Source organism: Microtus oregoni, unplaced genomic scaffold, assembly GCF_018167655.1.
Source record: "Microtus oregoni isolate MIOR12 unplaced genomic scaffold, Mior012 000048F_ref0000485, whole genome shotgun sequence".
Lineage (NCBI taxonomy): Eukaryota > Metazoa > Chordata > Mammalia > Rodentia > Cricetidae > Microtus > Microtus oregoni.
Window position 1 is genome coordinate 3,663,012 of NW_024543222.1, and position 226,859 is coordinate 3,889,870.

The following is a 226,859-nucleotide window of genomic DNA, read 5'->3' on the forward strand; positions in this document are numbered from 1 at the left end:
GTGTGTCTGGTGCCCTACAAGAGCCATCAGGATCTATCTGGCTTTCTCTGTTGAGAGCCTGGAGTCTGGTGGACCCACAGAAAGACAGTGCAGCCTCTCCTTCCAAACAGACTTGATGCTCTTGGCCCAGGCCCATTACCCCTTCATTGGGAGCATTACTGAAAAACTGGAGGCACCTTGGGGTGTGGTCTAAGCCTCCACCGTAGTTTTTGAGTCTGGTCGCAGTGAGGGCTGGCCCCAGCGCACGTTCTTAGTTAGAATCTCTGCAGTCCCGCGCCTCAGCAACGCGGGGGGGCTGCAAACCGTGCGCCCTCGTTCCAAACGTCCACTGGCCGGAACGGAGGAGAGGAGCCTAGGGCTCCAGTTTGGAGGCCACAAAGCCACAAGTAGGGTCACCTGCTGAGAGCCCTGGTGGCCCCTTAGTTCTGCAAGGAGCGAGCCGAGCCGTGCTCGCCCTTCTTCCCTGGGGCTCCCCGCGGATCCCAACAGCACACAATGTCGCCATTAGCGGCCAACAGGGTCACCCTCCAGGAGCTGGCCGACCTGGCGATCGGCACTCCAGAGGTGGGAGCGGTGAACTTCACGGCCCTGCATACCCTGATAGTGGCCATACTCAAGAGCCTCAACCTCCAACAGGTAGTGATTGACTTCCACAACCCGTCGGCAACTGAGCCTGGCCACTCAGCTGAGTTGATCCGAGATGCCATCAGCACCACACAAGTGTCAAGCAGCAAAGAGAAGCGCCGGAGTGTGACCAAACAGTCATCTCAGCAGACCCTGGAGATCCAGGTGAAGGACCTGGGCAGCCAGGTCCTGGACCTCAGCAAGCAGCTTAAGAATATGGACAACAAAGTACAGGGCATTGCCACGCACGTGGAACACATCTCCACAGGCACTGACCTCTTCCAGGAGTTCCCCAAGACGGAAGAGGAGATGGCTCTGCTGGCCCCACATTATATATCCCCACATATATCCCCAAAGACATCTCTGACAAAGCCCACAAATACCTTCGAATCCACGGAGATGGTGGACAAGTCTGAGTCCACAGTGGGGATGCCCCCTGGGACAGAACCAAAGGAAGATACCAGCCCAGCTAAGGTAGGTAGACTGACCCTGCGGAGCCTCTGTGCCTTCTGGCTACTCTAAGCTGATAGAGGTGCTAGTCCCGGCTTCACATGGCTCCTACTCTCTCGCAGTTCTCGAGTGTGCTCCAAGACCTCATAGAAGACATGAAGGTTCTGAAAGAAGCCCACCAGACGATGCAGGAGTCACCTGAGCTGACCGTCCAGGTGAGGACATCCCAGGGGCCACACCCCACAAGCAGAGTGATTCTTTGACACAACTCTCCTTCCTTTTTTTTCTTTCTTTTTTTCTTTCATTCTCTCTTTCTTTTTTTGTTGTTGTATGTTTGTGATTTTTTTTTTTCTTTTCGAGACAGGATTTCATGGTGTTGCCCTGGCTTTCCTGGAACTAGCTCTTGCAGACCAGGCTGGCCAGGAACTCACAGAGATCCGCCTGCCTCTGCCTCCCGAGTGCTGGGATTAAAGGCATGTGCCACCACCGCCCGGCTTTAATTTTATTTTTTGTGTATGAGTGTTTCGCTTGCAGGTGCGTGCACCCACAATGCATGCGGTGCCTGGGGAGTCCAGAAGAGGGCGTCAAATCCCTGGAACTGGAATTACAGATCTTGACCTTGGTCCTCTACAAGAGCAGCCAGTGCTCTTACTTGCACCATCTCTGCAGCCCATCCCCTGTTTCCTAGAGTCATTAAAAACATATCAAGAGGGAGACAGTGGTGCTGCACGCCTTTAATTCCAGCACTCTGGAAGCAGACTGAACTCCAGGACAGGCTCCAAAGCTACACAGGCCACACAGAGAAACCGTGCCTCCAAAAAAACAAAATAATAAATAAATAAATAAATAAATAACCTACCAAGAGGAGCTAGAGACTTGGTTCAGAGGTTAAAGCATAGGCAGCAAAGGAACGAGGAACGCACACACACACACACATACACACACACACAAGGGGGTGGGAGTTGGGGGTTGGATTGGAGGGAGAAAGTTGAGATTGAGTAGTACAGGCTCTCAGAAAAAGAAACCATCATCCCGAAGTGTCTTTATCTTGTACAGCGGAACAAAGCAGCAGAGTTGTTACATACAGATAAATACAGACGCGGTTGTAGCCAGTTTTAGTTGGACCAGTCTGTAGGGCAGCAGCCTTCATCAATATGGAATTTTTTTGGTTGACCTGAACTCAGAGACCCACCTGCTAGGATTAAAGGCATATACCACCACTGCCTGACTATTTGTTTTGTTTTGATTTTTTTGAGTCAGGGTTTCTCTGTATAGCTTTGGTGCCTGTCCTGGTAACTCACTCTGTAGACCATGTTGGCCTCGAACTCACAGAGATCTGCCTGCCTCTGCTTCCTGAGTGCTAGGATTAAAGACATGCACCACCACCCAGTTCCCACTATTTTTCTGAAACAAGGTCTCCTTGTAGTCCAACTGGCCTTGAATTTAACTGTGTAGCCAAGGCTGGCTTTGATCTCCGGATCCTTTTAGCCACCTCCCAAGGACTGGGATAATAGGCACGCAGCACCATGCCTGGCCTTTTCTAGACTTTTGAGTTTGGAAGGTCTGTTCAAAATCTAGTCTTAGATCCTGGCGGTCAGCACAAGTCGTACAACTGAAGTGTTGGTCACTTGCTGGGACCCTTGAGAGCTTTTCTCCTGCCCCGGCTCAGACTGGCAGGATGCTGAGGGACCTGGTATTTGATTCTGGAGAGTCAAGGTAGGCCCTGTGCTGTAGGGCTAGAAGCTTTGGCAGTGGGCAGTGTGAGGTAAAGCAAGGGCTAGCAGTCTCAGCCCCACATGAACATGGACTGGGCACACTGGGCACTATTGCTACTGCTGCCTCTGTAACCCACTTCCCTCCTTCCCACTGACAAGGAAAAGAACTGGGAACCTGGCTTTACCTCCCAGATAAAACTAGGTAGAAACTCGGCCCTTCACTGAGAGCCACACACACCTCATTTCCTTCTCTGCTTTGCTCCAAGGCACTGTGCATGTGTGAGTGTGTGCATGTGTGAGTGTGTGCATGTGTGTGTGCATGTGTGTGTGCATGTGTGAGTGTGCATGTGTGAGTGTGCATGTGTGAGTGTGTGCATGTGTGAGTGTGCATGTGTGTGTGCATGTGAGTGTGCATGTGTGAGTGTGCATGTGTGAGTGTGTGCATGTGTATGTGCATGTGTGAGTGTGTGCATGTGTGAGTGTGCGCATGTGTGAGTGTGCATGTGTGAGTGTGTGCATGTGTGAGTGTGTGCATGTGTGAGTGTGTGCATGTGTGAGTGTGTGCATGTGTGAGTGTGTGCATGTGTGAGTGTGTGCATGTGTGTGTGCATGTGTGAGTGTGCATGTGTGAGTGTGTGCATGTGTGAGTGTGCATGTGTGAGTGTGTGCATGTGTGAGTGTGCATGTGTCTGTGCATGTGTGAGTGTGTGCATGTGTATGTATGTGTGAGTGTGTGCATGTGTGAGTGTGTGCAAGTATGTGTGCATGTGTGTGTGCATGTGTGAGTGTGTGCATGTGTGAGTGTGTGCATGTGTGAGTGTGTGCATGTGTGAGTGTGTGCATGTGAGTGTGTGCATGTGAGTGTGTGCATGTGTGTGTGCATGTGTGAGTGTGTGCATGTGTGTACATGTGTGTATGTGCATGTGTGAGTGTGTGCATGTGTGTGTGCATGTGTGTATGTGCATGTGTGAGTGTGTGCATGTGTTTGTGTGCATGTGTGAGTGTGTGCATGTGAGTGTGTGCATGTGAGTGTGTGCATGTGTATGTGCATGTGTGAGTGTGTGCATGTGTGTATGCATGTGTGTATGTGCATGTGTGAGTGTGTGCATATGTGTGTGCATGTGTGTGTGCATGTGTGAGTGTGTGCATGTGTGTACATGTGCATGTGGTGCAGACAGGCAGGCTGAGTGATGGCCCATTCCCAAACTCTGCTTCCAGGAACTCCTTCAGCGTGTCAGTGAACTCGAGAAGATAGTCAAAGACCGAGAAGAATACCTGGTAATATGGACAAGCCCTGGGGAAAGGGCCCTACTCAGAGGGTTTTTCTTCAGTCTGGTTTCTCTCTAGAGATGGTCCCAACTCCCCTCCCCCACGCCAGTATCTATTTCCTTTCAGGATGAGGTTCAGGCACTCTGCCCCTAAGAGACACCACGTCCAGATAGTGGGGAGAAGAGAGTCCTTGCTATCTCTGCTCAGGGCTCTATTCAGAGTCCATGGGAGACAAACCAACTGGCCAGTTCTGCCCTTCTGGCTGGTGGCTGAAAGCCAGTGAATCTTTCTGAGGCTGGGACTGGTGGTAGCACCCACTCAAGCCTGTGGGTCAGATCTGCAGGATGAATGTGTTATGTGTACTCATGTTTGTGTCCGTGTCTCGATCTGTTCCTGACAGGATCAATTGAATCGGAGGCTGAATCTTGCTCCGGGTACTGAAGAACTCACCATGGTCACCTGGGAGGAGCTGGAACAAGCAATCGCTGATGGCTGGAAGGCTTCAAGAGGGGTAAACCCACAGGGGTCCTGGGCAGTGGCCTTGGGCGGGGTTCCAGAGAACACGTCTTATAGTTACCACCGCTCCATATTCTGGTATTTGCATCTTCATGATTTATTCTGTACATTCTATGTTGCAGAGATCTAAAATAATTTTCCCAGGATGACATTGACCTGAGTGAACTGGATAAATTCCTGGGTTTGGGAAGCACACCTTCATGCTCTGTCTCCCTATTGCGATTGTATGTTGCCCCAGCTTAGAGTCCAAACAGCAGCGTGGAGAAAGATTAAGCCTCCTCGCACCTAGACTGTATGCCAGTGCCCACATTGTCGAGCTCGGCCAATGCACTGTGTAGAGGATGCTGCCCCTTCTCCTTTGCTTCTCTAGCTTTTCAGACTTCTTTTATAGCCCATCCTAAAAAACATTCATTCCTTGACCCTTAGGACCAGGCTGATCAGAACCGGAGCTAGTGACCTAGCAAGAGGCCCCCGATAATGTATGTGTCTGTCCATCCTGAGCTGGTACACGTGATCGCCACACGCTTGGCAAGCCTAGTTATTTTCACATGACCTTTGTAGACAGGATTCGCTAGGCCACATGAAGAGTTCCAGGTCAGCCACGACTACATAATGAGACCCTGTCTTAAAATAACTAAATCATAAAAATCTTAATAAAAAATAAAGGCTAAGAGCCAGGCAGTAGTGGTGCTTGCCTTTAATCCCAGCACCTGGGAGACAGAGCCAGCTTGATCTCTGTGAGTTCGAGGCCAGCCTGGACTACAGAGCGAGTTCCAGGACAGGCTCCAAAGCTACACAGATAAACGCTCTCTCAAAAAACAAAAATCATAGAGGCAGGCAGATCTCTGTGAGTTCAAGACCAGCCTGGTCTACAGAGCTAGTTCCAGGACAGGCTCCAAAGCCACAGAGAAACCCTGTCTCGAAAAACTAAAAAAAAAAAAAAAAAAAAAAAAATCATCAACAACAAAAGCCAAATTGGGTGGTAGTGGCATATGCCTTTAATCCCAGCACTCGAGAAATAGAAACAGGAGGATCTCTGTGAGTTCGAGGCCAGCCTGGCCTACAGAGTGAGTTCCAGAACAGCCAGGAATACAGAGAGAAACCCTGTCTAACAAAAACAAAACAAACAAAGCCTATGAAACACCGAGCTTTGGTGCCTCGCAGGCTAAAGGTCTAAAGGTAAAGCAAAAGACAAATGTCTTAAAGCTACAGAGAAACCCTGTCTCGAAAAACCAAAAAAAAAAAAAAAATCTTCAAAAAAGACAAAAGTCTTACTTTTCAGGTCCCTGTTGAGAGCCAGGAAGAAGAGAAAAATCCAGGGTAGGATGGGAAGAGTCAGTCAGTGAGCAAATGCAGTATGAAGACTGAGCTTAGTCCCCAACCCTGTAAAGCCAGGCACAGAGGTGTGTGCCTGTAATCCAAGTTCTGAGGAGGGAGATACAAGAGAAGAGAATCCTTGGGGCACGCTAGGCAGTGAGCCATGCTGAATTTGGTGAGCTGTTTCATGAGAGACCCTGCCTCAAAAAGAGTAAGAAAAGGTATTGAGGAAGACATACAGTGACCATCTCTGGCTTCCACAAATGTACACACACACATTCACACAGAAGAAATTTGCGCACACACGCATCACACACAAGAAAGGTGCACACACACATTCACACAGAAAAAGTGCATACACACATAAGAAATGCGTGCACACATTCACACACAAGAAATGTGCACGCACATACATTCACACACAAGAAAGGTGAGCACAAAATCATACACAAAAATATGCACACACACATTCACACACAAGAAATGTGGACACACACATTCACACACAGGAAATGTGCACACACACATTCACACACAGGAAATGTGCACACACATTCACACACAAGAAATGTGGGCACACACATTCACACACAGGAAGTGTGCACACACACATTCACACACAGGAAGTGTGCACACACATTCACACACAAGAAATGTGGGCACACACATTCACACACAGGAAATGTGCACACACACATTCACACACAGGAAATGTGCACACACACATTCACACACAGGAAGTGTGCACACACACATTCACACACAAGAAATTTGCATACATTCATACACAAGAAATGTGTGCACACATTCACACACAAGAAAGGTGCACACATTCACACACAAAAAGATGCACACATTCACACACAAAAAGATGCACACACACATTCACACATAAGATATGTGCACACACATTCACACACAAGAAATCTTGTTTCTACTCATATTTTGGTATTCTTTGTTTGTTTGGTTTTGAGGTTTTTTTTTTGTTTTGTTTTGTTTTTTTTTGGTTTTTCGAGTCAGGGTTTCTCTGTGGTTTTGGAGCCTGTCCTGGAACTAGCTCTTGTAGACCAGGCTGGTCTCGAACTCACAGAGATCTGCCTGCCTCTGCCTCCCGAGTGCTGGGATTAAAGGCGTGCGCCACCACCGCCCGGCTGGTTTTGAGTTTTTAAGATGGATTTCTCTGTATATCTCTGGCTGTCCTAGAACTCACTCTGTGGATCAGGCTGGCCTTGAGCTCAGAGACCTGCTTACCTCTGCCTCTCGAGTGCTGAGATTAATGCACCACCACTCCTGGCCCTCCTCATAATCTTGAGGCATCCAAATTCCAAATCTCCCCAAAACTTTGAAGTTAAAACTGGAGGAAGACGAAGGCAAGCCTGTGAGCAGGTGTCGGTCTGCCCAGATTGGAGGCTGTCTCTACTAATCAGGAGCTATTCTCAATTAACTGTTTCAAAATCTTGCAATATATATTATATACTTTCATTACACTTCAATTTATTCTGTGTGTACGGCTGTGTGCATTCCACGATGCCTGAATGGAGATCAGAGAACAACCTGAAAGAGGCGGGTTCCTCCTTTCACAGCATGGGTCCCAGGGGTTGGTGGCCGATGTCTTTATCCACTGGCCCATCTCCCAGCCCACTTCCCCCAGGTATATATTCTGAAGCAAGTAACCAAGTTTTTCTTTTTCTTTTTTCTTTTCTTTTCATTTGTTTGTTTGTGGTTTTTGGAATATATTCTGAAGCAAGTAACCAAGTAACCAATTTTTTTTTCTCTTTTCGTTTGTTTGTTTGTTGTTTTTCAAGACAGGGTTTCTCTGTAGCTTTGGAGCCTGTCCTGGAACTAGCTCCTGTAGTCCAGGCTAGCCTCGAACTCACAGAGATCCGCCTGCCTCTGCCTTCCGAGTGCTGGGATTAAAGGCGTGCGCCACCACTGTCCCAGCTCAAGTTTCATTTTCCTTAGGCTGCTGCTCTGCCCATACATGAAGCATCCTCAGACAGGTGTGGGCTTCATCTGACACCCTTGACAAAAACAGCATCACCTTGTCTAGGACTCTGTTTCCCACAACTTCTGTCATTGCTGTGGTCACTTTTCTAGGATTTCGTAGTCTCTGTGCTAAGCTAAATAGCCCCCAAGAACGTCGTTCCTAAAAACCACCATTATTCCCTCTCAATGACAAGAGACTTCGTAGGTCTGATGAGGTTAAGGATCTTAAGGAGAATCCCCTGGATCCTGCAGATAAGACGTTTTTTACCACAAAGGTCTTTGTAAGAGGCAGGGAGATTGAGGAAGGAAAGTTGTAAATTCAAGGCCAACCTGGGGGTTGTCTTAAAAAGCCAAGCCAGGGGCTGGGGCTGTAGCTTGGTTGGTGTTACTTGCTGAGCATACACAGAACGCTGGGGTCAGTCCTCGCACCACTGACAAACTGCGCATGGCGGAGCACGGCTGTAATTTCAGCACTCCAGAGGTGGAGGCAGGAGGATGAGAAATTCAAGGCCAGCCTAGATAATTTATGGAGCCCCTGCCTCAAAATAAAGAGTAAAAAACGAAGGACTCAGAATACGGCTCAGTGGTGGAGGACCCGCCTAATACTTCCACGGCCCAGGTTTAATGCCCGGCATCACACACTCGTACTCTCTCACACACAGACTCACACACACACACACACACACACACACACTCACACACACACTCACACACACACTCACACACAGACTCACACACTCACACACTCACACTCACACACACACTCACACTCACACACACACACTCACACACACACTTACACACACTCACATACACACACACACACTCACACACACTCGCACAGGGCTGCGTTTCTGCAAGGGCCTTAAGTCATCCTAGCCAATACCCATGATGGCCTTGCTTTCAGCTTTTCCAATTTCTTAGCGATTGTAACCACTCTCCCTCCTCCTCTTTCCCCAGAGCTCAGATTCATCGTCGGCAACGCTTGGCAAGCGTAAAATGACATTGCCAATATCAAGCGACCTTCCAAGTGGACTGTTTCCCAAGATCCCCGCTGATGGCCAGGCTCTGGGTTCCGCCGGTGGCCCAGAACAGATGTTAGCCAGCGGTGTGGAGCGCCCCCCTGAGAGGATCATTGGCAGAGACCAGAGCGGAGCCAGAGATCTGCCCTCACGGGCCCGGGAGCCATCCCAGGTCACATCAGAAGCAGATCGGCAGAGGATGAGAGAGTCTGCGGCTCCCACAGGCAAAAGAAGAGACAAACAACAGCCTGGCCCAACCCCAAAAGTCGTACCTCCAGTCACAGACCAGCATGTTGGGGCACCCGCTAGTCAGGACCAAGTCTTACCAAGTCCAGAGGAGCGTAGGATCGCACCATTTGGCATGGATCAACCTCCAGGGCTCTATCCTGGCCCTTATCCTTCAGCTGTGATACCCCTCACTCTACCTCAGCTGGGTGTATTACCACCAGAGATGGATGACCAGGGATTGATGCCTCTCGCTATGGATGAGAGTGGTGTACTGCCACGGTCGGTACCTGACAGGGGTCAACAAAGACTGGAAAAAGCTAGTACAACTCAGCTTGCTGCAGTTCCACTCAGCATGTATCAACAAGCCGTGATCCTTCCTAGAACAGACCAACATGGCATGGAACAGGCTGTCACGTATGACAGTGGTGTGGGACCATGGGACACGAGTAGACAAGGGTTGATACCAGTTGGCATAAATCAGCATGGATTTGTAATGTTAAGCACAAATCAGCAAGGACTAATCACCCCTGGTGTGGATCAGCAGGGATTGGTAATACCTGGCATAGATCAGCGTGCATTCCCTCCATCTCTTCCAGATCAATATGGCTTGATGTCACCTAGTTTGATGCAAGTTAGTACAGATCGACAAGGCTTTGGACAGCCCAGCTTAGCAGCACCAGGCTTCGCACAACCTGGAGCAGATCAGCGTGGCTTGGTGCAGCCCGGTGTAGACCAGCGAGGCTTGGTGCAGCCCGGTGTAGACCAGCGAGGCTTGGTGCAGCCCGGTGTAGACCAGCGTGGCTTGGTGCAGCCCGGTGTAGACCAGCGTGGCTTGGTGCAGCCCGGTGTAGACCAGCGAGGCTTGGTGCAGCCCGGTGTAGATCAGCGTGGCTTGGTGCAGCCCGGTGTAGACCAGCGAGGCTTGGTGCAGCCCGGTGTAGACCAGCGAGGCTTGGTGCAACCTGGAGCAGATCAGCGTGGCTTGGTGCAGCCCGGTGTCGACCAGCGAGGCTTGGTGCAGCCCGGTGTCGATCAGCATGGCTTGGTGCAGCCCGGTGTAGACCAGCGAGGCTTGGTGCAGCCCGGTGTAGACCAGCGAGGCTTGGTGCAGCCCGGTGTAGATCAGCGAGGCTTGGTGCAGCCCGGTGTAGACCAGCGAGGCTTGGTGCAGCCCGGTGTAGATCAGCATGGCTTGGTGCAGCCCGGTGTTGACCAGCGTGGCTTGGTGCAGCCCGGAGTAGATCAGCGTGGCGTTGTGCAGCCCGGTGTAGATCAGCGTGGCTTGGTGCAGCCCGGTGTAGATCAGCGTGGCTTGGTGCAGCCCGGTGTAGATCAGCGAGGCTTGGTGCAGCCCGGTGTAGACCAGCGAGGCTTGGTGCAGCCCGGTGTCGACCAGCGTGGCTTGGTGCAGCCCGGTGTAGATCAGCGTGGCTTGGTGCAGCCCGGTGTAGATCAGCGAGGCTTGGTGCAGCCCGGTGTCGACCAGCGTGGCTTGGTGCAGCCCGGTGTAGATCAGCGTGGCTTGGTGCAGCCCGGTGTAGATCAGCGAGGCTTGGTGCAGCCCGGTGTCGACCAGCGTGGCTTGGTGCAGCCCGGTGTAGATCAGCGTGGCTTGGTGCAGCCCGGTGTAGATCAGCGTGGCTTGGTGCAGCCCGGTGTAGACCCGCGTGTTTTGATGAAGACTGGAACAGATAGACGTAGTTCAGCACCTGTTGGGTCGGATCAGCGGAGTTCTGTGCGGGCTGAGGCAGAGAGGCGAAGTTCAGCGCCTGTTGGGGCAGAACATCGGAGCCCAGTGCAGCCTGAGGCAAGTTGGCAAGGTTCAGCACATCCTGGACAGGCTAGGCCGAGTTCAGTGCAGCCAGGGGCAGAGCAACGTGATTTGGTACAACCTAGTGCTGATTGGGATGGTTTGGTACAGCCCAGCACAGACCAACAGCTGGTACCTCCTGATACAGGCCAGCCTAGCTTGATTCAGCCTGGTGTATATCCACCTGATTTGACACAACTTGGCGTAGGACAAGGTTTAGTGCAACCTGGCACAGGTCAGCCTGTTTGGGTTCAACCGAGCACAGATCAGCCTAGGTGGGTACAGGCTGGTTCATTTCCGCTTGGTTTGGTACAACCTAGTGTAGAACAGCATGGTTTGGCACAACTTGGAATGGGTCAGCAGGGATTGGTACAACCAGGTGCTTATGCCCCTGGGTTGATGCAACCTGGTATAATTCAGGATAGTTTGGTACAACCTTTTGTGCAGCCTGGTGCAGACTGGAGTTATGCGCAGCCTGGTGTAGATCGACTCGGGATGGCACAACCAGGCGCAGTTCGGCGTGGCCTGGTGCAACCTGGGACATTCCCTGGTGGTTGGATGCAGCCTGATACATATTCACCTGGCTTGGTCCAACCTGGTATAGGTCAATATGGTTTGGTTCAGCCAAGTGTAGCACAACGTGGTGAAGATCAGCGTGGTTTGATGCGACCTGTCATAGATCAACTCGATTGGATGCGACCTGGAATAGATCGCAGTGGTTCAGTACCACCTGGTGCAGAGGAGAGCAGCTTATCCCAACCTAGAATGGGTCAACAGGGTTTGGCACAACCTGGTATGAATCAGTATGGTTTTGTGCAACCTGGTGCAATTCGGCAGCCTGGAGCAGTTCAGCATGGCCTGGTGCAGCCTGGCTCACAACAGCCCAGGGTAGATCAGCCTGGTTTGTTGCAGCCCAGGGCAGCTGGGCTTGGTATGATGCAACCAGGAATAGTTCAGCCTGGTGCAGGCCCTCTTGGTTTTGTTCAGCCTGGTGTGGGCCCTCTTGGTTTTGTTCAGCCTGGTGTGGGCCCTCTTGGTTTGGTTCAGTCTGGTGTGGGCCCTCGTGGCTTGGTTCAGCCTGGTGCGGGCCCTCTTGGTTTGGTTCAGTCTGGTGTGGGCCCTCGTGGCTTGGTTCAACCTGGTGCAGGCCCTCTTGGTTTTGTTCAGCCTGGTGTGGGCCCTCGTGTCTTGGTTCAACCTGGGGCAGGCCCTCTTGGTTTGGTTCAGCCTGGTGCTCACATGCCTAGCTTGGCTCCACTTGGTGCATACCCCCCTGGTGCTCCTCATCCACGTGGTTTGAGACAACCCGTTTCAAGTCAACCAGGCTTCGTAGTACCAAGCATAGAGCTCCGTGGCTTTCAACCAGATCTATATCTAACTCCTGAACAAGCCAGGCAAAATATATTTCCTATCACGGACCGTCAGGGCCCAGATCATCAAGGCCCGAGAATCCAGTATGACCAAACACAGGCTGTCCTGGGTTACCCTGGCCGAGGACACACGGTTGATGCGTCTGGCCAGGCCTCTTGGGATCTGAGCAGGAAACATGCCTTTGTTCAATTTGAATTGGCGACCACAGACCAAGACACCACTGGCTCCAGCACTCGCGTGTCCTTGAACTACCCCCAGCAACTCTCCTCAGGCAGTGAGGTCCACAGCGAGCGGAAGGAGTCACTGGAGAAATTGGCCCCAAGTTTCCCCATGGCAGTGGAAACATTCCGCCTGATGGGCGAGATTGTTAGCCTTTATACAGAACTGAAAGAGCACATGAAGGATTTGGATGAGGACCTCTCTGGCCAGTCAGACTTTGAGAAAGTCCAGTACCTCCTCTCCAGGATGGGTGAGTGTCACCTCCTGTGGAGGGAAAGCAGCCTTGGCCTTCCTCCTGGGTGTCACCCCATCCCCACCCCCACAAGCAGAGCCTGCTCCTGCCCAGATGTGACTCCTCTCACACCCACAGCCTGTGGGGAGGCCTGAGGAACAGATAGGGAGGTGTGAAACGAAGGCCAGGTGGGGGAGGGGAGGGGCTGGACATGTGCCTCACTGGAGGCCAGAGCCTGGAGGTGAGTGGCAAGCGAGAGAGTTCTAGAACGAAGCTTAATGTTTGCTCACTCACACAGTGGTAGATGAGAATGTCGGGGGCAGCGGGTGAGACTCTGGGCACATACTGGTCCTCCCCGCTTCCCCTGCCTCCTTGCTCAGTCACCAGAGAAGCAGGACCAAGTCATTTTCCCGCTTGACCTCTGGGGTCAGTTCCTCACCAAGGGAAGGGACTGGAAACAGGCAGGGAGACCAATGGGAACCACACCCTGATGGCAGTCTCCATATCCCACCGTATCCCACAGTCAAAAAGATCATACCTCAGGACCTGCAGGAGCAGATGAAGAGCCTGAAGACCTTGACCAAGGAAGTGCGGAAGGACAAGGACAGAGTGCGTAAGGGAGGGTCAGCCTCCTTAGAGTCCTGAGGTGAATCAGAGACTGGGTGGTTTCTGCTAGGCTGGATGCCCACAGTCCCTCCCCCTACGCTGGGGTCTCAGCGGATCCTTATCGCCCAGTCATATAGAAAACACAACCCCATCTCAGCCGTAAAGATGGGTACGCAGAGCCTTTAAAATACAGGGGGCCCTGGACACGCATTTGCTCCTCATGTCACATCTAGAGAGAGAGGCCACTGTCAGAGCTTCAGCCGTGAGATGGCAAAGGGCTGGATCTCTCGAGGGCCGCCTTTGGCAGCAGACACTTGGGTCCGCCTGACAGCTCGTCTCCTTGCTTTCTGTTTGTAGCTGGAGAAGATACAGAGGCTGATAGATGGCGACAGCTCTTCAGAGAAGGAAATGAAGCCCAATCAGCTGACTTTGCAGCTGGGCATCCTCAGGTGACACCCTCTCTCCGCTGGCACCCTGGCTGTCGTCATGGTTAAAGCTCAGGCGGTGGAGGTGGCCTTCTGCCTCCCCATGTGCTGACCCGTGTTTCTCGCCTGGATTGTACCAACTCTTCAGGTTACCGTAGTCTTTTCGATGCCTGGCAGACATCAGCACCAGGACCGGGAGGAGCCCAGAGATGCTATGTCCCCACCGCAGGACCCCATTTGGGACCCTTAAACAGGGGTTCCAGATGTTCTCATCCTGCTGTGTCCCCAACAGCCAGGCCTCTGCACGACTGAGCAAAGGGTTCCGGGCCAGTGGCAGGAGCCGCTGTTCTTTGACATTGCAGGGTCACAGTCTCCGATATCGAGAAGGAGCTGTCTGAGCTGAGGGAGAGCCAAGAGCGAGGCAAGGCCGCCATGGAGAATTCAGTCTCTGAAGCCTCCCTCTACCTGCAGGATCAGGTGAGCGGTCTGTGGTCAAGGCCCCAGGGCCCAGCACCCGCCCCCCAGAGTCTGAGACAGAGAGCAGTCCTCCCCCAGTGGAGATCAGTTTGGAGTTATTTTTCTGTTGCTGTGGTAAAATACCATGACCAAAAGCAGCTTAGAGAAGGGTAGAGTTCGCCATGACGAGGAAAGTATGGCGGCCAGAACAGGCAGCTAGCAGATTCTGTTTGCGTCTGCACGTCTGCACGAAGGGAGCAGCAGCTGTGGAAACAAGGGTTCGGTTCAGACGCACGCACGCACGCACTCACCTCTGGGGGATGCTTCCCAGCCAAAACATTGCAGGATGGGAGGGGTTATGGGCTGGGGACAAGGGCATCAGTGTAGGAGCTGAGACAGTTTCCTTCATTGCCTCTTTCCTTTTGTGTATTTCTTGTAATTCACCTGTCATAAAATACATCTTTTAAGGGTATTTTATTATTTTTGATCATTTTCTTCCTGCTTTTTGAGATAATATAATTACATCACCTCCTCCTTTCCATTCCTTCCTTCAAGTCCTCCCATAAGCCCTCCCTTATTCTCTTTCAAATTGATGGCCTCTTTTTCTTCCATTGCTTTTGGTGGTCGGGTGTGTGCATGCGTGTGCGGTATGTGTGTGTGTGTATGTGTGTGTGTGTGTATGTGTGTGTTCATAAATATAAAAGTACAGGGGTCTTGGGCTGGAGAAATGGCTCAGTGGTTAAGAGCACTGGCTGCTCTTCCGAAGGTCCTGAGTTCAATTCCCAGCAACCACATGGTGGCTCACAACCATCTGTAATGAGATCTGGCGCCCTCTTCATGCAGGCAGAATGTTGTATACATAATAAATAAATAAAATCTTAAAAAAAAAAAAGTACAGGGGTCTGAAGAGATGGTTCAGAGGTTAAGAGCACTGCCTGCTCTTCCAGAGGATCTGGGTTCAATTCCCAGAATCCACATGGCAGCCCACAACTGTCTGTACCTCCAGTTCCAGGGGATCTGACACCCTCACACAGCCATACATGCAGGCAAAACACCAATACACATAAAATAAGAATAAATAAATCATTAAAAACAAAAAGTACAACCATCTCGGGCTGGAGAGATTGCACAAGGGTTAAGAGCGCTGGCTGCTCTTCCAGAGGACCGAGTTTCAATTCCCAGCATCTACATGGCAGCTCACAGCTGTAACTCCAGTTCCTGGGTAGCCAGCATCTTCCTAGAGGCAAAACACCAGGGCACATAAATAAAAAGTACAGCCTGCTTAGTTTATATGTCACTTATATGTATGTTTTCAGGGCTATGTTACCATTTGGTATTGGTGTCCTTTCCCTGGAGGAGACGCTGTCTTCTGCTCAGTTTTTTTTGTTGTTGTTGTTGTTGTTGTTTTGTCTAAGACTGAGGCCCCAAGAGCTCCTCTTTCCCGCACAAGCTTGTCTATTGGTGACGCTTGTGCCATGGGTGTGTGGAGGGAGTGCTGCTCAGGGGGCAGAGGCGTCGGGTTCCTGGAGCTGGAGCGCAGGGGACTCATACCCCTGCTGCAGGTGCCGGGTGTAAACTCAGGCTCTCCGGTCGAGGCACACAGTCACACGTGCTCTGTCACTGAGCCATCTCTCCTGCCCTTTATTCTAGTTTTCATCTTTATAAATTGATTTTTATTTATATTCTGGTTCTTGCGTGTGTAAGTGTGCCACACGCATACCGTTCCCTCAGAGTACAGAAACAGATCCCCTGGAACTGAAGTTACAGATGATTTGAGCCATTATGAGGGTGCAGAACCCAGGGCCTCTTGCAAGAGCAGTAAGGGCTCTTAACCACCGAGCCATCGTTGCAGCCCCCCCTTTTCCCTCAGTTTCTTTCTTTCTTTCTTTCTTTCTTTTTTTTGGGGGGGAGGATTTTCGAGACAGGGTTTCTCCGTAGCTTTTTTTGGTTCCTGTCCTGGAACTAGCTCTTGTAGACCAGGCTGGCCTCGAACTCACAGAGATCCGCCTGCCTCTGCCTCCCGAGTGCTGGGATTAAAGGCGTGCGCCACCACCACCCGGCCCCAGTTTTCTTTCTCTTTCCTTTCTTTTTTCTTTCTTTCCTTTTTTTTTTTTTTTTTGGTTTTTCGAGACAGGATTTCCCTATGTAACAATCCTAGCTGTAGACCGGGCTGGCCTCGAACTCATGGGGATTCACCTTTTCCCCAGTTTTCTAAAACTGGGTTTCTCTATGTAACTCTGGCTGTCCTGGAACTCCCTCTGTAGACCAGGCTGGTCTCGAACTCACAGAGATCCGCCTGCCACTGCCTCCTGAATGCTGAGATTAAAGGCGCAGGCCATCACAGCCTGCCTCCCAGCACCCACTTTTATTGTGACTCAAAAATATTTCATTCTGAGCTGGGCGGTGGTGGCGCACGCCTTTAATCCCAGCACTCGGGAGGCAGAGGCAGGCAGATCTCTGTGAGTTTGAGACCAGCCTGGTCTAAAAGAGCTAGTTCCAGGACAGGCTCCAAAACCATAGAGAAACCCTGTCTTGAAAAAACCAAAAAAAAAAAATTTCATTCTGGCCATGTGGTGATAGCGCGTGTCTTTAATCCCAGCACTTGGGAGGCAGAGGCAGGCAAATCTTGAGTGAGTTCCAGGACGCCCAGGGCTATGTAGAGAAACTTTGAAAAGACAACAACAAAACCCATACACGTGTATTCCCTTCTACAGCAAGGGCAGCTTCCACCTCCATTCAGGTGAACGGCCGGACTGCTATTGATTAGCTATTAGGGCTCACGCCAGTGTGAGCATCCATTTGCACACACACTTTGCTCTCAGGCATGGAGCCCAGAGTGGTGGCAGGTGGTGAGACGCCGGGATGTCCGAGGAACTGACAGACTATTTTCCCACGTAGCTGCACCACGTGAAAGCCCACTAGCAGAGGATGCCAGTTGCAGTTCCTCCCCATCGTCACAACACGCATCTCTTTCTCCTCTCGCATTTATTCTATTCATCTTCAATTATGCACATGTGTGTATGTGTTGTGGGTATGCGCACACGTGAGTACAGCTGCCGTGGAGTTCAGAAGGAGGTGTAGTCAGATCTCCTGGAGCTGGAGTTAAAGGTCACTGCAAGCCCTCAAGTGGGTGCTGGGATCCCTGAATCCTCTACAAGAGCAGCCAGTGCTCTTAGGTACTGAGCCATCTCCCCAGCCCCTCTTTCCTCCTTTAGGAGAGTTACACGCATTCTGGCGGGTGTGCAGTGTTACTGTGGCTTGCATTTGCGTTTCCCCAGTAACTCGTGATACTGAGACCTTCTCCTGTGCCCGTTAGCCATCCTGTGTGCCATCCTGTGTACTTGAGCAGACATGGCGCTGGAGAGATCAAACCTAGCGCCTTACACGCCAGACTGTGTTTTCATTGCGCTACACCCACAACCTCCCCCTTTCCCAAGTTCCTTCTCCCAGGCTGATTGCCCTGTAAGGGCAGGAGGAGGCTCAGAGATTCAAGGGACCCTGCCAGCCCCAAGTTCACATCGACTACATACAGAGCTACCCCACGCAACCCCCACCTCCTCTGCAGTGTTTTTGTTTGCTTTGTTTTTGTTTTCTCTCTGCAGTGCTGGGATGGAACCCAGGGTCCCGGACAAGCCCTCCATACCTGGGCTCCTGGTAGCCTAGCACCCTTTCCAGAAAGTTTCACCTTCCATGCCTCCTGCACTGCCAGGCTCTGGCTACCTGGCCTTCCTGCCTTTCTCCTAACACACTTATGCTGTTCTTTCTGGAATGTTCCTGGTCCTCATTTCCCAGGAATTCGCTTTTTGTTCTCGAAGGCTCCACTGAGACAGCCAACTTTCCTGAGGACTGACCCAGAGAACCGGATGCCTTTTTTTCTCCTAGCAGTCGTCTGCCAGGCTGGCCTTCAGTCAGGACCCTTTCTTAGGAAGCTGATGACTGTGTGACCCCAGAACAAAAGGACAATGCGTTGCATGTGGGCTTGCAGGAGCAAACCCCAGTCTCGGTTAGCCTGAGGCAGGCAGCTCCCCCTGACCTCCCGGGCCTGGCTCGTATTGTGTACCTTTCTTCTCGTCCATCCTGGCTGTGCATACCTCCCTCCATTCTGTTGCCTAGCAACACGTGTGTCTCTCACACCCTCTCAAATATCTTCCCTAAGCTCCAGCTGCATCTGTTTGGTGTCACTGCCCAACAGGAGGGGATGGTGTCCCTTCGTGGAGCCGGGCAGCATCCTTAGCAGGCCTAGGTTGGTTGCTCTTGAATCGAGCTGGCCACCCAGGACCAACCATTGGTGGTAACACACTAAGACCCTGGGAAGAAAGGCAAGGCGAAGGGCCAGGCTGAGCAGCTCTCCCTGGAAGGAGCTTGTGCCTTCAGACCCCCAAGAGATCCCTAGCTGTATTTGCGCTTCTCACATTGGCTTATCCTTAAGAGTTTCCACCCTGGGTGAGAGAGAGTGCGTGTGTAAAAAGCCCGCTGTCCGCACCCCCGGTGCTGAAAGAGCATTGCGTCACGGGAGACTATCCTTTTAGAATTTAGCTACAGAAGCTGCGTCCTCACGCTGGACCTCCAGACTGGCTAGAGGGATCTCCCCACACAAGTGCTTCCTTTGTCATTAATGCTGCCTACTGGCAAAAAAAAAAAAGTGTTTGAAAACTGTTTGATGGGGGAGAGTTCAACTGTCTGCTGTGTGTGTGCGGTATCCTCTGTGAGGTGCTGAGGAGGCAGTGACTGTCCTGTGTCAAAGCGGGTCAGAGGCTGAATGTGCCGCGGCAGTGGTTAGATGTGACTTTGGCCGACCTTTCCTCCCCCTTCATGTCTGCCTTGCGTCCAGCTGGACAAGCTCAGGACCATCATTGAGAGCATGCTGAGCTCCTCCTCCACGCTGCTGTCCCTGAGCATAACCCCGCACAAGTCCACCAACACCCTGGTGCCCGGCCAGATCGACCCTGAGGCCACCTGCCCAGCCTGCAGTCTGGATGTGGGCCACCAAGTCAGCCTGCTGGTCCAGCGCTATGAGCAGCTGCAGGACATGGTCAGCGGCCTGGCTGCCTCGAGGCCCTCCAAGAAGGCCAAGCTGCAGAGCCAGGTGAGTCTCTGCTGGGCTCCTTCCCAGGCTGGCTGCAGGTGGCCCCCTGGAGAGAGCCCACAGAGGGCCCGAGGGTGAGGCTCCCCTCACTTGCCAGTGTTTCCAGCACTTTCTAGACGTTCCCAGGAGGGAAAGCTTGCGGCTGGGGTGGGGGGTCACCACCAGATCCTGGTTTCTGCTCTTGGACTCAGGCTTTCAGATGGAGCCCAGATTGTTGCCCACACCTCACCTCTCAGGGACTGTTTGACAACATAGCACATCCAAGCCTCAGTCACCTCTCTGAGGACTCCAAAGGCCACCGATGCCAGTCCATCAACATGTGGGGGACGGGTGACGACATCCAGTTGAGGGACAGAACTGTCAGTGAATGACACTTGGGGAAGCCAGAATGACTTTGAAGTGAGCATATGTGTTGGATGATGGTTTTGTTTTTTAGCATTTGTGAGTTTATTATACACACACACACACACATGCACGCACGCATGCATACACGCATGCATATCACGGCATACTTGCAGAAGTCAGAGGACGACTTGCATGAGTCAGTTCTTTCTGTTCACCATGTAGTTCCTCGGGGGAGAAGTCAGGTCACCAGGCTTAGCAACAATGATTTTACGTGTGGGGCCACCTCCCGAGCTTTGTCCTTCTCTGTTAAGCCTCACTGCGCAGCCCAGACTGTACTAGAACTTCCAATCACTCCGCTTCCTGAGTGTTGGGACAACAAGCCGGCATGACCACACCCGACTTTTGCTTGTAGTTCTAAAAGGCAGCCTCCTGCTTATGGGGGCTAAAAGGGGACTGCTTACGAGGCGGCCCAGCAGCCTCCCAAGAGCCTCCCTGTCGCTGCTGCAGGATGAGGAGCTGCTGGGTCACGTGCAGAGCGCCATCCTGCAAGTCCAGGGCGACTGCGAGAAGCTCAACATCACTACCAGCAACCTCATTGAGGACCATCGGCAGAAGCAGAAAGACATTGAAGTGAGCAGGCCCAGGGCACCTGGGGTGGAGCCGAGGCTTATCCCACCCTGCCCACCCCCGCCACTCAGCATCGCTGACTCTGCCTTTCCTCTGTCCTGTGGGTCCCCAGGTGCTGTACCAGGGCCTAGAGAGGCTGGAGAAGGAAAAGGCTGACCGAGATCACCTGGAGTTGGAGATCGATGTAGTGAGCATCTCACCCCGGGAGCCTTCCTGTCTCCTCCCCCGCCAGCGCAGGAGGTGGGGTTACGGAGGGATGGGGCAGACTCCGGGAGGAACACTCACGCCCCCGCGCTGTTCTCTGGCAGAAAGCAGACAAGAGCGCTCTGGCGTCCAAAGTGAGCCGGATCCAATTTGACGCCACCACCGAGCAGCTGAACCACATGATGCAGGAACTGGTGGCCAAGATGAGCGGACAGGAGCAGGACTGGCAGAAACTTCTGGACAAGCTCCTGGCGGAGATGGACAGCAAGGTGAGGGCAGGAGGAGGCGCAGGGCGGGCTGGGCTGCTCCCCACGCAAGGTCCTGCCGTCAGACACGCCCACTTTCTCCAAGGCTAGATCCCTTCCCCCATCTACCTGCTGCCTTAAACTCACACGGTGCCCATCTCCCAGCTGGACCGCCTGGAGCTGGACCCACTGAAGCAGATGCTGGAGGACCGCTGGAAATCGCTGCGGCAGCAGCTCAAAGAGCGCTCTCCACTCTACCAGGCAGACGAGGCAGCTGCCATGCGCAGGTGAGGTCAGGAAGACTGGGAAACCTACAGGTGACACGCTGGGCAGCCCCAGAGGGCCTTTTCTTCCCAGGACTGTCAATCAGGCGGAGGGACTGCATTTTAGAGTTGAATAACTAAGCAGGGCGTGGCGGCCTTTAATCTCGGCACTGACAGGCACAGGCAGGGGGATCTCTGCGAGTTTGAGGCCAGCCTGGTCTACATGCAACCTGAGTTCCAGGACAGCCAGGGCTACTACACAGAGAAACCCTGTCTTGAAACCCCATCCCCTCAAAAAGTTGGTCGTATCCTTCAGATCATGGTGGAGAGAGGCAGTAGGAGGTGCAAGGTTCTTGGTATTGAGTTGTGCTTGCTACCCTGAGGCGTGAAGAGGGCTAAGATGACCTTTGGGAACCAGAGCCTGAAAATCCCACTTGTGATCACCAGGGGGCACCAGAGGCATACAGAATGCTACAGAAGGCACTGAGTTGGATAGCTGATTCAGGATGTGTACCTGGGAGGGATGGTTAGGGCCAGGTGAATGCCCAGGAAGTAGAGCAGGATCTGCCACCTCGTGGACTGAGCTGCCAGCAGGCCCATCCTACGGGAGAGCCAAACTCTCTGGATCTCACCTGCTGTGCTGTATCCCATTCCTGACAGGCAGCTCTTGGCTCATTTCCACTGCCTGTCCTGCGACCGTCCCCTGGAGACATCGGTGACTGGACAGTGAGTGTCCACACCTCACCCACAGCATCTGGTGGTAGGGAGAAGACAGCACAACCGGGGGTGTGTCTCCCTGTCCCCATTCATCTCACCTCCTGTCCTGGATCCCCTTCTGTCCCTGGTCCTTCCTAGGGGCCCACACTGAGCCATTAGGAATGTTCTTTAGAACATGGCAGTGGGTGGCTGGTGCTACCAAGTGGTGGGATTTCTCATGCCCTCCCCTTCTTCTGTCCCGCCCAGAGTCCTCTCTATGACCCCTGTAGTTCCCAGCATGCCAGGGCACCGTTCTATCCGGCCTTATACTGTATTTGAGCTAGAGCAGGTCCGACAGCAGAGCCGCAAGTATGGACAGTGGGATCCTGGGTAGGGCAGGGGTGGGGTGGGAGGGGGACTGACTGAGATGGCTCCAGAGGGCACCCTGGGAGGGCTGCTAAGAGTCTCTGCTCAGGATTGGGATGGGGGCGGGCACTAGATTAACTTTGTTGGTTTTGTATTTAAATTTTTTGTTACATTTTAAGTATTTGTTTTGTGGGGGAAGAGGGCTTTTGAACCTAGGGAAAAACCTTCCCTGCCAGTCTGATCCCTCCAATGACACCTCAGCCCTCAGACAAGGGCCCATGGTGTGGGTCCCTAGCCCAGTTGACACAGGGTCCTGCCGAACAGGGTCCTGGAGCCAAAGGAAGCGTGAAGACAAGGCTCAGGAGAAAAGCCTCCAGAGCTCTGTCCAGCCCTGTGACCTGTTTCCCTCTGCCCCGTCTCACAGCCTGAAATTGGGCGGCAGCTTCTCTCGGGGCGATCTGTCCCAGATGGAGCGGAGTGTGGGGCGCTTGCGCAGCATGCACTCCAAGATGCTGATGGACATCGAGAAGGTGCAGATCCACTTCGGAGGCTCCGTGAAGGCCAGCAGCCAGATGATCCGAGAGCTGATGCACGCTCAATGCCTCAGCCACCCATGCTACAAACGGTAGGAGCACCAGAGTCCCGGGGACACCCAGGTCCCTGAGGACCAAGCTTGGCCCCGGGGTTAAGAGCAAAGGCCTCACCCCATCGCTAGGAATGGGGGGTGGGGTGAGTGTGTGTGTGAGAGAGTGCGCGTGTGAGAGTGTGTGTGCATCAGAGTGGCGCGTATGCGTGGTGTGTGGTGTGTACAGTCTCAGGCTTATACACCAGCCTGTCGCCGGTAACACTCCTGGTGACTCAAAGCGACTCCCGTGTCTGCATCCTAGGGGGGTAGATACGGCAGACTATACCTACTCCACGGTGCCCCGGCGCTGTGGGGGCAGCCACACCCTCACCTACCCTTACCGCCGAAACCGCCTGCAGCACCTGTCTCCGCTGGAGGAGATCCAGATTGCCATGAAGGTCTGATGGGAGCCGTGGGTAGGATAACCCTGTTAGGCCCCTTCTGGAAAGCCATCCAAAGCCCCATCACTTGGCCCTCTGCCCTGAGCCCCCTCTACCTTCCTTCTCTTCCTCCCTGTCCTAGGGGTTGCTAGGCAAGCATCTCCCCAGTTTCTGTTTACTTTTAAAAAAGATTTATTCATTTTTATTTTATGTGTATGTATGTTGGTGTGAGAATGCCCTGGAATGGGAGTTACAGACAGTGGGTGCTGGGAATTAAACCCAGGTCCTCTGGAAGAGCAGCTAGTGCTCTTAACCGCTGAGCAATCTCTCCAGCCCCCCCCCCCCCCCGGCCTCTTATTTTTGAGACGTGGTCTTCTCACAAAGGTGCTCAGGCAGGCCTTGAACTCAGGATCCTTCTGCCTCAGCCTCCCAAAGTAACTGGGATGTACAGTCCTTACCCAGTTCAAGCCCCGGGCTCTCTGCTGAGTAGAATCCGTCCTTCCTCCCACCCGACTCCCAGACACCACACTACTGCCTTCTGCCACAGGCCTTGGAACGCCACTCTCCCTCCCTCCAGCTCGCACTCAGCCCAGACTCCACACAGGGGTCTTGTTTTTTGTGGTCCTGGCTGAGCTGGGCTGGTACTAGCTTTATCTCTGAGACTAGCCTTCAAGTTGGTGGGATGCCTGCTGCCTAGTCTCCCCAAAGCCAGGGCTACAGGCAGGTGCCCCTCTCCTCCATTCCCGGGGGGGGGGGGCTGAGCACTGCTTGCTGGCGGTGCCTATATGCTAAGCCTTCGTGGAGACTCAGAATGTTACAATGATAACGGGCACACATATCTCTCCGTAGCATGATGAGGTTGATATCTTGGGCCTTGATGGACACATCTACAAGGGACGAATGGATACCAGGTTGCCAGGCATCCTGGGGAAAGATGGTGAGCTTCCAGATAGCCTTGACTTCCTTCTGGGTTCTTGCTTGGGTTCCAAAGGACATTTGTCTCTCTTGGTACAAGCATGTCTGGACCATTGGGCCCCAGGCATTTTCTTTCTCCTCCCTAGAGCCAGGTGGCTGTTTCCCGGTGGAAGGCAGCAGCCAGACCCAGCCAATCGCCCAGCAGAGGCTCTATCCTTTCTCACTGGCCTTCATCCTCACTCACACCCCACCTCGAAGCTTTCCTACCTCCGTCTCAGTTCCCTTGTCAATGCGGTCCAGCCCTGACTTTCCAAAACTCAACAAAGGGCCGTTATCTGATTCCAACACCAAGCCTCCTGAAAGCCCACTTCCAGTTCATAACAGCCCATTTCCCATCATGCCTTGAGCCCTCCCTGTTGTCTGCTTCCTGAACCCGGAGCCTGGGCCAGAACTCTAAGTCCTAACAAAAGGCTGATGTGTACAAGTCCTCTGAGAATCTGCGATGGGTGCATGGAGGGACAGACAGACGGGCAGGTAGATAGGCAGATGAACCGAGTGTTTCTAAGGGGCATAGCCACAAATTTAGTCTGTAAAAGATCCCACCCTGGCTGGCTCCTCATCACCATGGGTCCCCACAGCTCTCAGTGCTGACCTGCCTCCTGTCCTTTCCTGCCCCAGGAATGACAAAGCACAAGTCCAAGCAGCTGCAGCAGCTCCAGCAGTTACAACAGCTGCAGCAGATGCAGCAGATGCAGCAGCTTCAGCAGGCTCAGCAGGCCCAGCATGCCCGGCCCCACGTGCACAGACAGCCTTCCCAGGGCAACAGCGGCCTGCCACCCTCTCGGCCTCAGAGTGCACATATGCCGGCTGACAGCAATTCAGGTAGCTTCCTTCTGGAAGCCTGAACGCTACCCCCAGGCCTTTCCTTCCCTCCGGACAGCCTTCTCTTCCAGCCCAGGCTGGGCACGGGAGGGAGAATGGAGAAAACTCAGGTGCTGAATGTTTGGTGTGTGCCAGGTCTGTAAGGTGAACACCGCTTCTGTCCTTCTCCACACAAGAGGACATAGGGACAGATGCATGCTGCTCTCTGGCTCCAGGCACACAAATGTTCTAAGAGCCAGGCTGTGGGCCCAGGACACAAGCACCCCCTCCAACCTCCGCCACTCTGACCCTATCCTGTAGGTGTCCTCTAGTCTGGAAAGGCCCTAGAGTCCCTGGTCTGCTCTGAGAAGCTAGACCAGAGAGAAGGCCAAGGGGCTAGGGGCCTCAGGGTCCTACCACACAAGGCCTGTGGTCCTTGCTGGAAGGTGAGGCTAGGGCTACACCACTAGGTGACTAAGCCAGCCTCTCTCCTCATCTGTCATGGGTGTGTATGTGTGCAGGACCAGCACCCCTAAGAGGCAGGGTGGCTTGCTAGCAGTCTGCACACACAGTGTCTTGTGAGGGCTTACAGGAGACCCAAGGATCTCGACACTCATTCACCGTCCCCGCACCCCAGTTAAGACCTTCGAGCTCTCTGTACCATACCTCCATCCCTGCGCCCATGAGAGCCTGTAGCAGAGATGGGGGGGGGACTATAAAGGTGGGCACGGCGGCCATGGTACCCCACCGTCACTAAGGGCTTCTCACTGGCCAGGCTAGTCAGGTGGTTTTGTTTATGAGCCGGTTTTAATTCACACACCTAGGCTAAAAGGTAGAAGCCAACATTAGCCCAGGAACAACTAGGAAAACAGTGTGGCGGGGGGGCACTGAGAGGGGGAACAGGAAGTGGCCAAGCTGGGATTCAAGGGCTGGCACTGGTAACCAATGAGAATGGGCCACTACAGCGTGTTTCTGTGACTTTCTCCTGGGTCCCTGGCTTTCTTATCTCAGGCGCTTTCTACTTAGAAATACTTAGCATTTAGAAGTGGGATACTCTGAGTGATGTAGAAAAATTTCTAGTCCTGTCTGAGTGTTGCCTCTCAAAGAACAGGAGGTGTCATCAAAGAGACCGTTTCTTCCTGGGAAAAAAGGCCGTCCTCCTGCAGAGGAACGTTATTACTAAGGGCTCCCCTCCAAGGATCGTGGAAGGGCCTTAAGTATTTACTCAGAAACACCCATGAATGCTTGCACTGTGAGGCCCAGCCCAGCAGCCTGGCTAACGTGGTTCACAATTTGCTTAGGCCTTGGGCAAGCTAGAGGGGACCCTGGTGGGCATGGGGGATCAGGCAGAGCAAGCTGAGCCCTTCCTGTCTTTCAGTTCCTTCAGGGCAAAAGAAAGACAGACCCGTCTCCTCTGAGGGGCGTCTCTCCCAGCCGAATGTGGCCCACGCATCCATCCCCACAGAGATGGCAGGTCTGCAGGGTGGCCCATCTGGTCTGAATGTCCACATGGATGTACCTCCTAGGGAGGGGATGGAGGAGCCCACCCGGGGCCCGAGGTCCACCACTGCTCACTAAACAGAGACAGAAATAAAAGTTTTGAAAAAAAGAATCTGAGTGCCAGGAGACTTCTCTGCTGTCTTGCTTCAAGAAGGACAGAGTGAGCAGGAGGCAGGTACCCGCTGCTGGCCAAGCAACTGGGCTTCGGGGCCTTCCCCCATCTGAAGAGCAGACTGTTCCCTGGACAGCAAGTCCAGTTTATGGTCAGAGAGAGCTAGAACTCAAGCTCCAGTGAGTTGTTCTAAGGATACAGGAGCTCAGAAAGGGCAGAATATTGCACCCAGGGCAGGGAGGATAGCTGGAGCAAGACGCCCGACCTGGTTCTGGGAACCAGGGGACAGGCTGGGAGTCTGAAGGACCAGCCCGGGCCGTTCTGAGTAGGCTGGGACCCATGGTGTTTGCACACTAGCTCTACTTGGAGGTGAGGTGTATCTGCTGCCTGCTCCCTAGCTGCTGCCTCAGGGCAGCTCCTGGCTCCACAGCTTGCAGCCAGAACAAACCCACACTGCTGGGCAGATTTCCATCAGCCATGTTCCGCAGCCCTTCTAGATGAGTTGCTGCAGATGGTAGCTTGAAAGGCAACCCTGTGGAGGGGCTCAGTGCCCGGCTGTCTGGGGAGCAGGGGGTGAGCAGCAGGACTCTTAACTGTATGAGGCCGAGGGTTCTGTTGCCCATGGCCACTCAGCCCAGTGTGCTCATCTGCGGTCACCACTGTCCAGGGTTCCTGAGGCTCAGGGTCTGGACAGATCAGAGCTCCCGGCACCACTGCCAGCCAGCTCAATCTTGAGCTGGGGCCTCCAGACAGTTCCTAGGTGTCCACAAAAAAAAAAACAAAAAAAAAAAAACAAAAAAAAAAAACCAGGACTGGTCCATCTTGAGTTCAAGAAACCCCGAATCGTCAAGGCAGTTTCTGGGGGAGTGTGGCGGGACACCCCTGTAACCCTAGCCCTCTAAGCAACTCAAGGCAGGAGGGGCCAGAGCTCAAGGCTACATGGCAAAACCCGGTCTCAAAACGAAGTGGTTTCTATTCACACCTCAGAATGAGGTGTGCGGAGTGGAAGATGGGGCACCCCCACGGCAGTTTGCATCACTCCCTCTCACATGGGAAAGCATCTGGGGCAAGATGTTCACTTTGAGGTGTGAGAAGAGGGGGCGACGACACAGGAAAAAGTGTGGTAGGAAACAGCCAAGAAACGGGTTTCTCACTGCTGGTACCGACGGGCTTGGCCAGAGGCGTCATGAGACAGAGGCTGCCCCGGGAGTGCCCTCCCTTCTCTGCATCTTTCTGGGATCCTGCTTGCAAACGGGTGGAAAGAGCGGCTTGGCCAACGAATCCCGTGGGCACCCCTGAAGCAAGGGGCAGAGCCAGCCCCACCCCCTCGGCTCCTGTTTCTCTCACATTGGTCCCTCTCTGGCAGTGAAATGTCAGAAGGTCGGCTCAGTTTCCCTGGTCTAGAAGCCAAATTCACAAGCCTCACAGACACACTGCACAAGCATTCCCATGACTTGTCTACAGCCATGAAGGGACAGGAGCCACATTCCCTAAACTAGAAGGGTCAGCCCCCACCATTCCATACCTGGGTATGGCTTGCCCCACTCTTTCTCCAAGTTGGCCCTGCATCTGAATGGACCCTGGCCCAAGTCCCAGCAGCCCCCGTCAGTCAGGGATTTCCCCTTACTGCCTGGGAAAGCACAGGTGGGCAGGGGCAGCTCTGGGAGGAGGCCCAAGGGGTTACAACCAGGAAACAAAACCGAAAGGCCAAACCCAAGCTTGTAAGTCCAACCACGTGTCACAAGCAATGGAGGGTAGCAGGCCCATCACTCTACCCCACCAAGGGGTGTGGGGTGGCTCTGGCTGGGCCCTAAAGTTTCACTTCACTTGGGGCACTACCCTCCCTCCCGACTCAGCTCTGCATCCTACTCCCTAACCGCTCAGGAGTGGCGGGAAGGATTTAGACCCATGGGAACAGTGTATGGAAGGGCTCCAGGAGTAACCTCACTCCTACAGCCAGGCAAGCATGCTCTGCCTTACCTAACATCCTGCTTGAGGCTGAGAAGTATGGAGCCACCACCCAGCCCCTTCAGGAATCCAGTCTTTGTGGCACTGAGACAGCCTTGGTTGACACATTCGGGTCATGGCTGTATTTGTTCAACAGGCCCCAAGAAATCTGCCCAGTAGAGCGGTTAACAGAGGTAGAGAGGCCTGAAGGCCACAGCCATTGAGAAACCACACAGCCCATGGTAGCAATGGCTTCTAGGCTGAGGGAGAGGGAGGGTACAGCAACTAGGGAAGGACTTGCCCCCTGCCTCTACTCTCCAAAAACTAACTCAACTGGGATCACATATCCTTGCCAAGGAAATAGAACAGCCGCATGACAATACCACTGCCGTCCCAGCCAGAGCCCCAACTGACCTTGCCCACCAAAGCAAATAAAAGCACCACAAACCAGGGAAGTTAGAAAAGTCTTTAAGTTTTTAAATTAAAATTGCACCCTGGTGAGATGTGATTTTCTAGTCTAGGAACTCAATCCAAAGGGCTCTCCTGAGTTGTCCTCCTCTGCGGCTAGCCAGAGGCTGGAGACCTGTGGGACAGCCAGGACAGTAAGGGATGGGACAGCCAAGTGTCCACTGAGGTCAGCCAACTCTTCAGTCCTAGGAGCTCAGCACACTCAGCTGGGGACAGGGTGATGAGTTTCAGGGCCACTGAGGCCACCACCAGCTGAGATGAAAACGCCATCTACCAATGATGGGGCAGGAAAGTCGATGATTCCAACAGGACCCTTTTGGGACCTCCCTTTGGGGGGGGCTCCTAATGGCAGACATGACTTTAAAGGCAGCATATCCACCCAGCTGCAAACTCACTCCATCTGACTATGAGCATCCTTGTTACCCCAAATTAGGCAGAGGAAGGTGTTGACAAGGAGAGATTCCCTCACGTGCAGGCCCCTCTCACATACATTTATATTCATATATATTATAGTTATATATTAAAAAGAGGAAAAAACTTTCCCAAGAGAAACTCCTGAAGAACCCAAGTGGCTCAGGACGTTTACTGTACCCCCACCCACAAAAATTCTCCTATAAAATCTTCCAGTGCGATCTTCAAGAAACCCCGCCCTCATGTCCCCCCTCCCCAGCCCTGCTCTGTGTCCCCACAACCCTGGACTGCCCCTGCTCCAGCCCAGTGCCATCCAGTCTCATCTCTGGCCGTCCATGGCTGCCATGGCTTTCTGCTGGGTGGGCCCCTGTGCTGCTCCAGGGGGCCACGTGGGCTGTGGGCAGTGCAGATGATGGAAGGAGTTGGGGGAAGAGGGTGGGATCCAGGGCGTCTGGTGGTTGGGTGGGGATGCGGCCCAGAAGGGGCTGAAGTTTGCAGGGGGCGAGCAGGCCACTGCTGTCATGGGGGTGTTGCTGCTCTGCAGGCTCTCAGAGGCTCGAAGCTTGGAGAACATGGCTAGTGCATCAGGGAAGTTAGGTGGTGTGGCAGGGGTGTTGCTGGGAGTACACATCTGTGGAGAGAAAACAAAGTGTGGGTGAGGGCTACCTGCAAGGTCTTGGTGCCTCTAGTACACAGACAGCATCAATAGAACACCCATCTCCCTCAGTCAAGAGCAAAATCCAAGGGTGTTACCCAGTGTTTGGAAACACCAAGGGGCATGGGAAGCAATGGTTAATTCCAACTCAAAGCTAAGGTGTCAACATGAAAGGACAAGGAGCAGCCCAGGACATCACAGCCCAGCTCCTTTCCTGACTAGGGGAGCCAGCTGGCTTCCTCCACAATCCACCCTCAGATGGCCCCAGGGTGTTAGGCACCACGGAGCAGGCCAGATGCAGGGTCTTTTCCAGTACCAGCCAGGAAGCTGGTTTCTTGGGGTTTCCATTCATTCCGCACGTTCAGCCAACAGGTCTTGGACTCTGGCCCCCTCCACTCAGATTTCCTACAAGTAGATCTTGTTAGCTCAATTCTTCTTTCCGTATTGCAAATGAGGAAACTGAGACCCAAGGGTTAAGTCACGACAGCACGCACCCACAGTAGGTGCAAACTGTGGAGTAAGACTGTGCAGGGTCCCAGGCGTGCAGGTGCTGAAGCCTCTGCCCAACAGCACTCTGCATTCAGGGTTAAGTGCCACTCAGGTCTGGGCTCCTGCACAAACATGCACTCTGCCATGCCAGCCCCAGATGCTAGCAGCACACTCCTTGGGGGTAACAAGTGCCACTGCCTAACCCATGGACTGGGAACAGGTGGATCAGAGCCCAAGACCTACAGGAACCGATTCTGACCTCAAAGCCTTGTCTCCCTTCCTCGGGAGGCCGGGAGTCCTTTCAGCTTCTAATTTTAGCAACACTGGCTCCTCCCCAAGGCACAGGGCACTGGGGGTAGGGGTGGCAGACACAGGACAGGATGCTAGAACTCTGTCACGCCAGTTAAAGCAAAGTCAGAAAGTGAGGCAAGGACCCCACCTCAGCCTGTCCATTGACGCTGTGCCACATCAGCTCCCAGGGAACTTGGACCACTGTCTGCTCCAAGGCCCCCACAAGGAAGGCCAAAGGCCACAGCCAGGTCTAACCCCACCCAGACACTTCCCTCCTCCCATCATTGCGCTGCCCACCCCCATGACTTGTCTGCTGCAGGAAACAATGAATGGGGGGTTGTGAGCGGGCAGGGCCAGTTGCATCATAGCCCCGTGACTGACTTCCCTAGTCTTCTCAGCAGTCGGCCTGCTCTGGAGAACAGCCTGGAAGGTTAATGGGGCCTGTGCCCACCTGCCCAAGTCACCTCAGGCAGATCCCTGGGCCTCTCTGCTTTGGTGAAAGCAGGGGCTTTTAAGTACACTAAAGGCCCTCCTGTGATCTCAATGTGTCCCTAGCTGGGCCAGGGTCCTCAGGCTTCCCCTCTGTAACTGCCCGCCTTGCCCCTCCCCACACAACTGGGGACCCTTATCATTTACAATGCTTCCGCAAACCATGGTTGGCAGCATGCAGGACAGTCCTTTAGCAGTTATGGCCACTTGGTGGTGACTGGTCTGTAGAGACTGTGTTCATCTCAGAAAGGATCTTGCTAGACAGAGGCCAGACTGACCTGGAGTTCACAGCAGTCCTCCTGCCTCAACCTCCCAAGTGTTGGATTTTCACATTTTTATTAAAGTTTTCTAATTACTTTGTCTCAAAAACAGGACTCCCAGATCAGGGCCAGTGTTCCCTACTGTGCTGGGGAAGCACCCAGCACGTGTCCCTGATGGATGCACTGATTATAACGTCTGTGTTACAAAACCAGCCATCTCCCTCCCCAAGGGAAGCTTCCAAAGGGTATCTCTCACACACACCCGGATATGCAGAGGTGGGGGAGGGGAGAAGGAACCAAACAGGACTCCAGTTCAAGCTGGGGCCTGCCAGCTTCCTTGTTCCAAGCCCCTAAGCATGGCTGTGCTTCTCTGAGTGGCCTTGTGGGCAGGAAGGAATCTGGAGTAGGAATGGAGGCAGAGTGTTCTCAGGTCCAGGAAGCTAAGTCTGTGCGCGGCTGGATGCAGGAGAGGGGTCTTGAAGACAATGAATCCTAAGAGCTTAGCTTCAGCACTTCTCATTTTCCAAACTTGCTCCAAATGCTAAAAGCTAGTTTCAATCAAGGCAGAGGACTCTTGTCGTCCGGCCTTGCTGATTGAAAGAAAACAGTGCCAAGAACAAGACACGGTAGAGAAGCCATATGCAGCTTGTCCCTTGAGAGAGCCAGGGACAAGGACGCTCCAGGAAAAAAATGCCAAAAATGTCCAACAGCAAATCTCGGGAATAATGTTTTACCACCCCTCCCCTGGGCTCAGGCCCTCCTACATGTTCAGAGCTAATAGATAACTAGGGATTGGAGTGGAGAAGGGATGGCCTGGGCCTCAAGGAAGCAGAGTACCCACTGACCAGGAGGGCAAAGGCTTTAGCCTGGAGCCAAGCTGGAATGAGAAGACAAATGCAGGTTTGAGGCACTTCTGTTTCCTGGACTGTTTGCTTTTTAACGTACTGAGATTAAAAGAAGTCTTGACCAAAACCAAACCAAACCAAACCACTAGCCCAGCGGTGGTGGCACACACCTTCAGTCCCAGCACTCAGGAGGCAGAGGCAGGCAGATTTGAGTTCGAGGCCAGCCTGGCCTACAAGAGCTAGTTCTAGGACAGGATCCAAAGCTACAGAGAAAAACTCAGTCTCGAAAAACAAAACAAGAAAAAAAAAAAACCCACAAAAGAAAGTCTTGACCCTATCTCGGGTCTATAAATCTGTATATCCTCCTCCATTCAGGGCATGTTCCCCTGAAGCTTTGGAAGGGCCATCCAACCTTCGGGGGCAGAGCTGGGCTTCCGGAGCCAGGGTGGATCTATGCCTTCCCCGCTTCCTGAAGCACTGGTGTGTGTGTGTGTGTGTGTGTGTGTGTACGTGTGTCTGCGCGTTGCAGAAACCCACAAGTCCCTACTTCGGTCTCCCTCCCCTAGGCTCCCCAGAGGTCTGATTATCAACGAGTTCCTTCCCCGTCTTCTGCCACCAGCCTCCCCACTCCCTACCCGTACGGGGGACCGTTTCTCTTCCCTCCCCTTCATCTTCCCTCCACCCGGGCCCCTAGGCCCAAGGCACAGCGCCCGGCGCAGGGCCTCAGGCCGCGATCCAGGAGGCTGGAGGCGGGTCCCAAAGTTGGGCGAGCCAGCCCCGGCCTGGGAGCGCTCTTTCCTGGAAGACATTTTGGCTCTTTGTTTACATTCGCGGCGCGCCGCTCCCCGGCAACATGGCTGTCACCGGCGCCCTGACAGCGACCTGCCGCACCGGGCGGCCCCGTCCGCGGACCCGAGGGGCACTTACCATCTGCGGGTGGTGATGGCTGTTGGGAATGTTGCTCTCTTGGAAGAACGTGCTCAGGGCGGTCTGTGGACAAACACGGGTCGCGGCGGCGTGAGCGAGGCCTGGCCGCCCCGGCCTCGCCGCCACCGCCGCCGCCGCGGCCCACGCGCGCCCCGCGCTCCCCCGTTCTCTCCCCCGCCGCGGCCCCGGCCCCCACGCGCACCTCGAACTGCCAGTGCGCCGCCTGCAGCAGCTGCTGCGCCTGGTCGGCCGCGCAGCCCGCGGCCAGCACGAACTGGTTGATCATGACCTGGTGCCGCAGCTCGTCCGTGTTCACCGACATGGCGCTGGGCGGCCGCCCCGGGCTCGCGCTCGCAGCTCCTCCGCCGCCGCCGCCACCGCCGCCGCCCGGCGAATGTTGTGGTCCGGCTCGCGCGGCCGCGCCGACGCCGCAAACAACAGCGCGGGCGGGGCCGCCGGGCCCAACGTTCGGGGGCCGCGAGCCGCCGCCGCTGATTGGCTCGCGCGCCGCCCGGCCGGCCGCCGGCTCCCACACGGACGTTCGATTCGAATCCTGCGGCGGGCCCGGCCGCACTGTTGCTCTTCGGGCCCGGCCGCGCCCATTGGCGGAGCCGACGCCGCGGGGGCGCCCTGGCATTGGCCGACCTCCGTGTTTTGGCTCCTCCTGGTCGGTGGTTGGCTGGGGCCGCCGTCGGGGGGCGGGGCCTGGAGCGCTGATTGGCCTACCGCAGGCCGGTTTGAACGCAACTCGAAAGCCTTGAGTGCGCGCTGATTGGTGGAGGCCCCCAGTGTTTGCTGTTGTAGGCGTCGGGGGTGGTGCTGGCCAAGTTCATTCATTACTTCATTGAAACCGAACATGCTCAGCTGGAAAAGCAAGACCGAGTGGCTTTGACTCATTTCCTCTGAAAGATGTGGTCATCTCGAGAAACAGAACGATCAAAATAGAAAACACAGAACCTTTGCAAGCTAATCGACTCTCAAGAGTATTTAAGTTTTAAATAGCTTCTAAACAGTCTCACTTAAAAAAAAAAGGGAGAGAGAGAAAGAAAACTTCTGAAACAGCGCACAGCGTGAGGTCCTGGGTTCAGTTCCAAAAAAGGAAAAAAACAAAACAAAAACAAAAACACCACCAGCAACGAAAGAGCCGGGTGTAGTAACGCGAGCTTTTAATTCCAGCACTCAGGCGGGGTGGGGGAAGGGGGAAGGAGGGTGGAGTAGGCAGGCATTTCTTTGAGTTGGAGACCAACCTTGTCTGTGTAGTGAGTTCAAGAACAGCCAGGGCTAAATCAAGACACCGTCTCAAGAAAAGCCAAACACAGGCACACCAAAGAAAGAAAGGCCCTGGTCAGTGGCCGGGCATGCCTTGTATGAACCAATCTCAGTGCTTAAATTTTTTTTTTTTTTTTTGCAGGGCAGTGGTGGCGCACACCTTTAATCCCAGCAGGGGCAGGTGGGTCTCTGTGAGTTAGAGGCCAGCCTGCTCTACAAAGTGAATTCCAGGACAGCCTGATCTACAAGAGCTAGTTCCAGAACAAGCTCCAAAACTACTGAAAAACCCTGTCTCCAAAAACGAAAACGAAAGCAAACAAACAAAAAATGTATATGGTTTCAGCATGAAGGTTTTTTTTTTCCTTGTCATCCACTATTCCCTGAGCAACAATGTATGGCACATATATCCATATAAAATTTCCATTGTATTGGGTATTAAACTGACTTAAAGATGACTTAAGATACATGGGATGATGAACTTGGCTTATAGGTAAATACTACATGTTGTAGAGTAAAAGCCTCACATATCTGTGGCTCTGTGCCATGGGGAAGGGGGCCTGGGACGATTCCCTCCCTGATCTAGAGGACAGGATCAGGGACTTACTCTAGGAGCCTCTGGTTCCAGACGACTTACACTGTTTTTCATCAGAACTAATTGCAGAGTGTATTTTAACTCATTAGGGATGTGTAGAACAGAAGGACAACAAGAAGAAAGCAAGCCCTATTCCTATCCACTCAGCTGCGGGAGGCAGGTGTGTGGGAGTCCTGTCTCCCTGCATCACCTCCACAGCCCTGTTTTTATTTTACTTAAAGGGACTCGATTTTCCACCTAAAGACACTTGACCGATTTTGAGAAGAATATACAGAAGGATAAGGTTACAGCCAATGTTTGCATACCAGTTAAAGCACTGCTAGGAGTGAACCCAGCGGTGGACAGTTTGCCTAGCGTGCAGGAAACCCTAGCTATCTCCCCAGGGCCCTGAGACAACAAAACTGCTTTGGGCGCTAGAACGAGTTAATCTCCTGTAATTTGTCTTTCAGTTTGTTTGTTTGTTTGTTTGTTTTGAGGAAGTAGGAGTGCTAAAATTATTCTTGGATACCACAAAATTCCCATGGGCTGAGGTCATGAATGTTGTCGGACAGCCTTAATATCCATGTTTCAAGGGCCCCTAGAGTGACCAAAATCTGTGGACACTCAACTCCTTTTATTTTTTTATTTTTTATTTATTTATTTTTTTGTTTTTGTTTTTCGAGACAGGGTTTCTCTATGGCTTTGGAGCCTATCCTGGAACTAGCTCTGTAGACCAGGCTGGTCTCGAACTCACAGAGATCCACCTGCCTCTGCCTCCCGAGTGCTGGGATTAAAGGCGTGCGCCACCACCGCCCGGCTTCAACTCCTTTTATATAGCACAGCATAATATAGCATAGCATTTGTACATAACCCCTACACAACCTCCCATATATTTTAAATAATTTCTAAAACACCCCATGATGATTAACAGGATGTAAACACTATTAAAATAGTTGTACTGTGTTGCTCAAAAAATAAGAAGAAAAGTATGTGCATGTTTTAGAAAAGTCCGACAGACACCGTTTTCTGTCTGAATGTTGTTGTTGTTGTTTTAATTACAGTTTGGTTGGATGCAGAAATGTGGATGCACAGAGTGGGCGGCACCTGAACAACTTCCAGCTCTTCTCTCCCGGGTAATTGCAAGGTGAAAACAAGGGACCAGCCAGCAGTCTGCACTGCCAGGCTCTTGGGCCAAGAGCTCCCCAGAACAAGGAAGCACTGTCATTGTGGGCTCCGGACTTTCACAAGTGCATCCAGGTGTCAAACATGCCAGGGTGGTGAGTAGCAAGGTCTAGCTTGGGTCCAGCCATTTTAAGAGAACGTGCCTATAGCCTCCAGGTCTCAATTGAAAAGCTCTCATGCGCACCAAGGTGTACGAAGGCCTGTCATCCCAGCCTTTGGGAGGCTGAGGCAAGAGGCTCACGCGTTGGAGGCTAGCCTGGGCTATGTAGAGAATTCAAATACAAACCCTCAAGGGAGGTAATAGTTGAAAGCTGACAAACCTGTTATTTCCTGGACATCAAGGCAATTTATCTCTTCCCTAAGGATTATCTAATGTTTTCCCTGTGTGGACACAGCTGTGGACACCTGGGATGGGTGTAGCAGCCGAGCTCCTAAGCCAGAAGGGCTGGGGCTCAGGAGATCTGTGGTCTAAGGTCATTCCAGGAGAAGGCAGGAAAGCTCCAGAGCTGTGCCTGTGATCCACACTCCTGCCAGGTGGAAGGGCTTAATCCATACTTAGGCTTCTGAGAATCTGGTCGAAGATGAATGGCTGGGAGCCGAAGGAGTGCCCGGCTCCCTGGACCAGCGAAGAATGAATGAGGTCATGTTTGCGGAGGACTTTGAGCTCTTGAGATGAAAGCAAATCAAGAGGAAGGTATTATTAACTGAAGGTGTTATTATCTTAATCTGAGAGGACAATGCAAGGCCAGTGAAACACTGCCATAAAAACATGCCCATTAATAACAAATGAAACACAGCGATAGCCTCAGAACAAAATCCTGTCTGCATCAACGGCAGGGCAACAGAGCTGGCGATGATGCAGCAACAATCTGAGTCTGTCTTTCCCTGTGTGGTGCACGTGGAACGAGATTTTTGTGAGCCAGCCCCAAAGCAGGCTCACAGCTGCTGGATCCTAATTCTAAGCAGCCCCATGCTTAGCACTTCCGGGGAGCTAGGCACCTCTCCTTTTCATGTGGGAACCACCAGGGATCCCATTTTCCGGGCGAGGCACTGAGGGACACGGGAGGAAAGGATTCTTCACATATCACATAGTGACACGTGGTGCCGCACCCCGCTACCTCCTGTACGACCAGTGATCACTTCAGTGGGGCTCAAGTGGTTTCAGAGGCGCTGAGGTATCCGCCGGGGAGGTCCTGAGGGGCAGAAGGATACCTACCCGCTCGTTTCAGTAATGATAGAGAAGGATAGAGAGCTGGCGGTCCCACCCTCGCTTTTACAGCACCCTCGATTGATTTCCTGGCTATTCCTTTTTCCTTCCTTTCCACATCTTTGTCCGTTTTTGTTTTTACTTTGTTCTTTGAGATGGAGTCTTCACATAACCCAGGCTGGCTTTGAACTCACTAGGCAGCCAAAACTGACCTTGAACATCTGATCCCAGGGTTGGGATCAGAAGCCCACATCAGCTTCCAGGCTCTTCCTCCTTTCTACCTCTTATGCCCTGGACCCAAACAGCTCCAACAAAACAGAGAGAAAGAATTTAAGGGTGAAAAAAAAAAAAGAATTTAAGGGTGCCGAATTCAAGCCAGGCGGGGGTGGCACACACATTTAATCCCAGCACTTGGGAGGCAGAGACAGGCCTATCTCTGTGAGTTCGAGGCCAACCTGTTCTACAAGAACTAGTTCCAGGACAGGCTCCAAAAGCTACAGAGAAACCCTGTCTCGAGAAGAGAGAGAGAGAGAGGAGGGTGCGGAATTCCTAAGAAGCCTAAAGCTTGGGGAACACACAGAATCCTCCTCCAAGGCAAGGTCAGGTAGTTACCTTCACAACGAACAAGATCAAGGTTGGGTGTGTCAGGAAGTTTATTTCATCCCCACCCTCCTTTCTTCCCTTCCCTCCCTCGTTTCCTGCCTGTCTTCCTCTAATACTTCCACTTTTTTTTTTTTTAAATAAAAGACAGGGTCTTCCTAAGTAGCTCTGCTTGGCCTGAAACTTGCTGACTTCAGGGCAAAACTGAGATTTGAGTCCACACCCCAGTGTATACAATCAAAGGCTATGCTGTCTACCTACCCCTCGCTGTCCTGAAACTCAGTATGTAGACTCACTATGCGCATGCCCCTAAACATTACGTTCTACTTTCCAGTCCAGTCAGCCTGCTGGAATCTCCCTAGGTGGTACTGACAAGATAGGAAACACCTTTCCTCTGTGTTGTTGCTGACAGAAAACCACTGCTAATCCCTCAGGGATGAGTCCCTGCTGGTTTATACCAGATTATGTTTTCCACAAACCGTCAGGAGCCTCACAAAGGACAAAGGCCAGACCACTCCCAGCCTAGTTAAGGCCATTCCCCCAAAGCAGCTCTGTGGTCTGAACACCCTGTGCAGTACCTGGCGGGCAGGTGATAAGACAGCCCCACCTTGGGTTGCTAGGTGTGTCTTAGTCCTCAGAGGAAGGGAGACAAAGGGAGGGAGGGTTTGAGGGACTGCCTCTCGCACAGTCTCCTCCTCCTCAAACTGGACTATTGCTTCCTGTTCAGTCGTCAGAATCTCCTTGGGGAAAGTAATGCGGAGGCCTTGGAGCTGGGCATTCCAGCTCTCCGTTGAGAACAGCTGTCTACTGAAGGGGCTGCGAGCCAGCCCTGCCCTAGCTCTGTTCTTCACTCTCCTCACTTAATAGAGCAATATATACGAGAAACAAAGACCCAAAGCCTGTACACACACACACACACACACACACACACACTCTAAGGAGCCATGCGGGCCTCCGTGTACTTCCCTACTGAGCACAATTCAAGAGGTCTAAAGCCGGCACCTTTGCAGTCCCCAGGAAGACCCTTCCCAAATTCCTGCTCTGCTTTCTTAACCTGTCTTGATGGCAAAATTCCCATCAGTCATTCTCCAGTTCTCCAGTTCTCAATTCCTGACCTTCCAGGAACTACAGTGGCTTTGGTCTGCCTATCGGTGAGACTCAGTTCATCCCTCGTATCTCCCTCATATTAGTGGGAGCCCCTAACCAATTGGATACCTCTCTGAACAAGCTGGCTTTTCATCCTTTTCGTGACTCAGTGAGGCAATTCTTATCAAGCTAGCGATTATAGATCATAAGGAAATAGTCCGAGGAGGCTCATTAGAGCAGAAGCAGGGATGGATTTGGGTAAATAAAGGAAATGGAAGTGGGTCATAAGCACTTGGGAGCTGAGTGTGGTGGGATATATCTGTAATCCCAGCACTCAAGAGCTCCAGAGGCTAGCCAAGGATACATAGCAAGACCCCCATCTCAAATATCCAAGGAGACCCAGCTCTACCACTCCTGGGTGTGGTAGACTCCGAGACCAAATACTCCTGGGTATTTACCAGAAGGCCTCCAGGACAATATGTCACAGACACTTGCACATCCATGTTGACTGCAGCAGTGTGCACAACAGCTGAGTCATGGAACCAACCTTGTCCAAGAAAAGGAAAGGTGAAGGAAGATGCACTGGACATACACAGTGGAATAAAATATTCTTATACTTATTATCCCATGTGTATGAATGTTTCCCTGTGGGCCTGTGTACCAAGTGCTTGCCGGGTGACCACGGAGGTCAGAAGAAAGCACTGGATCCCATGAAACTGGAGATACAGATGGCTGTGAGCCACCATGTGGGTGCTGAGAATCGAGAAACGAGAGCTCTCAACTGAGCCATCACCACTCCAGCTCCTGCACAGCAGAGTTTCTGTCAGCCATAAAGAAGAACAAAGTTGCAGGACAGGGGTGACATAGGCCTTTAATCCCAGTACTCAGAAGGCAGAGGCAGGCGAATCTCTGTGAGTTCAAGGCCAGCCTGGCCTACAGAGCGAGTTCCAGGACAGGCTCCACATATCACTTGCAGAAAACCAGAGACAATCATAGTAAGTGAAGGAAGTTAGTTTCAGCAGGACAAGTACTGTGTACTGCCTCTTATCTGTGTTCCTAGATTTTTATATAGTACACAAAATTGTACACGGATAAATGAAGGTGGAAGTGCTATTGTCCAGGGGAAGCGAGGGGAGAGAAATTGGGGGAGTGTGGGAGGGGACAGGGCACACCTTAAAAAATTGAAAACAAAAGCCAATGTGGCGACTTGGGAAGTTGACTCAGTTGGTGAAGCATTTGAGATGCAAGCACCAGTCCTCACACCAAAATAACACCAAAAAAAAAAAAAAAAGCCTGGATGGGGCTGGTGCTCAAAAAGTCCCACTTGAAACACATGTTGGGAAGGTGGTGAGCCTGGAGGAGGACTGAGCTGGGGGAGCCCAGGGTTGGTCGGCACCTGCTCTGAGTGTGGAGGGGTGGTCCTTCCTCTCTCTGGGGAAAAAGTGCCAGTGCTGACAAATTGGCCCCAAGATTTTTCAGGCTCACCAGGTTAGACTAAGTTAAGTTGCTGTAACTCACCCTTGCTAAGGTCAGTGGGTCAAGAAAAACTACCCTCAGGGCAGTGACATCATTTTCCAGACGGTTGACTCTTCCAGCTGGCTAGCTGAAGCCTTGGGGCCTGTTTTTGTAAATAAAGTTTTATTGACACACAGCTGTCCCTATTGTTTGTCATCCTGGTGCTAAGGTTGAGTCAAAGCAAAGTTGCTCCTCCACAGACCACAAAAGCCTATGAAGCTTTCAATCAGCTCAGAAGAAGCACACTCTGTTACTTCCAGAAGGGTCATGTGATTTCTCTGAAGTGGAGGAGGAAAGGGTGTCACTGGTTTCAGACAACTAGGCTCTTGGGCAATGGTGTAAGCTCAAGATTGTTCGCTTATCTCTGCATCTGGGAGTTGATTATTAGCTAGTTACCTAGTTGACTTATTTTCATTTTCTTTTTTGGTTTCTCTGTGCAGCCTTGGCTATCCTGGAACTCACTCTGCAGACCAGGCTGGCCTCGAACTCACAGAGACCCACTGACCTTTGCCTCCTGAGTGCTGGGAATAGAGCCGTGCACCCAACTTCCTGCAGTAGCCTCCTGAGTGCTGGGATGGCGGGTGTGTCTGCTATGAGTGGCTACAGGTTCATTTATTTTTATTTAGTTAGTTATTTTTCGAAATAGGGTTTCTCTATGTACCTTGATTGTCCTGGAATTTGCTCTGTAGTTCAGGCTAGTCTTGAACTCAGAGATCTGCTTTCCTCTGCCTCCTAAGTGCTGGGATTAAAGGTGTGTACCACCACTACTGGGCCTGAGTCTTGGTCTTTAGACCAGTCTGGCCTGGAACTCATTATGTAAAGCAGACTGGTCTTGAACTTCGGGTAATCCTTCTGCCCCAGTCTCATGAGTTCTGGGATTAAAGTCATCAGGTTTAGTTTTATTGTTTTATTTGATTATTGTTTTGCAATACTAGGAGTCTTAGTCATTGTTCTACTGCTGTGAAAAGACACCATGACCAAGGCAGCTTATAAAAGAAAACATTTAATTGGGAATTTGCTTTCTTACAGTTTCTGAGGGGAGTCCACGGTGATCACAGCTGGGAGCATGGCAGCAGGCAAACGTGGTGCTGAAGCAATGGCTGAGAGTTTACATCATTCCCACAAGATGGAGGCAAAAAGAAAGTGTGCCTGGGCCCGGTGTGAGGTTTTTGAAACCTCACAACTCCTCAAACAAGGCCACACCTCCTAATTCTTCCTAAACAGTCTACCAACTAGGAACCAAACATCCAAATGCAAGAGCCTATAGAGGCCATTCTCTCTCAGATGCAGGAGCCTAAGGAGGCCATTTTCTCTCAGACCACCTCCGTCAGATTAGAACTCATGGTAAACAGTCATTCTATCATTGAGCTGTACTCCAGCCCCATGCAGGGATTTTTTTAAATTATTACTTGTTTTATTATTTTATTTGCCTGTATGTACATATTTACGTGAGGGCTGTGTGTGCATGTGCATATGGAGACCACAGGTTTTGGGTTTTTGGTTTTGTTTTGTTTTTTTTTTTTTTTGGATTATTTTGTTTTTCTCGGGCTGGAGAGATGGCTCAGAGGTTAAGAGCATTGCCTGCTCTTCCAAAGGTCCTGAGTTCAATTCCCAGCAACCATATGGTGGCTCACAACCATCTGTAATGGGGTCTGGTGCCCTCTTCTGGCCTGCAGGCATATACATAGACAGAATATTGTATACATAATAAATAAATTAATTAATAAAAAAAAAAGACAGGGTTTCTCTGTATAACAGTCCTGGCTGCCCTGGAACTCACTTTGTAGACCAGGCTGGCTTTGAACTCAGAGATCCTGCCTTTGCTTTCCAAGTGCAGGGATTAATGGCGTGTGCCCAGCCATATATATATATATATATATATTTTTTTTTTTTTTTTTTTTTTTTTTTTTTAAATCTCCCTATGCAGCCCTGGCTGGCCTCAAACTTACAGTGATTTCCCTGCCTCTGTCTCTTGAGTACCCTTGAGGATGATGTCACCCCCCTAGATGAGGTGGGGTTGGAGGCCTTGGAGTGTGGGCTACCCAAGTCCAGGATAGGAATTCAAACTAACCAGGACCCAGCAGAGAAGAGAGCAATGTTAAAAGAGATACAAAGTTTCTCATAAGACAATAAGGTTCCAATAACTTCCAAGGCCCTAAGAAGTAATTGGGTGGTGAAGAAGAGAGCATGGGGATGGGGGAGAAGGGGAGACGGGCCTTGTGAAGTGGGGGCGGGGACAGGGAATTGAGAGAGATTGATCTTGGAAAAGTCAGGCATAAGCTCACATCTGTGATCCTAGCAGTCAGGAGAATGAAGCAGGAGGATTGCCAAGAGTTCAAGGTTAGCCTGGAGTATATAGCATGTTTCAGGCCAGCCTAGATTACAGAGTAAACTATGTCTCAAAAAAAGGAAAGAAAAGAAAAAGAAAATCCTGGACCAGAGCTTATTTAAGATAAAGCTCCGATTGTTTTACAGTTCGGTAGTGAAGCTTCCCTGTCCACAGTGAACAAACCGCAGAGTGCTGTTTCCTGACCCCCAGACGCAGAGCACACTGATTAATCTCTGGACCCAGCATGCGGCTGTTCATAAACACAGTGCAGGGTTTGGCCAGAAGAGGAAGGAAGTGCTTAGTGTGCACAGGAGCACTGGTTCGTGCACACAGAAGTGGGAAACCCCCAGGATGTGCCTTGCCAGGTCAACATGCTTACCCGTCTTGGCCGGGTCGGCTGCGCTCTGAGGCTCAGCTAGAGCAGCCTTGTGTCCTGCCTTCCGGCGGCTTCTAGATCAGAACAGAGCTACTGTCAGAGTTGTGTTTGGAGACCGAGTGTCAGGACGCACAGAGTAAAAATAACCCCCAAACCCCAGACTGAACCTAAAGGGAAAGAACTGAGCAATGAGATAGGGTGCCTGCCTGCCAGGCCTGGCCGGGAAACAGTTTCAAAAGCACAGAGTTCGCAATCCCATTTCAAGGCGGTTCCATTACTTCTCTGCCAGAGTTCTTGGAGAAAGGTTGAAGACCAGGAGTCTGTGTGGGGGTGGTGTATACCTGGAATCCCACCACTCGGTAGACTGAGGCCAGAGGATTTTAAGTTCCAGGCAGAAAGAGATTCTGTCACAAACAAAACAACCAAAAATAGACTTCCACGAAGGCAGGCAAGACGATGCGTGACTGAGATCACCATGTACCCGCAACTGGTCTCAAATTTACATTCTTTATCCTACCTCATCTTCTGCAGGGCTAGGATTTTAGGTGTGACCCACTAGGTTTGATCCAGGACTTGGTTTTTAAAAAGGAAGAGAGGTGGTGTCTAAATTCAAATACAGGAACAATAGACAGCAGCAGCAAGGAGGTGAGTTGGGGGAAAGAGAAGAGCAGGGTGTGCTGTCCAGCCAACAATCCCAGCACTTGGGGGGCTGTGCCAGGAGGACTGTGAGTCTTCCATCACCCTGCCTGCCATGGAGACTCTGCCTCTGAAAACTAAAGAAAAAGACAAAAGACAAATCCACCGGGGCTGGCCTGGTGTGCTGGTTGGCTCTGTCATCCTACCTCCCGAGGAAACTGAGGCAAAAGGATCATTTGAGCCAGGAGCTTGAAACCTGCCTAAATTACCTAGAAAGAGCCGGTCTCATGTGCTGGAAAGATGGCTCACTGGTTAAGAAAGCTTGCTGCTCTCCTAGAAGGGCTGAACTCAGTTCCTAGCTCCTACGTTGGGCAGCTCACAACAACCTGTAACTCTTAATTCCAGGGAATCCTTTGTGGGCAATGCACTGGTAGCACATACACACATATATAAATAAAAAAATAAAAGCTTTTTTTTTTTTTTTTTTTTTTTGGTTTTTCAAGACAGGGTTTCTCTGTGGCTTTGGAGCCTGTCCTGGAACTAGCTCTTGAAGACCAGGCCGGCCTCGAACTCACAGAGATCTGTCTGCCTCTGCCTCCTGAGTGCTGGGATTAAAGGGATTAAAGGCGTGCTCCACCACTGCCAGGCAAAAAGCAACATCTTAAAACCAAAACCAGACCCTGTCTCCAAGAGGAGGAGGAGAGTGAGCGTGGAGACAGGCAAGGTAGCGGTCATAAGGACAGTGAGTAGGCCTGAGTCACTGTTGGGTAGCTGCAATAGGCTTTCCCTGTGAGGCTGGTAGACTGGCCATGTTTGAGGGAGACCTGGCTGTGGACTCCTATGAACCTCAGGTGAGTTCCTGCTTCCTGTACCTGGGTGAGCTGCAGCATCTTCCTATTGGAAATGGGAACAATATGGGCACACGGTACCTATTCCTTTTGACTTTGGAGGCTTGGGAGCACCTACGTGTAGCAGGTGAGTTCCTACACTCGGCCTTCTGAGGGAGAAAAGCAGCCACGAGCATGGGCTCACAGGTTGATGTCAGGGAGCAGGTGGGATTTGAGCTGAGATGGGGTTCGCCTTGACAGACAGGCATGGAAAGGGCATGTGTGGAAGGCGGGTTTTCCAAGCAACACTGTGATCAGGAACAGCAGGCTGTATTTGGGATTCAGGGGAAATAGAGGGAGGAACTTGCTTGTGGGTGAGTGTCTTCCATAAAGTAAGAGCCACAAAAGCTGGCTCTTTTCCAAACTTTTTTTTTTTCTTGGTATGGGAGAGCATATACTCAGGGATTAAAGCATGTATCACCATGCCTAGCCTTTGAGGATTCTGTTTTGAGACAGGGTCTCAGGCCTGAGGAGGATGACCTTGAATTCTCCTACTTTCTTCAGCTGCAGCCTGCTGTATGCTGGAATAACAGGTGTGGGCCGCGTCTTGCTCAAACTCCTTTTCATACATAGATTTCATCTTGAACTATAGAAGATAACCACAGATGACTAAGCAAATAGTAAATACACACCTCAAGGTGCGTAGGAGGGGCCTAATCCTCCCAACAGCACCTAGATGGTAAACGCTAGCTTTGTTTATTGTCTGGTGGGGCTCTCCCCAGTCTTTGAAGGGCCCTAAGCAGACAGTTATCACTTATATAAACAAGCAATTAGCTGGGGAGTAAATGTGTTATTGTAAGGAACTGCCGGTCAGTCAGCAGTGGACGAGGACAGACTGCCAGTTCCTCCATGCTCACGAGGTACTTGGGAGCTGCTGTCCTCACCCTCAGTGCTGCCTCACCTGGCTTTTTTCTTTTGCTCTTTGGTCTCTTTGCCTGGGAGGGGTTAGATGGCCATGGGGGTTGGGCTGATGGGTTAATGAGTTCATGGACTGCAGCCCTGGCCCCTACTCCAGTTTCAGAGGAGGAAGGCTATGGGATCTCTCTCTCGATGTCTCCTGAGTTCACGTGTGAGAGTGCATGCTTGTATGTGAAAGAGCATGCAGGCACGTCTATAAATCTAATGGCGCACACTTTTTATCACAGAAGCAGGCGGATCTCTGAGTTCACAGGATAGCTAGGGCTGTTTCACAGAAAAACCCTGTCTCGAAAAACCAAAAAAAGAAAAAAAAAAGAGTTACATCATTTCTCATGTGCTACCCACCCTGTTTTTTGAGGCTTGATCTCAGTGGGACCTGGTATTTGTTGAGTAGGCCAGGCTGGCTGACTGGCTGCTTAGCCAGCCCCAGGATTTGCCTCTTCCAGCTCCCTAACACTGAAATTGCGATCGATCCTATGCCACAACAATGTTTGGCTTTTTAAATGTGGGTTCTGGGGATCAAAGTCAGAACCTCGTGCTTAAAGACAAGCATGTTACCAACTGGGCTACCTCCCAGCTTCAGCTTCCCTTCCCCTCCACTTTTTTTTTTTTTAAAGACTGAGTCACTTGATACAGCCTAGGTTGGTTAGAAACTTAGAAACCGTGTGGCCGAGGATGACCTTGAACTCCTGATCCTTCTGCCTCTGCTTCTGAATTAACCTTTCCTTCTCTCCTTCCTCCTTTTTTTTTTTTTTGAGACAGGCTCTTGCTACTTAGCCTAGGTTGGTCTTGAACTCACAACCCTCCAGATTTAGCCTCCTAAGTGCTGGGGATCACTCATGTGAACCACACCTCAAAGTAACATGGTTTTCTTTAAAATTTTTTTGAACTTATTTTTATGTGTCTGTGTTCCTGTATGAGCTTAGGTACACACAAATGTAGGGGTTCATTGAGGCCCAATGGTGTCAGATCTCCCGGAGCAGGAACGGGAGTTACAGGTGGCTGTGAGCTGCCTTGTGTGGGTGCTGGGGACCAAGCCCAGCTCCTCTGTTAGAACAGCAAGTGCTCTTAACTGCTGAGCCATCTCTCCAGCCCCAACAGTGGTTTTCTTCTTTCGATTTGAGCACAGGCATGGCGAAGTTCGTGGGAGTGGAGTACATCGCTTGCTGGCGCTGTGATGGGGACAGCTGGGCACGGACACACGCTTGGATTGGGTTTCTTTTTTTTTTTTTTAAAGATTTATTTATTGCCGGGTGGTGGTGGCGCACGCCTTTAATCCCAGCACTCGGGAGGCAGAGGCAGGCGGATCTCTGTGAGTTCGAGGCCAGCCTGGTGTACAAGAGCTAGTTCCAGGACAGGAACCAAAAGCTACGGAGAAACCCTGTCTCGAAAAATCAAAAAAAAAAAAAAAGATTTATCTATTTATTAATTATGCATACAGAGGGCACCAGATCTTATTACAGGTGGCTGTGAGCCACCATGTGGTTGCTGGGAATTGAACCCAGGACCTCTAGAAGAATAGCCAGTGCTCTTAACCTCTGAGCCATCCCTCCAGCCCTTGGATTGGGTTTCCGAACTCCTCCCTGAGCTGACTCGTCCTCACAGTTCAGCCTGATAAAACAGAGCTAGAGAGAGGGAAGCAGGCAGGCCAGCAAGTGCAGCACACAGGGAGACTCCTGGGTCCTGAGGTACTGCTGTCGGCTGGCTGCAGCTCTCATCGGTCAGGATTGCCTAAAATTCCTTCCAAGTTAAATGATCCAGCCAGTACAGGCATTTTGAGGAAACTCTGGGAGAGGCTGAGGGGGTAGGGACTCTGTGGCTCTGCTGTTGGAGGAAGTGGGGGGGACAACAATGAAAGGTGTGTGTGGTGGTGGAGGGGTGGGGAGAATAGAAACACAGAAACACCCTGGGAGAAGGAAGAGAATTTGTTCTCACTTTCCCCCTTTGATCTTCTAAGCAACCGCAGTTGAGTATTTATTTTGTTAGAGGTCTGGGCTGTCACTACACTGCCTCCCCTAGACTCCAGCTTCTCTTGGTAAAGAGAGACAGATGCTGGGCTCTGCGCCTGCCTGGTCCGTTTCCGTTTGTTGGAAGGGTGTGGAGGCAGATGAGTGGATACTGAGCTGAAACATTAATAGTGCATTCTTTGCTCATTGGCTTTGCTGAGCAGAATGTGCAGCCCCAGGTGAAGTTAGCCCCAAACCAAAGGAAGTCAGGCCAACAATGAGGGAAGTGAAGACAGAAATGGACTGGAGTACAGAAACAAGCTTGCAAGGTCTGGTATTTGATGGAAACCATCTGTCATGCCAATAAAGCAAACCAGAACCGACCTCCTAACTCCCGACTTCTCTTTGCTTCTCCTTTTATTCCCCACTCTCTGTCTGTGTGTTTCCCAGCGCATACATAAGGAGGTCAGAGAATAATCTCCAGGAGTTGATTATCTCCTTCCACTATAATGGTTCCGATGAGAGAGGGTTTCAGTTGGTAGACCAGATTGGACTGAAATTTACCAAGTAGCTTAGGCTTTCCTTGAATTCCACAGAAATCTTGCCTCAGACTCCCAAATGTTGGATTATAGACAGGAACTACCGTGTCTGGCTTCATCGAGATCTTCTCATAGATGTATTTGATTATATTCACCCCTAATTTTTTCAAAGTAATCTCTGAGTGGTGTGGGAGGTCCTTCTGTCTATGTGTTGCTTGTATTGGTTAATTAATAAAGAACTGGCTTGGCCTATAGCATGGGAGGAGGAAGGTGGAGTCAGAGAGAAGCCATGAGCCGCTGGAGACAGACGTGTTGAAACTTTGCTGGTATGCCACAACCCTGTGAGCACAGATTACTAGAAATGGGTTAAATTAAGATGTAAGAGTTAGCCAATAAGAATTTAGAGCTAATGGGCCAAGCAGTGTTTTAATTAATACAGTTTCTGTGTGATTATTTTGGGGCTGAGCAGTCAGGAATGAAAAAGCGGCCTCCTCCAACACCTGAGCAGAAATAATATCAGAGGACTCTCACTTTTCCAGTACCAGATCCCGGAGCAACAGGTCAGAAACACAGCAAGGCAAGATGGGGACCATGATGCTAAGGGCAAGGTCTACCCTGGACGTCCACCTTGGAGGAGTCCCTGCTATTCAGCGCTGTATAAACACCATTATTCACTTTGTTCTTGACTGGAAAAGTGAGTTAAGTTATAGACCCACCTGAGGTTTGCAGCTACTGGAGCAGAGAGTTCTGTGCTGGAGGATCAACCTGACAATGATACTTGTAAAAAGGGTGAATTCATATCTGACAAGAGACAAAATGGGATCCGGGTGTAGGGTGCATATTTGCAACCCCAGTACTTGGGAGGTTGAGGCAGGATGATTTCTGCAAGTTCAAGGCCAGCCTGAGCTACATGGGCCTTAGTCAGAAGTTCCAAAGCCTTTAGGATAGCTACTGCCTGTGTTAGTATAGGCTGCTCACCTGAGCAAGATGCACAACTATCTGCAGATGACACTACAAATGGGTGTTTGTGTGTGTGCATGTGTAGACCAGAGAACAACCCCAGTGTAGCCTCAGGAACACTGTCTACCAATGAGAGCTACTGTTTCAAGGGAGGTGAACAGCAACAGCGTCTCTCATTGGTCTGGAGTGCATCACGTAGGTTAGGCTGGCTGTGATCTAGGAATCACTTGTCTCCCCTGGACTCAGACAAGCACTTGCCACCATGTCCGGTTTTTTTGTTTGTTTGTTTGTTTGTTTGTTTTTTCCAAGACAGGGCTCTTCTGTAGCTTTGGAGTCTGTCCTGGAACTAGCTCTTGTAGACCAGGCCTGCCTCTGCCTCCCAAATGCTGGGATTAAAGGTGTGTGCTACCACTACCTGGCTGTGCTGAGTATTTTTATGTGGCTTCTGGGAATCAAATTCATGCTCCATCCAGCTTTTGAGACAAGCACTCTACCAACCGTATTGTCTTCCCAGCCTGATGTGGGCTTTAGCCAACTGAAGCCAATCACCAAGGAAGGGATCAGAGCATGTGTGTTGCTGGACAGATCTGGCTTTGGGAGACATCTGTGTTTCTTCAGAGGGACCCACCCCCAATCTTCCGGCCCAGTATGAACTCTGACAGATCTCCTGAGGCATTGCGTTACCTCCCTGGCCCCGCTGCCTGCAGAATGCTGTGCTCCAGGGCAGTATCTGACAGCTCCTGCCTGCAGGCCCCAGTTCTTCCTGTTGGGGGAACTGTCGAAATGAGCACACGTATTGTGTGTGGAAAATGTACATGTGGGTTGAAAGCAGGGCAGCCAAAAGGAACAGAATGGAAACTCTAAGGGACTAGTTGTCCTAGGGTTCTTTTGTCCTGCGTGTCCACCATGCCCGGGACCCTGGAAGGCTGGTTCTCTGAGGGCGTTCTCTCAAGGGACGCTGAAAAATACAGGGATTTACACAAATGAGGAGACAAACTTGGTATTCACACATAATCTCCCTGCGCAGAGTTGGACCCTCCCTGGACCAGGTTTTCAAGTGAAAAGCGTTTTTATAGCTCACCTGATAGCTGTCGCTTCTGGATTTTTCCTCTCCTCTGAGTCTTCTCTCTTAGGCATTCTCCCTGGCCCAGATCTCCAGGGAAAGAATGGAAGGAAGCTAAGGAAGGTCCAGGGAGGAATGCAGGCCTCTGCAGCTCCAGGCCAGGCTCCTTGGAGAGATTAGCCGATTACCTCACCTTTGTCCTAGGCGCGGACTGAGGCTCTTTCCAAAACTTTATCAGTGTGTTTAGTGTGTTTAGACCGTCAACGAAAATTCAAGCTCAATTCACAGAAACTTTTGTTGATCCAGAACTTTCCCCAAAGTAGCTATCCCTTTCTCTTTCTCCCATCATCACTTTCTATAAACAAGTCTTTGGGGGCTGCCATACAGCTCAGTTGGTAGCTTGCTTGCCTGTATCCACAAAGCCCTGGGTTCAATCTCCAACATCCCGAGCACTGAATAGATTGGACATGCTAGTAAACCTAGCACTTGGGAGATGGAGGCAGGACTAGAATAGAAAAAGGATATATTTTAAAGATTTATTTATATGTATGAGTGTTAATTTTTGTTTGTTGGTTGTTTTTTTCCAAACAGAGTGCCAATACATAGCTCTGATTGTTCTGGAACTTACTCTGTAGACCAGGCTGGCCTCAAACTCAGAGATCCACCTGCCTCTGCCACCTATGTGCTGACATTGAAGTTGTGCACCCTTGTGCCTGGCCCTGTATAAGTGTTTGCTTGAGTGTATGTCTGTGTACCACGTGCAGTTCCTTGTGCCTCAGGTCAGAAGAGGCCACCAGAACCCCTGGAACTAGAGTTACAGATGGTTATGAAGCACTGTGTGCTGGGAATCAAGCCTAGGCCCTTTGTAAGAAAAGAAGATGAGCCATCTCTCCAGAGTCACCGACAGGGGATCTTGTCATTGTCAGTACTTAGATGGGAGACCCACATCTTGAAAATAAAAATTGATGTGTTGCTTTTGTTTGTCTATCTGTAGTTTCTGTTGTTTTGTATGAGGCAAGGTTTTATGTAGCCCTAAGCTAGCCCTGAACTCTATGCATCTGAAGTTCCTAAGCCTCCTTTTCTACCTCCCAAAGGCTGGAATCACACAGTTCTAGAGTCTTGGTCCCTAGTAGTTTACTGTCACCTAACACGTGCAAGGAAGGACCTGTGTGTAGAGAAAGGAATATGGCTCTAGTTCCTTCCCTAAGATACATCTGGAAGCCTATGGTTAGGCCAGGGGCTGCAGGGAGAGTTCCAAACTTTGCCAGGGAGTTCTGGGCCCTGGATGAGTGTGTTTGGAGCAGAGACTTGGCCTCCCTCGGTATCAGCCAATATGAATGACAGGGAAGGGAGAAAACCAAGGCGGTGGTTCATAACTTTAGCAAAGACAGTTGGTTACTACTAAGAGGATGAATGAAAATGCAGAATACACTTGGGAGGGGGAGGGAGGAGAATCCAAAGTTCAAGGTCAGCCTTGGTAACTGGAAGTACTAGGTTGAGCCAGAAGGTGATGGCATGGGCCTTTAACCCCAGCACTTGGGAGGCAGCAGCAGGCGAATCCCTGTGAGTTCGAGGCTAGCCTGGTCTACCGAGCGAGTTTCAGGACAGCCAGGCTGTAACACAGAGAATCCCTGTGTGTGTCAAGAGGAGTTCTGGGTCAGCATGAACTACACGAGATCTGGTCTCAAAAAGTGGGAGAGGGTAGCAGGGTAAAGGTGCCTGCCAAGCCTGAAGAACTGAGTTCTATCCCCCAAACCCACACAACTAAAAAAAAGACTTCTGTAAGTTAATCCTTTGACTACTGGAATCATCTGGTGGCACAGGACACCCCCCACAGGACACAAATAAAATGTAATAAAACCCCCAAAACTTAAACTACAGTCCCCTTGCAAACTACACACACACACACACACACACACACACACACACACACAACCAGGAGACAGCTAGAGCTATAAAACAGTTTTACAAACCTAAACAAGGCAAGCAAGCCGTCACCCCAAACTACTCTGTGTGTTGCTGAATATTGAAGTCATGCTGAAACAGTTCAAATTCTTGCTGATCAGTCTCCCCTCCAGGGAAACAAAAACAAACAAATAAACAAAAATATTCCAAGACCTCATCAAACCCACAAATACCGAAATGTCTGTAATTAACTGAGCAATGACGTCTTCTGCATGCCCGAGCTTCTGTTTCGTGGTGTGTCTGTGTCTGTGTGCGCTCAGGTGCGTACACGGAATTCCTAGGTCGGCTCTACCTAGGTCTAACCCCCTTTTTGTTCGGGAACTCTTCACCCATAGGCCACACATAGGCCTTTCCAAAGTCTCCAAAGAACAATTCAAAAGGGACAGGCTTGAAAGTGACAATCTTGAGTTGATGCTCGACCAAGTCAAACCCAAAGGCTATCTGAGCTGCCCAGAAAAGGGGATACAAACAGCATACACAGAGGGGACGGCCACATTTTAGCGGGTCACACAGCCACCCCCATGTAGTCTTGCTGACCATTTGGGACGCTGGGTTGTCAGAACATTTGGGGTTTGGCGGGAGGGGCACGAGGGAGGTGGATGCTCCCCTTGGGACCTCGACAGATGCGGAGGAGGTGGGGCCCTGGCTGCCAGGGCGGGGCGGCTCGCTTTGGGATTCAGGGACAAAGGCGTGCGAGCTCGAGGCAGGCCTCCTCGGGGCCGCGGTGATCTAACCGGGACCCTGCTCGAGCCGGGAGGGGACCACGCTCCTTCCGCCTGACGCAGCCGGGGCCTCTCGGCCAAGGCGGGGCAGCTCCGGGAGATCCAGATGCTTGCCCATCGTTGCCGCTGAGCCCTGGGTCGCGTCCGCGCCGCAGCCTCCACGCGAAGCACGCGCCGCCGGCTCCCACCGGAGCTCGCTTCCCATTGGCTGGCCGGCCCACGGGCGCTCCCGCCCCGCCGCCCCATTGGCTGAGGCCGTCGCGGTCCCCCTCCCTCCCCTCCCTCGCTCGCCAGCCGCCGCTGACATCACGCGGCCTGAGGCGGCGGCGCCCCCCGGCTCAGCCCGGCAGCCCCCTCAAGCCAGAGGCGCCGCCGCGGTGCCCGGCGGAGAATGGTGCGCGCCCTGCAGGCCGCTCCGCGCCGCCTCCGCCGCAGCGCCTCAGCCGAGCGGGCCGCGGCTGGACGCCGACCCCCGCATTGGGCGTGCGGCCGGCCGGCGCGCTGAGGCGCGGAGAAGGTAGCCCGGCGACGCCGCGGTCGCAGCCGTCATGGGGGCCCTGACGAGCCGGCAGCACGCGGGCGTGGAGGAGGTGGACATCCCGTCCAATTCCGTGTACCGCTACCCGCCCAAGTCCGGTGAGGGCCGGGCGCGCGCCGGGGGGCCGGGCGGAGGGGAGGGCGAGCGACGCGGCGGTGGCCCGGGCGGTCCCCGAGTCGGCCTCGGAGCGGGGCAGGTCGCGGGGAGAGAGGGGGTGCAGGGCGGGGAGGTGTCCTCCATCCCGGACCCCGGCGACGCCGCGCCAGGGACTGCAGGTGCCTGCGGGGTCACCGAGGTCACCGTCCAGCGAGGACGGCCTCGGTGGTCCTCTGCTCTGCGCCAGGGACGCGCGCCGCATGCCCGGGATGCGGCGTTGCAGCGACTGCGGGTTTGGAGAGGCATCCCTGACAGGCACCTGCGCCAGGTGTCGTCCCCGGTTTGGCTCATCCTGGCCGCTGGGACGGTTAGGAGTGGGTTTCTGCCGGCGTGGGGCGGTGGGGGGACGGACACGAACTTGCTCCTGCAGTCCTTAGCTTTTTCCTGAGGTTTCGGGGGAGGGGGGACGAAGTGAGCAGAAATGTATGGGAATTGGACAGAGTCACTTGGATTGCCCCTTGCCCCTTTTCTAGTTGCTGGCAACGGGATGGCTGGGGACAGGGCAAAAGTGTTTTTCAGGCGCATGCCGTCCCTCGAAAAGGTGAATGAATGCCTTCCTCCATCCCCAGCGTCAGCATTCGCATTGCGGGACAGTTTTGACAGCAGAAGAGAGAGAATGACAGAGTAGTCGAATTGAGCGAAGGACAGCCGCTGAGCTGCTGGCGAATGACCCCGCTATCTGTCCTTTTTGAATTAATTAATTTTTTACTTGCTGTTCTCAAGACCCCTGGGGACCCAAGTCTACCGCTTTCCCTCTGTCTTGAGGACCTGCTGGGGAGCTCGATGATGGCAGAGTGTGAGGTGCAGAATTGGAGAGGATTCCGCTTTCCCTTTGATAGGATAAAGACACGCTAATGAGTCGAGCTGGTTTCTCAGCAGTCCATCGGGTTTCTGCCAGGTGGAAGCTGGAACTAGACAATGAACCTGCCTCCCTGCTGAGTGTGTACCAGCCGCTCTGGTGCTCGCTGCTTTTGTGCCAGAGAATGAGCGAGCCCTTGCAGTAAGAGCTGCTGTAGACAGGCCTGAGATGAAGCTGCGGATCCTTAGTGTTTTAATAAAGCTCTTGCTAATTATGACTGTACTTTTATCTCTTAAAAATGCATCCTCAAACCCTGGAGGCTGAGGCAGGAGGATTATTAAGTTTGGGGTCAGCCTGGGCTACACAGTGAGACTGACTCGAACAAAATAAAGCCAACACAACAACAAAAAGGAAAGTATAATTAGCCCCCCCATGATGGTGGTAGGATCACAAATGTCAGCCACTATACCTGACTTGCATTTTGTGTCTTAAAAACGAAAATATGCGGTAGTGGTTTGGTATATTTTTCCCTAAGTCGCTCAGCTTTTATTGATCAGAATATGGATCATGTTTTGCTGAGCTTGGAGCTTTTAGTAGGGCTTATTGCCTCAGGAGAACATTTGCCCTCCTCCTCCACAGATGGATGGAAATTAAAGACGGTAGATGTTTGAAAGGCTGTTCCCAAAGGATGGTAAGAGAAATGGAAACGGTGTGCAATAGAGTAATGGACCTACCTAAAACCTTTTTGGGGAGATGGGGACTTGTTTTTGAGCCAGGCTCTCTCACTGTTGGCTGGCTACTTGATGTGTAGCCTTGGTGAGCCACAAACCTGGGGCAATCCTCTTGCCATAGCTGCGCTGCCCAAATCCTAGGATTACAGGCTTGAGTCACAACATGTGGCTCCAAAGCTTTCTTCACTAACACAGTCAGTGTTTAACAGTCCAAAATAATGCTCCCAATGTCATGAAAATTCTGATTGATCTCAATAAAAACCCGGAGTTAGATATTGGGATAAATCCTGAAAGATCAGAGAAGAAAAGGAGCCAGTTACTGGGGAGACCTTTTACCTCTACTGAATCCTCAGACCAAAATGGGCAAGATCCTGTCTCCATGAATCCCCGACTGAATGCCCTGAGCTCCTGTCTTCTTCCCACCCAGTCAAGTCCCTTCTTGTCTCCACCTTCCTAGTGCTGGGATTAAGGGTGTATGCCACCACTGCCTGGCCTCTATGGCTAACTAGTGTGGCTAGCTCAGCCCTCTCATCTTCAGGCAAGCTTTATTTGTTACAGCGACTTATTTAGCTGAGACTGACTTTTTCTTTTTCTTTCTTTCTTTCTTTTTCTTTTTTTGGTTTTTCAAGACAGGGTTTCTCTGTGTAGCTTTGGAGCCTGTCGTGGAACTCACACTGTAGAGCAGGCTGGCCTCAGACTCACAGAGTCTGCCTGCCTCTGCCTCCCAAGTGCCACCACCGCCTGGCTCAGACTGACTTTTGCAGCCAAGGATGGCCTTGAACTTCTGATTTTCTCAAGTTCTGGGACCAGATGAATTCACCACCAAGCTGAGTTTATTATGTTTGGACCCAAGATTTCTTATATTCTAGGTGAACACTCTTACCCGAGTAGGCACATCAAAATGTTTTGTTTGTTCCTTTTTTGAAAACAATCTTTCTGTGTATTCCAGGTTGGCTTTAATTTTTCTGTTTTCTTCTTTCTTCCTTTTGTTTACATAGGGATTCAGTAGGTATCCCTGGCTGACCTGAAACTCACTATGTAGGTCAGGATAGCCTTGAATTCAGAGATCTGTGTGTCTCTTCCTCAAGTTCTGGGGTTAAAGACATCCACTATGGCATCTAGTTTTTCTTTCCTTTTCTTTTTTCTTTTCTTTTTTTGAGACAGGGTCTTGTTCTGCGGTATAGGCTGACTTCAAACTGTCAGTCCTGCCTCAACCTCTTGAGTACCATGACTTGCTCTGTCTTAAACTTTAAAAAAAAAAAGTCTATCTTTTTTTGAGATGGGTCTCTGTAATCGGAGGTTTCTCTGTTCTGTCCCATCCTGCTTTCCTGCCCAGCTTTATTCTGCCTTGCTATAGGCCAAAGCAGTCTATATCAACCAGTGGGAGTAAAACATATTCATAGCAAATAGAAGGGATATTCCACAGCCATCTCATATAGCCTAGGCTGGCCTGAAACACATTGTGTAGCCAAGTAACCTTGAACTTGTGCTTTTGTTATCTCGACCTCTCCAGTACTTGAATTGCTGGCCTGTACTACCTACCACTCCTACTTCCTGAGTCTCCTCAGTGCTGAGACTACAGGTGTGAGCCAACAGACCTGTGATTTGGGACTCATATTTTGTTGTTGTCTAGGTAGTGCTGGAGAGCAAACCAGGCCCTGGAGAATGCTGGCTGAGGGTTCTGCTAGTGAGTTATATTCTCTGACAGCTTTAGTCCGTGTGATTTTGATACTGTTATGTCCCTGTGTTTTCCTTCACAGCAATATTTAGACTAGTGTCTGAACAGATCATTGAATATTATCACCTGGGCAAGTTGACATATACAGTGTAAACATGATGTCCTCTTTAAAATTTTTATGTTATTTTTGTTGGTTTTTTAAAAATTTTTATTTATTTATTTATTTTTGGATGCGGTTTCACTGCGTAGTCCTGGATGTCCTGGAAGAACAGACTGGCCTTAAACTCAGAGATCTGCCTGACTCTGCCTACCAAGTGCTGGAATTAAAGGTGTGCGCCACCACCTCCCAGTTTATTTCATTTTTTGTTATGTGTTTGTGTTGGGATATGGTTGTTTGGGTTGGTGTGGCTGCAGAGGCACTGTATTTGAAGCTGGAGTTAGAGGCATGTTGGCTGTTGTGAGCTACCCAGTATGGATACTGAGGACTGAACCTGGGTCCTCTGCAAGAGTAGTACGGGCTCGTAACCCCAGTGAGTCATCTCTCTTCAGTTCCTGGCATCCTTGTCTTTCCTTCCTTCCTTTCCTTTTTTTTTTTTAGACAAGATTTTACTATATTGACCAAAACTGTTAATCCCCATGCCTCATGCTCTAAATTAATGAGGATTACAGGTGTAATCTTATACTTGGCTGTTTTAATATTTTTGCTAAGCTGGAATTTTTAGTTGTTGCAAGAGTGCTGGAACACATAAAAAATTTAACAGCTCAGCACGTCTTCAAAAATCACTATTTAAGACAGGCTGTGGTGGCGCACACCTTTAATTCCAGTACTCAGGGGCAGAAGCAGGCAGATCTCTGTGAGTTCGAGGCCAGCCTGGCCTGCAGAGCGAGTTCCAGGACAGGTTCCAAAGTTACCGAGAAACTCTGTCTCGAAAAAACAAAAACAAAAACAAAAAAAAAAAACAAAAAAAAAACAAAAGAACACAGACTAGCAGACTATAAGGTGACCAAGCTTAATTAATGGGTTCTGACCTATTAATATGAATGCTTTTTCATACATGATGTTAGCCAGAGTTAATATACCATACCAATAGAATAAACTAGAAAAGCTTCCTGATTGTATTAGTAGATTCAGACAAAACATTTGCGAGACCTTCCATTCATCTGTGATTTAAAAACAACACAGCTGGGCAGTGGTGGCGCACATCCTTAATTCCAGCACTCAGGAGGCAGAGGCAGGCGAATCTCTGAGTTCCAAGACAGCCTGGTCTACAGAGCAAGTTCTAGGATGGCTAGGGCCACACAGAGAAACCCTGTCACCAAACCAAACAAAACCAAACAAAACAAAAACAACAAAAAAAACCCAACAACAAAAACAAAACAAAATAATAAAACAACACTTGCCAAATTAGGACTAGAAAGGAACTTCCTCAAGCTGATGAAGGACATTCACAGCAAATACGCATTGTGGTGATACTGATTACTTCCCTGCTAATATCAGGAGCAAGGTGTGTAAACGGAAGCTGCTCGTTGCTTCCCAGCAGCCCAGACCCAAATAATCACACAGAAACTATATTAATTACAACACTGGCCAATGTCTCAGGTGTATTCTTAGCTAGCTCTTATATCTTAAATTAACTCATTTCTATTATTTTATATTTTATTACGAGGCTCATGGTTTGTTATCTCTTGCTTCTTGGGACGTCTCTTTGACTCTGCCTACTCTCTTTGTATAGCTCTTCCAGCCTGGCTATATTCTGCTAAGCCATTAGCCAAAACAGCTTTATTGTTAACCAATGGTAATAAAATGTATTCACAGCATACAGAGGGGAATCCCACATCAGCAAGGGGGAAGAAATCTGCTTTTGACATTCATTTTCCTTCTTTTCCACGATAGAGTTTCATGTCTTCTAGACAAATGAGAAGGAAATCCAGAGACAGTAGCTTCACCTGACGCTGAGGAGTGGACAAGAGGAATGACTGCTAGTGGGTTTCTTTTAGTGTAGTGAAAACATTCTAAAATTAGATAAAGGTAAATGTGCTCAGCCCTGAATATGCTTCAAACCACACACTATGTATTTGATTATATTTAATATGTATACATATATATTCAGATCATGTATGTATGCCTTTTTTTTTAAGATGAGTTCCCATATAGTTCAGACTGACCTCGAACTTGCTATGTAAGTGAGGGTAGATCTTGCTTCCACCTCCCACGTGCTGGGATTATAAACGAGTATCATTGTACCTGGATTACACCACTTAAATTAGGTGAATTATATGGTAGGAAGATGCATTTCAAACCTAAAGGTAAGAGTTAAATGTAAAATCTTAGAAGACATAGAAACTATTTGATCTGGATTATTCAGAAAGTTAGAAATGATACCAAAAGGACAAACCAACAACATCTTTTTGTTGTCTCAATGCTGGGGATCAAACCCAGGGCTTTACAAAGTGCTCTGCCACCCAGCTATCTCCCCAGGTCTCAAAAGCACAAGTAAAAAAATAAAACTGATAACTTGGATTCCCTCAAGATTAAAAACACATTTGTAGTAGAGGTTGAAGAAATGGTACCGTGGATAAAAGGACTCTGCTTTTCCCCAAGGACCCAGGTTCGATACCCAGCACCCACAGCAGGAGGCTCACAGTCATATGTAATCAGCTCCAGGGGCTCCAACACTGGCCTTTGTGAACTCCAATGTTAGACATTTCTCTTAGACAAGCCTCTCCGCCAACACAAATAATTCCAATCAAACTGATTAAAAGATGCCCGTGTTTAATGAAATGCTCCCGGTGGCTCTGGGGAAAGCATGGAGAGGGGAAGAGAGGAAAGGGGAAACCACAGAAACTGGGGACCATGTGTTCATTTTCTGGGGGCTGTTTAAATAGCCTGTGGGAGTGGTCTTGACCTTCCCTGGGGAGGGGTTACCATTTGGCAGGCTTTCTTGACGCTCCCTGGGGAGGGGTCACCATTTCGTGGGCTTTGGACTGAGGCAACTCCCAGGGGAGGGAGCTTATTCCAGGAACTGGGGTGAAGCTCCCAGCCAAACAATTCGGACTTTTTGTATAAAGGGGTGTTAGGGAATTGAGGTGCTGCGTTCAACCAAACACAATACTCACGTGCACAAAGTGATACACAGACACTCCCACATAGTGCTCTTCCAGGGGACCTGAGTTCAGTTCCCAGCACCCACAGCAGAGGGCTCACAACCATCTGGAACTAGCTCCAGGGGATCCAGTACTCTGGCCTTTGCTCACATGCGCATACCCGCACACAAACATAATTAAAAATATCAAAAATATTTTTTAGAAAGACATTGAAGAGATGAGAAGACAAGATATTACTATGGAAATGCAACTGACAGCCTTGGAGCAGTGATCCCTGGAAAGTGTAGTGACAGAAATTCCACGGAATTGTCACTGAGGAAGAAGGCATGGTGGTGCTGCCTGTAGTCCCCAGCGTGCAGGAGGTGGAGGCATGAGGATCAGGAGGAGTTCAAGGCTGTCTGTGTCTGTGTAGCAAGTTGGAGACCAGCCTGGACTACATAAGATCCTTTCTCAAAAGACACCAACGTCTGTGAGTTCAAGGCCAACCTGGTCTATAGAACAAGTTCCAGGACAGTCAAGGTTACACAGAAACCCTATCTCAAAAAAAAAAACAAAAAAAAAAACAAACCCAAAACAAAAGCAACAAAATCAGCTTCAATGAGATGCCACTTTATACCCTCTAGGATATGCCTAAAATGAAAAAGGCTGACACTATCAAATGTTAAGAATGCAGAGAAATTAGAACCCTCATGAATTGCTGAGGGAAATGGGAAATGGTACAGCTCCTTTGGGAATTTGGCAGTCTTTTAAATGTCAACTATGGGCTAATAAGATGGCTCAGTGGAAGAAGATACCTGACGTCTTGAGTTCAAGCCTAGGTACCCACAGAGTAGAAGAGAAGAACTAACTCCCCTAATTGCCTTTTGAAGTCTATCATAAGCTATGGCACAACTCTGAGCATGCATATGAAAAAATAAAACTGTAAAATGTAATTCTTTGTTAAACATGAGTTTAGCTTTCGAGCTATCAATTCTGCTCCTGCAATCAGTTCAAAAGGAATGAAAATAGGGACTGGGGAGATGGTTCAGTTGGTAAGTGCTCACCAAGCAAGCCCGAGGACCAGGTTCAATCCCTAGCACCGGTGTAAAAAGCCAGGCAGGAGATATGTGTAATCCCAGCACTGAGGAGACAAGAGGTAGGTCGATCCCTGGGACTCAGTGACCAACCCACCTAGCATACTTGGAGAGTTCCAGGCCAGTGAGAGGCCCAGTCTCAAAAGACAAAGCCATATTCTGATTTCCGTTCAGAATAAATACATTTTTAACTTTTTTTCTCTGAAGATTTTTGTCGACTGCAACACACACAAAATAAATAAGTAAACAAACAAATACTTTGGAAACCTATGAATTATTCATGAAGATTTCCATCAGCAAAAGGTATATAACTCAGTGTCATCCTCAAGCCTTAAGGCACCTCTGCCTATGTCCCAGTGGCCAAAGTGGACCCTGTGGACCAAAGAGCTCAGTGACAGAAGACAGACCATGGCTGAGATTCAGTAGGAGCAGAGAGAGATGAGGAGCAGTGTAGATGGATGCAAACCTCCCTGCTCTGCATAAATGCACACACACTGTCTTCGCTGTGTTGGTTTGTGTGTACCCAGTGCTTATAGCCTTAAGGCATGAACCTGTTTGGCTCTTCCTTTCCTGTACTGCACTGTGGAAAAGAGGGACAATGCCTGAGATGATAAATGCTCACATTGATAAAGCCCAGGGAACATTTCCTTTCAGGCAGAGACAAACAAAAATTGTAAATCAGACCCTTTAGTCTCAAAAACATTTTGTTTTCTACACCAAACCACAATCTTTTGTTTTACTTATCTAGTGGAAGGACCAGTACGATCAACAAACACTCCTCCTCCAGAGTAAAATGGGAAATGAAACAGACTGAAGACTGCACTGCATCTGAAACTAGATAGAAAGTTTAGACCAAGAGATATTTCAACACATAATTACTATGTAACATGCCAGAAAGCAAAACACGTCCCAGTATGTTTAGACTCCAAGTAATGGTGCTCTACTTATTGTGGTGAAATTCTAAACCCAAACCTTCAAACTTTCTTGAGTCATGAAAATTTTATATTGTATAGGACAGACATATGTAAACAGAGGTGGAGTTTTTCTTTTGTCCCGACCGCCTGATCCCAAATAAGCACACAGAAGATTCTATTAATTACAGAATGCTCGGCCTGTAGCTCAGGCTTACTACTAACTTGCTCTTACAACTTAAATTAACCCATTTCTATTAATCTATATTTTGCCATATTGTTTGTGGCTTTACCTGTCCTCTAGCATCTTGCTTCATTGGCAGCTGGCTCTCATCCCCAGACTCTGCCCTCTTTCTCCCTGTATTTTCAGTTTGACTTTACCTCCTAGTATTATTCTGCCTTCCTGTAGGCCAAATCAGCTTTATTGTCAGCCAACAAGAGTAATACATATTACAGTGTGTGGAAGGGTTCTCTCACAGCAGACATAAATAATTTTAGATTTTAGCCACTGTCTCATGCTAATAGTTCTTGCTGAGAAACGTTTTCTTTGTATATTTTTTCTCATTAAGGTTGCATCATAAACACATACCCTCCCTGCCTGTAAGTGGAAAATATTAATCTTGCTATTAACTTTTGGACTAATCGAGTTATGTACCTGATTATTCCAATAAATGGGACTGTATTTAAAAATAACTTTTTACTTAATGTAGCTCAACAACAAAGCTCAATAAATTTAATATGGTCACAGCTGGTAAATGCCAGCATTGGGATAAAATCTAGCTCTCTTTTAAGCTGAAGCCTGTGTTTTGTTGACTTTATTGCAAAACAAATAAATAAAACCAAATAAAAAAAATGGAAGAGGGTAGTTGTTAGCTGCCACAGCACTTGGTCCAATTGACTAATCACATAACAAATGTTTTAATAAATAACAAAGCAGAATGGTTGATGATGAGGTTTCAGAAGCGATGGCTTGAGAATGGAAGGGATTAATCAGTTGAACCGGGGGCTGCAGCAGCTTAACAACTGCCCTCTTCCGTTTTTTGTTTTTGCTTTGGTTTTATTTATTTATTTTGTGATAAAGCCAGCAAAATACAACTTTCACTTAAAACAGAGCTAGATTTTATCCCAACGTTGGCATCTCCCAGCTGTGTGACTACATTAAATTTGTTGAGCTACATTAAGAACAGAAGGACTAGCTGGATGTGGTGGTGCACACCTTTAATCCCAGCACTCAGGAGGCAGAAGCAGGCTAATCTCTGTGAATTTCAGACCAGCCTGGGCTACAGAGTGAAACTGTGCTTCAAACAAAACAAACAAACCCCGGTGTACCATGGACCACTGCCAAATATAGCACACAGCTCTAATCCTAGCACTTGATAGGCAGTTTTTGGTTTTGTTTTTTTTTTTTTTTTGATTTTTTGTTTTTTTGAGACAGGGTTTCTCTGTGGTTTTGGAGCCTGTCCTGGAACTAGCTCTTGTAGACCAGGTTGGTCTTGAACTCACAGAGATCCGCCTGCCTCTGCCTCCCAAGTGCTGGGATTAAAGGCGTGCGCAACCACCGCCCGGAGGCAGTTTTTGTTAATTGAAACAAGGCCTTGCTAGACAGTTCTGAATGACCTGGTATTTAACTGTGTGCCCAAAGCTAGCCTTGAAATTAGAGCAGAGCTCCTCCCTCAGCCTCTCAGAGCTGGGATTGCAGTTGTGGTACAGGAATGAGAATGGACCCCACAGGCTCATATATTTGAAAGCTTATGTCAGTCAGTTGTTGGAGTGTTTGAGAAGGATTTGAAAGTGTGGCTTTGCTGGAAGGGGTGTGGCTGTCACCGGGGAATGTGAAGTTTAAGAAGCCTTTGCCAGGCCCAGTATCTCACTCTGCTTGCTGCCTTGATTCCTATCAGCAAGTAAAGCTCTCAGCTCCTGCCCCAGCCCCATACCTGCTGTTTCCCACCATGATGATAATGGACTAGCCCACTGAAACTGAGCAAGCCCAATTAAAGGCTTTCTTTTGTAAGAGTTGCCATGGTATCTCTGCACAGCAGTAGAACAGCGAGTAAGACAAAGGTGTTGGCCACCATGCCTGGTGAGGCAGTGGGATAGTGCCAGGCACACTGGAATGCTTTGGAGGGCTGAAAAGGTTCTCAACTGGACTTGTGGTGATAGTTACCAAAACGACCGAGTTGTGCAAGGCATGAATTCCGTACTGGGTGTGTTACTTCTCAGTAAAGCCATTAGTCTTTCTGAATAAAATAAAGATCTCGATCTCTAAAAGGATGGAATTAGAGGGCGCAAATGGCATTGGGGGTAGACTTTAAAAGCCAGTTACAGAGTCCTGGCCTACTTGAGCCCAGGGTAGATAATAGCATTCACCATGGCCTGGAGACTGGAAATGTCTTTTTTTTTTTTTTTTTTTTTTTTTTTGGTTTTTCGAGACAGGGTTTCTCTGTGGTTTTAGAGCCTGTCCTGGAACTAGCTCTTGTAGACCAGGCTGATCTCGAACTCACAGAGTGCTGGGATTAAAGGCGTGCGCCACCACCGCCCGGCTGGAAATGTCTTTGAGAGATTAAGAGACTGACAGATAGCTTAGTCAGTCGGCAAGCCGTCTTCCTAGACTGGAAGTGAAATTTGGCAGGTAGTCCAGGTGTGGGGTGTGGATGAATGCATACACCTGTCCCCCCAGCACTTAAAAGTGGTGATGGCAGGATGGAGAGCTTGAGGCCTGCCTGGGCTACTTCAGACCCATCATGGGTACACAATGACATCCTGTTTGAGAAACAAACAAAACAAAACCAAAAGAAACGTCACACAGGAAGGAGCCAAAAGAAGAGCAAAACTAAGTTAGAAAGATTTTTCTTATTGGCTTGTTTTTTGAGACAGGGTTTCTCTGTGTAGCCCTGATTGTCCCGGAACTCACTTTGTAGATCAGGCAGAGATCTGCCTGCCTCCACCTCTATCAGACAATCAATCCCCATTGACCTCCTGCCCCACATTTCTGCCTGACTGCTGCCAGGGCCTACACTGAACGCATGCTGTACAACTCTAGATACCAAGCTGGCTTCTTCTTGCTTTTGTTGTTGGGCTATTTTTTCGTTTTTCTCTTTCTTTCTTTCTTTCTTTCTTTCTTTCTTTCTTCAGAGTATCTCTGTGTAGCCCTGGCTGTCCTGGGACTCACTATGTAGACCAGGCTAGCCAGGAACTCACAGAGATCCGCCTGTCTCTGCCTCCTAAATGCTGGGATTAAAAATGTGCACATCACCACTTAACGTTTTCTGTTCCTCTTGGGGCAAGGCACTCTCCATGTTAAATGAACGAATGAACAAATGAATAGCTTGTCTTGTTTTCCCAGGGCTAAGGGTAGAACCCAAGGCCTTGCAAAGATGTTAGGCAGCTGAGCTACATCTCAGCTTTTAGGTTTTTTGTTTTGCTTTGTTTTTTCAGACTGGATCTCAATATGTAGCTCAGGCTATATAGCTATAGGCACATACCACCACACCCAACCAGAATCTTCTTTTCTAATTTCATCTGATGTGTAAGAAATATTCAGTCCCTGATGTATAGGAAATACCTCTCACTCAGAGGCAACAGCAATGGCTCAGTTTATTTGAGAAGACTGCCTTCTACTGAAGGCCACTAGGCACCTCCCCTCTATCAATTATGCGCTTGAAAAATAGGGCCAGCAAGTACGTGTCAGAAATAATGGGTAGTGATGCTGTTCTGGGACGCACTGTGTCGTGCTGTCCTGGGGCACAGTGTGTGCCGCATCGCATTGCATGCTGGGTCACTGCAGCCAGACTGTGTTTCTAGGTTCAGCTGGCTCCTTCAAGCTGCAGCTCAGGGTTGCTTTGATTTGGGTGCTGCCACTCTGTGCACGTGTTTTCCTGAGCGTTTGAGAACTACTACCTCACACTTTGGTGAGTGATCTTAGCCACATGGTTGAGTTTAATAGGCCTTTCTGGACTAAAGCTCCATGTTTAGAAAGTAAAATCTGAATGTCCAGTTCCGGTTTTCTGTTACAGATGTCTTCTCCCTCTTCCTGTGGCTTCTCTGTAGCCAAAAATGCTAAAACACAGTTTTTCATCTTGCTGAAAAATCTCAAAAATCACAGTTGACTGGGAGTTTAGAGTTATCCTAGCTGTATTACACATAAGGCTTTGTGGCTTCCTAATTTCTTTGTGTTAATTTGAGAGTGGGGGTGTATGTGAGAATTGGCAAATATTTCCAAGGTTTGAATCCTCTCTGGGGATAGTTTGCTTCGAGTCAGATTAGAGGAATTTGAGGGTGCAGTGTGTGGCGCCACGTGCCTGTTATCTTAGCACTTGGGAAGCAGAGGCAAGAGTTCAAGGCCAGCGTCAGCTACTTTAGCAAGTTTGAAGCCGTCCTAGGCTGTGTGAGACCCTATCTCAAAAACAACTCAAAACAAACAAACAAACAAAAAGCCCAAGAAGTTTTGAGTAAGAAGAATTTGTGTCCCTGTCAAAGTTAAAACACACAACTAGATCAGAGGTTCTCAACCCTGATAATGCTGTGACCTAAAACAATTCCTCGTGTTGTGGTGACCCCCAACCATAAAATTATTTTCCTTGCTACTTCAAAGCGTAATTTTGCTACTGTTACGTTTTGCAATGCAAATATCTGTGTTTTCTGATGCTCTCAGGGGACCCATGACCCATGTGAGAGGGTCATGACCTACAGGTTGAGAACCATTGCATTGGCTGCTTGCGAGCGTCCCTAAGCTTCTTGTATTTACTGTTGAGGTGGTCTTACTTTGTAGCTCAGACTGGCCTTGAACTTCTGGTCCTCATTCCTTCTTCTCTCAAGTTCTAGGATCACAGGTACACGCCCTCACGCCTAGCTGCTTCCCTTGTGTGGTGTGAGTGTGAAGAGCCTTCGCTGGCAGGATTATGGAGGTATGCAAGTGTGGACAGGCAGGTGCTGAGACTTCCGTGTGTGGATTAAAAGATCAGGCAAAGATGAATTGTGTGTGTAAATATGATTGATACCGGTAGTTAAGATTCTCAGATGCTCAGGAACCACCTCAGGTTGATGTGGGAAATTCAGGATCAGCTGAGCCTGGTGGTATACGCCTGTAATCCTAGCAACTGGGAGGCTGATCAGGAAGATCGTTGAGTGCTAGGCCTGCATGGGCTACACGGAGTGGAACTCTGTTTCAAAAAACAAACAGGCTGTGGTAGTGGTGCATGCTTCTAGGAGGCAGGTACAGGCAGATCTCTGTGTTCCAGAGCAGCCTGGTCTACATAGTGAGTTATAGGCCTGCGTGGGTTACACAGAGTGACACCCTATCAAACAAAAATAAAACCAAGTAGCAGCTAGGGAGCTAGCTCAGTAGGTAAAGTGCTTGCTATATGTAAGCATGAGTCCCTTTAGTTCAGTCTCTTGAACCCGTGTGAAAAACTGAGTGTGATCTGCTTGTAGATTAAGCCGTGGGAAGATGGAAACAGTGAATCTCTGGACTCACTGGCCAGCCAGCGAGTCTAGTTGGTGAGCTGCAGGTCCCAGTGATATTGATCTTTGGCACTTGACACACACACTGTGTACCCCACACACATTGTGTACACCCCACAGACAACATTGTATATACCATACACACACAGTATATACACCCCACCCCCACACACAGTGTATGTATACCCCCAACACATAGCATACCCCCTCACACACACAGTCCACACCCATCCAGACTCTCGGTAGCAGAATACACATGGGTTCATTTGTGGGCAGTCATGGTGTTTTTAGATCAGGATGAGGATTTAAGCTGGTGACAAGAGCAGTAGCGACTTCTTTTGTCTGCTGTTTGGGGCCGTCTGACATGCTTTTGCTGCTCTTGTGCGGGGCTCTGAAGTTAGGAGGAGAAACTGATCTGATCCTCGTTTGAAGTCTTGGCCTTTTTTTTTTTTTTTTTTTTTGCTCCGTCCAGTCTGACATCATCTGCTCGGCTGATTCTCTTTGTTGTCGCTCTCCAGGCAGCTATTTCGCCAGCCACTTTATCATGGGAGGAGAGAAGTTTGACTCCACACATCCAGAAGGTTACCTGTTTGGAGAGAACAGCGACCTGAACTTCCTGGGAAACAGGCCAGTGGCGGTAGGGGTATAATCTTTTTACTGACTGTGACGCTTGGGCTCAGTGACCAGTTCCATCAGCCCTGGGACAATCAAGTTTGTTGGTGCAACAGGGGGCTTGAGGAACCAGGTGTGCCCATAGGCTGGGGGAAGCCCAAGATAAGTTGTTGCAGTCTGGGGCAGGGTGGGGAAGTGGGGGCCGAGTCTCGGAGCTTGGAGCTTGGAGCTTTCCCGAGGATCCATACTTTGCTATAAAGAGCCCTGGCCGGTGCCCTTGCTTGCCCACCCCATGGCACTTAGCGCCCAGCCCCTGTTTGTTTGTCGCCTCCTCTGTTTATTATCTGCCTTGGCTGTGTTTACTGTTGTGCACTAGACTAACAGAAAGCCGGGTACAAAACGATAAACCTTGGTCAGTGTTTGCTGAGTGATGGAATGAATCTCCCCTGGTTTCAGACTTGCACGCAAGTGTGCACTTGGGAGGCCCAGGTGAGAGGGCTACTGCACGCTACAGGCCGTCTTAGGCTACATCAGTGGTTCTCAACCTGGGGCTCAAAGGACCCTTTTACAGGACCACACTGTATCAGATATTTACTCTATTGTAATTAGCAAAATTACATGAGGAACTATCTTAAACGGTCACAGCATTAGGAAGGTTGAGAACCAGTGGACTACATAGTGAGATCCTATCTCAAAACAGAAAACGAAAACAAAATAGAATACACTTTTCTTCTTCTTCTTCTCCTTCTCCTCCTCTTCCTTCTTTTCTTGTTTTTTTTTTTTTTAAAAAAAAACATTCTATTCCAAAGAGTCTAACTCTTTTTTTTTTAAGATTTATTTCTTGGTTATATATACAACATGTTTTCCTGCACACCAGAAGAGGGCATCAGATCTCATTACAGATGGTTGTGAACCACCATGTGGTTGCCGGGAATTGAACTCAGGACCTATTGAAAAGCAGTCAGTGCTCTTAACCTCGGAGCCATCTCTCCAGCCCTTTTTTTTTTTTTTTTTTTTTTTTTTTTTTTTGGTATTTTGAGACAGGGCTTCTCTGTGTATCTTTGGCTGTCCTGGAACTCACAGAGATCCACCTGCCTCTTGCCTCTGCCTCCCTGAGTGCTGGGACACACCTGGCTGAATACACCTTTCTTAGCCACTTGCTCATCTCATTCCTCAAACCTTCTGCTGTCCTCTCTCGGAGTCCTGAGCGATAAGGGCTATAGGTACGGCCACTGCAACTGGCTCAGTAGCAGGAGCCACAAAAGAGCTGCCAGTGGGGGCTGGAAAGATGGCTGATCTTCCAGAGGACCCAGGTTCAGTTCCCAGCAGTCACAGGGCAGCTCACAACGGTCCGTAATTTCAGTTCCAGGGGAACCTGACACACTTCCACAGATATATGCAGGCAAAACACCAATGCACATAAAATAGATAAACAAATAGATAAATCTTGAGAAAACAAAGCAAACAAAAACATAGCAGTCAAGTTGCTCTTGAGTGGTCTCTGTGCTGAAGAAGCCCAGACTCTGTTCTCCACATGAATACCTCGCCAAAAGAGGACTCGGTGTTTCTGAACGCTGGAGAGTCAGTCTGCCATGATGGATAGGTGCTCCATCTCCAGGCCTCAGAGGGTTGTTTTATTTTATTGGTTTTTGAGACAGCTATGTAGCTGACTGTCTTGGAATTCATTATGTAGACCAGGCTGGTCTCAAACTCACTGTGGTCCACATGCCTCTGCCTCCAGAGTGCTGGGATTAAAAGTGGACTACCAAACCCAGTCTTTTGTTGTTTTTTTTTTAATTGTTTCACTTGGTATAGTGAACTTATTTATGTGGAATAGGGCACTCATGGCAATCTTTCTGCCTTGACCTCCTGAATGCAGGTTTGGAAGCCTAAGCCTCCACATCTACCTGTCCTGGGACTTCCTGTCACTCTCCTTTCATCTGCGAGAGACCTGAGGTTCTGAAAGTTGAGCAATGGTAGCAGCTAGCGTGTAGGAACTGTGTCCTTGGTCCTGAGCCCTCTGCAGGTGTTTGACATATACTTTTCTCACCATCTCATAAGTAGGTCTTCCTCTTGCTGCCTCTGAAATTCTCTTGTCACAAACCTGCCATGCGAGTGGGACAGATATAACACACTTATGGGAAATGTTAGGAAGAGTGGAGCTCCAGAGACACTGAGTTCTGTAGGAACTGAGAGTGAAGGGAGTGCTATGATGGATTGCTGGGTTGCTGTGCAGAGGGACTGGGGTGGGGCTTTGAGAACTGACTGTCGACTGGGGTGGGTGGGAAAAGGGTTCTCACCTGGAGTGAGGCACCAAGTGTGTGTCTAAAGGCATTCCTGGATCTGTAGACTTGACAAACATTTACTGCGTGGCCACCATGTGCCAGGTACCCTGTGGTATGTGCTGTAGACACACAGGCTGATGTGACCGCCCTTGTTCTTCCTGAAACAAATAAGGGAGGCAGCTGGCCTATGGCAAAGGCAGTGGAAGGGCCAGTGGGCTACATTACCTGGGAGGTTTGCATTCCTCAGGCTGTGGGGAAGATTTTAAAGAATTTGAGCTGGTGAGTGGCTTGGAGAAATTATGTTTTTAGAAGAGTGCCCTGGTAATGGACTTCTGTCTGAGCTTTACTTTTAGTTTTTTTGAGACAGGGTTTCTCTGTGAAACAGTCTTGGCTGTCCTGAAACTCACTCTATAGACCACACTGGCCTTGAACTCACAGAGATCCACCTGCCTCTGCCTGCAGTGCTGGGTTTAAAGTTGTGCTCCACCATTGCCTGGCTTAAGCTTTAATTTGAAAAGGTTGTGTTGTTGGCAGTGGTAGTTTTCATCTTCTCTGTCTTGGGTGACCCCTCTTCTACTCTGTGGAACTGTTTCCATAAGTACTAAAATAAAGGTGCAGCCACGCATGCTGCTGCTCAACTGACATTACAGTCTTTAGAAGATTGTCACGAATTCAAGGTCAGTGTGGGCTGAATGGCAAGTTCTAGGCCTGTCTGTGCTACCTAAGAAACAACACGCACACACACACACACACACACACACACACACGCACGCACCCCTTCTGCTCCAAATCAGGTTATGACAGATGAGGACACGACCTAACTCACCAAGTCAGTTTAGAAAATGGACTTGATGTCTGAATTAGCTTCCTTTTCTCTGTTTTCTTTCCTCAAATGTGAGGGGTGTGTGCGTGTGTGTGCGTGTGTGTGTGTGCTTTTCAGTGACCTCTTCTGGCTATAAAGGTGACTTACAGAGCTGGAGAGATGGCTCAGTGATTAAGGGCAATGACTGCTCTTGCAGAGGACCAGGGTTCAATTGGCAGCACCCACATGACAGCTTACAACTGTTTGTAACTCCATTTCAGAAGATCCGATACCCTCACACCAATGTACATAAAAATAAATACATCTTTAAAAAAAAAGATGACTTACAGATAAGCAAAAGCTCCTTTCATATAGGCTAATGCATGATGGCATACTTTCCCAAAGGTGAGTCACCTTGTTTACACCTCCATGCAGGCCCCTGAATGACTGAGCTTCTTCTGAATTACTAGGTAGCAGCCTTGACCTTTACGTATGAGGTCCTCCCTGCCATGGAGTATTGACATTGTTGTTGGTATGTTTTTGTAGCTGTCATTATTAAGTATGTTTGATACTGAACAGAAGTTTTGTTTTTAATCATATTAAGTTGGGTGTGCGGCCCATGTCTGTAAGCTGGCACTTAAGAGGCTGAGGTGGGAGGATATCAAGTTTGTGGCCAGTCTGGGCTACATATAGAGACAATTTCAAAAAAACTAACAGGCCAGCTGTGATGTCTCACACCTGTAACTCCAGCACTTGGGATGCAGAGGCAGGAGAATTGTTGTGAGGCCAGACTTCGCTACAATATGAGACATTGTCTGAGAAATAAAATAAAATAAAAATACTATACATCATGTGTTTTCTTTCTCTCCCTACGTGACATTTGCTAATAATAATGACCCACATGTATTGAACCCTTCCTACCTTGTCAGGCTGGTGGTTCTGAGTACTACATGTGTGTTACCTCATTTCGTCCTCAACCTAATGAGAACGGTACTCATGAGGATTGCCAAGCCTGTTCGGGAGCCATCACAATTTGATCCCACTGTCTGCTTCAGAGCCCTAGCTCTCTTCTGTTTTTGTCATAGGGTCAGGTGTACCCAGTCCTTTCTGAGTCCTGGCCATGATCCGTTTGTGTGGGTTGGATCACCAAGAGCATCTGTGGGTTTGGTGGATCTCTAAAAGGATAAAGAATTGCCATGCCCTCCTGGAGTGCCTCCTGAAGCATTCCCTCCCAGAGCATGTGGTATGTAATTCCATCTGCTGAGCTGACCTCTGGGCTTTGCCATGGATGCTCTTTATGTTTGATTAGGGGACATCCTGAAACTGAGAGTAGACACGGAGCTTTAGTTCTGAAGAAATGACTTCTACTCTCAAGTGACAGGACTGGGTGTCAGCTAGTGAGCATCAGGTTACAGAGCAGAGGACAGCCTTTTAAAGCCCTCCAGCAGCAGGGGCAAGAACCACTCCTCTTTCCCGGGGAGCGGGGGCAGAGAAATGTGTTGAAATGAATCGTCACGTTGAAATAGAGATGCCACAGACCTCCTGGCTCCTGGGGTTTGTAGGATTTAACAGGTGTTTCCTGTCGTTTCCGAATGGGCAGCTGAAAAGCCTTCTCTCTGCCCAAGCTCACTGTGGCTCCTACTGGAGTGCTAGGAATGGAACACTTAGAATACTTCATCAGGGCAAAATGTTAATCAATTCTTCAGGGTCGGATCTGAATGAATGAGCGGATGTATCTACAAAAGAATGGCTGAAGAGAGTGGGAATCAAGATTTAAAGTCTTATTTAATCTAGCCATGAAACCCTCTGACTTTGTTAGGTCCCAGATTGCTCTCATGAAGTGGGGCTGGTTCTGACTCTAGAGGACTGTAATGCTTGGCAGATGCCTTCAGGCTGCTGGAGGAAAAGCAGCCTGGAACAGTCATGGCTATCTTTGCAGCATTTCAGCCACTTACCTCTCCAGCTGCTGCTCCTTGTGGGTGGATGGACCATTCACTGTATTTTTACTTTGTTACAGGCTTATCTTTACAGTGCTCCATATTAAACACATGGCCTCGTGCACATGAAGCACTGAGCTGCACCCTTAGCGCGTATATAATTGGTTGAGGTACTGGTTGGATTTTTTGTTGTTGTTGTTGTTGTTGTTTGGTTTTAGCAGGGTTTTCCTGTGTAGCCCAGGCCGACCTCAAACTCAAGGTACTTCTGCTTTATCTTTAAAGAGATGGGGTTACTAGTGTACACCCGTATTCCCAGCCTCTTCAGTGCCATGTTAAGTGATACCCAGGCTTCTGAAGGTCTCTGGGAACCACAGTGGAGAACCAATAAAGACTGTCCCTGCCTTGGAAAGTGAAGGCTGAGCAGGAGCTGCACCTTTGTTCCCTTATTTAGATTTGGTTTGCTGAGGGAAACTGTTAAAGCTCTAAGTAGTCAGTCGGGGTTGTTGCTCTCTGCAGCGCCTTCCTTCTCTGTGCTGTTTGTAGCCGGGAGTCCACACGATATTCCTCCTGGTTGTGGCAGAGCTGCTGCATTTAGTCCAGCCCTGATAGTGCACATCGTGTTGTGTGCTCTGAAGAGGAGTCCGTTTTGTAACTCCCTCCTCATGCGCTCGGCAGCAAGGGCAGTAAGAGCTAAGAAATGTATGTGTGTTTTGCTTCCCTTTCTTCTAGAGAAGTGCCCAAAAGCTGTGCCAAATGCACCATCCACAAATTGTATGTTTTTATTAGCATGTGTGCAGGTGAATGCATCATTTTTCCTAGCTTTATAGTGCTGGGGCTGAAATCCAGAGGGTCAAGCCATTGCCAAGCAAATATTCTACCACTGAGCTACACCTCCTGAACAAGAACAAGGTTATTATTATTTAAAGATAGTCTCTTATAACCCAGGCTGTCTTCAAACTTGCTGTGTAGCAGATTCTTGCCCCCACCTTTCAAGTGCTGGTTTTACGAGTGTGCCAGTGTGCTCAGCTGTGCCAACGTGCCCAGCGAGAGACAAGGTTTCCTAGTGTGCCAACGTGCCCAGCTAGAGACAAGGTTTCCTAGTGTGCCAATGTGCCCAGCTAGAGACAAGGTTTACAAGTGTGCCAACGTGCCCAGCTAGACACAAGGGTCCCCCCGCCCCTGTCTTTAAATCTTTTCTGCCTGCATGTCATGCACACATATGACAGTCAGAGGATAATTTTCAGGAGTTGGTTCTGTCCTTGCACTGTGGGTCCCAGGGATCAGATTCAGGTCATCAGACATGTACATGTGGTTGCCTTGCTGTGTTGCCTGGGCTGGCCTTTTACTTCTGAACTCAGGTGATTCCTGCCTCAGTTTACTAGGGAGCTAAAACTATTGGATTTACTGCAGTGCCCATCTCAGACCAAGGTGTTTAATGGAACTTAATTAGGTATATTAATTTGTGAAATAGGATTTTTCACAAACAACCTTGTGGGAGTGAGGTTGGGAGACAGGGAGAGAGGACTTTTCTGTCAGGCATTTGCTATTCCTGTAGAAAGCAGGGCTGAGTAAGCAGACTGTCCTCTGACCAGGATGTGCTGAGTAAGTGCTATGGAGAGGAGACGAGCACCCTGGCACAGAGAGTGGACCCAGTGTTCTAGAGCAAGGGCATCTGAGAAAGGCACCACCTAGGGGCTCGAGCACTATGTCCAGGGAGGAGGACCTGGGGAAGGCGTTGGAGGAAGAAGCAGAGCAGTCGTAATGCACTCGGGCTTCCAGAGCAGAGTAGTCTGTAAGGACTGGATTGTGGGATGCGGCTTAGAGCTGAAAAGACAATGGGCCCGTGTTTGAAGGGCTGTGACTACTGTACCAAGTGTGCTTTGCACTGACCGGCTTTGTGAGTGGATTAAGGTGATGGTCAGTCACCAAGCCTCAGAGTCATTTATTTTAGGGCTTGTGCTGTTGTTTTCTTGATATGGTGACACACTAACCCTAGACTCGGGTGGAGATGTCTGGGTCTGTTTACTGGGGAACCCTGATCCAGAGACCCCCCCCCCCACCCCAGATTCACTGGGCCTTTGAAGGTAGCTCACTCCTGTAATCCTAGCACATGCAGAAGTCCAGAACAGGAAGATTCTGTGAGTTAGAGGCCAGCTTGGGCTACAGAATGAGACTTTGTTTCAACAAAACAAAACACACACTGGCACAGGCACAGGCCCTTCGGCTGACTAAGGTCAGAGACATAGGATGTTGCATGCTTTGAAACATCAGGGAGTGAGTGTAGTTTTATCTGTCTAGCACGTAAACTTCAGGGTTTAGTTTTGTGAATTAAAATAATAGAAAGAGGTCACAGTGGAACCTGGATTTATGAGGAGAGGGAAGAAGCTAGGAATGAATTATGGGGTGAATGAGGAACATGGCGTGTGCATGCTTGCTGTAAACCTAGTGCATCCTTGACGGCAGGAATCTCAAGACCACTTTAAATTCCAAACATTTTACTCACTAGAAGAAGAAAGAAGAGTAGAAATTGTTTCTGACTTTTCGTTTTATATTTTCATTGCTGGGCATTAAACCAGTCCTATTGGATGCTAAGCAAGCTCTCTACATCTGAGCTACACCTCCTGCCTTCTCTGTTCTTTTCTTTTTTTTAAAACTTTTTTTTTTTTTTGGCTTTTTGATTCAAGTTTTCTCTGTGTAGCTCTGACTGTTATGGAACTCACTCTGTAGTCCAGGCTGGCCTCGAAGTCAAAGATCCACCTATCTCTGCCCCCTGAGTACTGGAATTAAAAGTGTGTGCTACCACCACCTGGCAACTTTTAAGATATTTTTATTTTACATGCATGAGTGTTTTGCCTGCATGTGTGTGTATGTGCTGCGTTCATATGTGCCCTCAGAGGGCGGAAGGCAGTGGTGGATGACCTGGTACTGAAGCCACAGACTTCTAATGTAATGAATTCTTACATTACTTACTAATGTAAGCCATTGTGTGAGTGCTGGGAACTGAACTCAGGTCCTCTGCAAAAATAAGTGCTCATAGCAGGTGAGCTGTCTCATCCGCTCCTCACAGTAGGTCTTTAGTTGGAGAGAACTCTGATGACATGCAGTGATGTGTGAAACTGAGTGCACATGACCAGTTACCCAAATAAGACCCCAGGTCTCAGCAGGAGTGAAGAGCACTCTGATACATGGGAGCTGACACTGATGATGACCCATAGGAGAGGCAGAACCAAGATTATAGCAACAAGAATATCTTCTAGGCCCTCCCAGGAGATACAGCCAGCTGGGGAGTCTTCCTGACTTATGGCCTGTTCTGTGTAGAGACTTTTGAAGGCTTCCTCCAAAGACTTATCATATTTCCCATTTCTTCAAGGCCTGACAGAGGATATATTATTATTCAGGTCCTTCAACACCTCTGGCATAAAAGAAAAAAATCCCTCCTCTCTTACTGATATATGAGCCTCTGGTGGGGTGGCCAGGAGGGCAAATGGGGGCAGGTCTGTAGGGCAAGCATTGTCTTATCAAATGTTACACTTACTGTGTAGTCATTAAGCAAAGAGGAGAAGGGTAAGGACGGGTACTTCCATTTTCAGGGGGAGGGGGAGTAGCCCCCTTCACAAGCCCAGTGAATCTGGATATCTGGGATTTTCCAGTAAATATACCCAGACACCTCCATCTCCTTCACACAGCAGACTTGTCTTCACTGAGACCATAGTGCTTAACGCCGCAGCCTTTCCTCTTTCATCTGTACTCCTCATCTGTCTGTCTGTCTCTTGTAACTCAGGCTAGCCTACAACTCGTTTGAACTCCTGATCCACCTCCCAAGAGCAGAGGTCATGGGTATGAACCACCATATCTGTGACTTTATGCTGTGTCTTGCATGCAAGGTGGGCATTCTACTGATTAACTCCTCAGCCTCTTGTTGCTTTGGTTTTGAGCCAGGATTTTCTTATATAGCTTAAGGTGGCCTTAGGTTCCTTAGGCTCCTGCCTTAGGCTCCTGCCTTAGGCTCCTGCCTTAGGCTCCCAGGTTCTGGGATTACAGGTGAGCAGCCTAAATTCTGCTGCTCTGAAACACTGTTTTGTGCCTGCAGAAGATGATTGTGTTTCAGTGTAGCTAGAGAAGGCTTTCTGGGTGTTAGAGTTGGATTTACATTGTTGATTGCGTGTCTGAGGTGTCGTTTTCTCTTTTTGATACATGATGTCTTCTGGGTTTTTTGTTTGTCTTGTTTTTTTGAGACAGGGTTTCTCTGTGTAGTCCTGGCTGTCCAGGAACTCGCTTTGTAGACCAGGCTGGCGTTGAACTCATAGAGATCCATCTGTCTCTGTCTTCCAAGTACTGGCTTTAAAGGTGTGCACCACCACAGATGGCTTGCATGGATAGCTTCTAATAACCACTGTCAATTCTATGGTCTTGCTCTAACCATCTCTCCTATACCTGCTGTCCCAGAGACATCAAACCAGCCATTGTAGTAAAGGGTCACATGGCTCTTGTCTTCCTTCACCTTGCAGAAAAATTTACAGAATTCCAGGGACCATCTATCACACCTATGCCCCCACAGTGGCTCCTCTTCGCTGTCAGGTGGGTAATTCACCTCCAAAATCCCATCTGTAGGAACCACTGCTGTTACGTTTTGTTCCGAGACAGTCTTGGTATACGGACCTGGCTGGTTTTGAGCTTGATGCTCCTCCTGCCTCAGCCTCCTCAGTGCTAGGATTCCAGTCTCACACACCATGTCCAGGCAGGGTCTACCTGAGACTACAACTAGTTCCTGTTACCTTCCCTTAGTCTTTTCTCTTCGTATAGGTCTGTGACCATTTCCTCTCCCAGTCTCCTGTAAGTTGATTTTTTTTAGACATCCTTAATCCCTGTACGGCCCTTTCAGCACCTCCAGGCACACACGTGCGTGCGGTGTGAGCTGCTGGCGGTGACTCCAAGGCCTCCTTTTAACGCTCAGATCTTCAGGTTTCAGATCCGTGTGGTCAAGGCTGAGCAGCACTGCGTAACTCCACATTTTCCACCAGTTCTCCAAGCTACTCTTCAAGAATGAGAGTTAACCCCACACATCTGCTCTAGAATGTGAACTATGTGTCAGTAGTGTATTGTTCAGACTGGGGAATGGATAAGCAGTATAGTTAAGGCTTCCAAAGCCCAGGACAAGAATTTTCCTTATAAAAGATTTTGCTTAAAATTTGTAATAGCTGTAGTGTCGCTTCCTGTACTAATAGAAGGTAATATGCAGCTCACTCTGGGTCTTCTGTCTGTCTTCTCTGTCCTCTTCCACATTCCCATGCTTCTGAGCCTCAGTTTGTGTCAGCCCAGAGTTGTGCAGAACACTCAGGTGGTTTTTGCAGAGTTTGGTGAGACAACATTCACTGGCCACAAAATAAGGCAGTGTAAGCATCACACCAAGTCTCACAGGCAAGAGTGCACCACAGAAACTCGGCTCCTTGGTGTAGCAGAAATTTAATCTGAGACTGGGTGTGATGGCACACACCTTTAACCCTAGGACGAGGGAGGCAGAGGCAGGTGAATCTTTGTGAGTTTGAGGCCAGCCTGGTCATAGTTTATTCTAGGACAGCCAAGGCTATGTAGAGAGACCTGTTCCAAAAAAAGGGGTGGGGGTGTTAATCTGTATTAGCATCTAGCTTTCTACAGTAATGGATGTTTGATGTTTTCTTCAAGTTATTTAGTTTATTTGGAGAAAGAATCTCTTGTAGCTCCGGCTTACCTTCATCTGCTGCTCTGCCTTAACCTCCCTACAGCTAGGATTACAAGTGCACACCACGTTTGTGTGTGTGGATTAGTGCCAAAGTTCATCTAAAAGGGCAGTAAATGTAACCATGTCAAGTGTGTGCCACCATGGAAGACAGCAGGCTCTCTGTGTAGGAGCCTGTGAAGATGCTTTTGTCTTTTTAAGCTGCTTCATCTCTCACTGAAAGTCTGCTGCTTTCAGTGGAGCCTGCAGAGCCATCCCAGGCTGTAGGGAATTCTCTGCCCTCTCACCCATTAGACACTGGCCCTCCTGCTTCTCCTAATGTACCCCTCACAGATTAATGTGCAGCTCTGTGCCTAGCAAATGCGGCCTTTGGCTGTTTGATTTAAACATTGGAAAGAATGCGTTTTGTCATCTGCAGAGAGCCAAACTATGAGGATGGGAAACAGGTCCCTGGCTGCCAGTGCCTGGGGCACAGGCGAGGAGGGTGACTCAAGGTTGTTGGGGGTTTGGAAATCTTGGTTTTATTATTTTTTGTTTGCCTGTCAACTTGACACAAGCTGGAGTTATCTGGGGAGCAGAACTTCTATTGAAAAAAAAAATGTCCTCATCACATGACTTCCCTTGGTCTGACAGTTGTAAGATGAAATAAACCTTTTCCTCCACGAGCTGCTTTTGGTCATAGTTTTATCGCAGTAATAGGAACCCTAACTAAGACACTGTCTTTCTTTCTCTCTCTTCTGAAATAGAGTCTCTTACCATGTAGTCCTGCCTAGCCTGGACTCATAGAGCATTGCCTGCCTCAGACTCCCATCTCAAGTGCTGGGATTCAAGGCTTGGCACCCACTAGTGTTGGAATTTATATCTCTGTTGGACATTTGCTTCTCAACCCCAGAGGCTAAATCCCAACATTATGGGGAAACCTACAATCTCTCCAGAGTCATAGCAAGTGTTATCCAACTGCATTTATACCAGGTGCTCTGGAATGTATAGATAAGAGCTGTCTCATTGCCTATATTTCATTTGCATATTCTTTTAAGATGTATTTTTTGTTATTTTTAATTGTGTGTCTGTGTATGAGTATTTGCACATGTGTAGCAGCAGGTCACTTGTTCATCCCGGCCACCCAGAACCAAATTAATCACACAGAAACTATATTAATTAAATCACTGCTTGGCCCATTAGCTCTAGCTTCTCTTTGGCTCTTACATCTTAATTTAACCCATCTCCATTAATTTGTGTATCACCACGTGGCTGTGGCTTACAGGGTAAAATTCCCAGCGTTTGTCTCTAGCGGGCTACATGGCTTCTCTCTGACTCCACCTTCTTTCTCCCAGCATTCAGCTTAGTTCCCCTCCCCCCAGCTCTGTTCCTCTGTAGGTTTGCTGTAGGCCCAAAGTAGTTCCCTTATTTATCAATGGTCATTACAGCATACAGAGGGAAATCCCATATCACACGTGTGCAGGCACCTTCAGAATGGCATTATAAAAGAGAAAAAAACATTAAAAAACAAAGCAGGTTTCTGTGTTATCACTGTATCACTAATGATAGCCTGTGTTTTTTGTTTGTTTTGGTTTTTTCAAGACAGGATTTACCTGTGTAGCCCTAGTTGTCTCTGTAGACCAGACTGGCCTTAAACTCAGAGAGTCCCTCCTACCTCTGCCTCCCGAGTGCTGGAACTAAAGGCCTAAAGGCATGCACCACCACTGCCTGTGTTTTTGTGGTGCCTTTCAAATCGTTTTACTTTGATCTCGGTTTGCCTGTAGAACAGACAGGGACTGTAACTTTTGTTCTGTAGATGGGGACGCTGGTGTCCAGGGACATTTATAATGGCTTGTCTGGAGTGTCCTCTATGAAGTCAGTGAGAGAACAGAGATGAGGTCCTGGTCTTCTGGCTTCTAGTATCACACTTAGGTTATTAAATCATTTAGCTAAAGAAATATTAAATACCAAATAAAGTAAATAAATATTGTTCCACAGGTCCAGTACTGTGGCACACCCAGAACTGAAGAGGCAGAGGTGGGAGGATTGCTACAAGCTCAAGACCAACTTGGTCTATGGAGTGAGTTCGAGGCCAGCCAGGCTGCATAGCAAGACCTTGTCACAAAAACAAACAAAGCTACCTGGTAACCTTTTTTTTTTTAACTTCAGTTATTTCGTGAGTGTTCATTGTGCACATGTGCCCTTTAGTCTGAGAGGCAAATATTCAGTTTAGTGAGTCACATGGACACATACTGTGCTCTTCTGAGGAACTTGTCTGTAGTTGTTCTCCCAGCATCCACTCCTGCGTGTGCTGATCTCATCTCACAGGTGGGACAAAAGTCAGGTCAAAGTGGGCTTCCCCTAAAGCTGACAAGGTCGAGCAGCAGCTCACACACGCACACACATGTGCACACACACAGTGGTGAACACGGGAAGGTGGAAGTCGAGTGTGGGGAAGGCACTGTGTGGTGTCAGCCTCTGACTGGAAGTGCTGCTGAGACAGCAAGCTGCTGTGGTGTCCTGCAGACAAGGTCTAAGCATCTGGGGTGCAGGAATTTCCTCGAAATGTCTTTGAAACATTCTGAAACCCAGTACACTCTCACCCATTTCCTGTTGCCGTGTGGTCCCTTACGGGAAACAGTGCTTATTGGTGTCACATTTCAAAGAAAATTTTGGTTAATTTTTCTGCCTTTTTTTTTTCTTTTTCTTTTTTGGGTGCCACTCAGGCCTTGAACTTGTAATCCCTCTGCCTCTCCCTTCTGAATGCTGGGATTACATGTACCACCATACCTAGCAATTTTTCTATTTTGATGAAATAGTTCTGCTAAAGGCTATAAAAGCTAAGGCTTCTAGGCCAAAAAGTCTAACAGGTAACATGTAAGCAGCATCCCCAAGGGGCTTACTTATTTCATTCTCTAGCTCAGGCCTGCCTGTCCATGAGTTAGTGAAACAGGATCTCTGGTTATACAGAAATTAGTTCTATACTCTTCTCCTTAGGAGCAGACCTGTTATATGAATTAACTGTGTTAAGCCATGTGTTCTACTTACTATAATTTTTAAAAATTAATTAATTTTAATTTGTTCTTGTGTACATGTGTTCGCGTGTGTGAGTTTAAGGCACCACCTGTGTACAAGAGCCCATTGAATCCTGAAGAGGGTGCAGATTCCCTGGGACTGGAGTTAACAGGCAGATATGAGCCACCATGATGGTGATGAGAGCTGAACCCTGGTTCTCTGCAAGAGCAGCAAGGACTCTTAACTGTTGACCCAACTCTCCAGCCCCTAAAAATATTTTTGTGAGCCAGGCATCAGTGGCACACGCCTTTAACCCCAGCACTTGGGAGGCAGAGGCAGGAGGATTTCTATGAGTTCCAGGGCAGCCTTATCTACAGAGCAAGCTCCAGGACAGCCAAGGATACCCAGAGAAACCCTGTCTCGGGAAAGACAGACAGGCAGACAGAAAGAGAAGGAAGGAAGGAAGGAAAGAAAGAAACACACACACATATATATACATTTGTGAATTGCTTTTTACTTTGTAGCACAATTGCTCCCTGTGTGAAACCAGCAGAGGGAATGGCTGTGCTGCAAGCTGATGCTGTTGGCCCTCATCTTACATTAACTAGCAGACACTTCCCTTCACTCCCAGTTACTTCCAATTGGGGAAACATAAGTGGTTGTTTATAATTTTTTTTTTTCGAGACAGGGTTTCTCTGTGTAATAGTCCTGGCTGTCCTGGAACTTAGTTTGTAGACTAGGCTGGCCTCGGACTCAGAGACTCACCTGCCTCTGCCTTCCAAGTGCTGGGATTAAAGGTGTGTGCCACCACCTCCTGGCAGTTTTTATACTTTTTAAATAAAATGTATTAATTTGTTTTGTGTGTACATACATGCATTACACATGCAAGAAGATGTGAGAGGGCTACCTTTAGGAGTTTTCTCCTTCTGTGCAGGTCCTGGGGATTGAACTCAGGTCATCAGGTTTGGCATCTGATGACTTTGCCCACTGAGCCTTCTCACTGGCCCCTTCTTATGGATCTTGATTAATACAAACTTTAATCCCATAAATAATCAGGTAACTTCTTACTATATGTCTTATTCATAAGGAAATGGAGGCTTGGTAGGGTAAAACAACTTGTCTAAGCCCACATAAGCCTTCCTCTGGTAGATCCTGTTTCAAAGTCTGAGTTAACAGATTTTTAACTTTAATTTTTTTTAGATGTGATTTCACTATGTAGACCAGGCTGGCCTTGAACTCACAGAGATCCGCCTGCCTCAGCCTCCCGAGTGCTGGTGACTCCTGAGGGTGTGCGCTTTTGAAGAATGCTGCGGTGCCCTTCTTATTACATCACTTCAAAGGTTCACAGTATACCTGACCCATACTGATCAGTCTTGATCACTTGGTCCAGGCAGTACAGGTTTATCTACTATAAATCACCTCCTTTCCAAATTTCATTAGAGGCCAGTTACTAAATCCTCTTCCTGAACTTTTGATCTCTGCTTAATTATGGAGCTGTGTGGTTTTGTTTTGATTTGTTCTGTTTGTTTCAAGACAGGGTTTCTCTGTTTAACAACCCTAGCTGTCCTGAAGCTAGCTTTTTTTTTTTAAAAAAAAAAAAAGAAGGTTTATTTATTTATGCATATGAGTGCTCTATCTGCATGTATGCCTGCAGGCCAGAAGAGGGCATCAGATCCCACTATAGAAGATTGTGAGCCACCATGTCGTTGCTGGGAATTAAACTCAGGTCCTCTGGAAGAGCAGCCAGCGCTCTTAACCGCTAAACCATCTCTCCAGCCAAGGAACTAGCTCTTGTTGACCAGGCTGACTTGAACTCACAGAGATCTGCCTGCCTCTGCCTCCCGAGTGCTGTGATTAAAGGTGTGCTCCACCACCGCCTGCCTCGGAGCTGTGTGTTTTTACAGATTCTTACCTAACATAAAAGAACATTTGTACAGATGGCCAGGCTGAAAATTATAAACTTAAGTTATATGACTGATGTTGGAAAATAAGTGGTATGAATTGCTTATTTTTATTACATTTACTCATTGGGGATTTTTTTTAATATTTATTTATTTATTATGTATACAATATTCTGTCTGTATGCCCAAAGGCCAGAAGAGGGCACAAGACCTCATTACAGATGGTTGTGAGCCACCATGTGGTTGCTGGGAATTGAACTCAGGACCTTTGAAAGAGCAGGCAATGCTCTTAACCTCTGAGCCATCTCTCTAGCCCCCTGGGGATTTTTTTTAAACATGTGTTTGTGGTGTATGTGGTGAGATTGGGGGATGCACATGTTACAGCACTCACATGAAGGGCAGAGGGCAGCTTACAGAAGTTGGTTCTCCCTCTCCATTCTTTGGGTACTTGGGATGGAACTTTAACAGGTGCTTTCGCCCAGAGCCATCTTGCTGGCCCATGAATCGCTTCTTAAAGAATTACCTGTTGTTCTGTCTTTGCTTTACACCTTGTTTAAATTTAGAATATGGCCCTGTCTGTCTGTCCAATTGTCTTTCTATTTTGTGCCGTTTGTTTTCCTTAATAGAAGATCTGCATTTCAGGGTCAGCTAGAGAAAGTACAGTCTCATAGTTACTGTTTTAGCAATGGCTTCTTTCCAATGGCCACATCTCCAGGTATACAGGCCAGCCACAGTAGCTGGGATTCTGCACATATGGCTTACAGAACTGTTTCCAGTTTTCATGGTACTTCTCTTTTCTGCGGCCAGAGATGAGATTTGTGTGTGTGTGTGCGCGCATGTGTGGTTTTTCGAGACAGGGTTTCTTTGTGTAACAACCATGGTTGTCCCGAAACTCATTTTTTTTTATTGAGAAAAGGAAAAAAAAATTTTAGCCTCCTCCCAGGCTCCCATTTCCCTCCCCCTCCCCCTCCTCCCACCCTTCTTCCCCTCCCCTCACTCCTCTCCCCCTCCCTCTCCAGTCCAAAGAGCAGTCAGGGTTCCCTGCCCTGTGGAAAGTCCAAGGTCCTGCCCCCTCCGTCCATGTCTAGGAAGGTGAGCATCCAAACTGGCTAGGCTCCCACAAAGCCAGAACATGAAGTAGGATCAAAACCCCGTGCCTTTGTCCTTGGCTTCTCATTAGCCCTCCTTGCTCGCCATGTTCAGAGAGTCCAGTTTTATCCCATGCTTTTTCAGTCATAGTCCAGCTGGCCTTGGTGAGCTCCCAATAGATCAGCCCCACTGTCTCAGTGGGTGGGTGCACCCCTCGTGGTCCTGACTTCCTTGCTCATCTTCTCCCTCCTTCCGCTCCTCATTGGGACCTTGGGAGCTCAGTCCAGTGCTCCAGTGTGGGTCTCTGTCTCTATCTCCATCTATCACCAGATGAAGGTTCTATGGTGATATGCAAGATATTCGTCAGTATTGCTATAGGATAGGGTCATTTCAGGTTCCCTATCCTCAGCTGCCCAAGGAACTAACTGGGGACATCGCCTTGGGCTCCTGGGAGCCACTCTAGGTTCAAGTCTCTTGCCAACCCTAAGGTGGCTCCCTTAACTAAGAATTGTGCTTCCGTGCTCCCCTATCCAACCTTCCTATATCCCAATCATTCTGTTTCCCCAAGTTCCCCCCATCCTCCCTTTCTCACTTTTCTCTCCCCATCTCCCCTTACCCCCATCCCACCCCACCCCCAAGATCCCAATTTTCTCCCCGGCAATTTTGTCTACTTCCCATAGCCAAGAGGATAACTATATGTTTTTTCTTGGGTTCACCTTCTTATTTAGCTTCTTTAGGTTCACCAATTGTAGACTCCGTGACCCTTATGTATGGCTAGAAACCAATTATGAGTGAGTACATCCTATGTTCATCTTTTTGGGTCTGGGTTACCTCACTCAGGATAGTGTTTTCTATTTCCATCCATTTGCATGCAAAATTCGAGAAGTCATTGTTTTTTACCGCAGCGTAGTACTCTAATGTGTATATATTCCACACTTTCTTCATCCATTCTTCCATTGAAGGACATCTAGGTTGTTTCCAGGTTCTGGCTATTACAAATAATACTGCTATCATTTTGTAGACCAAGCTGGCCTCCAACTCACAGAGATCTCTGCTTCTGCCTCCTGAGTGCTGGAATTAAAGACAAGCATCATCATGCCCAGCCAGAATATCTTGTCTCCCAGGATATTGGTAGACTCAATAACTCTTATGTTTCTGGGCTCTCAAGTCAGTAGCTTTAAAGTTGACTATTTCAGTGGGACACAGAAGGACAACTTGGAGTTTCTCAATTGGAAGACTGTTTTAGGGGTTTGATTGTTTGTGATTTTGAAATGGAGATGAAGAATATTTTGCTTTCATTGCCTTTGTTAGTAATTGGGCAAAACCAAATGTCTCTGTTTTTAAAAATCTGGAAAACTAACACTTTCAAATGTTTCTTTAGGGAAAAGTGTGTGTGTGTGTGTGTGCGCACGTGCTTATATGTAGTATTTTAAAATCCTATCTCAGATGGCCCTGGCGTTTGCCTCTCGGAGTATATGCTTCATGTTGTGTCAGGCATTTCAGAACTGCCTCTTTGAAAGTAGTTCTTTGTTTGTGAGCTGTGTTACTAGGAGAGTCAGGAAGTGTGTTTGGAGGAAGGGTAGCCCGTCTGAAAGAGGTGGTTCTGACCATTAGCCATCATCTACCAGTCACTGTGTCTGTTGTCAGCATTTTGTCTCCACCTAAAATTAGTTGGCCTTAGTCAAGAAACCTTTGTAAGTAAAAGCAGCCCATCTTCTATAGGGCAGGCTTTCAGAGTGGTAGTGCGACCGGGTGGTGCTGTAGTCTTCTGAGAAGAGTCAGTGCTCTGTTTGTCATGAGTTCACAGAGCTGTATAGAGTCAGACTGGTGCTGAGTCAAAACCCAGACCCTAAGAAGAAAGAGAAATCTCGCCTGGATGTCATCATACAACATGAGTGTGATTTTGTTTGCCTTGCTCTGAGATCGGCTGTTTCCACATTCTTGTTACCTGTTAATGTTAACAGAGAATTGCTTAACTGGATAATTGTCTAATTAAACATTTTGGAAAAAGTCAACATTAGGTGCTATGTCATATAGCTGTGACATTGATCCTGTGTGCTTATTGCCGGGAAACCCTATGGAGTAGTAAGTGGGTGAACAGGGGGTGCTTTCTGGGGTGAGTTTCTTTGGTAGCTAAATCCAAACACAGCATTTTTGTGTACAGAGTAGTCCTGTGACGGACTCTGGTAGTTTTGAGTGGAAAGAAAGTGTTTGCATTTTCTTGGTTTTGTGACTACATCTTCCTGAACTGCTGTAAGGACTAGCAGAAAGTACGGGAGAAATGAGTTTATTGCAGTTGAAACAGAACACGTTATTCTGATCTACAGCAGGCATGATGGTCTGTCTCAGGGATATGTCTGGTTAAATAGGCAAATCCATGTGCACATCACAGTTTTCAAGTGTAGCCTAAACTGTTCTCCGCTGAAACCAATGGAGGAAAAGTCTAAAGCATCACCTGCCTAAAGTAGTCACTGGGAAGCTTTAGGGGCATCTGTAGCTGAGAGATTAGAAGTAGAGAAAGCAGAGGAAAATCAGGCTTCAAATTAAAATGGGCCATTATTTTAAATATTTATTTAATTAATTTATCAAATGATAGTATACTATAAGGGGCAGAGCACAGTAACAAACATACTGCTGCCCTTTTTTCCCCAGATAGATTTGATATAGCCCAGGTTGGTCTTCTTCTTCTTCTTTTTTTTTTTTTTTTTTCGAGACAAGGTTTCTCTGTAGCTTTGGAGCCTGTTCTTGAACTAGCTCTTGTAGACCAGGCTGGTCTTGAACTCACAGTGCTGAGATTAAAGGCAAGCGCCACCACTGCCCACGCCCAGGTTGGTTTTAAGTTTACTGTGTAGCCTTGAAGTCCTGATCCTCCTTCCTCCACCTCCCAATGCTGGGATTTCAGGGGTATACTACCAACCTGGGCTGTAGCATATTGGTTTTGTTTATTTTCTTGCTTGTTTCTAAGACAGGGTATGTAGCTTTGACTATCCTGGAACTCACTGTGTAGACCAGGCTAGCCTGAACTCAAAGAAATCCGCCTGGGCTTCTGCCTCCCAGGTTCTGGGACTAAAGGAATGCGCGTACGCTTGTGTGTTTTAATGTCGATTCCAGGTAATGCGCTGTTTACCACTACAGAATCCCTTAAACTTTTCTGTATGTTTGGAAATGTTATTATACCAAGTTTGGAGGAGGAATATAATATTGACACTTGATTAAGAAGGATGTTAGTGAGGAAAGTGGGGAAATTTGAAGATTTGTAGATGATTTAATAGCTTTCTGACTTTAATAACTTCTATCCCATAAGATGTTAACATTATGGGACTGGAGAGACAGCTCAGTGGTTAAGAGCGCCTCTTCTAGAGGGTCAGGGTTCAAGTCCCAGCACCCACCTGGCAGCTCACAAGTGTCTGTAACTCCAGTTCTGGGGATCTAACATCCTCACACAGACGTGCATGCAGGCAAAAATACCAGTACACCTTAAAAAACAAAGTTTTAAAAAATAATGAAAAAGCAGGTGTATGGTGGGTACACACATTTAATCCCAGCACTTGGGAGGCAGAGGCAGCCAGATCTCGGTGAGTTGGAAGCCAGCCTGATCTACAGAGGGAGTTCCAGGACAACTGGGGCTACACAGAGAAACCCTGTCTCAAAACACCCACCCCCCAAAAAACAAACAGACAATGAAGTTGAGGCTATATCGTAGGTGGACCTCTGAATTCCAGGCCAGCCTCGTCTACACAGTGAGTTCCAGACTAGTCAGAGCTACATAAGGAAAAAATAATAATAAAATACGTTGACCTAGTAGGAAATATGCATCATTAAGTGAAAAAAGGCAAAGTGTAAATGGTATGATCGTATTTTTGCAAGCATTTTGAAGAATAAACTCAGGGCTGGAGAGATGGCTTAGTGATTCTTACAAGAGGACACAGGTTCTATTGCCAACATCTACGGGCAGCTTACAACTGTCTGTAACTCCAGTTTTTTAGGGGGTTCAAAGCCTTCTTCTGGGGGCTGGAGAGATGGCTCAGTGGTCAAGAGCATTGACTGCTCTTCCAGAGGATTTGGGTTTGACTCTCAGCACCCACATGGTGGCTGAAACCAGCTGTAACTCCAGCTCCAGGGGATCTGATGCCCTTTAGGGTCTTTGTGGGCACCAGGCACACATGTTATGCACAGACATACATACAGTCAAAACACCAAAAAACACTTTTTTGTTTGTTTGTTTGTTTTTTTGTTTTTCGAGACAGGGTTTCTCTGTGGCTTTGCAGCCTGTCCTGGAACTAGCTCTGTAGACCAGGCTGGTCTCGAACTCACAGAGATCCGCCTGCCTCTGCCTCCCGAGTGCTGGGATTAAAGGCATGCGGCACCATCGCCCGGCAAAAAACACATTTTAAAAAAGCCCTATTCTGGTGCCTGGTGGTGGTGGTGCACACTTTTAATCCCAGCACTCAGGAGGCAGAGGCAGGTGGGTCTCTGTGAGTTCAAGGCCAGCCTGATCTACAGAGCAAGTGCCAGGATAGGTTCCAAAGCTACAAAGAAACCCTGTCTCGAAAAACAAAAAACAAAAAGCAAAAGCCTCTTGTGGCCTCTGCAGGCCCCAGGCATGCATATGGTGCACATACACATCAGAAATAATGGAATAATTTTAAACTAAGAAAAGAAGCCCAAAAGCACAGATGTGAACCAGCCGTGGCTGTGCACTCCTGACCTCACAGCACTCAGGAAGATGAAGCAGGAGGTTTGGGCCTAAACTAGGTGTGTGTTGTGATACGCTTAGGACAGGGTGTGGACAGCTTCTCTGTGTATTGTCTCTTTCCACAGCAGCTATATCTTTTTCTATAAACATTCTTTGCTTTTTTACGTAAGGAAACATTTACTCTAAAAAAAAGACCCACACAAATGTATCTTAGTCTACAACAAACACAACACGACCCAGAATGTCAGTGTTTGTTCCTCCAGTGTGGCCTCTGACCTGTGTGCTGTGAAATCAGCTTGTGTGTTTATCAGCGTGTAGACCCCCTGTCCCCACCTCAGAGCAGCTGCATGAGAACGACCCTCGAGAGCTTCAGACAGTGCGTGGGGAAGCACTGCACAGTCGGGTCACTCTGTGCTGCAGCTGCCTGCTCGTAAGCGAGCTCCACATACTTTCTGGCTGGTTCTTCTGTTTGTTTGAGACAGGGTTTCTTTTTTTTTTTTTCTTTTTTTTTTTAATATTTATTTATTTATTTATTATGTATACAATATTCTGTCTGTGTGTATGCCTGCAGGCCAGAAGAGGGCACCAGACCCCATTACAGATGGTTGTGAGCCACCATGTGGTTGCTGGGAATTGAACTCAGGACCTTTGGAAGAGCTGGCAATGCTCTTAACCTCTGAGCCATCTCTCCAGCCCCGAGACAGGCTTTCTTTGTGTAGTCTTGGTTGTCTTGGCACTCGCTCTGTAGATCAGGCTGGCCTCAAACTCACTGAGATCCACCTGTCTCTGCCCCCCTGATATGCTGAGTTTAAAGGCGTGCAGCACCACTACCCAACTCTTACTGCCTAATCTTGACCCCTTCCTTTATTTCTAGGGTTGTTCAAAGTGTTGATTCTCCTTTTTTCTTTCTTTTTCTGTTAAATGATTTTGTTTTTCTGGACAAGGTTTCTTTGTGTATCCCTAGCTGCCCTGGAATTCACTCTGTAGACCAGACTGGACTAATGGAGATCCACCTGCCTCTCCTCCCAAGTGCAGGGATTGAAGGTGTGTGCCACCACTGCCTTGCCTTTCTTCTTTTAGACACTAGAAATTTAACTGAATTTTTTTTTTCAAGACGGGGTTTCTCTGTGTAGCCCTGACTGTCCTGGAACTCACTCTGTAGATACCAGGCTGGCCTGGAACTCACAGAGATCTCCCTGCCCCTGCCTCCCAAGTGTGCCACCACCACCCAGCGCTGAACTAAAATTCTTTAAGTTTTAACTGGAATACAAACTTATTCAACCATTTATGCTTTTATTATGTTTTTAGATTTATTTTTTTTTGTTATCTTATGTGTGTAAGTGTTTTGTCTGCATGTGTGCATGTGCACCATGGGTGTCAGAAGAACGTGTTGGATTTCCTGAGACTAGACCCAATGTGGGTGCTGGGAACTGAACCCACATTGCATTCGAGAGGAACAAGTACGCTTAACTGCTGAGCCAATTCTCCAGTGCCCTCCTTCTAATGATGTTGGCCCCGTCACAGGTGGGCCAACACTATGAATTATCATGGAGAAGGGCAGAACCCTCTGGTCAGTGAGGTCGTCAGAAAGAGACAAACACACCTGCACACTGAGTTTTCTGAGGACCTGCAGGGACAGTGCACAGCTCACACTGTTCATACTGGTGTGTGTGTGAGCAGACCAGCCTCCAAGCGCACAGAAAGTCATGAGCTGCTTGCAAAAACTTTCTACTAGGCCTGTAGAAAAGGCCCAGCTCTGAGAGTTACTTCCACTGGACCAGAGTTCGATTCCTAGCACTGATGTTGGCCGGCTCATGCTGCCTCCTACTCCAGCTCCTGGGTATATTAAACCTTATTCTGGCTGCTCCATATACACACAAATCAAACTTAAAGAAAACTTTATTGGAGTGAATTATCTATTTTTATGAATGGATTATAGCCTTTCTTTATGAACAACTGGGGTTGCTCAGTACTTTCAAATGGAGTAAAATATTGGTTTCTGGTTTTGTATTTTATTTTGTTTTTGAGCCCACCTTGACCTCAGAATTTTTGTGTAGCTGCGGTTGACCTTGAATTCTGATCCTCCTGCCTCTACCTCAAAATGCTGCAATTAGAAGCATGTGCCACTGTACACAGCCAGTTCTGTTCTTATCTAACATGTAGTGTGACCATATTTTCTATGACAAAATGATTTTTTTATTCAGATTTAAGTAAGGTTAACAAGATATTTGAAATCAACATGATGAAAACAAGATTTGCAGTGTGTGATTATTTACATTTGTACGAAAGCAGACACACTACACATCTGTTCATGTGTAAAATAGGGGCCTAAAATAGCAGTTCCATCTTTGGACACCAGGTGGCACTTTGATGCAAGAAGCATGTACAAGGAAATAACAGCAGAGGGAAAGGCCAAAGAGAAACTTGCTCTGCAGACACAGGCAAGTGGTGCCTTGATTGGCAGGCCCCTGGGTCCGCGAAATGAGGTTTCTGGGTGAACCTGAATTATGCTCCGGTGCTGGGTTCACAGTGTTTGGGATTTCAGTCATTCTTAGATTCAGTTTGCTTGACTCATCCCTCTGTTGTCTGTCAAGTTCAGTGCTCAAATGTAGTGAGAACGCTGAACAAACAGGCAAATGCTTTGTTCTTTGAAAACAGTTTAGGGGTTGCCAGGTGGTGGCGCACACCTTTAATCCCAGGACTCAGGAGGCAGAGGCAGGTGGATCTCTGAGTTCGAGGCCAGCAAATAAAAACCTTAGGGGAGAATCACCATGACTTAGAAATGTCCATCAGTAGCACACCTTTGTGCATTTGGGGCAAGCTGCTGGTGATGTCTTCCTGCATCTCCGTGGCCAAAATGTCCTTTGCGATCTTGTGCAGTCTCCATTAGATCTCACAGACAGAGGTTTGACATGCTGTGCTCTAAGAAAACTGTTCTCAGTGGAGACCTCACATGTTCTCGTTAACATGTAGAGGAAAAGCCATTCATGTGTACCTGATGCAGTCTAAGCACAGGGTTTGTTCTAGAGCGTTTGACTTCCTCCAGAACTGGCATGGAGCAGTTTGAAGTGGTTTCCCACACACTCGTCGGTTCCAATCATGTTTCTCCTTACTGCTCCTTAGCTCTGGAGCCTTCTGAGTCTCCGCTGCTTTTTTTTTTCTTATGAATCCAAGCCTTGTACACTGAGTTACACACCTAGCCCGGTCTGTTTCTTTGTCTGCCAAACGGGGTGTTAACATTGACATTCTAAAAAAAAAAAACAAAAAAAACATTGACATTCTTCATTTGTTCAGTCGGCAGCGGAGTTTGAGCTTCTCTTCTGTTCTGGTCTCTTCTCCAGGAGCTCACAGACTGGTGAGAGAAGAGACGTGACTCATTTTAGAAGTAGGAAATAAGAGTATATTGACCTAGGACTAGATGGTGGCTATGGCTGAACAACATACATGTGAATATGATTAATGCCCCTGGACTGCGTGCATGGAAGTAGTTAAAATGTAAAGGTCATGTTATGTAGTAATAAAGGCGGCGGGGCTGCATCCCCAACACCCCCAGCCGCCTGCTCAGCTAGCTTATGCCCCGAAATAACAACACACAAACTGTATTCATTTAAACACTGCTTGGCCCATTCTCTTCTAGGCTAATTCTCACATATTAATTTAGCCCATTTCTAATCATCTGTGTATGGCACCCTAAGGTGTACTTACCAGGAAGATTCTAGCCTATGTCCATCCTGGGTCGGAGCTTCATAGCGTGCGTCTGCCCAGGAGCCAGGAGCATGGCATCTCTCTCAGGCGTCTGCTCCTGAGAGCAGAGCTGTAGAGACTCTGAGCTCACTTCCTCTTCCTCCCAGCATTTTGTTCTGTTTACTCCTCCCACCTATCCTCTAACCAATAAAATGGGCCAGGGCAGTTCCTTTATTAGCCAATGACCTTCCTCCATCATTTCCCCTTTTTTGGTTTAAACAAAAAAAAAAAAGGCTTTAACATAGCAAAATTACATATAACAAAACAGTTATCAAGTAAAAGTTACAATAATCTTTATCATAACTAAGGAAAACTATAACTATAACTAACTATTCTTAACTCCATCAAAGACTCCAGAAAGATATAATATTACCTAAGTAAACAAGAACTAAGAAACTTCAAACTCTAGAAATGACAAAGACATCTCGCTGCCTGGACAGTCACCCAAAGTTCTTTTGTACCGTTGGGGCATCCATCTTCAGCCTTCAGGCCCATGGTATCCAGCAGACATTTCCATAAAGCAGGAAAATTCAAAGTCAGTTCAGTCACTATCTGTTGTGTCCTGCAGAATGTCTCGCAGACTCTTTCATGAATCAGGAACCCCGAAAGATCATCTCACCTTAGGCAAGTTCAGTAGTCCTCTCTCTGTGGGTTCTCTGTGTCCAGTTTATGCAATAGTCCAGGCAAGAGCAGTTTCTTGCCCAAATGGCTATCAAACTCCATAAGGTGCCTCTTCGATGCCCATCTTCCTCTTGAAGTAGATTGGTGCTGCCAGGAGCAGAGTGTCTCATTGTCATGAAAAGTCCTAAATTATTAAAACATTTAAAATGCCATATTCTATAATCTTTGAAAAATATGAAGAATACCTATCTAAAATATATCTATGTACATCTAGAAAATCTTAACTAACATGACTACAAACTTGACTATTATGATTATCTATTAACAATCTATATTTCTAATTATACATTACATTTTTAAATGAACTACACAATCACAGTTCCTTAATCAAGATCAGAAACACATATACATATAAGAAAATTGACCTTAAATCACTAAAACAAAATCCATATCAATGTAAATGATTCATATCTCTATCATATCCCCCTTTAAATGTAAAAGAACATTTATAAACAATATTTGGGAATATGGGCGCAGTTATTTCTCTCCAAACTGCTTCCTGCTGAATGGGGGCGTCGTTAATTAGGTCTTTCATGGTATAACCTGTGTGTTAGTTTCATCTCAGTTGGCAGTTGAGCGAAGCAATTTTCTGAAGATGTTCACAACAATCCTTCAGGAGGGCGTGGTCCATCATACCAAATCGGAATAGAAGAAATGAACAGCGTCTCATCCTCTGTGAAAACAAAATAAGAAACTCCTTTCCAAAGTATCATATCCTTAGATCTTAATTCAAAATATCTATGTTGGATTAGTTCAGCAGTATTTATAAATAAATATCTTTTAGCAGCTGTTGCTCCTTCCTCAGCATTCAAATAATTCAAAGAGAGCATAATAGCATACAGTATCAAGATTCTCTGTGTATTTTCCATCTTTGTGCAGCTTTGTTTTAACCTCTATTTTGTTTATTTTTACTTTTAACTCTATGCTTTTTGAGACAGGTTCTCTGTATCTTTGACCTGAAGTAACTCTGTAGACCAGGCTGTCTTTGAACTCTCAGAGATCCGCCTGTCTCTGCCTCCCAGGCATTTGGGATTAAAGGTGTACACTACTACACCTTGAACTCACAGAGATCTGTTTGTCTCTGCCTTCTAGGCACTGGGATTAAAGGCGTGTGCTACCACACACAACTCTCTTCCTTTTTTTTTTTTTTCTTACTTTAAGAACTTTAAATTTTAGTCTGCATATATTTTTAACACACTTCAAACCATTTAGAAATTTTCTTTGTCTTTGAATCTCTCTTTACTGTATATCTCTCTTTTTCTGACCACATGAGTCTTTAATTTACCAAGCAATATCAGTAGGATTAAAGGCGTGGCTTTGCCGGCTGGATCCAGCCCATTCCTTAGCTTCCCAGCCTCATGGCTGAGGTACTGACTGTAGCCAGCAAGCGAGCTTCAGCAGCCTGTGCTTGCAAACCGCACAAACCGCCTGCGTAAAAGAGTCAGAGTTTGTCCTGGCAGGACAGCCCAGAAAGCTGGCATTTTTAAACGGCGCAGCTTTTTTCCTGCTACGGCTGAAAACCGAAAAGCATGCGTTCAGCTTTTCGTCAACACCGTTTAAGTGTTTCGTGGCAGGACCTCTTAATGAGCTGCAGGCTTTGCAGCTAAAGCTGAGTCAGGAAGCCTCTCTTAGATGAAAGCGCATGCTTGCCTCTAACAAGCAGAGCAGACCCGAGAACACAGCGAGTCTAGTTGCCATCAAACAAATTGTAGCACTTTACTCCAAATGCTCTATTCAAAAGCTCTGTCTCATGCAGGAGCCAGACAGAGATCGCAATGGCGGCACACCCCAGGAAGTCGCGCTTTAAAATGACACAGCATTTTTTCTGCTACTGTTGCCGAATCAGGAAATCTCTCTACAGCACGCCACCAACAAACAGCAAAAATCTGTGTTAAACTCTCTCTCCCTTATTTTTAAGCCTTCTCAGGTTTTTTAAGTGGGTTTCGGCTGTCCACACGTCTGGGCGCCAACTGTAGTAATTAGGGCAGGCGGCTGGGTTGTTGGGGACGCAGCCCCGCTGCCCTAATTACTACAATGTTATGTAGGTATGTATATTTTACCATAAGTTTTTTTAAAAATTGTTTTTTTTTTTTGAGACAGGGTTTCTTTGTGTATCCCTGGCTATGCTGGAATTTGATTTGTAGATCAGGTTGACTTCGAACTCACAGAACTATGTCTCCCTCTGCCTCCCAAGTGCTGAGATTAAAGGCATGCATCATCACTGCCTGGCATAATTTAAAAAAAAAAAAAAAGTAAAACAGGGATGGTAAAATTCTGAGTACCTGAGTTCAGTTCCAAGATTATACATAAAAAGGCTGGGCATGGTGGCACATGATCATGCTCTCAGTGATGGGAGGTAAAAACATGAGGTTCCCCAAGGCTCACTGACCAACTGACCGCCAAATCAGTGAGCTTCGGGCCAGTGAGAGACCCTGCCTCAAAAAAATGTGGATGACTCCTGAGGAGTAGTAGACGAAGTCGTCCCTTAGCTTCTTCCACATGCACAAACACCATACACATCTGCACCTGCACACACGTGAACATATACATACACACAGAAGTGGGGAGTAGTAGACGAAGTCGTCCCTTAGCTTCTTCCACATGCACAAACACCCATACACATCTGCACAGTGGGGAGGAGAATATGGCACATAGTAGGTACTCAGTTTAATGTTTACTTATATTTTCTTTTTTGTTATGTTGAAAATTATCCACATTTGATCCCACTAGGAGGATTTGGAGTTTTTTGTGTGTTTGTTTGTTTGTTTGTTTATTTATTTATTATGTATAGTGTTCTGCCTGCATATATGCCCACAGGCCAGATGAGGGCACCAGATCTCATTGGTTGTGAGCCACTATGTGGTTGTTGGGAATTGAACTCAGGACCTCTGGATGGAAGACCAACCTGTTCTCTTAACCAATGAGCCATCTCTCCAACCCCAAGGATTTGTTTTTACCAAGTTTTCTGGTTAAAAAGCTAGATGGTGGTGGTGCACTCCTTTAATCCCAACACTTGGGAGGCAGAGGCAGACAGATCTCTGTGAGTTAGAGGCCAGCCTGATCTACAGAGTTAGTTCCAAGACAGCTAGGGCTGTTACACAGATAAACCCTGGCTTCAAAAACCAAAAAATAAATAAATAAATAAATAAATAAATAAAGTTACTACATAAAACTGGGCAGTGGTAGTGCATGCTTTAAATCCCAGCACTCAGAAGGCAGAGGCAAGTAGATCTCTTTAAGTTCAAGTCCAGCCTGGACTACATAGCCCATTCTAGGACAGACAGGACTATCTAGAGAGACACTGTCTCAAAAAAAAAAGCAAATAAATAAATAAGGGCCCGTAATGCTCTTTATATCAGGGCTTTGGGTTTCTCCAAAAGAGTTTTTAAAAAGGACCCAGTACCTGCACAAATGAAATGATTAACTTTGCTACTCTAGGAAAAAATGTTAATCCCAAAGTCATTTATTTTGGCTTTAGAATGGACTTAGTGCTTTTGTCAGATTCTCCTGCCTAATGACTTTTTACTTAAGCTTATTTAAAATTGTTTTAAATTCCTTTAAATGGCAGCCTAGGAAGTAGGGGGTAAAGAAATGGGCCACAGATGGGAGCTGGACTAGAATTTCCGTCTCCCTGTATTAAAGCCTCCTGTTACGCTCTTCACAGAGCAGTCTGGCAAAATGACTTTTAAAGTCTTAAAAATATGCTTACTCTTTGATCCAGTAATTCCACTCCTAGGAATTTGTCCCAAGGAAATAATCAAACAAGCATGCAGAATGCAGGGACAAGGGCATCTACAACACACATCAGCAAAGAAGTAAAACCAACTGTTTAAATAAAGTATGCAGCTGTCTGTATGTGGTGCCAATGTTTGCCATGTGCTTATAAAAGAGAAGGAGACCTCTAATCATAAACACTGGGAAACAGTGAAGAAGGGGCAGAAATACATTCTGCAAAAACATTGTTAACTTCAGTATTGTGATAAAATCATGAGTGATCTTGTGCATTTTGTTTTTAAAGCTCTCTGCTTGATCATATAATGCTTTGTCATTAAAAAGCAACTTTCATTAGTAATACACACATAAATACATACATACACACGCATACACATATACATATACGCATTCATACACACATACACACATATTCATATACATACATACACAAATAAACACACACATATTTGCTTGTGTATCAACAAAGTCTTTTGTAGCTGCTTGTGGCACGTGCCTATAATCCCAGCACTTTGAGAGACTGAGAGACAGGAGAATCAGAAGTTTAAGGTTATTCTGGCCTATATGAGACACTGTCTCAAGAAACAGAACAAAACAAATGCTAAAGGCCAGAGAGATTACTCAGCAGGAAAAGGTACCTGCTTCTAACGTTGAATTAGGTCTCTGGGATCTACATGGCCTTGTCAGTTGTCTTCTGACCTCCACATGCTTGTGCTGTGGCAGTGTGCCCCCAACCCTATATAAGTTACAATAAAAAGCTGGAGAGATGGCTCAGAGGGTAAGAGCACTGGCTGCTCTTCCAGAGGTCCCAAGTTCGATTCCCAGCAACCACATTGTGGCTCACAACCATCTGTAATGAGACCTTGGTGCCTTCCTTGCCAGCAGTACATTGTATGCTTAATTAATAAATAAATCTTTTAAAAAATAAAATAAATTACAATAAAAATTTAAGCAGTAATAAAAATAAGCACCAATCTTCACTTCTTATTCTTCTGCCTCTACCTCCCTATGTAGGAATTATAGGCATGCTCTATCACATCTAATTGACTGTTTTAAAACTGTGCTACTCTGTGATCTAGTAGTTCCACTTTCAGACATTTGAGAATGTTTCTTTTCTTTTTCTTTCTTTTTTTGGGGGGGACAGCGTCTCACTATGTTGCCTTGGTTGTCCTGAAACTCACTGTGTGGACCACGCTGGCCTCAAACTCACAGAAATAGGCTTGCCTCTGTGGGCGCTGGGATTAAAGGCATGCACCACCACTGCCCTGTTTCCTTTCTTCCTTCTTTCTTTCTTTCTTTCTTTCTTTCTTTCTTTCTTTCTTGTATTTCAAGACAGGATTTCTCTGTGTAGCCCTAATATCCTGGAAGTAACTTTGTAGACCATGCTGACCTTGAACTCACAGAGATCCATCTGCCTCCCAAGTGCTGGGATTAAAGGTGTGCGAATGTGTTTTCTTAAGTGTCATAGTCAAATATGTGAATTATCAGAAATCCCATTGACAGCATTGAAAGTCAGTTGTACTTTATTTTGATTTAAGTTGTTTTCCCAGTAAAAATAGCCACATTTAGTCAATGTCTGAAGGCATGATTAGAGAGCATAACGTGGCGTCCTGTTTCCTGACGCCAGCACTGTGGAGGGACAGTTGTGGGTCCCCACAATGTACTGCGGAGCTACTGAGACCAGTAGGCATCGGGGACAGTCAGCATCTATGATGGTAGGTAGATAACACCGCCTAGCCTTCTCATAGCTGTCTTTGTGTGTCCCAGCAGAGACAGTCTCTCAGAATACATTACGTCATAGAGCGTGTTGAGAGACCCTTGAACTGTATTGCCTGAAGAACAAGAGTACTGAGAACATTTTGCCATCCCCAGTGAAAGTCTTCTGTTCCCCTTTATCACTGTCTCAGAACTCTGCATCGGAAGGTTCAGATGGGGAAAGAAAATGTGTACAAATGATGAAGACAGCCCAGCCTCCACCAACCCGCATGCCTCTAGGCTCCTATCTACACTGCCTTGTGTGATCATCTGAGGGATTTCTCCTTTGGTGTTTGCAAGCCTCTGCCCTGCATACTTGATGGGCTTCTCTTTTATTCTCATTCCCTAAATTCTTAGGATCCTGTGTGTCCTCCCTGAAGGAAAAGAACTTGTAGGTTCTTCTGTCATCTGAGGTTAAATGGAAAGCTTTTTGTGGTAAACATGGCCACAGTAAGCCCTTTGTTATTTAGAATTTCAGTAGGGAGTTGGCTTTTTTTTTCTATTTAGTTCTCCAATAGTTGAACACTAACCCAAATGAGCTTTATGTGTATGGGAGGGTGGGAGGTGGAAGCAGATAAATCTTGCTTTTTTGGATATTATATTAAATGCTGGTTTTCCTATTAGCACTGACCTTGGACAAGCTGACTTACTCTGTTAGAGACGCCGCCTCCTCAGTTAGAGTTCGGCTCCTCCTTCTTGCCTCTCTTCACAGTGTTGTTTTTCATTTACCCCAGAGCCCCTTTCCAGTTGGGGACAGTTATGGTCTCTATAAATACACTGCTTCTCCCACTCTGTGTCTGACAGTTTCCTTACGCTGCTCCACCTCCCCAAGAACCTGTGAAGACTCTTAGAAGCCTGATCAACATCCGAAAGGACACGCTGAGGCTTGTCAAGTAAGTTCTTGAGGGCTCAGACCAGGTCCCAAGTGCCCTTCTGCTCGTGGGGCAACAGACGCTCTATGGGAGTCAAAGAGCAGCTTCTGCCAGGGCCCACAGCCTTCTGCCTGTGTCTGAAGGATGCCAGCTGCCAGGCGCTGCTGAGGCATGGGCCCTAAGATAAGGCCTTGTCGTGTTTGTGTAATTTGAAACGTGGGCACTGTTCTGTACAGAAAGAACGTTCACCTGCCCAGGCATTTTAAATATTATCTGTATTCTGTGGATCTAAAACAAAGGGAAAAGAACTGTTATTAAAGGAAGGGCTGAAGTTTGCAGATACTCTAACAAGCTATGGAGTAGTGAGGTGTTCAAGTTAGGATATAAAATCCTACTTTAAGTTGGTCATGGTGACATGTACCCAGGAGGTAGAGGCAGAATAGTGTTGAGGCCAGCCTGGGCTCTGCTGCAGGACACTATTGGGGGGTGACAAGCTAAGTGGACCCCTATGCATCTGGATGTCTGTAGGCGCACTGTAGGTTGTCAGGGAGTTTTGTGTTGAAATTCAGGATAAGTATGTGAAAAACCAAAGGACTAAAAAGGCCAATGAGTCCTCCCTTCGGGGAGTTAGGCAGGAAAAGAAGGCCAACCAACCGTAGCTTCCTCTGTGTCAAGCTGTAAATAGCCTTTGTGAAATCACAGCAACACAGCTAGGTGCTGTGCTAATAGGGTTGTGACTTCCCTGCAGTGTGGAGATGTCAGAGCTCTGCAGGGGTCAGAGGGAGGAAGGAGACAAACTATGTCAGCAGTAGAAAGTCAGTAGGTGGTGCCTAAAGACTGACAAGACTCAACAACAGGGACAGTGGTGACATACACCTTTAACCCCAGCACTTGGGAAGCAGAGGCAGGTGGATCTTTGTAAGTTAGTGCCAACCTGGTCTACAGAGTGAGTTTCAGGACAGGCTCTAAAGCTGCAGAGAAATCCTTCTTGAAAAAAAAAAAAAAAGAACCTTAAGAAAAAGATCTAGAAAAAAATCGTATTGAGTGAGGTAACCCAAACCCAGAAAGACAAATATAATATGTACTCACTCATAAATGACTTCCTACAGTCCACAACCCCAGAGAACCTAGACAGCGAAGAGGACCCTAAGAGAGACATACATGGATCTACATAGGACGGAGGAAAAGACAAGGTCTCCTGAGTAAATTCAGAGTATGATGGTCACTGGAGAGGGTGGGAGGGGAGAGGGGAGAAAGGGAGGGAGCAGATAAAGACAATAAAAACAAGACTCAGCAACAGGGCATGCTGTTCAGACATGGGGCTAAGTGCATGCCGCACTTGCAGTGTAGAGGAGGAGAGGAAGGGAAGGGCCTGCTGGTCTCCAACAGCCTGTGGGAACTCAGGCGTGATTAGTGATTGGCACTAAAGTGAAAAGTGATAAAATGAGAGGCACACGCACTCACACAGGCCGTTTATTCCCCACAGATGGCAGGACCTAGTGAATAGTCTAAATGTCCAACAGACAACACAGTAATAGCTACAGCAAAAATACAAATATGTCATTCCAAACAGCCAGGTATGCAGTGTTGTTTTAGGGGGTTAAAGAAAAGTAAGGATGGTTTGTTTGTTTGTTTTCTAGGTAGGGTTTCTCTGTGTAGCCTTTGCTGTCCTGGAACTTGCTCTGTAGTCCAGGCAGGCATCGAAATCACAGAGATCTGCCTACCTCAGCTTCCTGAGTGCTAGGATTAAAGATATGCACCACCACCTTCCTGCCACCCCGAATATTCTTTTTTATTTATTTTGGCGTTTTGCCTGAATGTATGCCTGTGTGAGGGTGCCAGATCCCCTGGAGTTGGATTACAGACAAGTGTAAACTGCCATGTGGGGTGCTGGGAATCGAACCTGGGCCTTCTGAAAGAGCAGCCAGTGCTTTTAACTGCTGAGCCATCTCTCCAGCCCGAAGAGTAAGTCTTAAAATTCTGATCCCTGATGGGCAATGGTAGCGTAAAACTTTAGTCCCAGCACTCAGGACACAGAGGCAGGCAGATCTCAGGCCAGTCAGAGCTACACAGAGAAACCCTGCCTTGAAAAATAGACAGAACAACAACAAAAATCCTGATCCACTTCCTCCAAAGGGAGGATTGTGATTATGGGGGGGATTGTGTTTGTGGGGGGATTGTGTTTGGGGTGATTGTGATTGTGTGGAGATTGTGTTTGTGGGGGGATTGTGTTTGGGGTGATTGTTTTTGGGGTGATTGTGTGGAGATTGTGTTTATGGGGTGATTGTGTTTGTGGGGGGATTGTGATTATGGGGAGATTATATTTGGAGGGATTGTAATTGGGGGGGATTGTGTTTATGGGGTGATTGTGTTTGTGGGGAGATTGTATTTATGGGGGGATTGTGATTTCTCAGATGTGCTGAGGAAGTAAAGAGCCATGGGGAAGAGGCGGGCAAAGCTAAAGTCCACTACAATGTCGAGTTCACCTTTGACACAGATGCCCGGGTAGCCATCACCATCTACTATCAGGCCACTGAAGAATTCCAAAATGGCATTGCCAGGTAAGCTAGCACAGCAGGTAAGCTGCTTGCTTCCTGGCCTTCGTGCCCACCTCGGAAGGAAAACCTTCTTTACAGCAGGCAGAGTCTGGACCTTGAGTTTAATTTTCTTTTCCAATCTTTACTCTTTATTTTAGCGCTCTTCCTGTGGATGTATGGGTTAAATATATGAGCCCAGTAATAGTCCAGGTTAGAGCAAAAAGAAGAAGGTCTTTCTGAGTTAGTGTTGTTGGAAATTGAGAACAGGCGTGAGACCGTGGGAATTGTTAGACTTCTGGACTGAGTTCTAACTTTAGCTCTGCTCCCACTTCACCCATAGCTACATTCCAAAAGACAACAGCCTGCAGTCGGAGACCGTGCACTACAAGCGGGGGGTGTGCCAGCAGTTCTGCCTGCCCTCCCACACTGTGGACCCCTCAGAGTGGGCAGAAGAAGAGGTAAGTTACCTTGCTCAGGGTCCGCCAGCACTTCAGAAGGGCCCAGGCACTGACCTAGGGCCCATGCCAGCCACGGGAACTCTGTCCAGATGCTGGAATGCCATGCTTCACTGGTAAGTCTGGTGGCCCCTCATGCCTTTCAAAGGTCTGCTTAGTTCACATTAAGAATATACCTGTCCAGTGGTGGTGCACGCCTTTAATCCCAGCACTTGGGAGGCAGAAGCAGGCGGGTCTCTGTGAGTTCAAGCCCAGCCTGGTCTACAAGAGCTAGTTCCAGGACAGGCTCCAAAGCTACCCTGTCTCGAAAAACCAAACCAAACTAAACCAAAACAAAACAAAAGCAAAAAATAGAAAATAAAAATATATACCTGTTCTTGTTCATTTTTCTACCCCTAAGTAACCTGTTAGCTGAGGGTACTGTGAGAAAGCTTAAAAGAAAGAAAAGGGGTGGGGGGAGAGCTGCAAAAAGGTTAGGGACCTTTATTCTAGGAACTAGATGGTTATCAGTTAGGCAGATGTGGGCAGCTGCAGGTTTGATGGACGGGTTGCAGAGCTGAGGGCAGTGCTTCTGAGCAGTACCCCCTTCTGATGGACCCATGAGCATCCAACCATGTGGCGTCTTCTGTGTCTTTCCTGCAGCTCGGCTTTGATCTGGACCGGGAGGTTTACCCTCTGGTGGTGCATGCTGTGGTGGATGAAGGAGATGGTAGGGGACTTCTCTGCGGTGACCGCTCCCTCTTGTGATACCATCCCAGCAGAAGCTGTGGGTCTCAGTCAGACTGTATACATTCTTTATGTATTCAGTGTTCTGTCTGCATGGGTTCCTACAGGCCATAAGAGGGCACCAGATCTCATTATAGATGGTTGTAAGCCTCATGTGGTTGTTGGGAATTAGACTCAGGGCCTTTGGAAGAACAACCAGTGCTCTTAACTGCTGAGCAGTCTCCCCAGCCTGAGAAGTGGGGTTTATAATGGTATCTATAATGTGCCTGTTCTGGTAACCCAGCACCGTTGGTCTACCAAACTGTGGGTTCTAGAGAAACAAGAATTTGGGAGAGGGCTAGCAGTGTGTTGTTTGGCCTTTTTCAAACACATGCCTGTTTCTTTCAGAGTATTTTGGCCACTGCCATGTGCTTCTGGGCACCTTTGAGAAGGTAGGTAACTTTATGATATTTTTTGTTCTTCTTTCTCATGAGACCCCTCTGCTGAAAGGGTGCCCCATTGGGACTGCACTCAGGAATTTTTAGCTCTGCCACCCCCACTGCCATGATCTTCAGTGTCCTCTTCATCAAATGATTGATCTAGCTGATCACTACTCCACTCTTGCTATATTCCAAGTCTGTTTCTTCTCTCTGTGAATGCCCAATGATTTAGTTAGGATTTTTATTGCTGTGAAGAGACACGATGACTACAGGCCACCCTTATGAGGAAAAACATTTAATTGGGGTGGCTTACTTACAGTTCAGACGTTCAGTCCATTATCATCATGGTGGGACATGGCAGTGTGCAGGCAGATGTGGTGCTGGAGGAGTAGCTGAGAGTCCCACATCTTGCAGGCAGCAGGAAGTCAACTAAGACACTGGGCAGTATCCTGAGCATGGGAAACCTCAAAGCCCACACCCACAGTGACTTCCTCCAACAAGACCACACCTCCTCATAGTACCACTCCCTAAGAGATTATGGGTGCCAATTACATTCAGACTCCCACACCCCAGCGGGTAATAAGAAAGTAGTCCTCTCTGCTGGTTGTAACATTGTGATTTTATTCCAGCACACTGATGGGACCTTCTGTGTTAAGCCCCTCAAGCAGAAGCAAGTGGTGAGTATTTAAAGGCCAGAAGCTCTTAGAAACGTGTCCTCTCGTTTTCTTTTTTCATGTTTTTTTTTTACTTTTAAAACTACATACTCTTGTTTCCTTCCCCTCTTCTTTCTTTCTTTCTTTCCTTCCTTCCTTCCTTCCTTCTTTCTTTCCTCCTTTCTCTCACTCAGAGAAGACGATTTCGGGACAGGAGCACTTTTGTCTGTTAGGAACTACGTGGGTGGCCTGAAAGGAACACTGACTTTTAGTGCCTTTATTGTTTTGAAATTGTTGGTGCCTCCCAGGGTACAGTTATCTTGAGAAGTGAAAGAATAAGATTTGTCTCCTGACATTAGGGTGAAGGAGAATTCTTTTTACTTAAAATGTCATGATGAGAAACATTTCAAACAAAAGGATGAAGTATTGGGTCTAATTCAGAGCCAATTAGAGCCCTCAGCATAAATTATCCTAGCGTTTCTTTTCTGAAATGCAGCTTACTGGACATCTGCCCTCTTCAGGAACCACCAGCAGGATTGCACATGCCTGCTGGGAGGCCGAGCCCCACCGTGTGCCAACAGTTTGTACTTTTGCAACAGTAGGAGCAGATGCCATAGAAGATAGGGGACAAGTGTAGCCGGTGGCATTGGCAAAGAGGGTTAGAGACACAGGTGGTGGCTTATGCCTTTAATTTCAGCATTGGGGGACAGAGGCTAGAGAATTGCCTGGAGTTCTAGGCCAACCTCAGCTGCAGTAAGTTCTAAGCCAACCTGAGCTACAGAGTAAGATCCTGTCTCAACAAAAGAAAAAAAGAATGGTTTGAAAAAAGTGGGTGATCAAGCTGGGTGTGCTGGCCCGTGCCTTTAATTCCAGCACTTGAAAGGCAGAGGCAGGAGGATCTTGTGAGTCTGAGGCCAGCCTGGTCTACATAGAGAGCTCCAGAATAGCTAAGACCACAGAGAGACCTTCAGAAAACAAGTGAGGACACACCTTTAATCCCAGCACTTGGGAGGCAGAGGCAGGCGGATCTCTGTGAGTTCGAGACCAGCCTGGTCTACAAGAGCTAGTTCCAGGACAGGCTCCAAAACCACAGAGAAACCCTGTCTCGAAAAACCAAAAAAAAAAAAAAAAAAAGAGAGAGAGAGAGAGAGAGAGAGAGAGAAAAGAAAACAAGTGGGGAATAGCATGGTGGAGGGAGGGTAGCAGAGAAAGGTGGGAGGCAAGCTTGCCTTTGTTATCGACAGACAAAGGAAGGCCCCTACAGAAGGATGGTAGATATCCAAAATCCCAAAGTACTCACTTTTTTTAGGTTAAGTACTTGCCCCTCTTAATGGAATTGATAATAATTAATAATTCCTTAGTATGAATTAGTTGATATGTGCCCTTTAAACGCAATTGCTATGTTAAAACGAGTTTTAAGAGAAGCAGAAAAAGCCACAGGTCCCAAGTACAGGTTCTACCTGCATAGACCCAGCCCTGGTGAGTTGCCTCAGCCCTGGCAATTTAAAAGGCTACGGTTTCTATAGAAAAATGTTTTATATATTTTTCTGTTTGATGTAGGAGGTCCTTCTATATATGTGTTGCTTTTATTGGTTAATGAATAAAGAAGCTGCATTGGCCAGTGATAGGGTAGAATAGAGTTAGTTAGGCTGGGAAAACTAATACTGGGAGAAAGAAGGTGGAGCCAGGAGAAGCCATGTAGCCCCACCAGAGACACACGCTGGAACTTTACCTGGTAAGCCACAGCCACGTGGCCATACAGAGATTAATGGAGATGGGTTCATTTAACATAAGGGTTAGCCAGAAATACGCTTAAGCTATTGGCCAAACAGTATTCAAGTAATATGGTTTCTGTGCGATTATTTTGGGGCTGAGCAGCTGGGAACAAACAAGCAGCCTCTTACAACAAATTGGTGCCCAAATGAACAAGCGGCCTCCTACTACACCTGTTTCTAGGTTTGTCTTAGCAACAGACTGTCAACATCGAGAGTTGGGTAGGAGATCAGAACTAGGCTAAGTCTGTAGGAGCAGAGGTGAGGTAGAATATAGGAGTGGAATTCTAAAGAGAAGGGCAAAGCCACCTTTGGCACTAGTAAGGCCTAGTCTCATAGAGTAGGATTGGGCACAGATAATTAAGGTTTTAAAATGGCTCAGTAGGTAAGGTTCTTGCCATAGAAGTCTAGTGACCGGAGTTTGATTTCTGAATCTATGGTGGAAAGGAGAGAGCCAATTCCTAAAAGCTTTCCACTGAACCTCTACATTATTCTCTATGGCATGCCCGGACCCATACTCACATACATAAAATAATAAATAAATGAAGATCGGAAGAGAAGTGGGAGGGCTGGGCTGGAGAGCTAGCCCAGTTAAAATCACTGGCTGCTCTCCAAGGGCCTGCTTCAGTTCCCAGCACCCACATCAGGTGACTCGCAACTGCCTGTAACTGCAGCTCCAGGGAATCACATCCTGTCTTTGGGCCTCCATTAATACCTGCACATAGATGGTGCACATGTGTGCACTCAAGTACACATACAAACACACAAAAATAATCTTTTATTATAAAATAGTAAAAGAGATGAGTGTGGTTTTATGGGTATGCACTATTAGTGTCTCTTCCCAGGTCAGAAGTCCTGCATCTCCCTGTCAAGACAGGGTTTCTCTGTGTAGCAGTCCTGGTTGTCCTGGAACTCACTCTGTACACCAGGCTGGCATCGAACTCACAGAGATCCACCTGCCTCTACCTCCCAAGTGCTGGGATTAAAGGCATGTGCCACCACCACCACCTGGCTCTTTATCTTTTCTTATTGAGGTGGAGTCTGACTTGATACTGCTGTGTAGTCCGGGCTGGCCTCAAATTCATGACAGGTCCTTCTGTTTTAGCTTCCCAAGTGTAAGGACTACAGGCATGTACCACCTCATCTGTCTGTGTCTTCCCTTTCTCCCCTTCCTCATTTTCCTTGCCCATTATTTTCCCTTCCTTTTTGTTTAGTTTGATGTACCCCTGACTGGCCTCAAACTAGACATGGAGCTGAGGGTGACACTGAGCTTCTGATCCTCTGACCACTGTCTCTCCATTGCTGGATTACAGGCACACACTACCACACCCAGTTTCTGATCCTCTGACCACTGTCTCTCCATTGCTGGATTACAGGCACACACTACCACACCCAGTTTCTGATCCTCTGACCACTGTCTCTCCATTGCTGGGTTACAGGCACACACTACCACACCCAGTTTCTGATCCTCTGACCACTGTCTCTCCATTGCTGGGTTACAGGCACACACTACCACACCCAGTTTCTGATCCTCTGACCACTGTCTCTCCATTGCTGGATTACAGGCACACACTACCACACCGAGTTTCTGTGTTGTTAGGACGCTGTGCATTCTAGGCAAATGCTCCACCAGCTGAGCCACATTTCGGCCGTCTATACAACTATTAGAGCTGGAATTTTCTTACACGACAACCACTTACACTCTGACATACACCCTTCCATCCCCTTTTGAGTCTATGCCGTTTGTAACTCTCTGGAGTAGTGAGCTACACTACACACTATGTCAGTTTGTAAAATGTTACATTCCTTGTTGAATATAATGGTGGGTGAACTAAGCATCTGATTTTCTTTCTCCTCCCAAATGCAAACATAAGTAAATAAAAATGTCCCTTGTCTATGTAGGCCCTTGAGTTTTTCCATGGTGGCTCATGGGGAAAGGCGGGGCTTCTACTCTTGTCTCGCGGTAGTGAGCTGTTCTTGGACTTCACTGTTTGCTATTCAGGTAGATGGGGTCAGCTACCTCCTCCAGGAGATCTACGGGATTGAAAACAAGTATAACACACAAGATTCTAAGGTGAGTTTTGTTAAAAATTCGGGATTTGGTCTTCCTTGGAGGCAAAGTGAAAATCTGTGCTCTGCTGAGGTCTAGTGTGCCGGCCGGGTCCTAGGAGATTCTCATTTTAGATTATCAGTTATGCCACTTTAGAAATGAGCAAAATAGGCTGCTTTGGACCTGCCTTTCTGCTCTGGAGCTCATCTGAGCTCTGCTTCCCAGGAGGGTCTCGCATTTTCCCTTCACCTTCATCTCTGTGTCCTCCTAGGTCCCTTCTCTAGGTCTCTCAGGGAGTTAGTCCAGTCTCTCAACTTCAGGCAAGCAGTTCCTAGAGGCAGGGGGAGCCAAGTATCAAAAGCCCTGCCTGGGGCTGGAGAGAGCGCTCAGCAGTTGAGAGAACTGGCTCCTCTTCAGTTGACCAGGTTCAGTTCCCAGCACCCTGTGGCAGGTCACAACTGTCTGTAGCTCTAGCCCCAGGGGGTCTGGTGCCCTTTTCTGGCATCTGCAAGCGCAAGGCATGCAAAAGGCAAAGCACATATGTACACCTAACATAAAATAAAACTAATATAAAAAAATCACTACATAAACTAAAGTTCAGTGTCATTGTAGATCCTGTTCTGAGTATGTGTCTGCTCTTCAGTCGAGCTTCCTTGTAAGTCAGCTGGGGGTGGAAGGCTCTGTGTCACTGGCCGGGTCTCTCTTTCTGGCCAGGTGGCCGAGGACGAAGTGAGCGATAACAGTGCGGAGTGCGTGGTGTGTCTCTCAGATGTCCGAGACACTTTGATCCTGCCCTGCCGTCACCTCTGCCTCTGTAACACCTGCGCAGACACCCTGCGCTACCAGGCCAACAACTGCCCCATCTGCCGGCTGCGTGAGTCCTGGAGGAGATTGACAGTGAGGGCTGGAAGGGGGACACGAAACATCAGAGCACTTGCTGGGCGTAGCAGATGGACGGACACTGAAGGGAGCATAGTTTCTGTCTGGGCTCTGCTCATCCTTAATCCTGAAACAGGATGTCCTGATGTTTTCTTTCCTCTTCACAGCCTTCCGGGCACTGCTTCAGATCCGAGCTATGAGGAAAAAATTGGGCCCTTTGTCTCCAACCAGCTTTAACCCTATCATCTCATCCCAGGCATCAGACTCTGAAGAGCATTCGGTAAGCTGGGCTTGGTCTCATGGCCTCTCAGAAACAGATACTCTCTCTTGTGTCCCTGATATTTTTCCTGTGGGTTTTGTTTTTGAGACAGGGTTTGGCCCTGTGACTGTGGCTGGCGTGGAACTTGCTATGTAGGGCTTCAGAAGGTTTCAGGCTCCCAGTGCTCTTCCTGCTTCTTCCTCCCAAGCATGGGGGTTACAGGTGGAGCTAGCAGACATAGCTTTGTTCTGGCGTTACATCCGAAAGTTAAACCTGAGCATGCTGGAGGAATGTTTTTTAGACTGGCTGGGATCATGTTGTAGGAAAACACACTAATATTCTAACTCTGGGTCTGGAGAGATGACTCTACAGTTCAGAGCACTGGCTGCTCTTGCAGAGGACCTGGGTTCAATTCCCAGCACCCACATGATAGCTCACGACCATCTGTAATTTCATTTCTAGGGGACCTGACACCCTTCTCTGATCCCCAAAGATATCAAGCATACACATGGTGCACAGACATGCAGGCAAACACTCATACACATAAAATAAAAATAAATAAATCTTAGACAACTTTCTACTGCTGCAGCTGACGCTGAATTCTGGTTCCCGAAAGTTCCTTTTCTCCCTCAGGAGCTTGGAGTCCTAGAGCCATCTGTGGAGTTCACTACAGCGGGAACCAACTCTGGGACTCCCCCAAGCAGAAACAGGAACGAGTGTTTTGGATTTGAATCAAATTTACTATCCTTACTTGAATGCTTGAAGAAAGTGGCTGCCTTTCTTCATCCCTTTTTCTGGCATCAGAGCTTGCAAGCCAAGCGGATAATTGGCCTTAGTGTCGTGGTGTAAAGAGACTGTCAGAGTAAACCCGGAAGCTGTGAGGGTTTAAAACAGTCGAGAATGGGTGGGAGTGTGGCTCAGGGATAGAGTCTAGCATATGCAAGGGCTTGGGAGGTCACTAGCACTATACAAGCCCCACCCTAGAAACAACTACTTGTATTGCCTTGCCTTGACTAACCCAGTGGTAGAAGAAATTATAGGGAAAATTGGTTAGTTAATTATAAGGGAAGAAATAATTTTAGCATTTCAAGTTACATTTATTTATATATTTATTTAATGTGTGTGTGAGATGGAGAGAGAGAGAGAGGAAGAGGGAGAGAGAGGAATAAGTATATGGTGGGGAAAAACTTGTGGGAATTGATTCTCTTCTTCTATCCTGTGGGTCTCTGAGATCAAATTCAAGTCATCAGGGTTAGTGACAATCACCTTTACTTGCTGAAACATTTCTGTAGCCCCATTTTATCAATTTAATCCTTATGAAATAGATTCTAGATGGAATAATTAGTTAACTATTAAAACTAAATCAGCAGGCACACCAGTACCTGATTTTAATCTTAGCACTCAGGAGGCGGAGGCAAGTAGAACTCTGTGAGTTCAAGGCCAGCCTGGTCTACATTATCAGTTCCTGGACAGCCAGAGCTACACAAAGAGACCTTGTCTCAAAAAACCAAAAACCCAACAAACAAGCCGAGTAAAGCATTGCAAACCCAGAATAAAGCGTACATGGTTATTCAGTTGAATATGGATTACACAATACTCAAGCAATAAACATCACAAAAGAGTGGAGTGTTAGGGGGAAGGGGGAAGGAGGTCCAGTTGGGAAAGTATTTGCTGCACAAGCTTAAGGACCTGAGTTTGGATTTTCTCATCCACATAAAGTCAGCTGCAGCAGTGAATGCCTGTAATCCAGAGAAGAGGCAGACAGGTGGGGCCGCTGGAACTGGGTAGCTAGTCATCCTGGACACCTGACATCAGCCTCTGGCCTCCATGTGTCCTCGTGCACATAGGAGTGCACACACACACACACACACACACACACCAGACCACAGTGGGGACATGTAGATTTAGCCACAAAAAGTTTAGCCGAGAGGCTGAGAAGGAGAATGGGAAGTTCAAGGCCACCCTAGACTACATAGTTTGTAAGTGCTGGGGCAACCAGGGCCACACAGCTAGGTCCCATCTCACAAACAACACACAGAACTGCCACCAACAAAACTTAAACCTGGGATGGCAGCACACGCCACCAACCCCAGCACTCAGGACTGAAATCCAAGGATTAAGAACCAAAGACAAACAGGTTGATTACATTGCGAATCCCAGGCAACCCTGGGCTACATGGCTACTCAACTACTGCTACCCAAATTCTTTTAAATAAATGAAATTTTAAGATTAAAAGCTAAGTTAATTTTATTACACTTGCCTAGAATATGTAAAGCCCTGGGTTCATCTCTACCACTGCAGGAAAATAAAAATTCCGAGGCTAAAGAGATGGATCAACTGTTAAGAGCAGGTACTCTCTTGCAGAGGATTCACTCCAGGTAATCACAACACATAGAACACAACAAGCTCCAGGGGGATCCAGTGCCATCTTCTGGCCTCTTCAGTCACCTGCCATCACAGGCACATATCCAGACCCAGCACACCGAAACAGAAGTACTGGAGAGATGGCTCAGCTGTTAAGAGCACTTCCTGTGGTTCCTTTAGTCCCAGCACTCGGGAGGCAGAGGCAGGTGGATGTCTTGAGTTCAAGGTCAGCCTGGTCTACAGAGCAAGCTCCAGGACAGCCAGGGCTACACAGAGAAGCCCTGTTTCACAAAACCAAGCAACCAACCAAAACAACAACAAAGAGCACTTGCTGTTCTCACAGAGGACCTGGGGTTGGTTCCCAGTAACCTCATGGCAGCCTACAGCTGTCTATAACTCCAGATCCAGGGAATCCAATACCCTCTTCTGGCCTCTGTGGGCACTATACCTATGTAGTGGACAGACATATATTCAGGGAAATACTCATACACATCAACAATATTTTTTTATTTCAAGAAAGAAAATAAAAGTTCAAAACTTGAGATTCTAAAAAGTAACCAAAGTTTAAAAGCAAACAAAATTTTTAAAGAAAAAGGAACTTTAACAGCACATGTATCAGAAGAACGTTGATGTCTTTGCTGTAGCCTAGAACAACAAAGCAGCAGGTAACTGAAGGCAGTACGTCCATACATAAGACACAAAGTTCTCATGCCAGGAGGTGTGGCCAGTTAAGGGGTGATCACTTTTAGAGTGCTCACCGAGGGCCACAGTGAGGAGAACAAGGGCTGAGGATGCAGTTCAGTCTAGCTCTAGTACTGCATGCAGCCTCGACTTTAGTCCTCAGTGCCACAGGAGAGCAAAAAGGGGCCAGGCGGTCTTGGCGCACACCTTTAATCCCATTCCTCAAGAGGCAGAGGCAGAGGCAGGTGGATCTCTGTGAGTTCGAGGCCAGCCTGATCTACAGAGTGAGTTCCAGAACAGCCAGGGCTGTTATGCAAAGAAACTCTGTCTCAAAAAACCACACACACACTCACAAAGACCAAAGAGGTTCCACCACATTAAAAAATCAGTATCATGCGAATTAAAATGAGATACCATTTTTCATCTTCCAAATTACAAAAAAATTGAAAGACTCTATTTCAGGATCCCCCTCCCAAAAAGTCCACCCCAAAACAAATTGAATATTCTATATTGCTTGTAAAGAGGGTAACTAGGAAAACCCTTGAGAAAACAAACTGGCTTTTTATATAAAGAGCCGAGAAACATTTGTGGGGCTAAGAGATGACTCAGTGGACGATAATGCTTGCTCTGAAGGCAGGAGGACTCAAATGCAAACCTCCAGTGCCCATGTAAAAGCTGCACATGGTTTCCTGTCCGTAGCTGTAACTCCAGTATAGGGCAGAGACAGCTGGATCCTGTCCAAACCGTGAGCTGCAGGGTTAGTGAGACTGCCTCAAAATATAAGTTGGAAAGAGAGAAAGGAAGATATCTGGCACCCTCCAGCCTCTGCATGTGGATTCAGGGCACACACCCACACATGTGTGTGCACACACTGTACATAGAGAAAAAAATTGATTGGGCTCTTCAAAAAATGAGAAATATTTATACATGGTGGTCTAAAGTTGTAACTTAATACTGAGAAAGTGGCCTGAGAGAAGGGGTTTGTTGACTGGGGACACTGAGGATGGAACCCAAGGCCTCCTGTGCTAGGCGAGCATCCTACCATGAGCCACCCCTCAGCCTGGAAAGGAGCTATAGACAAGGATGTCCACTGGAGCACTGTTAGAGCACGTCGTACTGCACCCAGCACTGGGAGATGGAGGTAGGACATAGTGAGTTTGGGGTTACACTGGACTTCGTGAAAGCGGCGGAGCTGCATTCCCAGCACCCCGGCCGCCTGCTCGGCTAGCTTATGCTCCAAAATAAAAACACACAAACTGTATTCATTTAAACACTGCTTGGCCCTTTAGCTCTAGCCCTTACTGGCTAATTCTGATATCCTGATCAACCCATCTCTAATAATCTGTGAGAACCGGTTTTACAGGGAAGATTCTAGCCTAGTCCATCCTGGGTCAGAGCTTCATGGCATGTCTGCCTGGGAGCGGGGCATGGCGTCTCTCTCAGGCGTCTGCTCCCAAGAGGAGAGCTGTGGAGTCTGAGCTCACTTCCTCTTCCTCCCAGCGTTCTGTTCTGTTTACTCCTCCCACCTATCTTCTAACCAATAAAATGGGCCAAGGCAGTTCCTTTATTAGCCAATGACCTTCCTCCATCAGGAACTGGAGCCGGGAGGTGGTGGTGCACGCCTTTAATCCCAGCATTTGGGAGGCAGAGGCAGGTGGATCTCTGGGAGTTCGAGGCCAGCTTGGTCTACAAGAGCTAGTTCCGGGACAGGCACCAAAGCTACAGAGAAACCCTGTCTCTAAAAAAGCAAAACAAAAAAAAAAAAAAAAAAAAGGAACTGGGCTGTGGTGGTGCACACTTTTAATCCCAGCAGAGGCATGCAAATCAATGAGCTTCAAGCTAGCCTGGACTACAGAGCAAGTTCTGGGACAGGCAGGGCTACACACAGAAACCCTATCTTGAAAAGCCAAAACAGAAAGAAAAAGGAAATATTTATGTTAAATTAAATAAACAAGATTCAAAATTGTTATTTTTAAATTTTATGTATGTATGTGTGTCTGCCTGTGTGAGAATATGCAAATGTTGGGCACGTACCCTGGAGGTCAGAAGGCAGCATTAGGCCCCTGGAGCTGGAGTTGCAGGTGATTGTGAGCTACTGATGTGGATGCTGGGATCTGAGCTCAGGTCCTCTGCGAGAGCTGCAAATGCCCCTTACTACTGAGCCATCTCTCCAGCCCCTAGGATTGTCATTTATAGAGTAGTCATAAATCATAAACAATAGAAATAAAATAATTAGAAAATTACTAGATTGCCACCAAAAGTTACTTTGGATGATTACTTATTGGTAATTTTTTTCATCTATGATGTATTTTGCAGATTTCCTATAGTGAGCATTTATTTCTATTTTCCGAAAAACAGACTTCATGAAGGGTCATTTAGGACCTGTGGCTGGCTCTTCAACAGTTGGCCTTCCTCGTGTTTAACCGAAGCCTTTCTTACCAGAGCTGAAGCCTAAAAACAAAACCCATCTTTAATGTCCAGTAGGAAGCATGATCATGGCTAATATAAAAAAAAATACCTAATTTTTGGCCTGTCTCGATTCTTGTAGTCCTCAGAGAATATTCCACCAGGCTACGAAGTGGTTTCTCTCCTGGAGGCCCTCAATGGACCCCTCACCCCATCCCCAGCAGTTCCTCCTCTGCATGTTCTTGGAGATGGCCACCTCTCAGGAATGCTGCCATCTTATGGCAGTGATGGCCACCTGCCCCCCGTCAGGACGCTGTCCCCCCTTGACCGCCTGTCTGACTGCAGCAACCAAGGACTCAAACTCAAAAAGAATCTATCGAAGTAAGTAGTTAGTGCCCAGCAGTGTTCCGTCTTCCTTCCTTAGTGTTACCGTAGTCACACCTAGGTCACACTCTCCCGGTCCCCAGGGCTGCTTACTCACAGAAGACCTGAGAGGCATGCTTACAGTGGTGAGGGAGATAGAAATAATATGTCTATGGGTACTCAGGGCCATGTGTTCTTTGGCAGGGTATGGTTGGGGTGAGGAAAGTCATGTATAGGAAGGACACTGAGTAGTATAGACAGAATTCCTTGGGGCCCTGGCTTAATCTGAAGTCAAAGGAACCAAATGGCCAATATCCTGAACATTTAAATCCATAGGACACACCATAACACAGCTTTATGGCAAAGGAGGCTGTCTCACAGATAAAGGTATTGAGACGGGGGAGGGGCCTGCTAGTGTTTCCTCAACTTCGAGGAGCTAGAGGCAGAGGAGTCTCTGTCCTGCCCCTGAGAGCGGGCCTGGTTCCTCCAGTCCTCCCCTATGTGCCCTGAGCAAGGAGAGGTCGAGGCAGCACTGATCTACTGTGTGGACAGTGCATTCAACTGCTCTTCCTCTGGACTTTACAGATCCATTTCCCAGAATTCTTCTGTGCTACATGAAGAGGAAGATGAGCGCTCTTGCAGTGAGTCGGAGACTCAGCTGTCTCAGAGACTGTCAGCCCAGCATCCTGCAGAGGTAGCTGGCTTTCTCCCTCCCTGTGTACTTGCACCAGGCATCTGTCTGCATGACTCCTTGGTCCCCCTGCTTTTATCTGCTCACTAGGCCTTTTGGCAATGTACAAGGTGGTAGTTGCAGAGGTTTCCTGAGATTCATGAGTTCCCCAGTGTCTGCAGCCTGGCTCCCCCTGGCCCTTATGGCACTGACATGCTTGAAAGTGGGGTGATGGTGGGCTAGATGGCTGTGTGGGTCAGCATGCCAGACAGGGAAGGGAACCGTGAAGTTAGGACTGGGGTGGTCAGTTTCAGCATTGGTCCAGGAGCAGGGACCCACAGCGAGAGGGCTGCTGGGAGATGTGCAGGGCCAGCAGGGGACAGATGCCTGGAGCTCTCCTCCATGCACGTCCCTTACACAGGCCTTAGCAGTGTCCAGGGCAGCATACTGGGTACCAAAGGCTCTCCAGATGGGAGGTGTTCCATCCTCGGGAGTTCATGTCTAGTTGGGACGGCTTCTGTACACAACTACCAGCACTGTGTGTGGTTCATTGCTGCTGTCCCGTAAGTCCTTCCTGAGTGACTACGCGGCAGGGTGGTTGAGATAGGGCCTTGCATAGTTCACTCTGTTGCTGGAGATGACCTTGAATTCCCGATCCTCCTGCCTCACCTCCCAGGCTGCCTGGAGTTCTAGCACTGGAGGCTAAAGCAAGGGGTAACAAGTGTGAGACCAGCCTGGGCTATCTATCAGGTTCAGTGCCAACTGGCTACTGAAGCTATCTCGAGAGAGAGGGGGCAGACAGAGTACTATCATGCAGCGTGATGTGCAGTTTCCTTTAGTGGAGGACATCAGGAAAACTGTCATGGAAGGAGAGCATTTGCCTGGATCTTGGAAGTCTGTAGGCATAGGGAGAGAAACATTCAGAGGGAGCTTGGAGCAGGCCCAGGGATAGTGAGAGCTCTGCCTTGCAAAGCCCCCTGATAGTCACATGTGGGAGGCCAGGAGAAGCCTCAGCAGTGTACGCCTGACCTACCATGACAGAAGCCTGCCTGGGACAGAGAGCCCCCCTTGTGCCTGCTCGTCCACCCAGAATGGCAAGGCTGTGTTCAGGGGTTGGCGGGTGGAAAGCAGAGGTACAGTTTGTTTCAGATCCACTGAGCAGGGGCTCCCAACATATGTGTGGAGGGTCCTGAAGGCAGTGAGGACCTTGTTGGTTTCATGTTCATTTCTTTCTAAAGGAAAGCTGTTCGTAATCCCGGGATGTCCCCCAGGGACAGCTGCCGGGTAACCTGTGTCACTGGAGCTGCCGCCTTTGTGTGCCCCACCAGATGCTGGGCCTCAGGCAGGACCTGGGACAAAGTCACTCCAGGCCCTGGCTGACAGAGTGCTGACAGAGCAGCACCGTCTTTTCTGTCACTCATGCCCACAAGAGAGCGCCTTGTCCTTCCTGGTGTCTGTTTCCTGTGTCCCTACCCAGCTCTGCTCTTACCCTTCTGCCCATATGCTGGGCTTCTGCTGGTTTCATGTCCCATTGTGTCCTTCACCCCCAGGGAAGTGATGTGACTCCGGAGAGTGAGAACCTTACCCTGTCATCATCAGGGGCTATCGACCAGTCGTCTTGCACAGGGACTCCGCTCTCCTCTACCATCTCCTCCCCAGAAGGTACCTGAGGGATCAGAGAGAGGCTGAATGTACCTCGCTCCCCTGGTCCCCAGCTCCCCTGTGACTTCCTTTGGGGATGGGAACAGCAGAGCTGGTGACTAAATAGGTCCCACACCGGGGAGGGGGCTCTCATTCACCTTCCTGCATGAGGTTCCCTCTACACTGTAGCAGCTGCAACACCGCCTTGGTCCCTGGGTTTCAAAGCAGAATTTTGGAAACCTTCAGCCTAAACCTTTTTCTGGAGAGGGCAGCATGGGGCCTTTGTCCGCCTCTCTTTGTGGCCCTAGTAAAGGACGTGCACATGCTCCTTAATAGTCCTGGTCCTGTCCCTCCCCAACCTCTTTCTCCACAGACCCTGCTAGCAGCAGCCTGGCCCAGTCAGTCATGTCCATGGCCTCCTCCCAGATCAGCACTGACACTGTGTCCTCCATGTCTGGCTCCTACGTCGCCCCTGGCACAGAAGAAGAGGGAGAGGCTCTGCCCTCCCCCCTGGCTGCCAGCAGGGCTCCCTCAGAAGGAGAGGTAAGGGAAGTGCGCTTGATCTGCCTCGCTCTCTGCTTCACACATGGGTTCTAGGCAGCTTCATTGATGTCCAGGTACTTGCAGGGGTGCTGCAGGGAGCAAGGCACTCCCTTAGACTGGCTTCTATATGCTACAGACCTTGTGCTCAGGAAAGCTTCAGCTTGGGTTTGTTGTCATAAGAGCTTAACTGGAGAGCCTATGATGACCATACCCTTGGGGTTTGTTGCTCTTTTACAGGGGACACCAGCAGAGTCCCCAGACAGCAATTTTGCTGACCTTCCAGCTGGAGAACAGGATGCAGAGGTAACCTAGCTGACAGATGTCATGCAGTTAGTCTGTGTGCTGGGACCACTGGGTCTCAGGTGCTCCCCACAGAACACACTCCACACCCCACTCAGGAGCCCTATGCAGAGCTGTGGGTGCAGATTCCCTGAGTGTGCTGTGTAGCCCAGGGCCCACTGTTGTTGACAGGGATCCTTTCAGGGCATCTGGGCAGTAACTGGCCCCTAACGAGTTTCTGAAAGCGTTATGTCCTCATGATTTGCTCTTATATTTTGTCTCATTTGCTGGTTTGAGACAGGGCTTAACTATGTACACTCATTAGGAATTTAGGCTGGCCTGGAATTTGCTATGGTAGGCCCAGCTGGCCTTACAGGTCATACTTCAGGTGACCTTCCTGCTTCTGTCTTCCAAGTTCTGGGATTACAGGCATGTGCCCATACCTCACTTTGATTTGCTTTTTCATTCGACTCTTGTTTCTACTTTAGTGTCAGGTAAGCTGTAATAAGGATATTCCTGACAGCCCTTTCTAAGACTGACCAAGCACCCCCTGGCTATGGTGGGAAGTATGTGCGTGGATGCAGACCGTGGAAATTACTACCGCAGGGATGGCTTGTCTTCACTTGGCTCCTCTGACTTCCTGGTAGACTCATGGGGCTTTCCTTCTGTCCTAGGGAAATGATATCATAGAGGAAGAGGATAGATCGCCCGTGCAAGAAGATGGTAAAGACCCGGTGCTTGCTCTTCCATGTTGCTTTCTTGGGTATCTGCTAAGGGTAACGAAAGGGGAACTACCATGACTTAGTGGCAGTGCTCAGCTAGGTGGCTGTGGGGACTGGTTATCTTGATGGCATGCCAGGCAAACAGGGTATCAGTGACCTTAGTGACATTTTCAGCTCTTCCTGGGACTCAGAATCCACGGGATTAGAGGGAATGCTGCAGAAGACACTGTGTACTTTCTATTCCCACGCCTCCTCCTGTGGCAGCTCTCTCGCTGAGCTCCTGGGATGCCCTGGCACCCCAAGTGGAGCAGAGTCTCTTCCCCAGGAGAGGCAGGACTCTGGTAGCTGGTCTGGTTTTGCTTTAGTGAAGAACATCTAAGACGGTGTGGCTGAGGAAGCACGGGCTTCTCTGCTGGGCTCACATAGGCAGCATTGTAGCCTTTGGTCTTCAGTAGGAACAGTTTTGTGGCCAGTGAGGCTGGACAAGACCTGTCCTGCAGGGCAGGGGAGGAAGAAGAAGGGGCAGTCAGAGAAGTCACCATGCCTGTCCCAGAAGCCAGACTCCTTCCCTCTGCTCTCGGGCATGTGCGCCATGGCCTGGACGCGGCTGCTCCAGCAGGTGTCATCCTAGTTGCTTCTGCTTTAGCGCTGGCCCTGGCTTCAGGGTGTCAGGGGTGCTGTGGTCTCGACAGCTTCCACTGACAAGGGGCTCAAAGATAATAGTCCCAAGGATGGCCTCTCTCATTCCTGAACATCTGCCCAGGGCTTGCAGCTGTACTGCCTCTGAAGATCATTTCAGAGCCCAGGCCAAAGTCACCCTGAGGGATGGTTTCCCCAAAAAATGATTCTCCTAAGACACACAGGGTGTTCAGGCTGTTGCCACCCGGCTCTTCATAGTTTACATGGAGGGTTTTCCTCTCCTTCCTTCACTGAGAAAAAGGGGGAACACCAAAGAAAAACATCACTTCAACTTTCCCTCGTGTTCTCACTGACTGTGGCCTTCTGTGGCCTTATGTCGCTGGAAACATAGAGTAACAACTTCAGTCTCCAGAGAGAGTAAAACATAATTTTGTCAACAGTCATTCTCATGCAACGTGCAAAATTATGGAACTGAGGCCGTGAGTTGTCGTTTTTTTGCATATGATTCTGCAGAACCTTTGGTCATAAGCATACTCTGCTCATGCCTGAGAGTCACAGGCCTGGACAGTCTCATGGCTGTCTCCAGCTTCTGCCAGCCGTAGTGTCATCGGGCTGGCCTGGGTGCAGCTGTCCTCCAGAGTGGTCTGTCCGACCTGTCTGGCAGCACTCTGCAGGGATCAGACTCACTAGGGAACAGCAACTAGAAAGGGGCCGGAGGGAATCGGCCAGGACGATGCGAGTACCCGGACATGCCCACACAACTCGGTTCCTTTGTCCACTCTTTATTCACTCGGTTTATTGTCTTTTTTTTGACACATGATTTGATTTTTTTCTTTTTGTCTCCATCCTTAAGACTTTTATTTTGAGGACAGCAAAGTAGAGAAAACATAGCCAGCCCTTGTCTAACTGCCTTAACTCCGTTACAGGCCAGAGGACATGCGCATTTCTAGGCACGGAGTGTGACAATAACAATGACTTTGACATCGCAAGCGTGAAAGCACTGGACAATAAGCTGTGCTCTGAGGTCTGCTTACCCGGTGAGTGGCAGCCTGCTGAACATGAACTTGACGGGAGACACCCTCTGCTCTTCCCTTGCTCTCCCCACAGTCACCTATGCCTGTGCTGCAGTTCTGACTAGGAAGGCCAGGGTGTGCGTAGGTGCTGAGGACCAGCTGCTGAGAGGAGGCGAAGAGCAGCTCCTGCTCTGACAGCTCCCGATAAGAAAACAGGCAAAAGTTCCCAACCCCACCTTACTATTTGGTCAGCCCCTTCCAGCAGTCTTACAGACACCATGTCAGGTGGACTGTCCTGTGTTCATCCTCAGGAAGTCTGAGAAGACAGACACCTCCCCATGGAGGCCCTGGAAAGGAGGAATGCGCTTTTAGAATTGGAACCATAGCTCGTCAAGGGACACATGTTTGAGGATAACAAAGAAATCTAAAAGCACTTTGTAGGCCAATGAATGACTTTCTGATCCAGTGAGATTTAGGTCTCCAGTGATCACACATGCAAACCTTGAATCCCAAATGAGAAGCCAGAGGGCAGGCCCCAACTTCTCAGCATGCCCATTGCTCTTCATGACATCAAACTGAATCTACAAAGCAGCCATTTAGTTATTCAAGGCCAATCACGCTGCACACGCCTATAATCCCAGACTTGTGAAACAGAGGCAGCCGGATCACTGCAAGCTGCAGGCCAGGAGCTAGACCCCCCGAAAAATACTAAAATTTAGCCGGGTGGTGGTGATGCATGACTTTAACCCTAGCACTTGGAGGAAGGAGGAGGTTCCACTACAGCTAGGGCTGCACAGAGAAACCATCCTGAAAATCAAAAATAAATCACAGTCGAGCACTGGCCTCAGTGTGCCCATTCAGCTACATCAAAGCCCACTTCCTAAGAGCCATGCTGGGCCAGATGTCCTTCCCTCCTGACTCCAGCACAGAGGCCCACTTCACAGTGCCCTTGGTAGTTCCCTCAGTGTCCCCAGTGAAGACCTGCTTCAGCTTCAGAACAGCCACTCCTGGGTCCAGTGCTTTACTCGCTTGGCGAAGTAGCTGAAGGTATTGAGCCACAGGACCTTCTGTGGTTGCCACTCTCCTTCAGCCTGTGCCAGATACGGTCCCAGCAGGCCCTGGCCCCATACAAGCTTGTGGCAAGGGAAGCCAATTGCTCAGGAGAGACTTTCTCCAGCCTTCCCAAGGGCACGTCAGTTATTCTCTATTTAGTTTGTCCTGCAGATACTGCCCAGGTCCCAGCCTTCAGTGAGACCTGAGAGACAGCATCAGATCACCTGCTTCTCCCGCACAGGCCCCAGGCACACTCCCTTCCCGCCGAGGATGGCGGAGGAGGACTTTGATCTGTATGGCCACCTCCTGCCCAGTTACACCTGGACTGGAGCTGCTGGAGGCCAGGCACACTCATCCTGCCTTTCCACTCCGGGCCTTGCTTCCATCTGTCCATTCATGTTCCATGTCTTTATGCCAATGTAGGCCTGTCTGTCTGGTTTGCTCATCTTTTAACTCATTTGTGTTCTCTGACTTGTGTGAGAGTCCATGTTCACTCTGTGCCAGCACTGTCCTGCCTCTGCTCAGCCCAACAGCAAGCTCACTGGTGTGTGCACACAACGTGCTCTCGCTTAGGGCTCTAGACAAGCTTCCAGTGACTAATCGGCAAGGGCCTGTGTGCAGCACACGGAAGCGTTTTTGAGGGGAAGAGTTTGTGGGAATGTGTGTGTTTCTGTTCAACAGAGACAGGCATGCTTCTGTGGCAAGGACTATGGAAAGGCATCCTTGGTTGGTCATATGGTGAGATGGTGCCTGTGCCTAGCTTTGCCTGTGTCTGTGGTGGCTTTTTGCTGGCCATCCTCTCCTCAAGGGCATCTACACTGAGCCCTGCTTTTGGCAGAGGGAGCCTGCTGTCACTGTTGAAGCACACAGTGCCATGGAGACCAAGCTTGTTCTTTCTGCTGCTTCTTCTCCAAGCCTCCCTCCCGACATCCTGCTTGTCAATGCGTGTTCATTATGGGGAGGGGTGCAGTATGGGGACAGAAGAGTCCAGAAAGAAAGCAAGCGGCCATGGCTTCCTTGTAGTAATGTCCAGAGCCAGCCTTTTAAAGATTAAATGGGGTCCTCAGTTTGGCCAGACATGAAATCAGTCAGCTGTGACACTATCAGGAGAGAGACTCGGGTATAAGCAGCACTTAAAGCATATACAGACACTTCCAAGCATAAACATATATACTTAAGTGTATTTGTAGTCCAAGGGCTCTTGCAGGGAGGAGACATGTCCCCTCCGTTGCTTCTGCCGGAACCACACTGATAGCAAAGGTGCCAGGGTACTCTGTGATATCTCCTGGGTCAAAGCCAGGAGAGTCTGTGTGTAGGTTCCACGGACCAAGTGCCTTTCACACTCAGTAATGTGCTCACTCTCATCCCGGCCTGAGCGCACAGTGTGCTCACTCTCATCCCAGCCTGAGCGCACAGTGTGCTCACTCTCATCCCGGCCTGAGCGCACAGTGTGCTCACTCTCATCCCGGCCTGAGCGTACAGTGTGCTCACTCTCATCCCAGCCTGAACGCACAGTGTGCTCACTCTCATCCCGGCCTGAGCGCACAGTGTGCTCACTCTCATCCCAGCCTGAACGCACAGTGTGCTCACTCTCATCCCGGCCTGAGCGCACAGTGTGCTCACTCTCATCTCGGCTGTGCTCACAGGCTGGCTGGCTCCTCACTCTCCTCGAATGCTCTTTTCCCCAAAGGGTCACTTCCCATAGGTCCTGCCCCTGCTTGAGTCTGTTTCCATCTTCATGGGTGGCACCCCTTCATGGGGGACACATGGAGAGCACACTTGGGCCACAGAGGGTGTAGAGATCATTTCTGCCAAGAAACCCACCCTCCCCAGGGTTGTAAGGGCCTAAGAGGGTGCCTGTCCATTGCAGCTCTTCTTCCCCTAAGAAGCTTCCAGGCCTTCAAAGGCTCTAAGACAGAGTGTAGATTTCTGGTTCTCATGTTTGAGCCCAGTACATTCTGAGAGAGCTCCTGAAGGTTGAAAGGGGAATGTGATAGGAACTTGAACTACATGACCATGTGAAGTCTCTGTGGCTTCCAGGAACATTACATGGGTGACGGGAGAGTGACGTGGGGCAGTGAACATTCTCGGGAGGCTCTGCGTGCTGTGTGATGGAAGAGGGAAGAGATGGTGGATTTTTAGTGAGATCACAAACAGTTGTCACACGACGGAGTAACACAGGAGTAGGCCTATGCAGCACAATCCAAAAACACACACAGACCTGAAGTTCAGTCTTTAAGCCTCGTGATTTAAGATGTGGTCATGCACACCTTCCGTCCCAGCACTCTGGAGACAGAGGCAGGAAGATTTTCTCTGGGTTCAAGGCCAGACTGATCTGCATATCAAGTTCCAGGCCAGCAGGGGCTGCAAAGTGAGAGCCCTGAGAACATGAGCCCTAGCAGGCTCTGAGGGGAAAGAGCCTTCACTTCGATCAGCACGGTAGGAGGGACAGGGAGCGCCGTGCAAGTGTCCCTGTGTGGGCCTCTGGGGGTCTCGTCCTCCTCTCATTTTGGATGCCCCCAAAGGGAACCAAATGGAAAACACCATTGTGCCCCCGTCCCCCACAGGGGGTTCAAGTCTCGAAGCTCTATTTTCTTGTCAGAGGCCTGGGTTCAGCCAGATGTGATGACACAGTCATGGGGGACATACATCCCCTGGGAATCAACGCTGTCCTCCAAGTGGGCTGTAGAGAGGCAGCAGCCACGGGGCTGCTATGGACCCTGTGGGTCCTTCCAGGGAAAGGATGCTTCATTCTCTCACCATACCCTTCACTACACACAGTCCATCTGCACCCTACCTGCTCCACAAGGAACAGTCCACAGCCTGGCTGGGGTTCCTGGGGCAGCAAATGTTGCATCAGGACGTCTATAAATTTGGTCAGGACAACCCAGGACAGCCCAGCGTCATGGATGCTGGCCGCAGTGACCATGGTGGTCGTGATGTGGCTGCTGCTGTTTTACTGTGTGTGCATGTGTGTCTTCTCTCTTGTTCATCATTTGCTTTTGGTCTCTCCTACTGAACAGCCGCAGCTCCGGAGTCCTGCCCCATAGACATTGAGGAATAGGTATGACATCTACCAAATTGTATAACTGAACAAACCACTCATTTTATCTGGGGTTCCTAACTGAACATTCTTTGCCTGATACGCTTCCCTCCGCTCAGAGTGCTGCTTGCCGATAGGAGGAAGCACCTTTGACTCATGCTGCAAGTAGCAAATAGCCCAGGTGTGAAAGACCCTGTCCCCCTCCTCTCCTGGGGCTCCGCTGTGGACTGCTACTATAGCCGCAGGAGAAAACCCCCACACCAGAACACTCGTGAGGAATGAGCAGTTGGCAACTGTTTCATCTTAGCACGTTTGCCATTAAAGGGCTTTATGTCATGAGCTTGCTGAATCTGAGGCTGACTGACCATTTGTAAGCTGGTCTCAGCACAACACTACAGTTAGCTGACCTCACTGAAACCCCCCCCCCCCCGCCCCACTCCTGCTGCCACACACCTTTCTGAGCTCCAGGGTGCAGAAGTAGTTCCTGCAGAGATTTGTCTAACAGCCCATGAGATGAAGTCCCTTCCCTAAACATGCCAAGCTCGGAAAGAGTAAGGCCTTACCCATCATTGTATAAAGAACACACTAGCTCTTCTAGAGTGAATGAAACAGAGAGGTAACGTGCCAGCTAGATGGCAGCCAGAGGGACGCAGGGAACACATGACTGTCCCTCAAACCAAGCTGGCAGGGAACTGGCCACAGCACATTTCTGAGTCAGCTATGCTGCTGGGCATACTTAACATGTGACCACATGCAGGCCTCACAGCAAACTTGTGAGGGCCACACTCACCTCACTGGTGATAGGAGAAAGCCAAGGCCCTAAGTGACCTGTCAAAGATCAGACCCCTGGTACCTATGACTTAGGGACGAGGCCCAGGTAGGTGCAATGCAGATGTGAATGTGAGCAGCAAGAGCGAACACAGGAGTTGGTAGGCTGCATCAGAGCAGACGCAGAGAGATAGCAGGGATGACTCTTCCCTGTCGGCCCAGTGGCAGCCATGTGCCGACACATGGGCTGGGAGCAAGGGAGCCCCGGGTGCTCAGGTGAGGAAGAGATAAGCAGAGGTATAGAGGGGGGCTCTGAACACCACACTTTGTCCTGCCCAAGGCGTCCCTTCCCTGGCCCTGCTATGCTGCCAGCCCCCTCTCACCCCCTGACTCCCATAGCACCTCCCACAGCAAACAGAGGCTGTAGGTCAGAAGTGTGTTCTTTGCACATCTGCTTGGCTCAGCCTTGTAACATAGGCAAAGTCTCAGAACCAAGCACTTAACATGCAAAATGGATGCTAGGTAAGTTCATGAACAAACATGTCTGTCCGTCTGTCCGTGGGTCACAGGCCATGGCTAGTTAGGGAAGAACAGACCTGGAACATGTCAGCACCTCCTTCCCCTGCTCTTCCTCTCCTGAATGACACACTCGGGCGTCTCAGGTTACACACTAGATTCTGTGTTGGCTCCTGTGCTGCCCTGCTGGAGACACCATGTAGACTTGATCTATTACGGCTCCCATAGCCTTTGGTTTTCTTCTCCAGGTACCTGGCAGCATGATGATAACATGGTCAACCATCACAGTGCCCGGTGCCGGCACTTATCATCTAGCAGCCTGGAGGACGCGGACCTGGAGGAGGCAGACGAGAACAGGCCTGGTGTATGGGATCCTTTGGCTGTCTGAGACCTGGACCTAGGCTCCCCTCCTGTCCTTGCGTTCCATCTGTCCTCGCTGGACCACAGGCCTTCTGGGCATCTTCAACAAGACATGTGGACTCTGTACTCACATGGAGGCAGGATGCGGAGAGCAGCCTTCTGCCATCCTCATCTCCTGTAGTCATGATCCCTCCCTCTCAGAACCTGAAGCCTTCCTGGTGTGGGCTGATGCTGCTCAGTGAACTATAACACAGCAGCCAAGCCCAGTGGGCCGGTTGAGCTGAGGGATGTTCCTTTAGCCTCCTCTCCTCTGAGGAGTGACCAAGAAGATTGGAGAGTTTGGGCAACTTTGTTTCAGACTCCCATGCACAGGTTCTGGTCACTGGCACCTCATGACCAATTAGAAACCTAACTTGAAGTGGTCGGGGTTTGCTCCAGGTGGGAGGTCATCTGCACTCTGGCCTCGTGGAGCACCAGGAGTTCCTTTCTCAAGCCTAAAGGAGATGGTGGCAGCCAAAGAGTTGGTTGAAAGCCAAATCTGCTCACAGCCGTTCTCCTGTGCCTCCTGTGCCCCCAGCTAGGATGTCACCCTTACAAGGCCTTGTCCTCCTCAGGTGTAGTCAGGAAGGCCTGCTGGGCCACCCCTGTGTACAATGCTAGCTAGGGCTGACCATCACCATAGCTCATCTTCACTGCAGCCATTGAGAGGGAGTCTCAAACCCAACTACCCTTTCTCCACCCCCTTTTAATAGCTGAAAAACTAGGCTAAGCTGTGGACCAGTGGTTCTCAACTTGGTGCAAGGAACACCGAGGCTTTGAGGCCAGCTGCAGGATCACCTGGGGACCAAAGGATTAGAAGACCTCCCTCCCCTAGTGCATTCCTCCCCTACCTTTGGACCTGATGGATGAAAGGGCATGGGCTCACCAGTGCTTAGAGGTGCCGTCCAGGCAGTGCTCGGACAAAGCCATGGCAGCAAGCTGGCAGGAAGTTGTTGGGTGTCCCAGCCTTTTCAGCTCAGTGGGCTTCACATGGTTCATAGATGCCTGTTTACTAGCTTTTGGAAAAGGTAGTTGTTTAGTGGAACTTGAGATGGTGTGGGATCAGCTTTAGACTTGACAAGTGTGCTCCTACAAAAACTTTAAAACACCACTGCCCAGGGTCCTGGGGGGGGGGGGGTGTGTGGAGAGTTTGCCCTCGGACTTGCTGCCGTAGCTGGGGTGACCTTGAACTTCTTGTTTTCCTGTCTGTTCTGCCCAAGCATTAGGATTACAGGTCTGGGCAGCTCTCCTTGTGTGTGGTTGCAGAGGCCAGGAGTTTGGAAATCACACTCCTAGAGGGAGGCTGCTGTCGAGCACGAGGTGCGAGAGACTGAGTTTGAGACCCCAGGCTCCCTTTCTGAACACTCTGTGGACTCTGCCATTTCAAATCCCACTTGATGCCCTTCCCCCAGCATTCTGACGACCCCTTCAACACTAAGGTTTACACCAGTAAAAGCTAAGCAATAACCACACTTCCTCAAAGAATGAAGCAAGACCAGGGAAGTCCCCTTAGCATTGGGGCAGTTGCACACAGACCCACTCCCCTGGCAGGCAGGAGGCAAGCAGTATTCACAGTGTGGTGTGACCTGGAAGGAGGAGGGAGGTAGCCAAGATGAAGGAAGTTCAGGTAAACAGTAGCCACAGTGGCCAGGAACTCTCAAAAAAGAAAAAGCCATTATGATCAGCCCTTCCCCCTTCCTCACAGCAAGTGCTCAGTTGGCCTAAGCCCTATGAACCAGTATGTAAGGCTAGAGCGCCCATCACTCTGCCTTGCTCTTCCTGCCCCCTCACACTAGCCTACCCACAGGGGTGGACCTCCATCAGCTGCTACACTCAACACGGTCCATCATTTGCCTGAGAGTAGGGTGGGGGCCTTCTCCTTTAAGGCCTTTGGCTCCTCACCACGCCACCACCTCATTTTTCTTGCTCTGGGTTCTACAGTGATCTCAGTATCCTCAAAGAGCCTCTTTGCTTTACCTAATTTCATCCCTCCCAGAGTTGATACCCACTGGGGCATCTCCTGGACCCAAACACTAAGCCATCTATTTCACTGGGGAGCTAGTCCTGTCTACCTGGTGTTGGCATGCTGGTTGCTCACTTTTAGGGCCTGCACGCCTGGTGTGTGCAAGTATGTGTGTGTGTGTGTGTGTGCTGTTTGTGCCGTCTGTGTGCCCTTCACACTCCCTGGAGTGCACTTGTTGGCACATTACAGTGGGGACATCAAGATGCAATATTTATGGATTGCTGCATGATGCTTCAAAATGAATAAAACTGTGTACAAGGGAAAGGGGGGCTATTAACCACGAAGTAAGTTCATTTGTAAACGAACGAGCATTCTTCAGTATTTTTACTTGTGTGTGGAGGAATGGGCAAGGTATACTCTAGAGTACCAGACAGAAATTTCTGCATGATCTTGATGCAGAGCCTCCCGCCCAACTCCCATTTCTAGCAGAGCTCTGTCTGCCCCGGCAGTCGCCTTAAACCGGAGAACTTCCAATCCTGCAGCTCCTCAATAATTAAAGCACCGCAAAGCTGGTGGCGGCAGGGAAGGCGAGGACCCTGAGTCCCTTATGCTTCTTGCTTCCTGTCACTTAACCAGTTCCTGGCTAAATTAGCAGAACAAATAACCTCTCTGTGAGGCTGTGGCAGGCCATGGCTTTCCTGTTTTTATCCACTGGCACTGCTTTCTAGGCTGTCTGGGAGGAGAGGCACCTCAGCCGATGCCCCTGGAATGCCGGCGTCCGGGAACTTGAGCAGGGCTAGTGGAGGAGCTGCTTACCGGGAGTCGCTGGGTTACCCTACCCTCCTCGGTGTGTCTGCGAGCTGTGTGGCCGTTTCTGCGGATATAAGCGACAGGTGGCATCAGAGAGTCACACACGTCTGCGGGCACCAGAGAAGACACTCAGGGACCAGGGAAAGGTCTCAGAAACCAAACAAAGGCCACTGGCAGCCCAGCGAGGGAAAAAGACTCAAAAGGCGTGGTTCCCGGAGGCTTGGTCTCCAGAATCCGGGGCTCGGTTCCCGCAGCGGTCATACCGGACGTGAGGGGGAGGGGTTCCCGGGGCCTCGGGCGGGAGCCGAGTGCCCGCCGTGCGACCCAGCGCGGGGCTCTCGGGCGGGAATGCACAGAACCCAGTCGCAGTGGCGGGTAGGGGGTTGGGTGGCGCGGGAGAGGGCAGCAGAACGAGGGAGTTCCAGAGAGTTGCCGCCAGAGGAGCAGCAAGGGCCCGCGGTCTCCTTGGAGACATGTTGGCCAATGACAGCAGCGGAAGCTGTTTATAGGGGCGGAGCGTCGCCATGGCAGCAGGAGAAGCCTTCCGAGCGTCTACTTAATGCCGGTCCCCGGGCCGTCGGCGCTCAGAGAAGCGCCGTCGGGCGAGGGGGGGGGCCGACGAGGGGCACCAGCAGAGCCCTCGAGCTGGGGACAGAGAGCCGCGGGAGGTGGGAGGAACTTCTTCCAGAACCTTCCTCTGGCCCGGCTGCGCTCTGAGCCAGGTAAGGGACTGGGCAGGGCTGTGGTCCACGGAATGGGAGGGCGTCGGGATCTGCTGACTAGCCATTCCATCGCTCGCCCACGAAAGTGGTGGGGCCGATGACTGAAATCTGAGGAGTTTGGGGGAGATCGCTTCCTGCCTCTCCATAACTCGGTCCTGTGTCCTTCCTTTCTTTCCGGGGACCCTTCATCCTAATACTGCTTTCCAAGGATCAGATGACCTCCCCTGTCCTAGCCGCGTCGCACTGCCCTTCTGGATTATTGGGGTGTGATCGTAGTTTGCCACTCTTTGAGAGAAAAGTTAGATTGGGCCTCCCTACCTTCTTCCCTCGTTGTCGCCAATGCCCCCTCGAAGGGCAGATGGAGAGAGGTAGAGACAAGGGGTCTGACCCTGACCTCGCCACAGGCTTCGAGGACGAATTGAGGGGTTCCCCCTAAGGCGCACCCTTTCACCTAGGGGTCGGGGAAGAGTGCTCAGCTCCGCGTTGCTCCCGCAGGCCCCACATTCGTATTCGGAGGAGGCGACCCCGCGGGTCGCGGAATGGAAGTGAGTGTTCTGGAGGCTGTGTAACTGAAGCCTCGGGTACCAGCGGGCAGGAGAGCGCGGCGGGCCACTCGGCTCAGCCCGTGGATGTTGACCGCCCCCTCGGAGAGACCCCGCAGATATGGCGGAGAGCTGGCTGCGCCTCTGCGGAGCAGGGCCCGGGGAAGAGGCCGGGACGGAGGGCGGCATGGAGGAGCCGGATGCTTTGGATGACAGCCTAACTAGCCTGCAGTGGCTGCAGGAATTCTCCATTCTCAACGCCAAGGCCCCCACTCTGCCCCCGGGAGGCACCGACCCCCACGGTTACCACCAAGTGCCAGGCTCGGTGGCACCCGGGTCACCCCTGGCTGCAGACCCAGCCTGCCTTGGGCAGCCTCACACACCTGGCAAACCCACGTCGTCCTGCACATCTCGAAGCGCGCCCCAGGGGCTGCAGGCCCCGCCCCCCGACGACGTGGACTACGCCACCAACCCGCATGTGAAGCCTCCTTACTCCTATGCCACTCTCATCTGCATGGCCATGCAGGCCAGCAAGGCCACCAAGATCACTCTGTCGGCCATCTACAAGTGGATCACGGACAACTTCTGTTACTTTCGCCATGCGGATCCCACCTGGCAGGTAGGGGAGCAAAGGTGTGGGTGGTGGCCACTCCCTCCTCACTCCCGTAGCAGCTCCACAAGGCCAAGGAGGCACCTGGCTTTGAGGTCAGGCCTCACATGAGAGGGCCCCTGTCAAGTTCTGGAAATGCTCTCTCCTCTTGGAGCCAGGGCTTTGGGGGTACAGAAGTTGAAGTTTTAGGGGAAGAGGGACCAGTAGGGCACATTGGTTCTGCAGGCCAGGTGTAGCCTCCAATGAGGACGATACTATAAAGAACACTCTTGTCCTACATCCCAGAATTCCTAGACACAGTTCTGACCAAGATGCTTTGTCGGAACTGGACTCCAAATGGAACGCAGGTGGCCTCCCTGCCAGGTTCTGCACGCTGCCTTGTTGCCTTTGGTCTCGAGAGTAGGGCAGAGATGAGCAGGATGGGCGTGAAGATCAGTCATCCAGGCGGAGGGGTCATGAGATCATCCTAAAGCCACTGACCCAGCCTCCCACCTCAACTCCTCCCCAGTTTCCTGCCTCCACTCCCCCCCCTCTCAGCCAGCCTCCCTTGGGGGGCAATTACCTGAGCTGGGTGCTTTCCACAGAGGCACTGCTCCTGCAATGGCTTTGGGTTCCAAGTCTCTGGAACCTGGCACAGGGCAGCCAGTGGGCCCAGGCTGCCGTGTAAACACACAGCCTCGATGGTCGAAGGGGCACTCACCACGCACCTACCTGCCTTGCTAACCTAGCCTAGGATCCTGAACACCGGCATGGTGTGACCAGAACTAAGCAACCAAATGCGAGCAAGGCAAGATAAGGCCAAGTGGACTCTGCTTTAGCCGGCTTTCAAGAGCAGGGTTCAGGTGGTGGAGACAGAGGCCTAGGGTTGCCCGGTCTCCTCTGAGGCACCCGAGGGCAGTCCTGAGCCGTTCCAAATGGCCCTGGCCCTGGGTCAGAAGACCCCCATCCTCTCCCTACTGAGGGCTGGGCCAACTCAGGCCCCAGGAATGAGCCTTCTGCACTTGGCTGGGTAATGATCAACTGAGGGTTGGGTGGGAAGAGAAGGCCGTGGGGGGTGAAGGCCTAGGCCAGCAGCTGGCACAACAAACAAGCAGTCACTAAATGTCCCACCGCACTAACACACACACACACACACACTCCTTTGTCACCCAGCCCCCTCCCTTAACCCACTCACTTCACAAACAGAGGGAACCAGCCAGGCAAAGGGAGATGGCAGTCCAGGCCGTGGGGGAGCTGAGGGCTTTGGCCAGGACCTGCAAGCAGCAGGGTAAGGGAGGGAGGGAGGGAGGGAGGATGACTGGGGTGGCACTGAGAGCCACCCTGTGGCTCAGAGCTCGGATGACTGAGCAGGCAGATATCCCAGCAACAGAGAACAAAAGCCCCCCCTCCCGGCAGCCCCCTCTCCCCACACTCCGGGCTCCTCATGCCCTGTGGCTGGTGTCCCAGAGTCCTGGAGCTACAGCTGCCTGGGCAGGGGCATCGGGTTGATCCATCCCTAGCCAGTCAGAGAAGAGATGTGGGGAGCATGCAGGCGGGCCGGTGCCACTCCACCGCCATTCCGCTGATCCCCCTGTGTGTTTTCTCTTGTTCTCTCTCTGTACCCAGAATTCCATCCGCCACAACCTGTCCCTGAACAAGTGCTTCATCAAAGTGCCTCGAGAGAAGGACGAGCCCGGCAAGGGGGGCTTCTGGCGCATTGACCCCCAGTATGCAGAGCGCCTGCTCAGTGGGGCCTTCAAGAAACGGAGGCTGCCCCCGGTCCACATCCACCCTGCCTTCGCCCGCCAGGCCTCACAGGAACCCAGCACTGGCCCCTGGGGTGGGCCTCTGACCGTGAACACGGAGGCCCAGCAGCTGTTGCGGGAGTTCGAGGAGGCCACAGGGGAGGGGGGCTGGGGCACAGGAGAGGGCAGGCTGGGGCATAAGCGAAAGCAGCCGCTGCCCAAGAGGGTGGCCAAGGTCCTGAGGCCTCCCAGCACGTTGCTGCTGACCCAGGAGGAGCAGGGTGAGCTGGAACCCCTCAAAGGCAACTTTGACTGGGAGGCCATCTTCGAGGCTGGCACTCTGGGTGAAGAGCTGAGCTCCCTGGAGGCCTTGGAGCTAAGCCCCCCACTGAGCCCCACCTCACATGGAGATGTGGACCTCACTGTCCACGGCCACCACATCGATTGCCCTGCGACCTGGGGACCTCCAGTGGAGCAGGCTGCTGATAGCCTGGACTTTGATGAGACCTTCCTGGCCACATCCTTCCTCCAGCACCCCTGGGATGAGAGCGGCAGTGGCTGCCTGCCCCCAGAGCCCCTCTTTGAAGCAGGGGATGCCACCCTGGCCGCTGACCTGCAGGACTGGGCCAGTGTGGGTGCCTTCTTGTAAGAAGAAGTCAGGCCCCACCCCATCTCCGGACAGTGCCCAAGTCAGGGCCCAGACTGCCTCCCAAAAAAGGCCCAAGGACATCTCAGCACCCCGGCAGGGACTGGGCCAGGTCTCTGAAGGCTGGCTCCGTGAGGCCACACTGCTGCCAGCTGGGGGTGTCCTCATATCCAAGCCCAGAAGACTGGGAACTGGGGACCCAGGACCAAAACTGCTGCCTCCCCCTCTTCAGCAACCCCCATATACACAGTGTTCCATTGACCTATGTCCCCCCAAGCCCCCAAACTGGCAAAGGCACGCCCCTGGCCTCTGCACTGTGAACACTGAAGCCTGCAGGGGTCATGCCAGGCCAGGGAGAAACTGAACAGGGCCCTCTTCAAGGCTCTGCTTCTCACCCACCCCTGCTGCTTCCCCGGGTCTCTACCCAGAGAAAGTTCCCAGGTACCAACAAATGCTAATTAGACAACGGCAAATTAACCCTCTGGAGGCTCCTCCTGGCGGAGCTTCCCCGGGGCCCTGGCAGCCTTGGCTAGGGAGAGAGGTGGCAGGAGACTGGGGAAAGGAACAGAGAAGACAGAAATAGGGAGGGGGCAGCAAGGTGGGGGTGACATGGTCTCTATGGCCTCTGGGGCCTTTTCCCTGGCCCATCGCTGGCAGAGAGGAGGCTGAAAAACGAGATTGAGGCTGACTTGAGGCTGAGAGCAACAGGAAGTTGGGGTTCAGGGTGGTTGGGGCAGGGGCAGCCAAGCTGCTAGGTGGGGGGGAGAGACTAACGTAGTGCATATAGCTATAGCTAAGACTTAACTGGGAGGGATGCCCAGCTTGCTGGGAGCACTGGAACCAGGAAGGAGACAACCCTATGCCCCCTGTCTACACTGGGGGAAACCAGGTCTCGCTCCACCCTGACCCCTGGGGCTGGTATCCATATCTACCCTCCATGTGGGGCAATTTAACCTTTTTCATTTAAAGTTCTTTACGATAAATTTTTTTTTTCAAAATAAAACTTTTAAAAGCCTGAACATGGTTCATCATTCCAGCTTTTTTGGGGAAAGGCAGAGTCAAATGTGGTAACTTCGAGGGGGGGAAGTTGACATATTTCTTTCCAATGTCAACCGGGAAATAACCAAAAAATGGGGCAGAGAAGATTTGTAGAAGGTCTCCCCTCAACCTAGATCCCTAGGGAAGAAAGGGCCGAGGGGTGGCTCTCTCTCAGGAGCCCTTGTATCCCACACCTCAGTACCTCCATCCATAACAACGGAAGAGCTGGGCCTGCAGGCCCAAAGGAACAAGAGACAGAGAAAGGTCAGCGCCACCCCTCCCCAAGGACTCCAAAGGCCACTGTATCCTGGTTCAAGCCATCCCCCACCACGAGGGCCTGCCCAGGCTCGCCTGCCCAAGAGTTCCAGGACTCCCTCCAGCACCACCCTCCCTAAGACCTTTCCTGGAGGGACAGACAGGGCAGGAGGTCAGAGGAGCCTCCCGTCCCGCTCTGACGTGTGTTTACCAGACCCAGCCTGATGCAGGCTTGGGGTGGCAGGAGCCCACCTTAAAATAAGGCTCAGTGCTGAGACTCATGCCCACCCCCAGACTGTGAAGTTCCAGGCTGCCGGAGTTCTGACAGTAAAACCAAGGCACAGGGTGTGTATGTCCGGGTGGTCCTCAGGCTGTCCCTTTCAGTCCCCTCACTTCAGATGTGTTTGCCTGGGACCCATTTCCCTACCACCACTACCTCACTTTCCCCTGCGTAGGACCCTCGTGCCCGGCCCCTCCCCGCGAGCAGCTGTCTTGCACACAGGTGCACACACAGGAACACACACACAGAGAGAACAGCAGCACCCAGTGCTGTTCAGAGCAGTCCTGCCTGGCCTCCATGGGCCCCTCTTTCCCCTCGTCCCTTATTCCCCTTGTCCCTCAGTCCTTGAGTCTGGCCTGAGGCCAGCCTGGCATTCCCCTGCAGAACACTCTGTTTTCATTTGCTAATTATTCCAAATATTCCAGAAGGGCTCACACACAGCAGGCAGGCGGGTTGGAGCCTCCCAGAGCCTATCCCTTCACCCAGCACACAGGAAAAGCCTCTGCTCCACACCTCCCTGTGTGTCTGCCCATCACCTACCCCGCCCCCCTTCCTCTCTCAGACCACAGCACTAAAAGAACAAAGGCTCTCCTGCCTTCTCCTTAGCCTCTGGGATCAGCCTTCGGTCCTGGCCAAGGTGGGCACACCCTGGGTTGACGGTGGGGCGAGTTACTGCCTGCCCCAGCCTATACTGGAAAGAGAGGCAGTGTCTGGGGCAAGCAGAACTGCCCCCTGGATGAATGCAAAGCCAAAGACTAAAGTTGCTGCCTGGCAGAACGAGGTGTGCCCTCACTCTGAACTCCTGAAGATTCTGATGCTCAGGCTGTACCCTGGACCACTCAGACTAGAATCTTTTTTTTTTTTTTTTTTTTTTTTTGGTTTTTCGAGACAGAGTTTCTCTGTGGTTTTGGAGCCTGTCCTGGAACTAGCTCTTGTAGACCAGGCTGGCCTCGAACTCACAGAGATCCACCTGCCTCTGCCTCCCGAGTGCTGGGATTAAAGGCGTGCGCCACCACCGCCCGGCTCAGACTAGAATCTTGAATGGTGCCCAGCACTGATTTTCTAAGTCTGCACGTACTGCGAAGGCTTGCCCTGAGGGGTGGGGGCGGCACCCGTCTTCCCCAGAGCAGGACGGTGGAACTCTTTCTCCATTGCTCTCTGCCTAATTCCCTTGAGACAGAGTCTCTCACGGAACCACAAGCTCGCCGTTTTGGCTAGGCCAGTCGGCCATCAGGTTCTCCTGCAACGGACCTGCCTCCCTCCCCAAGTTCTGGAGTTACAGGCGCGTGCAATAATGCCCAGCTTTTGCCATGGGTGCTTGGGGCACATACTCAGGACTCCATGCTTACAAGGTCAAGCCCTCTTACATCCCTGAGCCATCTCCCAAACCTCTGCCTCTCATTGCTTTATAGATTCAGCGTGGGTCCCCACCAGTGAGGCTAAACGGAGTATCACTGAGCACTAGCTAGCAAGCCCGAGGCCCATGATCTCTAAACACTTCCGCATGTGCCTCCCTAAAACTAGGAGATACGCATGACCCTGCCCAGTCCACAGAGTTGCTCCAACCGTCCAGGACACTACCAGCATCACCGTCTTTCCTGACTTCCTCCGTGTGACTTCGGGGCAGGCTCTTCCTTCCGACACACATGTGGTTTCGTGTCTGGATTTTATTTATTGGCTTATCTGAGGCACCGTTTTGCATGGCTGCTGGTATGTGGATATTTTCCTCAGTGGTATATAGGTCCCGGTTTCTTCACAATGCTTAGGGGTTCGTTTTGTATATTTTGATTTGCTTGTTGTTGTTCTGGGGCTTGGGCTTCTGACTTCAAACACGTCAGGCACGCACGCTACCACTAAGCTAGATACTCAGCACACAGAGTAAGTTTTTATTTTGAGACAGGGTCTCACTAAATTGCTAACTCTGGCCTTGAACTCACTCTGCACTCCACACAGGCCTTGACCTGCGGCCTTCCGGACGCAGCCTTCAACATGCCAACGACGCCAGGCCTGTGCCACCAGCCCAGCTGCCTGGTCTTTAGTTCGAGGCTTCAAACCCCTCTTTTGCAGCCACCAGTCCCTGAACCCCTCTTTTCTTTCTTTCTTTCTTTCTCTCTCTCTCTCTCTCTCTCTTTCTTCTTTTCTTTTCTTTTTTCTTTTTTTTCTATTTTTCAAGACAAGGTTTCTCTGTGTGATAGCCTTGGCTATCCTGGAACTAGTTCTGTAGACCAGGCTGGCCTTGAACTCACAGAGATCCACCTGCCTCTGCCTCTCAAGTACCACCTGTGCCACCATACCCTGCTGAACCCCAGTATTTTTAAGTATTTGGGAAAGCTGTTTCTCCAGTCCCCAGACTCCCAGCCTTTCTGGCTTCTCTTTCCTCCATGCACCCTCTCCATGCCAGCTGGGAACGTGGCAGGAGGTGGGCACAAGAGAGGACCCATGCTTTGAGCTTGGGGGCGTCCCATTCTCTCCCTGAATACTTAATGTTCTATAGGACAGGACACCTTGGGGTCCAGTGACTCTCATCTGGAAGTCCCCAGGGAAAAACCTAGATGCTCCGCAGGACCGAGCTGGATCCCCACCCCCATCCCTGGGCAGCGCCGAGGGAGAGGGACGGGAAGGAAGTAGGGATTGGGCAGGAGTCAGGTGCAGCTCAGGCTCCAACCTTGGCTGAGACCCAAAGGTGAACAGGTGTACATGGACTCCAGCAGGGGGTGATGACTGGCCCGTGGGGCAGGCCTGGGCCTGTCCTGTGGGGAGTGAAAGTACAGCCTTATTAACAATGGGATGGGACAGCAGCCCAGGCCCTGCAGACACATTCTTGTGTGAGGAGAAGGAAAACACAGGTGACACCGGAGGGGAAGATGCTGGGAAGGGGAGGGGACTCTGGGAGGCCACCCAGGCCAGGGCTGTGCTAAGTAGTGTGAGCTGCTGCTCAGCAGGAGAGGGAGTACACAGAAGTCCGCGGTGGGGGAGGGGGCGGGCTACTGCCTTCCTCCCAGGGGACGTGTGCCCACTTCCTTTAGCTTCTTCCAGGTGAGGCAGGTCACAGCCACCTGGACAGGCGGGCAAGCTGGGACCTGAATGTTCCCTGCGTGCCGTGCGTCAGAATCAGGCAAAGACACCTCAAAGGACGGTGCCCAGAAGCCAAGGAGCTTCGCAGTAACCAAAGAGGGACAAGGAGGGCCTTCTCAGCTGGTCTTTCCAGCCCCTGCTGTCCTAACCGCATGGCGCCAGGCCCCACCTGCTCTTCGGGTCATAGCACCTCTATCTGAGCCAGAGAGGACGTCTGAGTTCTGAGGCCCCAGGTCCTTTGCCTGGGGTAGCTCTGCTGAGCTCCTAGAAAAGCAAGCCCCCCCCACCGGAACCAGACAGGGCCTGCTGCTGCCACCCCGTCAGCCCACCCTGGCTGTACCCACCTCTGCTAAGGCCTCCACCCTGAATGTACCCAAACTGATCTTGGAAGCTAAGCAGGCCTGGGCCTGGTTAGTACCTAGATAGGGGACTGCCTGGAATACCAAGAACTTTAGGTTTAGCTGTGTGTGGTGGTGCACACCTGAGGCAGGAGGATGTCTGTGAGTTTGAGGCAAGCCTGATCTACATAGTGAGCTCCAGAATAGCCAGAGCTATGTAGAGAGAGCCTGTATCAAAACCAGCCAACCAACAACCAACAGAAAACCCTAAACCACCAGCCACCCTCCCGGCATTGCTGGTTGTCCACGGAATTAGCTGGGACCAGGAAATTGCCAAATGTTCCCCGCTTGCCCAGCTCTACCCATGGGCTCTATCTGTGGCGTAGAGTGTTGAGGATCCCTCCGACTTGCCTTAAGCTAACAGTACCTGAGATGAACTAGGTTAAGGGGAAGTAGGGAGGGCAAAGCAGGTTTCAGACCCCGCCAGAGTCTGTTTCCTATGTCCTGTTCCTCGTCAGCGAAGTCCTGGGGATAGACAACCTGCCCACCCTGCCCAGTTCTACACCGAAGGAATAAAACACAGTGGTCAGAGTGCTGAATAACAAATGAATAAATTATGAATTGTTGGGGTGAAAAACAGCAAGGGAGCCTTAGCAAAATGCTTTTGGTAATGCCAAGGGGTTCCCGGGGCACAGACTGAGTTTAGGCACACCCCCAAAACTTTGGAAGCTGTGACTTGACTCAGGGGTGTAGAGTCTGGGGCCAGAGCACTCAGGCTCAGGGAGAATTTGGAGGCTAGCCAGCACTGCCTTGTTAGAGAAGAAAGAAAGAGACTCCTGCATATTTGGGCTCCTTAACTGTGGAAGAGGCAGTGGAGGCCTTGAGTGTTGACTGAGGTCACCGTGCCCAGAATCTGTGGAAGATGTGAACCAGGTGAGGAGGGAAGAAAAGACATGAAAGGCCGAAAGGCGAGTCTGCTGTACGGGAAGCAGCACTCAAGCTCCCTCCATCCAAACCCGTAGGGTCGTTCCCCAATCTGTACCCTGACTACAAGGTCAGCAGGACAGAGCTGTGCCCGACTCAGTCCTCACTTAGATGCACTCCATCGTACCAGAGAACAGAACTTGAGGATTCTGTGCCCGATGTGCCTATGGTCCTGGGTATGCTGGCTAGTTTTTATATCAACTTGACAGTCTAGAGTCATTTGGGAAGAGGGAGCCTCAAATGAGAAAACGTTCCCACCAGATTGGCCTATGGGCAAGTCTACAGTACATTTTCTTAATTGATTGTGTATGAGGACCCAGCCTGTAGTTCAACTGTTCTCAACCTGTGGGTTGTGACCTCTTTGGGGGGCGGAGGTCAAATGACCCTTTCACAGGGGTCGCCTAAGACCATCGGAAAACACAGATATTTACATTAGATTCATAACAGCAAAATTACAGTTATGAAGTAGCAACGAACATAATTTTAAGGTTTGGGGTCACCACAACATGAGGGGCTGTACTAAAGTTTTGCAGCCCTAGGAAGTTTAATCGCTGCCACAGTCGGTGGTGCCATCCCTGGGCAGGTGACCCTGGAGCTTCTAAGAAAGCAGGCTGAGCAAGCTATGAGGAGTGAGCCATTAACAGCAATCCCTTTGTGGCTTCTGCTCCAGTTCCAGCCTCCGGGTTACTGCCCTGACTTCCTGGATTATGGAAGCTGAAATAAACCCTTTCCTTCCCAAATTGCCTTTGGTCATAGTGTTTCATCAGAGCAATAGCAACACTAAGTAAGATATTGGGCCGTGCAGTGGTGGCTCATGCCTTTAATCCCAGCACTTGGGAGGCAGAGGCAGGTGGATCTCTGTGAGTTCGAGGCTAGCCTGGTCTACAAGAGCTAGTTCCAGAAGCTACAGAGAAACCCTGTCTTGAAAAAAAAAAAAGATAATGGGTGACCATGCTCCAATACTAAGAACAGGGAAGACCCAAGAGGATCCTGAGGCCCCCAACACCTGGTGTTTGGCTAAAGATTAGCCCTGGCGGGACTGGAGATGTAGCTCAGTTGGTATACTATTTGCCAAACAAGCTTGAAGCCTCCGTGACTTTGATCCCTAGCACACATAAATGAGGCTTAGCAGCCTACAAGTGTAATCCTAACACTTCAGAGGTAGAAACAGGAGGATCAAGAGTTCAAGGCTAGGGGCTGGAGAGATGGCTCAGTGGTTAAGAGCATTGCCTGCTCTTCCAAAGGTCCTGAGTTCAATTCCCAGCAACCACATGGTGGCTCACAACCATCTGTAACGGGGTCTAGTGCCCTCCTCTGGCCTGCAGGCATACACACAGACAGAATATTGTATACATAATAAATAAGTAAATAAATAAATATTTAAAAAAAAAGTTCAAGGCTACCTAGGGGCTACATAAGCCCTTTTCTCAACAAATAAGGAAATGTAGTTCGAGGCTAGCCTGGTCAACAAAGCAAGTTCCAGGACAGCCAGGGCTGATACACAAAGAAACCCTGTCTCGAAAAACAAAAACGAAATTAATAAAAAAGCATCCCTGGTTTGATAGCGATGGCCTGGAAGTTTGGAATGGGATGGGGGTGGGGCAGATAGATGGACCTCACACACTCACTCACACACACTCACACACACACCACTCCGGGTGTTACTGGAGGAAGCAGGGCGTTGGGGAGGGCCTCAGCTGGAAAGCAAGGGAGAAAGAAACTAGCTAAGCACAGTCCACCTGTTGGACCGGAGAGGCATAAATCATTTATAAAGAGAGTGATGCACGGCCACCCTCCCCCCACTGCCTTGCCTCTTTACCTTGCTCAAACGTTCAAGCACAGAGACTCCACTTGTCTCTTCTGAAGGAGGAGCTTGTGAGACAACAGGACAGAGTGGGAAGGGTTGGGGGAGCCAGGCACCCAGTTCCACACAGAACAGCCCCAGGACAGGCAGAACACTCACATCTGGAAAAGAAGAGTCATTTTACTGGGTCACCCCTAACTGTGGTGTGCAGTGGTCCCCCCGGGCAGTGGGTCATAGATGTATTGTCTACCTAGCTTGTTCTGTCTGGTTCCTCCCAGGCCTTTCCCAACAGAATTTGGTAAGATAAAGCAACAAATGAAATCCAGCCTTGGAAAAATGGATCGTTTGTGCTGGGACTGGGCTGGGGTTCACTTGCCTGCATGAGGACCCGGACTCCAGACCCCAGCACCTCAAAAACCTGGTATAGAGGGCTAGAGAGATGGACAGCTCAGAGTTTAAGAGCACTGCTCTTCCAGAGATCCTGAGTTCAAGTCCCAGCACCCCCATGGTGGCTCAGCTCACAACCATATGTAATGAGATCTGCTGCCCTCTTCTTGTGTGTGTATACATAATAAATAAAGAAATCTTGAACAAACAAAAACCAGCGTTTGGAGCAGGGAATGGCGGCGCACGCCTTTAATCCCAGCACTCAAGAGGCAGAGGTAGGCGAATCTCTATGAGTTAGTGAGTTCCAGGACAGACAAAGACACCCAGAGAAACCTTGTCTCAAAAAACAAACAAAACAAAACAAAACAAAACAACAACAACAAAAAGAAAACATCATTTAGGAGGAGAGGCAGATGGATCTCTGAGTTCCAGGCTGGCCTGGTCTACAAAGCAAGTCCCAGGACAACTGGGGCTACACAGAGAAACCTTGTCTTGAAAAACAAACAAATCAACAGACAGGCAGACCAAGCATATTCCTAGAAGGGTGGAACCTGGGGCGAAGGTTACTGCCTGAAGGAATGAGGCTGAGGTCTCCCGCCTCTGGATGCTCTTAGCAGCCTTGTCAGAAGGGCGGGCGTCTGATCCCTCCCACCCAGAGCGCCCAGCATGACTTGGCCCAGAGCCTGGCCCAAATGCTCTGGAGAATAAACCTTCATGGAGTGGGCCGTAAGGACTAAGTGGGGAGGTGGGCTGCGGACCAGGACCCACACTCCAGATCTGTGTTGTGACCTGTTACAGAGTCTAGGGAGAAAACCACGTGACTTCTCTCTGTTACCCCTCCTGAAGGAGTCCTTTCCTCTGTCCTGCGACATCACTTCAGGCCCCGTCCTCATCTCTGCTCAGATTTGTTGAAATCTGTCTAATGCTATTGACTCCCCCCTTCTATTCTCTTCCCCTGGGTCCTCTTCATTCTTCACTGAAGTACAGGTCATATAAATCAAATGCTCAGATATGAGGTCGACCAGCTTTGTTTGTTTGAGGGAGCTAAGTGTGTGTGTGTTTGTGTGTATGTGAGAGAGAGTGTGTGTGTGTTTGTGTGTGTGTGTGAGAGAGAGAGAGTGTGTGTGTTTGAGAGAGAGTGTGTGTGTGTGTGTGAGAGAGAGAGAGTGTGTGTGTTTGTGTGTGTGTGTGAGAGAGAGAGAGTGTGTGTGTGTGTGTGTGAAAGAGAGAGAGAGAGAGAGAGAGAGAGAGAGAGTGTGTGTGTGTGTGTGTGTGTGTGTGAGCACGTGTCTGGAGGCCAGAGTTCCGTGTCCATTCTCTCCTTCCACCTTTCTGCGGGTTCCAGAGATTGACCCCGGGTTAGCAGTCTCATGCTGCGATCGAGCACCTGTCCCCACGGGGCCATCTTACCGGTTCTCGTTTGTTCCTATTTATAGCTGAGTAGTATTCGCTTTGTTTACCCATTCTCCTTTTAATGGATGTCTGGGTTGCTTCCAGTGTGGGGCTATTGTAAACAAGCTTTCATGAACATTCTTGAAGGAGGCTTTTGTAGCGTAGTGTGCACGCTCTCTCTCTCTCTCTATCTCTCCCTTTCATTTGGCTGGGTTTGGGAAAAGACCTGCACATGTGGGCTATGTGCCATGTTTGAGTGGGCCACACCGAGATGACCATGAAAGAGTAGGCATGGGCATTGCATGGATATTCGGCAGAAAGGCAAAGAGAAAAGCAGAGCCGGGAGGCAGGGAGGTGTATCTAGGAGGTGTGCCCAGGGCATTGCTGGCTACCCCACAGGAGTAAAGGACCCTGTCAGGTAAGAACACTTCAAACACTCTCCCCAATTCCCTAGCACACAGGTCCATGCATGTGTACGTGCACGCACACACACACACGTTACACACACTGACCAGTAGTCACACAAGCAGGTCACCCAGCCTCTGCCTCCTCAGTGCTGAATGCACCACCAAGAGGGCCCCACTGGACTGACCCCCTTCCTTCTCCTCCTCCCTTCTCCTTTCTTTTCTTTCTATAGTTCTTGTGACTTCTATAGCCCTCTCCCCCAGGGTCTTGAACCTTTATCTGCTGGTTCTATAGCTCAGTTTTGGGGACAACCCTCACCTTTCTTGCTTCATCCTGAAAGTTGCCTCAACACCTCAAGGTCACAAGACAAGAGTCGGACATTGTCTGTCTTCTGTCCTCTACTGAAGCACAGAGCAACTTAGGGCTCCCGGCTACAGTCTGCAGCTCACGCTTCTGGAGGAAGGTCCTACTGAGTCCTCTAAGCTCCGGGAGGTCACCAATTAGCTGCCCAGGCCTCTGGCAGACCTCAGGCTCCAAGACAGGTTTTGATGAGCTGTAGGCCCAGATTCCCAGACAGAAAGCTCCTGCTGGTCTGGAGCAGGGATGCAGCATCTTAGAAACAAGCAGGGCGCTTTAGTCTCGGGGCAGGGGACTCCTGTGTCACCTACAGAGGCAGACATTGAGATGCAGAGAGAGAGATGAGGACTCCAGCACAGATGGGGCTGGCTTCTGGGCACCCTGGTACTGTGTGGACATCTGTCTCACTTTCCTTTCCATTCAGTGGCAGACTGCATGTCTCCCTTGCAGGGGAGCTCAAGGTGGGCAGGGGCAGTGCCAGGTTCCCCGTGGTACCTGCCTGGAGTCACACAGTGGAGTGGGGGCCTGGGTACAAGGCTCAGTGACCAATCAGCGAAACTAGGGCAGCACCAGGGATTTCAGCTGGGCAGTCAATGGGGACTTGTCCTAGTGTGGACCCCATGCCTCACTGCCCAGTCCAGCTCTCTCTCTGCTGGCTGTATTGTAAAGCTCCTATTCGTTGGGCCTGGTGGTGTATGGAAGCTGAAGAAGACTATGAGTTAGGCTGAACAATCATAAAATACTAAAGCAGCCTTTATTTATTTATTTAAAAAAAAGACACCTGGATGTATGTGATGTTCTTCCAGGCCGTGCACACTGACAGCTACACACACCTTTCTTTGGCCTCGCTGCTCATTCGTTCATTCGTTCATTCAATCATTCGACAAACCTCAGGCTGGAAGATTCTTCTGTGGGTACTCGGGGCACATGTAAACACGCTCAGTAAAACCAAACCTTGGTCCCAAGAGTGCACTGGGGCTCCTGTACCCCCTGCCTTGGGGTGGTTCTCAATCAAGGGAATAAGGCCTCCCTTTTCCTACCTCACTGGCAGGATCCATAAGCCCTCTGCTGGGGAGAAGAAAACCTGGCCTTCACCTGCTCACGCCAAGCCCTTCTTGCATGCCGCCCCTATTCAGCGGCTCTGGAGACCCCTGCTCATCTCTGTTGGCCACCTCCCTTTACGCCTGGGGCACTTGTCCATGCTACATCTGTGCCTTTCTGGTCAGCCATGCAGCTGTGGTTGCTTCCCCTCTAACCAATCCCCACAGTCCTTGTCCCTCCTGGGATCCACATCACACAGATTCGTTGTGAACACCAAATTTTCAAAGAAACTTTCTTTTCTGCAACCTTAGTGGGGGAAGAAAGGCTTTCTGCTGTCGCTGTTTTCGCGGCTACCTACACTGACAGGTTATTTGTTTTTTTTGGGGGGGGGTTGTTTTTTTTTAAATATATTTATTTATTATTATGTATACAATATTCTGTCTGTGTGTATGTCTGCAGGCCAGAAGAGGGCATCAGACGTCATTATAGATGGTTGTGAGCCACCATGTGGTTGCCGGGAATTGAACTCAGGACCTTTGGAAGAGCAGGCAATGCTCTTAACCACTGAGCCATCTCTCCAGCCCCTGACAGGTTATTTGAAGGCCCCCGCTGGGTTAGTGAACCTGCAGAGCGACCGGATTCACCAGCCCTCTGCCTGAAGCCAGTGCCCCCGATCCTCATGGTGGGTTGTGGGTTGAACCTGCCGCCGCCAAACTCTGCCAGCCGGTTGCTGCCCTGCACGCGAAAGCGCTGAGTCACGGTCTGGGAACTGGAGCCCTGGGGACCCTGCCTTTCAGTTCGTGCGGCGTTTGTGTTGCAGGAGCGCGCCAGGGGCTGCACCCCAGCTGCAGGAGCGCGCCGGGAGCTGCAACTGGGCTGTGGGAGCATGCTTGGAAGTGCAACTGAGCTGTGGAAGCATGCCTGCAGGGACAGATGGGCAGAGTGAGCGCGTCGGGGCCTACCCTTGGACTGGGGAAGCGCGCTGGGAGCTGCCACTGGGCAGCTCCAGGGACTGCAACTGTTTGCACCCGGGCTTTGGGAGGTAGCCCAGGATTGTGAGAACGCCGCCAGCGAGGCCATAGTTAGCCGCTGACCTCCCTAAGAAGAACCCAGAACGATCACAGATCTGGGGCGCGCAGGGCACCCAGCAGGCTGCCAAAGCCGAGCCGTGGGTCCCTCGTCCCACTTGTATCCGGATTCCCCAGGACGTTTCGAGAGAAACGGCTCGGCTTGCACTTAGCTCTCCCCCTACCCTCAAGCGTAGCCCAGGCGAAGGCAAGCGAGGGGCGCCCCCTGGCGGTCTCTGCCCGGCTCGTCGCCTCCCCTCCGCGTTGGCCGCCGGGCTCTAATGTCCCCCGGAGCTGCCTGAGGCAGGGAGGCACAGCAGAGAGACACCCCTTCGCGATCAGCATTGTTCCCGAGCTAGCCAAGGATGCAGGAATAGTGAAAAGATTGTGGTTTGAAAAGACAAGAGGTGTGAACCAGTGTGCACGTGTGTGTGAGAACACTAAAGGAAACGTGTGTAAACAGAAAGGTGCTGTATGTGGTGTGGGTATGCATATAGTGTGCATGTGAGTGTGAGTGGCCTCTGAATGGAGCGCTGTGTGGGTGGCTGGTGTGTATCTGAGTGTGGTGGGCAGGGGCAGGGTGTCTTGTTGGTGACCTTCGGTGTCCAGGTGACTAAGTTCATCAGGTCCAGAGACAGCGGGGATAACTGTTAAATATCTTTCCTTCGCAATGCTCAGGGGATTGAACCTAGGGCTCCAGATGCGAGCCACTCCACTCTCTTTTTACCCCTCCTCCCATCAGGGTCTCATCATGCTGGCCTGGTACTTGTCATATAGACCAAGCCAACCTCCAGCTCACAGCTGGTGGCCTGCCTCTGCCTCCTGAGCGCTGGGACCAAAGGTGTCACCACACCTGGCTCTCTTTTTAACTTCTTTTGTATTTACATTTTAATCCTTTTTAAAAAGAATTTCCTTCATGAGTACTGACCGTATTTCTCACCCTTCCCTCTCCCCCTCCAGCTCCCCAGCTCCCCGCTAGGGTCGAGCCCCCCATATGACATTTCTCGTGTCCACATTAGCACGCAGCTGGTGTCATTGCAGGTCACGTTTAGGCAGCCATATTGTTTGAGATTTCATGGGTGTGATGTCCCCTGTAGACACGATCTAGTAGCCGTCTTCCTGGTCCTCTGGCTCTGACAACCTTTCTGAAAACTCCCTCTTCCGTGACCTTCCCTAAGCTTTAGGTGGAATTCCGTTGTTCACGTGTCAGTTGGACTGGGGACCCCACGGTCACTTATTCTGTGCCTTTTGACCTCTGTGAACCTCTGCAATAGCCTCCATCCTCTGAAAACAAAAATAGAAACAGCTTTTTTGATGGAGAGTGAGGCCACAATCATGTCGGTCTAACTATATGAGTTATTTATTTTATTTTGTGTATAGGGTGTTATATGTGTATGTCTGCCTGTGCATCGCGTGTGTGCAGTGTTCAAGGCCAGGAGAGAGATTCACATGGTTGTTAACTGCTATGTGGGCACTGGGAAAAGAACCAGGGTCCTCTGGAAGTACAGCCAATGCTCTTAACCACTGAGCCATCTCTCCAGCCCCTGGGCTTTGTATTTAGAAAACAGTTAGAGGGCTGGAGAGATGGCTCAGAGGTTAAGAGTACTGGCTGCTCTTCCAGAGGTCCTGAGTTCAATTCCCAGCAACCACATGGTGGCTCACAACCATCTGTACTGAGATCTGGCGCCCTGCTCTGGCGTGCGGGCATACATCAAGGCAGAATGTTGTATACATATAAATAAATAAATAAATAATATTTAAAAAAAAAAGAAAACAGTTAGAAGTTTACTGGTTTAGGAAAATGGTTGAAATAGGTTCTCATCTAAGGTCTGTGACCATGAAATCATGTATCCTGTTCTTTTTTTTTTTGTTTGTTTTTTTGTTTTTTTGTTTTTCGAGACAGGGTTTCTCTGTGGTTTTGGAGCCTGTCCTGGAACTAGCTCTTGTAGACCAGGCTGGTCTCGAACTCACAGAGATCCGCCTGCCTCTGCCTCCCGAGTGCTGGGATTAAAGGCGTGCGCCACCACCGCCCGGCTAATGTGTAGTCCAGGCTGGCCTCGAACTCCAGATCCATCTGCCTCTGCCTCCTTCACCGGCCTGCGCCACCAGAGCCGGCTGTATCCTGTTCTTGAAGCCATTCTGTAGTCCAGGTAAGTCTTGAATCTGAGACAATCCAGCTCCAGCACCAGTTGGTGTTATAGCCTGTGCTGTGGAATGACCCTTTTGTACACTGTGAGGATTTGTCACTAGGACTCAATAAAAGAAAGTTTAATAAAAGGCCGATTGGCCAGTAGCCAGGGGAAGATAGGTGGGATAACCAAATAGGATACTGGGAAGAAGGAGAATAAGAGAGGTCTCCAGGAGATGCAGGGGGAACAAGGCGTGCTGGAGGATGGATGGGTAAAGCCATAAGCTGTTACATAGATTAATAGAAATATAAGAGCTAGTTAGTGATAAGCCTGAGCTATCGGCTGAGTATTTATAATTTATATTAAGTTTCTGTGTCTGTTTGTTGGGAACTGGTGGGCTGGAAAGAAAAGTTTACCTAGAGGCCTGTTCTGCCAGGCCAGATGAGTGCCTCCTTGGTCTGCTTTGTCATACAGCTCTAGCTCGGCTTGGCCTAGATTCCCCACTGTCTTTAAAACCCACAGAAAACTGAGCATGGTTGTGCGGTCTATAATCCCAGCACTAGCGAGGTGGAGGCAGGAGGATCATTCTAACCTGGCATTCATAGTGAGTTCCAGGCCAGCCTGAACTACAGTGAGATCTTATCTAATGAAAAATAAGAAAATAGGGAGCTGGAGAGATGGTTCAGCAGTTAGGAGCATTGGCTGCTCTTCCAGAGGACCCAGATTCAATTCCCAGCACCCACATGGCAGCTCACAACTGCCTGTAGCTCCAGTTCCAGAGGATCCAACACCCTCACACAGACATACATGCAGGTGAAACACCAATGCACATAAAATAAAAATAAATAACCATAAGAAAACAGGTTGGGAAGAGAGCTGAGAGCCAAATACCCACATAAAAGCCAGGCATAGAATGTGTTTAAAACCCAGAGACAGGAGGTGCCTGTCTGGAGGGCTTGCTGGTTAGCCAGGTTAGACAAGATAAAGGAGTGTGTCACCTCTTCAGTCGGTTTAGTTTTCTGGATCTTTAAGAATAGCCTGAGCTGGGCGGTGGTGGCGCACACCTTTAATCCCAGAATTTGGGAGGCAGAAGCTGGTAGATCTCATAACGAGTTCTAAGCCAGTTAGAGAGTTACATGATAAGACCTTGTCTCAAACAACAACAACAACAAAAAGAACAGCTTGGGGTGTGGGGTGAAAGTGGGGGGGTGATGGTGGGGGTTCAATGGTTAAAGTACTTGTCCTGCAAGTGTGAGGACCCACACCCAGAACCCACATAATTGCCTGTTGGGCACGGCAGTTTGTAATTCCAGCCTTGAAGGAAGGTAGAGATAGGCATCCCCGAGCAAGCCCGCTAACTAAACTATGTCTGCACGCTCTGGGTTTGATGGAGAAACCCTGCCTCGATTACTGAGGCTGAAGATTAGTGAAACATAATTTCATAAGCCAAACTTGGACCGCTACATCCACAAGCATCCATAGAAATGGGCTTATCAGCCGGGCAGTGGTGGCGCACTCCTTTAATCCCAGCACTCGGGAGGCAGAGGCAGGCGGATCTCTGTGAGTTCGAGACCAGCCTGGTCTACAAGAGCTAGTTCCAGGAGAGGCTCCAAAACCACAGAGAAACCCTGTCTCGAAAAACCAAAAAAAAAAAAAAAAAAAAGAAATGGGCTTATCTCACACACACACACACACACACACACACACCACATGAAAAGAGGAAAAAGAAGAAATGAAGTAGCCCCAGACTGGCAAAGATGGTTTGGAGGGTAAAGACACTTGCCTCACCAAAGGTCCGTGAGATTCGCAGTGAACTAGGTGACAGATTATCTAAACTCAGGGCAGAAAGCTAGAGGCAGGAGCTGATGCAGAGGCCACGGAGGAACCTGCCTTGTTCAGACTGCTTTCTTACATACTCAGGGCCCCCTGCCCAGGGCGGCACTGCCCGCCGCGAGCTGGACTCCTCCACATCAATTATTAACCGAGAAAATGGCCTAGGGCTTGCCTACAGACCAAGCCCACGCAGGCGCTTTTGCAAATGAGGTTCATGCTTCACAAATCCTCCAAGCTAATTTCACCTCGGCAAAACCCAGGCAGCTCACCCCCCCACCTCACAGGAGAGCTCCTCTGTGCTGCGCCATCTGCCGCCCCCACCGTGGCCTCCCTGCTGCCCACAGCCCTGCTTCAAAGCCCTCGACTCTCTCGGACCTACCCTCGGTGTGTTGCTAGGTGGGAAGCTGGAAGGGGGTTGTGGGTACTAGAGGAAGGGATACGAGTTAGTGCTGCTTGTGGGTTGTGCCTGATTCACGTCAGAGAGGCTCATGGGGGCCTCAAGGGTACACTCAGCCTCCTTTGCTTTCCTTCTCTGGGACTCGGGGGTGGCATCATTCCCTGACACTCTCGGAGTTAGTTCTTTATGCATTTGTTCACTGTAGATTTATTGAGCACCCTAAACACCTACTAGGTAGGACCAAGGCCAGGAGGTAGGAGGCAGCTGGGTTTTTCTGGTTACCATGGTGATTCCATCAGTCCAGTGGCCTGGCTGACTCCCTCCTTCTGTCAGTCAGCTGTGAAGAGAGTGGTCCTAATTGCATTTGATCCATCCAGCGGGCTCCCACTGGCCTGGCCCCTCCTCCACTCCTGCTCCTGCCTGTGAAGTCTAGGGATCTTCTTCCTGGCCTTGAGCCTCACTCTGCTACCACATCAAAGTCAGCACCAGGATTACAACCAGGCCCTTGGGTCCCCCCACACCAGAGTTGTGTTTCATGCTTCATCCCTTAAGGAGTCAAGATTCCTGTCATGATGTCCCCTACGCTTGGAGGATCTGATTTCAAACCACTTTGCTCAGGGAATTCATGCCCTTTGTGATAAGGGCAAAATTTAAAATGTTAATTATACTTATTTATTCTGTGTGTGTGTGTGTGTGTGTGTGTGTGTGTGTGTATGAATGCAAGTGCCACCATGCGTGTAGAGGTCAGAGGACAACTTACAGGAGTTGGTTCTCTCCTTCTGCCATGTGGATTCTGGGGATCAAACTCAGGTCCTCTGGCTTGACAGCAGCCTTTTTTACCGACTGAACCATCTTGCTGGCCATAAACACAAATTTAAAGAGCAAGAGCACCTGACAAGTCAAAATGCATCTGTATCCCTGGAGATTTCAAATCTGAGGCAGGAAGATCTCCATTTTGAGACCAGTCTGAGCTACGTATCTTTTGTCCCCAAAGAAAACTTAAAACAAAATGCACCTAAAAAAAATTTAAAAAATAAAATAAAATCTAGCCCAGCAGTGGTGGCGTGCACCTTTAATTCCAGCACTCGGGAGGCAGAAGTAGGTGGATCTCTGTGAATTCAAGGCCAGCCTGGTCTACAGAGTGAGTTCCAGGACAGCCAAGGCTGTTACATAGAGGAAAATCTGTCTCAAATAAAATAAAATAATAAAACAAATAGATAAATGAAAAAAGAATAAAATCTAGGAATTTATGGTATAGGTGACATTTTGAATCACAGGTGATCATGAATTACTGAGGAAATGTTATTGGAGCAACTAGATCTCCACCAGGGAGAAAACTCAGATGGTTCAATGATATAAGCATTGAAAAGAAAATACTAGAAGCTGGGTATGGTGGCTCACCGGCAGTGTGGGAGATGGAGGCAGGAGGATGAGGAGTTCCAGGTCATCCTTGGCTACATGGTGATTTGGGGTTTCAATCTGGGCTACACAGATTCTCACAAATAAGGATAAATAAAAATTAATGGCTGGAGCCATGGCTCAGTGACTAAGAGCCCTGGTGCCATCCTGAAGAGCAGAGTGTGGATCCCAGCAGCCACTAGCAAGCTGGCCATCATTACTTATACGTATAATCCCAGCTCCAGGGAGAAACAGAGGTAGAGGGTCACTGGAACTCGCTGCCTTCAAGCCTGCTCAAGCAAATCTAGGGTAAGAGCCTGCCTCAAGGGATGGGCAAAACAGGAGGTGGTGGTACGGCCTTTAGTCTCACCACAGGCAGAGGTGGCAGATCTCTGAGTTGGAACCAGCCTGGTCTATAGAGTGAGTTTTAGGCTAGCCAGGACTACACAGTTAGAGCCTGTCTCAGACATACATCAAAGGGCTATCTATGCAGAGAGTGGTGGAAGACCCTGGATGCCCTTGGCCTCCGTTGCTGTGCTCACCCACACATCCACTCCCATGGAAATACACTCACACCGATAAACACACAAATCAATAAATCTTAAACATTAGCAGAGGCAAATACCAGCAACAGAGAACAATCACATAAAAGAGAAACTTTTCCTGTAAGTGGTGACTAATGTCTTTAATATCTAAAGAATGCTGAAAACCAATAAGAAAATGTGAATAGGGGGCTGGAGAGATGGCTCAGGGGTTAAGAGCATTGCCTGCTCTTCCAAAGGTCCTGAGTTCAATTCCCAGCAACCACATGGTGGCTCATAACCATTTGAAATGAGATCTAGTGCTCTCTTCTGGCCTGCAGGCAGACACACAGAAAGAATATTGTATACATAATAAATAAATATTTTTAAAAAAAGAAAATGTGAATAGCATTATAGAAAAGGGACAAAGGGCCAGGCAGTGGTGGCGCACGCCCTTAATCCTGGCAGTTCAGAGGCAGAGGCAGGAGAATCTCTGGAAGTTCAAAGCCAGCTTGGTCTACAGAGCGAGCACCAGGACAGCCAGGGCTGTTACACAGAGAAACCCTGTCTTGAAACCCCCTACAAAAAAGAAAAGGGACAGAGGACATTATTTCATAGAAAAAATATGAATAATAAGATAATCAGACTAGTTTTTAAATGAAGACAAACACATAGCATGGCATTTAAATAATTTATTTACAGGATTTTTTTTAAAGCTTTTTTAGCCCAGCCTGGTCTATATAATGAGTTTCAGAACGGCCAGAGCTGCACAGTGAGACTTCATCTCTTATTATTTAAATACATAGGTCTTTTCAATTCTGCTCCAGGGCCAGGAAACACTACTTTGGAGGAACGGAGCAGTTGATTCCCCAGGAAGGGCACAAAGCCTAGAATGAGGAAGTTAAACCAAGAGCACACCATCGTGGGAGGGATCCCCATGCCTTCTTCCTCTCTTCTTCCAGCATCCTCCCTCCAGGGAGAGACTCTGTGAGCGGCGGCAGGGCACTGGGCTATTATTGGCATCTTTGCTTAGCTGCCTTGGGTTGAATACAATTGGAGAGTTACAAATTTCACTGAATTCATGCTAACTTGTCAATACACGCCAGGCACGGGAGTGGGAGTCATTTAGCCTCTTTTCCGATTCCGTCCGCGTTTCAGTCGTGACGGTTGTCATAAACATAACCTGCTTTTCAGAACGGCCTGCTTGGGAGTCAGGCTGGCGAAGCAGAGGCTGGTGCCTCAGCTGTCCCTCCTCCGAGCCAGCTGTGTTGACTCAGGACAAGCGAAGGAACCAGTACTTCCTCTGCCTCGGAAGGGAGACAACAGCTGGTCCCCACTCCCAGTTTAACGTTAGGATTACAAGAGCTAGTGCAAGGATGGTGTTTGTAACACGGATGTGCAAACAGAAGGCTCTCAGCGCTCAGTGGGTAGCTGCCAGATTACACGGAGACATTGAAGGCATTTGAAAAACCTGCAGAAAGACTCATATGTCCTTTGTTGTTGTTAAGCTAGGTAGGGACTCATATCCCAGGCCCCAGGCGCTCTCTCTCTCTCTCTCTCTCTCTCTCTCTGTGTGTGTGTGTGTGTGTGTGTGTGTGCTTGTTCTCTCACTGGTATCAGGGGCTCACTCATTACACTGCCCTGGACAGTCAGGGTCTCCGTCTCCCAGCATGGGATTTGAAGGCCTATGCCACCATGGCCGGCTTTTTATGTGGGTCCTCACCCTTTGAGTGGCCAACACTTTTCCAACTGGACTGAGGTGGCTCGCCAGTCCTGACCTGGAGTTTCTGATCCTCTTGCCTCCACCTCTCAAGTACTAGGATTAGAGGCAGTGCTGGGGATCAGACTCCGGGCTTCATGCAAACTCTGAAAGCACTCCAGAACTGAGCTCCATCTCCAGCTTATTTATGCACATAAAAGAAAACCAATGATATTGTCTAAAGAAAGCCAGTGATAACATCTAAAGAAAGCCTTTGCACGTGCCTAATTGATTATTTTCCCAGGCCTGGATGCCTGACTCACCAGCAAAAAAGTCACCCACACCACTAACAGCAGCAAAGATCGTGCAGCTGGGGCAGGGAGGGATCATGGAGGTTTTGCAAGAGCTGATGCAGATCCAGCCCCACGGGGCCCTGATCCACTGGTTTCTCCTTCTCCAGGGGCCTCAAGTAACCAACAGCTCTGGAGAGGAAAGCAGTAGCCCTGCAGGCACACAGACCTGCTCAGTCACAAACAAGAACCAAAGGACTGATCCCAAAGCTCCTGGTTCATCAGAGGAGCCAATGGCCAGCAGGTATTTACTGTGTTACTCTGTGTGGAATCCATCTCCAGACATGGCCTTAACGTGTGATCTGGGCAAACATTCTCCAGACATGACCCCTTAGCGTGTGATATGAGAAAACAGTCTCCAGACCTGACCCTTAGTGTGTGATCTGGGCAAACAGTCTCCAGACATGACCTTAACGTGTGATCTGAGGAAACAGTCTCCAGACACGGCCCTTAATGTGTGATCTGAGGAAACAGTCTCCAGACATGACCCTTAGCGTGTGATCTGAGGTAACAGTCTCCAGACATGACCCTTAACGTGTGATCTGAGGTAACAGTCTCCAGACATGACCCTTAGCGTGTGATCTGAGGTAACAGTCTCCAGACATGACCCTTAACGTGTGATCTGAGGAAACAGTCTCCAGACATGGCCCTTAACGTGTGATCTGAGGAAACAGTCTCCAGACATGACCCTTAGCGTGTGATCTGAGGTAACAGTCTCTAGACATGACCCTTAGCATGTGATCTGGGCAAACAAACTTGTCACCTCATCCAGAGCTTTTATCATAAATCAGGGGCTCAGGAAAGTGGCCCAGCAGTTAAGAGCACTTAGTGTTCTTTTAGGGAGGCCTGAGTTCGGTTCCCAGCACCCACATGGCAGCTCACAACTGTAACTCCAGTTCCAGGGGATCTGATGCCTTCTTCTGTCCTTCCAGGGAACCAGGCACACAAAGACTTCACATACATGTAGGCAAGACACCCCCCCACCCCCCACCCCCCACCCCCCACCCCCCACCCCCACAACACCATAAATAAATCATGACCTGGTGAGATAGCTTAGTGAGATTAAGACATTTGCCACCAAGATTGGCACCTGAATTCAATCCCTCTGGGACCTACACATGGGAAAGAGAAGACTGACTCCAACCTGTATACCCACTCCATAGTATGTGTATGCTCTCACACACAGAAACACAAAAATAAATGTATTAAATCTTTTTTATTTTAAATCAGGTGAGCTGGGTTTGGTGGCGCACTCGGTAGGCAGAGGTCAGCTTGGTCTACATAGCCAGTTTCAAAACTATAGAGAAACTGTCTCAAATAAATCAGGTGCAATTTTTGTTTTCTTGCTTTTTGGTTTGGGGACAGAGTCTGACGCTGTAGCCTAGGTTAGCCTGATATTTACTATGTAACCCAAACTGATGGATGACCTCCTGCCTCAGTCTCCCAGAGAGGGAAGAGTGAGCCAGCATTCCCAGCAGGGGTCTGTCTTTCAAAGAAGCAGGCAGAGCTGTCTCAGACGTCAGGAGCCAGCAATTCCAGCCACACTCAAGATGGCTTCAGCCCGCAGCGCATTCTTGAGGGGCGGGGCGACAGGTACACACTTCAGCTCGCCACTCCCAACATGGCGCCACCAGCGCGTCCAGGGGGCGGGGCGAAGGGCGGAAGTGGGTGGGACCGGGACGGAAGCCGAGCGGGCGTCTGAGCGAAGTCAGCGGGGAGTGGGAGCGGGGCTGTCCGCTGCGATGATCCCACCGCAGGAGGCTTCCGCCCGGCGGCGAGAAATCGAGGACAAGCTGAAGAAGGTGAAGCAGGGGAGAAAGTGAAGCCAGGGCGCCAGGGCGCCAGGGCGTGGACTGTCGGGGGCGGGGGGAGGAGAGACGCGGGTGGGGGTAGGCCGTGGGGGCGGGCGGTGGTAGGCTCCTCCCTCCGCTGGCTCGGGGTGACGTCGTCCTCTGCAATCCTTGCAGGAGGAGGAGACGCTCTCCTTCATCCGAGACAGCCTGGAGAAGAGCGACCAGCTCACTAAGAACATGGTGAGTAGCCCCTCAGCTGGGAGGCCGCAGACAGCCCACCCCCGGCCGCAGCGGAGGGGCTAGTGACGGACGGGTCCCGGGCCCGAGTCCAGCGTGGGTAGCAACGGTGGTACTGTGTGGGCTTCGCTAGCTGCTCCCTGGTCTTCGCCCCCTCACTAAAGACACCGCGGGTCTGGACTTGTTGTGTGCTGTGCAAACGTTTAGTGATATACCTTGTAGATGGGCTGGGACTGACCCCTGTCATTGCCATTCAGGTGCTGCGTGCTCGCCTGGAAGGCTGGTTCCATGAGATCACGCAGCGAAGTCCCAAGGGCTTTCGGGATTACATCATCACAAAGAGCTAGCGGATTTTAGACCTAGCCCTTGTCCCTCAGCTTATTATGAGGTTCTTGGTGGGCAAGACTTGTTTTGGTTAGTTCGGCTACTAAAACAGACAATGCCATTCTCCCAGCGTGTCTGTGAAGGGACATAGAAATCAATGCCTGTTACACTCTTCTGGTATATGATGGGTGCTTTAACATGCTTTTATATCATTTTTTAAAAATGTTTTTATATTGTTTTTTCGAGACGAGATTTCTCTGTGCAGCCCTAGCTGTCCCGGAACTCCATTTGTAGACCAGGCTGGCCTTGAACTCAGAGATCCACTTGCCTCTGCTTCCCCAGGACTGGGATTAACAGTGTATCCCACCACCCACTTGCTTTTTTATTCTTAGAGGGAACTGGAACCCAGATTGAGTAGATACAAACCTGCATTTGTGTTTAGTCACACAATAATAAATATAATAAAGTCATATACTTCTTTCATGAGATTTGCCTTTAGGGAAAGAGGTTTTGAAGGTAACAGCAATGTATTTGGAACTACTCTTCATGAAGCCACTTCCTGTTCAGTCTAGGAAAATGTCAGAGAGAACAGAAATTGAGATTGGGCTTCAAAGGGTAGAAAGGAAGCTGTCCTGAGGTGATTATCATTTCTTATTTATTTATTTATTTAGGTTTTTCGAGACAGGGTTTTTCTGTAGCTTTGGAACCTGTCCTCTTGTAGACCAGGCTGGCCTCAAACTCACAGAGATCCACCTGCCTCTGCCTCCCGAGTGCTGAGATTAAAGGTGTGCGCCACCCTGCCCAGCTTCATTTCTCTGTTAAAGTTTACTTTTACTCTGTGTGTATTTGCTCTGTGAGTGTGCAGTACCTTCAGGGGCCAGAAGAGGGCGTCAGACCCTCTGGCAGTGGAGTTCAAGGCAGTTAGTTGTGAGCAGTAATGTGGGTGCCGAGAACTGAAGTCAGGTCCTCTGCAAGAGCAGCCAGTGCTCTTAACCCCTGAGCCATCCCTCCAGCTCCCTAGGGTGATCATCTTAGGAAGAATTAGTTTGATGTTTTTCTTGCCTGAAGACAAGCACGAGCTGCTCCTCCAGAGGGCCTGGATTCAATTTCCAGCACCCACATGGCAGCTCACAACTGTCTGTAAATACAGTTCCAGGGGATTTGGCCTTCTTGCAGAGACATACATGCAGGACAAAACAAACAAACTCATTGCGCATAAAAATAAATCTTAAAAAAATTAAAAAGAAATTTCACCAGTTTATCTTGAATCACGTATCATATACTAAATTAGGGACAAGCCCACTGTGTTCCTTCCTGTATGTAGCTTACTGTCTAGAAAACCAAGAAAAGGTAAGAGATGCCAGGATAACCCTGAGACCTGAGAGCCAGAGGCTTTCCTCCCGCAGGTGTCTATCCTGTCGTCCTTCGAGAGCCGGCTCATGAAGCTGGAGAACTCCATCATCCCCGTGCACAAGCAGACGGAGAATCTGCAGAGGCTGCAGGATAATGTAGAAAAGACATTATCCTGCCTGGACCACGTCATCAGCTATTACCACGTAGCCAGCGACACTGAGAAGATCATCAGGGAGGGGTGAGTTGCGTGCTGAGGTTGCAGAACTAATGTCTCCTGGCCCAGTGACTCTAGGCTCTAGAAGGGAAATAAAACATATTTGAGCTTAGAGTCTCTCGTGTGTTCTCTCCCCCTCCAGCATACCTTGTCCTCAGTCCATCATTTTAACCCCCATTCTTCAAGGCTGATCCAGTGTTTTCTCCTTCCCAGTCCCACAGGCAGGTTGGAAGAATACCTGGGAAGCATGGCCAAAATCCAGAAGGCTGTGGAGTATTTTCAGGACAACAGCCCAGACAGTCCAGAGCTCAACAAAGTGGTAAGAAATCAGTGGGATCCTGTGAGACAGATGAGACCTCCCTAGGGTCAGTAGTTTAGTGCACCAGTAGCTGCAATACCACAGCCCCTCAGTGGTAAACCTGTCTTTTGTCAGGTGCTTCTGTGTGTGTGTGTGTGTGTGTGTGTGTGTGTGTGTGTGTGTGTCTGTAGATGTGTGGGTGGATGCATATGCATCCGTGTGTATGTGGAGGCCAGAGGCCAACCTGAAGAGACCAACCTGAGGTGATATTCCTCAGTAATGAGGTCTTGGTTTGTTTGTTTGTTTGTTTTTTTTAAGATTTATTTATTTTTTTTAAAGATTTATTTATTTAGGGACTGGAGAGATGGCTCAGTGGTTAAGAGCACTGTCTGCTCTTCCAGAGGTCCTGAGTTCAATTCCCAGCAACCACATGGTGGCTCCAAACCATCTGTAAAGAGATCTGGCGCCCTCCTCTGGCGTGTGGAGGCAGAAAGTTGTATACATAATAAATAAATCTTTTTTTTTTTTTTTAAAAAAAAAGATTTATTTATTTATTATGTATACTCTTCTAGCTTGCATGCCAGAAGAGGGCACCAGATCTCATTATAGATGGCTGTGAGCCACATTACTGGGAATTGAACTCAGGACCTCTGAAGAGCAGTCAGTGCTTTTAACCTCTGAGCCATCTCTCCAGCCCTGATGTCTTGTTTTTTGAGACAGGGTCTCTCACTGGAGCTGGCTCACTGATTAGGCTAGACCAGCCAGCTGCTGCATCCCAGGGATCTGCCTGTCTTTACACGCACACCTGAGCAAGGGTTAAACCACCTGTCACCATATCAGGGCGGTCCTCTGACTTCCGCAACACTGTAGCACGTGTTTTTATTTTTATTCTTGAGACAGGGTCTCACTGTGTTGAGAGCTGCCTGATTCTGTCTCTCGAGTGCTGGGATTAGAGGTGTATGCCACCACATCCAGGCTTATACCTAGCTGTCTAGGTGGGTGCTGGGATAGAACTTAGGTTTTTGTGCTTGCATGACAAGCAAATTCCTAACTGACCTGTCTTCCTCGGCCTTGGCTTCTCTGTTTTAGTGTAATGTGGTTTTGTTGTTGTTGTTGTGACAGGTTTCTCTGGGTAGCTCTGGCTATCTTGGAACTTGCTCTGTAGACCAGGCTGGCCCCAAACTCCCAGAGATCCACCTGCCTCTGCCTCTGCCTCTCGAGTGCTGGTTTAGCATAATGTGTTTAAGGTTCATCTGTTTGCAGCATACTGTATCAACTTACCTGGTTGTTTCTTTTACAAATCCCTTCCTGACTAGAGGACAGTTAGCAGTGAAAATGAGAAAATAATAAGCTAATGCTTGTTAAGCAGAGTTTGGCCTGTGAGCACCAAGCATTTTTTGTTTATTTTTAGACAGGACCTCAGTGTTGTCCTGACTGTCCTCAGACTCACAGAGATCCACCTGCCTCTGCTTCTTGAGTGCTAGGATCAAAAGTGTGCACCACCACACCTGGAGCAACCATCAGTTTTGAGAAACTGAAGGAAATGAAATTGCCAAGTCAGGCTTCCCAGGGTTTCTTCTGTGCTTTGAAGGAGGAGTGGCTGGGGTTCCAGAGGCCCAAGGGCAGGAAGGAAGGGGCTGCAGATCTCAGCTCAGCAGCAGCAGCAGCCTCTTTCCCTTGTCCTCGCAGAAGCTGCTGTTTGAGCGGGGGAAGGAGTCCCTGGAGTCTGAGTTCCGCAGTCTGATGACCCGGCACAGCAAGGTTGTCTCCCCTGTGCTCATCCTGGACCTGATCAGTGGTTATGATGACCTGGAGGTCCAGGAAGATGTGACCCTGGAGCACCTGCCTGAGAGTGTGCTCAAGGATGTCATCCGCATCTCCCGCTGGCTGGTGGAGTACGGCCGGAACCAAGGTGAGCAGCACTGGACAGGGCTCCCTGTCCAGAAGAGTGGCAGCTTTCCTGCCACCTCCCCCAGCATTTTCTCTCTCTCTCTCTCTCTCTCTCTCTCTCTCTCTCTCTCTATCTCTATCTCTCTCTCCCTCCCTCCCTGACATGAGCCACCTGATATGGGTACTGGGAACTGGACTTGGGTTCTCTGAAAGCAGCCAATACCTATACCTCACATCCCTCAACATAGACCAGCAACAAAAATAAAGGCAGAACAAAGCAGAAAAACACATGCTACCAACACAAGCTGGTAGGGTAGGTGGTAGCTCTGTGGAGAGGGATTGCCTGGCATACGGGAATTCCTCGCTTGTTCTGTTGGAGGATAGCTTTTCCTTTGGAGACTCTGCCTGGTTTGAGATGGGATTAACCGGTGGCGGCATGGCCTCTGCTGCCCTGCTGTACAGACGTGAAGCAGAGTGGGGGCCCCGGCCGCTGGCATACTTCTGCTCTGTCTCTCCAGACTTCATGAATGTCTACTACCAGATCCGCTCTAGCCAGCTGGACCGCTCCATCAAAGGCCTAAAGGAGCATTTCCGCAAAAGCAGCTCCTCCTCTGGGGTGCCCTACTCCCCTGCCATCCCCAACAAGAGGAAAGACACACCTACCAAGAAGCCCGTCAAGCGGCCAGGTGAGCTCACCCTGACCATTTATGTAGCCGGAGAATCACAGGGTTATCTTTGTCCACTCTGGGGTGAGCAGTATCAGTCCATGTCTGTGGTCACCCGGCTCCTAGGGACACAGGATAGAGCAAATGTCCCCTATCCAAAAGGCCCTGTAGATTCTTGTACCCAGCAGCTATGTGATTTCCATAAGATTTGGGATTGGAGAGGCAGGGCCACTAGTGTGCTTAATTGCCTCTGAGGCAGGGTGGCAGAGGCTATAGGTCAGAGGCCATAGGTCAGAGTGACCTGCTAGGTCCCCTTCCCCTTGCTGTGTGGTCCGGTTGGGTGAGAAGGGGCAGGCACCCCAGCTTTCCAGAGAGCCAGATGAATCTAAACTGCTCCTTAGTTGGAAAGTGGGCATGGCATAGAGGTGGGTGCAGGCAGTGAGACACCACTCTCCTGGGAGCAGCCCACTGTCCACTCCTCCTGACCTCATGTCCATATGGTCTGTGCTCCAGGCTAACTGTCTCTGTCAGCCTGGCAGTCCTCAGCCCCAGGAGAGATAGGATGTTCCAGTAGCACCAGCAGAGAAAGCCAGTGGGCTGGAACGAGCGCCCGCGTGGGCTTCCAGCTGCTGCTCAGGCCTGGCTAGGGAGCATGCTTTCCTAACAGCAGGCCTTGAGTAGAGCGCACACCCTCGTTTTCCAGTCCCCAGCCCTCCAAGCCCTTTGGAGCAACCATGTCACCTGCTTCTCAGGCTTTGCTTAAGGCTGGAGACACGCCACAAGAGGCTGTCTTCCGGGCTTGGTGGCCTCTGCGGGACATGCATTGTCTTCTACCCTTTAGTGAGGGTCCTGGACGCCCCAGTAGAGAACTTGCTGTAAACAGGGATTCTTCTAACACCCCTGCTGGACCAGCAGCCTGCATGCTTGGGGTCCATGCCTTCCTATGGGGAGGAGCTGTGTCCATGAGGCTCCCAGGGCCTCAGCTGCTCTGCTCACTTCCTCTTCCTCCTGGTTCTTTGACAAGCCAGCTAGGCTTCAGGACCCTGTTTGCCCTGCTCCAGTGTCCACTGGCCTGCAGGTTCTAGCCTCTCAGAAAGAGGGGTATGACCTACCCCAGCGCTCTCCATCAACTTAACCTGTCCTTGTGGAGATGCAAAGGACTGTGAGGCCCCTGTGGTTCTGTAGGGTTCTAGGAGTTGGCAGGAGTGAGTGGACTCAGACTGAGGTGAGGGTGATGGAGTCAGGCCCTCAGGACATCTGTCCCCACTCTGAGGACAGAAGAGTTTGGCCTCATTGATGAGGCACCAACCTCAGCATCTGCTCTTCTAATTGGGCACCTGATGGACTCTGTTGCTGCCAGGTCGCTTCCCCATTTCCTCGCAGCCAGTGTGCTGGTTAGGTCCCTACTGGGCCCACAGGCCATCTGCTCCTGGGTAGGTTGTGGGGCAGGAATCTGATTCACTCATTACTAGGGTGCTCACTGAGGAGGGAACACGGAGAGAAGCAGATGTGAGCTGGCCTGCCAGAAAGAGTTAGTGGTAGCTAATTTCAGTGTGGTACACACAGAATGAGCCAGCTGAACCCTGCCCCACCCTGCGTAGCCTGGTGGGTGCTGTAAGGACAGCAGCCTTGCATTCGGCTGCGGAGGAGTCTCGGGGAAGGAGGTGCAGTGCGGCTCCTGCATGACTCACCTCCCCGGTACATTTGCTAACTAGGAGCAGTGCCTGCTGGCTGACAAGCTGCCTGTGTCCCCACACTGTGGGCTCTGAGATGTCTTCATCCCAGGAGCCGGGCTGCCACACTTCATTTGTTCTCGTTTGTGATGCTATCTGTTCTTTTCCCCCACAGCAAGAGCTTGTCGCCTTTACCAGCTACTTGCGGGTGGTGGCTCCTGTAGCCCCTCCTAGCTTTTTAGTTTGTTACCACTGCTGTGTCGGCTGAGTGTCTTTTGGGGTGTGGGGGCCTCCATATCCATCATAGCTCTGCAGGAAGCTGAGACCTGTTTTCCCAACCCCAAACCCCTCAGGGCCGCCTGCCCTAGGCTGCTGTCTGGCTTATATCCCAACACTGAGCATGCTCAGGGAACTCAGCCTGGAGTTTCAGCTGGTCTCCAGGAAACCCCCAGGTTACCCTGTCCTGCCCTTAAGTGTGAGAGCTTTGCTGCTAGGCTTTTAGCCCACTCCGCTAGGACGCTACTCAGCAGAACCTTTTCCTTCCCAGCTGGATCTTATGCCCCTCCTTTTTGTCACCTCCTGTTCCTCCTAAAGTGAACTCAGATCCAGAACTGAGGGTCAGTGCCAAGCCCAGGGCTGAATTTGGCCACACTTTATGCTCTCCATCCTTCAGGGTCTCCGGTGACCCTGGCAGGACCTGCTGGCAGAGGTGTTGAGGGGCACTTGCTTTTGGGGCGGGTGCGGGCTGGGCAGGTGGAGGGCCGCTGCTGTTTTCTCTCACTCATTTCCTAGGTCTTCCTCTCTCCTCTCTGTGGCTCTGGTGACAGGGACGATCCGTAAGGCTCAGAACCTTCTGAAACAGTATTCCCAGCATGGTCTAGATGGGAAAAAGGGGGGCTCTAACCTCATTCCTCTGGAAGGTAACCACCCTGTGTTCCTTTTCCGTCACCCCACTTCTACTATGAGTCCACTCACTCATTAGGCAGGGCAGAGCCTCTCCCAGGAGGCCTTGGGGCAGATCCTGAGGGGGCTGGGCGGGAGTGGCAAACCCTTGATGCTCCTCAGTCTTCAATGGGCCCAAGGACAAGTTTCATGACCCTGGCTTTGTCCTGCCTGGCTCTGCCCTTCCTAAGGTTCGTCCTCCCTGTCTCTGTCTTTGTGTCCTGTGTAAACTTAGAGAAAATTGTCTTGGGGCAGCCCTTTCACGCCCAGATCAGCAGGGCAGGACCAAGTTGGTCAAAACCTCCCGGCTACTGCTCTGTAGAAAGGGAGCTTCTTGCAGCTAAGGGGACAAGGCTGCCTAGAGGACATGTTCCTCCTCCGCTGCCAGGAGAGGGACAGCCAGTCCAGCTGTGGTGGTGGACCCACCTCCTCCAAAAGAGTCACCCTGGGACACAAAGGATGACTGTCCTCACTCACTCAACACCGACATTTCTCAGTTTCCCTGGGGCCATGCACCTTCTCTTGGCCTCCCCGTGTTAGAAAGCAAACAGCCTGGGATGGTCCTAAGCACTCCCTGAGAGTCAGGCTTGAAACGGCTGTTCCCAGTGGGGTTTGAGGTAGTGGAGGGGCTCAGAGCCCTCCTTGGTGCTCCCTCCCTATGCCCCATTTCACACTCCACTCCGCTCCTGGAGATCAAGGGCTTCTTCCCTATACCCCAAGGGGCAGCTGCCCGTCCCCTGGATAAACGCTGCTTGTGTTTGTGCGGCTGACATCTTGCCAGGTCATGAGCATGATTTCCGAGTTAAGCACCTGTCTGAGGCCCTGAACAAGCACTGGCCACTGGCCAGTGAGTATTGTAGTTCAGCCCAGGGCAGCCGCTGACACTGCCTATGAAGCAGTCCCCCGGACGGCCTGCTCTGCTTTGAGGACGGGCCTGGACTGTGGCCTGGCTCCCCCTCCAGTCTCCTTGCCTCTTGTGAGATGCTTGGCTCTTGGGGCCTGGCCCAAGGAGAAGCTGCGGCTTGGTCTTGGAAGGCAGGCAGGAGGGCAGGTGGCTGCTCCGAGGTCACGAGCTGGGGTATCTCACTTTTGGAGCCATTCATAACATGAAACCAGACTGCTCTGTCCTGGGGCCCCTGCCCATCTTCCCATAGTGGGATGTGCTCTGCTCCTAGAGCAGCTCAACAGGGAGCCCTCTGTCTCCGGGGCTCATTATCTCTTCTTGGATGGTTTTGCTTAGCTGAGATAAGAGTCTCACTATGCACCCCAGGCTGGCCTTGAACTTGGTCACCCTACCCCATCGGCCTGAATGCTGGGATCATAGGTGTGCATCACTTTTAGCCTCTTCTCAGAATTAACTCCTCTACACACACACCAGCCTGCCTCGTAGGCCATAGCCCTCTGCTCCCTCATACTTCTTAGGGTCTGGTGAGATTGGTAATGACCGTTATAGGAGCCTCATCTCCCAGATTGAGGACCACAGTGACTGCCTCTTACAGTGGACACTGCCGCCTGCCCATCCCACACTGCCCTCTTCCAAGCCCAATTCAGAATCCTCAGGCCTGGGGTCAGACGACCTTACCCAGAACATTGGTTTAGGAACTTCCCTTCCCTTGAGCTTTCTCCACCACCTCTCGTGTTTGCTCCGGGGCCATGAGTGCTGCCTGTGCTGAGTGGAAAGATGCCAGGACAGCGTTTGGACTTGGCACCTGCTCTCCCAGACCTGCCAGAGCTGTTCTCATGGCAACCTGTCACATAGTCTCTCTTTCTGCTCACTGCTGCTCTGGGCTAGCCCAGGCGCTGGAGAGACTGAGACCCCAGGCACTCAGGAGCACGCTGTCCCTCCAGGGAGAGATGACATGCTGGATGTGGAGACTGATGCCTACATTCACTGCGTCAGCGCCTTTGTCAAGCTGGCCCAGAGCGAATACCAGCTGCTGACGGACATCATCCCCGAGCACCATCAGAAGAAAACCTTTGACTCCTTGATTCAGGTCTTACCCTGCCCTCCCGCAGCTCTGAGCCCCGGCCCATGTGACTTACTGCAGAAGCTATGGGGGGGGGGGGGCAGCCTGTCACCCGAAACCCTTGACTCTGGTGTAGTCCATGACCCCTCTCCATCATTCATACCCACAGGGTGCCCCCACTGTCCCTAGGAACCTGCTCTGCTCTGCGCCTTCCTAACAGGGTCCTTGTCCTTCTCCCAGGATGCACTGGACGGACTGATGCTTGAGGGGGAGAACATCGTGTCTGCTGCCAGGAAAGCCATCATCCGCCATGACTTCACCACAGTGCTCACAATCTTCCCCATCCTGCGGCACCTCAAGCAGACCAAGCCTGAGTTTGACCAGGTGCTCCAGGTATGTGGGCCTTTCTCACGCGGCTTGCTTTATTCCATACGCTCCTACCTCTCTTCTGAGGTGGCTCTGAGGGGCTTTGGACAAGTTAGGATGCTCACAAGGGAAGAGAAGAGCTCTAGCTAATCTTGAACTGGGGAATGCGGCTCTGGAGTGAGGGCTAGGAATTAGACACACAGGAGTCAACCATCCTTCCTCAGGGCACAGCAGCCAGCACCAAGAACAAGCTGCCCAGCCTCATCACCTCCATGGAGACCATTGGAGCCAAAGCACTAGAAGACTTTGCTGACAACATTAAGGTACCCGCAGCCCCTTTCCCTTTCACCAGACCCAACTTGCTCACTGAGCTCTGAGGACCCCTCAGAGAGCAAGCCTTCAGGAGAGTCAGGTTTGCTCTGTAGAAAAACCCCTGCACTGCTGGTTTCCTGAGGAAACCCTCTGGGCTCTGCTGTTTCTTTTCCGGCACTGATGCCCTCGGAGGCAGACATCCTTGTCTTGCTCAGCTTCTGAGGCTGAGGGGCGGCATAACACCGATGTACCAGGAGGTGGCGCCATAGGAAGGCCAACTATGGCTCACAGTGAACCAGAGGCCACTGGTGAGAGCTCTTTTCTGGGAACCAGAGGCTGTTTTTTTTCCTTCCCACAGAATGATCCAGACAAAGAATACAACATGCCCAAGGATGGCACCGTCCACGAGCTCACAAGCAACGTAGGTGATACTCAAATGCTGCTGGCAAGGTGGGACAAAGAGCACTCCAGCTCAGACGCTGGGGGTACAGCACCAGTGGGAACCCTCCCTGCAGTCACTGGTGGTGAGGGGCCAGCTTCTCCAGCACACAGGCCCTCTCGGGCAGCCAGAGTCCAAAGATAGCACTTGACTTTCCGGTTGCTCTTGTCACTGTGAAGACCCTTGGCACAAGACCTGCCCTACTAGTTGGAAGGGTGTATAGGAAGCCATTACCTTGAGCCTACCCCCGACCCTCTCGGGTGTGTTCTCTCTGCCAGGCCATCCTTTTCCTACAGCAGCTTCTGGACTTTCAGGAGACGGCAGGTGCCATGCTGGCCTCTCAAGGTACACAACACCCGAGTTAGGCTTGCCTGTGCCCTTCTGCCCCCTCTTGCCTGGGGACATAGAGTTAGGCCCCTAGGAGGCCCCTAACTTGCTCTGGGTGAGGGCAGGGTGTGCTGAGGGGTGGAGTGGGATTAAGACATGGCCTGTGGGGGAGCCCAAGCCCCATGGACTTGTTGAGAGTGAGCATAAGGAGGGCTGGGTTTGTTGGCAGTCTTATGAACCCCAACCCTTTGCTTGCTCCTTTGGCTGTCAGTTCTGAGGTGGGCACTGCAGGTCTTAGGTGCTCATCCTGCCATGCCCAGCTTCCGTACTCCTCCACTCCTCCTGCATCGTCTGCCTACTCTGTTGCTCCATCTCCTCGCTGCCCCTTGGTGGGGCTTGAGCTTGGGAGGCTGGCATGTAAGGAAGGGTGCTCTTCTGGGCGTTTTTGTTTGGGGGGCAAGACGCCAAGGAGCTGCTGGGTCTCTCGGGCTGCGCTCTCCAGTGTGTTCTGGTCTTGAGTTAGTTCGGCTTGGTGTGTCTGCTGGCTGTGTCTGGCTGTCATGGGGGAAGGTCTGCTTGGCTTGGGGTGACACAGCCATTTCTAACCTGTTTTTTGCACTTTTGCGTCTTTCTCCCTCCTCTGTTTCCCTCCTCCCCCTCTGTGTGCACTGCCTGTCACTCCGTAGTTCTTGGGGACACATACAATATTCCTTTAGACCCCCGAGGTAAGCAGTGTGTCCCCCAGCCCCATTCTCCCCTCCAAAGCCCAGTGGGTAAGGTTCCCAGGGGACCAGTTCTCAGAACCCACTGGGGGCAGGGCAAAGGGGCATGAGTTCTTTAAGGATGCCCTCATTTTCTCCTTTTCCCTTCATAGCTATCTTCTGTCTCCAAGTCTATCCAGGCAGTACCCTAATGGGTCTAGCACCCTAAGAACACCCCCTGGCTAGCCTGGCCTGCTGTGCATCAGCAGGGTAGGGGGTTCAGGAGCATGTGAAGAGAAGGTGGAAAGACAGGGTGGCCCTGTCCAGAAACCCTTGCTGTCGGCAAATACGTAAAAGGATCTAATAGATACCACCCATCTTATGTTGGGGACTAGGCTGGGAAGGTGGGGAAGGTGTTGGTACCCTCCACCTCTCCTGCCTGCCTCCTGCTATCATGGGTAGGTTCCTTAGCCCATTATTGTAGAGGATCCTGGGATCCTGTAGCTCAGCGGGTGCCCATCTCTGCCTGAGCTCTTCCTTCAGTCCTGCCTGCCCCAACATTTCCTCCTCTGCCCCTGGGGTGTGGAAAGGGCCCTCAAGGGTGACCATTGCCACCACAGTAACAGCACATCTCCTCTCAGAAACCAGCTCTTCGGCTACCAGCTACAGCTCCGAGTTCAGCAAGCGCCTGCTGAGCACCTATATCTGTGAGTCTCCCTGGCAGAACCCCCCCTTCCCTGGCCTCAGTGCTGTCCTCTTATTCCTGGGTCCCTCCCTGGCCATGGAATAGTAACCTGCATTCTAGTTCAGGACCCTAGCTCTGAGAAGGGCTTCAGAGGCCTGGGAGTCCGAAGAACACAGAAGAGTTGTCAGGACAGTGAGCAGGGCAGGCCCCAGTGCTTGGATCCTGTGATGTAAGTGGCCCTATCTTTCTGAATAGGCAAAGTCTTGGGAAACCTGCAGCTGAACTTACTGAGCAAGTCCAAGGTGTATGAGGACCCAGCACTGAGCGCCATCTTCCTGCACAACAACTATAACTACATCCTCAAGTCCTTGGAGAAGTAAGTGGCCCTGCCTTGGCTGGGCAGCCATGCCAGCCTCTGCCTTCCAGGACCGGACGCTGCATCTGCAGCCTCCTAGCCTTGTGTGCTTCAGTCTCTGGTCAGCAGCCAGTCCTCCATTTGAGCTCAGGAAGGTTTCGAATGGGAAGCCGCCAAGGCCAGCGATTTCTGGACCCCAGGAATTTCTTCTCTTTCTCTTCTTCTTCCTCCTTCACTCAGGTCTGAGCTGATCCTGCTGGTGGCTGTGACCCAGAAGACTGCTGAGCGTTCCTACCAGGAGCACATCGAGCAGCAGATCCAGACCTACCAGCGCAGGTAAGAGGCCACCAGCCCTCTGCGGTCCCCCTGAACCTACCACACTTCCTTGTCAGCCCCTCATAGCATGAGGCCAGCAGCTCTGGTAACCCACCGTCTGTTTTCCTTCTTGGGGTTCATTGTCAGTGCTAGGACTCAAAGCCAGGACCTTGCGCAGGCTGAGTATGGAGCGGCCACTAGCTAAGCCCCAGCACTCATGGGTGGAGAGAGAAGCTCCCTCTTCCTCCCCATAGCCTCTTCAGAATGGTCTGCCAAGTGTCGTGGCTAAGAATTGTTGAAAAGGAGACTGTAGAGATGTGAACAATGCTTAGTCCTGGAGAACAGCGGGGTTGTGAGAGCCTTGAACTTAGAAAGGCTCTGGGTGTTTCTCTGGTCCTCTGGTTTCCTTGGCCTGTTTCTTTCTGAGTATCTCCCACTTCCTTCCTGTTTATCTGTCCTCTGCTCCCTCTTTTCCCATCTGTTTCTCTCTCGTAATTTGCCACAATATTGATGTGAACTCTGGTCGGCAACATTTGTTCAGTTTATTGAGCGCCTGCTGCTTCCTGTTCCTAATTGTCAACGCGAGCAGCTTGAGCGTTTTCCGTTCCCAAGGAGAGCATCTCTGACCCAGATAATTCCTACTGCCCCCACCTTCAGTAGATTGAGAGGTTTGAAAAACAAACCCAGCTTTTAGGGAAGAAGTAGCTGTCTGAAGTTGCCCTTCTCTGTCTTCTCACCCTGCTGTCTGGCAGCTGGTTAAAGGTGACTGATTACATCACAGAGAAGAATCTTCCGGTGGTACAGCCTGGAGTCAAGGTAGGCCTAAGGCCTGTGCGAGGAAGGGGTGTCAAGCCGATGTGATGCTTGTATCTTAGGAGAAATGGACAAGCATCTCTCTGGACGGAGATGTGTGAGGCCATGAGGGCGGCAGGAGGGGGTTGGGGGCAGAAGAGGGCGTCATGGTTCTGCTCTGAGCAAGGCCTTCTCTGTTGCCTCCCTCTGCTGACTGGACCCCCAGCTCCGGGACAAGGAGCGGCAGATAATTAAGGAACGTTTCAAGGTGAGTCAAGGGCCTCCCTCCCGCTGATTGCTGCTGCCACCTCAGCTACCGAGACACAAAGCTTTTGTCTCTTGGTCCCTCCTTCCTACCTGTTTGGTGGTCAGGGCTTCAATGATGGCCTTGAAGAGCTGTGCAAGATTCAGAAGGCCTGGGCCATTCCAGACACAGAGCAGAGGGACAAGATTCGACAAGCTCAGAAAACCATTGTCAAGGAGACCTATGGCTCCTTTCTGCACAGGTGAGCCCACTCCCTCCTGGGCCCTCTGCTGCCTGCTTTCTAGGTAACCTACATGCTCCTTTCCTCAGGGAAGTAAAAGTTGCAATAGGGTGGACAGCATGTTTGGTGCTCTGGGCTTTGGAATGTCGTTTAGGGGTACCCCTGCCATCTTAGCACCCGGTCAGAGGACCGGGAGCTCACACTTAGGCTGAGAGTGGAGATTCTCTCCCCCTTGACCTCTTACCATGGTGCCTGGTCAGGTATGGCAGCGTGCCCTTCACCAAGAACCCCGAGAAGTACATCAAGTACCGTGTGGAGCAGGTGGGCGACATGATCGATCGCCTTTTCGACACCTCTGCCTAAGCCTGCCCGTGTGCTGCCTCGTTCCTCCAGACTCCCACGTCATTGGACTGATGAACCAGTGTTAGTATACCTCTGCGCCGGGAACCCTGTCCCTGCTGTTTGCAGCTCCCCTGTGGATGAACCGGTGTTAGTATACCTCTGCGCCGGGAACCCTGTCCCTGCTGTTTGCAGCTCCCCTGTGGATGAACCGGTGTTAGTATACCTCTGCGCCGGGAACCCTGTCCCTGCTGTTTGCATCTCCCCTGTGGATGAACCGGTGTTAGTATACCTCTGTGCCGGGAACCCTGTCCCTGCTGTTTGCATCTCCCCTGTGGATGAACCGGTGTTAGTATACCTCTGTGCCGGGAACCCTGTCCCTGCTGTTTGCAGCTCCCCTGTGGATGAACTGGTGTTAGTATACCTCTGTGCCGGGAACCCTGTCCCTGCTGTTTGCATCTCTCCTGAGGATGAACCAGTGTTAGTATACCTCTGCGCCGGGAACCCTGTCCCTGCTGTTTGCATCTCTCCTGTGGATGAACCAGTGTTAGTATACCTCTGCGCCAGGAACCCTGTCCCTGCTGTTTGCATCTCTCCTGTGGATGAACCAGTGTTAGTATACCTCTGCGCCAGGAACCCTGTCCCTGCTGTTTGCAGCTCCCCTGTGGCCCATATCTCCTGTCACAGTAGCACTCACCCAGAATATGGGGTCCTCTCACATGTTGGGCTTCATTGTGGAGTGCAGCCAACAGGGGCCCCAAGATGACTTCGGAGACATGATTCCCCTAGCTTCTATGTGGGTGCCAAGAATGAGATGCCAGACTCCACCCTGGTCTACTTCCATCCTCTTCAGCCCACAGATGAGCGGGCTCAAAGAACAGGCCAAATGGCAGCCGGCAGAGCTGGAGGCCAGGCTGTCATGTGACCTGCTCCCTGGACTTGTGCAGTAGCCCCAGTTCTCTGGAATGCCCTGCTACCTGGGAGTCCCCTGGTGACAGGAGGTGGGAGGGCTCTTTCTCTGGTCCCTTTGGATCTAGCACACTGTAACAAGTGTTTGGAGGAGTTGTAAACCGCCCTGTGGGGGCAGCCCCTCGGGTATCTTTTTCCTGGCTCCCAGCTTCTGTGCTCACGGCCCAGGGCACGCAGCGGTGGCTACAGAAAGTTTAGCCTAGAAGCATCAGGGGCAGGGAACTGGCGGACAAAGGGGAGCAATTCAGGAGCAAAGTGTGAGGCCGTGAGGGTGAAGCTGGTCTGTAGGTTGGCAATGAACAGCTGTGTCAGGAAGGCAGACCCTTAGGGTGCATTTGGGTGATGGCTTGTTTTGCTTTTATACACGGGGCACTCGGGATCCATGTGCCTCCTGCTAGAGAATGGAGCTGACCCTCTCTAGAGACACTGTCCTAGCCATAGGAACTGTGCTGTACCCTCAAATCTGTATCCCTAGGCCCCACCCTGTTATAGACTGGGCTGTCCACCAGGAGGCTACCTTGCCAGGGGCCAGGTCACACTTGCACGTGTCCCACATCCAGACTGGCCGCATACATGACCTGACTGCACATCACACTCCCACATACATGACCTGACTGCACATCACACTCCCACATACATGACCTGACTGCACATCACACTCCCACATACATGACATGACTGCACATCACACTCCCACATACATGACCTGACTGCACATCACACTCCCACATACATGACCTGACTGCACATCACACTCCCACATACATGACCTGACTGCACGTCACACTCCCACATACATGACCTGACTGCACATCACACTCCCACATACATGACCTGACTGCACATCACACTCCCACATACATGACCTGACTGCACATCACACTCCCACATACATGACCTGACTGCACGTCACACTCCCACATACATGACCTGACTGCACATCACACTCCCACATACATGAGGAAGAAGATGTGCTCAGCAACTGTAGCTCAGCCCTTTCTTGAATTCTTTCCTTTTCCAGGAGCTGATGGCAGGGAAAGGAACTGTCTTCCAGAGCAGAAGGGTGAAAGACAGGGCTTCTTAGTCCAGAGTGTCCCTTCTTTAGATCGACTAATTAAAGTTTGGGTCTGGTTCTTCCCAAGCCTCCTCCAGAGGAAGAAGCACCCGATTAGAGAAATTTGCCAAGGAAATGGGGGGAATGATTCTGCCTGGCTTCATAAATGCTTCTACCTGGGGAGAGAAAGATGGCACCCAAGCCAGGTGCCAGCAGACAGATGCCGAGAGCCTGCAGCCACCCAGTCTCCGAGTCTGGCAGGCTGCAGGTGCGCAGCTTACCACTCTGCTCTGTTACATCTCCATGAGCCACACTCCCGGGGTGGGCCTTACCCTTGCCTACCCTCCACACTAGGTCCTGGGCTCTTCCCATCACTCAGTTCCCCTCTGGGCACAGGCTTGGGGCTGCTCTGGTCTCCAGGGCTATGTCTCCATGGCAGCCTTGGTGCTGAGGAAGAGCAGCAGCAGGTGAAGAAGTCAGCTGCCGTTGGAAGGGACAGAGGCTGGACCTGGACCCAACTGGTCTTGGTGCCAGGTGGGAGCAGGGGAGCAGGTCTTACTGAGCAGTGGATTGCAGGAAGGGGAACTGGGCAGAGCCTATACTGGGGAGGAGTGGAAGGCAAGGAAGCCGAGCAACAGTGTCACTTGGTAGGCAGTGCACGTAGTGGTTCGACCCTCACGCCAACAGCAGTGTCTCCCTGGGAACCAATCCCACCAGGATGGACTTGGGCTCAGTGTTCTTCGGGTGCATCTTGGAAGGAAAAAGGCATTTCCTGGGGTGTGGAGAGAGCAGGCAGAAGAGAGACCACCATGCCTCTGGGGATATTTATACCATCACTCCCCCTCCACCGGGCTCGACCAGCCTCTTCCCAGGTGGACTCTGTCACTGGGAAGCAGGGCATGGGATGCCCGAGTGGGACCTGAGCTTTCATGTCATGAGCTGCATGTTCTTTCTTGACACAATCTCCTCTACCACATGGGCCTGGAACTCCAGCTCCGTCACTGAAAAGGGTAGGATATGTCTCTTGAGAGAGACAAGCCCCAGAAGCTGCAGGCTTCTGAGGGCAGGTGGGGGAGGGAGCCAATCCGCAAGGTCTCCCTGGCCTTTGGGGGCGCACCAGGTGGCCTCCTCCAGTTAAAGAAGAGCCTTAGAAGCAGAGTTGAGTTTTCCTCGTGGAAATAAATGCACGTGACAGCACCTCGTGGCAGGGAGGTGATTGCAGATTCGTCTCTGTCCACCGTCTCTCACGAGAAACACTAGGGCCTGTGGGGCAGTGACTGGGCTTTCCTGGGAGCACTGTGACACCTGGCAAGTTTGTGCATGTGTGTTGGGTAGCTGCGCCTTCAGTTGCCTTTGAGGATGAGCCTCTAAGTCTGGCACTCTTGGCCCAGACACTGTAGCTGGGGAGAAGAGAATGAAGTGACAGGGACCAGTTACTGTGGAGCAGCTCTGAGAACTGGAGCTGTGACTCTGAAGGACGACAGTGAAGAACCTCGAGGGACTGGAGATGGATGACTTGGAGGGAGGCTGCCCTAAGACTGGGATGGGATGATGGGAGTGCATGCTGATCTAATAGGCCACAGAGCCTTGTTCCTGGAGACCAGTGCCCCTAACATCCCACTCAGTCTCATCCCCCAGGCTCTGTGAGCGTGGTGTTGCTGAAAGGGTTGAAACTCAGGCTACAGTCGCTGTGGTCAACTCCACATGACCATTGTGCTGCACTCAGACCTGTGGGTCTGGGACCGTTCAGTTCACCATAGCCTACAGGGAGAAGCACCACGGCCGGAGCCCAGCCCATTCTTGTGCTGCCACAAGGGGAGACTTCAGCCCCAGTTTTGCCAGCCCCACCAGGGTTCTGCTAGAGAAATACTTGCTCCTGCTACTGTGGTAGCCACCTAAAGGATAATATTCTCCAAGAGGCATCTAGAGATGGGGGTTGGGGAGGAGTTCTCTGGTGCCCACCTGAAATTCCTACCTCACACTTCCTGGATAGTGAGTCTGGGTATCCAGAGTGAATTCCAGGGCAGTGGGACTGCGTGCTGGGGATGCACACTAACATTCCAGACTGGACAAAGTCAGGTTTATCTCAGGACCCGAATCCTAACACTTAAAACCTTAAGCCCTCAAGCCAGGCTGTGGTGGCACATGCCTTTAGTCCCAGAATTGGGGAGGCAGAGGCAGGTGAATCTCTGAGTTCAAAGCCAGCCTGGTCTGCAAAGCAAGTTCCATGACAGGCTGCAAAGCTACAGAAAAATCCTGTCTGGAAAAACAAAAACCCTTAAGCCCTCAACCTACCAACTGCTGATTCCTGGGAGCTGGGTTTCTAAACCAAGAGCTGATTGGTGCTGAGCTTAGAGGAAGGCTAGGTGGAGCTGGATCCACAGAGCCATCAGTGTCTGTCTGGGCAGAGCAGTGAGGCCTAAATTACAACCTCCATTCAGCCCTTTCTGAGCCACTGGATGGATCCAGCTGCTCTGTGCAAGGGCTCAGCCTTGGACAAAACACTTCTCCCATCCAGTTCCACAAACACAAAGCCAAAGCTCAGGGTGCAGCCCTAGCCACTGCACCTGCCTCGGTGCCCCCTCCTACTCTATTTCCAGCACCTGGAACTCATTGCCCTGAGGCAAGACTGGGATCTTTGTCTCCTTTCCTTTTTCCTTCTTTTTATGTATGAGTGTTCTGTCTGTATGCCGCACACCGGAAGAGGGCTTCAGATCCCATTACAGGTGGTGAGCCACGATGTGTTCATTGGAAACTGAACTCAGAACCTCCGAAAGAGGGGCTCTTAACCTCTGAGCCATCTCTCCAGCCTCATTGTGTCTCTTCTACAAGCCCTAATTAGGGTTGGGGTGCAGGCTGTGTGCTTTAGTGGTGCCTTTGACAAAAGTCAGCACACTCCATTATGTGCAATGGGGATCTCCATGTCCTTGCTGCTCCTTTAATACTGGGGACAGATAGAGACCAGTGACCCGAAACCCTGTTCTGCCGAATTAACTTGCCCCAACCTGAAGTCTTAGAATTCATCACTGTAGTGTATGTGGAGTGGAACCTGTTGGAAGGTGACTTTTTGACCTCTAAGCAAAATTTAAATGCTGGGTACTTGGTCCCGTGCAGTTGTAGGCAGGGAAACAAATACAAGGCCCAAAGTGGAGCACTGGTCAGGCTGCCCTGACTTTGAGGCCTCAGGGAGCCCTCCGTGTGGTTGTGCATAGACAAACTAGGCACACAAACACAAGCGTCAGTCAACTTCAACTCATGGGCGTTGGCTGATGACCTAGGTATGTACAACTAGCACCTTGTGGGGCCACATGTTAGGCAACACTGAATCCCTAGCTTTGGTTAGGGACTTTAATTTTTAATGGTTAAGCTAAGCAACCTGCACCCCATTAGGAGAAGCCTCCCACACCCTGTAAAGTCCCAGAGGCTTTTTACCCCAGGCTTGGGGCTTCATATTATAAATCCAACTTGCATCACAGCATCTGAAATGATTTGAGCCTTTTAAGAATTTTATTATTGTTCAGACTGTATCTCATGTAGTTCAAGAGGGGCTCAAACTCCAGGGCTCCTGCTTCTCTCCTCCTTCAACTTCCCAAGTGCTGGGATTGAAGGCTTATGTCACGTGACTAACAATCTGCGCGGTTTAGTAACAGAGAACATTTCCTTACAATTTTGAGTCTTTGACTGCAACCCTCGAACATCCAAGCATGACCCCCAGGTGTCCTCAGGTCACACTGCAGATGTCTTTAGATGCCCTTTGATCCTTTAATAGACCGGATCGAGGGCCCTACTTGAGGATGTGCAGTTGGGAAGCGCGGGTGCCGGGACAAGGGGCCCTGCTGCCTCACTCACGTGTGTCAGATCTGTGGACTCGCGGTCCAGCACACTGCCACTATGATTGCCAGGCGCCAAGACGCACACTCGGCCTGAGGCTCGCCTCGGGGCGCGGCACAGCAGGCCTGCGCAGATTTTGCGGAAACCCTTACGGAAATGCTTAGAAACCAGCGCATAAACGATGGGGTTGACACACGAGTTGGCGTAAGAAACTAGGTGTGAGAGGATGCGCAGCGCATAAGTGGCGCGCGTGAGCGGGAAGCGACCAAACCACACGCAGAGGATAAGCGCATGATGGGGCATCCAACATAGGCAGAAGAGCACGGCGACAATGACGATCATGCGTGTCACCTTGCGTTTGGCGCGCTGGGAACCTGAGCCTGCCGCCACTGGGTCGACTGTGCGCCAGAGGTAGCGCAGGGTGCGCGCATAGGTCAGACTGAGAACCAGCACCGGCAACAGGTAGCTGAAGACGAAGGTGCAGAGGTCCATGGCGCGGCGTCGAGGCGCGCTCCATGCTGGGTGGCACACTGTCAGGTTGGCCAGCTGTGATTGACGGTAGTAGCTCAGGTAGGGCCCGGAGAAGAGTAGCGCTAGCCCCCAGATGAGCCCGATGGCCGCCAGCGCGTTTCGAGGTGTGCGCAGCTCGCGGGAATGCAGCGGGTAGCGGATAGCCAGATACCTGCGGAACAGTGAGGAGCAAGGATGTGTCGGGTAAGCGAGAGGATTCACTGCTAGGCCACCGCCAACCCCACCTTCGCTCTGGAAGAAGGCTTTTAACAAAAAGGTTATATGGCCTATGCCTGGAGGGCAGACCCAGTGTCTCTGATGCTAATTTGATCCTAGAATTAGGACAGGACCTAGGAGCAAACCATGCGGGCGTCTAGACCGTTCGTCAGTCTCTGGCAATGTGCCGCCGGTTTACTCCATTTGAAAAAACACCCCAAAACCACCGAAGACGAAAAGTTAGAGAGTTTGCCTGGACTCCTGGGGGCAGTGATTATTATCCTCTAGTGACAACCCGGGAAGGCCATCCCTACTGCCTGAGGCTCTGACAGACAACCTGGAGAGGATTTGTGTTAAGGAACAGCAAGGAAATTCCTGGAGAAAGCGGAAGTTGTGTGCCTCCCACCAGCCGACTCGGAACCGACACCTGCACTCGGTGGAAATGGGAGGAGAGTGGGGGTTATGGCACTTCTTGGCTGCTCTTTCGTGGGGAGGTCCAAGTGGTGTGGAAAGGGGAGGAAAATAACAGAATCGGATCATTTCCTCCCTGGGACCTGTTCCTAGTGTCTTTTCCAGCCAAGATTCCTCCAGAGCATTCTCTAAGTTTCTCTTTCTCTGCTCTTTAACTAGAGCAGGAGCATCAAACCGCTGGCTTCTCTGGCTGGGAGCCTTGACCTGGAGGGGTATGGGGGACAGCTAGGAGCCCCCACTCACATTGTCTTGGGCTTCAGCATGGATCCTTCCCAAGCCTAAGGCGCCAGACAACGGGTCCACGTCCTGAGTTTGGCGCCAAGAACCAGATGCTTCCCTGCAGCTCTCAATTTACCATCTGGCTACCCGAGCAAGTTACTTAGACACTAGCTCTGAGGATGGTTGCATTTCATAGAGGCATTAAGCTCAAGCACTAATAATGTGAAGTCTCCAGGGAGCTGATTTCTCCAGGCTTTGAGGTCTGAAGACCAACTTATAGAGGGACAGTCTTAGTCACTGACTTTAAATCCTTTTTCTCCTCCGCTCCCGCTTGGATATCACTGCCTCAAGCCACTGTGATTTCCGTCTTCTCGCCCACACTGCGCATCGCTCCTGGATCCCTAATTGCAGCTCCGGCCCAAGCCCGTATCAGGGTACCCAGTTCTCAGAGACAACGGAATGCTCGCTCACCTGTCTAGAGAGACGGCGGCCAGTGTGAAACTGCTGGCATGCATGGTGAGGAAGATGAGGAAATGAACCGCCTTGCAGAGCAGCGAGCCGAACACCCAGCCGTCCAGGGTGTAGATGGTGGCCTGGAAAGGCACGCAGCACAGGATGAAGCACAGGTCGGCCACGCCCAGGTTGAGGATGAATAGGTTGGTGGTGCTGACTGCCTGGCCGCCGCGCAACAGCACGGCTAAAACCAGCGCATTGCCCACGGTGCCCACGAAGAAGATGAGCGCGAAAAGCAGGGGCACCAGGACCGCCTCCGGATGCCAGCCGCTGCTGCCGGCTTCCTGGCTGGTGTCCTCGGTCCCCGGGCTGCCCGAGCCGTTCATGGTGTCACCGAAGCGGACGCTGCCCTGGCTCCCGCAGCCGTCCTGGTCCTAGTGAGCGCGCAGCTCCCTCGCTGCAGCGCCCCAGCGAGACTCTGCCCAGCTCCAGGAGCGAAAGCAGGGGTGCTCAGGGAACGGGAGGAGGAGCGAGCATCCAGAGTGCAGGACGGTCCCCCGCTGCGCCCTGCCTCCAGCAGAGGTGCTGTCTGCTCCGCGCTCCAGTCCTGGGATTCGCCCCGGCTTTAGACCGAGTCAGCTCAGAGCGGTTGGAGGGACCAGGGTGCGGGCGGGACGTGGGGTGTCCTTGAAAGATCCACCCCACTACCCGGAATAAGGGGGCTGACACCGGGTCCAGGAGCCGTCGTTGGTCGCCCTGCCCCCAACACACACACACACACACACACACACACACACACACACACACGACAAAGTGGACCGGCCAGTCATACAGTCCATGCCTCTTTCCAATTCTGACTCACCTCACCCTGTTGCACAGGAACTCCAAAGAGTAAAACCCTGAGGAGGAGGAGGAGGAGGAGGAGGAAAGGAGGATTTGTGTTGTTTGTTTTGAAACCGGGTGCCTCTGTGGAGCCCCAGTTGGCCTTGAACCCACAACCTTTCTGCCTCAGGCTCCACTGCTGGAATTACAGCCATGCCCCAACATGCCTGTGGCCAGAATGGGTATTTTCATCTCGCTCCCTTTTTTCCACCCACCAAATGTTTTCCCTCTGAACAGGCACTACTGTTGAAGAGACACTAGCCACTGGAGCCTTGCCCTTCTCCCCCATCCCTAAAGCTGGCCTCCAAGCTACTCCCTCATTTAACCACTTCCTCCTCCCGAGGCAGACCACCCAAGTCCAGCTATCAAAAGTCCCCTTTGGCTCCCCTAATTCACATGCCCAATTAAAATTAAATATCTCATCCTAATTTGGGATTTCCCCTTTGTACTTTTATGAACTGCCATTTTTCTAAGTGCCACATCTGTGTCCTCTCTATCCAGAGGCAGTCCTTTGTCCCTCTGGGGCAAATACCTCTGTTCCCTTCCTCTCCTTCCTTGACCCTGTCCCCTATCTCCTCGACCGTCACATCCTTGCCCATTCTAACACAGACCTTCCCTTCTTCTCTTAAAAAATTGCACCTGCAATTACATTTGCTGCTGAGTCAGAAAGCCTAATCCCGGGTCCCGGAGAGAGCCCTGATATGCAGAGGTCTCCTTCAGCTGCCAGCCTATGAACTTCACCTCAGTTATGGGATGGAATGGGCCTGGAAACACTGCCTTCAAAGAAGCATGAGGTAAGACTACTAGGAGAAGGGTTGGAACGGTGGCCCAGCCTTTAAGAGCACTTGCTGCTCTTGCAGAGGACCCAGGTTTGGTTCCCAGCACACACATGCCAACACCCATGACTTCTGGTAACTCCAGTAGCAGGAGGTCTATACCCTCTTCTGCTCCACAGGCTCCTGAACAAATATGGCGCACATACACTCACTCACGCAGGCATGAACCCCCCACTCCCACACACAAACCAAACACAGGGAGGTGTGAAACTGGAAGCCAGTTTATTAGTGGATCAAGTCTTTTTACCATTCAGATCTTAACCAGGAACATTCTTTTCCTAGAGCCGGGCTTGCTGAATCAGACTTGGAATGTAAGCACTCAAGAGGCTGAAGTTGGAGGATTCAAGGCCATCTGGGCTGTAGAGTGAGTTCTAGGCCAGCCTGAGCCACTCAGTGAAACCCTGTCTTAAGGTTTGGGGATGTGCCAGGTATGGTGATGTACAGCTTTAATCCCAGCACTCATGAGGCAGAGGCAGAAAGAAAGAAAGAAAGAAAGAAAGAAAGAAAGAAAGGTGACATTATTTATCGGTGTGTGTGTGTGTATGTGTGTATCCTGGGCATTGAATCCGGGGTCCCGCGTGTTCTGGGCAATCACTCTACCACTGAGTCATATCCCTACAGCAGAAAAATTATTTAGCCGGATGTGGTAGGACACATAGGCACATCTATGGTTCTAGCTACTTAGGAGTCAGAGATAGAAAGACCATTTGAGTTCAGTAATTCAACGCCAGGCTGGACAACACAACGAGACTGTCTAAACCAAACCAAAACCAAAACATAACCAGTGCCAGGAGGGATGGCTCAGCGGTTACGAGCGCTGACTGCTCTTCCAGGTTCAGTTCCCAGCACCCGCGTGGCAGCTCAGTCTGTAACTCCATTTCCGGGAGATCAGACATCCTCACGCAGACATACCTGCATGCAAAACACCAATGTACAGAAAACAAAACGACGCGTGTTGTGGAGCGATCCTTTTGCACACTGTGAAGATGTGTTGATCTCACTGTTAATAAAAAGCTGATTGACCGATGGCTAGGCAGGATTTTCAGGGCAGAGAGACTCTGGGGGAAAAAGAAAAGGTGGAGTCCTTGAGTCACCAGAGTTGTGAGCCAGATGTGGAAGAAGCAACAGGGGAGTTCATACATGAAGTACACCAGCCTCAGGGCAGCACATGGATTAGTGGGAATGGCTTAATTTAAGTTACAAGAGCCGGGCGGCGGTGGTGCACACCTTTAATCCCAGCACTCGGGAGGCAGAGGCAGGCGGATCTCTGGGAGTTCGAGGCCAGCCTGGTCTACAAGAGCTAGTTCCAGGACAGGAACCAAAAAAGCTACAGAGAAACCCTGTCTCGAAAATCAAAAAAAAAAAAAGTTACAAGAGCTAGTTAAAAACAACTCTAAGCTATTGGCTGAGCATTTATAATTAATAATAAGTCTCTATATGGTTATTTGGGAGCTGCTGCCGGGACACAGAGAAACTCCACTTACGATGCACACCAGACATTTGAATATAGTGGAGGTGAGGAAACAGCCCACTACTGGGGAGAATACATAAAGACAGAACAGGAATACCTTCTGCCGTAAGGTAGGCGTGTGGTTGTGTCCCTAAGTCGCGGTTGGTGTCGCTGAGTTGAACGAACAAAGAAAGTGGCCATTGTTGAGGGCGAGACTTCCTTTAAACTTCTTGTGAGGGTGGAGAGATGACTCCAAGATTCAGAGCACTTGCTGCTCTTGCAGAGGACCTGGGTTCGATTCCCACCCACAGGATGGCTCATAACCATCTGGAACTTCAGCTCCAGGGGATCTAATAACCTCTTCTAACTTCTGAGGGTGCTGCACACACAGGGTGCCCAGACACACAAACAAACTCTCATACTCATTAAAAATCTGAAAAAAAATAAAATTTGTAGTTTTTTTTTTTTTTGTTCCGGGGGGATGGGGGAGAGTCTCTTCTATGTAGTCCTGGATGTTCTGGAACTCACTCTGTAGACCAGGCTGGCCTCGGACTCACAGAGATCCTCCTGCATCTGCCTCCCGAGTGCTGGGATTAAAGGCGTGCACCACCGCCGCCCAGCCTGGCCTGTTATTTTTAATTGCATGAATGTGCCTGCTTATCTGTATGTACACCTGCATGTGGTGCTTGTGGAGGCTAGAGGAGGGCCCAGGACTCCTTGAACTGGAATTATAGATTGTTGAGAGCCAATGGAGAGGGGGCTGGGACAGAACCGGGTCCTCTGCAAGCACAGTAAGTATTTTTTTTTTTAAAGATTTTTATTTATTATGTATACAGTGTTCTGTCTGCATATATGCCTACTTGCCAGAGAGGGCACCAGATCTCATTACAGATGGTTGTGAGCCACCATGTGGTTGCTGGGAATTGAACTCAGGACCTCAGGAAGAGCAGTCAGTGCTCTTAACCTCTGAGCCATCTCTCCAGCCCCCCACAGTAAGTATTTTTAAAGGCTAAGCCTCTTTCCTGCCCTGTTTACGATCACACGTGTCACTCCTTCCTGCTCCCCCCCCCCCCCCACTGCATGTATCTGAGACAGAGTCTCCTGTAACCAGGCTGGCCAAAGACCTGGAACATTCCATCTTCCTGCCTCTCCCTCTGACATGCTAGGATTTCAGGCCCGGTTTATGTAGTGTTGAGGCTTGGGCCCAAGACTTCATACATACTAGAGGAACACTGTAACTGAGCAGTATCCCTGGCTCTGTCCTTTTCCACTGTGAGGGTGGTGGCATTTAGTCTAGTAAAACAAGGAGGCTGAGAAAGACTTTGACTACAATGCTAACATACTTGTACTTTCTTCCCTAGCAGCTTTAAACCACAGTTCACACGCTAAACCATGCACTCATCTAAAGTATTTGTTTTTTGGTTTATCTCTGGAGCTGGGTGACAATCATCATATTCACCCATACAAGTTATTGAAACAGTCTGATATACTAAAAGATGTGGTGATATTTTGTTTGTGCTCTAGTAAATGAAGCTTGCCTGAAGATCAGAGGGCAGAGCTATCCACACTAGTTAGTCACAGAGGCCAGGCAGTGGTGGCACACACCTTTAATCCCAGCACTCAGGAGGAGGAAGCAGGAAGATCAGGAGTCCAAGGCTGCCCTGGGCTCTGAATGTGTCTGAAAGAGAAGCAGAGCACAGGCAACGGAGGTGGCTCACACCTTTAATCCCAGCACTAGGGAGGTAGAGACAGGAATATAAAGCGGGTGGAGACAGGATCTCAAGCGCACCCAGTCTGAGGATTGTAGAGATATGAGCTCTCGGCCATTGGATCTGAGTATTCTGTAGAGGTGAGAACTAGTTAGTATCTGGCTGCCCTGCTTCTCTGAGCTTAAAACCAATTAGGATTTGCGCTACATCTGGCACCCAACGAGGTCCTGGGAGTCGCTGCTTCTTCCGCCCTGGCCTGACCACAGCAGAGGGCATCTGTTGCAGTCATGTCCGCTGCGATTGCAGCTCTAGCTGCTTTGTATGGTTTGGGTTCAGGGTCTGAATCGGACTCCGACAGTGAGGGCAGTCTGTGTCCGCTGCCAGCCGCCGGCTCTCTCATGCACTTGACCAAATCGCCTTCAGCCAAGCCCTCTCAGACAGTGGCAGTGACTGGGCACTGGAGGTGGCAGTTGAGAAAGATTTGGAGGGCTGGAGAGATGGCTCAGAGGTTAAGAGCATTGCCTGCTCTTCCAAAGGTCCTGAGTTCAATTCCCAGCAACCACATGGTGGCTCACAACCATCTGTAATGGGGTCTGGTGCCCTCTTCTGGCCTGCAGGCATACACACAGACAGAATATTGTATACATAATAAATAAATAAAATAAACATTTTTTTTAAAAAAAAAAAAAGAGAAAGATTTGGAGATTGGAGTTCACCTTGACCCTGTTGTCAAAGAAATTCAATATAATCCTACCTTTGAGATTGCTCCTATGACTGCTCCAGAAATAAGCTTTCTGGACATCTAGAGCAGCTCATGTCAACGACTTCATGTTTGAACAGCAAAGATGGACATTTGTATTTGAAATTGGTCAGAAGAAACAGAAAAGAGGAAAAAGTTCAAAGGAAATGATGCTTCTAATATTGATGGTTTCTTGGGACCATGGGCAAATTTGTGGATGAAAAAGATGTAGCCAAACGTTCAGAAGAAGAACAAAAGGAGTTGGATGAAATCACAGCAATGAAGTGAGATGTCCTTCTGCATGTGTTGCTTTTATTGGCTAATGAATAAAGCTGTTTTGGCAAATGGCTTAGCAGAGTAAAGCCAGGCAGGAAATCCTAACAGATATATATATAGAAAGAGTAGGCAGAGTCAGAGAGACACCATGTAGCTGCCGAAGGAGACAGATGCCAGAACCTTACTGGTAGGCCACACCATCATGGTGATTCACAGATTAATAGAAATGGGTTAATTTAAGGTGTAAGAGCTAGCTAGGAATATACCTAAGCTATTGGCCAAACACTGTTGTAATTAATATAGTTTCTGTGTGATTATTTGAATCAGGGCAGATGGAAAATGAACCAGAAGCCTCTGTTTACACAGTAAAGAGGCAGAAAAAAGGCAAATAGGAAAAGGAGAGACCTGGGGAGGAGAAGACAATCTTACACGTTGAAGAAATGTATGACGTTCAAGGCAGGCCCTGCGTGCACACACCTCAGGATGTCGGTGTTAATCTACGGTTGTCTGGGCCACCTGAAAATGTTATCTTCCCTAAAACAAAATTCCTGTGTGGTCTGGACACACAAAGGGTGTCAGTGTGGTCAGGCTGTTTTCTCTTTCTGGACGTTTGTTTGTTTCATGGACTGTAAAGTTAAGCTATGGGAAGTTTATGGAGACCGGCGCTGTCTGAACACATTGATTGGTCACAGTAAAGCTGTGAGGGAATCTGTGTCAACACTGCAGGGACACAGGTCCTTAGTGCGGCCTGTGACAGGTACCTGAAGCTCTGGGACACAGAAACTGACAGGGTAAGCCAAGATTTATAAACTGAAGAGCACCCTATTGTGTCGACTTCAATCCCGATGAAGACAAGCAAAATCTCTTTGTGGCTGGGACGTCTGGCGGAAAGATTGTGCAGTGGAGAGATTGTTCAGGAATACGATTGGCATTTGGGAGCTGTCAACACCGTTGTTTTTGTTGATGAGAATTGAAGATTTGTGAGTACGTCTGGGGGAATGATGTAACTAACGACATGGAAAGGTAGCAGACCCTTTGCCATCCAACCGAAGTGGAAGGAAGGAAAGGACCGATGTAGTCTGATAATTGCCTAGTTGGCCTCAAACTTAACCAGGTAGCAAAGCTGGCCTTGAACTCTGTGTCCTCCTGCCTCAGTCTCCTGCATTCTGGGATTACAGGCATGAGCTATCATGCCCATTTTAGCACCCACTTTAAGTGGTTATTCTACTGTCACAGATGAGGGAACTGATTCATGGCGAGATTGAGTTTCTCGCCCAGTATCTTTGCACCCGCAATGATTGGCACAGGGTCTGGCACAGCCTCAGGACTCGAGAGTCCGGGTGTGACCAACCCCAAAGATTCGTGTATGTCGTCCTCGGACTGACTGATGGTCACACAAATCTAGACAAGGTCACTGGTCTCAAGTCCTCTTGGGGACACTGCCTTCTGGCTGAGGTCAATGTTTGTCACCATCAACCTCAGAAAAAAAGGGTAGGTGCAGTTACATTCAAGTCCGGAGCTCCCTAGAATGGGGACGCTCATTTCTTGAGTCCCCTAGCTGAAATACATTGCAATCAGGAAACCCAAGTGTTTATTTAGGCTTTCGCTCCCCCCCCCCCCATTTTCTTTAAATAAGGTCTAACTATTCAGTCCAGGCTGACCTCGAACTCGAGGCAATCCTCCAGCCTCAGCCTCCCCAGTACTGGGATTAGAGGCGCGCCACCACCCTTCGGTGCAGGGATGCATGAGGCGGGTGTCTTTCTCCAGTCCTCCAGCCCTCGGTGGACTGGAGGTGGGGTAACACTGTCCTCAGGAACGCCAGGACCTACAGCCACCCGGGACGCAGGCGCACACCAACACGCGGCTAGGCGTGGGAAAAGTCCTCCAGTGTCCCGTCGCCCGGCCGGGAAGGAGCCGCTCTCTACGGTCGCGCGTCATCTCGTCTCCTCTATCCCGTCCTGCTTTGCGGCGCAGGGGCAAGATGGCTGCTGAGAAGCAGGTCCCGGGTGGAGGTGGTGGCGGCGGCGGCGGCAGCGGCGGAGGCGGCGGCAGCGGCGGTGGACGCGGTGCCGGAGGAGATGAGAATAAAGAAAACGAACGCCCTTCAGCCGGATCGAAGGCAAACAAAGAATTCGGGGATAGCCTGAGTTTGGAGAGTATCCTAGAGCGGTGGCCTAACTAGCAATGACTACGTGTCGATCTGGAGGGCTGGGGGCGGGAGAGGCAGCGGGTGCGGGCCCTGGGCTGCGGAGGCCGAGGCGTGCGCTTTCCTCTGCTCTTCCTTTTCGGCACTCACAGGGCCAGGGTTTGCCTCTCGTCCGGGCTTTCCTCGTACACTCCTCGCCTTCCAAGGATTTTCCCCAGTTGGTGTGGAGATATTGGGCAGCTTCCCTCCGTTGCCCCTCAGATGTCCAGCTGGAGGGCTGAGCTGGGTTGACACCCTGGCCACCCCGCGGGGCGCCGGGTTGGCACCTCGAGCCCCTGAACTGTGGAGAGGAAAGCGCAGCCTTCACTTTTCAGCGTAGGGTCATGGTTGGACAGCTGTTAGGTGCTTTAAAAGGCTTCTTACCTGTGTACTTTGTTTTATATCATGTGTGTGGTCTTCTGAGTAGGTCAGTAGGCGTTTTGTCTTGTCGGGGTATTCGCGAAGAGCTGGAGGAATCACTTTCTTGGATGTATGAGTCCGCGTGGGTGTAGGTGCGGGTGAAGTGTGTGCTGGTCAGAGGTCAACATTGTCTTAACTCACTCTCTGCCGTATTCTTTGAGACTGGGGCTCTCACTAGAACTGGATTTTACCGTCTTCGATAGGAGCTCACTACAGGGATCTTTCTGTCTCTGGGATGACATATGCAAACCACGTGCCTTTTCCCATGAGTTCTCGGGAGTTACAGTTGTGTCTTCAGGCTTAGACAAAAGTCCTTTAATGACTGAGCAATCTTGCCAGCTCTCAGGAATCATTTCCAGGTTTTTATTAGTTTATATATCATTTGTGTGGTTGCAGTAGTAGTACGTGGCTTTTTTTGGTTTTGTGTGCTTTTAAATATTTTAAAGTGTTGTGTTTGCCTACGTGTGTGTGTGTGTGTGTGTGTGTGTGTACTACATGTGTGCCTGGTGCCCACAGAGGCCTGAAGAGGGTTCTGGATTCCCTGGAACTGGAGTTACAGATTTTTAAGCGCCTCCATGTGGGTGCTGGGAATTGAACCTGGGTTCCTCTGAAGAGCAACAAGTGCTCTTAACCACTGAGCTGTCTCTCCAGCCCATTTTTGTGTTTTTGAGACGAAAGTTTTGCAGTATAGCCCAGTTTGGCCTTGAACTCCTGCTCATTCTCTCTCTGTACCTTCTGAGGGTTGAGATTAGAAGCACACGACACCACTGACACCACTGCCGGGGTCCTTTGTGCTTTTTGAGATGCATATCAAATGGAGATGATTTAGAGGGACTTCTGAAATAAAACAGCTTTCTGTGTAAATTCTCCGGACTTGTGGCTTTGCTTTTGCTCTGGTAGTGTTCTGCTTGCTTGTATGTTTGTGTGAGGGTGTCAGATCTTGGAGCTACAGACAGCTATGAGCTTCCATATGGGCGTTGGGAACTGAACCCAGGTACTCTGGAAGAACAGTCACTGCTCTTAACCACTGAGCCATCTCTCCAACTTGTATCATTCTTAATAAATATTAGAATGCCCTAGTTTTATTATGAACTCCAGGAAGGAGGAAAAACTTGGATTTTTTTTTTTTTTTTTTTGGAAACTGCCTTATCTTAGTTGATGTGTGTTGGTTATAGGTTTTGGAAACATTGTAGCTGTTAAGGAAAGTTAAGTTTGGCCAGCACTGGCAGCACCAGACGTGTAGTTAGCCCCTGTCATACATAACCAGTCTGTTTGCATAAGTGCTGTGTGAGGTCCAGGTGGACAGCATTGAAATCCAGAGTCAGCACTGAAATCCAGCAGCTTTGTTTCGTCTGCTAGGTTTCCCCTTCGCCTACCAGACTGCCCTCCCCTTTGGTCTGAAAATAGTAACATCTGGGACAATTCACCCTTCTGTAAACTTAGCCTTGTCCTTTGATAAGATAACTGTTGAAAATGTTGACGAAAGAATCCAGGGTTAGCGTCCTCAGGCTCTCACGGGTGTTCAGAGGTCGCCTACGATCATTGGAATACACAGGTATTCACATCATGATTCATAACAGTAGCAAAACTAGCCGGGCGGTGGTGGCGCACGCCTTTAATCCCAGCACTTGGGAGGCAGAGGCAGGCAGATCTCTGTGAGTTCGAGGCCAGCCTGGTCTACAAGAGCTAGTTCCAGGACAGGCACCAAAGCTACGGAGAAACCCTGTCTCAAAAAACAAAAAACAAAAAACAAAAAAAACACAAAAAAACAGTAGCAAAACTACAGTCATGAAGTAGCAATGAAAATCATTTTATGGTTGGGGGTCACCACAACATGAGGATCTGTATTAAAGGGCCGCAGCCCTAGGAAGGCTGGGAACCACTGCTGTAAGCTTTTCCTTGATCTTGGCTCTAGTTCTTCAGATTATTAAGGAGTCCCAGCAGCAGCATGGCTTACGGCATGGAGACTTTCAGCGGTACAGGTCAGTGTCCTGAACACAATGTGGCAGTGATTGTGATACTTTATAATGTAGCTGCTTTTGTTCATTTCCTGCTCACTGCTGTATAAAAAAGGATGCCGAGATGGTCCAGCATTGCATTTATATTGAGTCTTCAAAAGGTATGTAACTTTTATTTTTTTTTTTGGTTTTTTGAGATGGTGTTTCTCTATGTAGCAATCCTGGTTGTCCTGGAATTCATTTTATAGACCTGGCTAGCCTACAAAGACTCACAGAGATCAGTCTGCCTCTTTCCAAGTGCTGGGACTAAAGGTGTGCACCACAGCCTGGTAGAATTTTAAAATTGTATGACTCGATGGTTAAAAGCACTGGAGGAGGGGCTGGAGAGATGGCTCAGTGGTTAAGAGCATTGCCTGCTCTTCCAAAGGTCCTGAGTTCAATTCCCGACAACCACATGGTGGCTCACAACAATCTGTAATGAGGTCTGGTGCCCTCCTCTGGCCTGCAGACATACATGCAGACAGAATATTGTATACATAATAAATAAATAAATATCTAAAAAAAAAAGTTACTGAAACAAAAAGATATTTAAAAAAAAAAAAAAAAAAGCACTGGATGATCTGGGTTTGATTCCCGGCACCAAGATGGTTCAGTCTCGGGGAGTTGAAAACCCTCAACTCCCCAGTCAGCACTGCGTGTATCTAGTTTACAGACACACGTGCAGGAGAACACTCATACAGCACTGCGTGTATCTAGTTTAAAAACACACGTGCAGGAGACACTCATACAGCACTGCGTGTATCTAGTTTACAGACACACGTGCAGGTGAACACTCATACAGCACTGCGTGTATCTAGTGCACAGACACACGTGCAGGAGAACACTCATACAGCACTGCGTGTATCTAGTTTACAGACACACGTGCAGGAGAACACTCATACAGCACTGCGTGTATCTAGTGCACAGACACACGTGCAGGAGAACACTCATACAGCACTGCGTGAATCTAGTTTACACACACACGTGCAGGAGAACACTCATACAGCACTGCGTGTATCTAGTTTACAGACACACGTGCAGGCGAACACTCATACAGCACTGTGTGTATCTAGTGCACAGACACACGTGCAGGCGAGCACTCATACAGCACTGCGTGTATCTAGTTTACAGGCACACGTGCAGGAGAACACTCATACAGCACTGCGTGTATCTAGTGCACAGACGTACGTTCAGGCGAACACTCATACAGTACTGCGTGTATCTAGTTTACAGACACACGTGCAGGAGAACACTCATACAGCACTGCGTGTATCTAGTGCACAGACACACGTGCAGGTGAACACTCATACAGCACTGCGTGTATCTAGTGCACAGACGTACGTTCAGGCGAGCACTCATACAGCACTGCGTGTATCTAGTTTACAGACACACGTGCAGGAGAACACTCATACAGCACTGCGTGTATCTAGTTTACAGACACACGTGCAGGCGAACACTCATACAGCACTGCGTATATCTAGTTTACAGACACATGTGCAGGCGAACACTCATACAGCACTGCGTGTATCTAGTGCACAGACACACGTGCAGGTGAACACTCATGCAGCACTGCGTGTATCTAGTGCACAGACGTACGTTCAGGCGAGCACTCATACAGCACTGCGTGTATCTAGTTTACACACACACGTGCAGGAGAACACTCATACAGCACTGCGTGTATCTAGTTTACAGACACACGTGCAGGCGAACACTCATACAGCACTGCGTGTATCTAGTGCACAGACACACGTGCAGGAGAACACTCATACAGCACTGCGTGTATCTAGTTTACAGACACACGTGCAGGAGAACACTCATACAGCACTGCGTGTATCTAGTGCACAGACACACGTGCAGGAGAACACTCATACAGCACTGCGTGTATCTAGTTTACACACACACGTGCAGGAGAACACTCATACAGCACTGCGTGTATCTAGTTTACAGACACACGTGCAGGCGAACACTCATACAGCACTGTGTGTATCTAGTGCACAGACACACGTGCAGGCGAGCACTCATACAGCACTGCGTGTATCTAGTTTACAGGCACACGTGCAGGAGAACACTCATACAGCACTGCGTGTATCTAGTGCACAGACGTACGTTCAGGCGAACACTCATACAGTACTGCGTGTATCTAGTTTACAGACACACGTGCAGGAGAACACTCATACAGCACTGCGTGTATCTAGTGCACAGACACACGTGCAGGTGAACACTCATACAGCACTGCGTGTATCTAGTGCACAGACGTACGTTCAGGCGAGCACTCATACAGCACTGCGTGTATCTAGTTTACAGACACACGTGCAGGAGAACACTCATACAGCACTGCGTGTATCTAGTTTACAGACACACGTGCAGGCGAACACTCATACAGCACTGCGTGTATCTAGTTTACAGACACATGTGCAGGCGAACACTCATACAGCACTGCGTGTATCTAGTGCACAGACACACGTGCAGGTGAACACTCATACAGCACTGCGTGTATCTAGTGCACAGACGTACGTTCAGGCGAGCACTCATACAGCACTGCGTGTATCTAGTTTACACACACACGTGCAGGAGAACACTCATACAGCACTGCGTGTATCTAGTCTACAGACACACGTGCAGGCGAACACTCATACAGCACTGCGTGTATCTAGTTTACAGGCACACGTGCAGGAGAACACTCATACAGCACTGCGTGTATCTACTTTACAGACACACGTGCAGGAGAACACTCATACAGCACTGCGTGTATCTAGTGCACAGACACACGTGCAGGTGAACACTCATACAGCACTGCGTGTATCTAGTGCACAGACGTACGTTCAGGCGAGCACTCATACAGCACTGCGTGTATCTAGTTTACAGACACACGTGCAGGAGAACACTCATACAGCACTGCGTGTATCTAGTTTACAGACACACGTGCAGGCGAACACTCATACAGCACTGCGTATATCTAGTTTACAGACACATGTGCAGGCGAACACTCATACAGCACTGCGTGTATCTAGTGCACAGACACACGTGCAGGTGAACACTCATGCAGCACTGCGTGTATCTAGTGCACAGACGTACGTTCAGGCGAGCACTCATACAGCACTGCGTGTATCTAGTTTACACACACACGTGCAGGAGAACACTCATACAGCACTGCGTGTATCTAGTTTACAGACACACGTGCAGGCGAACACTCATACAGCACTGCGTGTATCTAGTTTACAGACACACGTGCAGGAGAACACTCATACAGTACTGCGTGTGTCTAGTTTACAGACACACGTGCAGGAGAACACTCATACAGCACTGCGTGTGTCTAGTTTACAGACACACGTGCAGGCGAACACTCATACAGCACTGCGTGTATCTAGTGCACAGACACACGTGCAGGAGAACACTCATACAGCACTGCGTGTATCTAGTGCACAGACACACGTGCAGGAGAACACTCATACAGCACTGCGTGTATCTAGTTTACAGACACATGTGCAGGAGAACACTCATACAGCACTGCGTGTATCTAGTGCACAGACACACGTGCAGGAGAACACTCATACAGCACTGCGTGTATCTAGTGCACAGACGTACGTTCAGGCGAGCACTCATACAGCACTGCGTGTATCTAGTTTACAGACACACGTGCAGGCGAACACTCATACAGCACTGCGTGTATCTAGTGCACAGACGTACGTTCAGACGAGCACTCATACAGCACTGCGTGTATCTAGTTTACAGACACACGTGCAGGAGAACACTCATACAGCACTGCGTGTGTCTAGTTTACAGACACACGTGCAGGCAAACACTCATACAGCACTGCGTGTATCTAGTTTACAGACACACGTGCAGGAGAACACTCATACAGCACTGCGTGTATCTAGTTTACAGACACACGTGCAGGAGAACACTCATACAGCACTGCGTGTATCTAGTTTACAGACACACGTGCAGGAGAACACTCATACAGCACTGTGTGTATGTAGTTTACAGACACACGTGCAGGAGAACACTCATACACATAAAAATATAACAATCAGTGTGGTTTGTGTGCTGTCTGAGGTCTGTTGTGGCCTTTGACTAAGGAGGATGGGAAGGTCTCTGGGTAAAGTCACTCTTTTTACTCTGAAAGTATTTTATGGGAGAAAACTGAGATTCTGTGTAACAGGAAGGCTTCCTGTTAGTTTTTTGGCTGCCCAGACTCCCTAAATAACCACAGAGAAACTGTATTGATTAAATCACTGCTTGGCCTCTTAGCTCTAGCTTCTTATTGACTAGCTCTTACATCTTATTTTAACCCATTTCCACTGATCTGTGTATCACCATGAGGCTGTGGCTTACCGGGTAAAGTTCTGGCCTCTGTATCCAGTGGGCTACATGACTTCTCTAAACTCCACCTTCCTTCTCCCAGCATTCAGTTTAGTGTTGTCGTTTAGTGCTGTTGTCTCTCCCCCCAGCTCTACTCTTTTGCCCCATCACAGGCCAAGACAGTTTCTTTATTAAACGGTGGCATTCACAGCATACAGAGGGGAATCCCACATCAATTCTGTGAATGTGTGTTCCTGTTAGGCTTATATTCATGTATATTCTGTATGTGCTCATAGTGTGCAGTTGGTTTTATGACTTATAAGCTAATATTTTGATACTTAAACTGACTGAGGCTTGGTCAGCAGAAACCCTTTCAGATGGGCTCTTTGACATAACTGACCCCAGTCTTCCCTTATTAAGTCAGGTATATCGTAGTCATATTTTCACATATAGTATATTGCACCCTTTTCAGATGCGGCTTTATTTTTATTGGGATTGAACTCAGGACCACTGCATGCTTGGCAAGATCTTTATTACTAAGCTACAGCCCCATCTCAGAGTGCATCTGTCTTAGGTGTAGTTGGGTTAGTGTATTCTTGAAACAGGGTCTGTGTAGTACAGTGGCCTCCAACGTGCTGTCTTGCCACCTGCCGAGTGCCTGGTTTACAGGTAGGCACTCTTTTCTTTTTTTGGAGGTACTCTTACTCTATAACTCTTACCTCAGAATTGCTATGTAACCAGGCTAGCCTTGAGCTCGGATCATCTTAAGTCAGCTTGCCGCGTGCTGGTAGTTCAGGTGTGGGCCTCCACGCCTGGCAGTCTCAGGTTGTTGTTTTTCGTTTATTTTATGATCCCGGAAGTTATACACAGAAGCTTAGACACACTGGTGTGTGCTCTGTTGCTGTGTTCATCCCTAGGTCTTGCGTTTTGAGGCAGCATCTCACCATGTGGCTCGACAACTGTCTGTAACTCCAGTTCCAGGGGATCTGATGTCCCTTCGGGCCAGTGCCCATGGAGAGCAGAAGAGGGCGTTGGCTCCCTGGAGCTGGAGTTACTGCTGGAGGCTATGAACCGGCCACCTGATTTGCTGGGGATGCAGCACGGGTCCTCAGGAAGGGCAGCAAGTGATCTCGACCATCAAGCCTTCTTTCTCACCCTTCGTCTTAGTATGTTTTTATCTACTTTGTGTTCACATGTGTTTGTATGTGGGTACATGCATGCCAAGGCACACATGGAGAGGTCAAGGGACAGCTTGAGGAAGTCCGTTCTCTTCCTTCCAGCACGTGAGTCCCGAGGATGGAACTCTGGTTATCGACTTGTTGTTGGCTTGGCAGCTGATGTCTTCCCACTGAGCCATCTCCCTGACCCCAGTTTTGGCCTATTGATGGCATCCGAGGAAGACTCACTAGGGTTCGGGGCCAAGTGGAGCAGTGTGAGGAAAGCGAGGAAGCAGAGAGCAGAGTCCAGGAAGTTCTACTCTAGTTACAGGAAGTTTGTGTGCATGGTGCACACGTGTCCCTTTTAACAGAATGAGCCCACACTCACTGGGTCCCCTGCACCAATGTAACCTGGCAGCCTGGGAAATGTTCTCTGTGCTAACTGCTTCCTTGCTGGAGGAAATTCTGAGCATAATCTTTCCTTGTTTGGGGTTGCACTTGGATATTGTCTAGTCACATGACTTCAGTTATTCAGGCGCAGCTTGATGATGGTTGGGAGCAGCTCTCTTCCACGGTTTTCTTACACAGCAGGTTTTCATGAGAACAAGCCTCACCAGACTGACGGTTGCTAGTAAGCAGATGCTGATTGTGTTGGGGACTTGAGCAGCTCTGAACTTGTCCGGCACAGCTGCTGCTGCTCCTCACAGCTGTGCTCTCGTGCGGGCCACACCTCCACGGAGACTGTCTCGCACTCTCTCGTATGTTTCTTTTCCTTCCGGCAGCAAAATTTTTTGATCTGTACTCTAGCCTACTACGTAGGGTGAAGCTTGTCCAGCTTTTTGCTCCTTAGGCAGAGATTGTAGTTACACACCCAGTCCAAAGCACAGGGCTGGCTCCGTCTTTCTTTCATTTTGAGTTTCTTATAGCATATGAATTTATAAACACTTACAACAATGGAACCAAAACAGACGAATCTCTTTGTTATTCTAGAGACCTAGAAATAAATAGGGATCGAGGGCATTTTGATTTCAGAATTAGACTTTACTATTTGTTTATTTATTTGGGGTTTTGGGATGGGGTCTTTATAGCTCGGGCTGACTACGTGGACAGAATTTGTTTTAAACTCCTGGTCCTCTTGACTTGATCTTCTCCCTGTATGTGCACCGCCATGCCTGGCTCTTGTGTTTAGTCCGCGTTCTTGCAGCTATTACGAATGTGTGTGTGGAAGCTGGGCGGTGGTGGCAACGCCTTTAATTCCAGCACTTGGGAGGCCGAGGCAGGCGGAGGATCTTTGTGAGTTTGAGGCCAGCCTGGTCTACAAGAGCTAGTTCCAGGACAGGCTCCAAAACCACAGAGAAACCCTCTTGCCGGGGGGGGGGGTGGGGGATGATGTGTGTGATTCTAGAGGCTGGAGAGATGGCTCAGCTGTTAAAAGCATTGACTGTGCTAGGACTCCGGTTTGAGTCCCACATGATGGCTCCTAACTGACTGTAACTCCAGTCTCAAGGGAGCTGACATCCTCCTAGCCTGTGAGGGTACCAGTCACATAAGTGGTGTATAGGCATGCATGTAGGCAGAACACCCATACACATAAAAATTAAGAAAAAAAGAATCTTTTAAAAAAACTGTGATAATGAGGTAATATTTAAATATTTTAAGCAAGACATTTGGCTAACACATGTAATCTTAGCACTTGATAAACGGAGGCAGGAGGATTACCTTGGAATTTGAGGTCAGCCTGGTCTATCTGGTGAGTTCCGTACTTGGCTTGGGCCGCAGTGTTAGACCTTATCTCAAAAAGCCAAGAAGGGGGAAAATGTAATCATTTTATATTGTAAATTGGATGCTCTGGTGCTTTGACGGATAGGTCTGTAGAATTCCTTTGTCCTCTGTTGCAGCAGTCACATTGGCCCTCGTGTTTGACAGGTGATGTCACCATAAGCAGTCATCGGAACCTTTGCCCCCCTTTATTGTAGACTGTTCTGTTCAAAGTACTACCAGCTGGGCTGAGTGGACCTCGATTTGTGTTTCCTCACAGGGGCTACTGCTCTCGAAGACAAAGGCGTCTCCGGAAAACACTCAACTTTAAGATGGGGAACAGACACAAATTCACCGGAAAGAAAGTAACCGAGGAGCTCCTGACTGATAACAGGTGCCAGACTCTAAGTTCTGGACTGCACAGTGCCAGGTGGCACATCTGGCTCTTGAATTCTCTCGTGTGCCTGCCCTCTGAGCAGCTCTGCTCTGTGGGGTGGCTGTGCTGTGCCCTCCTGCATCTATCGGTGAAGAGATCCAGTAGCTTGCTCAAGAGCTGTGCGGGGGTGGGGTGTAGTCCAGCTTGTAGAGTGCCTGTCTGGCACACACAGAACCCTGACTGGGATTCCCGGTAGCTCACTTGTAATCCCAACACTTGGAAAATGGAGGCAGGAGGATCAAGACTTCAGGGTCGTCTGGCAGGGCGGTGGTGCCACGCACCTGCAGAGGCAGAGGCAGGCGGATCTCTGTGAATTCGAGGCCAGCCTGGTCTACAGAGAGTTTAGTTCTAGGATAGCCAGGGCTGTTACACAGAGAAACCCTGTCTCAAGAAACAAAACAAAAACAAACAAACAAAAAAAATTCAGGGTTGTCCTTGGCTGCGTAGCAAATCTGAGGGCAGAATGAGTTGTGTGAGGCCCTATCCCCGTGAGAAAAGACAGTGTGTGGAGTAGTTTCTGGAGCTTTGGTGTGGACCAGCTTCTTCTCTTGCCTCCTGTTTGCATGCTGCAGAGGCAGCTTATTGCTGGAGTGCTTCCATGCAAGCATGTTAGAAAAAAACCTAGGGGGTAACCCAGCACAAGGAAGGGGCAAGCAGCAGGACCCCTGGGGTTTGCGGGTGAGCCAGTCCAGCCAATCAGTGAACTTAGCAAGAGACTCTGTCTCAAAGCAAGGTGGAGACTGTAGAGATGATGCCGTTGTTGACCTCTGACCTCCGAGTGCATGCACATAGACATGCACACACAGGTGTATGTACCACACACAAAACAGTTTTGTTTAGTTCGTTAGACTGAGTTCTTTACAAAAAAAAAAAAAAAAAAAAAAAGTCTGATAGCCAGGTGTGGTAGTGCATGCCTTTAATCCTAACATTTGAAAGGCCAAGGCAGGGAGGTCTCTGAGTTTGAGGCCAGCCTGATCTACAGAGTGAGTTTTAGGACAGCTTAGACTGCACAAACAAACCCTGTCTCAAAAAAAAATCCTGAAGATTATAGCAGACTTAGGTTACTGCCCCATCAGGAAGTACGAGCTGTGGTCTGTGTTAGGTATTTAGTGCAGAGTGAGGTGAGACAGGCTGGAGCCCCCACAGTCACACAGCTCTCAGGAAAGGCCGTGGGCTCCAGCACAGGCTCTAGTGCAGTGCTTCATCGCTCTTGTTTTTTGGAAGTCTGTATGCTTGCTTGCTTGCTTGCTTTGAGATAGGGTCTCACTTTGTAGCCTAGGCTTCCCTGTATTTATGATCCCCCTGCCTCAGCCTCCTATGTGCTGGAGTTCCCGGTGAGCACCATCGTGGCCGCATATTATCCTGCACTTAAGCTCTTGATTTCTACCTGGGCTCTAGTCCTAGGCTGGCCTGGTTTGAGTGGTAGAGGCTCTTCAGTGGGCTAGCCCTAGCAGGTGACTAGAAACGTGAGGTGGAGCCTAGCTGGTTCAGAGATGCTGGCCTGGAGCCTGTGCTGTGAGGATGGCGTCCTGAGGGAGGGGCAGGGCACTGTCCCTCAGAGGAGAGCCTTCGTTCATCTTCCACCCTCTGCTGTAGGTACTTGCTGCTGGTTCTGATGGATGCAGAAAGAGCCTGGAGCTATGCCATGCAACTCAAACAGGAAGCCAACACCGAGCCCCGAAAACGGTTTCACCTGCTGTCTCGCCTTCGCAAAGCCGTGAAGCATGCCGAGGAACTGGAACGCTTGTGTGAGAGCAACCGCGTGGATGCCAAGACCAAGCTAGAGGCTCAGGTCATTGTCTCCACATCCAGTTTTCCTTTATTGTGGAGACTCAAGTCATGCCTTTAAAAAGAACTACAGCTAAACAGAGCAGTTTGTTACCTTATACATCCACAGCCTCCTGCTGCCAGGCACGTGTTCCTGTAGCTACAGCTACAGAATAGGTTGTTACCTTATACATCCACGGCCTCCTGCGACTAGGCACGTGCTCCTGTAGCTACAGCTACAGAATAGGTTGTTACCTTATACATCCACGGCCTCCTGCGGCCAGGCACGTGCTCCTGTAGCTACAGCTACAGAGTGAGTAGGTTGTTACCTTATACATTGACGGCCTCCTGCGACCAGGCACGTGCTCCTGTAGCTACAGCCCTGCCCTTCCTCTCAGAGGGTGAAGTTAGTGTCTCTTATTTTCAGCTCTTAGATTTTCATAATTAGCTATAATACTTTGATGATAGCCAGGCTTCTTTTAATACATAGGTAGAAAGTTTTATATTTTATACCTGGGAAAGTGCCCAGAAGTATTTTTGACAATCAGTTTGTTTTTAGAGATGATAATTATATTCAATATATTTTAAGTTATTTTATGTGTATAGCTGTTTTGCCTGCATGTCTGTACTCTATGTCCATGCTGGGGATGATAGATACAAAAGGTTATATTCAATCTGTTTTTGGTTTTGTTTTGTTTTGTTGATTTTTTGAGATAGGGTTTCTCTGTAGCTTTGGAGCCTGTCCTGGAGCTAGCTCTTGTAGACCAGGCTGGCCTCAGATTCACAGAGATGCCCCTGCCCGAGTGCTGGGATTAAAGGCGTGTGCCACCACCGCCTGGCCAAGTTTTTCTCTTTAAAAGTCAACTTGATGGGGATGGAGAGGAGGTCAGTGAATAAGAACACTGGCTGCTCTTACACAGGTCCTGGGTTCCTAGCACCCAGCATGGCAGCCCACAGCTGTCTGTAACTCAGGGGCTCCTCCGATGCCCCCTTCTGTCCTCCATCAGCACCAGGCACACATGTGCTACACAGACATATATGCAGGCAAAACACCTGCACACATTTGAATAAGAAAGAAAAGTTAACCTGATTTCAAGGCATGGTGGCACACACCTTTAGTACCAGTGTTCAGGTGGCAGAGGCAGGTGGAACTCTGTGAGTTCCAGGCCAGCCTGGTCTTCACAGTGAATTCCTTGCTGTCAAGAGTTAGAAACCATCCAGGGAGGGGCATGGGGCTAGAGCCCTGGTCACTGTGCTGAAGCAGGTTCTTTGAGCTGAGCATGACCTGTAACTCAGGGGCTCCTCCGATGCCCCCTTCTGTCCTCCATCAGCACCAGGCACACATGTGCTACACAGACATATATGCAGGCAAAACACCTGCACACATTTGAATAAGAATAGGATGTGCAGAGCCCTAGCTTCCTTCCATAGCACCCCAAAAGCAACTCAGAAGGCAAACCTGAGAAGCCTGCTGCTTAGCAGTTCTTTTCCACCCCTTGTAGGCCTACACAGCTTACCTCTCAGGAATGCTGCGCTTTGAACATCAAGAATGGAAAGCTGCCATTGAGGCTTTTAACAAGTGCAAGTAAGTCCTCCCGACCAGACGTAGGGGCTGCTCTAGTTAAGGCACAGTCTCCGTGGAAGTTAGGACAGTTTGTTTTCCTTATAGCAAGTTTATTCTCTTTTTATCCTTAGACTACGCTACTCTGTAGTCAGTAAAACACCTTCAAAGGGCTTGTGTTTTTATTTTGACCATGTGGTCTTTTGTGAGTTTGTTTTCCTTAAATATGGCTGCCATAATGTCTGCCATGTGTCTGACGTTTGTTTGCTTGCAGAACTATCTATGAGAAGCTAGCCAGTGCGTTCACAGAGGAGCAGGCTGTGCTGTATAACCAGCGTGTGGAAGAGATCTCGCCCAACATCCGCTACTGTGCTTACAACATAGGTGAGCAGGCACCGAGGCCTTGTTCTTCCGTGGACGTGGTTTGCTGGGAGGCTTATGTAACTTCTCTGTGTTAACATCCATCCTTGGCCTGAGGGTGTTTGCCTGTTTGGTCTTGGGTCTCACTATGTAGACCAGGCTGGCCTCACACTCTAGAGCCCCACCTGCCTCTGCCTCCCAAGTGCCGGGATTAAAGGCGTGCGTTGCTATACCTGGCTTGGCCTTAGTTCTGAAGACAGCAAAAGTAGAGCTGCTGATGTGCACTGTGGCACGTGAACCCGTGTACACACAGGTGGTGATGGTGGTGATGGTGATGAGCTGTCGGTGACAGCCTCACTCAGTCTACAGACTGGCTCTTTGGCTTCTGTTTGCATCCCTTTATCTTCTCTACTCCCCAAGAACCATGTAGAGGCCCAGCCAGGGCTATATTTTACTTTCTCGGAGGAGTTTCAGGTCCACAGTGAAGCTAAGTGAAAGATGCGAGGATTTTCATGCACGTTCTGAGCCCACGCCTGCATAGCCTCCCCTCCTACCATCTCCCACAGATGTTTTTATTTATGTGTTTGTGCCTGCCTGAGTTTATGTACTGTGTGTATGTGTTGCCTGAGGAGGTTAGAGGAGGGCATCAGATCCCACGAACTAGGGCAGCTGACTGAGAGCTGCCTGGTAAGGTTACTGGGAACTGAGCCCAGGGCCTCTGTAAGAGCAGCAGACGCTCTTATTACTGAGCCGTCTCCAGCCCACCAGGGTAGTACTTTTGTACAGTTGCACCTACGTTAACATGCCATAATGTCTCAAAATCTATAATTAGTCCTACGGCTCAGCTTGACATTGAGTTCTTGAAATTTTAGATCAGTGTAATGACATGTATAATGACATGTAGCCACCATTCCTACCAGCGTTTTCAATGCCCCAGTCAGTTTGTTTTTGGAAAAACTTGTCTTCAGAGCAGAAAGTGTTGACCTGCTGTAGTAATGAATAGGTCCATTTCATTAGAGGGGAAAGTACTGTCACTCTGAATAAAAGATCTCTCTCTTTCTCTGTCTCAGGGGACCAGTCTGCTATCAATGAACTCATGCAGATGAGACTGAGGTCTGGGGGCACAGAGGGGCTCCTTGCTGAGAAGCTGGAGGTAATCTATGATATACATGTTTATGGGAGGTGATTTGATTTATTTTTTATTTTTTATTTTTTTTGTTTTTCGAGACAGGGTTTCTCTGTGGTTTTGGAGCCTGTCCTGGAACTAGCTCTTGTAGACCAGGCTGGTCTCGAACTCACAGAGATCCCCCTGCCTCTGCTTCCCGAGTGCTGGGATTAAAGGCGTGCGCCACCACCGCCTGGCTGGGAGGTGATTTGAAACAGTCTAGACACAACATGTAATTCAGCCCCTAGGGAGATTTGCTACTAATATATGTGTCTTTATAGTTGTAACTGCATTACAAAGCTGTTCCCTTAATATTTAAGTATTTAACTTACATGTACATTTATCATCAATATGTGCATATTATATATATGTCTACTTTTGTGTGTGTGTAATCCTGACTAGCCTGGAACTTGGAGAGATCCACCTAGCTCTGCCCGCTGAGTGCCAGGATCCAAGGATCCATCAATGAACTTGATTTCTACCTCGCTGTGTGGCTTTGATAGCCTGGATCTTACTGTGTGGACAAGGTGGCCTTGAGCTCCTAGAGATCTGCCTGCCTCTGCCTCCCAAGTGTTAGGATGAAGGTTTTCAGGCTCATTCTGTAAGCTGATCTTGAACTCATGATTGTCCTGCCTCGGCCTTAGAAGTGTTGGGATTACAGACGTGAGCCATTATACCTGAAAACCTTTTTCTTCCTGAACAAGTTACATAGAGTCATAGAAAAAGTAGAAATGTAAAAAATTGGAAGTATTTGACTTCCCATGAACTAAAATTCATGATACCAGAGAAAATTTTGAATAAGTAGAAATCCTGTCGGTTTTCAGGGTGTGCTGTGTCAGTTGCAGAAAGAGACAGCTGGTAGGCGGCAGTGTTGCCATCTGTCACACTTTAACTTCCTACAACTGCATTGCAGGCCTTGATCACTCAGACTCGAGCCAAGCAGGCGGCTACCATGAGTGAGGTGGAGTGGAGGGGGAGGACGGTTCCGGTGAAGATTGACAAGGTGCGGATCTTCTTACTGGGACTGGCCGACAATGAAGCTGCGATTGTCCAGGTGAGGAGGAGGCGCCTGTGGTGCTGTCGTCCCTCAGGGTGTTCATGTCTCCCAAAACCCAAATGGTCTTAAAGCTGTTTGGTAAATTCACGGGGTGGAGGGTTTTACAGTGACCCCTGGGGGGCAGAGAAGGTTTACTCCCTGCAGAGGTGCAAAGCAAGCCAGCAGGTGGTGCAGCTGCTTAGACTCCTGGAGTCTGACCTGTGTCCACGCCTTCGCGCCCTCAGGGCCACCTCTCATTTCTGGGCCCTTCAGAAGAGCCTGGGTGAACCAGAATGTCTTGTTCTGCATGTGCTCTCCATGTAATAGTCGTGCAAAAGCTGTCCTTGACAGCTACTTACTGCATAATTGCCTGCTTGTGGCTGAGAACAGCCAGAGGCAGCCCCAGAGACACAGGTCCTGGTTAGTGAGGCAGCAATGACTGAGGCTCATGGAGCTCCTCCACGGGAGGAGAAGGGCATCTTCTAAGACAGCGAGCCTCTTGGGTATTTCTGAGGCCTGGCAGTTACCAGTGAACCCCAGGTCATGAATGGGACCTGGAGTCTGCGTTGCAACTTGATGAGGATGTTGAGCGTCCAGACTTCCCAGCCACTCTCCACTGTGGCTGCTTTGGGCGGGGGCAGTTTTCAGTAATTGAAGGATTTATTTATATACTGGTCCGTATTGCACGTCACTCTGTCACTTTCTTTTGCTTTGCTTAAAGGGCAGAATGATGGAACAACACCAGAAAGTGTGTTTTTCTTAAACTAGAAGATTGAGCAACTAATAGAACTAATTTTTTGCTTTTGTTTTTTTGAGACAGAGCTTCTCTGTGTGTAACAGCCCTGACTGTCTTGGAACTAGCTCTTGTAGACGAGGCTGGCCTTGAACTCACATAGATCCACCTGCCTCTGCCTCCCAAGTGGTGGCATTTAAAGTGTGCCTCTACACCCGACTTGAAGAACTAATTTTATTTTAGTTTTTTACATTTATTTTGTGAGGGGGCACACACACACAGACACATATGTGTTTGGGTTTTTTGTGACTAGGGACTGACATCAGCTAGACACCCTAAAGCAGTTGGAGGGGCTGGGACTTATCTCATGGTAGCGAGTATACTCAAGCTGGAGACCTCAGTTCAATCTCTAGTACCAGAAGGAAGAAGGCAGTTCAAGGCTGACCAAAAAAGAGACTGGGAAGGAAACCAGTCAGTATGTCATCTCATCTAGTCATTACTCTAAGTATGTGCTTGCAGAATTAAATGCATGCCTTCTGTTTGTCATCTGTCACAGCACACGTAATAGCAGTGTGCTTCCTAAGTGCCGCCTTGCCTGTCTGTTATCAGACCTGTGCTGCGCGCGGCTCATAGCACGCATAGTGAGGATGCAGCAAAGCTTTCTGTAGAAGAGGTTTTGTCGTTTGTTTGGTTTTGGGTTTGCAGGGCTGGGGACGAAACCCAGACCCTAAAGCATGCTCGGCAATCACTCTGCCGTGGACTTATGCCTCAGATGGTTTTCATGTTTTGTTTCAAATAGGTTCTCAGTCCTGGAACTCACTCTGTAGACCAGGCTGGCCTCAAACTTGCAAAGATCCACCTGCCTCGGCCTCCTGAGTGCTGGGATTAAAGGCATGTGCCACCATATCTGGCTTTTTCTATATTTTAAATTACTATTGAGAATAGATTTCTCAAACTAAGAGCTATTTTATATCTATTTTATATTGCCTCTTGTATCTAAAGAGCTGTTTATATCTATTAATTTTTTTTATAAGATTTATTAATTTCTTTTATGTATGGTGTTCTGTCTGCATGTGTGCCTACAGAACAGAAGAGGGCACCAGATCTCATTATAGATGGATGTGAGCCACCATGTGGTTGCTGGGAATTGAACTCAGGACCTCTGGAAGGATAGTCAGTGGTCTTAACCTCAGAGCCATCTCTCCAGCCCTATCAAATTTTTATATTTTATTTTTTACCATGTGTGTATGGTCAGTCCATGTACGCATGTGGAGGTCAGAGGTCAACTTAAAAGCAGTCAATTTTCCCCTTCCACTGTGTGGCTCCTAGGTATTGCACTCAGGTCTTACGGCTTCGTGGCCAGCATCTTATAATCCTCCCACTAGGGAAGCAGAAGCAGGCAGATTTCTGTGAGTTCCAGGCCATCTAGGGCTACACAGTGAGACCCTATCTCAAAATAAGTAGATTTGATCTTTTTTTTTTTTTATGTCTTGAGTAGGATTGAGAGCATTTACCCTTTCCTTAAAAAAGGAAAAAGCCAAACAAACAAAACCTTTTCTTTAGCGTATTTCCTTATGTTTGTCTTCTGGACTTCTCTCTCAGTGTGGGGTGAGGCTTGATTCCTGTGCCCTTGCTTCTCCTATGGGTGTGGTGGGGAATGTGGCTAGACTTGCCTCGTGTGTCTCTTAGTCATACCGCACCATCTGCAGCAGGTGAAAACAGCCCAGGACCCCTTCAGGAGTGGAGACGCTGGAGCCCAGTCCAGTGGCCTTGCCCCGGCTGGCCTGGATGCCCCGCTGGAGAAGAGAGCCCGAGGTGCCCCCCGCCCCGTGCTTGGAGTTTCATCAAACAGATCTAGAATTTTCTGATTGACCTAGTAGGCTTCAGACCCTGTGCCATAGGCACACCTGGCAGCCGGGTCCAGCCAAGCTTCCATTCTTACGCAGGGAGTTTGCCCTTTATGTGTGGACCACATTCCTGCTGGTTCTGTGCAGACGGGACTGCTGGGCTGTGGAGAGGGAGTCCTGTCTCTGCATGTTGGGAGGCGTGCCTCCTTTCAGGAGTCATCTTGGCATCAAGTATAGGTTCTAGAATAAATGTGCTGTTAATACATAAAGACTTCCTGTTTGGAGACATTTTGCCCTGGGCAGGAAGATTCATGACAAGTTCTCTGATACTTGGTGGTCTCTGAGTCACTGAGCAGTGTGGGTGGCACATGACAAACAAGTCTTCCCCTTCAGACATGCCTTTTCCTTCACTGTGGAAAATGTTCATGAAACCCCGAATGCAGTGTAGAGCATGTGGGAGCCGTGGGAAATCTGACCGGCGATGACAGCTGGGAAGAGGGCTAGCATTCTGGCTTCCTTTAACATTTCCTACCAATAGGAGGGAAGACAGAGCCTCGTTATTGCCCGCTGTCAGACAACTCCACCCATCTGAAAGGAGCGCTGTGGTGGATCTGTGAGATATGTGGGTTCAGACGGGTGCTGGGGCTGACTGAGTCCTCAGTGGTGCCGGGGTGGTCATGTGTCTTACTCAGTTGTCACAGTTCCACAGAAATCTTACATTGAAAATTTAGAGCCCAGCAGTGGTGGCGCACGCCTTTAATCCCAGCACCTGGGAGGCAGAGGCAGGTGGATCTCTTGAGTTCAAAGCCAACCTGGTCTATATAGCAATTCCAGGGCAGCCAGGGCTACACATAGAAACCCTGTCTTAAACAAGCAAACAAAGAATTTGGTTAGATGGTTATGAGGAATTGCGCTGGACAGACAGTACTGTGATGTGCTTGGATTGTTCCATTTAAATCTCAGTTAAATGCTGATGCGCGATGCCTGCCGCACTGCGGAGCGTGGCTAGAGCACCGTCCATCTTGCGCTGTGCTGGTCCGCAGGCTGCTCTGCTGCGGGAACCAGCTGGTGAGGCCTTGTTTGCCTTCAAGTTACAGGAAGCCATGGCCCTGATTTGGCGCCAGTTAGTGAGGGACAGGAAAGTCAAGTGACCTGTAAGTGGAAGGGTCTGTTGGTTTACATTGGGCAACCCACAGAGGAGATTCTTTACTCTGGAAAGTAGAGCTTTTTCTCTAAGCTCCTTCATCTCCTGCAGGAGTGGGCCTTCTGGGCGGGGTGCTGGGCTTCCTGAGAGGTTGGTTGGATGTTAATGTTTTTCAGGTTGACTGTTAGTTCGGTGGAAAGTCAAACATAACCATGGAATGCTGCTGTGTTCATTTCACTGGGCCTGCCAGTAGCACGGGTCTGTCTGCTTTCTGCCGTTTGTCGTTCCCTGCTCTGTCAGATTCTTTAGGGCGGATAATGTGGTGTGGCAGGCATTCGGTGAGTGAATCACTTGGTCATCTATCCAGGCCGTGTAGCGGAGGGTGATGCCCAGTACTTGTACAAAGATTGTCAACTCAATCCTGTCAATCATTTCTGCCCAAAAGTTGTTCTGCGTTGGCCACATATGTATGACACTGGATCAGGACGTCTAGAGAAGACAACTTAGTCTGGCATTTAGGAGAAATATCTTTTGGTGGGATATTGATTAGTAATGTGTTTTGTGCTTGACTCTAAAAGAAGTCGGCTCGTATCTGTAAAGGTGTTTGTAGGCCTCTCTGAGCCATGCTGGCGCCATATTCAGGAGTTTGGCTGGGGCTGCCCATAAGAGATTGTCATAGCTGAGCTTGCTGACTGTCCACATTTCTCATAGAAGGAGGGTGCCAGTAGGGCCATAGCACCCTCACCTGAGTATCCAGGTGCATGAATTCTGCCCTAATAGTACAGGACCTTGGGGGGAAAGACTGAGGGAGGGGACTCCATCTGCACAGGCTTGGAGGAGCCATTACCCCTGTTGGGCACAAGCCTTCCAGTGGGAGAGCTTTAAGGTCGCCTATTCCTGCCTGTGGTCCCTCACCCTCATTGCTCTGTAAGCCAGATAAACTCATTGGTTCTCCAGAGTGAACAGTGGAGTTAGTTGTGCATGTGTTGGTCACTAGGACCAGTGGAGGGAGGGATGTTTTCGTCTAGGGGAGGCATTGCAGCAATAAAAGGGCAGTTCTGTTGGCGTGCAGCAGCTTGACAACAGAAGGGGAAGAGACATCTGCTGTGTTGTTTCCTCAGTGTGAGGAAACAGCATCCTGGGGGGTCTATAGACTCCCCCAAGGGCACTAGGTGACGGCCTTCGCAGAATCATTGGAGGTGCATTCTGTGATGGGGAGACACTCCAAGCACAGGGCCCTGGCAGCTTGAGGTGACGCCTGCAGACGTGGCTCTCTTCAGCGTGTTCACTTTTCCAGTGTAGTTTCCATCGTAGTATATGGCGGATAAGAAAATCATATGCACAAGTGACACGCTAAGGGATTCACGAGGCTGGAGTTAAGATCACGTATGTTAAGTGGCTCACAACTCTAGCTCCAGGGGATCTGATGCTGTCTGGCCTCCGTGGGCACCTGAACTGTATGTACACAGACAAGCACGTGTGTGTGTGTGTGTGTGTGTGTGTGTGTGTGTGTACATTATTTAAAATAAAATAAGAACCTAAGGCTATCTTGGGTCAGGTAAGTGTGTTAGTGCGGTGGGAGGATCGTATTACTACCGTGCCCTCCTCTGATTTGCTCAGAATGGTCTTTTGCTGCATTTGCCACTGTTTAGGCTGAAAGTGAAGAAACAAAGGAGCGGCTGTTCGAGTCCATGCTCAGTGAGTGCCGAGATGCCCTGCAGGCCGTGCGGGAAGAGCTCAAGCCTGACCAGGTGCGACCATCTCCTGCCTGGTGCTGCCTCCTCCCCATCTGTCCTGTCCTCAGGGTGGCCCAGGGTCCCTGCATCACCATTAGCCTTTGGGGCGTTTGCAGATGTGATCAGCTTGTTAACAAGAGGCCTATGGGCTCCAGGTTTATGACTTCATTCTCATGGCCTCTTCTTCATAGTGATCATCCCATGGTTTCAGCCTCTTGTCTCCAGGAGCACTCCTGGTGTGTGGTGCTCCCCTTTTCCATGGTGTGATCCGTTCAGGCATCTGGACTGAAAACCTAAGAACCATTTTATATCTCTGTGTCCTCGCTATAATGTCTCTCCCTGTTGATGACTCCACTCTCAGGGTTCTGTTGAAGCAGAATTTAGAATCTAGGCATGTAGCCCAAGATGGACTTCTGCTCTTGTTCCCTGAAGAGCTGGGCTTGCAGAGATTGGTAGCCATGACTGCTTTACACTGGTTCTTGCACAGCATTTTAACTTACACAGAGATGGCCATAAAGGTGAGGTGGTGCAGAATTGTAACATTCTGCAGAGGCAGGAGGATTGCCAGTTGGGTAATTGAAAAACACTTAAATACTCATACCTGCAGTCTCTTCTACCCCGTGCGGTAGCATCTCCACGGATGCTGGCTGTTAAGGATGCAGATTGCGCTGGGGCTCTTCCCGCCGTTCAGCTGACAGAGCAGGGGAGCCAACTCTGGGTCTGAAGGGACCCTCTGTGGTGCCGTGGTCTCATGGTTCTACATACTGGGTCTTGAGCGTGCTAGGCAAGTCTCTGGGTTTTGTTTGTGTTTGCTAGTTTGAGCCAGCGTCTCATTAGGTGTCCTGGACTGTAAACGGACGTGGGCGTTGCTTTCTCAGTTTCATGATAGCTAGGACTGCAGGTGTGTGTCCCCACACCTGGAGACTCTGAACCGAGTGTTTGGGGTAAAACACCGAACAGAGGACAGGAACCCTAACTGGCTGTTGCTCAGCATCTGTCACTCAAGGCAACTGGGTAATCTTGTCATGTTGTCTGAGGGTGCGACACTTGAATCTGTGGGTTTTACTTTTTTGCCTTCTTTACCTTTTCAGAAACAGAGAGATTATACCCTTGATGGAGAGTCGGGAAAGGTTTCTAATCTCCAGTACCTGCACAGGTGAGGGGAGCTGACTTCTGTGTGTTTGTGCCAATTTAGATTTTCATGTTATGTGTATGGGTACCTGAGTGTGTATCTGTGCATCACGTGTGTCCCTGTGTCTGTGGAGGCCAGAAGAGGGCATTGGATCCACTGGAACTGGATGTGAGCCACTGTGTTGTAGAGTGGGTGCTGGGAATCAAACCCTGCCCTCTGCAAGAGCAGCCAGTGCTCCTAACTGAAGATCTATCTCTAGAGCCAGGCTGGTCTTGAACTCATAGAAATCCACCTGCTTGCTGGGCGGTGGTGGCACATATCTTTAATCCCAGCACTCGGGAGGCAGAGGCAGGCAGATCTCTGTGAGTTCGTGGCCAGCCTGGTCTACAAGATCTAGTTCCAGGACAGACTCCAAAGCTACAGAGAAACCCTGTCTCAAAAAACCAAAAAAAAAAAAAAAAAAAAAAAAAAAACGAAAGAAAGAAAATGAAATTCACCTGCCTCTACCTCCCAGATTCTGGGATTAAAATTAAAGGCATGCAACAACACCACCACCCAGCTTGCTGGCTTTCTTTCTTTTTTTTTTTTTTTTAATAGAAAGTTTCGTGGATTTGCATGTACTTCTCTGTCTCGTTCAGTAGGTACCTGTGTTGCTCAGGAGAGAGAGCTAGTAGTCCTTGGCTGCTGTTTAGTTTGGTCTTTGTTTGCTTGGTTCTATTTAAAGCTGTGGGGCATTGAATGGGCCTTTTGGTTTGGTTTTCATACATATACATATATATATGTGTGTGTGTGTGTGTGCATTGGAGTCTGACCTGGATGTATGTCTGTGTGTTGATCCTTTGGAGCTGGAGTTAACAGAAGGTTATGAGCTGCCATGTGGGTGTTGGGAATTGAACCTGGCTCCTCTGAAAGAGCAGCCAGTGCTCTTAACCACAGATCCACCTCCCCAGCCCTCACTTTTTTTTTTAATTGTGTGCATACTTGATGAGTTTGTGGGGGTTCATGCATGTAAGGTCAGAGGACACTTTGTGAAGCTGGTTCTCTCCTCTCACCTTTCCGTGGGTTCCAGGAAGGAATACAGGGGTCCAGGTTTGTGTAGCCAGCAGCTTTGCTAGCTAATCTATTACTACAGGCCTTGGCATGTGTGGGTGGGTTATTTTTGTTTTTGTTTTGTTTTGTTTTGCTTTTTTGTGCAGGATCTCACTGGTAGCCTAGGCTGACCTCAAATTCTTGAGAATCTGTTATGAAGTTTGACCGCAGGGAACAAACCATAGACTCAATCCAATTATAATTAAAAGATTTATTAGATGCTAGAAAGACCAACAGTCTCTGAGCCAAGTTTGAGATTGCTATGAAGGAGGGGTGTGAGGGAGGACTTTTAAAGGGGAAAACCACACAAAGACCTTCGATATCTATGCAAGCAAGTAAAAACTCTTCTGTTCTGACAAATTCAGTGGCTAAGGCAACTCAGAACAGTCTCTGGGTGTCTGTAAGCAAGTTACAGAAGCAAAGAAAAACACTTTTAACAAGTAGACAGTCACGGCTGTACATTTTGAGGGGTCACTGAGTCAGGATTACTGGGAAGGACTTTCCTTCCAGGGACTGGAGACAAACAGCTGGTGGATACCAAGATAGATGGCTAGCATCAAATGGAGCTTCTTTAGATAGAGCAAATCCCCCTCCTCGATCTTCTGCATGGAGTTTGAGGCATGGACCCTAGCCTAGCCTCAGTCAGTCCCTCTGGAGCTGCTGTGACCTAGAGCTCCCTTTCCTCTGTCTCCCAGGCTCTCCACTGTTCTGAGCATCTCAGCTCAATTTAATTCCACCTGCAACTCTGCATCAGTCCAGAGTGTGCCTGGCTTTTTCCTGTGCTCTTGGTCATTGGCCACCCATCTGTGTTCTTGTGGCCTTTTCAGTCCCACTGTGTGTTTGCTGCTGCTTCTGCCGCACAGCAACAAATGTGCCCTGGGCAGGGCTGTGTCAAACTGCTTGCTTATGTTCTTGCAAGACTGCTGCTTTTCTTCTACTTGTTTGTTTGTTTAGCTTTAGAAACAGCCTTTATTTGCAGCCTGGCCTGGCCTGGAGCTCGCTTTGTAGACCTGCCTCTGACTCCCAGCAGTCCTTCCCTCTCAGCCTCCCAGGAGCTGGGCTTGCAGACCTGAGCCAGTGTGCTGGCCCCTTTGCTCTTTTATGCACATGATTCAATTCTCTTGTCAGCTTCATTTTTCTTTCTCTTCCTTTGAAATAGTTACCTTGTTCAGTGTAAGGTTTTTGGATGTGTTTTTTAAAAGACGTGTTGGGCCATCAAGTCGCACTAGTAGAAGAACACACGGAGCCTTGCTGCTTCATCTCAGAGAAAAAAGAGGAGTATCCTTAAGAAAAAACAAAGTGATATATTACTTGAAAATTCCACTTCTCACCCAACTTCCCTTTGTATTTGACCTTGAAATTTTTAAGTTTCTTGCTGACTGCTTAGAACTTACACAGTAACTGTGGTCCTCCATCTTCAGCCCTTCCTCTTCCTGTTGAACTTACACAGTAACTGTGGTCCTCCATCTTCAGCCCTTCCTCTTCCTGTTGAACTTATACAGTAACTGTGGTCCTCCATCTTCAGCCCTTCCTCTTCCTGTTGAACTTACACAGTAACTGTGGTCCTCCGTCTTCAGCCCTTCCTCCCCTGTTGAACTTACACAGTAACTGTAGTCCTCCGTCTCCAGCCCTTCCTTCCCTGTGTTTGGTTGTTGTTTATTTTGTTTCAGCAGAGGTGGAGTTTACTGAGAGACTCTGTTGATAGTAATGGATGCTTCTCATAAATACTCAACTCCCAGAGGCCCAGCAGGGTATAACTTGGTGACAAGGTTTGCCTAGCATGCCTGCCTTAGGCCCCCACACCAAACACAACACACGCGCACATGCATACACACACGTGCGCGCACGCACACACACACTCTCTTCCCTTGTAGCACTTGATCTCCAGTCTTGGGGGTTTGGTATTTGTGATTGTCAGTTGACTGTCAGATGACTCCTGATCCTTGATTATCACACAGGGTTGGCCCAAGATGTTATCCTGTTTAATCAGCCTGAGGAGAAAGAGGCTCCTAGAGAGCCCCACACCTGTGTGTGGAGCCCAGAGTCAGAGCTGAGCTCATCTCCTGACTGGAGCAGGGCCTCTCGGGCTGAGGACGTAAGACAGTGAAGCCCTTGCCCTGAGGTCACCTTCCCACCTGCAGAGAAGGCTGGTTCAGGCTGTGGAGGGCAGCTTTGGTGTAAAAATGATGAGTCAGGAATCAAGTACCTTTTGTATTTTCATGGAACTTTGTAAACCTATACCTACTTGTGTATACCAACTACTTTTAGGAAAATTTCTCTCATAACCTCACCTATTTCTCAAATTTAATTTTTCAGTTATTTTAACATTCTTTACCTATTCTTGACTTGGTGTCTTTTATGCCCACTGTGGCTGTGGTCTCCCCGGCTCTGCACACGCTCCACTGAGTTGTGTCCACAGTGCTTTCTCCTCATCCATGCGTAGCCTCTCAGAGTGAGTGGGCCACATGGTGACTGGCTGCTGCTTCCTGAAGACTGGGAGCTCTGAGGCCTTGGGAAAGGGTGTGAAGGGTCAGAGAACCCTGCGTGTGGCCCCTAGCCCCACCCCCACTACCCCAGTCAGTCCCCCGTCTCTCCAGTACTTCTCAGAACATGACTGGCATGTGCATTGCAGCTACCTGACCTACATCAAGCTGTCAACAGCCATCAGGCGGAACGAGAACATGGCTAAAGGGCTGCACAGGGCTCTGCTGCAGCAGCAGCCAGAAGACGACAGCAAGCGCTCTCCCAGGCCTCAGGACCTCATCCGGCTCTATGACATCATTCTGCAGGTAACCCCTGGGGCCTGGAAAGGCAGCCTGCCCTCTGCTATCTTGAACACAAAATGATTTGGGTAGTGAAGGGCTGTTGAGAGCCAGGAGTGACTAGCAGAAGACAAAGAAAGGTCTTGGAGTAATCAGAAGCCTCGTGCTCCATATTTCAGGCATTTTGAGGTGATAAATGGCACCCACAGACATTCACTAAGTGCTTTCCAAAGGTCTGAGGGCATCCAGAGACTGAATCCATACTGTGTCACCGACTGAGAGTTGGTCAGTTAGTAAGCTTGTTACACATAGGCCAGGCATGGTGAGTCACACCTGAGATCCTGACACTGGGGGTGCCCATGCAAACTGTAAACTGTAGTGAGTTCAAGGTCAGCAGACCCTGCGTCTTTAGTCCTCTGCAGAGAACCTGAGTTTGGGTCCCAGGACTCAGGTCACACCCTCACTCCCAGTCGTCCTAGCTCCAGCCCCTGGGGATCTGACTGTTCTCTGGTCTCTTCGGGCACCTGCACAGGTGGCATCCACAAACACACATACACATAAATAAAACTTAAACGTTTTTTTAAAAAAAAGATGGTGCTGGACCTTTAATCTCAGCACTTGGGAGGTAGAGGCAGGTGGATGGATCTGTTAGTTTGTGGCTGATGCCAGCTGGGTCTGTCGACATAGTGAGTTCCAGGACTGCCAGGGCTACATAATAGACCTTGTCTCAAGAAAAAGAAGCTGGATGGTGGTGGCACGCACCTTTAATACCAGCACTTGGGAAGCAGAGGCAGGCAGATCTCTGTGAGTTTGAAGACAGCCTGGTCTACAGAGTGAATGCCAGGACAGCCAGGGCTGTTACACAGAGAAACCCTGTCTTGAAAGGAAAAAAAAAACAAAAAAACAGAAGAAAACATAAAAACAAACAGGAAAAAAGAAAAGTAGAGAAGAGTTGAGAAAGATGCCTGGTGCTGACCTCTGCCCTCCACGTGCATGTGCACACACGTGTCCACACATGTAGGTGTATGCGCACACACACCAACTGCCTGTCAGATGGCCTGTGTGTTCTGAGGAGTCTCTGAAGGCTGGAGAGAGGCGTTGAGTGGTGAAGGACAAATGCACTTTTGGTGTGGGGACCGGAGGGGACACCAGGCCCGCACTGCAGGTCGCTTTCCTGATTCCTACTGTTCCAGTGTGGACGCTGTCTCTGCCCTTTTCTGTCCCTGGAAGGTCTTCTGACAGGATCACTCTGAGGCTCCTCTCATGGATTTTCTTGTTGCATCTGTTGTACAGAATCTGGTGGAATTGCTGCAGCTTCCTGGCTTAGAAGAGGATAGAACCTTCCAGAAAGAGATAAGCCTCAAGACCCTGGTGTTCAAAGCTTACAGGTAATGTCCTTCAGGATGAGCAGGCTTCTGCTGTGTGTCCCAGCGGTAAGCTTCGCAGCCGTCCTGCCCTGTGGAGGACGCTCGGTGTTGACAGGAAGTTTTTACAGGGAACCCCCAGCAAAGATGGCAGCAGTCATTTCAGAGTTCTTCATCTGCATTCTGGGAGACTTTGGGCTTCCCTTTTCTTGTTTCTTCCCTCCCAGTGGAAGCACTGAAAGAGCCAAGCATTGGAAAGGGCATTGGCGGACTAGAACAGCCGGTTCAGGGAACCCAAGCTGAGCGGGATGAAGCTGGGCATCTCAGTTCCTGAGATGAGGCCAGGTGTGACTCACTCAGAAGTGGACACTCAGCAAAGCCAGGGATCTAGACAGACGGCAGAGGAGAGTGTGCACGCCCTCATCTTTCACTGGCTCGCTTGCTCTTGGACTCCCTAGGGCGCTCTGCCTTTGCTCATCAGGGGCAATACTAAGGTTCTGTTGGGCCCCATAAATCTTGGTTTGGTTTTTGAAAAGAGATGGATAAACAGTTGTGTCTTAGACATGTAGGCAACGGTGAATGATTGATTAGGGATGGATAAACAGTTGTGTCTTAGACATGTAGGCAACGGTGAATGAGGGTTCCTGTTAGATCTGATCAGCATTGCTCCCGAAGTGTGTCCGCACCCTGATTGCTGACGTGTGCTGAGGGCTGGGGTGGGGTTTTCCAGACCAGGATCCAGAGTTGAGAATCCTGTTTCCAGATTTCACATTGAGCCTGACAGCAAGGGCAGCCTGGCGGCAAGCAACTGTTGCCTTAAAGCGCTGTGACTCTTTCCCCATCAGGTGTTTTTTCATTGCTCAGTCCTATGTGCTGGTGAAGAAGTGGAGCGAAGCCCTTGTGCTCTATGACAGGGTTCTGAAGTACGCAAATGAAGTCAGTTCTGATGGGGGCGCCTTCAAGAACAGCCTGAAGGTGAGCTGGTGATCTCTCCTTGTTTCCAAGCTTCGGTGAGGGGTACGGGGTCTGTGAGGAGACAGCAGGTGGCAGCTTCTGAGGAAGCCCTTCCCCTCCCGTCATCCTGAGTCATCTTTGGTGTGACCTACCCTGCTCTAGGCCTGAAGAGGACGTAGCTGTGACAGCATTTCATCCAGCTGTGGTGGGGCACACCTGTTACCTTGCCCTGCAGAGGCTGAGGCTGAGGATTAGGAGTGTGAAGCTACTCTAGGCTTCAGAGCAAGCTCAGAGCCAGCCTTGACTCCACAGAGACAGAGTGGAAAATGCCACTTCTCCGGTTAAAAAGAAACAAACCCTTGTATTGTTCTCAGATTGGCTACTCATTGAAGTCATCTGACAAAAGTTTTAAAAGATTGATGTGTCCTCATCAGAGGGTCTGGTTTTGACTGGGGTGGGATCTGGAGTGGACACTGGAGTTTTTGAAGCTCCATGGTGATTCTGATGTCAAGCGTGACCTTCTTCCTGCATAACACCTGCTAGGGACTGGCTGCCTTTGGGATGCAGCCTCCAGCACTTGCAGCCTGCTGTCCAGCACACAGGCAGTGGGGGCAGGAGGAGCTTGAGTTCTAGGCCAACCTGGGCTGCATAGTGAATTCTAGACCAACAGGACTATGTAGACCCTAAAAGGTTAAATAAGCAATAGCTGACTACGTAGAGGAATCCATGTTCTGTAAGCAAAGCCTGTTTAGAAGCAAAGCGGGTGTTACTGGTGTGGTCACAGGCCAGGCCAGCACAGAGCGGCTGCTGTGTGTGCACAGCACACCATGCCCAGAGAGCCTGGCTTTGCCCTCTGGAGAGCAGCACATGGGTTGTGGCAGCCACAGTCTGGCTCACCGTTTGTAGAGACAACTGAACCTGCATTGCTCAGAGTGCTCGAGTCCCGGACTTCAGTCCTCAGCATGATGAGGGCGATGTCAGAGGCCAGTAATATTTGAGAGAGAGGAGGGATGGGTGAGAACACGGCCACGTGAGCATGGTAGAAGTGGCAACACTTTAATCCCAGCACTCGGGAGACAGGTGGATCTGTGTGAGTTTAAGGCCAGCCTGGTCTACAGAGTGAGTTCCAGGACAATCAGGACTACACAGAGAAACCCTGTCTCAAAAAACAAAAGGAAGTGGTGGGGCAGACTGGCATCATGGCTTCCATCTGTAGTCACAGCACTGGGGAGGCTGAGGCAGGAGAAGCACCATGAGTTTAGCCAACCTTGGAGCCTTAGTGAGACCCTTGTCTCTAAAGGAGGGGGGGGCAACTGCAGAGAGGTGAGCTGGGTGAGGCCTGGGCATCCCACCCTTGTTCTTGGGGGGTGGCCCGCATTTGCCCTTGACATGCTTCAGGGACTCTCATTTGCCAACTGGACGTCCAGAGCTCCCCCGGGTGCTCCTGAAGATTAAGTTAGCAGTTGCATACACTCTAGGTGTTGGGCCTGGGCTGCACTGAGCTTGACCAGCAGGGTGCGGGTGCTCTTTTGGGTGGGCGTTGTTTTCCGTTGTGTCAGCCTTTCCCTTGAACTCGGTTCTCCTGCCTCCACCTCCCAAATGCTGCGATTACAGCATTAGCCACCAGGCTAGTAGAGACATTTTTTTAAATAGACGTTTGTTTGTTTGTTTGTTTTTGAAACAGGGTCCCAGAACTCGCTCTTGTAGGCCAGGCTGACCTCAAACTCAAAGATCTGCTTCTCCCCAAGTACTGGGATTTTAAATGCATGTAGCACCACTGCCTGGCTGACTTTTTCTTTTTCTTTTTTTTAAGTCTAAAAAGTCTCACAGAGCCCCAGTGGGGTCACCTAGCACAGGCTCATGAGGCTGCTGTTCCGCCTGGCCTGCTGGTGAGTGTGTGTTGTCTGTTACTGCAGGACCTGCCTGATGTGCAAGAGCTCATCACTCAAGTGCGGTCAGAGAAGTGCTCACTGCAGGCTGCAGCCATCCTGGGTGAGCCGCCCCAGACTTCTGTCGCTCTTCCTCCACACCCACACCACTGGTTTACCATAGAGAGCATTGTTTGGGTTACTCTCTTAAGACTGCTATTTTCTGGCCTTATTGTCTACCACACGAGGCCCTGACTGTGCAGAGGGATTGGAAAAGCCCGGTCACTGCCCCTCTCTTCAGCGTCCTCCAAACCCCACAGCTCCTAAGGATTAACCACAGTGGATCTGGGCTGTGTCGCTGTTTATTCCCCTTCTCCAACCAGGAGGGAAGCCTCACTCTCTCTCTGTCCCTGCTGACGGGCTTTGCTCGGTATTTAGAGCCATGCTCACCACCGTGGTGGAAAGCCTTATGTGGCAAGCATGTGCGGAGTCCCCATCCTTACTGAATCCCTGTGAAATTTTCAGATGCAAACGACTCCCATCAAGCAGAGCCCTCTTCTCAAGTCAAAGACAATAAGGTAAGGCAGCTGTGGCATTTGGGGAGTAGGAGGACACTCCACCCCGATTCTAGGCACCCCCAATTCTTCCCTTTTCTTGCACAGATGACTCAGATGCCTTGCTAGTTGTCCATGTCCCCAGGGAAGTAGAGAACAGTCTTGCCTCAGTGTCAGTAAATAATGAAAGCTGGGAGCGTGCGGCTGGAGAGAGAGCAGTCAAGAGCACTTGTTGCTCTTGCAGGCCCCCAGGTTTGATTTCATGCAGCCATGTGAAGGTTCATAACCATCCCTAACTTCAGTTCCAGGGGAGCTAAAGCCCTCTTCTGACTTCTGCAGGCACTAGGCATGCGGGTGGTATGTTCAGGCAAAACATTCATACATACAAGAAAGAAGCAAAAATAATAATAGTAACAATAATAAAAGGTAAGTTAGGAACATGCTATGTAGGCATCAGGCATGTGTTCACATGTGCCCATACAAACTGAGACTGAAAGAAAGCACATGTAAGCTGCGTGCCCAGCACAGTAAGCATACCACTGGGCTTTCTGATGGACATTCTGATCTGTCTTCCAGCCTCTGGTTGAACGGTTTGAGACCTTTTGCCTGGACCCTTCCCTTGTCACCAAGCAAGCCAACCTCGTGCACTTCCCACCAGGATTCCAGCCCATCCCTTGCAAGCCTTTGTTCTTTGACCTGGCCCTCAACCATGTGGCCTTCCCACCTCTTGAGGACAAGTTGGAGCAGAAGACCAAGAGTGGCCTCACAGGATACATCAAGGGCATCTTTGGATTCAGGAGCTAACCAGGCTCTTCCTCGGGGGCAGGGAGGCCCTGACTTACTCTATATTGTGAGACAGACCCAGCGAGTTCCATGGCATTAAATCCAGGTCTGCAAATGGCTGGCGGGCAGAGCTCAGCATCTCAGCTCTGAGTCCCTACATCTTGTGTGTTTGTGACTTACTTTCATAACCTGTCATCTGCTGGGCCCAGAGTCGGGGTCTCTGTCCCCTGTGCCTCCTGGGGACTGCTGCTGTCCTGGCCCTTGTAAGCCATGGCTGATCACTTTTGGTCAATGTGTTTGGGGGTTCCGTACCAGACTCTGGGGGTCTTGGGAATGTTTGTCCTCGGTCCTCAGTCCCATTGGATTTGAAACAAACTCCTCCTTTCTGTGAGCATCCAGAATCCCTTGAAGTCTGTCAGTGACTGAAACATGGGCAGTGTACCCCAGGATTACGGTCAGCCTTACCCCTCCTCCGAGAACAAGCAGAGCTCTCTATTTTTAACTATGTTACCCATAAACAATGAAACCAAATCTTCTATTAAAAGACAAAGATGATGGAGACTGTGCCCATTCTTTCCATGTCTTCCCTCAGCGGCCGCAAGGGCAGGTGCGTCCTGCCTGGCCAGCCAGCTGCTGTCAGAGTGCCCATCTGTGAGTGCAGATGCCATCCCATATCCATCCTCTTCCTTCATACCCCATCGCTGTTTTCTGTGGACATACTTTTCTCTAATTTCTGCTACGGCATCAGTAATGGACATCCCAACAAGTGGTGTAAGAAAGAATAAACCTCTCGAGTCCCTTTGGAGAGCAAAGGTTCTTTGTTCTACCATGGAGAGGGGGGGAATCCGCCAGGAATGAAATGTTGGCTCCATGTGGTTCAGACCAGAACACGCTGGATGGAGTGAGGGCAGACTGTATCCCAGCATGCAGACCTGCATACCGGGTGGAGGAAACATGACGGGGTTCCCAGAGACGCCCTAGGCAATTGCTTGGGCATCAGGGAGCCTCAAAGCTGTTTATTACATATAATTTTGTCTGTTCTGGGACTCAGATTATTTTTTTGTTTTGAAGTTTAACTATCTGCTTGTGATTTAAGAATTTCCTTTGTCCCTCTTGCCTCCCTCCCTTCCCTCGCTCTGAAGATAGAGCAAGATGGCTGACAAGAGCTGACTGCTGGCTTTAGTGCGACGGGTGAGGGGGTGCCAGGTCATATCATTTTCTTTGGGGATTGGTGATGGAGCCCAGGGCCTGCACACACTGGGTCTGTCCTACTTCTTGGTGCTGCAGCACCACAGGCCATGGCCATGGCTCTGTGTTGGAGGGAGGGGCCTGCTCAGCCCCGAAATAACCACACAGAAACTGTATTAATTAAATCACTGCTTGGCCCATTAGCTCTAGCTTCTTATTGGCTAACTCTTACATCTTAATTTAACCCATCGCCATTAACCTGTGCATCACCAAGTTTCAGTGCGTTTGTCTCCAGCAGCAGCTCCATGGCTTCTCTCTGACTCCGCCTCCTTTCTCCCAGCATTCAGTTTAGTCCCCCCCCATCTAGCTCTGTTCCCCTACAGCTCTGTTATAGGCCTATAGCAGTTCCTTTATTAACCAGTGATATTCACAGCATACAGAGGGGATCTCACATCAGCTCTGCATTTCCCTGCATGCATCTTCTGCCCCTTTGACTTATTCTCTGCTCCAAGGCCCTGCTGTGCAGGAAGCCTTCAGCCCATTTTGTGCCAGTGTCTACGCACCATGGGGGACAGAGCTGAAGAGTCTTTTCTGCTGTGACTCGGTTTTCCTCATCTTCCTAGGAAGGGGGTTCTCTGTCTCGTTCTCACCCCGCAGCCCCTCTCGTTCTCCAGCACTGCCCCATGGGCGTCCACACCCCCAGTGGTAGAGAGAGAGAGGCACGCACACACACTGTTCTGGGGTGCTCTTCAGGATGCTTCAGTGGTTTTTCCTTCCTCCCAGTGTCTCTGCCTTCAGCTCCCTGAAAAACACTGGCCGTTGCCAACCTCATGCTGACCATGACATAATGATGTAGAAGATTGCTTTTGGGACACAGTGTATTTACATAAGAAAACGGGCTTGGCGGGGGTCAGAACTGAGGTCTCTAGCTCATAAATTTTTCATATTGGCAGGACTCATGGACATTCATGCAGATTGAGTCATAGTCCTTAGGCCCAGGAAGTGGGCCCTGTTCTGTTGTGGCTCACTTCCATTCCTAAAAGGACTCCTGACCCTATCTGTCTTTCATCTTCCTGATTGACAGGGGACTCCAGGGATAAGCTAGTCCTGAGGTGTTTGTTTTTTGTGGTTTTTTTTTTGGGGTGTGTGTGTGTGTATGTGTTCCAAGACAGGGTTTCCCTATAGCTTTGGAACCTGTCAAGAGTAAATTTTTGGAACCCCTGCTTGCAGTAAGGCACTGCCAGGCTTGACTCCAGTGTCCTTGCCCTGCTAGCGACTGAGCCTCATACCCAGGCAGTGAGGTGACAGCCCGTGATGACCAAGCAGTCCTTGTCTCACAGTGGCCCTGGACTGCAGGAAGTGCTTCTTTCTAAAAGCTGGGGTGCTGGCTTCACCCTGTCCAGGAGAGAAGGGCCCTGCTCACTGTCATCCACCATGACGGCACGCCATTAATTACACAGATCAGCCAGTCGCTCGCAGGATTCTACACAGCCCCTTGTTCTCTGCGGCCCCGAGAGCTCAGCACCTTCTGAGGGCAGAGAAAATACCCAAAGATAGCAAAGCTATGTGCTGCTTCTGACTTACTTATTTTTATTTTGAAGACAGTTGTTGCTACGAAGGAGACGGAAAGCAGATTGAGCTGCAGAATTTATGGGGTGCCCCAAAGCACGAGAGGATAAACTGAGAGCTGCCTGTACTCTGACGGCGCTGATTGGAACAATCCAACCTGCTGTTCTTTTAGCCTTAGACACACTTGCCCGGTGGCTGCCAGAGGTCTGCTGAGCCTGGAAACATCTGTGGTCAGGGGCACTCGTGGGTAGGCGGGAAGTCCAGTTGTCCCCATGTGCGTGTGAGGGCTCAAATGTCTACAGGGGGATTGTTAACGTGTAGTTTCCAAAACTAATCTCAAATGATACATTTAAATTGATTTCCTCTTATCAGGAGGGGTGCACACATTCCGTGGTGTGGGTGTGGAGGTCAGAGGCAACTTTCAAGGGTCCTCTCCGTCTACCGTGGGTTACTGCCCTGGGCGCTGTGGTTGGGTGAAGCTTGGCAGCCCTGGCTTCTAGTTACTTGGTGTAGAAGGCCCTGAGCGAAGAGCCACAGCGCCCTCCACGCGGTCCTGGTGCTGTCTCGGTCATGGGGGCTGCGCCACCCTCTGCTCCTCCCCAGGCAGCCCTTCCTCTGGCATTCCACTTTATCAGACACCCCGCCAAAAGAACCTCCCCCAGACAGCCCTGCAGATTCCTGTGGCCCAACCTTGTGCATCTGATGGATGACGGATGGAAGGAGGCTTCTCCCAATCCCCCACCCGGCTGTCCTCTCTAGGCCCGGTTGGAGGACTTGGTGGGCGGCTCCTCTATTCCTCACTTGGGCAAGGAGCATAACATAACGGAAGGAAGTCATTCAGGTTATTAAAGGGTCAGAGGGCAGATCCTGTGCAAACTAAGGACCATTTCCTACTTCTAGGGAAAAGAAGATTGCCTCCATCTTCTTCCAGGGTACGAGGTCCTCTGAAGGAGCCCCTGAGCTGGAAGAGGCTTGAGCCCTGGCGTCTTTGCCAAGTACCCTGTCAGGGCCTGGCTGCACTTGTACTTAGCTGTGCTGTGTGGTTCCCGGACTGCTTAGCCCTCCTCAGACCCCATAGGCCCCATAGCTGGTGTTGCAGACTGGGGGCGTGAGCATACTGCCACCAAAGTCACAGGGAGAGGGCTGGAACACTCTGGTAATCAGCTGATCTCCAACCTCTGGATCCACAGAGGAGGAAGCAGGGCAAGGGACGGGGAGGACCAGAAGCCATGACCTGTAGTAATAAGGGCGGCGGGGCTGCGTCCCCAGCATCCCGGCTGCCTGGCTAGCTTATGCCCGAAATAACAACACACAAACTGTATTCATTTAATCACTGCTTGGCCCATTTCTATCTAGCCTCTTCTAGGCTAATTCTCACATATTAATTTAGCCCATTTCTAATCATCTGTGTAGCGCCCCTAGGTGCGCTTACCGGGAAGATTCTAGCCTATGTCCATCCTGGGTCGGAGCTTCATTGCGTGCATCTGCCTGGGAGCTGGGAGCATGGCGTCTCTCTGAGGCGTCTGCTCCCGAGAGGAGAGCTGTGGAGTCTGAGCTCACTTCCTCTTCCTCCCAGCGTTCTGTTCTGTTTACTCCTCCCACCTATCTTCTAACCAATGAGGGCCAAACAGTTTCTTTTTATTTAACCAATGACCTTCCTCCATCAATGACCTACAGGGGTGGAAGTGGACACCTGCTCGTAGTCATACCTACACTTCTGAGTCTTTTTGTTCTTGTTTCTTTCTCGGTTTTAGAGAGGGTCTTGGCATGAAGCCCAGGCTGTCCTAGAACTCACTACGTAGACCAGCTTGGCCTCAAAGTCCACATCAATCCCCCTGCCTCTGCCTCAATGGTACAGAGATGTATTCCTGGCTTGTGCTATAGAATTTTTGTTTTGTGGTGGTCATGGAGGCCTGACTGGCTTTGAAGTTGTTACATAGCTGAACTTTGAACCTTGAACCCCTGACCTTGTACTGGGGTAACAAGCCTTGTCAATACACCCACCTGTATCCCAGAGAATTCCGATGGGAGCCACAGATGCAAGCCTCACCTGTATTAGTGAGTTCACTAAAGCCACGTTGTAAATGTTTAACTTTTTTTTTTATTTATTTACTTAACTTTATTATGTTTGTTGGTGTGAAGGTGTCAGATCTCATGGAACTGCATTTTTCAGACAGTTGTGAGCTGCCATGTGGGTGCTGGGAATCGAACCCGGGTCCTCTGGAAGAGCAGTCAGTGCTCTTAACCGCTGGGCCATCTCTCCAGCCCCGTAAATGTTAACTTGACTCGTGAAATAACTAGGCCAGCTTGAAGATAAACAATTATATTTTTACTTTTTATAAGGGGAAACTCACGCCATGAGAATGGGAAGTCCAAGTTCCGCTGTGTCCTGCGGGAATCACCCAGTGAGTGCAAGCACCTGGTCCGTCCCAGTTCTTCCCTGGGCTCCAGGTAGCCACGCCTTAATTAGGTTCCACTTCTTAGAGGTGATTGGTTAACAAAGCTTCCCCCATCACCATGTATTTATTTATTTTAAATTTTATTTTATTTTATTTTAGGTTTTTCGAGACAGGGTTTCTCTGTAGCTTTGGAGCCTGTCCTGGAACTAGCTCTTGTAGACCAGGCTGGCCTCGAACTCACAGAGATCCGCCTGCCTCTGCCTCCCGAGTGCTGGGATTAAAAGGCCTGTGCCACCAACACCTGGCTTTATTTTTCAATTTTTATGTGAATGCTTTATTGCATGCTTTCATATGCACAACATCCATGCAATGCTCAAGGCATCAGATCCCCTGGAACTGGAGTCACAGACAGTTGTGAGCCACCACATGTGTGCTGGGATTGAGCCTGGGTCCCCTGGAAGAGTAGCCAGTGAGTGAGTGCTCTTAACTGCTGAACCACCTCTCCAGCCCCTAGTTATTTATTTATTTATTTTTTTTTTTGGTTTTTTCGAGACAGGGTTTCTCTGTAGCTTTGGAGCCTGTCCTGGAACTAGCTCTTGTAGACCAGGCTGGTCTCGAACTCACAGAGATCCGCCTGCCTCTGCCTCCCGAGTGCTGGGATTAAAGGCGTGCGCCACCACCGCCCGGCTTAGTTATTTATTTTTAAGACAGGATTCACGCAGCTCCAGCTGGTGACCTTGAACTGCTGTCTCCCTGCCTCTGTCACTCCAGTGCTTGCACCTCAAGTGTTACCGCGCAGGCTTTATGCAGTGCGGCGTATGGAACCCAAGGCCTCGCGAGTGCCAGGCGGGCACTCTGCCAACTGAACTTCATCCCCAGCAGTAAAAGACAAATAAAAAAAGCAGGGAGACAGGTGGCTGTGGCACACGCCTTTAATCCCAACACTTACTAGGGTGAAGGAGAGGCAGGTGAATCTTTGTGATTTCAAGGCCAGCCTCCTATACAAGGGCTAGTTCCAGGACAGGCTCCAAAACCACTGAAAAACCCTGTTCTAAAAAACCAATATGCTCAAAACCTCATTGCAACACATCATTAATAATAACGTGAAATAAACAGACTTGCCAGGAGGTGGTTGCACATGCCTTTAATCCCAGCACTTACTAGGGTGGCAGAGGGAGGCAGATCTCTAGTGACTTCCAGGACAGCTAGAGCTGTTACACAGAGAAACCGAGAAAGAAGGGAAGGGAGGAGAGATTTTGTATATGGCTCAGGTTGGGCGTGTTCAAATGCCCAGCGACCACAAGTCTGTGGCTACCGTGTGCAACACTGCAGGTCTCATGGAGACAGGAACACAATCACAGCTCTTTCCGTGGGACCCATGCTGCCGCTGGCTGTCTGGGTAGGAACCCCCTGCTGAGACAGTTCTGGGCAGCCCTGCCTGCACTGGCCAGCCCTCAGCTGGGAGCCATCTCATTGGATCCTACAGTCATACCAGGGAGTCAGCTCTTGTTTTTTCTTGCAATGAGTCAATTAGCCCCTGAGCCTTGGGCACACACCGGCCCCACAGTGCTCATCTGTTGCCTGGAGGGCTTCCGCAGAGGAGTGGAGCTCTGGGGCACAGACCAGCTGTCCTGGGTACCGTCTACCACCCCACCCCACCTCCCACAGCCACTGCCTCCTGGGCCCTGTCTTAAGGGTGAAGACAGCAGTGTGGACACAGGTCTGAGAGAAAGGTGGTAGTTAGCACAGACCTCTGGGCCATGCAGTCACTTAAATGGTCCCTTGTGAGACAAGCTGATTGCAGGCGGGGACGTTAGTGTTTAGCAGGAAACTATCACCGGATTAAAGTAGGGGAGGGCTGGGATAGAGGCTGGGTGGGTCATATCCCTGGTGCCATCTCCCTAATCATGCTGTATTGTACCTAGAGCAGAGGATGTTGTGGGCCACCTTGTTTCCTATGGCTGTTTGCTCTGGCAGGGCCTCCTGTGGCCTTCTCCATACACACACACACACACACACACACACACACACAAAACACACGCACATACACACCCATTGCTGCTATCAACCTCTTCAGGAACAAAAACTGAATCTTTCTCTCTAGTTCGTTGGCCAAATTCAGTAGCTTCTCAGTGAGATGTAGCCAAGAGATGATTGGGCCTCTTCCGTCGCCCTGAGGCCCTGCTAGAAATTGCCCTTGATGTGAGGAAAATCCACTAAATCAGTGCGATAACCCGACACTCAGCCTGACTTGGCAGAAACCACAAGGGTCACTCAGTGGATTTTCTACCAGGAAACCGGACAGAGGAACAACCAGGGTACCATGAACTTTTTGGTGGCCTCTGTGAGGCTTAGCTGTAGGCCTGACCAATTCGGGTAGTGACAGGGAAGGTGTACAGTGGGTAGCCTGGCCTCTCTGAGGCTAGCATTAGAATCTTCCGTGGGTCCTAACCGTGCATGGAGCGTGGGACCCATGGGGAACCAGCTGGGTAGCACCTACATTTTTAAAACGTCAGGTGTGAGCAGTGATGGCGGCTCACATCTGTAATCACAGCACCGCGACTGAGGCAGGAAGGTTGATCACCAGCTTGGGCTACA

The 226,859-nt window shown here is 49.8% G+C and overlaps 7 protein-coding genes and 1 pseudogene across 13 annotated transcripts; 6 read left to right on the plus strand and 2 right to left on the minus strand.

Moving 5' to 3' along the window:
• The first annotated feature begins 495 nt into the window (after nt 1-495).
• Qrich2 (glutamine rich 2) lies at nt 496-26,437 on the plus strand. The gene is made up of 22 exons (XM_041635592.1): nt 496-1,098; nt 1,197-1,289; nt 3,981-4,067; nt 4,459-4,569; nt 8,838-10,796; nt 11,091-11,366; nt 12,567-12,777; nt 13,283-13,368; nt 13,723-13,814; nt 14,153-14,267; nt 19,078-19,332; nt 20,185-20,307; nt 20,417-20,491; nt 20,613-20,777; nt 20,919-21,040; nt 21,677-21,742; nt 21,980-22,081; nt 22,503-22,703; nt 22,966-23,101; nt 23,933-24,020; nt 24,677-24,880; nt 26,238-26,437. The coding sequence occupies exons 1-22, from the start codon at nt 496-498 to the stop codon at nt 26,435-26,437; spliced, it is 5,370 nt and encodes a 1,789-aa protein (XP_041491526.1).
• Nucleotides 26,438-28,870: 2,433 nt separating this feature from the next.
• On the minus strand, nt 28,871-33,807 carry Ubald2 (UBA like domain containing 2). The gene is made up of 3 exons (XM_041635860.1): nt 33,456-33,807; nt 33,254-33,316; nt 28,871-29,928 (listed from the first exon to the last, which is right to left on the minus strand). The coding sequence occupies exons 1-3, from the start codon at nt 33,573-33,575 to the stop codon at nt 29,617-29,619; spliced, it is 495 nt and encodes a 164-aa protein (XP_041491794.1). The 5' UTR covers nt 33,576-33,807; the 3' UTR covers nt 28,871-29,616.
• A 19,484-nt stretch (nt 33,808-53,291) lies between these two features.
• Rnf157 (ring finger protein 157) lies at nt 53,292-129,698 on the plus strand. Of its 4 annotated transcripts, XM_041635887.1 has the most exons (20): nt 53,292-53,660; nt 67,994-68,112; nt 100,224-100,312; nt 102,706-102,852; nt 103,169-103,286; nt 103,926-103,992; nt 104,397-104,440; nt 105,058-105,105; nt 108,856-108,927; nt 109,618-109,777; nt 109,950-110,062; nt 115,635-115,873; nt 116,441-116,549; nt 118,076-118,187; nt 118,540-118,709; nt 118,947-119,012; nt 119,663-119,711; nt 121,276-121,386; nt 125,439-125,479; nt 126,991-127,124. In XM_041635887.1, exons 1-19 carry the CDS (start codon nt 53,573-53,575, stop codon nt 125,477-125,479), a joined length of 1,962 nt encoding a protein of 653 aa, XP_041491821.1. In that variant the 5' UTR covers nt 53,292-53,572; the 3' UTR covers nt 126,991-127,124. The 4 variants fall into 4 exon arrangements, with proteins under 4 accessions (XP_041491821.1, XP_041491819.1, XP_041491823.1 ...); XM_041635885.1 differs by lacking the exon at nt 125,439-125,479 and having other exon boundaries at nt 126,991-129,698; XM_041635889.1 differs by lacking the exons at nt 67,994-68,112; nt 125,439-125,479 and adding an exon at nt 101,778-101,868 and having other exon boundaries at nt 126,991-129,698.
• A 617-nt stretch (nt 129,699-130,315) lies between these two features.
• Nucleotides 130,316-135,165, plus strand: Foxj1 (forkhead box J1). The gene is made up of 3 exons (XM_041635947.1): nt 130,316-130,636; nt 131,132-131,797; nt 133,394-135,165. The coding sequence occupies exons 2-3, from the start codon at nt 131,300-131,302 to the stop codon at nt 134,159-134,161; spliced, it is 1,266 nt and encodes a 421-aa protein (XP_041491881.1). The 5' UTR covers nt 130,316-130,636; nt 131,132-131,299; the 3' UTR covers nt 134,162-135,165.
• A 21,417-nt stretch (nt 135,166-156,582) lies between these two features.
• On the plus strand, nt 156,583-174,600 carry Exoc7 (exocyst complex component 7). 4 transcript variants are annotated; one of them, XM_041636125.1, is made up of 20 exons: nt 156,583-156,710; nt 156,876-156,941; nt 158,669-158,853; nt 159,043-159,148; nt 160,817-161,039; nt 161,536-161,703; nt 164,183-164,275; nt 166,146-166,291; nt 166,505-166,657; nt 166,855-166,953; nt 167,301-167,363; nt 167,660-167,726; nt 168,395-168,433; nt 169,051-169,116; nt 169,350-169,470; nt 169,690-169,785; nt 170,517-170,580; nt 170,783-170,824; nt 170,929-171,062; nt 171,302-174,600. In XM_041636125.1, the coding sequence occupies exons 1-20, from the start codon at nt 156,651-156,653 to the stop codon at nt 171,402-171,404; spliced, it is 2,094 nt and encodes a 697-aa protein (XP_041492059.1). In that variant the 5' UTR covers nt 156,583-156,650; the 3' UTR covers nt 171,405-174,600. The 4 variants fall into 4 exon arrangements, with proteins under 4 accessions (XP_041492059.1, XP_041492061.1, XP_041492062.1 ...); XM_041636127.1 differs by lacking the exon at nt 168,395-168,433; XM_041636128.1 differs by lacking the exon at nt 164,183-164,275.
• A 2,565-nt stretch (nt 174,601-177,165) lies between these two features.
• Nucleotides 177,166-179,851, minus strand: Galr2 (galanin receptor 2). The gene is made up of 2 exons (XM_041635593.1): nt 179,122-179,851; nt 177,166-177,916 (listed from the first exon to the last, which is right to left on the minus strand). The coding sequence occupies exons 1-2, from the start codon at nt 179,487-179,489 to the stop codon at nt 177,166-177,168; spliced, it is 1,119 nt and encodes a 372-aa protein (XP_041491527.1). The 5' UTR covers nt 179,490-179,851.
• A 4,957-nt stretch (nt 179,852-184,808) lies between these two features.
• On the plus strand, nt 184,809-186,002 carry LOC121436011 (annotated as a pseudogene).
• Nucleotides 186,003-186,962: 960 nt separating this feature from the next.
• On the plus strand, nt 186,963-219,666 carry Srp68 (signal recognition particle 68). Its single transcript, XM_041635990.1, has 16 exons — nt 186,963-187,151; nt 189,516-189,582; nt 197,095-197,208; nt 198,847-199,042; nt 200,520-200,602; nt 200,853-200,962; nt 202,009-202,091; nt 203,017-203,157; nt 208,516-208,614; nt 209,691-209,755; nt 213,453-213,609; nt 214,876-214,970; nt 215,792-215,921; nt 217,817-217,892; nt 218,294-218,346; nt 218,899-219,666. Exons 1-16 carry the CDS (start codon nt 186,977-186,979, stop codon nt 219,124-219,126), a joined length of 1,872 nt encoding a protein of 623 aa, XP_041491924.1. The 5' UTR covers nt 186,963-186,976; the 3' UTR covers nt 219,127-219,666.
• Nucleotides 219,667-226,859: the final 7,193 nt, after the last annotated feature.

What these genes read in the sequence shown, in the direction of transcription:
- Qrich2 (XM_041635592.1), top strand. Translation starts at nt 496, where the DNA reads ATGTCGCCATTAGCGGCCAACAGGGTCACCCTCCAGGAGCTGGCCGAC. An exon ending in GTACCTCCTCTCCAGGATGG is followed by an intron (nt 12,778 to 13,282) that starts GTGAGTGTCACC and finishes CGTATCCCACAG; the next exon opens with TCAAAAAGATCATACCTCAG. An exon ending in GAGGCAGCTGCCATGCGCAG is followed by an intron (nt 21,041 to 21,676) that starts GTGAGGTCAGGA and finishes CATTCCTGACAG; the next exon opens with GCAGCTCTTGGCTCATTTCC.
- Ubald2 (XM_041635860.1), bottom strand. Translation starts at nt 33,575, where the DNA reads ATGTCGGTGAACACGGACGAGCTGCGGCACCAGGTCATGATCAACCAG. An exon ending in CGGCGCACTGGCAGTTCGAG is followed by an intron (nt 33,317 to 33,455) that starts GTGCGCGTGGGG and finishes GTTTGTCCACAG; the next exon opens with ACCGCCCTGAGCACGTTCTT. An exon ending in GCCATCACCACCCGCAGATG is followed by an intron (nt 29,929 to 33,253) that starts GTAAGTGCCCCT and finishes TTCTCTCCACAG; the next exon opens with ATGTGTACTCCCAGCAACAC.
- Rnf157 (XM_041635885.1), top strand. Translation starts at nt 53,573, where the DNA reads ATGGGGGCCCTGACGAGCCGGCAGCACGCGGGCGTGGAGGAGGTGGAC. An exon ending in ATAACACACAAGATTCTAAG is followed by an intron (nt 108,928 to 109,617) that starts GTGAGTTTTGTT and finishes CTTTCTGGCCAG; the next exon opens with GTGGCCGAGGACGAAGTGAG. An exon ending in CAGACTCTGAAGAGCATTCG is followed by an intron (nt 110,063 to 115,634) that starts GTAAGCTGGGCT and finishes CGATTCTTGTAG; the next exon opens with TCCTCAGAGAATATTCCACC.
- Foxj1 (XM_041635947.1), top strand. Translation starts at nt 131,300, where the DNA reads ATGGCGGAGAGCTGGCTGCGCCTCTGCGGAGCAGGGCCCGGGGAAGAG. An exon ending in ATGCGGATCCCACCTGGCAG is followed by an intron (nt 131,798 to 133,393) that starts GTAGGGGAGCAA and finishes CTCTGTACCCAG; the next exon opens with AATTCCATCCGCCACAACCT.
- Exoc7 (XM_041636125.1), top strand. Translation starts at nt 156,651, where the DNA reads ATGATCCCACCGCAGGAGGCTTCCGCCCGGCGGCGAGAAATCGAGGAC. An exon ending in TAACCTCATTCCTCTGGAAG is followed by an intron (nt 164,276 to 166,145) that starts GTAACCACCCTG and finishes CTGTCCCTCCAG; the next exon opens with GGAGAGATGACATGCTGGAT. An exon ending in TATTCCTTTAGACCCCCGAG is followed by an intron (nt 168,434 to 169,050) that starts GTAAGCAGTGTG and finishes ATCTCCTCTCAG; the next exon opens with AAACCAGCTCTTCGGCTACC.
- Galr2 (XM_041635593.1), bottom strand. Translation starts at nt 179,489, where the DNA reads ATGAACGGCTCGGGCAGCCCGGGGACCGAGGACACCAGCCAGGAAGCC. An exon ending in GCCGCCGTCTCTCTAGACAG is followed by an intron (nt 177,917 to 179,121) that starts GTGAGCGAGCAT and finishes ACTGTTCCGCAG; the next exon opens with GTATCTGGCTATCCGCTACC.
- Srp68 (XM_041635990.1), top strand. Translation starts at nt 186,977, where the DNA reads ATGGCTGCTGAGAAGCAGGTCCCGGGTGGAGGTGGTGGCGGCGGCGGC. An exon ending in AGACCAAGCTAGAGGCTCAG is followed by an intron (nt 199,043 to 200,519) that starts GTCATTGTCTCC and finishes CACCCCTTGTAG; the next exon opens with GCCTACACAGCTTACCTCTC. An exon ending in CCTTCAAGAACAGCCTGAAG is followed by an intron (nt 215,922 to 217,816) that starts GTGAGCTGGTGA and finishes CTGTTACTGCAG; the next exon opens with GACCTGCCTGATGTGCAAGA.